The sequence below is a fragment of the Giraffa tippelskirchi genome, chromosome 3 (genome assembly GCF_054371585.1).
Source record: "Giraffa tippelskirchi isolate mGirTip1 chromosome 3, T2T-mGirTip1v1.2.pri, whole genome shotgun sequence".
In the NCBI taxonomy this organism is placed as follows: domain Eukaryota; kingdom Metazoa; phylum Chordata; class Mammalia; order Artiodactyla; family Giraffidae; genus Giraffa; species Giraffa tippelskirchi.
Window position 1 is genome coordinate 190,196,330 of NC_137277.1, and position 245,506 is coordinate 190,441,835.

Genomic DNA, 245,506 nt, shown 5'->3' on the forward strand with positions numbered 1-245,506 from the left:
AGGCATGGGAAGCTGGCAGGGGTCTCCTCTCCCCCGTGGGGGCAGGAAGTCTCTCTCCCCACCAGCTCTGGCTGCTTGGCTCAGACCGTGCTCCTCTAAGCCCCAGCCTGGGAAAGGCGCTCCTGGCCCCAGCATGGCATTCCTGGCCCAGCCTTGCCAAGGGCCTCAGCCCGCGAGGGCCAGGATATGGGGCGGGAGGGTGGGGTGCTGGCCTCCAGATCTATGGGGTGGCGGGGGCATTTACGGGAACCAGCCTCCTGCCCAGCTGCCCTCCCACCTTCAGGCCCCAAATGCAAGAAGCGCTAAGGGGGCGGGGTGGGGGGAGAGGATTCAGCCAGCAGGCGGCTGGTGGCCAGGGAAGATGAATAACGAGGCCAGCGAGGCCAGACCACTTCTGGGAAACACCCTTGAAAATTGATTCTCAGTGTGGAAAACCAAGGGATGAAGCAGGGTCTTCTGGGGTCTTTTCGAGCTTGTGGGCTGTGGCCTGCTCCCCTGGGTCCTCTGGGGCCTGCCATTCCCAGAGAGGCTCCATCCCGCCGGGGTCCACCCAGTTTCCAAGGTACCGCGCCCGTCTGGATACACAGGGCTGTGGCCAGCTAGACAGAGATGATAACAGCAGCAATCCCTGAGGTTTGCCTAGCTCTCCCACCCCCACATGCTGCAGGCTGGATTTCAGCAGTCCATTAAATCCGGGCTGCACTTTTCAAACAACTGAGTGCTCTCGCATAGTAGGTACACGATGTCTGATCTTATTCCACTGTGGCTTCGTAACAATGCTGTGAGTTGGTAACTGTTGTTGATTCCCATTTCGCGGATGAGAAGACTGACGTTCCCAGGTTAGAGTTGTGCCCAAGGGCTCCTAGCTGGTATGGGGCAGACCTAGGGTTCTGCCTGCAGACCCCACAGTCTCCAATGGGAAAGTGGGTGGGATTCAGGCCAGAGTGCCCTGAGGTGGATCTCATCGCGCCAGCAGCCAGAACAGAGTGTCTTTGAGACAGAAATTGTAGATGTGCGGTGCCACAGGCTCCAGAACAAACAGGCAACCCACCAAGGAACACTTTCTAGTGTTTGCTTATTTTTTCTTCTGATTATTACAGTCAGACATGCTTATTAGAGAAAATATAGAGATGGATAAAGAAGAAAATAAACCACACCTGAGGTGGAGTCAGTGGGGAGACGTCGAAAGTCAGATATTCTGGGTTCATATCTCTGTTCTGCCCCTGGGACGGGCGCTCAAATTCTCTGAGAATCAGTTTCCCCTTTTGTATGATGGGGATAAAAATTCCTTCCACTGTCATGAGACGATGATGGGAGTAAGATAATGTTTGAGCAGTGGTCACAGCTCATCAAGCTGACCAGCTTATGGAAGGGTGACTCCCCCTTCCATACAACTATTATTCCATCACAAGGATCATGCTGTGTAAACTTTGAATCCTGCTTTTAAAAACCTTTCTAAATTGAAATATTTACCCTTCACCCCGTGGTTACATCTCCCATAGCTTCAGTGGAATGTCAAAATCAGTGAATTGATGTTGTATTGACACTGACCTTGAAGTTGACGTGGACTTGCCTCGTTCTTTGCCGTCTCATCACTTGGCGTAGGTCACATAACCACCACCATAATAAAGATACGGAACACAAGGGTCTTCCTTTCTCTGCACCCACTTTCTTCTTACCCACAGCCCTAAGCCAACAACCACGAATCTGTTCTCCATTTCTATGATTTTGTCATTTCAAGAATGTTATATAAATGGAATCATACAGTATGTGACCTTGTGAGGTATTTTTTTTTTAAGTCAGCAAAATTCTCTAGAAGTTCATCCAGCAGTTGACTGTATCCATAGTTCATTCCTTTCTCTCTCTAACTAGTATTCCAAAGTATGGATGTACCACCGTTTGATTGAATATTCACCGATTGAAGGACATTTTGGTTGTTTTGGCTATTACACATGAACATTCATGTCCAGGTTCTTGTGTGGACATCAATTTTTATATCTCTGGGGTAAATACCCAGGATAGTAATTGCTGGGTTCTATTGTAAGCATGAGGAGGGCATGGCCACCCCACCAGTGTTCTTGCCTGGAGAATCCCATGGACAGAGCAGCCTGGTGGGCTACAGTCCATGGGGTCGCAGAATATCAGACACAACTGAAGTGACTAAGCAGCATGGTGAGCATAGGCTTCGTTTTTTAAGAGACTGACAAACTGTTTTCCAGAGAGGCTGTGCCACTTTAATTCCCACAGGAGAGCTCCAGCTTCTTCTCATTTTCACCAGCATTTCATGTCACTGTTTTTATTTTAGCTGTTCTAATCGTGAAATCTCATCATGGTCCTAATTTGCATGTCTCTAATACCTAGTCCCTTGGACAGCAAGGAGATCCAACCAGCCCATCCTAAAGGGAATCAGTCCTGAATATTCATCGGAAGGACTGATGCTGAAGCTGAAGCTCCAATCCTTTGGCCACCTGATGCGAAGAGCTGACTCATTGGAAAAGACCCTGACACTGGGAAAGATCGAAGGCAGGAGGAGAAGGGGATGACAGAGGATGAGATGATTGGATGACATTGCCGACTCAATGGACATGAGTTTGAGCAAACTCTGGGAGCTGGTGATGGACAGGGAGGCCTGGAGTGCTGCCATCCATGGGATCGCAAAGAGTTCATGACTGAGTGACTGAACTGAACTGAATACCTAGTGATGCTGAGCATCTTTTCTTGTGCTTCTGTGCCATCCTGAATCCTGATATTTTTACTGAACACTAAACATGAGCCCTTGCTTCCTGTGTTATTGCAAACTCTCTATAAATATTATTCGTGATGACTGCATAACCCCTTATCATAATTAATCTCACCATTCTCCTGTTCTCCTTGTTATAAATAAGGTTGCAATGAACATCATTGTGCATAAATCACAGCCCACTTAACACACCACTCCCCTGGGACAGATTCCCAGAAGCAGATTTCCTGGATCAAGGAGTGTGGACCGTTTTTAAGGCTTAGCTGCGTGTCTCTGAACTGTTCTCAGGGAGGCTTCTTCACGCCGCCCTCCCCAATTTTCCGATAACTTCTTTGTTGTTGTTGTTCAGTCGCTTATTTGTGTCCAACTCTGCAACCCCATGTACTGTGGCACGCCAGGTTTCCCTGTTCATCATCTTCCAGAGTTTACTCAAACTCATGTCCATCGAGTCGGTGATGCCCTCCAACCATCTCATCCTCTGTCATCCCCTTCTCCTCCTGCCCTCAATCTTTCCCAGCATCAGAGTCTTTTCTAATGAGTCAGCTCTTCACATCAGGTGGACAAAGTATTGGAGTTTCAGCTTCAGCATCAGTCCTTCCAATGAATATTCAGGACTGATTTCCTTTAGGATGGACTGGTTGGATCTCCTTGCAGTCCAAGGGACTCTCAAGAGTCTTCTCCAACACCATAGTTCAAAAGCATCAATTCTTTGACCCTCAGCTTTCTTTATGGTCCAACTCTCACATCCACACATGACCACTGGAAAAACCATAGCTTTGACTGTACAGACCTTTGTTGGCAAAGCAATGTCTCTGCTCTTTAATATGCTGTCTAGGTTGGTCATAGCTTTTCTTCCAAGGAGCAAGTGTTTTTTAATTTCATGGCTGCAGTCACCATCTGCATTGATTTTGGAGCCCAAGAAAATAAAATCTGTCATTGTTTCCATTGTTTCCCCATCTATTTGCCATGAAGTGGTGCCATGATCTTAGGTTTTTTAATGTTGAGGAGCTTTCATGTGGGAATGTGTAAGTGGTACAGCAACTCTGAAATATAGTTTGGCAGTCTCTCAAAAAACTAAGCATATACTTACCATACAACCCAGCAATTACCATCCTGGGTCTTTAGCCCAGAGATATAAAAACTGATGTCCACACAAGAACTTGTACATGAATGTTCATGTGTAAGAGCCCAAAGTTTAAAACAACCAAAATGTCCTTCAATAGGGGAGTAGTTAAACAAACGGCAGTGCATCCGTACTTCTTTGGCAATGACTACAATGTTCTAGAGCACAGGGAAGCACAAACATTCTCAAAAAGAGATCATATCCTGTGGCCAGGCTTTTAGAGGTTAAATCCTGGCCCTGCCATCCATTTGCTGTGTGACCTTGGCTAAGTTACTTAACTTCTCTGAGTCCCACTTGCCTCCTTTTACAATGAGGGTAATTAAAGAATCTTTTATAGGGTTATCGTGAGGGATGAATGAAATATTCACATAAAGAGCACCAGCATAGCACTTGGCACAGAGTAGATGCTCAATAAATCAATGTGCACTGTTATTACCATCATCACCATTTGTCAGGCCCTTTGCTGAGCACCAGGGACACAGAGGTGAATGATGTTAAGACTGTGATGTGCTCAAGATAACAGTCAAGAGCAATGTGATCAGGTTGTGTGGATGGTGAAACCAAGTGCTCTGGGAACCCAGGGGAGGGAGCGCCTCTTTTTGTCTGGATCTGAGGAGCAGGGGGAAAGCCCTGAAGACAAACTAAGGATGGAGGGTGTGGGGACGCTCACCGGGGGAGGAGGCAGACGTTCCCAGTGGAGGGAGGAGGAGACACGGGTGGGTTGGTGGTGAGAGATGAGATGGCAGAGGAGGCAGACTTGACTCTGGCTGCAGGGTGGAGGCTGGGTCAGAGAGAGGGGAGAAGAGGCAGGGGGATGGTGGGCGTCCCTGTATGTCCAAACCAGGCGTGAATCACAGGCAGACACAACCTCGGGATCCCTGAGCTGCCAGAGCCCCTAAAATGTGCATTCCTCTTGCTCTGCAATCATGCGGGTGAGGACTTGATAAGGCAAGTGACCAGCCCCACATCACACAGCCTGGTGGTGGTGGAGACAGAGTCAGAGCGAGGAAGCGGGGGAATGAGTGAACGGCTGGTCCTGTGACAGAGGGCCAGGTGACATCCCAGGACTCCCCTCACCCCTAGCTGCTGCACCCCTTCCCCACACTGTGCCCAGCCTTTCTGCCAGAGCTCTGACAGTCATGTCACTGAGACCTCCCAGGCTTCCTCCCCCATTGGCCTCTCTGGAGACCACTTTCTTGGCCCTCAGCCAGACTTCACAGCTAAAATCCGAGCAACTAATGGCAGCGGATGGCTGAAAGGTTTCTCTGCTAATTGGGTCCTAATCAGAGGCTGCTGCAGCCACAGCTGGGCCGTGGGAAGCCCACGTGGTGAAGCGTGTGGTGCCAGCCCCCTGGTACCCCTCCTGCCACATCCACAGAAGAAGCGGCCCAAGTCCCAGGTGGTGGGATCTTAATGGACCCCCTTCATTCACTCCACAAAGACTTATTGGGGCAACCACAGGCCAGGTGCGGTGATGCGATGGCCACCAAGAGGGACATGGCAGCCACGCCCTGCCTTCTCGGAGCTGATAGTCCAAAAGCAGAGTCATGTGGGAAGCACGTAGACAAGACTATGTCATCTGGTGACAAGTGCACTTGGAAAATGAAGCAGGGAAGTGGGTGGGGCTGTGCTTGAGATGCTGCGATCAGGGAAGATGAGGTTTGAACAGGGACTTGAAGAATGAAGAGGAGGGAACCAAGTGGAGATCTGGGGGAAGAGCATTCCAGGCAAGGGGAACAGCACACTCAAAGGCAGACTTGGAACTAGGAGTCAGAAATCCATGACTTGCTGGGTGGCCTTGGCCCAGGCCGTGGCTCTCCTGATAGGACTGGGCTTGCTCATCCTTCCAAGCCTTAGCTTCTGAGTAAGTGGCAACTGTGGGGGCCACGAGGGGTGGGGAGAGGTGGAAGAGAAGCTGGGATTTCATCCGGGAGCTGGGCAGCTCTGGCAGAGGTGTGAAAAGTCCAGTGGAAGCCTGCGGGGCTGTGGCTGCCGGCAAGCCGGAGACCCCAGTTTCACACGCTCTACCTAATTGAATTAACTCTTAGCACTTTAGCAGCCAATGCCTCCAGCTCCAGCTTTCATAGATTTGGCCAACTCTGGCAGTAATTTAGGAAAGGATATTTCATTTCTCCGAGGTGGCTGGAGAAGGTCACCTGGCAGGTGGGGCCCCTGAGGAGGTAGACCAGATATCTCCAGGAATGGCTGCCCCCTCAATGGGAAATTGGAACAATTAAGGATGGGTAGGTGCAAAGCTGGAGTGAGAACCAATGCTCTCCTCACCCCAGGAACTCTCAGAGTGATGGGGAGAAACAGCCCCTGTTTTGAGGCACTCCCTGTCTGATGGGAGAGACAAGGCACCTGCCCTGAGAAAGCTGCCCGATGGTGGAGACAGAGCCCTGACTCTGGAAGAGTTCTTAGTCTAATTTAAAAAAACAAGCAAACTCACAAATGGAAAAGACACTTACCAAGAACCTTATGAGAGAAATCAGGCCTGGTTGCTGAGGATCCCAGCGGAGCCCTGCAGGCGGCTTTGTTTTACATGAACTTTGCGGCAGGCATAGGGATGCCTGGTCCTCGGGGCCAGTTGCTCATGGACCTGGGTTGTGGCTGGAGGTGAGAGGTGGTGGGATGCAAGAGACAAAGAGAGTGGGCTTCAGGGCCAGATCGCCTGGCTTTGTACCTAGTGCCAGCAGCTGCCAGGGTATGGCCCTGAACATGTTATCTGGCCTCTTGAGTCTCAGCTTCTTTCATCTGTAAAATAGGAGGTGGTGGGGCTCCCAATAATTTACATCTGTAGGGACTTCTCTAATGGTCCAGTGGCTGAGATTCCACACTCCCCACGCAGGGGGCCTGGGTTCAATCCCTGGTCAGGGAACTAGATCCCATACACTGCAAAGAAGAGTTCACACGCCATAACTGAAAGCCCACCTGGGCTGCAACCAAGACCTGGCACAGCTGAATAAGTACAGATTTAAACAATCTTACACCTGTAAAGTATACCTCATTGGAAGGACTGATGCTGAAGCTGAAACTCCAATACTTTGGTCACCTGATGCGAAGAGCTGACTCATTGGAAAAGACCCTGATGCTGGGAAAGACTGAAGGCAGGAGGAGAAGGGGACGACAGAGGATGAGATGGTTGGATGGCATCACCGACTCAATGGACATGAGTTTGAGCGAGCTCCGGGAGGTAGTGAAGGACAGGGAGGCCCGGTGTGCTGCAGTCCATGGGGTCACAGAGTCTGACACGACTGAGTGACTGAACTGAATTGAATACCTGTAAAGTGCTTAGACCAGACATACAGTAGTAAATAGCTTTTATTTTGATGATCTGCACTCTCCCCATTTTTCAGCTGGTCAGACAGGCTCAGGGAGGGGCAGAGATTTTTCCAAAGTTCCTCAGTTACCTGTGGCTGCCCAGGTCTTGAACCCAGACCTCACGATCCCATGCCAGGTCTTCTTTCCAAGCTGCTCCGCCAACATGGCAGTATTCACAAGTTCCCAGATCTTCACAACGGTCCTGTGAAGTGGTCCAGGGAGATACGGTTCCCCGTTCTGCAGATGAGGGAAACGAGGCCAGAGAACTTGCCGACCTAAAGGCAGGAACCAGCCACATTTTATTCACTGGAGAAACCACCCTGTCCTTGACCTGCAGTGCACAATCAGATGACACTTGTTGGGGGCAGAGAATGGAGCTTAGTATCCCCCCTGGGTGGAGCTGAGACTCCAACCCAGATCTTTCGTCTCCCAGGCCACATCTGTCTCTCTCAGCCCCACTGCCCATCTCAGAGGCAGACATCTGGGTCAGAGTCCTGCCCAAGGCCCCTCCTCTAGTCTATGAGTCTTGCGGCCTGTCTACCTGAACTGGGGGAGGTTTACATGAAGACAGCGGTGGTGGTGGGGGGCCTCTGGGCCCAGACGCTGAGATCTCATGTCCAGGGCCTTGGGAAACCTCACACCTGGGCGGGGAAGATGACAAACACAGCAGAACAGTGTTTGTGACATCCTGTGGATTAATCTGAGCGTCCTGGGCCTCGGGCAGTACAAGCAGTGGCAGCGGGGGGATCTGTCTCCAGCCTTGATTGAATCAGGACGCTCTGACAGCCGGTGCCTGTTAGCACAGCCAGGAAGGGAAGCGAGGGCAGAGAAGATGTGATGACACGCGAGGAGAGAGGGACACCGAGGGTGAGGGTGCAGGGCCGGGCAGGAGCAGGGAGGGCTTTGGGCCTGCGCTCCCCATCTGGGCGACAGGGCTGCCCACCATCATGCCTCCCCACCTGGGGAGGTAAGCTGCCCCTGGGTCTCCCAGGTGAGGATGTGCTGAGCAGGTCCACTTGGTCTCTGCAGACCCCAGAGGTGTTCCTTATTTATGTGGGCAGAGGAGGCCACCTGCATTGGGTGTTGTCAGCTGAGTAGGAGTTTTCTTGGCTCCTTCCCACCACCCTCATCCCTCGTCTCTGGTCTCCCCATCCCCCGTGGCTGGTTGATTCACGCCTCTGTGTCTCTGCACAAATTCCTGTCTGTGCCACCCAGCAAACTCCTGCCCATGGTGGGAATAAGCAAGTTCAACCAAAGGAGAAAAAACAAGGCTATTTATTCTTAGCTTGCTGTAGCAAGGACGAAGCCACCGTCACCTGTGTTTTGGCAGAGACTCAAAGGCAGGCAGAGAAGTAGGGGAGCTTTATAATGGGGAGAAAGGGGAAGCTTTCGGTGTGTCCAGATTGAAGGCTGTTGGCACAGGGAGTCTGCAGATGAACTGACCAGAAGCAGGGCATCCTACGCCAGGGTCTATGGGCATATTTGGCTTCCTCTGGTTGCTCCTAGGGGCTTCCCAGGTGGCGCTAGTAGATGAAGAACCTGCCTGCCAAAGCAGGAGACATAAGAGACTCAGGTTCGATCCCTGGGTCAGGACGATCCCCTGGGGGAGGGCATGGCAACCCACTCCAGTATTCTTGCCTGGAGAATCCCATGGACAAAGGAGCCTGGCAGGCTACAGTTTGCACAGAGTCTGACACAACTGAAGAGAGACGTAACACGCAAGGTTGTTCCTAAGTCGGAAGTGAGGACAAATATGAGGGAAGCAGCCAGTTATTAATCAAGTCCTGGCCGTATGGGGCTGACTGTTTTAAAGTTATTGTTCTGTGTTGTGAATTGTCACTGAAGACGGCAGGCTGGTTTTCTGCAAGGCTGACTGCAAGCAGGCTGACTTCCTGGGCTGTTTGTTATACATACAGAGTTGGTTTCCTGGACAGGCCCACAGCAGGTTGTTGCTGTGGGTCAATGTGCTATTTTTATGTTTGGCCTGGCATTTGTGCATTTGTGCAATCAGTGTCACAACATTCTTCAAGAACAAGATCAAGGGCCACCTCCTCCAGGAAGCCTTCATAGACTTCACCAAGATCAAGGCAGATGTCCTTCCTCCATGCTCCCAGATTCTTCCACTCGCAGGGAGGTGTCTAGGCTCTTAGTTCAGGGAATTAAGGGTTTGAATCCCATTTTCCCCACTTGGTAGCAGCGTCTATCCTGAGCAAAGTGACTTACTGTCTCAGCTTCCTCATCTATGAGATGGAGGGTAATGCTAGAACTATCAGGACAATGAGTTGAGATGATAAGCACACAGTGTTTGGGGCACGACTGTCAGTGTGAGTAGTCAGTACTAATACGAAAGCGGTTCCATTCGGGAGAGGGGGAGGGCTGACTGCAAGCCTCAGGGTGGATGGGATCGCTTGCTTATAATTCTCTCTTCCCCTTAGACTGGCATTTCCATGTACCCCCTTCCCCTTCAACCACCCATCCGGCTCCCACTGTGGCCAGGCTCTGCACAGACAACTTGACCTGCTGGCCTCATCTCTACTGAACTGTGAGCACCTTGAGGGCAACTCAATTTTTATTCATCTCTGTTCTTAATGCCTGGTTCAGGGTCTAGCCAGGAATGGGGCCCAGAGGAGGTCTGATGAATGGGTGATGACATGAGAGAGTGAATGAATTCCCGTGGTGATCTCTGAAGCCCCCCCCTCCCTCCTCCCACCTGCTGGCCTGAGCAAGCTCTCTTCTCCCTTGGTTCTGACAGGCGGTGTGTGTGGGGACGTGGCTGGGACTTACGCACCCAGGGGACGTTTATGCTGGGGGGGTGTCGAGGAAATGGGAGGAGGATGGGGAGGGGGTGGGGGCTTCATCCCAGGGCAGGCTTCTGATAGCTGGAGCTCTGCAGTGATAGCTCCCTCCAGAGGGAGTGCATGCCTCGTCACTGAGGGTGCGTAACCGGCATCAGAGGCGCTACGAACGGAGTCTTTGTTTAGTTCATTCGCTTATGTTTACACGCATTTGTTCATTTATTGAGCACCTCTATATACCAGGTACTGGGATGGGCTCCCAGGACAGATGGGTAAGTCACCCTGGATGGATAACAGCAGATGATTGAGTCCCAGAGTGTAGGGGGTGTGGAGTGGGAGCCCCACACACCCTCCCTTGGCCAGAGGTGTCCGTGGCCTCCCGCCGACCCCACGTCAGCAGACATTTCTGATTTCGTTTCCCTCTCAAAAACCACAAAAAAAGGAGAAAGCTGTCCTTGGAAAAATATACCCCCAACTACAAAGAAGAATGACTTCTCTGTGGCTCAGATGGTAAAGAATCTGCCTGACATGCAGGAGACCCAGATTCGATCCCTGGGTTGGGAAGATCCTCTGGAGAAAGGCAAGGCCATACCGTCCAGTATTCTTGCCTGGAGAATCCCATGGACAGAGGAGCCTGGTGGGCTGCAGTCCATGGGGTTGCAAAGAGCTGGACACGACTGAGCAACTACAAAGAAAGCCAATTCTCACTGAAACCTCAGAATGTTTGGAAAAGTAGATGCCATCTCAAGGTGCCAAGGGGATGGCTGGCTGAGTCTGGCAGTGAGTAGCCAAATTGTGACTTTAAAGTTAAAAAAAAAACACCTTTTTACTGTTACAGGGCCTAAACCCAGAAAGGAGTACAAATCATAAGCGTACAGCTGGCAGGTTTTCCCCAGGCGAGCGCACCTGTGTAGCCAGCACTCAGATCAAGGAACAGAATGTTGCCCAGAAGCCCCCCTCACGTCCCTGCCAGTCACCCCTCCCATCTGGGAGGGGAACCACTTTCATAGAAGTGAGATTGCACAGTGTACACCCTTCTTGACGTTCTACCTGATCCACTGTTGTGTGTGACTGTGCACCGACCCTTCATTCTCATGGCTGTGAAGTGTTCTGTTCGTGGCATGGATAGACATTCATTTATTTATCTGCTCCATAGTTAGTGGGCATTTGGAGAGCTTCCAGTTCGGGGCTACTATGAACAGTGTTGCCACAGGCATGCTGGCCAATGGCTTTTGGTGAATGCAAGCATGCTTGTTGAATGGGTACTGAGGAGAGGAATTGCCGGGTCCTAGGGAAGACATATGGTTGGCTCCGTGGAGAACGCCTGACAGTTTTCAAAGTGGTTGCGCCGCAGACAGAGGAGCCCAAGTGTTGCAGTTGGTCTACGGCCTCGACAACACTGTGCGTCTCTTCCCCACACACGTGCTGCTCTGGTTTTCACCTGTGTTTCCCTGACGACTAGGATCGTGGGGGGAGCTTTCTGTGATTGTGGTGCTTGTTCTGGAGGCTGTGGGACTGTAGTTCTCGCTTCTTCTGTCTGCCTTCTGATGGGTAAGGATAAGAGGCTTGTGCGAGCTTCCCAATGGGAGGGCCTGGCTGTGGGATTAATGACATTGAGCACTTTTCATAGTTTTTAAATTTAATTATTATTATTATTATCTTACATTGGAGTAAAACCTGTATGCAGGTCAGGAAGCAACACTTAGAACTGGACATGGAACAACAGACTGGTCCCAAATAGGAAAAGGAGTATGTCAAGGCTGTATATTGTCACCCTGCTTATTTAACTTCTATGCAGAGTACATCATGAGAAACGCTGGGCTGGAAGAAACACAAGCTGGAATCAAGATTGCCGGGAGAAATATCAATAACCTCAGATATGCAGATGACACCACCCTTTTGGCAGAAAGTGAAGAAGAGCTAAAGAGCCTCTTGATGAAGGTGAAAGAGGAGAGTGAAAAAGTTGGCTTAAAGCTCAACGTTCAGAAAACTAAGATCATGGCATCTGGTCCCATCACTTCATGGCAAATAGATAGGGAAAGAGTGGAAACAGTGTCAGACTTTCTTTTTTTGGGCTCCAGAATCACTGCTGATGGTGACTGCAGCCATGAAATTAAAAGACGCTTACTCCTTGGAAGGAAGGTTATGGCCAACCTAGATAGCATATTTAAAAGCAGAGACATTACTTTGCCAACAAAGGTCCGTCTAGGCAAGGCTATGGTTTTTCTAGTGGTCATGTATGGATGTGAGAGTTGGACGGTGAAGAAAAGCTGAGCGCTGCAGAATTGATGCTTTTGAACTGTGGTGTTGGAGAAGACTCTGGAGAGTCCCTTGGACTGCAAGGAGATCCAACCAGTCCATCCTAAAGCAGATCAGTCCTGGGTGTTCATTGGAAGGACTGATGTTGAGGCTGAAACTCCAATACTTTGGCCACCTGATGCGAAGAGCTGACTCCTTTGAAAAGACCCTGATGCTGGGAAAGATTGAGGGCAGGAGGAGAAGCGGACGGCAGAGGATGAGATGGTTGGATGGCATCACCAACTCGATGGACATGGGTTTGGGTGGACTCAGGGAGTTGGTGATGGACAGGGAGGCCTGGCGTGCTGCAGTCCATGGGGTCACAGAGAGTCGGACACGACTGAGCGACTGAACTGAACTGAACTGAACATTGGAGTATAGCAGGGTTTCCCTGGTGGCTCAGCGGTGAAGAATCTCCCTGTCAATTCAGGAGACATGGGTTCAGTCCCTAGGTTGAGAAGATCCCCTGGAGAAGGAAATGCAACCCACTCCAGTATTCTTGCCTGGGAAATCCCCTGGACAGAGGAGCCTAGCGGGCTACTGTCCATGGGGTCGCAAAGAGTCAGACACGACTTAGTGACTTAACAGCAATAACAAATAGCTGATTTACAGTGTTATGTTAGTTTCAGGTGAACAGCAGAGTGATTCAGTTACACATACACATATATCCCTTCTTTTTCAGTCTCTTTCCCATGTAGCTTATTACAGAATATTGAGTAGAGTTCCCTGTGCGGCACAGTAGGTCCTGTACAGTAGGTTGATTATCTATTTTATATCCAGTAGTGTTTGTGTATGTTAATCCCAAACCCCTAATTTATCCCTTCCCTTCACTTTCACTTTTCACTCTTGTGCACTGGAGAAGGAAATGGCACCAACTGCAGTGTTCTTGCCTGGAGAATCCCAGGGACGGGGAGCCTGGTGGGCTGCCGTCTATGGGGTCGCACAGAGTCGGACACGACTGAAGCGACTTAGCAGCAGCAGCAGCCACCACCTTTCTCCTTTGGTAATCATATGTTTGGTTTTGAAAAAAACAATATACTTCTTAATCATTTCCACTTAGCAAGCTAATTCTAATTGTCTTTGAGTCAGAAATAAATGAGAATCTTTAAAAAGTCTTTACTAGTGAAAAATACAGCATTTTAATTTAGTCTTTCTGGGAAAAAAGCAACTACTATGATGAGGACACAAGGATACCTTCTTTGGTGAACTGTCTGTTCAAGTCTTTGGCCATTTTTCTACGGTTTCTCTATTTCTTACTTATTGGTAGAAAAAATTTAACATTCTGGACATGGGTCCTGTGTCAAATATTAATATATGCAAATACCTTCTCCCTTTCTGTGGGTTGCTTTTCACTTTCTTAATGGTGTCATTTGATAACTAGAAGTTCTTGATTTTAATATAGTCTGGTTTATAATTGTTTATTTTATGGTTAGTACTGTTTGTGACAAGTTGAAGAAATTATCCCTATGTCCAGGTCACAGACTTGGTCTTTCCCTTTCCTGTAAAAGTTTTATTATTTTATCTTTCACCCTTAGAGCTGCAGTCCATGCAGATGTCAGTATATGGTGTGAGGACGGGTTTAAGAATCACTTTTTAAAATATCCAGTTTTATTTCTTTATTTTTATTTTTGGCTCTTCTGGGTCTTTGTTGCTGCGCAGACTTTTCTCTAGTTGTGGTGCCCGGGCCTCTCACTGTGGTGGCTTCTCTCGTTTCGGACACTGGCTCCAGGGAACTCAGCCTCCAGCACTTGGGGTCCCGGGCCCTGGAGCATAGGCGCATGGGTTTAGTTGCTCCACAGCATGTGGGATCTTCCCAGATCAGGGATCAAACCCTCATCGCCTGCACTGGCAGGTGGATTCTTCAGCACTGAGCTACCAGGGCAGCCCAAGAATCACTTTTTTCCGTATGGATTTCCAGTGGTCCCAGTGCTGTTTATTGTTGCTAGGGAGGCTGATGTGGGTGGGAGTTGTATCTGCAGAAACACTGGGGTTAGGGGAGAGGGTGAGCACATGGGGGCGTCTTTCCCCCTAATCAGCAGAGCGGTTGTCTTGGGGCCTCTGTCCAGCGATGGTTCCCTCCTGGACCCCGGTCCTTAGGGGTCGTCCTCACACTACTCCTTGTCGGAAGCCCGTGCAAGAGGCTGTTCTCGAGTGTTAATAGAAGCTGCCCCCGCCCCTCCCTGCTGGAGCCTGATGCCCAAAGCTCTGAAGCGCTAGGTGGTGAATGTCCGCTGCGAATGCCCCTTTTTGGGCAACATATGGCTCTTATTCTCTCATTTCTTCATTGGTTCATCCCCCCATCCCCCCCATCCTTCTCTTTTTTCACTTTTGTCTCCCTTTACTGCACTCCCTTCCTTCCTTCCTCCCTCTTTTCCTTCTACTTTCCTTCATTCCACGGGCACCTTTATGTAAAATCCCAATTCCCCAACCACGATTTCCTTCTTTAGTCTCTTATTAGTGTTTAGAACCACCTTATATCCCGTGTGTTTTCCATACATATTGTTGTTGTTTGATTGATCATATTCTTTGCAGCCAAAGATGGAGAAGCTCTATACAGTCAGCAAAAACAAGACTGGGAGCAGACTGTGGCTCAGATCATGAACTGCTTATTGCCAAATTCAGACTTAAATTGAAGAAAGTAGGGAAAACCACTAGACCATTCAAGTATAACCTAAATCAAATCCCTTATGACTATACAGTGGAAGTGAGAAATAGATTTAAGGGACTAGATCTGATAGACAGAGTGCCTGATGAACTACGGACGGAGGTTCATGACATTGTACAGGAGACAGGGATCAAGACCATCCCCAAGATAAAGAAATGCTAAAAAGCAAAATGGCTGTCTGAGGAGGCCTTACAAATAGCTGTGAAAAGAAGAGAAGCCAAAAGCAAAGGAGAAAAGCAAAGATATTCCCATCTGAATGCAGAGTTCCAAAGAATAGCAAGGAGAGAAAAGAAAGCCTTCCTCAGCGATCAGTGCAAAGAAATAGAGGAAAACAACAGATTGGGAAGACTAGAGATCTCTTCAAGAAAATTAGAGATACCAAGGGAACATTTCATGCAAAGATGGGCTCGATAAAGGACAAAAATGGTATGGACCTAACAGAAGCAGAAGATATTAAGAAGAGGTGGCAAGAATACACAGAAGAACTGTACAAAAAAGATCTTCACGACCCAGATAATCACGATGGTGTGATCACTCACATAGAGCCAGACATCCTGGAATGTGAAGTCAAGTGGGTCTTAGAAAGCATCACTACGAACAAAGCTAGTGGAGGTGATGGAATTCCAGTTGAGCTATTTCAAATCCTCAAAGATGATGCTGTGAAAGTGCTGCACTCGATATGCCAGCAAATTTGGAAAACTCAGCAGTGGCCACAGGACTGGAAAAGTCAGTTTTCATTCCAATTCCAAAGAAGGGCAATGCCAAAGAATGCTCAAACTACCACACAATTGCACTCATCTCACACGCTAGTAACTGCTACTGCTGCTAAGTCGCTTCAGTTGTGTCCGACTCTGTGCGACCCCATAGACGCCAGCCCACCAGGCTCCGCCATCCCTAGGATTCTCCAGGCAAGAATACTGGAGTGGGTTGCCATTTCCTTCTCCAGTCACGCTAGTAAAGTAATGCTCAAAATTCTCCAAGCCAGGCTTCAGCAATACATGAACTGTGAACATCCAGATGTTCAAGCTTGTTTTAGAGAAGGCAGAGGAACCAGAGATCAAATTGCTAACATCCGCTGGATCATCGAAAAAGCAAGAGAGTTCCAGAAAAACATCTATTTCTACTTTATCAACTATGCCAAAGCCTTTGACTGTGTGGATCACAATAAACTGTGGAAAATTCTGGAAGAGATGAGAATACCAGACCATCTGACATGTCTCTTGAGAAACCTGTATGCAGGTCAGGAAGCAACACTTACAACTGAACATGGAACAACAGACTGGTCCCAAATAGGAAAAGGAGTACGTCAAGGCTGTATATTGTCACCCTGCTTATTTAACTTCTATGTAGAGTACATCATGAGAAACGCTGGGCTGGAAGAAACACAAGCTGGAATCAAGATTGCCGGGAGAAATATCAATAACCTCAGATATGCAGATGACACCACCCTTATGGCAGAAAGTGAAGGAGAGCTAAAGAGCCTCTTGATGAAGGTGAAAGAGGAGAGTGAAAAAGTTGGCTTAAAGCTTAACATTCAGAAAACTAAGATCATGGCATCTGGTCCCATCACTTCATGGGAAATAGATGGGGAAAGAGTGGAAACAGTGGCTGACTTTATTTTTTTGGGCTCCAAAATCACTGTAGATGGTGATTGCAGCCATGAAATTAAAAGACGCTTACTCTTTGGAAGGAAAGTTCTGACCAAACTAGACAGCATATTTAAAAGCAGAGACATTACTTTGTCAACAAAGGTCCATCTAGTCAAGGCTATGGTTTTTCCAGTGGTCATGTATGGATGTGAGAGTTGGACTATAAAGAAAGCTGAGGGCCAAAGAATTGATGCTTTTGATCTGCGGTGTTGTAGAAGACTCTGGAGAGTCCCTTGGACTGCAAGGAGATCCAACCAGTCCATCCTAAAGCAGATCAGTCCTGGTTGTTCATTGGAAGGACGGATGTTGAAGCTGAAACTCCAATACTTTGGCCACCTGATGCAAAGAGCTGACTCATTGGAAAAGACCCTGATGCTGGGAAAGATTGAAGGTCAGAGGAGAAGGGGACGACAGAGGATGAGATAGTTAGACAGTATCACCGACTCGATGGACGTGAGTTTGGGTAAACTCCGGGAGTTGGTGATGGACAGGGAGGCCTGGAGTGCTGTGGTTCATGGGATTGCAAAGAGTCGGACACCACTGAGTGACTGAATTGAACTGAAGTCACTATGCAATGTCCAACTCCTTTGTGACCCCATGGACTGTAGCCCACCAGGCTCCTCTGTCCATGGGATTTCCTCGGCAAGAATACTGGAGTGGGTTGCCATTTCCTTCTCCAGGGGATCTTCCCAACCCAGGGATCAATCCTACATCTCCTGCATTGCTGGCAGATTCTTTACCACTGAGCCACCAGAGGAACCCATCCATCCACGTTTTTTACTTTTTCTTTACTGAGACTTTATTTATGTACAGTAAAATGTGCAGATCTTACATGCATGGTTTGAAAAGTTTGGGCATATGTATGCAACCATGTTATCGCCTCCCCAATCGAGATATACAACATTTTCATCACCCCAGAAAGCCCTCTCACCCCCCTTCCAGCCAATCCTCCCTCCAGAGGCAACCATTGTTCTGATTCCTATCACCATAGATTAGTTTTGCCTGTTCTTCAGTTTCACATAAATGGAATCCTACAGCAGCACTGTTTTTTTTTTTTTACTTATTTATCTTGTTTATTGTCTGTCTCCCCGACTAAAACTGTAGGAGTGATTTTTTGTTTGTCTTGCTCGTTGCTGAGTCCCTTGCTTCTAGAATAGTGCCTGGCACATACTTGGTAACATATTTGTTGAATAAATGAGTAAATGTATAAATAAAGTCACGCAGTTGCCCTTTCATTGACCCATTTGCTCATTTTTTCTCTAATAGGAGTCAGGATGAAGTTAAGTGAGGGAGCCCCAGAGTCAGACAGCACCCTGGCTTCACCACCCATCTGCTCTCTGGACTGGAGAAGCTGCCTCATTTTCTTCTTTGTGAAATGGGGAATGTAAATGGTTCTACCTCAAAGGGTAGAGATCTTACTCTTAGGGTGGGATCGTAGGGGCTGATACATATGTAAAATGATTTAGTAAGCTTTCATTAAATGTTAATGATTGTAGTTAACTGATTAATCAACTATTTGTTAACATACCCTTAGAGGTCATCCAGGTTATTCATTCATTTACTTGTGCAACAAATATTTATTAACGACTTGCCTGGTGACACACATTGGTGTTATAACCATGAATAAGTCTAAGTCCCTCCTTCATGGGGTCTGGCATTTTGATGAGAGAGTGTATTAGTTGGGGTGCAGGCTAAGCTACTAGGAAAAAATAAACCCATCAATACAGTTGCTTAAATAACTTAGTTTATTGTTTGGTTTTTTTTTAATTTTTTTTTACTCCAGAAATAAGTGGTTCAGCCCTGCTACGGCAACTCTGCCTTCCTTAGCACGTGCCTTTTACCTCTGGGTCCAAATTGGTTGCTGCAGCTTCTGCCATCTCATCTGCAACCCACCAAACAGGAAATGGGAAAGGGCAAGAGTAGTATCTGTTCTTTCCTTTTAATGCATGACCCAGAAGGGATTGATGTCATTTTTATTCACATCCCATTGACCAGAACTAACCTGTGTGACAAGGCCTCACCACAAGGAGGTCTGGAAAATAGAATTTCTAGCTGAAATTTCTAAGGACTGGGGAACTAGTGGTTTGGGGCCCCAACTCCATATCTCCCAGGTAAAGCAGGCTCCCAGAGAAGTAGTTTGTGGTGTTTCAAAGCAAGAACTGCCAGATTTAGCAAATAAAAATACAGAGCATTCTGTCAATTTGAATTACAGGTAAACAACATTTGGGACATGTTTATACTAAAAGTCACTCATTGTTTATTTGAAATACTATTTTTGATCTGTAATTCCTATTCCAAACTCTTCCTGGGTAGGGCCCACGCCAGTCTTCTCTGGGTTTCTCAATCCATTCTAGCTCTGCCTCCGAAGCCCATGGACAGTTAAGTTGCCCAGGGATGCTAAATGCTGCAGGGGATGCAGAAAACCAGGAGATGGGGCACCTGCCCCTCGGGGCATAGCCTTCAGGACAGGCAGCTGCCTCTTCCTGTGAACGTGCATTAAACAGAAGCCTGTGGTTTGTCACGTGGGACAGCTGGTCCAGGGCAGTCTAGAGGTGCCCATCCCAGATGTCTCATCACAGTGAGCTGAGGTCTGCCTGAGAAAACTTCTTAGCCTTGAACTTGGGGTCTTCCTGTGGCGCTGGAGCAAGATCCAATTCCTCAGAGGCACCCTGGTGATTTAGTCCCTAAGTCCTGTCTGACTCTTTGTGACCCCATGAACTGTAGCCCACCAGGCTCCTCTGTCCATGGGATTTCCCAGAAGCACCCTAGCCCCGGTTCAAATCCCAAGTATGCTCCTTCCTAGCTGAGTGACCTTAGGCAGGCCAGTTTACCTCTCCAAGCCTGGGTTTTCTTACCTGTAAGATGGGGCTCAAGAGAGAACCCACTTCAGAGCGTGCTGGTGGAGGGTGAGTGAGACGGTGAGCACGCAGTCCTCCTGGCGCCCACTTGTCTTGCAAACTAAGATCTGGACTAACGTCTCTTGTCTGCTGCTCCTAATTATTGTTGCTGAGCCTTGAGGGAACAAAGGATCGGGATGGTTATGCAGGAGGCTTCAGCAGGATGGGGGTGAGAGCATATACGCCAAAGGGGCAGGGACCATCCTCCTGGCCACCCAAGGGGCTCCGGCAGCCCAGGTGGGCTTGGCGCTGTGGATGTTGACCCGGCTGGGGACAGATCAGGACCCCGAAGGCCAGCAGCACTGCTGTCCTCGTCCCCCAAGCCCCTGCCCCTCGGTGCCCTCTCGCTCAGTCCGGGGCGCGCCTGGTCCCCGCGCCCCGCTGCGTCCTAGCCCACCACGGCCACGGCCACGCTGTGGAATTTCCAATTTTCAGCTAATGTGCAGGTCGTGACAGAGGCTCAGAGGCCCTGGTCAGACATAATGGCAGAAGAATTGTAAATGTCGCCCCAGTGAATGGCAATGAGGAAGGGCGGGGAGGGGACATTTTCCGTCGGCTGCGCGCAGGGCCTGGGAATATATTTTCTCTCCGAGTGTGTCGCATTAGATTTCCAGAGGTGCTGGGACTCCAGGTACATGTCATTAGTAACAGTTTGGGCGATAATGAATCCTTTTATTTCTTTTCCTCACAGCTCATGAATACATAACGAGGCCCCGCTCAGGCGCATCTGGCCGGCCTGAGCCTCTACCGCCTAATCTCATCGGCTCCAATATCCAGGCAGCCCAGCTGGGGCCTGCCTTAAAGGAGCCGCCTGCCTATTCCTGCCTGGGGACGTCCAGCCAGGCAGCCGAGGGGCTGAGCCCTGGCTGAGAGGCAAGCACCCCTGTAACCGGGACGTGGAGGAGGGTGGCAGAGTCGGGTGAGGAAGGGGCACTCAGGTCCTGACTTAGTGGTGAGCATCATGCAGTGTATCCAGCAGGTGCTCAACAATGCTGCTCCCTGCACAGTGACTGCCTGGCTGGGGGCAAGCCATCTGAAGGTTTTCTATGGACTCCCTCATGTATAGCTAGCCGTTTTACCAGATGGCCTTGTGAGGTTATGACTCCACTTTACAGCTGGAGAAGCTGAGGTCTAGAAGTGTGAGGGTTTCATCTTGGGCTTAGCAAGGCAGGCCAAGGCAGAGCCCAGCTGGCCGTCATTTAGGCAGGTTCCCAGGCAAGGACGTTTTATCAAGTGATTCTTGGCTTTATGAAATGTTGCCTCCCAAGAATCCGGCTTCTATGTTCACTGTGAATCTGTGTAGTTTTATCACTTTACTGAGCAAATGTTGAGTGGAAGCACAAAGAGCTAGTTTTTAAAGTGGTTTTCCCAGACGTCTAAAGTCTTCTTTTCCAAAAAGCTCCCTCCTCGCTCTGCCCTCCTCTGGCCCGCCCTGCTCTCCTCCTGGCACCTGTCAGGTCCTCACCTACTTCCTTTCACCCCACACTGTGTTTGTTTACAGTCCCCGGGGTGACAGCTCTGTAAGAGCAGGGACTTTGGGCTCAGCTGGATCTTCAGCACCAAGGACAGTGCCTGGCACACAGTAGGGGATCAGCCTACACGTGCAGAACAATGAACTGGGTTCTGCCCCAGTCACGGCCACACAAGGCCGGGCCCTGGTCTCCACAGGCCCCAGGAAGAAAGACCTCCAGGGTGGCAGGCCTCCAGGTCAGTGTGTGGCCTCGTGTCTGGGGCTCTCGGAATCTCTGGCGCGGTCAGGCCTGGGCGGCCTCCTGGACACTGTGTAAGATGGAGCAGGGGTGTGGAGGGAAAGTGCAGACGCTGAGATGACAGTGCTTTTGTGATGGCCTGGTCTCAGTTCCTCCTCAGGCAAGAGGCAACTGCCCACCCGCCCTCAGAGCCACAGAACCCTAATATCATGCTGGGACCAAGACCAGGACATCCATCCGCTGAAGGCTTGCCATCTGCCAAGCCACATTGCAAATATACTGAAAACAGTAAAACACACTTAACAATGAGCTCTCTCGGAGAGTCAGGTAGGTATTATCATGTACCCCATTTCCTCATGGAAGGAAACAGAGGCACAGAGAGCTTAGGCAACTTACCCAGGGACACACAGCAGCGAATGGCAGAGGTGGGATTTGAACCCACTGTCTGGCTTCTGTATGCAGTTTCTTAACTATAAGATTCTTCTGCCATTCTGATAGGACTTCATAAAAAGGCAGATAGCATCATGAGGACCCTCTTTGCAAAGCCAGCCAACCCATCTTTCTGGACCCATGAACACTGAGACATTCTCTATGACTCCACTCCTAAATCTAAGCCGTGTTGGGGTAAAGTCTTGAATGGACCAGGGGCTGAGAGGCAGCGTGAGCTGTGTGGGCCCTGCAGTCAGGCAGACCTGGGCTGGAATCTTGGATCTGCTACTTAGGGCTGTGTGATCTTGAGCAAGCCACTTGGCCTCTCTGTGCCTTGGCTTCCTCAGCTATAAAATGGGGATGATACAGTACCACCTCATAGGGATCTGGGGAGGATCAATGTGCCAACATGTAATGCTTTTAGAACAGTGACTGTGAATAGTAGGCTTTTCTAGATAAAGCGTGAGGAGGGGGCAGGGAGGCCCTCTGGTTAGGGTTCCACTATGGCCTTGTCACAGTGATCATCCATCATGACCTCTTACCTCACCACTTCCACTGCCCTCACCTCTACCACCTTCAAGGTGACCACCCTCATCAGGCCCTGACCAGATGAGTATTCGTTAATTACCTACTATACACCAAGTCCTGGGGCTGAGTCCTTTGTGTATTACCTCATGCAAGGCTTGCAAAAACCCTGAGGGGAAGGCATCACTACTCCTATTTGATAGACAAGGAAACTGGGGCTCAGAGAGTTTAAGCAATCTGCCCAAGGTCGCACAGCAGGTACAAGAAAGAGCCTGGATTCAAACCTGGGGTCTCACTCCAAAACCCATATCTTAACTGTAGTCTAGCATGGCCTCCCTTCCACTTCCCCATCTCTGCCTCCTGCCCCTGACCATCATCTGAGCTAAGAAGCCTTCCCAGATTAAAGAAGAGAGGGAGAATTAATGCCCCACCCCCTTGCCATCACCTGACCCACTTGCCCACTGTCCGAGGTGTGTCTTGCACAGACTCTGAGCCTTACCTTTCGGGGCCGTGACTTAGAGCTGAGCGTCTGGAGGGCACACACAGCTAAGGAAGGCCAGGAGACGAAGGTCAGAGCCTCGGTGTCCAGCCCTGAGCCTTAAAGTGCCAGAGCCCTTTACCTGAGCCTCACCTCTGGCTTTGCTGTCTCTGACACGCACCTGCGGGGAGACAGTGTGATCGGCGGGGTCACCCTGAGAGGAGTGAGAGGTCCCCAGTCCAGGCCTAGCTCAGCCGCTTACTAGCTCACATGGACCTTCAGGCCAATGGCCCCTTGGGGACTCAGTTTCCTCATTTGTAGAATGGGCACAATAACACCACTTCCTGTGCAGTCACTGCGTGTGCTTGCAACAGTGGTCTGCACTTGGAAGATCTCAGTAAACATCAAGCTAAAATGATAATAAGCATTATTTTATTTCCTTCTCTTCAGGTATCTCTGCCCTGAGGCCCATGCAGTCAGGGTCCTGCCTACATCTTACTTGCTTGCCTGCCTTGCCGTATTCAATCTTTAACCTGTTTCACGAGGGGTGTCTGGATAAGTCTGAGATCGCATCTCTGATCCTGTCAATGCCATCCCCAGGAACCTTCAGTGGCTCCCTATTGTCTCCAAGACCTAACCACTTACCCCGGCTCTCACACCCTTCACAAACAGTCCTCAGCCTCCCCGTCTGGTCGGACCCTCACACGGCCCCAGGCAAGCCCTCCACTCCCCCAGGCACCTACACGTGGCCTGTCCTGCCTTGGTGGTGTGGCTCTTGCTGAATCCCCTGCCTGGAATGCCTTCTCCCCCTTCCAGCTTGAGGTTCGCCTCCTCCAAGAGGTGGTCCCTTAACCTCACCTCCCTGAGCCTCTGCTTTCTCATCGGCCAAGAGGATGTCCCCTGTGCCCACTTTGGGGGGTTTCCATGACAACTGGATGTTCTCCAAGCACGAAAGGACTTTGAAAACCGTCACTATGGGGCATCCTCTCCTGATCCCCTCTCCAGCCTCTCGGCGCACAGCACCGCATGCCGAGGAACAGCCCTGCACAGCAGTGAAGCCCCTCGGATGCCGTCTGGTAAGGACCCCGCCTGCACCCTGCACAACCTCTCCCGGCCTTGCTGTTGACTTTGGCACGTGGCCCTCACCTGGGCTGCCGTGACTGGCCTGGAATTTCAAGCTGAATTTGCTTTGACCTGTTCCGCAGGGCCAGCCCCTAAACCAAACCATATTCCTGCTGAGGCCCCAGTGCCAGGTGCTCCCTGGGGGGCTGGGGATGGAGCCGGGCTGGGCCACAGCCTGGGGTCACCTTCACCAAGCCCTGCCCGGTGCTCCCTCCTGAACTAATTCCATAATCCTACCTCCTGCCTGGCCCCAGCGGCTCAGGAAGGCTTCCTGGCCGGCTCTGATCCCACCTTCCTGCTCAGCCTGGGCCCGCAGCCCCTCAGCCCCCAGCAGCCCACTCGAGGGCCCCGCTGGGGTTCTGAAACTCATTCAGGCCATGCGCTCTGCTGCCCTAGCACCCCCGCCCCCAGGCCCCCAGCCAGGCCTTGCAACAGGATCCAGATGTTCCCTCCCCTGTCCCCAGGGTCCCTGGGATAATCTGTGACAGTCGGGGGGCCAGCAGGGGCAGGCGCAGCTGCTGGGATAGAGGACGGATGTGGGGTATGCGGCCCAGGGCCCAGGGCCTGTGCAGGGATGAACACACACCCCAGCCCAGGCAGCCCTGGTCCAAGCAGCTCCGCCCACCTCCAGAAAGCATCCTCATCTCCCCAGGGGAGGATCGAAGTGCTGGGTGACCTTGCGTGGGTTGTGGGCCTCTCTGAGCCTCACCCGCCTCATCACCTACTGGACCAGCTCTGATCTCACCAGATTGCTCAGCACAGGGAAAGGCTGTTTGGGCACGGGAGACTGGCACATAGGGCTGTTTGTGCACAGGAGACTGGCACATAGTAGGTACTCACAAAACAATCTCAGGGAGTCACAGCGTCACTTGGAACTCACTTCCTCACCTATAAAATGGGGATAACAGTGTCTGCCTTTCAGGGATTCAGGGAGAACAAGCTCAGAACAAGGGTCCAGCCAATGGCAGGTGCTCGCCTCTCGCCTTCCAGGCTCCCTGGCCAGCGTCCACGAGGCAGAGGGAGGGGCCCGCCATCCCCTGGAGTCTGTGTTGGTGGTCCTTCATCCGATGGGTCATTCAGGTCAGAAGGACTTGGCTTCCAGTCTGTGGTCTACCTCCAGTCGAGTCCCTTCCCCCAGGGGCCCCTGCTTCCTTTCTGAAACTTAAGCCCTCTTCCAAGCATCTTGGGATGAGCTGATGCTCCACGGATGTCTGCTGAGTGACCCTCAGGATGTCTTCTGTCCTTTTCCCGCTTCCTCCTTTCTGCACCCACCGCCCCCCTGGGTCTGACCCACTTTCCCCAGACTCTCATGGGCACCCCCACTCAACAGAGGAGGGCTGAGGGCCCGCTGACAGGTCAGCAGGACGAGCCCTGGAGGGACCTCCTGGCCTTCCCAGACTCCCTGTGGGAGATGCCGGGGGACAGAGTGGGACAGTGAACTTTGGGTCCCTCAGCCTCTCTGTGCCACAAACTGCTCCTTGGAAATAGAGTAGTTACCATGACCTGAGGCCTCTCAGGGGTCTGGCACCACACCAGGGCCTTTACGAGTCTGCTCTCCTCTTATCTGCATCCAGGATGCTCAGAGAGGCTGGCAGCAGCTGGCAACGGGTCAGAAATGCAAATTGCCCAGCTCTGCCCTTGACCCGCTGAATCTCCAGGTGTGGAGATGGGGCCCAGCCATCTGTGTTTTGACAAGCCCTCCTGGTGATGCTTGCTGGGAACCCGAGCAGAACCGCAGACCCACATACTCCTCCTCCTCTTCCTGGCCCCAGGCCCTTCTTGTCCACAGTTCCTCAGAGGCATCCTTTAACAACCCCCTTCCTCTAGGGGACTACAGAGGATGAGATGGTTGGATGGCATCCCTGACTCAACGGACATGAGTTTGAGCAAGGCTCCTGGAGATGGTGAAGGACAAGGCAACTTGGAGTGCTGCAGTCCACAGGGTTGCAGAGTTGGACACGACTGAGTGATTGAACAACGACAGCCCTCTCCTCAAGACCTCCGCTCCCCAGCGTCTCCAGCGTTACTGACTGCGCTCTTCTCTGGTCTGGAATCAGCAGCTTTTGGCCACATATCTGTGAGGTGCCTGCAGAGAGATGCCCTGTCCAGATGTGTCCCTCACGCACCCCCAGCCGCATGGTGTGTACTCTGCTCTTTGAGAGGGGTCTGCCGCCAACCCGCCTCTTTTATACTTGGACAAATGCCTGGTAGCCATCAACATACCAACCCCGGCCCATCATGTGCGACCTGGCGAAATAAAGCGATTTAAAGCACCCGTAGTCTGAGTTTGAATCCTGGCTCCTCTGCTTGCTGGCTGCGCATCCTCAGATAAGTTTCTTAACCTCTCTGGGTCTCATTTTCTCATAGTTAAGACAGAGATAACAATATCCGTTTCTGAGATGATTGCAAGAATTAAAGATGTTAATATTAATAAAGCTTAGAACAACTGCCATGTAGCATGTACCGTATATGTGCTAGAAATTACGGTTCTGTGTGTCCTGTCCCCGCCCCCTGTGTCCTGTCCCCGCCCCCTGTGTCCTGTCCCCGCCCCCGGTGTCCTGTCCCCGCCCCCATGTGTCCTGTCCACGCCCACCTGCGTCCTGTCCCCGCCCCCTGTGTCCTGTCCCCACCCCCTGTGTCCTGTCCACGCCCCCTGCATCCTGTCCCCACCCCACTGTGTCCTGTCCCCGCCCCCTGTGTCCTGTCCCCGCCCCCTGTGTCCTGTCCATGCCCCTGTGTCCTGTCCCCACCCCCTGTGTCCTGTCCACGCCCCCTGTGCCCTGTCCACGCCCCCTGTGTCCTGTCCACGCCCCCCTGTGTCCTGTCCACGCCCCCAGTCTTCCCTCCTTCTCCTTCCCTCCGTGTACCAACCAGACTGGGCTGCTATGACTCCCTGAACCTGTTGTTCCTTTCCTTGTCTCCATTCTTTTGCATAGGCTGTGATCTCCGGAATGTTTTTTGCTTTTTACCTGGAATTGCCCCTGCTTGCCCACCCTTCCCGCTCCTGTGAGTGATGCTTCTCCACTCACAGCCTGGTCATCTTAGCTGCCCTCCTCACCCATCTCCCCGGCAACACATACTCTGATTCTTCCCTCCAAGCGCTCAGTTCCTGGGCTCTTAAATGCACTTGATTTCTGGCTTCTCTCCTAAGATGTAAGTTCCTTGAAAGCAGAGTCTGGGTCTTATTTATCTCCATATTGTGGCCGGCTTTTAGTGGGTGTTTAATAAATGCTTGTGGAGTAAAGATTAGGAGTGAATTTTATAAGATGCATTAGAGTTATAGGGACTAAGAAATGAAGATCTTCCAAATATAGGTAGTGAAACAGGCAGGAAAATATGTACGATGAGATCCCACGTAATCACCCTCTCGAAACCGCATTTCTGTGTATATATGTTGAATGCCAGACTTCCCAGGTGGTCTAGGGTTAGGAATCTGCCAGACAACGCAGGGGACATGGGTTCAATCCCTGGTCCAGAAAGATTCCACATGCTGCAACAGAGCCCGCCAGCTGCAGCTACTGAAGCCCGCGCTCTATAGGAGCCAGCTCTCTGCAATGAGAAGCCTATGCGCCGAATCGGAGAGCAGCCGCCGCTTGCTGGATGGAGCTGGAGAAACCCCACGTGCCTCAGTGAAGACCCGGTGTGGCCAAAAATAAGTAAATAGGTTTTCTAAGTTATTAAAAATTTATGTAGAATGCTTAGAAAGGAATCTGGAAGAGTGAACACCCAAGTCATAACAGGCATGGACTTGGGCAAGGAGACTAATTTCAATAGCGAATGAAGGGATCTCTGTCGCCTTGTCTTGTTTGAATTATCACGGAAAAATGAAGTGTTAGCTTGTGTATTAAAGACAAAACAGTTCTCCTCCTCCCGTAAAAAGGCTGATGTGGAACCCTGGCCTCACTCTGCTCCAGACTCAAGCTGGACGTGCCATGCCAAGCCTTTTCTACCACAGGGCCTTTGCACTTTCCGTTCTTTCTGCCCAGAATGCCTTTCCCCAGCTCCTGGGTGGCTGTCTTCTCTGCCCTGTTCAGGCGTCTGTAAATCCAGCCCCTCAGAGGCTGCAGTGCAGCCCTGTCACCCCTTCCCAGAGCCCTCTGCTCCTTTACCATGTTTAGCACACCTGCAGTTATTATTGTTCATCTTCAGTTGCTTGGTTACTTACTGTCTCTGCTTACTAGAACCTGAGCCCTCTGAGGTCAGGAACTGTGACTGCATTGCCCCTGCTGCACCTTAGTGCCCAGAACACCTCTGGGATATAGTAAGAACTCATGTAAAAGTTGCCGAATTAATAAAATCCTCTTTAATGGGGTTTTGTTTTGTTTGTCCAGGGTTCTTGAGCTTCTGGAGTTTCTCTCTCTCCTCTTATCTTCTCTAGTTCAAACCTTGACCATCAGATACTCACCTGCCCTTGGATTTCCGAGGCTCTCACTAACTCAGGCTCCTTTAAAGAACCGCCCGATGGTCCATATAAGATTTTCAGGCAATCACAGCGATGAGATGCAAGCCTGATCCTGTGAAACCCCAAAGCTTCTCCGAGGAGATGATTCAGAGCCTGTTCTATCCAGCGCGTGGCTGGTGATGACAGCATACCTGTACTTTCAAGACCCACATGTTCTCCGTTTTCCTTAAGTGTCAGAAATTTTAGCTATTGACTCAGACATCCACCTAATTCAAATTTCAAAAGGACAAAGACATCTCTCCCTGTTGCCCTTTCTACGTGGCAACCTGTGTAACCAGCTTCTCATGTGGCTGCCTGAGATTTTTTCCTATATGTTCTAGTTTCCCTCTTTCATACACATACAGATGGTGATCTATCATACACAAACAAATGCATCGTTCTGCATTTTTTTTAACCCAACTGAAGACCTTGGAGATCTTTCCATGGTGAATAACTAAAGAGCATCTACACTATTTCCTTATGGCAGTGGAGAGGGGAGAATGCTTTCTTATATGCAGTGGTCCAGTTGGTGTTTACCAGGCTCCTACTTAGTGACTGAGCCTTGTGGTCATGAAGGTCAGGGGACCAGGGTTTGAGTCCCAGCTGAGCCACTGGCCCTTGAGCGAGCCGCCTAAGTGGAGCCTACGTGCACATCTACAAAGGGGACAATCCCAGCATCTGCCTGCTGAGTGGCGGCCAGGACTAAGTAAGGTCATGAGTGTCAGGGTCTTGGTTCTTACGCATACAGTGTTCAATAAATGGTGGCTGCTTTGACAAATATTATTAATTATAAAAATAAGTATTATCATTCAGTACCAATTGCTCAGCCAGGGCAATGAGGGTTGTGGATACTGTGACGTGAGTGTCCTGTTGAAACTAGAGCCTTCTGTTTACTATCATTTTTTTAATTGAAGTATCGTTGATTTACAGTGTAATCTCTGGTGCACAGCACACTGGTTCAGTTATGCACACATATATATTTTTTCATATTCTTTTCCATTGTGATTTATTACAAGATAGTGAATATAGTTCTCTGAGTTATACAGCTGGACCTTGTTGTTCATCTATTTTGAATACAGTGGTTGGTATCTGTTAATCCCACACTCTTAATTTATCCCTCCCCTACCCCTATTCCCCTTTGGTAACCATCAGTTTGTTTTCTAAGTTTGTGAGTCTGTTTGGTAAATAGGTGTGTTTGTATCATGTTTTGGGTTCCGCGTATGAGCAACATCATATGACATTTATCTCTGTCTGATCTTACTCGGTATCACGGTCTCTAGGTGCATCCACGGTGCTGCAAATGGCATCATTTGACTCTTTTTGGCAACTGAGTAGTACGGAACCGTCTGCTTAGAAGAAGCCATATGATGGCTTGTGGAAGGTGGCCTTAGTGCATCTGGGCAGGCAGGACCCTGGGAGACCATCCACCATCCCCTACCCCCGTTTTGCCAGCGGGTGAACCCAGGGAGCCTCCTGGGGCGTCAGGAGACAATGGACTGAGAGCTTTCCTGCGCAGCCTCACAGCTGTTTTTCAGTTCTTAGTCACTGAACGCATTTAGGCTTGAAGTTCTTTGGATTTTGTTAAATTCTTTTGCTCCTTTCCCTTCTCCTCGGGGAGGCAACGTCTGCTTTCTTTGGAGAGCTGTCATTAACAAGAGCTGGAAACGAAGAACGAGCCTCCCCGCCAATCTTCCTCCTCACGTCTATTCCTTGTCTGCTTTTTGTTTCATGAGTGTCTAGCTACCAGAGTAATAGAGCATCTGTTTGGAGAGTAAAAACTGAATCCTGTAATTCCATTCTCAGTGGAGACTTTTATGAACACTTTAACAAAATTAAAAAAAAATTATATTGGTGTATAGCCAGTTAACAAAGTCGTGATAATTTCAGGTGGACAGCAAAGGGATTCAGCCCTGTGTGTACATGTATCCATTCACCCCCAAACTTCCCTCCCATCCAGGCTGCCACACAGCATTGAGCAGAGTTCCCTGTGCTGTACACACATCCATTTTAAATACAGCAGCGTTGAACACTTTTATACCGGCCCTCCCTGTCTACCCTCTCTGCACTTCAACACATTCGAGATCATATCAGAAAGCCAGTTTTCTGTTCTAAAGCGTTTGGGTCATCGTTGGAACATTCATTTCCCTGTGTTGTTAAAAATGTCATAAATGTCCATTTTATAGGCTGCAGGATAGCTGATTGAGTGGAAATAGCATATTGCCCATAACTATCTCTCTATTGTTGCACTTCAGGGTTTTCCTCACTTTATTTCAGTTTTCGGGGTGTTCACTTAGAGAGAAATTTGCCCCCATCATAAGTTTGTTTGGTTTTTTTCCCCTGAAGCTTGAATTTCTGGGGCTGGAATCCCTTGACCAGAGATTATGAAGATGTTCAAGGATCTTGATTTTCCCCGTTTCTTTCTCCTCCAATCGGTTTTATTTTAGTGTTGGCTTAGCCAGTCCTGCCTCCATAACAGATAGGGCTCTGACCCGAGAGGCATAGATTTCACATTTGCTTCCCCTAAAGCGTCCCTGAAGTCCCTGAATCAAAGACCATTAGAACTTGGTTTAGATGACTTTCCAAGGCACCCAGGATGGCCCTTCCCCACCGTCAAGGCAGCTCAGTGAGGGTAGAAAACTCAGTCATGTGCAGCAGACGTGTACTCCACCCATTCCCAAACACCACCCCATCCCTGTCGTTTTGTAGCTGGGCGCTGAAGAATTGATGCTTTTGAGCTGTGGTGTTGGAGAAGACTCTTGAGAGTCCCTTGGACTGCAAGGAGATCCAACCAGTCCATCCTAAAGGAAATCAGTCCTGAATATTCATTGGAAGGAATGACTGATGCTGAAGCTGAAACTCCAATTCTTTGGCCACCTGATGTGAAGAACTGACTCATCAGAAAAGACCCTGATGCCGGGAAAGATTGAAGGTGGGAGGAGAAGGGGATGACAGGATGAGATGGTTGGACGGCATCACCAGCTCAATGGACATGAGTTTGAGTACACTCCGGGAGTTGGTGATGGACAGGGAGGCCTGGAGTGCTACAGTCCATGGGGTTGCAAAAGTGTCGGACATGATTGAGTGACTGAACTGAACTGAACTGATCTTGCAAAAGAGCTTAGCTACTCTGAGCATCCGTTATTTTAAAATAGAGTTAATTCTCCACTTCATCAGAATGCCAGCTGGTGATTTCCTAAGGTTGCTACAGTTTTAAGAGGACTATGCATTCACTCATTCATTTACTTGATACTTATTTAATTGATGCTGAGTCAGGTTCTAGATTTGATTCCCCATCCCCACAGTTCCATTTACACTCATTGGTTCAACAGAGGCCCGAGCTGGGGTCAGACAGCCATGGGTGTGGTACTTGGGCAAATCATTGAACTTTTCCGAGTGTTTGTTTTCTCATCTGTAAATTGGGAACTATAATGGTAGCTGTAAGGTGGTTATAAGAATTAAATGACAAATATATCACATGTACTTCAGTTCAGTTCAGTTCAGTCACTCAGTCGTGTCCAACTCTTTGCGAAACCATGGACTGTAGCATACCAGGCCTCCCTATCCATCACCAACTCCCATAGCTTACTCAAACTCATGTCCATTGACTCTGTGATGCCATCTAACCACCTCATCCTCTGTCGTCCCCTTCTCCTCCTGCCTTCAATCTTTCCCAGCATCAGGGTCTTTTCCAATGAGTCAATTCTTCTCATCAAGTGGCCAAAGTATTGGAGTTTCAGCTTCAGCATCAGTCCTTCCAATGAATATTCAGGACAGATTTCCTTTAGGATGGACTGGTTGGATCTCCTTGCAGTCCAAGGGACTCTCAAGAGTCTTCTCCAACACCACAGTTCAAAAGCATCAATTCTTCTGTGCTCAGCTTTCTTTATAGTCCAACTCTTACATCCATATGCGACTACTGGAAAAACCATAACTTTGACTAGATGGACCTTTGTTGGCAAAGTAACGTCTCTGCTTTTTAATATGCTGTCTAGGTTGGTCATAGCTTTTCTTCAAAGGAGCAGGTGTCTTTTCATTTCATGGCTGCAGTCACCACCTGCAGTGATTTTGGAGCCCCCTAAAATATATGACACATGTACTTAGTAAGCATCCATAGAATGTTAGCTATAGTAGTAATCATTAGACTGTTAGCCCATTGCATATGAGGGTCGCAAACAACTTGTAAGACAGTCATCTGGCTCCATATTCAGGTTGACAGATTGCCTTAACTCTGTCCCAGTTGTGTGACTGTACAGGGAGGGGAGAGGTTGATATTACCTGGGTACCTACCAGAAGGTTCTCCAGGGCTTGTTCATGGGACTTGTTTGCCTGCCTCCCTCATCCCCAGAGTCTGGTCACCCTCCTGTCCATGAGAGAATCAGATACAGGGTAGTTGAAGATTACAGAGCTTCAGTGGAGACCAGACAGACTGAATGTTAGAGTGAGGCGATGCCTGCATGTTAGAATAACATCATAATCAAGGGTGACAATCTTATAATGTTAGGATGTTAAAATGACTCAATGTTAGAATGTGTGGATATTATAATAACCGATAGAACATTACACTGGAAGAACTTCAGTTTTGGAAGGGCTTGTTAAAGAGGATCTGGTCTTTCGCTGAATCTGTAGGTAGACAAAGTCACAGAGAAAAAAGGGTAGTATAACTTTTGGCAGATTGGTGGTAGTGCTTTTAGAATTGTGAGAAGGAAAATTCAGAACTGAACTGGCATCATATTCATAAGCATGCTATGGCATGCATGTGGGAACAGAATTCAAAATTAGAATGTTTTTAAGATTAAAAAAATTTGACTATTTAAAAGAACGTTAGTTTGGGGTGGGCTGTTTGGGGTTATTGGTCTGTCCTGAGTGCCCTGGGCACAGCATTCAAGGTCCCTCTTCCTTTTCTTGGGAGGCTTGTGGAAATATGGGCAGACCATTGATTTCAGCCCAAACCTTCATTCTACAGGTGGAGATGAGGAGGTTCAGAGACAACAAGTGGTCTGGTCAAACCACATGGCGGAGGATGGGGGGCGGAGGGGTGGGGGTGGGGGTGGGCCCTGCAGAATCTCAGTGGAATCTGGTCTCCTGACTGTGCCCTTCTCCCTGTCTCCCCACCCCCACTGCTTCGCTGCTCCCTGGGGCATGATCTGACCAGAGTGCTGGGTAAGTCTGTCTCCTCTACTTGGCATCAGTGAATTCTGCCTTGGAATAAAGCTAGCTGTGTACATGCCATTTGCAACCACTAGCTGCTGACATGCCTTTGGTTCCTGGGGCATATCTTATTTGGCAATATTTTTTTGCCAAGAAAAATAAGCAGTAGGGAAAATACGGTCATCTGGTCTACCTAGAACACTATGGCAGTTTAAAATTTTTTTTAAACTATTTTAATTGGAGGATAAGTACAATATTGTGATGTTTTCCCCACACATCAGTATGAATCAGCTGTAGACACACACTTGTCCTCTCCCTCCTGCACCCCCTCCCACCTTTCTCCACACCCCGTCCCTCCAAGCAGTCACAGAGCACTGGCTTAAGAACCAGAGTTTTCAGCTGTCACTTCCCAACTGTGTGATCTTGGGCAAAAAACCTAACCTCTCTGTTATTCAGGTTTTCCATCTGTTAAGTGGAGTTAATAGTAGCCTTATAATATTGGTGTGAAGATTAAATGAGATAATGACCCTTGCCTAGTGCCTGTAACAGAGAGTAGATACTTAATAAACATTATTCTATTTACAGTGATAGTTTGTGATAATTTATAATAATATATAAACTTTCCTTCCTGCCTCCCGTCAGCTCCTGCCACCTCCTCCCTAGATGTTGACAAATTCATCTTTCCATACCCTGGTGTCTGCTTCAGGCAGAGTAACTTAACTCAGCCCCAAATACCAACATGTTTCTCAGTGATCGACATTAAAGGGCTTGGGGTTTCTTGATGAACCGGGAGGATTTTTCTTTTAATATCTTAAAATCCCTTAGCAAGCTGGGAGCCTCTGCAGGAGAAGGGGGAAACTCACATCTGCTGAAGTCTTGCCACGTCCTCTCAAAGTCAGTTCTCACAGCCTCTACGCAGGAGAAGGGTCACTACCTCCAGCTTCCAGGCGAGAAAACAGAGACACAGAAACCAATTAACCTGGTGAAGATCAGAGGACAAGAAGGAGATGGCAGTTAGGTTCTGAAACTCTGAATGCTTGACTCGAAAGCCTGTTTTCTTTCCCCTGGAACAGCCCATTTTGCTTTCTGAGCTGAACGTGGCCTGGTTTTCACCTGGTCCTGGGGTCAAGAGGCAGGTGAGAGGGTGGATGATAAGGTAGGACGGGTCAGAGGGAGAGGATGTGGTCCAAGCTCAGCAAGTCCCAGGAGGTATTTTCCAAACAAATAGCTGGGTGGCAGGGCGATGGGCCTGGAATTGCTTCGGTCATTTCCCGCGTTGGTCTAGAGCACCTGGTTACTCCCTTCCTAACGTGCGGAGTGTGTGAGGCCTCCACACAGTGCACTTACAAGATGGGACCCAGTTGAAGCAAGTGAAAGTACGTGGGAAACAACAGAAAATGTACTGAGAAAAAGCCAGGAGCTCTAAGCCCTGCATCTTGGCATCCCCGTTTCTCCTCAGGCCCCTTGTACATCTCAGGGAGAACGTAGGAGGATGGCCACGCTGCTGGGAGGAGAGCCGGGCCAGGCTCTTGGCTAGCCCAGGGTGGACTGTGCATAAGCCAGATACCCTTAAGGAGGGAAAGGCAGGATGCGGCTGGTGGAGACACGAAGTGACAATGAGGTGAGAACACACAGCAGGTAAGAAGCACGTCTTGAGGACAGCAGCTGGGGGACTGGGAGGGCTAAAGCCCCCGCGAAGACGGTGGATCTGGGCAGGAGGCTCAGAACCAAGACGGAGAACCGAGTGAGACGTCGGAGGTCCACACTTAGGTGGTCTGCATGCGGGTCTGATGGTCCAAGGGGTCCGCCCAAAGCTCAGACCAAAGGGATGGGTTGTTCAAGATGGCGGGCTCACAGACACAGGGCGAAGACCGATTAGTGCGGGAATGACCTTCATCAAGGTCACCCGGCTTGGGCAACAAACAGAAAGCCCCACCCAGAAGCTAAGACCCGCTGGCGCCTCCCGCAGCCACTTCTGCCAAACCCCGAATCCCGAAGTTCTCTACCTGACCCCCAGGGCTGGAGCAAGCCCCAGGCAGCGGCTGCTCACCCTTTGGTCTCCGGCCATAAAGAGACCACAGAATGGAAAAATAATTAAAAAAATAAGAGTGGAGGTTGGGGAAGGAGGGTGCCTTGGTAGAGGGGAGAGTGGAGGGCTGGGGAAGTGATTTCCAGAGCAGAGAGGGATGGAGGGTTGGCGAGGCTGGCGCTGAGATAACCAACAGATGCGATTCTTCAGATAAGCGTAGCAATTTAGATAAATCTCAGGCTTTGGAGCTGGTCGCCTGCGTCCCCTCTCCTCTGTCTGCCTTTTTTCAATTTTATCTCTGAGCCAAGGGGCGGGGGGGGGGAGCTCAGAGGGGTGAGGAGACGGGAGGCGGGAGGGCAGCCAGGGGGGCCAACTTCATCTTCGGGGACTTTGGCTTTTCTTTTTAATGTGTTTTTCCCAGAAGGTGGGAAATGCCAACACACACTCGGAGACCTAGAAGGCGGCCTATGTTTTTTAAAAAGCGGCGGACAAAAATCAAAATATTTGAAAATGTATTTCATGGTAATTATGTCATATTTCATGGGCTGGTGCCACTACTGAAAGAGAGGCTGAATGCCTTAATTTGTATAGAAATTGTAATCATTTGTTCATTTCAAGGTGAAAATTGCATTTTTTAATTTAAATTGTATCCTGCATGATAGTCTATTATCTAGTAAAATTGTCTCCATGTCTGAATGCCTTATATGCAGCTGCAATGCTTGTTACAAATCCACTTATATTCATAAAAGCAGGTGGACATCTCAGGAAATGGAAGCCGTGTGCGTGCGGGTGCGTGTCGATGTGTGTGGGTGCGGTGGGTCCTCTTGCCCATCGCGCTCCGGTCCCCTCCCGCAGCCGCCTCCACCTCCAACTCTCAAGTCAGCATTTCCAGATCCGCTTAACACATGATAATTAGTTGGAATAAATGAGGAAGCTGCACAATGGGGAGGAAGGAGCCGGGGACTGAGTCAGGGCCCCAGGCAGGGCTCTCTCTCCGTCTTGCGTTCTACCCCTGCGTGGGTTGCAGCCTTGATTCACGCTCTGGGCCTCAGTTTCCGGTCTGTAAAGTCAGAGGTTTGACTTCCCCTGAGTGAAGGATCTGTGCTTACCCGGCAACAGGGTAATTAAGAGTCTGGTTGTTGGGATTTCCTTGGTGGTCCAGTGGTTAAGAACCCGCCTTCCAGTGCAGGGACGTGGGTTCGATCTCCAGTCCAGGAAATAAGAGCCCACAGGCCTCGGAGCAGCTAAGCCAGTGTGCCACAGCTAGAGAGTCCGTGTGCTGCTACACAAGATCTTGCAGGACCCAACAAATGTCTCACATGCCGCAGCTAAGACCTGAAGAGTCTGGTTGTCTTTGCCCTTGCGGGCTGTGTGACTGGACACAAATTCCTTAACCTCCCTGAGACTCAGTTTCCTCATCTTTAAAATGGGGCAGTGACAAAATCTGCTTCAACTGGTTGCTGTCAGCAAAGGAGGGCCAGTAGACCAAATCCGCCTGCCAGCCTCTAGGGGTTTCTACATTTTTCTTAATGGTTGAAAAATAAATTGGAAGCAGAGCAATATATTGTGACATAAGATTATATAGATTCAAAATAGTGTCTATAAATAAAGTTTTTCTGGAACACAGACACGCTCATAGGTTTAGGTATAGCTGCTGTCACCCTGTATCAGATTGACTGGTTGTAACAAAGCCCATATAGCCTGCCAAGCCTAAAATGTTTACTGTGGGCCTTTATAGGAAAAGTTTGCCAACCTTCAAAATAACTTAATAAAGTGCTCAGTCCAGCTTCTGGAGTGTCAGAAGCATCAGTCCTTGTTAGCAGTTAGTATAGGCTGGGAGATTTAAGGAAGTTTGAGTGTCAGGAAGACAATCAATCAACCAGTATTTTATACAATAGTTACCAACAGTTTACATATGCTCATATACACAGAATTTCTCTTTGGGGCAAAACCAGAATTGAGGGGGGGGGGGGACTTTGTTTTCCCAGGGGAATTTTACCCAAAGTTTAGAAAAATTCCATTTTTAAAAATCGAGAAGTACCAGAAGGGGTCTTGGACCAGAAGTAAGATGGTCTTTTCCATCCACCTACTCTGGGCCTTAATTTTCCATGTAAAATGGATCCCTTCCAGCAAAAGGTACAACTTCAAGTCCCCCATGCCACGTGCACGTGTAAAGGGTCAGCATGCTCCTGGGCAGATAGCAGCTGCCCAGATGGTAAATTTCTTGCTCTCCGTTTGCTGTGACAGATTCCTTGGTCATTAGAGGGTCCTGTTTAGAAGCACTTACTTCCATTTTTGGCTTCCCAACCATGGAAGCTCAAGTGGTCCTAGTGGTAAAGAACCTGCCTGCCAATCGGAAGACATAAGCGACACAGGTTCAGGAAGATCCCCTGGAAAAGGGTACGGCAACCCACTCCAGTATTCTTGCCTGGAGAGTCCCATGGACAGAAGAACCTGGCAGGCTACAGTCTGTGGGGTCGCAAAGAGTCAGACACGGCTGAAGCAGCTTAGCTTGCGTGCAGAAAAGGCTCACTTGGCTTCCCGGGTGGCCCTAGTGATAAAGAACCTGTCTGCTAATGCAGGAGACGTAAGAGACTTGGGTTTGATCCCTGGGTTGGGAAGATCCCCTGGAGAAGGGCATGGCAATCCACTCCAATATCCTTGCCTGGAGAATCCCATGGACAGAGGAGCCCGGTGGGCTATGTCCATGGGAGCACAAAGAGTCCGACATGACTGAGTACCTTACTTACCATGCACGCCTTCCCATCTTTTAGCCCAGCTCTTTCCTTTCTGCCTCCCCGCTCCCTCTTCCCCTCCCACCTTCCCTTTTCCCCTCTCTTCTTCACTTCCTTTTTTCCTTCCCTCTTTCATCCAACAACTCCCAAGTATCTTGTTGTCCCAGGCACCGTCTTGGAGGAGGCTCCATGTGGTCCCTCTTAATTCCAGGCTCCCTTCAGCTAAGGAGAAGGACCCTCACACTCAAACACAAGCTGAATGTCTTTGGTGAGTGACTGAGTCTCTGAGGCTCATTTCCCTAACCAGAGAATGAAACTAGTAACTTTCCTCTCTGTCATAGGATTATGGGGGAGGATTCAAAGAGATGGTGTGTGCCAAAGTGATTAAAGAGTCACACGATTGTTATTTAAACATTTACCTTTTTCAGGACTCAGGCTGTGGAAGACTTGCCCAAGACCACACAGCTAAAAAGTAACCAAATGTGTTTAACACTAATGCCTCATTTGTGGACTGCAGGGTTTTGTGTGCTCTCAAAGTGATGGTATTTGGAGTTGAGGTCTTTGAATAATTAGGGTTAGAGAAGAAGACTCTTGAGAGTCCCTTGGACTGCAAGGAGATCCAACCAGTCCATCCTAAAGGAAATCAGTTCTGAATATTCACTGGAAGGACTGATGCTGAAGCTGAAGCTCCAATACTTTGGCCACCTGATGGGAAGAACTGACTCATTTGAAAAGACCCTGATGCTGGGAAAGACTGAAGGTGGGAGGAGAAGGGGATGACAAAGGATGAGATGGTTGGAGGGCATCACTGACTCAATGGACATGAGTTTGAGCAAACTCTGGGAGTTGGTGATGGATGGGGAGGCCTGGCGTGCTGCAGTCCATGGGGTCACAAAGAGTCGGACACGACTGAGCAACTGAACTGAACTGAAGTCATGAGGGTGGGGCCCCATGATGGGATTAGTGCCCTTATAAGAAAAGGAAAAGCCATCAGAGCTCCATGTGCACCGAGGAGAGGCCGTGTGAGCACACAGTGAGGAGGCGGCCGTCCACACACCAGGAGGAGAGCCCTCACCAGAACCTGACCATGCTGGCCCCCTGACCTCAGACTCCCAGCTTCTGGAACCATGTGCAAGAAAATGTCTACAGCTAAAGCCCCAGTCTGTTATAATTTGTTATAGCAGCCTGAGCAGACAAAGGTGCCTGGGCTCTTCACCATCTAACACACTTCTTCCCTGGATGTACTTAATTTAATTATTTAATTAATTTATTTAAAAGTTTGATTTATTTTTGGCTGCACTGGGTCTTCATTGCTGTAAGAGGGCTTTCTCTTGTTGTGGCGAGCAGGGGCTATTCTCCAGCTGCGTTGTATGGGCTTCTTGTTGTGGCGGCTTCTCTTGTGTGGAGCTGTGGGGCTCTAGGCACGTGGGCTTCGGTGGTTGTGGTGCATGGGCTCAGTTGCTCCATGGCAAGTGGAATCCTCCCAGGCCAGCAATCGAACCCGTGTCCCCTGCATTGGTAGGAGGACTCTTAACCACTGGACCACCAGGGAAGTCCCCCTGGATATATTCTATGAAGGGAAGAGAATGCCAGCCTTCTGTTTGCTGCCTGGAGAAATTTGGGGTAGGAGAGAGTTAGGGTTAGAGCTCCAGGGCCTCAGTTTCCCCACTGACTGTGAATACTGGCTGTGTGGCAGATAATAATAGTATTAGTAACGATGTCTAAGCTTCATTCCCGGAGGTTCTGATTTACTGGGTCCAGGAAGGACCTGGACACCGGTGTGTTTTGTCATTTCTCCCCTGCCCCGCCCACCCATCGATCACGCAGGGTAGTTGCTGGGTGGAGGCCCTTCCCCAGGCAGTAGCATCTGGACGTGAGGTCCTCATCCTCTCCCATCACCCCAGGGGAAATGAACAGGTGCGGGAATGGGAGGGGGCAGTTCACATGGCAAATCCTTCCATGCCTCATAGCCAACCAGAATTCCTGGAGGGCTCCCAACACTGCGTGCCAACTCCTGAGAGTCTGAGAATGTTGAGATGATTCAACTAGCATGGATCTGGGGCCTTGAGAGCTGGGGCCCTGAGCCTGCATGCCTGGCCAGGGAGCATTCCCATCACTGAAGAGGAGCTAATGGTGGACTGATGGGCATTGGTGAGGGGTCTGCAGATGGGTGATTTCTTGGCGATCTTCTCAACATGTTTAAGCGTTAGTGACAATATTTACAGATTAGCCAGGGGCCTACCGTCTTCTAGAGGCTTCGCTTACATCGTCTCACTGAGGACCCGCTAGGTACCAGTGTGTTGCCTCATCACCGCCCTCTCCTCGTGCTTCCAGCACCTTCCTCCCCTGCTTGTCCTCTGCTGCCCAGCTGCTCCTTCACTGAGTCTTTCCCCAAATTCCTCTAAAGGCTGGAGTGCCCACAGCCCAGTCCTTGGTTCTCTTTTCTTCTATTTGTTGGTTCTTCTTTCCTTCCGTCTTCTGTCTTACTTGCTCCCTCAACGGTCCCAGCCAAACGTTAAATACCAGCCACACTTCCAAAGTCGCCCATGAAGCATCACCCTCTTCTCTAGATACTGGAGCATCAGGTGGTGCTATCTCTACCTGGGAGTTCTCGGCTGTAGCGTGGCTGGACAGGCCTGTTGAATCTCTGCTCCTCACTTTATTAAAATAAAATCCAAATTCTTTGCCAGAGTCTATAAGGCTCCCATTATTTGGCCCTAGCCCACTTTACCCTTCCAATCTCCTACTGCAAGCGAGTGACCAACCGGTTGACTGAATGAACAAATGAATGAATGAACTTTCTGGGAAGGGCCTGGATTGAGAATTAAGACAGGGACTCAAGCTCTCATGACTCTGCAAATTTGGACGACCACTCCTCATCCCCTCTGGGACTTTGCTTTCAATATTTGTTGGACTGCATTTTCCTATGAAGTAGGGATTGTTACACCCATTTTTAGGATCTATTTTTAACTGAAGGATAACAGCTTTACAACACCGTCTTGCTTTCTGCCGCACGGCGACATGAACCAGCCCTAGGTGCACACATGTCCCCTCCCCTTGAACCTCCCTCCCACCTCCCATCCCTCCCCACCCCTCTAGTTTGTCACAGAGTCCTGGTTTGCATTCCCTGAGTCATACAGCAGATTCCCACTGGCTTTCTATTTTACACATTATGGACACAGGGCAGGGGTAGGGGGAAGGAGAGGGTGGGGTAAACGGAGAGAGTGGCATGGAAACATATATACCCATTTCATAGATGGAATAAAAATTGTCTTGGGGAGGTTAAGTGCCCTACCAAGGTCACCCAGTGGTAGCCGAGAGGGCTAGGATTTGAACACAGGTCTCTCTGGTTACAAAGCCCATGCCCAATTTTCACTGTGCCTCTGCTCTGAATGTGCCCCCATCCTGGCCGGACCCCTCAGCTGGCCTCCAGGTTGGGACCAGAGGCACATCCAGCAGCTGCTGGAACCTCCCCCTTCCCCTTCCTTGTAGCTGGGAGCCGGGGCCGCTCATTCTGCAGAACCCTCCATCCCCCGGGACCTGGCCACTCCCAGACCAGCTGCACAAGCTTGGAGAAGACACTTTCTAAGCCACAGCGTACCCAGCTGAAAACATGCACGTAGCCCCATCCAGCTGTCTTCCGGAAAGAACCAGATCAACTGCTACTCTGGTAAAGATGGAAAAATTCCGTTAATTTAATGAGTCTGGACACAGTGTGGGATGACTGAAGCCTCAAGCTCCCAGCCTCTATGTGATGGAGCTAACCCTCTTCTGATCCTCTCCTAATCCCAAATTTCACAACCTCGGCACAACTGACATTTGAGTCAGATAATTCTTTGTTGCGGGGGCTGCTCTGTGCACTGTAGGAGGTTGAGTGGCCCCCTGGTCTCCACTTACCAGATGATGGCAGCAGGCCATTCATCTAGATGTAACAACCAAAATGATCTCCAGGCTGCCAAATGCCCCTGGTTCAGAATACAGGGCTTCCCAGGTGGTGCTAGTAGTAAAGAACTAGCCTGCCAATGCAGGAGACATAAGGGACTGGGTTCAATCCTTAAGTCAGGAAGATCCCCTGGAGTTGGGGAATCCCGTGGACAGAGGAGCCTGGTGGGCTACAGTCCGTTGGGTCGCAAGGAGTTGGAAACTGAGTGATTTAGCATGCATGTGCACACACAAATCACTACTCTAATCCTAGAAGTGAAGTGAAGTGAAGTGAAAGTCACTCAGTCGTGTCTGACTCTTTGCGACCCCGTGGACCATACAGTCCATGGAATTCTCCAGGCCAGAATACTGGAGTGGGTAGCCTTTCCCTTCTCCAGGGGATCTTCCCAATCCAGGGATAGAATCTATGTCTCCCGCATTGCAGGCGGATTCTTTACCAGCTGAGTCACAAGGGAAGCCCAAAGCATAGTTTGATCCTTATCTGTTCTTACAGGATGATAACCATTATTCTAGATGGTTATTTTCCAGACATCAGGCTTCCAATGCTTGGTAGTTCATGTTGAGCATTTACTAAGTGCCAGGCATAGACTAACGCAATCCTCATGACAGCCCTTTGGGATGGATATTAGTATTATCCTGATTTACAAATGAAGAGATAGGCACAGAGAAATTTATGCGAGTCCCTTGACCTCTGTTCCTGCAGACCACCTGCCACAGCCAGGCTGTCTGCTGACCATGTGACCACGTTCATGTTCTCATTTGCTCTTAGCAACTTTGCAAGTCACAGGGTCATGATGCTCAGATTCCCATGAGGAAACTGAGCTTCATGCAGTTTCTGTGAGATCACCTAGTATCCTACAGCCGCTGTAATAGGTAGAGCCTGGGTTTGAACCCAAACTTTATGGTGAAGCCCATTATCTTCCCACTTCGCCCAACTGCCTTTTAAAGACTTGTAGAAATAGTGTCAGCTTTACAGGCCCTTTAAGATCATTCAATACTCAACAAATATTTATTGATGCCTATTCCATGCTGGAATAGACCCTGATGCTGGGAAAGATTGAAGGCAGGAGGAGAAGGGGATGACTGAGGATGAGATGGTTGGATGACATCACCGACTCAATGGACATGGGTTTGAGCAATCTCTGGCAGCTGGTGATAGACAGGGAAGCCTCGTGTGCTGCAGTCCATGGGGTCGCAAAAAGTTGGACACAACTGAGCGACTGAACTGAACTGAGCACGTGTGGTGAAGGATCTGGGCTCTTCCTTATCTTTTAGAGAAACTGGCTGAAGTATCTAAGGATAAGATGAGTTGGGATCTGGGATTAGTTCTTAAGTATGGATGTGGAGGAGAAGTGGCCAAGGGTACAGATGAAATGAGCTTGGTGATGAGTTGATAATTCTTGAAGCCAGGTGATGGCTCCATCTTTACTGCTGTGGAATTTCCCATCATACCACATGTTTAGGTGTGGATACTGATTCCTTGTTTGGATTTAAATCCCAGCTTCACTTCCTTCAGTATCATCTTGGGTAATTTTCTTGTCTCTCTAGACCTCGGTTTCCTCATCTGCAAAGTGAGAGGATGATACTTGGTAGCTTGCAGGTTGTTGTGAGGATTAAGTAAGATAATACAGAGTACACGTGGTAGTTTCCGAGCAGAGGAAGGACCCGGCCAAGAGCAGGGCTCCTTGGGGGTCATAGCAGCTCTGTCTTTCTTTACTGCAGAGATCTCCGTGTCTTTAAGGGTGTGGGGAGACCCATTCTCATCGCAGAACTCCTCCTAAAGGTATCCTTGGCCCACCTCCTGCCCTGGTCACCAGGGTTGCTTTCTGCCCCGTGACGGCCCTGGAGGGACTCTCACCCCGAGTTACCCACAGAACAAGGCAAAGACAAAACTCTTAATCCCCATGAAGTACTCTAAGTCCGTGCAAGTCCCCCTTCGGCCCCAGCTGTGATGAGGCCTCATCTGGAATTTCTGGTAGCCAAACTGTCAGCCAGATCCTTGCAGAAGCTACAGATGAAAGGCCCTTCCTGGCCCTCTCCTCGCTCTCCCGGGGTGGGGACAGCCCCTTTCCTTCATGAGCTCTCTGCACTGGTTGAATTATTTCCATGTTCTCAGACTACTCTCTTGGGAGCTGGCGCCAGAGGTTGGGAGCCCTCCAGGAATTCTGGCTGGGGACAGGGTGCAGATGGGCTCCCCATGTAAGCTGCTCTCCACTCAGCACCTGTCCTCCGCTCCTGGGTTGATGGGAAGGGCTGGGGGTCATCTCATGCTTGGAAGGCTTGACTCAGCTCCACCCCTTCCTAGAGACGAGTCTCAGAGCAGGACCCCCAACTCCTTGTCATAAAATGGGCCGTCTTGAGAATGAGGACTGACAGTACATGTAGAATGTTCAGTATAGTATCTGCTGCTGCTAAGTCGCTTCAGTTGTGTCTGACTCTGTGCGACCCCATAGACGGCAGCCCACCAGGCTCCCCCGTCCCTGGGATTCTCCAGGCAAGAGCACTGGAGTGGGTTGCCATTGCCTTCTCTGCAGTACAGTATCTAACACCCATAAAATGTGCTATTGGCATCATCCATAAAAATACTGAGTGCCTGTGTATGTACACCCGGAATTAATACAATAGTTCAAATCAACTATATGTCAACTTAAAAAAGCTATGTGATCCCCCAACCCCCCCAAAGGGTATCATTAAAAACCCACTATTTTTAGCAGCTTCTTTTGGTGATGTTAGACATTTGCAAGCATTAAAACTGCCTGCAGAACTTGGGGGCCAAGAAGGCACAGAAGCCTGGGGTCCATGGGCAGAAAGTTTATGGATCAGCGGCCACCTGGACCCCGTTTACCTGCAGGTAGAAAGACCCCAGACCTTGTCTTTCCAGCCATAGGACCAGATAAAAATGTTCCTGTGAGCCAGAGAGGGTGAGAGAAATCCCTATTTTCTGTTTTTGACAAATAGTTTCGTTTGTTTATTTTTGGCTGTGCTGGGTCTTCGTTGCTGCGCAGGCCTTTCCCTGGCTGCAGTGAGCAGAGGCTACTCTCTGGTTGCAGTGCACGGGCTTCTGGTTGCAGGGCTTCCTCCTGTTGCCGATCACAGGCTCTAGAGCTCGGTAGTTGTGGCGCCCGAGTTGTTGCTCCACGCGTGTGAGATCTTTCCGGATCGCACACGAGCCTGTGTCTCCTGCATTAGCAGAAGAATTCTTTACCACCGAGCCACTCAGGAAGCCCTCTATTTCCTTTTTATTGCATTAAAAAAACTCTGTCCTGCCCCGAGGCCAACCTCTGGAGAGGAGCTGCACTGCATTGAGGTGGGGAGAGTAGGAGAAACCTATTCCTCTGGATAAGGGAACCAGGCAGGGGGGCCTGGTGTTGTGAAAAGTATGGGAGGAATCCCAGGGCTTTGTTATTCTTAAATCTCTTGTGCCGTCTCCCTGAAGGTGGGTGAAGCCATGTGCAGCTATGTGACAGCATGGGAGGCTGAACGCTGAGAGAACGCTGTCTTTCTGGCTAGAAGGACCAGAAGGGGGGCCCCTGGGCATCAGAGGACATGGTGGCACTCTCCAAGAGGAGAGCAATGAGGCCAGGGAATTCCTAATTCTAAGTGTGAACTGACACAGACTGACTCACCTGCAGGCTGTGTGTGCACGGAGCACAGATGAAAACACAAAACAATACGGGCCTGCTGCACAGCACAGGGAAAGATACCCAGCATCGCACAATAACCCACGACGGGAAAGGACCTGAAAATGATGTCTATATAGATATCTGTATCTATCTATCTATAGATATGGGTATATTTGAATCACTTTTCTGTACACCTGAAACTAGTACAACATTGCATTAATTAACTACACTTCAAAATGGTTTAAGAAATACTTAAAATATTGAATGAAGTGAAAGCCGCTCAGTCGTATCCGACTCTTGTGACCCCATGGACTGTAGCCTGCCAGACTCCTCTGTCCCTGAAACTCTCCAGGCCTGAATACTGGAGTGGGAAGCCGTTTTCTTCTCCAGGGGATCTTCCCAACCCAGGGATGGAACCCAGGTCTCCCGCATTGTAGGCAGATTCTTTACTGTCTGAGACACCAGGGAAGTACCCTCACCCCGAAAACAGAGTATTTTTCCATCTGTTCAAATCTTATTCTATCTTTAGTAAGACTTCAGTTTTCTTCAGTTTTCTGTGGCTTTCTTTTAAAATTTATTCCCAAATAATTTCATGATGGTTTTCATTACTGTGAATGGAATGTGTTCCCACTTCTGCTTTTAGGCAATCACTGCTTAGAATAAGAAAATCTATTATCTATTGCTTATTTGTCTTATATGCAGCCACCTTAACAAATTTTCTTAAGTCTAGGTAATTTTTTTTACTAGAGTCTTTTTGGCTTTCTAGATTCTCTGTCAGCAGCAAAAATAGTTTTATGTTCAATTTTCTCACCTTTATGTTAAGTCTTTTCTTAGTGTTTTTATTAGCATTTGCTTTATAATTAAAAATATAGTTCTGACTTAAACAGGAAGCACAAAACAAAACACAGCAAAGGCTTTGAGGACTGAAGATGATATAAACCACTATCACAGTCCCAGACCAACCCCTAAGTGGCCCTTGAATAGGACAGACCCAAACAGCATAGCAAAGGCTATGAACACTGGAGTGAAGTTGAAACAACCATTCCAGAAGACAAAACAGCTCTTGAGATCTGAATTTAAATGCTGATTGTCTGCTAAATTAAAACAACAAAACAAACAAAAAACATTATCCTCCAGAAGATTTTAACAGGATCCTGAGACTCAGAATGTAGTATTCAAAAAGTCCAAAATTACTTGACATATCAAGAACCAGAAACTAAACCAATTCTTTTTTTTTTAATTTGTTTATTTTTTACTGAAGGATAATTGCTTTACAGAATTTTGTTGTTTTCTGTCAAACTTCAACATGAGTCAGCCATAGGTATACGTGCATCTCCTCCCTTTTGAACCTCCCTCCTACCTCCCTCCTCATCCCACCCCTCTAGGTTGATACAGAGCCCCTGTTTGAGTTTCCTGAGCCATACAGCAAATTCCCGTTGGCTATCTATTTCACATATGGTAATGTAAATTTCCATCTTGCTCTTTCCATATATCTCACCCTCTCCTCCTCTCTCCTCATGTCCATAAGTCTATTCTCTATGTCTGTTTCTCCTTTGCTACCTTGTAAATAAATTCTCCAGTACCATTTTTCTAGATTCCATATATATGCGTTCCTCCTCCTAAGTCGCTTCAGTCATGTCCGACTCTGTGCGACCCCATAGACGGCAGCTCACCAGGCTCCGCCACCCCTGGGATTCTCCAGGCAAGAACACTGGAGTGGGGTGCCATTTCCTTCTCCAGTGCATGAAAGGGAAAAGTGAAAGTGAGGTCGCTCAGTCGTGTCCGACTCTTAGCGACCCCATGGGCTGTAGCCTACCAGGCTCCTCCGTCCATGGGATTTTCCAGGCAAGAGTACTGGAGTGGGGTGCCATTGCCTTCTCCAATATATGCGTTACAATACGATATTTATCTTTCTGCTTCTGACTTACTTCACTCTGTATAATAGGTTCATCCACCTTATTAGGACTGACTCAAATGTGCTCCTTTTTATGGCTGAATAATATTCCATTGTGTATATGTACCACAACTTCTTTATCCATTCATCTGTCAATGGACATCTAGGGTGCTCCATGTTCTAGCTATTGTAAATAGAGCTGCAATGAACGATGGGATACATGTGTCTTTCAGTTTTGGTTTCCTCAGGGTGTGTGCCTAGGAGTGGGATTTCTGGGTCATATGGTGGTTTTATTCCTAGTTTTTTAAGGAATCTCCATACTGTCTTCCATAGTGGCTCTATCAATTTACATTCCCACCAACAGTGCAAGAGTGTTCCCTTTTCTCCACACCCTCTCCAGCATTTATTGTTTGTAGACTTTTTGATGATCGCCATTCTGACTGGGATCATGAATTGCTTATTGCCAAATTCAGACTTAAATTGAAGAAAGTAGGGAAAACCACTAGACCATTCAGGTATGACCTAGAGCAAATCCCTTATGAGTATACCGTGGAAGTGACAAATAGATTTAAGGGTCTAGACCTGATAGACAGAATGCCTGATGAACTATGAACAGAGGTTCATGACATTGTACAGGAGACAGGGACCAAGAAAATCCCCATGGAAAAGAAATGCAAAAAATCAAAATGGCTGTCTGAGGAGGCCTTACAGATAGCTTGGAAGAGAAGAGAAGTGAAAAGCAAAGGAGAAAAGGAAAGATATTTCCATCTGAATGCAGAGTTCCAAAGAATAGCAAGGAGAGATAAGAAAGCCTTCCTCAGTGATCAGTGCAAAGAAATAGAGGAAAACAACAGATTGGGAAAGACTAGAGATCTCTTCAAGAAAATTAGAGATACCAAAGGAACATTTCATGCAAAGATAGGCTCGATAAAGGACAGAAATGGTATGGACCTAACAGAAGCAGAAGATATTAAGAAGAGGTGGCAAGAATACACAGAAGAACTGTACAAAAAAGATCTTCATGACCCAGATAATCACAATGGTGTGATCACTCACCTAGAGCCAGACATCCTGGAATGTGAAGTCAAGTGGGCCTTAGAAAGCGTCACTATGAACAAAGCTAGTGGAGGTGATGGAATTCCAGTTGAGCTATTTCAAATCCTCAAAGGTGATGCTGTGAAAGTGCTGTACTCGATATGCCAGCAAATTTGGAAAACTCAGCAGTGGCCACAGGACTGGAAGAGGTCAGTCTTTGTTCCAATCCCAAAGAAAGGCAATGCCAAAGAATGCTCAAACTACCGCACAATTGCACTCATCTCACATGCTGGTAAAGTAATGCTCAAAATTCTCCAAGCCAGGCTTCAGCAATACGTGAACCATGAACTTCCAGATGTTCAAGCTGGTTTTAGAAAAGGCAGAAGAACCAGAGATCAAATTGCCAATATCCGCTGGATCATCAAAAAAGCAAGAGAGTTCCAGAAAAACATCTATTTCTGCTTTATTGACTATGCCAAAGCCTTTGACTGTGTGGATCACAATAAACTGTGGAAAATTCTGGAAGAGATGGGAATACCAGACCATCTGACCTGTCTCTTGAGAAACCTGTATGCAGGTCAGGAAGCAACAGTTAGAACTGGACATGGAACAACAGACTGGTTCCAAATAGGAAAAGGAGTACATCAAGGCTGTATATTGTCACCCTGCTTATTTAACTTCTATGCAGAGTACATCATGAGAAACGCTGGGCTGGAAGAAACACAAGCTGGAATCAAGATTGCCGGGAGAAATATCAATAACCTCAGATATGCGGATGACACCACCCTTATGGCAGAAAGTGAAGAAGAGCTAAAGAGCCTCTTGATGAAAGTGAAAGAGGAGAGTGAAAAAGTTGGCTTAAAGCTCAACGTTCAGAAAACTAAGATCATGGCATCTGGTCCCATCACTTCTTGGGAAATAGATAGGGAAACAGTGGAAACAGTGTCAGACTTTATTTTTTTGGGCTCCAAAATCACTGCTGATGATGACTGCAGCCATGAAATTAAAAGATGCTTACTCCTTGGAAGGAAGGTTATGGCCAACCTAGATAGCATATTTAAAAGCAGACACATTACTTTGCCAACAAAAGTACATCTAGTCAAGGCTATGGCTTTTCCAGTGGTCATGTATGGATGTGAGAGTTGGACGGTGAAGAAAGCTAAGCGCCGCAGAATTGATGCTTTTGAACTGTGGTGTTGGAGAAGACTCTTGAGAGTCCCTTGGACTGCAAGGAGATCCAATCAATCCATCCTAAAAGAGATCAATCCTGGGTGTTCATTGGAAGGTCTGATGTTGAAGCTGAAGCTCCAATACTTTGGCCACCTCATGCGAAGGGTTGACTCATTGGAAAAGACCCTAATGCTGGGTAGGATTGGGGGCAGGAGGAGAAGGGGACGACAGAGGATGAGATGGTTGGATGGCATCACCGACTCTATGGACATGGGTTTGTGTAGACTCCGGGAGTTGGTGATGAACAGAGAAGCCTGGCGTACTGCAGTTCATGGGGTCGCAGAGAGTCGGACACGACTGAGCGACTGAACTGAACTGATTCTCACCGGTGTGAGGTGATATCTCATGATAGTTTTGATTTGCATTTCTCTAATAATGAGTGATATTGAGTATCTTTTCATGTGTTTGTTAGCCATCTATATGTCTTCTTTGGAGAAATGTCTGTTTAGGTCTTTTTCCCACTTTTTGATTGGGTTGTTTTTCTGGTATTGAGTTGTATGAGCTGCTTTATATTTTGGAAATTAATCCTTTGTCAGTGTTTCATTTGCTATTATTTTCTCCCATTCTGAGAGTTTTCTTTTCACCTTGCTTATAGATTCCTTTGCTGTGCATCACCCTGATACAAAAACCATTCAAACACAACACACAAAAAAGAAAACTACAGGCCAATATCACTGATGAATATAGATGCAAAAATCTTCAACAAAATTTTAGCAAACAGAATTCAGGAACACGTCAAAAACCTCATGCACCATGATCAAGCTGGGTTTATTCCAGGGATGCAAGGATTCTTCAGTATATGCAAATCAACCAATATGATACATCACATTAACAAATTAAAATATAAAAGCCATATGATAATCTCAATAGATGCAGGAAAAGCCTTTGACAAAATTCAGCACCCATTTATGATTAAAACTCTTCAAAAAATGGGCATAGAAGGAACCTATCTCAACATAGTGAAGGCCATATATGATAAGCCTACAGCAAACATTCTCAATGGTGAAAAACTGAGATCAGGAACAAGACAAGGGTGACCACTTTTATCACTATTATTCAACATAGCTCTGGAAGTCTCAGCTACAGCAATCAGGGAAGAAAAAGAAATAAAAGGCATCCAGATCTGAAAGGAAGAAGTAAAGCTCTAACTGTTTGACGATGACATGATACTGTATATAGAAAACCTTAAAGATAGTATCAGAAAATTACTAGAGCTAATCAGTGAATTATCTGATTAGCTGGAGAAGGAATGGTAAATAACTTCAGCCTTGAGAACCCCATGCTGCTGCTGCCACTAAGTCGTTTCAGTCGTGTCCGACTCTGTGCGACCCCATAGACGGCAGCCCACCAGGCTCCCCCATCCTTGGGATTCTCCAGGCAAGAACACTGGAGTGGGTTGCCATTTCCTTCTGCAATGCATGAAAGTGAAAAGTGAAAGTGAAGTCACTCGGTCGTGTCCAACTCCTAGCAACTCCATGGACTGCAGCCTACCAGGCTCCTCCGACCATGGGATTTTCCAGGCAAGAGTACTGGAGTGGGGTGCCGTTGAGCAGTATGAAAAGGCAAAAAGATAGGACACTGAAAGATGAAATCCGCAGGTTGGTAGGTGCCCAATATGCTACTGGAGATCAGTGGAGAAATAACTTCAGAAAGAGTGAAGAGACAGAGCCAAAGCAAAAACGACACCCAGTCATGGATGTGACTGGTGATAGAAGTAAAGTCCGATGTTGTAAACGGCAATATTGCAGAGGAACCTGGAGTGTTAGGCCCATGAATCAAGGCAAATTGGAAGTGGTCAAACACGAGATGGCAAGAGTGAACATCGACACTTTAGGAATCAGCAAACTAAAATGGACTAGAATAGGTGAATTTAACTCAGATGACCATATATCTACTACTGTGGGCAGGAATCCCTTAGAAGAAATGGAGTAACCCTCATAGTCAACAAAAGAGTCTGAAATGCAGTAGTTGGATGCAATCTCAAAAACGACAGAATGATCTCTGTTTGTTTCCAATGCAAACCACTCAATATCACAGTAATCCAAGTCAGTAATGCTGAAGAAGCTAAAGTTGAACAGTTCTAAAAAGACCTACAAGACCTTCTAGAACTAACATCCAAAAAGATGTCCTTTTCATTATAGGGGACTGGAATGCAAAAGTAGGAAGTCAGGAAACACCTGGAGTAACAGGCAAATTTGGCCTTGGAGTACAGAATGAAGCAGGGCAAAGGCTAATAGAGTTTTGCCTCCCAGGGCATATACTATAGAGAATGCACTGATCATAGCAAACACCCTCTTCCAACAACACAAGAGAAGACTCTACACATGGACATCACCAGATAGTCAACACTGAAATCATACTGATTATATTCTTTGCAGCCAAAGATGGAACAGCTCTATACAGTCAGCAAAAACAAGACCAGGAGCAGACTGTGGCTCAGATCATGAACCCCTTATTGCCAAATTCAGACTTATATTGAAGAAAGTATGGAAAACCACTAGATCATTCAGGTATGACCTAAATCAAATCCCTTATGATTATACAATGGAAGTGACAAATAGATTCAAGGCATTAGATCTGATAGACAGAGTGTCTGAAGAAATATGGATGGTGGTTCTTGACATTGTACAGGAGGCAAGGATCAAGACCATCCCCAAGAAAAAGAAGTGCAAAAAGGCAAAATGGTTGTCTGAGGAGGCCTTACAAATAGCTGTGAAAAGAAAACAAGTGAAAGGCAAAGGAGAAAAGAAAAGATATATCCATCCGAATGCAGAGTTCCAAAGAATACCAAGGAAAGATAAGAAAGCCTTCCTCAGTGATCAGTGCAAAGAAATAGAGGAAAACAATAGAATTGTAAAGACTAGAGATTTCTTCAAGAAAATTAGAGATACCAAGGGAGCATTTCATGCAAAGATGGGCTCAATAAAGGACAGAAATGGTATGGACCTAACAGAAGCAGAATATATTAAGAAGTGCAAGAATACACAGAAGAACTATAAAAAAAAAGTTCTTCATGACCCAGATAATCACGATGGTGTGATCACTCACCTAGAGCCAGACATCCTGGAATTTGAAGTCAAATGGGCCTTAAGAAGCATCACTACAAACAAAGTTAGTGGAGGTGATGTAATTCCAGTTGAGCTATTTCAAATCCTAACAGATGATGCTATGAAAGTGCTGCCCTCAATATGCCAGCAAATTTGGAAAAGTCGGAGAAGTGGCCACAGGACTGGAAAAGGTCAGTTTTCATTCTAATCCCAAAGAACCATGAACTTCCAGATGTTCAAGTTGGATTTAGAGAAGGCAGAGGAACCAGAGATCAAATTGCCAATGTTTGTTGGATCTTAGAAAATGCAAGAGAGTTCCAGAAAAACATCTACTTCTGCTTTATAGACTACGCCAAAGCCTTTGACTCTGTGGATCACAACAAACTGTGGAAAATTCAAGAGATGGGAGTAGCAGACCACCTGTCCTGCCTCCTGAGAAACCTGTATGCAGGTCAGGAAGCAACAGTTAGAACTGGACATGGAACAACAGACTGGTTCCAAGTCGGCAAAGGAGTACGTCAAGGCTGTATATTGTCACCCTGCTTATTTAACTTATATGCAGAGTACATCATGAGAAATGCTGGACTGGATGAAGCACAAGCTGGAATCAAGATTGCCGGGAGAAATATTAATAACCTCAGATACTCAGGTGACACTACACTTATGGCAGAAAGTGAAGAAGAACTAAAGAGCCTCTTGATGAAAGTGAAAGAGGAGAGTGAAAAGTTGGCTTAAAACTCAACATTCAGAAAACTAAGACCATGGCATCTGGTCCCATCACTTCATGGGAAATAGATGGGGCAACAGTGAAAACAGTGTCAGACTTTATTTTTTTGGGCTCCAAAATCACTGCTCATGGTGATTGCAGCCATGAAATTAAAAGACGCTTGCTCTTTGGAAGGAAAACTATGACCAACCTAGATAGCATATTAAAAAGCAGAGACATTATTTTGCCAAGAAAGATCCATCTAGACAAAGCTATGGTATTTACGGTAGTCATGTATGGATGTGAGAGTTGGACTATAACAAAAGCTGAGCGCCGGAAAATTGATGCTTTTGAACTGTGGTGTTGGAGAAGACTCTTGAGAGTCCCTTGGAGAGTAAGGAGATCCAACCAGTCCACCCTAAAGGAAGTCAGTTCTGAACATTCCTTGGAAGGACTGATGTTGAAGCTGAAACTCCAATACTTTGGCCACCTGATGTGAAGAACTGACTCCTTGGAAAAGACCCTGATGCTGGGAAAGATTGAAGGTAGGAGGAGAAGGGGACGACAGAGGATGAGATGGTTGGATGGCATCACCGACTCAAAGGACATGAGTCTGAGCAAACTCCAGGAGTTGGTGATGGACACTGAGGCCTGGCATGCTGCAGTCCATGGGGTCGCAAAGAGTCAGACACGACTGAGCAACTGACCTGAACTGAAGTGAAATGAATCAGTGAATTTTGCAAAGTTGCAGGATACAAAATCAATACACAGAAACCACTTGCATTTCTATGTACTAACAATCAAAAATCAGAAAGAGAAATTAAGGAATTAATCCCATTCACCATTGCAACAAAAAGAATGAAATATATAGGAATAAACTTACCTAAGGAGACAAAAGAACTGTACACAGAAATTTATAAGACACTAATGAAAAAAATCAAAGATGACATAAACAGATGGAGAGATATTCCATGTTCCTGGGTAAGAAGAATCAATATTGTGAAAATGACTATACTACCAAACACAATCTACAGATTCAATGTGATCTCCATCAAATTACCAATGACATTTTATTTTTCACAGAACTAGAACAAAAAAATTCACAATTCATATGGAAGCACAAAAGACCCTGAATAGCCAAAGCAGTCTTGAGAAAGAAGAATGGAGCTGGAAAAATCAACCTTCCTGACTTTAGATTATACTACAAAGCTACAGTCATCAAGACAGTATGGTCCTGGCACAAAAACAGAAATATAGACCAATGGAACAAGATAAACCAATTCTTAAGGGAAAAGATAATCAACAGATGTTAACTCTGAGATGACCCAGATATTGGAATTATTAAAGACTTTATTTATATTTATAATCTTACCCCATGAGGTGAAGTGAACATTCTTCAAATAAAAGGGAAGGTAGAAATTCTTGCAGAGAAATAGAAACTGCAAGAAACAACCAAATGGAAATTTTATAACTGAAACTTCAATATCAGAAAAAATTTTAAAGTGACTAGGTGAGTTTAATAGCAGAATAAACGTAATAGAGAAAGCAGTCATTGAAGTGAGAACAGATCAATAGAAATTACCTTTAAATTAACAGAACCTCAGTGACCTGTGGGACAATAAGAAAAGATCTAATATTTCTATCATCGGAATCCCTGAATAAGAGGAGTAAGGGATAATAGGATAAATATTAAATAAAATATAATGCCTGAAACATTCCCAAACTTAAGTGAAAAAGCATACATCTACAGGTTCAAGAGGTTAGTAAGCCCCGAACAGGATAAGCCCAAAGAAAACCAGGTACAGGTACAGATGAACCTGTTTGCAAAGCAGAAATAGAGACACAGACATACAGAGCAAACATATGGACACCAAGGGGAGAGAAGGGGGGTGGGATGAATTGGGAGGTTTGAGTTAGTACGTATACACTGCTATGTATAAAACAGACGACTCACGAGAGCCTACTGTACAGCATAGGGAACTCTACTCGGCGCTCTGTGGTGACCTAAACGGGAAGGAAACTAAAAAAATAAGGAATATGTGTATACACATGGCTGATTCATATTGCTGCACAGCAGAAGCTAACACAACATTGTAAAGCAACTACACTATAGTAAAAATTAAAAAAAAAAGAAAATCAGGGCTAAATACAAACTTAATCAAACTTCTGCAAATAAAAGATAAAGAAAAGTCATTAAAGCAGTCATAGTAAAACTGCATGTTACACAAATGGCAACAAAAATTTAAGGAACTGTGAGTTCATTGGAAACCACAGAGGCCAGAAGACATTGAGACAACATCTTTTCAGAAAGAAAATAACCACCAAGCCAGAATTCTATACCTAGCAAAAATATCCTTCAGAAATGAAGATGAACTAAAGATATCCTTAAATGGAGGAAAACGCAGAGAAGTCCTAACCAGCAGACACGCTCTAAAAGGAAGTCCTGGCTGAGGGAAACTGATCCTGGAGAGAAACTTGAACTTCAGGGACAAAGGAAGAGCGGCAGACCTGAGAGGTACTCGGGTAAATATAACAGCCCGCGTTTCTCCTCATGAGCTCTTTAAAACACGTGCTTGTTTTTTTAAAAAAAGCATTCTGTCATTTGGGAAGGTTCAATGTATATACACGTAACACACACAACGAAAACATCAAGGGTTGTAAGGCACCTATGTTTCATGTGAAGTTTACAGAAACTAATATAGAAATTATGGAAATTTCCCACAGCTAAGAATATTGTGAAGAAATTATATATATATATAATAATTCCTAGAAAGAGTGAAAGGGAAAGTGTTAGTCATTCAGTCGTGTCCAACTCTTTGCGACCTTATGGACTGTAGCCCACCAGGCTCCTCTGCCCATGGAATTCTCCAGGCAAAAATACTGGAGTGGGTAGCCATTCCCTTCTCCAGGGGATTTTCCCAACCCAGGGATCGAACCTGAATCTCTTGCATTGCAGGTGGATTCCTTACCAGCTGAGCCACCAGAGAAGCCCCTTAATTTCTAGACCAACAACTAAAAAATAACATAAAGAGAGTCAAGAGATAAATTAAAATGAAACAATAAAATGTATTTTTGAAATCCAAAATAAGGCAGGGAGAAAGGAACAGGGAAATTTAAAATGAAGTTATAAACAGAAAATAATGAGATGATAGACCTAAATCCAACTTGTGTGTGTTATGTGTACATATATATATATATGTACACATATAATATATGTTCCCAAATAATATAATACTTTGAAAAAGCAATCATATATTTTAAAGAACCTAGAAGGAGAAAAATGGTCTATTATATTTATATATGGCTCAGCTGGTAAAGAATCCGCCTGCAATGCGGGAGACCTGGGTTCGATCCCCGGGCTGGGAAGATCCCCTGGAGAAGGGAAAGGCTACCCACTCCAGTATTCTGGCCTGGAGAATTCCCCGGACTGTATAGTCCATGGGGTTGCAAAGAGTCGGACATGACTGAGACATAGTCACTTTCACTTTCATATTTATATTCGTTACATTAAGTGTGTTCCGGAGCTTATTCTTTAATTGTTATTTACTGTATCACACTGTCCTACTTAGGATGACATTAGGGAGACGCTCCTTTGCAAGTTTTCTAGTTCTCATTCACACTGGTACTTGCGTTACTTATCAGATTTCCCATTTTCCACTGGCTTCTAGGAAGCTACAGGAACCTCCCCATAATATTAATAAGCATTCCTATGGTAAAAGATCTTGTGGTCACATAAGTTTGTGAAACACAGGGCTAAAGAAAAGTAATACATTTCTTTATTCTGTGTCATTTAATCTTTGTAACTACCTTGGGAATCGGTACCATCATTATGCCAGTTTTATAAATGACAAGAAAACTGAGTCTTTAGGGAAGGTTAGCCTACTTGCCCAAGGCTCAGACTGGAACACAGAGCGTCTGATTTCAGAGCCTGCCCTCTTAAACAAGTAGAAAAATCATGTATATGAAGCCCTGGCACAGAAGAAATGCTCATCCTTATGGCGTGGGCAACTCAAGGGCTTCTCTCAAGCCTGGCTTCACAAAAGGAGGGAGTGTGGCCCCAGCCCAAACCAAGGCATCCAGCCATCCCTACTCCAACACTTACCTAAGTCCTTCTACTTGGGGATGCTCCTGCCGAAGCCAGTTTTATCCAAAGCTGCTCCTGGTGACCCACAAACTTCGTACTGATCCCCTAATCCTCACCCTGATTTCTCCTAGGTCACACTTCCCTCTCTTGGAGGCTTTCTTCGAGAGGTAAATTTTCAGGACTGGCGAAGAGGGCTTCACGGACTTCAAATGCATCATGGAGATAACGGTTTACCGGTCACTTGTGTGCCCGTAGAAGTGGAGGAGGTGGAATCAGACAGATAATTTTTTTGCTAAATCTCTTGTATAATGGGTCCTAGTTCTTAACTCCCCGTAATAGAATTTGGCATCCATACCTTTTCCCTGCCCTGAGATGGACAGAATGAACTTCCCTAACTCTTAACTTTGGGCTTGCCCACGAAACTTGCCATGGCCAATAGGTTGTTAGTAGATCTCATAGGAAAGAAGCTTGAAGTAGGGCTTGAAATGGGATTCCCCCTTGAAATGGCATTCTTCAAAATGCCCTTAGAACTCTGGTGATCTGTAATCATGGCCCAGAATCTCTTTTCTTCATGGTCCTCCCAGAAAAATTATTCAGACTTGCAGCCTGAAGTCCAGCTGCCCATCTGTTTTGCTTTTCTATTGCTGCATAAAAAATTACTACAAACTTAGTGACTTAAGACAACTCATTAATTATCTCACAGTTTCTGTAGATGAGAAGTCTGGGCACAGAATAGCTGAGTCTCCTCTGCCTAGGATCTCACCAGGCTGATTTCAAGATACTTGCAGGGGCTGTGATCTCATCTGAAGGCTTGATGGGGAAGAGTCTGTTCAGGGTGTTGGCAGAATTCAGTTCCTTCTATAGGACTGAAGTCTCCTCTTTCTTGTTGCCTGTCAGTCAAGGGTCACTCACAGCTCCTGGAGGGTGACCTCACATCCTAGCAATGGCCCTCTTGTAATACAGAGGCTCACTTTTTTTTTTAAAGCAACTTTTTATTGTGCATTGAGATACAGCTGATTAACAATGTTGTGATAGTTTCAGGTGAATGGCAAAGGGACTCAGCCATATATATACATATATCCATTCTTCCCCAAACTCCCCTCCCATCCGGGCTGCCACAACATTGATAGCACGCCTCTTTAAATGCAGCAGGAGACCTCACCAAAGTCTGCTGTGATGAAGCCTTCTGTAATGTAATATGATCACATAAGTGACCATCCCATCACCTGTGCCAGATAACACAACCATATCAAGATAGTGACCATCTCCTCGTCTTCACAGACCCTGCCCACCTTCAGCGGCAGGTGACTATACAGAGCATATACGCCGAGAGGCGGGAATCTTAGCGAACTTCAAAGAGTTCCGCCTACCACACCATCCATGCCTCAACTAGCCAAACCACCATTAATCCACCAAACTGTGAAGGTGATGAATGCTTATTGTAAGCCACTGGATTTTGAGAGAGTCTACTCCACTGGCTGTCTGATCATGGTAGCAATGGCGGGCTGATACACTTCTTTTCAAGAAGCATTGTGCTCCTAGTTTATACAGTGTCCTATTCCCATTTGGGAGAGGCAGTTTGCTACGATGGGCAGGGTACTGGGACCAGCGAGGTCTGGGTTTGAATCTCTGCTCCTCTTCTTCCTGGCTGGGGGCCCGTTTCCTCACCCAAATAGTGGGATCTGCAGTGCCTACCTCATTGGGGTATTGGGAAGGTTAACTAAACAATGGGTGAGGACCACCCAGCACATAGTAGGCTCCACAATTGTTAGTGTTTTATCTCTCGAAAGCTCATATTTCTAGTCAGCATCTCCTTATCTTCGGAGGGTGGATGTGATATGCATTCTGGGAGGGGCCACTGCACTGCTGATGCCTGTCGGTTACCTGGGTGGCGTCTCATCACCAGATGGAGAGCTGACCTCCAGGGCTCTCTGACCTTGAATGGACTCTCTGTTTGAGCTGGATTGCGGAAGGCAGCCCTCCTTGGTTTCTGCGGAGTAGAAACCCTGGGTATCCACCCTCAGACAAGACCCCGCCTCCCTCTCTCCAGCACATTAAATTTTTAAATTAATTTAAAAGTGTGACACGGAAGCCTTCTTTTGGAGAGTCTGGTCTTTCCCACGGACCAGCAGTGTGAGCTGGGCAAGTGACTCCAACTCTCTGATCCTTAGTTTTTTCCCCAAACATTGAGCGTGCGGTTCCAACCTTACAAGGCTGTTAGGATGATGATATGACAAAATCTGTGTGCCTGGGCCCATCACCGGAGCTCTGCAGATGGAGTTCCCATTCCCATAGAGACGGGACTGTCTGTGTCTGTCCTTTTGTTGCTACGCCTGCCCTTCCCGACGTCTTAGAGAAGAGCTCAGAGGTGGTGCTCAAGGGAACGTGTGCTTTCCCTCTCTCATCTATAGCCTCATTCAACCCTCGTGTAACCCCTGCAGCAGATGCTGCGGTCAGGAGGGCTGTTCCCACCAGTTCCACCTCTCACCTCCCAGACACAGGATAGATTACGCTTCCCTGCTCCCTTTCAAGTTCATTGTGGCCATCGCACTTGCTTTGGTCTATGAAGGGTGAGGAGAAGTGATGAGTCCCTCGGGTGGAAGCTTTAGGAGACAGTGCACGATTCCCCAGTTCTCTCCTTCTGGTACCAGCGAACAGTAACACTCAAGATGATGTCCCTTCTCTATCAGGCTGACTATGGTGAGTCTTGAACATGAATACGAACAAGGAAAAATGTAAACCTTTGGTGTGTTAAGCCACTGAGATTTGGGTCGTTGCTACTGCCTTCCAGCCTTGTTATACTGTGACAGATTTTTATCTCCATCTGAAGGATGATGGGGAGTAGCTTGTCTACAGTCACGCAGAGAGCACCTTGAACCAGGGGTGGAGCTTCTCCTGAGATGGCACATTTGATTCATCCCAGGGGAGAGAGTTGGGGTGCCCGGAGACCTGAATGCCCTCTCCTGACTCCTCTTGCCAGTGAGTACCTGCTCCCTGCCCCAGATACTTACATGATCAGGAGCAGGAGGGAGTCTCTGTGCCGAGGAAGTCAGTGACGGCCTGGGGAGTGGATGGGATGGAGTTGTGGAAGCTGCATTCTTGGGAGGACTAGACATTCTAGACTTAACTGTGCAACAGACAGGATTGTTCTCAGAAACCCGTTTCTGTTCTGGGTTCCCTCCCATCTCAAGGCTCCATTTATCTCCTGTCTCAGGAAACTCTTTCCTTCACGAGTAAATTTTCTCAAGGAAAGGCTGTGAAACTCACCCGCCATCACGTGTGCCTCACAAATGAGACAGGCACAGAGATGGCTATATTACGCAGCATTGCTGTAGCAGAAGCTGACCGATGCACACTTGTCTATTAATAATAAATATCCATTCTTCCCCTTTCCCTTAAGCACAGAAACCTGATTTTATTCTGGATAGTAAGTGTGTGCCTGGGTACAGGGCTATGTCTCTCAGCTTTCTTTGGGGTACAAAGGTTGTTGAGTGGGATCCCAGAAAGCTCCCTAAAAGGGGGTCAGAGAGCTTTCTGGGGGGCCCCATGGGCAGATCTGGGTCTGGGGCAGCTCGGCATCATATGCCTACCATTTAGCACTTTGCGTTGCTTCCCAAGCACTGGTGAAGGACAGCTCCTAGCCACCTGGGCACTCTCCAGGCTGCTTTGAGACCAGCTTTTGGCTCAGTTTATTATCACGGTAACCTGGAAGATCTTTAGATATCATCTAGCCTGCTTTTTAAAAAATGTATGGAAATAGAGTCTTATGGGGAGAGAAAATTGTCTCAGGACCCACAGTGAGTCATATGCAGAGGTCAGAGTAGAACTTGACTAGTTCTTGACTCTCCCCCGTATCTTCCTGATTTACTGAGTGACAACTGCTCAGCTTAGGTGGCAGGTAGCTAGGGAGATGGACCTGGGCTGGACCTGGGCTGGACTGTGGCTGAGGGCCCTGATTCTGACATACGCTGCCTGGATTCCATAGGGGCTGGTATCGAGCTCATCACACTGCAGGGATTCTATGCAGAGAAGGATGGCTGGCAGCCTTCCGACTGGTCTGACCTTGGGAAGAGAACTCGGCTGGACTGGGTGGACTTAGCTTCTTCTTTCATGTACATTATCTCCCCCCAAACTCCTCCAACTCTCCCCCTCCCTGTTCAGATGGTCCCTGTAAACCAGCGCCGTGGAATGACGCGGGCACCCTGGTTTAGAGCCGGAGGAACGCATGTGGAGATGGCGCTAGTCCTTGCCCAGAGGCCTTTTGACTGGGCCAGCGCACCTGCCCCCCAACTGATGTGAAAGCTGCTGCTGAGGGCTCATTGCCATTCCTTTCTCTGTAGAACTGCCCTCAGCCCACAGGGGCCACTTTAACCAGAGGGGCTTGGCCACGTGAACCCTTTATCCATACATCCATCCCATCCCATTCCCAGGCACAGCCAGCAGCCAGTGAAGGACTGATCTGCGCAGAAAAAATCCCCCATCTCAGGGTGAGGCTAACTCTATTCTCTGGTTCTCAGCCCAGGGCTCTCTGCAGGACCAGGTTGGGGCTCGACTCCAGGTAAAACCTCCTCTTTGCCCAGCTCCTTCCCCATCCTTCTCCTTTCACTCCCTTAAGCAGGGCTCCCCAACTTCCTGGATCTAATGGCTGATGATCTGAGTTGGAGCTTATATAATAATAACAGAAATAAAGCGCACAATCAATGTAATGTGCTTGAATCGTCCTGAAACCATTCCCTCTGCCCCATCCCCTGTGCAAAGATCGCCTTCCGCGAAATCAGCCTCTGGCACCAAACACTTGGGGGCCACTGCCCTCGAGGATTTCTCCTGAAGGCTCTCCAAATTCACCGGCCCCCAGATCTCTCTTATCAGGCTCTGCCGGAAAGACAATAAGCAAACTTGTGAGCTCTCTCCCACCTTGCAAATTCTGTATATTGGTACTAGGAGAGGACCACAGAGGGGTCTACGTGCAGGAAAATTCTAGTGAAGAGAACTGAGGTTTCACCAGAGGTGCGTCCACTGAACCACTACTGATGAGGCTTTTGCTGTGTCCAGCATCCACTTGGCACCAGGAGACCTGGTAGGGAGCACGAGAAACGTAGTTCCTGCCCCCCAACATACACCCTCTAGGTTAGGGCAAAGGTCTTACCGACCGCCCCTCAGTCCCTCTTAAGGGCAGCCGCACATGGAGATCAACAGTACATGGAACCCTGGAGATGCTTTTAATTTCTTTTTAATGTATATGTAACAGTTACGCCTGAGTTACAGAGGAAGCGCTTACAAGCAGGTAGTTAAAGCAGATGCCAGTTTCTCTTTCTAGTCTACTACTCCATATAGGTGAATAAATTATGGTGTGATTATACTTAAACACACACCTTCGTGCCCACACGACACCCCACTCACACTCTCACGCACACACACTCACTCCCACATGGAGGAAAATGGCTGTGAGTCAAACACGGAAGCAACCAGGTTGCCGTTACTAGGAAGAAGGAATGATCTAGAGTGCTATGCAGATGGTTCCCGGGTCGGGATTGGCCTTATTCGATACAGAGATGTCTCTGAGCATTTGAAGATGGCGCTGGAGGACCCCCATTTGGCCTCGGTTGTGGTGCCTCTGCAGGAGGGGAAGGAGAAGGTCAGTCGGCCTCAAAAAGCATCCAACAGAGAAGGGCACGATCGGGGGCTTGAGGAGAGTATCACCCTGAGAGAGGCCCCAGAGCATCACGTCTTTTTCGGGCCATTGTGGAGCTTCCCACGTTCCTGGATCCACATCTCTGGACGTGCCGCCCACTCCATGTCCAACGACACAGGATTTTGGTGGAGTGATCGGGATCATGACTCTGCCATGTTCTCAGGCCAGATGGAAAATCTGACCTTCTCGTCTCCTTCCGGGCAAACCTCTCTCTTGATTAGTCTCTCCTTCTCTTTCATTCCCCCTATCTCTCTCCTCCTTCACGTTCCTCTGGCAAAAGAACGGCAAATGTAAATCAAGGAAAGCATACAAGTAAAAAAAAACATAGCTTGGTTCTTACACGTCACTTTTTTTTTTCATAGCAAGAGAGAAATACCAAATGAAAAACAAAGCAATAAAAATGAAAGAACCCAACAGAGCCTGGAATGTATAATTTGAAACACATGATACGCGGATATATCCCTACAGATGGTCCCTGGCGCTAGCACGACACGCACTGTGGGGGTTTTCGTTCCTTTTTTTTTTTTGAGTATTTATATATATTTATAAAAGTCAACTTCCTATAAACGAACAGCACATCACCACGTTTCCAACTAATGTACAATGAGTTCAGAAGAGGGGCCCCCATAGGTAGGACCAATAGCTACTTGTGAGAAGTTGGAGGAAGTATGTTTTATTTTGCTATGGACTCTATTTACAGGGCTGGGGGGCGGGGATTGTTTCTGGGCCAGCCTCGCCACTGGGGTTCAGACCTTCTTTCTCAGCCTGTGGTCAACCCTCAAGAGTTGGAAGCTTTATAATTCTCATCCAATATCATCTTGCCGGTGAAGCTGCAATCTGCCAACACCAGATGGAATTTTACGGACTGAGTTGGTTAGACACATTAATACACTAGGTTTTAGGAACAAACCTCTCAGGGTCAGGGTCTCTTTCTGAGGAGGATGGGGCGCCTGGGGGAATAAGTCCCATTTGCTACCAAGATGGTCGCTTGGGAGAACTCCAAAGAAGATGGATGTAAGGAGAAATCATTTGGTTTACACCCATTTTGCCATCGGAGGCAGATATTTCGATTGGTCCTAGCATTGGAATGTCACTTCCGGGGGCAGAGGGGGAGCTGGGTGGTTTTGATGTCACCAGCCTGAGATCCCTGCTGCTCCTGGAAAACCTAGGGTATAAGGAGATGCAGAGGATTGCTGAGACCGGCTTCCAGAGGGAAAGACTGACCATTGAAGGAATGTGGATGAAGACTGTAGTTCAGCTTAAGGAAGAACTGCTTCCTGGCTATGACAGCTACAAAAACACGGACCGGTCACCAACAAACAACACACATCCTTCCTTTTTGTCCAGAGCTTGAAGAGCCCAAAGTCTCTTGCCTTGGGTGCTCTCGTTGAAACTTTGGCTGAACTTGATGGGCCACACGTGTCTGGGTGTCCACTGCTACCAAAGAGTCTGTTTGTCCCCAGTTAATCATAGGTTCCTTAAAAACCAGAGACACAGGCCACCTTGGTCACAGTCCAGGACAGGCCTGGGCCTACTGGACTGAAGCTGGGAAGCAGGTGAGAGCGCTTGTCGCAGAGGCGATATCCATGCAGGGAAGTGTCCTAGGATCCTGCCAACCCAGCTCCCCAGGAGGGAGGAGCTCAGGTTGACTCCCAGAGCGGCAGCCCCTCCCTCTGGGAATGTCCTGTGAGCTGAGGGCCGGGCATGAGCTGAGCAGAGAGGCGGCGCCAGGTGCCCAGGAGGGGCCGAGCAATTTGGTCCGGTCTGCGCAGATTCAGGGCTGTCTCCTGTCTCAAGCGCCTTGACCCAGTAGGACTTGATGCAGGTGATTCACGTGTAGATTATGACGACGGTGATGAAGATGAATATAATTTTGATCAAGGGTAAAGGCGGTGAAAAGTTACAAGGGAGGCCGTAGTCAGGGGCTTGAGCCACTCCCCAAAGGTCTCAACTTGTAAAGAGAAGGTAGTTGGGGAGAGCCACTGGAGTGGCCAAGGAAGATGACCGTGCCCTCTTCTCCAGAACCTTTGGTGCCCCTCTCTGCCCAGGGGCAGTGGCTCAAAGACGCCCACAGCTCCACGCCCAGGTGTGCTGGATCGGAAGACAGAGCCATCTCAGCTGAGAACGGGTCAACACTGAAAGATGCCAGTCTGGGTGGGACAGGGAGATGCCCCTCCTGCCCCCCAAATGCCAAGGGGACTCTGTGGTCTTGTCTGTGGGGCAAGCAGTCCCTCATGATCCAAGAACCCTTCTCTAGAGCAGACGGAGGCGCCCTTCCAGAGGGCACGGCATTCAGGAGATGGGCCTGGGTCTCTGAAGGAGGCTTTGTGAGAAGCTGAAGCTCCATAGGGTGTGGACTTGAAGGCAGACAGCTGAAGCCTTTGGCAACAAAGGCTTGCCGCCCACAGCAGAGCAACCCCAGTTACAACGCCCTCCTCTGAGCCTGCCTCGTCATTCACACGTCCTTAGGACTTGATCTCCGCCCCCTGCCATCTGATTCAGCAAATGAGAAAACTGGAGGGTCTGGGTGCTCTCAGACCTCACACGGGGTGGGCAAGGTGGGAACCGGGGCTTCAGCGTTAGAGCCGAAAGCTCCTTCCGAATGCCTGGCCTGGGTCCTGGTACCCTGGGCCAACCCACTACCAACAAGCCCCACCCGTGTGGCCCTGCCCCCCTGGCTAGGCCTCTTCCTGGTCATCCCAGTCCCCTTGCTTGGGCTAGATTTCCCCCTTCCACCCGCAGAGGTGAGTGGAGAGGGTCCTGAAGTCCTCAGAATTCGTGTGTGATTCCTGGGAGCACCCCAGGGCCAAGGTCCCCACTCCTTTGCTAAAGTCCCAGCAACCAGAGGAGGATGAGCTGTGGTTCAGGCTCTGAGTCAGAGACCCACCCGGAAGGGCTGGCTCCCAGCCCTTCCGCCGAGATCAGCCCCGTGGGCTCCACCTCTGTCCAGGGGACCCACTGGCACTGGGGTCAAAGGGCTCCTGGGCCTCATTCCAGACAGCATCCTCCTTTGGTTGCCCAAGTGCTCTGTTCAGGGTGTGCTGTGACCTCTGGGTCTGAGATGACAGAGGCCATGACAGAATCTGGCTGGGGCAAGACGGCAGGTTGACCAGTAGACCCTCCAGTGGGGAGTGTGAGGGGCAGACTCCAAGGGGGTCACTCCAGGTCCCTAACCACAGATGAATGGTGGGCAGGCTGCCTGTCCCCAGAGGACTGGCCACAGGAAGGGAATGGGCTCCTTCCCTGGCCTCCAGGGACCCCAGGGCGATGGAGGGACTGAGGATGGGAGTCTCAGGGATCAGTAAGGGTCAGGCTGGGGACTCAGGCTGGGGCAAGTCGCCCCAGGGGCCCTAGTAGGCCTGGCCAGTTTCCACAGGCAGGAGTCCCAGCACAGCCGAATGCTCGCCGAGCTTCATGCGGCGCTGTGTGGACAGGCTCACGTTTTTGGCCAGGTAATCAACAGCAGCTGGGGAAAAAAAGAGAGACTCCTAGAAATTGAGGTTCTTTTTGCCCATTAATTCAATCTGTCCCACATCTATTCATCCATCCACACATCCATCCATCTGTCCATTTCTCAATTCACCCATCCGTCCTTCTCTGCCTCTACCCATCTCTTCTTCCATCCGTCCATCCACAACCGTATCTCTGTCCATCTACCTGTTGTCCACCCATCATCAGGCTGCCTGTCCAGTTTTCGTCTGTCGATCCACCCGTTCATCCATCCACCCACCTATCCATCAATTTCTTCATAAGACTCACCTCCTTTCCAATCATTCAGCAAATATTTGCTTACCACATTGTTTACCCAGCTCCCCTATGGGCTCTGTAGGAAAGCACACAGGGTATCGCACTGTCTAGTGAAGAACTGCCCCTTTCCCCAATATGCCTCTACCCATCCCTGTTCTGAGGCACGTCCGGCGAGTCCCCTGGTGTCCAGGTGGTAGTGAGGGCAAGGTCCTTCTGCCTTTTCTGGACCCTAAGCCCAGTTCACGGCTGAGGCAGAGCAAGACCTCTTACTCAAAAATGAAGGGCGCTTTTGCCTGGGAGCTGAGGGGTCCGTGCAGGAAAAGGAGATCTTCAGCTGTGCCAGTTCGGGTTACCCAGAGGAGAGGGATGAGAGTCTGAGGGCGTCTACTCACGTGTGTGTGAACCGTGGAAACAAGAATCTCCTTGAGGGAGGATGGACACAAACCATACTTGCACTTACACGTGTGCACACATATGGCTGAGTTGTGTGCACCTGCGTGAGGGGAACAGTGGGAGCGCAGGTGACTGTGCGCAGGTGAGTCCTACCTCTGCCAGGTCCACGCCTCAGGGGTGTGCAGGTAGGCCCGCCTGTGTCCTGTGCCTGCCTGGGGCTGCAGCAGAAACCATCCTGGCATGTGACCGAGGCCCCTTGAGGCACAGACAGGCTGCCTCCCAAGCCGGAATTTGCAGCTCTGGCCGATCCTACCTTCAGGGACCCCTCCGATCTAGAGGCGAGAGGAAGCTGAAGAGAGGGCTCCCCTCACTGTCCCCTGCTCACTGAGGGGCCAGGTAACACTCTCCATGCCTTCCCAAAGTTGGGGGAGCCCCTGCCTAGGGTGGGTAGCTAGAGCCGGGAGGTGATGGTGTGGCTGGAGGGCAAATAGGGAGCCGAGATGGGCTGTATCAATAATTGAGTTCCAGGAGGTCCTACTGCCTAGGGGCCCAAATAACCTACATTCGAACTCTGCACCTGTCAACGCTCAGTGTGTGATCTGGGGACATACCATCTCATCTTTCCAAGCCTCAGTTTCCTTGTAAGATAATAATAGCACCTGAGTTGAAGGGTTATTGTGATTAGATGAGGAAATGTATATAAAGTGGTCAGTCAGCACCATGCCTGGTGCGCAGTGAGTTGGACGGATGAGGGCTCCCAGGATTGGGGCACAGTAAGTGGGCACGCCCTGTGATGGGAAAAAGAAGGAAAGGGACAGTGAACAGGGGAACTGACTCCCAACTACCTCCTGCTCACGTGGCTTTGGGCAAAACAAAACACTTTGTCTCTCCAGCCCTGCTTCCTTGTCTGTAAAACGGTGAGGACAAATTCCAGCCTCCTCAAGGGCTGTTTTAAGGACCGAATGAGACAATGTGCTTTAAGATGCCTGGCGCAGGGGTCTCAGGGCACAGCTCCCTGGATTCCTAAAGGATATTCGCATGCCCTGGGGCCTTACCGTGGACTCCACACCCCTCCGCTCCCCACGCTGAGCCCCCAGGTGCTGCCTCTAGGGTTACTCGGCCTCCAGGCTCCTAGCTGGTAGGGCTGAGTGGTGGTGGCCCACCTTACCCTTGCCTAGGGTCCGGCCCTTACTCTGGGTGAGGGGGAGAAAACCTCCCATCTCTGGTCTCAGGGGGACCCGGCAGCTGTGACCACACCATCTCTACTACTTGGGGTCTGTCGTATCTGGGTTCCAGGTCTCGTCCAAGAGGAGGCCAGGTTGTCAGATTGATAACAGGAAGTGGGGGGCGGGGAAGAGCTGACGTTTCTAAAGATCCCCCAGAGCTGGCTCTGTGCCAGTCCCGCTCTAAGCACTTGATGTACATCATCTCATTTAATTCCCCAAAGACCCTGATGCTGGGAAGGATTGGGGCAGGAGGAGAAGGGGACGACAGAGGATGAGATGGCTGCATGGCATCACCGACTTGATGGACATGGGTTTGGGTAAACTCCAGGAGTTGGTGATGGACAGGGAGGCCTGGTGTGCTGCGGTTCATGGGGTCGCAAAGAGTCGGACACGACTGAGCGACTGAACTGAACTGAACTGAATACCTTTGTGAGGCTGGGATTATTACCATCCCCATTTCATGGATGACAAAACTGAGGCCCTACCCTGAGAGGCTGCATAACTTGAAAGATCCCAGGGTTCCTAAATTGTAGAGCCATAATTCAAATGCAGGCTGTCTGATGCTAGCTGCTAACCACCCCTGCCAGCTCCACACAGCAGCCTCCTGCAGAATCATCCCTGGTCCCCACACAGCACTTCAGAGTGTATGAAACAGCCTGCCACCCGAAGCCTGGACTGGCCCCACTGTCCACTCCAGGCAAGGTAAGGGACCTGTCGAAGGGCAGCTCTTCCTGCAGGAGTGGCAGAAAGGTCTGGCTTGGAATAACAATGATGGGAACTGCTAAGTGCCAGGCAGACGATATCTCATCTAATGCTTTCAACAGCCCCATGCTTTAGGTTACAGCTGTTCCCATTTTACAGATGTGGAGACTGAGGTTCAGGAAGAGCCACTGGCCCAGACACACGTGAGCTGGAGGAGCCTGAATTTACTCTGCTTGTGCCTCTGGTCACTCTGTCTCTTCCTCTTTAGTCTCTCCCTGTCACCAGCCATGGCCCTGCACGCTGTAGCTACTTCCCCAGGCCCTGTTGTCAAGACGACCAAGGAAACACCGAGAAACACCAAACTTACTGACCACTCAGCCAACTTCAAGGGCACCCGTCATCCCTCAGAGCCGGCCTCTCCCCGGGGTGGGGCTGGGGTCCGGCGTGGGCAGGGCTGTGACATTGCTCATTACAGCCTGTCAGTGGCCCGTCCTGTCCCTCTGTCTCTCCGAGTCTCCCCTCCTCTGCCTTGTGCCCAAGCCTGGGCTCTCAACGGCTCAAATTAGATTAATCAGGAGTTGGCAGGAGAGGTGGTGGCGATGCCAACCAGTAAACAAATCTCAGCCGTCAGTGTCTCATCAGCCAGCGGCCCCAGAGGAGGACCCTTCCAGACACAAATTCTTATTAGACTTGTCAGATCTATTAAAATTCTTTTCACACTTCTGCGTTCTATCAGCCCCATCATTAGTACGGCCCTGGCCTCTGGGAACACCAGGGCCATATTAATCTGCCGTGCGCCCTGTCCCTTCCCCCCGGCCCCCACCCCCTTTAGGGACGGGGAGAGACAGACGGATGGACGGATGACGGCAGGGAGCAGGGGAGGAGGGTGTGAAGGTGTCCCTGGGAAGATGAGAGGACCAAGGAGAGGAGGTGGACTCTCCTGCTTTAGGGTTTGGTCCACCTGACCCCAGGCACCCTGAAAGTGATGCTCTCCTCGGTTAAAGGGGTGGCCCTGTGCACCTGGATAGATACTGTTTGGTAATCCCAGCCAACCTCTCTGGGATCCCCTTTCCTCACCTGCCCAGAGGGAATAAGCCAGCACCCTGCACCGGATGGCGGTGAGGATGGAATGCCAGACCCACAGTAGATGCTCAAGAAATGATCACTTCTCCTTTCTTTACACACATGCGTGTTGTAAAGTAATGCCCTGAAGCCATTATAGACATAGAGTAGTGAATACTCACAGAGAAATAAATCTCTGTCTATGCATAGATACATGTGAACTTGTGAACAGGACTCCACACCCAGGTCTAGTGTGCATTACTCAACATCTTGCACAAGTTTGTAGTCTGACTCAACGAGAACTAGGTTTGAAGTTAGGAGACTTCACTTTCTATGTGACCATGGGGAAAGTTCCCAGCCTCTCTGAGCCTTAGCTTTTGCATCTGTAACCTGAGGACAAATAACGTGGGCTTTTTGAGGATTACACAAAATGAAGAACATGCACTTCACCCAGTGCCCAGTGGGCTAACTCACGCACAGGACAGGTGTGGGCAGATGGCAGGTGGCCCTGGGCGTATGTAGCATGGCTTAGAACATGAGGCTGTCACACATGGACTGTGGTGAATTCAGCTGCCTGTGGACATGGGGAGGCGGGCAGTGGGAATGCCATGTGTTTCCCTGGGCTGTCCCAGGGTGTCACAGCTGAGGGGGATGGTACCATGGGAAAACATCAAGACAATGGAATCGAATCCCTGGGCCCCCATTTCACAGATGGCAAGACTGAGGCTCAGAGAGGCGGGTGACTTGCCCACGTCAGGGTGGTAGAGGGGCAGACTCTCCCTCAGTCCTCTGCTAGTGTGCCCCGGGAGCCTCTGTGGGCTAGGTGGAGGGGAGTGTGGTCTGAGCTGGGGCGCCCCTGGGGGAGGGCTGGAGGAGGTGGCCCAGGAGGAGCGCTGAGCAGCCCCTGGCGGAGCCAAGGGAGGCAGGGTGGGGCTGGAGGGGCGTGACTGGGGGGGAGCTGGAGGTCGGAACAGTGAGGGGGGTGGGGGGTGAGTGGGGGGTGAGGAGTGGGCAGGGAGGAAACCCCAGCCAGCTCTCCGCCAGCGAAGGGGAACAAAACTCCCTTCTCGCCTCCTGGGCCCTTTCCCTTTTGATCCCCCCTCCCTCGTGGCCCCCATGCTGACTTCGGGGTTAATTTTATTTCCGAGTTGGGCAGGCGTCCCTGGAGTCGGGCACGGGCTCCGGGTGTGACTAACGCCCGCCCCAGGCCGGAGCCGCGGCTGGAGCCACGCTGAACTCTTTATCAAGAGCATGTGTGTCCTGCTCCGTGCCCAGGAACGCAGGCTGGGGCACGGGGTCACCCTGGCCCCTCTGGAGACACCGCCGTGCCCGCATGCTCACCCAGCTCTCAGACACGCAGGCACACACACACACTCACACAGACACAGTTATACACACATGAGTTCACACACCCAGATGCACACCTGGACATCAGTGCACACAGCCGCACCTGTACCCACGCTCAAACATATCCATACCTGTATGTACACTCTGCACACACCTGGGCTCCAAATACACACACTCATCCCAGCATACGTACATGCCAAACACATGTATACACATGTACATACAGCTACACATATTCCATATTTACACACATGCACACATTCACTCCACATAGCACAGCAGGTCAAACACACACACAGCCACACACACACTGAGCCACTCGAAGACACCTGAACGCACATTTCAACACACGTGCATCTATGTTATAGCCACATAGACTCACATGACCAAATGTGTACACATGTTCACATATAAACCCACATGCCACCACATGTACACAATATGCTCATTTACACTCACACATGTAAATCGTCATGTGCACATATACACTGTGTCACTCACACATTCACGTATCCATGTATATACGCGTACTCACCTAGACACAAAATGTGTGCACTAACTTGGGTATGCCAAATCACACAACACACACACACACACAAACTGCAACGTATTCTTAACACGTACATTTGCGCTCACCTAAATACACGTACGTGAACACACGCATCCACAGGGAAGAGGCCATGAACACAGCTGGGAGGTGGAGGCCGGCACAGCTGGCCTGCATTTAGCCATGAAGGCGAGGCTGTGTGAGGGGTGGGGGTGGGGGTGGGGTCAGGAAGCAGAGGTCGGGGGCCAGGCCGGGGATGCGGAGGGGCAGAGGGGGCCCTGGGCTGGGAGGTCACACCCTGTTGCCACACGCCCTTCTGATTAGTTTGACACCAGCAGGTGACGCCTTTGCCGGGGGCTGGGGGGGGGCCGCGGGACCTCGCCACCCCCCCACCCCCCCACCACCGGCTGTCGGGACTGGCTCTGTAGCCGCCCCGTCCACCTGGCAGCTGGAGGCTACGGCCCAGTCTGAGGGTCCGCCGTCTCTGCTCCAGACCGGAGTCCAAGAGCATGGCGCTTGGGGTGGGCACCAGAGACCGGCTCACAGTCTGGAGGGTGGGGGGTGGGGCAGAGAACTCAAGACACAGCTTTACCCTGCTGAGGGGGCGGGAGAAGGAGAAAGGGGCAGGATCTGTCCCCTGGCTCTCCAGCACTCGGCACGTGCCTGGTGCAAGCAGGGAGCTGCATGTCGCCTTCCGATCTGATTTTCTTTAGATTTAAAACCTGTAATTTGCTTTAATTTAGTGGTTGGGACGAGCCCTTGGAGGAGGCAATGGCTACCCACTCCAGTATTCCTGCCTGGAGAATTCCACGGACAGACGAGCCTGGAGGGCCACTGTCCCTGGGTCTCAAAGACTCGGACATGACTGAGCGACTATCACAATCACATTCACAGTGACTGAGAAATTTTTCAAAATATTTGGAACAACTTGAGTGTGTAAATCTACTTCCTCCAGTTGTAAATTTCATGAAACAAAGGCAGATTGCTTAGTTCCAGTGAAAACTTAGTAACTGAAGGAAAACAGTCTGGATTTCAAAAACAGTCTATGAAAAAAAGAATGTAAAAAAGTCTCACTCATCATTTCATGTGGATTATGTATCGAAATGATCATCTTTTAGATATACTGGGTTACCTAAGAAATGTTAGTAAAAATCATTCCACTTGTAAAAGGTGGCTAGGAGGAAATTTTAAATGATACTGGTGGCTCATATTATATTCCTACGGGATAGTGAGGCTCCAAGACAAGAGGAGCATGAGTGTGGGGGTCTGGTTCAGTATCATCTCAGGACGAGAGTTCTGCCTTTCTGGACCTCAGTTTCCTGACCTGTGAAACGGGCACCCCCACCCAACACCACCTCACAGTTCTCTACAAGTAACTGGGAGGTCCCTGTGGAGGGGGTGTCGGGACAGGGAGGGGAGGGGGACGCCCGGGGCACCAGGCACTCACTCTGGCCGTACTGGCCGTACTGGTAGCCGGCCACGGGGTCCACGCTATAGCCGGTGGTGCTGTAGGTGGGCGGGCAGTAGGACTGGGAGGTGGGCAGGCTGTCTCCAGGCTTGATGGAGTCCGCCCGCTGGCTGCAGCTGGCCGAGATGGAGGTGGCGGAGTCCAGGCCGCCGTGCAGCGGCGAGATGGAGAAGTCAGCCTGCGGCTGCGGCGGCACTGCGCTGGGGTTGCTCAGAATGCTCATCACCTGTGGGGAGAGAGCATCAGAGCAGGGTGGCCCCGCAGGGTGGGCATGCGGGGCCCCCTGGGGGACCCTGCAGAGGCAAGCAGGGCGCGGGGGCAATGCCGGGCTGGCCTTGGACAGGCCTTCACTGAAGTCTCTCCCTTGAGGTCCCTGCAGCCTTGAGATCCTCCGTTTACTTGGCTTACTTGCCTTTGTGAGGAAGATGGTTAGTGGTTTGTCTGGTTAAATCCTGGTCCAGGGAGCATCCCTGCACTGAGAGCTTTGGGGGCAGGGCAGGCCATTCCCCTCTCTGTTCCCAGGCCCAGCTCTGAAGGGCACTTGAGCTTGTCTGCTGAATGAGTGAATATATAGGTGCATGAGCAAATGAAGGAATGGACCGGCTAATTATTTCTCTTCCATCAGACAGGGAGCTCCCTCAGGAACTGTGTCTCCCACATCAGACTGGGATGCCCCCATCTTCTGACACCAAGGTTAAAGACTCTGGATCTGTCCAGTGTCACCTTCCCTGTCCTGTGCTAGGCCTACTACACCCTCAACTTTGAACTTCTGCCCCTACACGGCCAGTGCTTCCAAGTGCTTTCACAGATGTCTGTGACCATCACCCCCTTCTCCACTTGGCACGGTTCGGCAAACAGGAAGTCACTATCGGTGATGGCAACCCCAGTTCACACGGTGAGGCTCGTCTCTAGAAACTCAGCTGAAAGATCCTGGTGTTGGTTCATTGGTGTGCTCACTTATTCATTCAACAAACACACACAGACGATGACTGTGGCTCCAAGCCTCAGGCCAGGACCCGGGACTTCAGAGGAGGAAGAGCCCTGGTTCCTGACCTTGGCCGGGGAGATGGTCTGGGTCTGGGGGGCAGGGGGCAGACCATCAAGATCTGTAGTGACGAGGGGCATGACAGAGGGGGCTGTGGGAGCCCGCGGGAGGGCACTCGGGCAGCCTGGAGGTCCAGCTCTTGGAGACAGGGTAGTAAAGGCAGCAGGGGAGGGGAGGGGCCCGGGGTGACCTGGCCAATCCAGAGAGGAGGGGGAGGGGAGGGAAGAGAAGTCCCTGTGGGTCTGACCTGCCGGGCCCGGGACCCTGGTGACCTCCTGGGAATGCCACCTTTTATGGGAGGGAGACCCCAGGCCCAGGCGAGGCCTGCCTTGCTGACAGCCTGCTCTGCATGGAGCTGAAGGGCCTCACTGCCACCCATGCTGGGCACACGGTGTGCTCTCTGCTGACCCCACCCGCCCCCCAGGAGAAAGCGGACTTTGCACATTGGAGCAGTGAACTTTTGGCCGACTGGACACCTTGTGAAAACTTCGACTTTCCCCGGTCTGACTCATCCCTGCTCCAGGCGTGAGGCATCGCCCAGACAGAAGGCACCGATGTGGAATCCCCAGGCCAGGGCCAGATCCCAAGCTCCTCCACGTGCTAATCCTTAACCCTACGACCACCTCTATCCTCAGAGAGTGGCCGGGAGGCCGAGACGGGCTCTGCACGTGGGACGTGCTCAGCCATCAGCGGCCCCAGATTCTCTAACCCTCCTTATCTTTCTCTCCTCTTAGCAACTGACTCGGTGTGACTCTGCCAGTGCAGAGCCCTCCAGAGACATGTGGGGCAGAGTCATGACTCCCATTTCTCAGATGGAGAAACCAAGGCCCACCAAGAGCTGCGTCTTCCCCAGATCTCACAGCGGGTGTGCCAGGGCCTGACCCCTCTGGCCTGATAATGTCAAGTCTGACTCTCAAGGATGGGTTTTAGACATGTGACCATGGTAGAGGTTCTTACTCCAGATGTAGGTGCCCTCAGGGTGTGGGGTGGGATCCCACACCCCCAGAGCGCCTGGCTCCTCAAGAATACCATGAGCACCGCCTCCCCTGACTCTTCCCGCAACGCACCCAGCATGCGCCTCTCAGCCTTGGGGGTCACCCCTCCTCTGTCCTTTTTTTCCCTCACCCCACCCCCAGAGCCAAAGTCAAGGACACCAGGTCTACTGGGCTTGACTTTGTCTCCACCGCAGCTGGTGAGGTTTGGGTGGGACTTCCCAGGGTGTCAACCCAGTGAGTGCAAAAACACAGGTGGAGTGTTATTTCCTGACTGTTGTGATGGGGTCTTGGGCCCGAGGAATTTGCTGGGTGTGTGTGTTTGGTGGTCTGGGGGGCACTCAGGAATCTAACACTGCCCTGGGGTTAGGAGACCCAATTTTCTTCCAGGTTGCCTGTCAGTTTCCCAGTCTAGATCTCGCTTCCATCTAAATTAAGAAAATCACCCTCCCTCCCATTGTCTACCCCATATGAACACTAACACTGCTCTTCCTTCAAGGAGCCCTGGCCCCAAGAACAAACTTAGAGGCTCAGGGAAAACACATTTCCCTTTCTTCAAAAGGATCGTTGTGAAGTGGGAAGCCTCTCGTGAGGGTTTGTCAGTCCTGGTGAGCCTCTGGTATAACCCTTCTCTTTATAAATCACCAAGATGCCAGGCCCAGCAAGGATGGGAAGGAGGAGACAAGTGGGGAGGTATTGGGGAGAGAAGGAGGATGCTTTGGAGGACAGGCTGGGAGGTGTGCATAGATCCATACTCACCCTGCAAGGCAGAGACCTGCAGACAACCGTCCAACAAATCTGACTACACTGCTCAAGAATTATCCGTGGCTCTTCGGTACTTCCCAGATGAACAGGGCAAAGCTTCGTGTGACTGGACCTCCACCTGCCTGTCCCAATTCCCCGCACCCCTTCCTACCTTGCACTTTATGTCCCAGCTATCACAAACCATATAGTGTTTCCTGGAGACATCGTTCCTTCCTTCATTCACTTATTCATTCACAAGACACTTCACAGAGCGTGACTATATGCCAGGCTAGAGACAGGGCTCAGCTGTGAGCTCTTTGAGGGCGGAATGGAATTGTGTTTCGTCCATCATTGCAGCCCCAGTGTCTACACTGTACCTCCTACAAACTATAAGCTCAGAAAATCCTGTCAAATACATGCATGTTCACTTAACAAATATTCATTGAGCACCTAATATGTGCTAGACACTGCACCAGGCATTGAAATACAGTAATGAAGAGTAATAGCTCCAAGACTTCCAGGAGCTGCCAGTCAGTCAAATGCAGGAAGATGAAAACAAACAATATAATTTCCAATTACTGATAAGTGCTATGGAAGAAAGACAAAATATGTGGAGTAGTCAGGGAGGCCCTCGCTAGCAAGACCGGAAGACTCAGCCAGGGGAAGACAGAACAGAGAGCGGTCCTGGCAGAAGAGCCAGCAAGTGCAAAGGCTGGAACATGCCTAGCAGGTCTGAGACACAGCAAGAAGGTCAACGCTAGCCTTCCTGGAATGCTCTGTGAGAAGGGGTTCGTGTGGTGCCCAGTGGCTTGGGGGGGCTTGGACCCTGCACCATTAACAGACAGCTCAGAATCTGCTCGGGCCCAGGGAGCTTTTCCTGTAATGGGATTTGTTCAGTGGGATTTTCCCTGCAACATCAAATCAGGTCCACATCTGGGCTGGGTGTGAATGGGGGTGCGGAGCATCTGCTTGCTCTCTTCCAGGGTGCCCGGAAGTCTGGGGATCAGAGGGCTTTGCCTGCATCCAGCCTCCTGTCTCAAGGCATGACCGCTTCCAAGCTGATGAGGTCGGACCCCTCTAAAGAGGTGGAGCATGGGATGACTTCTCCAGCAAATGAGCTGTTTTACTCCCATTCTGCAGATGGGGAAATCAAGGCACAGGGATGCGAAAAGGAGCACCTGAGATTGCAGTGCCAGGAAGTGGCAGAGCTGGGACTTGAACCCGTGTCTCCCCGCCCCTTGCTGTGATCCTTCCCCACAGCAAGCTGAGCCGGACAGCATGAGGAGCGAGGCCCGTGGCAGCCCCACAGGGCAGAGCTCCGCAGGCCCACACGGCCCTCGCCAGCCTTGGGCGGGCGCACGGACCCCCGCGGGCCCCCCTTCGCCCAGGGAAGCAGGAAGCGTTGGCCCACAGTTAGGGGCCCAGCCAAAGGTCTGGGGCCTGCAACCTTTTGAACTTGAGGAAGTCCTGATCTGATGCAGTAATCGCCCCCCTCAAGAATGCTGAGGCCTCTCCCCCAGTGGGTTTTACTTTCTTTCCAGTGACCTTGCTTTCACTAATGTATTACTTCTTGGTACCTTACCGTTACTAACTCAAAATCAATACCGACCTCCACATCTGTAAGGTTTTATCTGAAGGCAGATCTCTGGGCTGTCCGTCAGGCTGAGTGACAGCCGTCCCTCCCCCCACCCCCACCCCCCCGCCCCTCTGCTCTAAATCAGTCCCAGCCTCCACCGGACTAAATCAGTGAGGGGCCAGCCTCACCTCCCCACGCCCCCACCTTCTGCCCACTGGGGAGAGGCTTGTAGGTTTTGGGGGGTGGGGGCCACGGGAACCTAGCAGCAGCCCCCCTTCCACATCCTCCGCTCACCGCCCCCTCCCCGGGGACCTGCCGGCACTCCCCTACTTTAAAAGAAGGGGATGGGAAAATGTAATTAATTCCCTCCGTTCCTGAGCTGGCCCCGAGGGCCTGGGACCGGGGAGGCTGAGCTGTGAGATCTGCACCCTCTGTGATAACCGAACGTGGCTTTGGGAGTGAGGCTGCAATTAGAAGGGCGATCGCCATCATGGGCGCTCCATGGCCTGGCTCGGGGTGGGCGAGTGGGGGCCGTGGCGGGATGCAGGCGGGCAGGGAGGGGCAGGGGCCGAGACGCATGTGGTCAGGATGGCAGACCTGGAGGTGAGACTGGGGCTGGAACAACGCCAAAGGCCACAGGACCAGCAACCAGGAGGTAGGTCGAGAGCCCCACCTCATCACGCCAGAAGGAGACCCTGAGGCCCAAGGCCCTGAGGGACAGCAGTTTCACTGGGGGCACTTGGCCAATCAGGGCTCTGAGGGGTCTCCCTGCAGCACTGGGAGGCCAGGATGTCTGCATGAGCATCCATCCATGCTCTGCCACTGACTAGTTTTGACCCTGGGCAATTTCTGTAACCTTCTGTACCTCAGTTTTCTCATCTGTATAATGGGAGTGATAATAACGGATAAGAACTGTCATTGGAAGGATTAAATGAGTAAACGCACATAGGATGCTTCAGCAGGAACATGATTCTCGGTAAATGCAAGCTCTCCCCACCTCTCCCCCCTCCCCAACTTCCACCTGGATTGCGTGCGCCATGGCTTGAGGGAGGGCAGATCCAGGAACTCCTCGCTGTCAGGGACCCTGCCTTTTCCCTCTCTTCTGCCCCATGGCGCATGGCAGCCAGCAGGTGCTTTCTGAACGAAGTGTCACTCGGCTTGCACTCTGGAAAGGAGCAGGATGGGCCACAAGGACAGGTCACACCCGCTCCGGGGGATGGTCTGTGGAGGGGTAGTTCATGGCCTGCCTTGGTCCCTGAGGGTCCTCGAACCTGCTCACTTGATGGCGAATCTCGAAGTCCCCAGCGGCGAACTAGCAAGGCCCAGAACTCACGTGCACGCACAACACACACAGCGCTCACAGGGACACACCTGAATCCCGGAAGGGGAGGCAGCTCAAATGCCTCTTCTCCAGATTGCCAAACAGCCTTCCATCAAAACCCAGTAAACCGCCAGGATAAACCGCACGTATGCCCTCCTACCTTCCTCAAACTCGTCAATGCACCTGTACACAAGACGCATGAATGCAGATGCACCCAAATACACACAGGAAAGCTGGGAGGCACCCTGGAGATGGACCACAGCTTCAGAGGTGGGGAAACTGAGGCTCACAGAGGCTCAGCGGCTTGCACTCAGGCAGAGTGTCACACCAACGTCTGGCAGTGTAGACGGTCCCGGAACCCATGAGAGTCACTCCTTTTGGCCCCAAAATGACCGTCTCGGCACACTGAACACTTTTGACTCCAGGTCTCAGAACCAACTGCACCCCTGCCTGGTCCATCCTCTTACAAGCTCATCCCTCTGACTTCCACAAGAGCTTGGAGGGGCCTGTTTGGGGGGCAGCCTCTTCCTCTCGTCAACAAGAGAAGGTAAGGGCACAGCTTGCCTGGGACGCAATGCAATTTCTGTCTGCATGACATGAAGGCTGTCTCTTGGGGCCAAAAACCGCCTCAGGCTGGGGCTGATGTGGAGAAGCCTGGCTCGCGACTTGCCCTAGTCCCTCAGGGCCCGGAGTCCATCCCTGTGTCCCGTTAAATCCCACAGGGGCAAGCTAAAGGCCAGGGAGCAGGCACAGGGTGGTCCCACTAGGGGCCACTGCCCCTGTCTGCAGAGACAGCTGCTTCTCCACCTTGGCCGCCCAGCGCAAACACCGGCAGGGTCTTCTAAAACGTTGATGACAGCACCCTGTCCCTTAGAGCAGCGGGCCCCAACGGAAGACAATTTTCCCACAGACCAGGAAGTGGGGATGGTTTCAGGGTGACTCAAGCGCATTTACATTGACTGTGCACTTTATTTCTAATCTAATGCCTCCACTGATCGGATAGGAGGTACTGGTCCGCCCAGAGATTGGGGCCCCTTGCCTCAGAGACTCTGAATAGTTGACCTGAGGGTCTGGGAACCGAGATTTTTAAAAGCTCATTCCCCAGGTAATTCTAATGCTGCCAAGTTTGAGAATCACCGGTCTCAGATCATCACTATTATTGCTACACACACCATATGACTACACGTCCACACCCATGTGGGTGAAATCACGGACTTGCACACAGGACACACACAGACACTCACAGTGAGATAAGCATAGCATTACACAGACGGACCAACACGGACACACAGAGAAGGACACACGTGAACCACTGCCTGCCCCCACGCCATGCACACACTTCCCAGATGCGCACAGGCGGACAGACCTAAACACATTCACACACACCACAGCCCCTCAGCTGCATAACTGCCAGTTCACTAATGCAAGCTTCCGTGCCTACATTTACCCCCGCCCCCTTCCCCCCCCCATCACCCCCGACGGACGCCCAGACACACATCACACAGATGCACCCCACCCGTCCGGCCGCCTGTTCCCAGCTCCATGCTGGGATTAGTGCAAGCGAGAAATCACCCACCCAGGCAGCCGCCCCCCGCCGCTCCCCCCTCTCCTGCGCTTAGTTCTCAGCTAAGAGGATCTGGGCCCCCTCCCCGCTCCCTGCCCCCTGTGGACAGCGGTAATGGGCTTCGGGTGCTGACTTTGAGCTTCCAAACAAGATTTCCTGCAGGTCTCCCTGTCCCCGCCCTCCTTTTGCCTTCCTTCCCTCTCTCTGCTTTATGGCCCTAGCCCGCCACCCCCTCCACCAGCCACAACTCACACAGCAGTGCCCCTTGCCCCCAACCAGGAGAGCTGGTACCCCAGCAAGTGCCTCTCCCTTGCCCCTGACTCCTGTTCCCCTCTCACTTGTCCCCACCCAGCCCTCCAGGGAGGCCATTCTCTTGCACAAGCACAGAATGCTGCATTTCCAAACCCATCTCCCTTTAAGCCTGTTCTATGAAACTGTTAACCCCGTTTCTCAGATGAGGAAACTGAGGCTCAGGAGGATCTCAACCAGAATAACCTAGGGAATGAGGGACAGCACTGGGGCAAGAACACTTGACCCCTGACTCCTAGTCCAGTGCTCTAGCCCTGCACTGGCTGTGGCTGTCACTTACCATAGATGGTTCTGGGTCATTCTCAACTCTGTGTGTGTGTGTGTGTGTATTATATGGGCCCATATGGGGATACTGCATGTTTGAGACTAGTGTGGGAGTTCACATATGCATGTGCACATATATGTGGGTATTCTGTGTGCATGTGTGAGTGTTGTGTATGGGCACACATGTCCCCATGACAGTACGTGCAGGTATGAGTTCTGTGTGTGCCTGTGAGCTCACGTGAGTATCGTGTGAGAGTGCTGTGCGTGACGTGTCTGAGCACCATGAGTGAGTCTCGCGTGTGAGTGTTGCTGTGGATACCACCTGCATGTCTGGGCCTGGTCCGGCCTGCCCCCATAGGTGACCTCACCGAGGGCGCACGCTGGGGTCTGGAGGCCTCAGAGGCTCCCAGCGCGCCGCGGAGAACGCGGGGCCATGGGCTGCCATCTCTGGCCCTGCCCCCAAGCCCACCGGCTCCCCTCTCCCCGCCATGGGGTAGCTCAACATAAGTGAAAGTCGCTCAGTCCTGTCCTACCCTTGCGACCCCACGGACTGTCCATGGAATTCTCCAGGTCAAAATACTGGAGTGGGTAGCCTGTCCCTTCTCCAGGGGATCTTCCCACATTGCAGGCGGATTCTTTACCAGCTGAGCTATGAGGGAAGCCCAATTCAACACCGGGGACCCGAAAAGACGCAGGAGTCAGGTTCTGTTTGATTGGAGAGGAAAGCAGGGAGGGTAATTTCTGCAGAGGGAGGACTCAGCCAAGACCTCCTGGCAAGAGCCTCCTGGTGTGTGGAGGGGTCCACTCGGACAGGGGAGGCCAAAAAGGGCCTCTCTGAGAGAAGACTTTTCAGCCCGACTGGGGGCCCCATTTCTGCCCTGGCTGCAGAGCAACCTTGACCCTGGGTCTGACCAAGATCTACTAGAGGCACATTGACTGTCCTATTCCCACTGCCCATCACACAGCGGGTGTCCAACCAGAACTTAGCATGTGTGTTTGTGAGTCTGTGGGCACATAGTGTGAGGGGATTCTGTGTGTATGCGTGAGTGCCGTGTATGTGCACACGTGTACATGAGAGTACATGCGCAGGGATGAGTTCTGTGTGTGTGCTTGTGAGCTTGTGTGAGCGCCGTGTGAGAGTCCTGTGTGTGCATATGTGTGTGAGCATGAACTCACACCCATGAATGTGTGAGTGACTTATCTGTTTATCCCCAGCACAAGGCCTGGCATAGACTGGATGGATGAAAAGAAAGACAAGGTCCCTCTCCTCCCCTCAGCTCTGTGGGTGTCAGAGCCCCCTCTTCACCTCAGGGGTCCTGCAGGCTTAGCTAAAGGCTGTCTAGAAAATGGGGGTGCATAGAAAATGGGTGGGGTGCACAGGATGCCTTCCCACTCATTGTCCAAGGAGCTAAGGTGCTCTCTCCTCTCTCACACACATTTCCAATGTTTGGTCAACAAGCTGTCAAACTGTATCTCTGGAAACATCTAGAAATACCGGTGGGGAGGGGGCCGGCTTGGGCTTCCCCCTCCTCGGTGGACCCTGGGTTGGTCTCAGCCTGAAGGCTTTCGGTGCCAGGATGGGTACGCGGGCCCCGGGCTGCGGGATCCTGGCCACCGGTTCTGGGCTCCCGGCTCTGAGCTCCGTGCTCCGGGCCCTGGACCCGGCGGGTGCTGGAGCTGAGCGGGTGCGAGGGTTCAGACACCGTCTCCGATGGCGCGATAATGGGGTCCGGGATTAGCGCAAGTCCGCTCGGAGCAGCGGCGGGGTTGGAGAAGGAAGGGGCCGATCGCCGGGAAAGATATGACTATTTAAAGATAATGATTGCATAAATTTAATTAGCACACTTTCACGCGGCAAATGGCCGTTTTGTAATTAATGTATCTGGCCTTACTAAGCATGAAAGATGCCATCTCCTCCCCCTCCCCTCCCGCTCCCCTCCCTGGCGGCCCTAATGAAAGACAGAGAGCAAGTGACAGAAGCAGTTTGTCAGCGGCTCCAGGTGTCGGGGGCCTAATTGGCTGAGCTGGGGGGCGGGGGGCAGCCGAGAGGGCTGAGGGGGCGGGGGAGGGGGCCTCCTGACTTCAGCCGCCCGGGTTGGGAGAGGAGGTGGGGGACAAGGGTGGCTTGGCGGGGTGGGGGAGCTCCCCCTCCGTAATTACCCGAGACTGGCCGCAGATTGGCCATGGCAGGGAGTGAGTGGCGGCAGGGAGGCCTCGTTAGAACCTGGGCAGACAAGCTGGCACGCATCACAATGCGTTAGGGACTCGCCACCCTGATGGCTCAGGCCCTCTGAGAGCGGAAAGAAGGAATGAAAACAGGAGCAAACCTCAATTTTCTCTTCTGAATAAAGCAGCCCCTTGTGATCCACAGGCTCAGGAGGAAACCTGATCCAACCCTTCCATTCTTAAGCACCTACTATGTGCTGAGCACCTACTATGGCTGCGGCCAGCACTGCCATTCACTCCTTGGCACAGCTGTCCGAATGATGTGATTTCAATCTTTGTAGAACTGGAATGCATCTCCCCATCCACAGCACCGTGCTATGCCTGCAGCAGCCAGGATGCTAGCTGTGTGCGAAGTGTTTGTTGAGGCCTTCTGAGAAGGAAAAGAAAGGGCCAGCCTCAAATCATCTTGCTGTTGTTGAGTTGCCAAGTCATATTCGACTCTTGCGACCCCGTGGACTGTAGCCTGCCAGGCTCCTCTGTCCATGGGATTTCCCAGGCAAAAATATCGGAGTGGGTTGCCATTTCCTCCTCCAGGGGGTCTTCTGGACTCAGGGACCGGACCTGTGTCTCTTGCATTAGCAGGCAGATTCTTTAGCACTAGCCACTAGGGACACCGGATCAAACCGTTAGGTTCAATGAAGTATGGGTATTGGCTCTTCCATGTTACAGATCAGGAAACTGAGGCTTGAGGAAACTCAAAAACTCGCCCAAGTCTGTACAATTGGGAACTTGTGGGCTGGGATTTGAACTCAGAAAGTGTAACTCCTAAGTCGATTCTCTTTCTAGCATTTTCCTCCTGCAGGGCCAGCTCAGTACCTCCCCCGCCCCAACCCCATGGTACCATCCTTTGCAGGCGGCCTAAGACGCTTGTCTGGTCCCACAGGAAGCCTCTTTGTTAGAGGGGTGCAGTAATGTCCCCCAAAGTTACAGCTGCCTGGTTTTCTTGTTGGGTGAGCAGCTGATGGGGTTGAGAGGGTGTCAGTGGCCCTGACTGACCCTTGGTGGCTGGGTGCGCCCACCTCTCTGACAACGACCCTCCACCCGCTTCACCAGCTGCCCTCTGCCAGCCTCCGCCACCAGCCTCTGTCCGGTTTTCTTGGAGGAGGGCAGGGCAGAGAGGCCTTGTGTCAGCCTCGTCTGGGTGGAGCAGGGCCCAGCCAGCCCTCTCCAGGACCAAATTCAATTTCGAAGCTTAATGAGTTTGCAGAGGAGCCGAGTGAGCTCACGGACGCCACTCCTTGCCGGCTGGGTGGTTCCCGGCTGGGCCACCGAGCGCGCAGCGGCCCGAGCGGGGAGAGCCCTGGGCTCCTTCGAGAGTGGCGGGGGCACTAAGCGAGTGAAAAATGTCAGAGCAAATTGCTCTTGACAGCGTTAATATCTGCACCTCATAGCAATAATTACATGTAAATAAATAGCAAAATCACACTCAGCTGGAGGCAGCTTGGGGAGGACGGGCGCTGCAAGGACCAGCTGGGGACCCTGGCCGCTCTGCTCCGTCCTTTCCTTCCCTTCTGAGAGGGGTCTCCGCTCCCCGCCCCCCTCCAACCAGACTGCTGCAGCACAGAGGAGACCAGCTCCTGGCCACCAGTACACTAGAAACGGAAGGGAAAAAGAAAACATTTGAGTCCCCCCGCCTTCTCATCCACCTAGGGGGACAGATGGGCCAAGCATCCTCCCAGCCTCTTTCTCTCCTCTCCCTCTGAACATGCATTCCATCTCCTGGTCTCTTTAGAGAGACGCCACTGAAATCCACATCTCTGCCCCAACCTCTCTCCTGGGCACCGCCTGCCTACCCCCGGCCTTGACCTCCACACGTCCACTCAGACCCAAGTCCTCCTTCTGCACGCCCTGTATCTGCTAGGATTACATCAGCCTCTTGGTCACCCAGACTCCACATGTCCAGTCATCTTTGCCTCTCTCCCAGCCTCGACATCCACGATGTTGCATGGCATCATGCACCATGCCAAGTCACAGGATGACATGGGACAACTTCCTGGAGCATCGACTTGCCCTGGTGCTAGTAAATTTTATTATGATGGCCAACAAATATGGCTCCACAGTGGCAAAGCAGGCAAAATGAGCATGCATTTTAAAGGTAATACATGAGCAGCCTGTGACATGTTACACACCACTCCCAGGGCCTTCGGGGAGGGGGGCACATTTTGGACTTTGGAGTAAACCTCCAGAAGTCCATTGTGCACCCAGAGTTGCTTCTTGTTGCCATGTCTGGGGACCTCTGGGTTTGGTTTGGTCTGTTGTCTGTAAAAGCAAGGACTATGTCTCATCTGTGTCTGGATTCACAACACTTAGCAAAAAGCCTTTGGAGGCGTTTGAGGGAAGAAAAAAAAGAAACATAAAGGAAGTAAAAGGCTAGGAGGAAAGGGAGGAGGGAAGAGAAGGGCATCGGAAGGTGGAAGATGGCGAGGAAGCTGGTGCCCAGGGAGGTGACAGTCCCCAGTGGGCCTGGGATGACAGGGAGCGGAATGGAGCTCAGGGGTCCACCCTCCCCTTCCCAGAGGACCCAGAGGCTGCTTCTCCAGGGGGACCCAATCTCCCTCCCACTTCCTGCTCGTGCTGTAGCCAGTTCCCACGAGTCAGCGCTCCCCTACCCTGGGAGAAGGAGCTCAGAGGGCCGGCCCGCCAGCTACTCCTCCGCCCTGCCTGCCTCGCTGCACAGGGCAGGGACGCAAGCTCCATTCTTTGCGAAACAAATATCTTCTCCGGAGCAGCCCCCGCGTCCCACACCATCTTGTTTAGCTCACCGACTAATCCACTTATCGAGGATAAAGCGCCTGTGAATCCCCACTTGATAAAGGCAGCCACAAAATTAGCAGAAACGTGCCCACGGCTCCGATGTACCAAACAAACAAGAGGCTGGGGACGGCCATGGAGAGATGTTGTCTCTGCTGGCCCCAGGCTGGAAGAGATGCAGGATGAGATAGGAGCTTTCGGCTGGCGCTTGGGGCTGGGAAGGCGATGCCCTGGGTTGTTTGAGAAGGGGGTGGGGAAAGGAATCAGAATGGAGTGCCCACCCCATCCTCTAAGGCATGCACCCCAATGCAGCGGGTTTCCCAGCTCCCAGTACAATCCAACTCCACACGACTCTGTACTGACTGCACTTCCAAAGGTAGCCATCCCAGATAATGTGGCTTCAACGCTGACTCCATGTCAAGCAACATTTTAAGCGTTTCCTGTGTTTACCGATTTACCGCTCACAACATCCCTGCGAATCAGGCACTGCTGTCATCCACATTTTATAGATGAGGAAACTGAGGCCCAGAGAGGTCAAGTCACTTGCCCAAGATCACACAGCTGGTAACCTCTGCTCCCACCTGGAGAGTTATCATCTAAAGCGCTCCCATTCAACCACAACCAACCAGAGCTCCACCTGAGTCCCCAAGAATGGTCCCCCACTCTGACAGCAGTCCCCAAGCCACCTGGCAGTATCCCCTACAGCCACAGTCCCTTCCTCGGCCACTTAGCATAAGAGCCTTCAAGTGACTGAAGGCCGTATGCCCCCTACGTGGTTTGACGACTGTCAAGTTCACCTCCTGGGGTAACTGCCAGAGCCAAACTTGTTCTCCTGCGCCCCAGGTCCACCTTTAGTGCCTCTGTAATCAGGGCTGTAGGGACCTCCCTGCAGACCCTCAAAGGTCTCTATGCTTTGCCCCAAGGGGCTCTGGGCACTTTGCTGGCACGGCCTCCTAACCGTCTGTACATCACACAGACAGGAGAACAGGAACTTGGATGAAAACTCAGCTCGTCTGAGTTTCAGTGGCTCCTCCAAGGGTGGCTTTGAGGGAGGGTCTTCCCTGCTCTCGGGTCCAGGAGGAGGGAGGACCAGGCAGGGACTCTGGAAGTCTCAGTCCCTGTGCTGCCCATACACCCAGCAGCTCTGGCGTGGGGCGGGGGGGCCAGTCCCAGGACTCGGGAGCAGGGACATTAATCACAGGGGAGCCCCTGTCAGGGTGGCATCTGGAACTAAAGAGAAACACTCATCAGAAGGCCAAGACTTTTCACCCCTGGTTCCGGGGGCTGGGAGACCAACCACCGCCACGCCAGGAGGCCAGGGCTGGGAGTGGGGCATCAGGGGCCCAGGCCGGGGCTTGGAGTGAGGTCCCTGCTATGGACACCTGGCCCGCCAGTGTCCACGTGAGGGGGAGAGGGAGCCTGGACGGCAGTTGGGCTCCGGCAGGTTCCCACACCCCACTGATGTGGGGGCCCAAGGTGCAGCGCCTTCCTTCCCCAAAGCCGTGCAGCTAGGAGGTGGCGGGGCTGGGGATCAAACCTGAGTCTGGCTGCAGAGCCGGGTCGGTGTCTCCCGCCAGCCCTCTGCACCTGCGCCCTCCAGCTCCGGGGTCCCCCTCCTGCCCTCTGCACCTGCCCCCCCCCAGCTCCGGGGTCCTCCTCCTGTCTGGGCTCCAGGGCCCCATCCCCCTTCCGTGAGCTCGTCTCCCTGCAGCTGTGTCTCCGATGCCATCACTCCCGGCTCCCGTCATCTCCGCCTCTCCTGGTTTCTGCCTTCTGCTTCCGGTCCTCGCCCCTCTCTGCGCAGCTCTGTCCTGCCGTTCCTTCTCCTTTTCTTTCTCTCTTCTGTTTCTCTCTTCCCGTCTCCATTCCTCTGTATGCTTCTCCCCCAGATTCTCTCACCGTCTTCCCGCCTCCCTCCCTCGGCCTCCCCTCCTCCCTCTCCCTGAGCATCCTGCCTGCCTAGTTGAGCCCACCTCCCCTCTCTCCATCAGCATCTTACACCCTGATCCTCTCTGTGGGTCTGTCCACTTCCTCACCCCCGTGCCTACACATCTCCAGCAGGCAGAGCCCCTTGAATCAGCCCTGGAGCTCGGGTGCCAGAGTCGAGGTCACCAGGTCGGAAGGCGAGGCTTGAACCCTGGTCCAGCTGGTTCTCAGCCCGGGCTGGAGGAACCCTCACACAGCCTCCCCTGCTTCTTCCTCTGAGGGGTTTTGGCAACTTTCCTCCAAAGCCCCTTCCTGTCCCCTTCCTCTGCCGCCCAGGGTGGACCATCCTGAGTCACTCCAGAAGCTCAGGAGGCATCTGAGAGCTGGGAAGGCACAATGAGGTCATTTCGGTCAGTGCTTCTCAAACTTTCCTGCACGTGGGAATCCCCTGGGAGCTTGTCAAGGTGCAGAGCAGACCTGGAGAGGCAAGGGTTCTGCTCTGACAGCCCGGCATGAAGGGAAGAATTTAATCTCTGGCATTGGGCAGACCGGGCTTTTGAATTCCGACACTGTCCCTTGCTGCTGACCTTGAGCTTTGCCTCTCTGAGTCTGCAAAATGGGCATGACGATTCCGGGCCCTCGGAACTCAGTGAGGACCAAAAAGTTAATGGGGGTGGAGGCACATCATTGACCCCTCTGGTTCTGAACAGATGGGCGATTTCTTGTCATTACTGAGGACGGTATAAAGGTGCTGGAGGATAACTCCATTTCGTTGGGGGTCAAAGCACAGTGGGACCTCAGCTGGGACAGCCACTTCCCCCAGAGGCTTAGAGAGGGAGATTGGAGTTGGCTGGGGTTGGAGTCAGCATCCAGGGCGTTCAGGGAAGGATGCCCGGGGAGTCAGGGGAGGGGATGGGTATTACGTGTGATGGGGAGGAGAAGGCAGCCCCGGGGGGAAGGCCCAAGAACTTCTGCCCAGGGGCATCACGTCTCAATTTCACCCTGGATGTGCACCCTTTGTGTAAGATGCTCGCCAGTGTCCTCATGGGACCTTAATCCCCTAGTGCCGCAGGTCAGACCCCGGTCAAGAGTCGGCCTCACGCTGAGCTCTCATGCTCTCTGCTGGCCCCAACAGCCCAGCAGGGTGGAGGGACAGGGGCTGGGGAAGCAGTGGGTGTCCCTGTTCAGTGCGCTCGGAAAGGTTTCCCAGGGTTTTGTGCCAAAGTGGGTATCGCCCGTGCAACTTGACTGCACCCGCTGCCCACCAATCAGATCTGAACGGGTCTGGGCCACGCTCACTGCACCCTACAAAAAGCTGGCTAACTCCTGAGTCTCTCTAGGCAGTGAAAAGTGTATGCGCTACAGCAAGTGTCTACCATAAAAGGAACCAGTGGGTTAATTACTTCAAGGCAGTCACCTATCCTGGAGATGCTGAGAGGGGTCTCAGCTCAATTCAAACAGCCCTGCCCCTGAGTCACTTCCTACAGAAGGGGGTTTGGGGGTCAAGGTGCTGACGAGAGGTTGACAAGGTGAAGGCTCCCTAATCCGCTGCTGGGGATGTGCCAGACCTCACAACAGCTGCCTTGGATGGTATCTTTTTTAAAATATAGACTCCTGTCCCACAACAGAGAGTCCCTTGGACTGCAAGGTGATCAAACCAGTCAATCCTAAAGGAAATCAGCACTGAATAGTCACCTGAAGGGCAGATGCTGAAGCTGAAGCTCCAATCCTTTGAGCACCTGATGCGAAGAGCTGACTCATTGGAAAAGACCCTGATGCTGGGAAAGATTGAAGGTGGGAGAAGGGGACAACAGAGGATGAGATGGTTGGATGGCATCACCGACTCAATGGACATGAGTAAGCTCCGGGAGTTGGTGATGGACAGGGAGGCCTGGTGTGCTACAGTCCATGGGTTGCAAAGAATCGGACATGACAACGACTGAATAACAACAACAACTGATCTATCATGGTGGAGCCTAGGAATTTACATTTTTAACAGGCATTCCCGATCATTCTGATGCACAGCTTTAGGAACCACTAATTGAGTCTCCTAACCTTCCAAGAACCCACTCACCAACAGTCTTGACAAAACTAGATCCTGCCTGTACCCCCAAGATTAGGGTTTGCCTCCCCTTGACTCTGCCCAGCCCCCACCTCCCACATCACCTGGACCCTGCGGGCTCTCCCTGTCTCAAACAGACCAGACAGTCCTGGGGGCTTAGGATGGGACTGTGAAGGTTCCCTTTTGCGCTCAGGTTACATAATCTGACTCATCACCTCCTGGATTTCCCAGGCGGACCCCAGGAGGCCAAGGAAGGCAGTGGGAGGGCAGAGCTGGACCTCCAGGTGGTCCGTCCAGCCAAGCCTGGCGGCCCTGAGGAAGGCGTGTGCTTGTCTGGTGGGTGCGAGCACCACAGATGCTTTCCCGCCACCACTCCCCCTCATCTGGGGCATCCCTTCCTCTCTGGGGGCTTCTGGCTCTTGGTTTGCCCGCTTGACTGTTGCCAAACTAACGGGAAAGCCTCTGAAGGCAGGGGTCACGGGGACAGGGAAACCCGGATGCTCAGTGTCTGGTGCAGGCCCACCGATGTTTACCGGACCCCCTCTATGTGCCAGGCTTTGTGCTGAGGGCCCTGGGCCCCAGAAATACCTGGTTCTTGCTTTAGGGAGAGAGAGCAGAATCCAGAAAGCATCCAGAGGCAAAAGTGCTACCCTGGGAAGGCGTGCAGGTCACTCAGACTGGAGGAGGGACGCTTCTCGGAGAAGTGAAGAGGGGTTGGTAAGTGAGGGGGGGCGGTGAGAATGTTCCAGCAAGTGCGTCACTGGCTACCCGAGGACCAAAGGAAAGCCGGTGGGGGCGAGGGGAAGGAAGCCTCACTGGAGGCGCTCCCGAGGAAAGGAAGAAGTGCCCGTCGGCTGGGCGCGCTCGCTGCCCGCCCGGCCCCCGGGACCACAGGCCGCCGCGCGCGCGCGCGCGCACCGGGCCCCACTGGCCGCCGCCGCCCAGAGCCGGCCGGGCGTCCCGGGGGCGGCCGGGCCCGCTGCTGCTTCCCGATCCCGGCCCGGCCGCGGGAGTTAAGCGGGCCGCCGAGCCCGCGCGCGTCCTTATCTCGGGGAGACAGTTGTTGGGAATCACTTTGACTGAGTGGTTTTGTCTCCCCGCATTTTCCACTGTCAGGCGGCCTCGGGCCATGGATCAAAGGCGCGGCGGCGGCGGCGGCGGATCCGGCCGGTCCCCCCTTCCCCGCCCGCGCCCCGCTCCACGCCACCCCCGCCCCCGCCGCGCCCGGGACCAAGCCCCGAGCCGCGCGCAGCCCCGGCCTGGAGCCCGCCATCGGCGAGCTGGGTACGGAGAGATGGGGGGTGGGAGACAGAACCGGGAGGGGACTGGGGGGGGCGAGGAGGAAAAAGAGGTGTTTGCGGGGAAAACTGGGACAGGCGGTGGGAGATTAGGGGACAGAGCCTGGGGGAGGGTCGGGGGAGGGGGCCGCGGGGGAGGGGCGGGGGCGGGCCGCGGGGGAGGGGAGGGGCCGCGGGGGAGGGGCGGAGGAGGGACGGGGAGGGGCAGGGTGGGGGGAGGGCAGCGGGGGAGGGGCGGGAAGGGGGAGGGCAGCGGGGGAGGGGGGAAAGGAGGTGAAACCAGAAGGCGTTGAGAGACTAGGGGACAGAGCCTGGGGGAGGGTCGGGGGAGGGGGCCGCGGGGGAGGGGCGGGGCGGGAGCGGGGGAGGGGGGAAAGGAGGTGAAACCGGAAGGCGTGAGAGACTAGGGGACAGAGCCTGGGGGAGGGTCGGGGGAGGGGGCCGCGGGGGAGGGCAGCGGGGGAGGGGCAGGGGGAGGGGGCGCGGCGGAGGGGCGGGGGGGGGGAAGGAGGTGAAACCGGAAGGCATGAGAGACTAGGGGACAGAGCCTGGGGGAGGGGCGGGGGAGGGGCGGGGGAGGGCAGCGGGTGAGGCGCAGGGGAGGGCAGCGGGGGAGGGGCAGGGGGAGGGGGGGAAGGAGGTGAAACCGCAAGGCGTGAGAGACTAGGGGACAGAGCCTGGGGGAGAGTCTGGATTGGAGAGAAGGAGACATGGAGAAAAGGAGAGTGGGACGCAGACCGGGGCCAAAATGGGCAACAGAGGGAGACCTGGGGGCTGGAGGGGAGACAAGCAAGGCGGAAAGGAGAGCAGCCGCTCATTTCCCGTCACCTGGGCCCGGGACAGGGGGAGGCGGCTTGAACGGGCTGAGGGTGGGGCCGGCCGCCCTCCTTCCAGAGACCGGGCCGGCCCTCCTGACTCACAAGGAGACAGAAGCACAGAAGCACCCACGGGAGGTGGGCGCCACACTCGGGCCTCCTGGGGGACCCTGGCCCAAGTTTCGGATGCTCCCAGAAGCCCCGGGAGAGGAGCCTTCTCCCCCCGATTCCTCCCATCAACCCCGACCCCACAGAAAACCCCCTTGAAGCGGCTCAGAACTCCTGTCCCAAGGACCAAGGCGTTGGAGAAAGGTTCCCACCTGTGGAGGGGGCTCAGCCGGGAGGGAGGGGAACCCTGGGGCTGAAGTTGGGGCAAGTCAGGAGCCTAGACCCAGAGGCAGGAAGGAGCAGGAAAACTCAGAGGTGCCAGGAAGAATTAGTCTGGGGCCTGGCCCCACACCAGCCTATGGCCTTGGGAGCCCCCATCTGCAAACAGCTACGCCACAAGGGGCCAGATGCCGACTTGCTGTGTGTCTATCAGCACGCTTATTCCTCAGACTAGCTCTGAGATGGGGACTATTTACTAGCCCCACTTTACAGACGGGGTAAACTGAGGCGGAAAAAAACCTGTTTGGAATCGCCCAGGCAAAAATGTGACAGAGCTGGGGTGGGACCCAGGCCCGGGGGTCCCAGAGCTGCTGTCCTGCTGGCCCTGCCCTCCTGCCTCTTAGGGCCCTGGGAAAAGCTGAAATCAAAGTGTTTAAGGACCTCAGAGATCTCACCAGCGAGTGGAAGACAGACCAGTTTTGTGACATGTACTGGCCAACAACAGGGTCTCTGAGGCCAGGTAGGCTGAGTTCAAGTCCAGGCCCCAACAGTTGTTAGCAGCTGACCTTGGACAAATTAACTAAACTGCTTGGTGCCACTCTTCCCCACCTCGTCTGTAAGACAGAAATGATTCCAGATCCTCCCCTTTCAAAGCAGATGTTATGCCCATTAAATGGGATGATCCAGGTAACGGGCTTAGGGCAGCACCTGGCCTCTGGTGGAAGTACCCCCAAAACTGAACTATTACTGAGTATTTGACTAGTGACACTTTGCCGACAAGGGTCTGTACAGTCAGTCAAAGCTATGGCTTTTTCCATTAGTCATGTACGGATGTGAGAGTTGGACCATAAAGAAGGCTGAGTGCTGAAGGATTGATGCTTTCGAACTGTGGTGTTGGAGAAGACTCTTGAGAGACCCTTGGACTGCAAGGAGATCCAACCAGTCCATCCTAAAGGAAATCAACCCTGAATATTTATTGGAAGGACTGATGCTGAAGCTCCAATACTTTGGCCACCTGATGTGAAGAGCCGACTCATTGGAAAAGACCCTGATGCTGGGAAAGACTGAAGGCAAATGGAGAAGGAGGTGGCAGAGGATGAGATTGAGATGGTCAGATGGCATCACCAACTCAATGGACATGAATCTGAGCAAACTCTGGGAGATAGTGACGGACAGGGAAGCCTGGCATGCTACAGTCCATGGGGTCGCAAAGAGTCGGACACAACAGTGACCGAACAACATTTGTCTGGTAATACAGGTACTTTTAGTACACTGATAAAATGTGATAAACGCACAAGGAAAGCACAGCTAACCCAGAATGAGGGGGTGAGGGAGGGCTTCCAAGTCCTAAAAAGGAAGTAGGAGTGGGTATGAGATGATGACAGGGTTGTGGAGGAGACCCGGGCAGGCGTGCAGCAGGTCCAGAGGCTTGGAGGCGGAGAAGGCTGGCCCTCAGGGGACCCTCAAAGTCTCCCCTGCCTCTCCCGTCTGGGGACTTGCCTGGCCTCTGAGGTCCAGCTGTGCTGCCATCTCTGAGTCCTCCCACCGCCGGGGACCCCGGGATGGACCCGAGCAGCTCTGAGCCTGCCTGCTGTATCTATTGCTAACCTCTCTTACTTTCCTCCTGCTATCGGCTGGGACGGTCTGGTTCAGAGCCGCCCTGGGGCTAATCAGAAAGGACAGATCCCTCGCTTTGCATTCTTTCCCACCATGCCAGGCACGTCTGGTTGGCTGAACCGCTGGCCTGGTGGGAAGCCCGCCAGGCCCAGGCTGGGGCCCGAGAAGTTTGGGGAGGGCGGGGAGGAGGTACAGGCTGGAGAGAAGGGCTGGCCCCCACCCGGAGACCGAGAGGCTGGGCCTCATATGCCTCTTTTACAAAGAACTCCCGGGAATCCCGGACTCTGCGCAGGAAGGGTGGTTCCTGACTAGCGGGTGGCCCACTGCGTTCACTGCACAGATGGGGAAACTGAGGCCCAGAGGGGCGAGGCATCTACCAGGGTCACACAGTGAGTCAGAAGTAAAGTCTGGAGGGAACTCAGCTCGCCCAACTTTCCAGCCAGTGGCCCGGCCTGGGCAGGGCTGAGCCAGGCCTCCGATCCCAGAAAAGAATGGCTAATTCAATTTCTTTTTTTTTCCTTTTCCATTATGGTTTATGACCGGATATTGAATATAGTTCCCTGTGTTCTACATGGGACCATGCTGTTTATCCATTCTATATATAATAGTTTGCTAATCCCAAACTCCCAATGCACCCCCAGCCTGCACTCAATTTCTAAGTAGGGCAGGGAGAAGCAGAGAGGGAAAAGCGGTCACTGAGGGGGTCCCCTCTGTGCCAGGACAGTTAGGTGTGTCACACGAACCATCTCACTTGTTTCTCGAAATCCTACCAGGTGACTAGCACTGGCCCCATCTTCCGGATGAGGAAGCAGACTCAGAGAGCTCATGTAACTTGCCTGTGGTCACACAGCAAGGAAGTACAGACAGCCTGGGATCCAAGCCCCGGTCTGTGTGATCATTTCACTGAGCCCGGGATGCGTCTGAATTAGACACCGTTTCAGCATTCGCCGTATTAGTTGCTGTGTATTGGAAAAGACCCTGATGCTGAGAAAGACTGAGGGCGGGAGGAGAAGAGGGTGACAGAGGATGAGATGTTGGATGGGCTCACTGACTCAATGTCATGAGTTTGAGTAAACTCTGGGAGTTGGTGATGGACAGGAAGGCCTGGCGTGCTGCAGTCCATGGGGTCGCAAAGAGTCAGACACGACTGAGCGACTGAACTGAACGGTCCAGTCTGCACCAGCTTCCTACTCCTTCACTGATTTCCCTCTGAGCAAATGCTACAGCTACCCCTTTGAGAATCCTCCTCCCAGAAGCCTTCTTTGACCACACCCTCCCTTTTCCGAGCTCCTCTGCTCTTGCTCTCTTGTCTGACCAGAAATCCTGCTCAACTGTCAATAACTGATTATCTCATTGCTCTTTGGTGAGTCTCGCCCAGAATAGATTTGGAAAGAGCAGAGACAGCCGTGTATCGTTCTTTTTTGCACCTCCCTATACTTTGTGTCGGGCTTCCCAGGTAGCGCTAGTGGTAAAGAACCCACCTGCCAGTGCTAGGAGATTTAAGAGACACGGGTACGATCCCTGAGTCAGGAAGACTCCCTGGAGGAGGGCACAGCAACCCACTCCAGTATTCTTGCCTGGAGAATCCCGTGGACAGAGGAGCCTGGCGGGCTACGGTCCATAGGGACGCCAAGAGTCAGACACGATGGAAGCGACTTCACGCACGCGTGCATACTTTGTGTTAATAATAGGTGGTAAACAAATGGATTTGAAGGGACTTGCACGTAATGACATTCAGACTCGCCAGCTGCCTCAGAAACCTTGGGTACAGATACAGACCAAGCTGCGTGTGGTGTGGCCTGCAGTGTACCTGGGGGCTCAGCAGCACTCGGAGGCTCACTATGGACCACTGAGTTCTGTGTCACCAGGACAAATCATCACACACACAGTATGAAGACCCTGGTCCCTCCATCCAGCAGCGCATGGAAACATCCCGATCTCCCTTTCCCCACTGGATGACACCAAGCCCATGGGGATGGGCAGAGGTCAGCTCCCACCTATACCTTCTCAAGGAGGGGGTCTTGATCGCTACAGATGTATCATGGTGGACCAAAAAAAAGAGAGGACCAAAGCGTCTGTGGATGGCGGCCCTCAACCCACAGCTCTCGTCCAGACTCAGGGAGGCGGGTTCAAGACCCTGTCTTCCCAGAACGCCGTTCGGTCCTCTAAGAATGGAGAGTTGCCCTCAATGATAAAAAGACCCCAAAGTCACCCAGAAGCCAGGCAATAAACCAGGCTCTCCAGTTCCTAGCAGAACCTGCCTATAGGCACGACCTGCTCCCATCACTAACGTTCAGGAAAGGTCCCGATCCCGGTCTTGCCTTTCTGTCCCCCCCCCTCCTCCCCTCGTAGTCCCGTCCACCCAGGAAAAAGGGGTGAGAAAAGCAGAGACATAAACACGGCTCTGTTTTCACAGGCGACGAGGGCCTCTCCCTGTGGGCTGGGGCTGGGCCCTGACTGACATGAGCAGGTGGCTGTGTTTGGCGAGCAGCCTCCAGGGGGGAAATAACTTAGCCCTTCCCACTGAGGTCGGTTAACCGTGGACAAAGGGAAGCTGGATGTCAGAGCAGGATCTTGGCAGGGTCTGTCCCCCTGGGGGCTGGGAGGGCTGAGGATGCCCGGGACCCCAAGGCTGACTCTCTGAGCACGCAGCTCATCCTTGTCCTGCGGTGGGCCTGGCTGGGAGTCAGGTGGAAGGGGCACCGGGCTGCCAGGAGGCCTGATTAGCTGAGTGGACACTCCCCACGGCCCCTAGTTGGTACCACGATCAGGGCTGTGACTAGGGTTGGCAGATCTGTGACTGGTTGGGGGCAGGGGTTCTGGGAGCTGGGCTGTTACTGATGCAGTGAAAGCCAGCTGGGGAGGGCAGATACTGCAAAAGGGCATTTGGCTTTAGGTCCAGGAAAATCTGGCCAGACTCTCGGTCATTTCCACAAGCTGACCGCTGATCCTACACCATCACCACTGGTCATCGTGAGAAATAGGTGTGTGGGTGGGTGGCTGGGGTGACTCAGTTAGCTTTCCCCTAATCCTGGGAAAAACCAGTGTCAGAGCCGCTGTCCTTCCAGCCAGGGTTGGTCACTCCTTCCATCCCAGCTCATCCTTCCCCAGGGCCCGAGGGTGGAAGGGGACAGGTGGCCTTTCCTGTGCTTTCCACTCCATGCACCCTGGCGTCCTCTCTTCCCAAGGCAGGAAAGCAACTCAGGCATTTTCCAGTACTGAGGGGAAGGGGGAGAAAGACAGAAAAGATGGCGTGCCAGTACAACAGAGGTGGGAGGTGGGTGGAGAATTCATTAGGCACCTACCGTAAGGCAACCCACTCCAATATTCTTGTCTGGGAAATCCCGTGGACAGAGGAGCCTGGTGAGCTACAGTCCTTGGGGTTGCAAGAGTCAGACACAACTTAGCAACTAAACCACCACCACTACCACCATTTGCCAGGCACTGTACTCAGATTCTCCTTTAGTCTTCACAGCACCCCCGGAAAGGTAAGCATCATCACTCCCATTTTCAGATGATGAAAGGAGGCCCAGAGAGGTTAAGCCAGTGACCCAGGGCCACACAGCAACTTGGAAAGAGGCCGAACCAGAACTCCAACTTGGCTGCTCCCTGGTGGAGGCCATGCAGTTTCCCTTGCCCCAGGCTTCCCGGGAGAGACCTCCCGGGAAAGGGAGAGCCTGGGAGAGACCCTGAGAAGGGGAAGGGAAGGAAGCTGGAGGCAGAGGAGCCGCTGGGAAGGGAGGAGAGGAAGGGCGGGGCAGGGCCCAGAGGAGCATTCACTCAGCTGGGGTTAAAGCCCCATGTTCCTACAACCCACTAAGCCGGAGAAATGAATTCTGATCCCTCCAAAACCCAACCTTGGAAAATGTGCGAGAGAAGGGTCTCCTTTCAGGGGAGCGGGAAATCCTTCACACCTCCTCCCGACGCCCCGGTAATGCCAGGATGTCCCCAATCTGCTTTGAGGAATGGAGAGATTAAGAATAATAAAAAAATTGCAATAAAATATGTGTGAAGGAGGGGGTAATTGTGGACAAACGCAGCATTCAAATTCATTTTTCAGCTCTTTTACACACCATTTCAATCTTATTTTCTGCTTGTTAATGAGATCTTGTTGCCTGGGCTAGGCAAAACCTTCCAATATCAGGACGTAATTGCACATAATTTTCTCTCCTACCAGTGATTTGCATCAGTTTTTAAAAATTCTGGGCTATTTAACACCCCACGATCCCCCTCCCCGTCTTCCTGCCTACAAATCTCCCACTCCCTCCTCCTTCCCCGTCCCTGGTCCAGCAAGACTCATTTTAAATGCTTATTACAGACGCAGCGTCGCCAATAAAGGGGGAAAAAAAACACACAGAGAAGAAGTGAGGGGGAGAAAAAGGCGAAAGGGAGTTTACAGTGGCCACCACGTGAGGGCCCGGGCTCAGGTCCCCAGCGCCAAAGGAACGCCTTGATCTTATCCCACCGAGGGTGAGGGGAAGGTGAGTCGCATGGGACAGGCACACCTGCCTGAGAATCCCATCGCCACCACTCACCTGCTCTGTGGCTTCAGCAAGTCACTTAACCTCTCTGAGCCTGTCTTCCCAAGTTCCAGGGGGCTGGAGTCACTTCACAGAAGCAAAGGGCTGATAAGGGACATGGCATCCATTGATGATCAGCTGATGGAGTGTCTTTCTTTGCTGGATCAGGTTCCCTGGAGGCCTCAACGGATGCCAGGAGGGTAGTGGTGGGATTCTACCCTGGAGATGCATTCAGGAGACCCCACCAATAAAGAACCGGAAGGCTCTGGGCTTTGTCCCCGCTGATCAAGGGAGGGGGAAGCTGGGCTTTTTGAAGTTGTAGACCATGAACCTGGCCATGTCATTAATTGCCACTGTGGTCTCAAAACTCAGTTTCCCCATATGGATCACAGGACCAACCTTCCGCGGCGGATACAAGAGAACAGCATAGTGGGCTGTGGAGCCAGACCAGTCGAATCCCAGCTCTGCCACCTTTCCAGAACCTACCAAGGGGCCTGGCAGGTGGTAGGGGCTTAATTAATATCTGTTAGACGGGTGGATAGATAGATGAAAGTTAGTTGCTCAGCTGTGTCTGACTCTTTGTGACCCCATGGACTGTATCCCGCCAGTCTCCTCTGTCCATGGGATTTCCCAGGCCAGAATACTGGAGTGGGTTGCCATCTCCTCTTCCAGGGGATCTTCCCGACCAAGGGATGGAACTCGGGTCTCCCGCATCGCAGGCAGATTCTTTACTGTCTGAGCCACCAGGACGACGCTGGATATCTCCTTTTCCTCATCTGTAAACCGCAGTCACCAGGTAACTGCCAAGTCTGGCTGGATGAAAGCTGGTGCAACCTTAGCTCATGCACAGCTGGCCCATGGCAAGCACTCGCTCCGTGGAAGCCATCAGCGTCTCTCTTACAGGAGATACGGTGATCACGACCATGTGATTAACTTCACACTTAGAGACTACTTTTCATTTTTCATTAGTTCCGTGGGGGCGAGATTGTAAATATGTAAATCCCTTTACAGGTTCCTCCACGTTAAGCTCCAGAGAGGAGCCAAAGGGGATGACGCCCAGGGCGGTGTGATGGAGCAGGAGGAGGCGTGGTGGCAGCAACGCCTGCTTCCCGGGAAGGGACCCACGGCGGGGGCCATGGGCCCGGGGTCCCAGCTTGGCCATGACCCCGATGCTGGGATCCGGGCGATTTTCTCCCCCTCTCTGGGCCTCAGTTTCCACTTCCGACTCGGATGAGAAGCTGCCTCTAAGAAAGCCTGGAGGAGAAGGCAGCCCCCGCTGCCGGCTGCTATCCCGGGACATGGAAGAACAGGCCCTGCGGAAGCCCCGGGAGAGGGCGGCTTGCCGTGGCCTCCGGTCCTCAGATCCATGCTCCTGCAGGAGCTTGGATAGGTCAGCACTGATTATGATTCCGGGGCCTGTCTCCCCCGTCACTCTGGGAGCTCTCCAAGACACAGCTGTGGGTGCTTCCACCATCAGACTGGGGCGTCTACAGACAGGGGGCTTCTCTTCCGTCAGACTCTGGGATCTGAGCACAGGGTCCCCGCGTCGCTCCTCAGGGCGGAGCCGTGTCTCCCTCATTGCACTGGGGACTCCACGGGCCCCAGCGTCCTCTCTGCCCGTCACCCTTGTAAGTGTGCCCTGCTCACGACTCCGACGCAAGGGCTGGCACGAACCGCTCCATCTGCAGGGATGGCATCACTCGAAGGGGTGTCACTGAAGGGCCCTTCGGTCCTAAGCTGTCCTCGGCTGGTTTCTAAGAGCTGCTTCCAAGCAAAGCCGGGCCTGTTCGCCTGCCGACTCCCTAATGCCGCCAGGCTGGCCTCGGGGGGTGGGTGAGGGCCTGGGCCCCAAGGGCACCAAGCCTCAGGGTCATCTACGCCTCTCAGGAGGCTCTTGCCCATATGAGTCAGCTGCTTGTTGGCCCCTAGCCCGAGGTCCCAGCCTCAGTGTTCTCATCCACGACGTGGGCTGAAGGAGCTTTTCTCTCCGTTGAGCTGGAATGACCGGCTTCCCGAGATGCTTTCCCCTCACCGCGTCAGTCTCTCAAAAAGAGAGCAAGGGCGTACATTTCTGCAAGGCAGGAGGGCACGTAGGTGGGTCAATCTCAGGCTCTAGACATGAGGGTTGAACCCAGGCTCTGTCCCTGGAGAAGATCAGTATAGAGGCAACGCCAAGAACCGGGCGGGAACACCACAGGGCCTCAGAAAGTTTAGCTGTCCCCGTTGGAGGTGTTCAACATGTTGGCATTAGACACGCTGCATGCTGTGCCGTTTGCTGACGCTTGTTGCCTGTCTGTCCTGTTGTGCTGCCAGCTCCGCTAGAGTAGAGAGGTTCATCCCTTGCGTGCACTGAGTTACCCCAAGTGCTGAGAACAGTGCCTGGCACATGGCAGGCACTCTGTGACCACGTGGTGTATCAGAGCCAGGGCACAGGTGCAGAGCTGAGGTGGGCACATGACTTTTCCCATGAGATTCTGCCGAGAAGACTCTCCATGGGCTCTCTGAGGCTTGAGGTACCCACTGTCCAGGCTGGGTCCGGGACCAGCACCTGGTGCCCCCCCGGGGAGGAGGCAGGTCCTTCCCAGGCGGCCGGCTGGCATGACAAGCAGGAGCTCAGGAGCCCAGCAGGGCCCCAGCCTCATCCCTTTGGGCTTTTGTAGGAACAAGAGCTGAGGCTGTCTTGGGGGACGGCGGACCTGTGGTCCTGGATGGGGGGCAGCATGCCCCCACAGCCCAGCTGGGGCCCATCCTCTCCTGGTCGCCCGGGGGGAGGCTACAGAGAAACCCCTCCTGTTGGGAAGACGGGACACCACGATGTGTCTGTCTTGGTGGAGAACCCCCGCACCCCCTCCCAGGACCACACAGATGGGCTAGAAGTATGAAGATGCTCAGACGGGAGGACGTGCATAGAGAATCAGAGCTCAGAAAAGCCAAGAACGTCCATGGAAGACCCCGAGACAGCCCCTCGCACCTTCAGGAAGCGTTTGCGGCATGACCCCGGGGGGTGCCGCACACGGAAGCACACCCGGCCTGCCCTCCAGCCGCTGCTCACCTCCCGGTCCCCTCTGCCCGTCAGAGCCCCCATCTGTCTTCACACCTTTGGTGGGAACCTCCAGACAGGTCTCCGAAGTTCCCTCGATCCATCATGTCCCACACAGGCTGTCCGCCCTGAGGGAGGGGGCGGAAGCCGGGGGCCTCTCGAGGAGGGCAGGGAAATGGCCAGCTTGGGTCTGGCTGCCCACGGCAGCGGGTCAGGCTCTCCCCTCCCCCCCACTGACGTTTCTGGGCCCAGACCGCACCCGGAACCTCCTTACCCTTTAATCGCAGTGCTGAACCACGCTCCCGAACTAGGGCCCCTTAATTTGCCAGTCTCTCCTCTGCCCTGTGACGAAAGCACTGCTTTCGGGGCTAAAGCTCAGCCCACACTGAGACGGGGCTGGGAAGAGCCGCGGGCGGGAGCCGGGTGCCCTGGGCGCGGGTCCGGCCCAGCCAACATGTCCTGTGTCCCCCTCTCTGAAGGGCGCAGGAGAGCCCACTCAGACTCAGCACCCTCCTCAGATTTCCTCCGATTTGTTTTGTATCACGAGGCTGGGCCTGGGCCCCTTTCTCGGGTACGGACGTCCTGGGTCTCTGCAGTTATCCCTACCCTGCCGGCTCTGGATCCTGTCGTGTCTAAACCTGGCTCTGGAAGGTTAGCTTGGCCAGTTAGCCCTCGGCACCAATGAGATGGACGTGGTGGCCCTGAACCCCAAAGATGCCAATCAGGCTCTGCTGGGAAAACATTCTCTGCTGGCAGACTGCATCACCCCGACCAAGTGAGCCCAAGAGGGCTTGGAGCTTCACCACGGGGAGTTCTTGCCTTCAGCTGCTTCCGCTCACTGGGCACTCACAACTCTGTGCTAGACCTGGGCTAAGAGCTTTACCTAGGTCATCTCAGTCAGTCTTCCCAACCCTATGATGTACGAGCCGGCATCACCCCCATCTCGTGGGTAAGAAAACTGACCTGTAGAGAGGGGAAGGAACACAGTTTTCTTATCCATGAAATGGGGATGATGCTGGCTCCCACCACACGCAAATGATGGAACTGAAATACAATTAGCCCTCATGCATGCGTGCATGCTCAGTCGCTTCCGACTCTTTGCAACTTCATGGACTGTAGTTTGCCAGGCTCCTCTGTCCATGGGATTATCCCAGCAAGAATACTGGAGTTGCCAGTTCCTCCTGCAGGGGATCTTCCTGACTCAGGGATCGAACCCATGTCTCCAGTTGCTCCTACATTGGCTGGTGGAATCTTTACCACTGAGCCACTTGTGAAGTCCCAATAAGCCCTCAATGACACACATTAACTGAGGCAAATAGAAATGTCCCTCAAACATGCAGAAAATTAAAGGGTATTAAGCAGGGGAAATATTTTAGACCAACGGTGGCTTATTTTTTCTATTCGGGCCAGAAAGTAAATGTTTTAGGCTTTGCCAGGCCATGTGATCTCTTTGGAAACCACTCAACTCTGCCATCATTAGCACAAAAGCAGCCATAAATATGTAAATGAATGGACATGGCTGTGTTCCAATAAAACTTTATTTACAGAATCAGGTCGTTGGAAGGAAGTGACTTGCAGGGATGCAGCTGACCTTCTCTTTGGTCCCTCTTTTTCTTTAGGTAACCAGTTTCTCATATTACTATATTTTCCTGGCAATGGTGTGGGGGGAGGGAGGGAGAGGACTAAGGTTTATTTGACCCTATTTTGTGCCAGCTCCATGCTGAGTGCTTTGACCTGTTAGCATGCTGAAGGCAGAGAAGGCCCTTCTTAGGAGGTTAGCAACTCTTTATTTAATCCCTCTTGTTTAATGGGGGATACACCAAGGCTCAAAGATGCTCACTAGCCCAGCTCCCTGAACAGTGGGGCTGGGATCCAACCCCGCTCCAAGCCTCACCTGTTCTTACAGCTGTTCAGATAAGTTTGCATCACATGTATTCTCACCACAGACACGAGAGAGCTGTCTCAGAAGGTGGGAGGCGGGGTAAAATGAGTCTTGGATTAATTATTTCCCTGTGGATATCTGAGATCCTGTTATAGCAACAAAAATGAACTCAACAGTTCTTCCAGTTCGCTCTGATTTCAAGCATCACTGAGTCCTCCTCCACGGGCTCACCAATAACCACATCAGCTCCAGCCTTGTCTTTCCGGCTTCATCTAAAGATAGTCCCACCACTTCTAACCATCAGGCATGGAGTGACTTAAGCAGCAGCCAATCACATGTGGGTGAACAGAGTTCCAAGACCCAATGGGAGCAGAGTTCCCGGGCTAGAATCATCCCTCCACCCCACATCCCCGCCCTATGGATTCTCTCCACCAGTAGGAAGTGGTTTTGCCTTTCACTCGCTGGTCACTCCTGGTGACCAAAGGTGGGAGATGGAGCCCAGGATGGAATCTAAGAGGACTATTGCTTCTAGAACAAGGCCCCAGCCGCAGTTCGCATCCCACAGGAAATAGTGCAAGGCTTCCTTCCTTGCAATGCACTGAAAATGCCTGACTTTTATGGTCTGAACAGTCATGAAGCAGGTGATGAGCCAGTTTAACAAGCTCTGGGTGGTGAGAAGTATGGAAACCTGTGATGGGAACCTTTTCTCTGCAACTGCCCACTGGGTCACTGATGTCTGCGACTTGAAGATGACAAACCCAGGGTGAAAGGTTCACAGAACAATGACAAGTGAAGGTGGGAGGGGCACACCCCCCACCCTGGCTCCCAGCAAACCCTCTCCAGTTGACCAACAGCCAGCGATGTGGTGGAGACCAGGGGCTTCTTCCCCAAGGGAGCGGCACCTGTGCCCCCCTGAACCCTTGCAGGAAGGGCTGGCAAGCCTCTGGCCGCTGGAACCCTGGACAGAGAGGCGGGGGCCCCCTACCTGAGGCGACAGGCCGTTGCTGACAGGGTTCATGTGGTTGGAGGCGGCCGCCGGGCTCATGAAGCTGTCGGAGTAGCTGGAGAAGCCGTGTCGGGCTCCGTAGGCAGAGCTGGTGTCCGCGGCTGCGGCGGCCGCGGCCAGGCCCCCCTGGTGCATGGTGGATGGCGGGAGGGGCTGGGGTCGGTGCACGGTGCTACCCCCGTCTGCGGAGAGAGCCAGCAGAGGGCCTGAGCCAGCGGCCTGGCCCCAGAGGGCGAAGCGGCGCAGGCACCTCGCGTCTGGAAGGCAGGTCCCGAGCCCCCTTCTCTGGACCTCCATCCTGTCTACCCTTCTCTACCTTCAGGGCCCACCGCCGTCTCTTCTGAAATTTAGTAAGACCCAAGAGATTCCTGTGACTTTTATAGATTGAGAAGCTCAGTTAAACATGTGCACGGAGGCGACCTTGTTTATCTTCACCTGGATGCAGAGGGAAGACGTTCAAGAGCAGGACACCATCTCTTTTACCTTAACTGTCCGCATCAAAGCAGACAAACGGTCATTAAAGAGCAAGGAAAACGAATAACCTCTGTCCCCTCCTCCTGCCAGAGAAAACGCTTTTTATTCCTTCTTTGTTGAGGAGGGGAGTGGGTGGGGGTTGGGGGGAGGGGGATAAGGGGGCGGGGCGGGGGCGGACGGAGGGGGCGGGGCGGACGGAGGGGGCGGGGCGGACGGAGGGGCGGGGCGGACGGAGGGGCGGGGCGGGTGGAGGGGCGTGGCTGAGATGCCGGGATGCAGCTGAGCAACTCACCTTGGGAGATGGTGGTGGTGGGGTAGGTGGAGTCCGGTAGCTGGTAGGGGGGCAGCGTGGGCATGCCAGTGGGAGGGAAGCCACCTGGCAGAAGGTGGTTGAACGCTGCCAGCTGGTTGGCTCCTGCCTGCTTACGCCAGCGGGCACGGCGGTTACTGAACCAGACCTGGGGGACGGAGAGCCGAGCGTGGAGCCCTCAGCCTGGTTTCCGGCAGGGCGCTGAGGCACAGCTAGAACCGGGCCTCTGCGCCATCACCCTGGGTCCAGCCAGTGTCCTCCTCCGAGGGAGGAGAGCCCCACCTTCCTGCAGCTCAGGACAGTTTGCAAAGCACTTTCACGGGCAGGAGCCCATTCTATCCTCATGACCACCCAGGGAGGAAATCATTATTATGATCCCCATTTTACAGATGGGCAAACTGAGCCCCAGAGAAGGTGGGGGGCTTGCCCGTGTGACAGGGCAAGTGGCTCTAAGCCCAGCGCTCTTTCTCTGCAGCTGCTCCTGCCCTCGAGGATGTCAGTGGGAGACCATCCTTGTTCACCCATGTTGCACACTCCTCATCTCCTCCAGGAAGCCCCCAAGGAGGAGGCCACACATCCAGAACCCACCTGAATGAGACCCACCTGCCAGACTCAGATGCGAAAGCTAGTTCTGTGTCTGGAGTCTGAGGCCCTGTTTGGCTCACGCTGCACAGGCCCCCTGAATTAGGAAAGCCCATCACCCCCACCCCCACCCCCAAATGCAGGGACTGGTTGATAATCTAACACCTTTGAGTCTCCCTTTCCTCCTAGCCCTGTGCTAGCACTTCCTATGTCTGTCCATACACAGACCCGTGAAGCCTGCCCTCCTAGTCCCATTGACAGATGGGGAAACTGAGGCTCACAGAGGTCAGGTCACTTGCCCATGGCCACATGGCTAGTCTGTAATGGATGTGAGGTTCAAACTTCAGTCAGTCTGACTTTCTAGAACCCTGTCTGGATTTGCAGCTCTGCTCATCCAATTTGGAAAACGGAATTCCGTTTCTCCCCTCAGAGAAAAGACAAATGATACTAGGGGACGCAAACACCCCTCCACCCCTCATACTCCTCCTCCCGCAGGTCAGCAGGTGCGGACTAGAGGTTTGGGGGTCTTAAGTGATCTGTGCCAGGGGAGGTGGACAGACCTCTCCAGAGGCGAGTGACACAGACATTAGATAACCTTGAACCACTCCCATCTCTTCTGGGCCTGGGGTGTGTGGAAGAGAAAGTCTCAGCTGGGTGCTCAACGTCTTTCACGCCTTCCTGACACTCATCAGGCCTTCCCTGGTGGCTCAGCTGCTAAAGAATCCGCCTGCAATGCAGGAGTCTCCAGTTCGATTCCTGAGTTGAGAAGATCCCCTGGAGAAGGGAAAGGCTCCCCACTCCAATGTTCTGGCCTGGAGAATTCCATGGACTGTATAGTCCATGGAGTCGCAAAGAGTCAGACGTGACTGAGTGGCTTTCACACACACAACATTCATCAACCTCCCTTTTTAAGGCCCGGGGAGGACACCCTGGCAGGTGACGCTTTCCTGAGAAACCTTCCCGTGTTGTCTCGTTTTCCTCGTGTGTGTCTGCAGCTGCCTTCCTTCTGTGAGAGTGACGTGTGCCTGCGTGCTCCGTCACTCAGTCCTGTCTGACTCTTTGCGCCCGCCAGGCTCCTCTGTCCATGGGATTCTCCAGGCAAGAATACCGGACTGGGTTGCCCTCCTCCAGGGAATCTTCCCGACCCAGGGATCGAACCCACGTCTCTTACATATCCTGCATTCGCAGGTGCTTCTTTACCACCACGCCACCTGGGAGGCCCCTGAGAGTGATGTGCGTGTTTATTTTAAAATACACTGATTTTATTTGTTTAAAAAAAGTAAATGAAGATATGGATACGCAAAAGTGGACCAGATCCTGAAGATGGTGGAGAATGATTTATGTTTGGGACACTTGGCTCAGGTTTTGTCTGTTCAGTGAGGGTAATCTGCAGATAAAGAGGACTCAGCTAAGGTGGAAACGTTCTCCCACCTTCTCTCCTTGGCCGCCTCCCTCCTGCTTTCCTTACTTTCCTCCTTCCCATCTCCAGCGGCTCCCCGACTCTGCTCTGCGTCAAGCAGGACAGGAAGGACAGAGGGTGAGCAGGACACGGTCCTAGCCCTCAAGATGCCCTTGGCCTGGCCACGTGACAGACAAGTCAAAGGACAGCTTCTCTTCAGTACGGTCAGCTTAGGGCTGGTGTGCGAGGTGCCATGAGGAGGTCTGACGAGGGGCTTCCAACTCCTCCCAGAATCCAGGAGGACATCCTGGAGGAGAGGACATGCCTTTTGTTTTCTCTCTCTCTCCTCTTCTTCCTCACTATCCTATTTCCACAGGGTTGCCCCCAACCCAGCAGGCATCTCCATCTTCATAAAGTGTAACGTGACACAGAGTGGAGGCTCTGGAGTCTGATCAATTGCCTGAATCTGAATCCTGCCTCTGACTCTTAGCTAAGATGGGCAAATTCTGTTATTCCTCTGAGCCTCACTTTCTTTGTTGCTAATAGGCTCAGTTTTAAAGAACCTGTCTGCCAATGCAAGAGCTGCAGGAGACCGGGGTTCGATCCCTGGGTGGGGAAGATCCCCTGGAGGAGGCACAACAGTCCACTCCAGTATTCTTGCCTGGAGAATCTCATGGAGACAGGAGTCTGGCGGGCTGTAGTCCACGGGGTCAGAAAGAGTCGGACACGCCTGAGTGACTGAGCACTGCACAGATGATAGTCCCTGCCTCCTGGGGGGCTCTGGACCTCAAAGGAGTTAACACAGGCGACGTGCTTATTCAGAACAGCATCTCCAACGCTTATTTTGCTGGAAAGCCTCCGACGTCTGAACTGGAAGGGCTTTTAGCCAGTATGGACTGCAAGCTTCCTATTTACAGGTGGAGAAACGGAGGCTCCCGGAGGGACGGTGGTGGACCCAGATCCCCACCCAGTGTCTCTGATCAGGGTTGAGTCCATTGAAAACAGAGGCTGAGTTTTATTACTCATTTTTGGTCCTTCTCTCTACATCTTGCCTTGGGAACAGGACACCGTAGGAAGTGTCTGATGACTGAGTCGAACATTTCATCCGGCCCTTAGTCCAGTGCCGCCCGGAGGAAAAGAACGCGACAGATGGGCTTGGGATTGGGTCCTAGGACAGCCGCTTATTACCTGTGTCTTTAGGAAGCTGCTTCTCTTAGTGAAATGTCAGGTTTCTCATCTGTAAAATGGAGAGACTGACTGTCCCTGCCTCTTAGGATCATGGTAAGGATGATGAAGATAACGCATGTAGGGCGTTGAGCATTGTGCCTGGCACACGAGGAAGGCAGCATGAATGTCATCCAGTGTAACGAAAAGATTCAGTTTAAGTTATTAATTAGCGAGCCCCTCTGCTGCCTCCCAAATGGGATTCTGTTCAGAGCTCCTGCCTGCCTGCCCCCAAGCAAACAGCAGGGCTCCAAACTGGGACCAGATGAGCTGCACGCAGCCCTGGTCCCCAGATGCTGCTCATCTGAAGCACGGGGTGTTCTCTCCGGCCTTGAGGGAGACACCTGGGCTGGCCTGGGCTTATCAGATCTCAGCCTCTGTTTCTAGAAGAAACACGCAGACTTTGGAATCTTGGAGCTCAGGACGAAACAGATTTGTTTACCTGCAAGGAAGATGTCTGCGAGGTTGGGGTCGGGCCCCCAGCTGTCTAGAAATGAAGACTCCTCCAGGGAAAGGAGTCACTGGTCCCCAGGCACGTGTCCTCCTGCCTCACGCCCCTTTCCCACCCTTCACAGTGGCGGGGCTTCCTGCGGACTGAGATGCGGCATCTCCGCTAGACACTGGGGGTACCATATAACCGCACATAATGCCCCACAGGCTTCTGAGGGAGGCTCCTGACCCTCTGCTGGGGGGCAGGGCTGGAGGGGAGGCAGAGGGGGTGACACACGGGTGACAGAGCCCCGACCTGTGTCTACCGGCTTCCTTGCTGATTTGGACGCCAGCCCTGTGACAGCAGGGATTTCTGTCTGCCAAATCCCCGGTGCCTAGAACAGTGCCTGGCACACAGGAGGTGCCCAGCATGACTGCTAGAAGAATAAGCCTGGAGTTTCGAGGGTGGCCAGAATTGGGTCCACTAAGAACGGGTGAACTTTAATAATCACAGCCCCTATTCAGGGCACTTCCTGAGTCTGTGTGTGAGTCTCTTTACATGTTATCATTTAGTCCTCAGAACGAAGTGGACCCTATTATCATCATCTCCGTTTTGCAGATAAGGAAACCAAGGGCTGAGGAAGTAAGTGATGGAGCTGGAATTCACACCAAGGCATCTGAACCACGCTGGCACCTCCCAGTGCCACTGAAATGAGACGACACAGGATTGTCAAATCCTTGAGCTATAGACTCTTAGAATCAGAGGCCAAGACCTCAAAAGTAAACAGCCCTAAAATCTAAGCAGTGCTCAGAGGGCTTCAAAGCCCTTGCCACTCTGTCCACAGCAGGAACCCTCTCACCAGGGTCTCTGATCCACTGGACATTGCACTTTGGCTTGAACACATCTGGTCACGGGGATCTCATCACCTCCAAAGGCAGCTCTGATTGTCAGTAAGTCAGGATCCTAGAACTTTAAGGAGCCTTCATGCTCATTTAGTTTGATCCCTTTATTTATAGATGAGAGATTAAGTCTCAGGAAAGGAAACTGATCTGTTGAGGGCGATACAGATGATCAGAGGCAGAAACCAATGGGAGCCCAGCCTGTGGCTCCTGGTCTTGTGTTTCTGTCCCTTCATATGGGACTTGGGACATTTTCCTATTGGTCCTGGTCTCCCCCTCCCCAGCCCTGCTCCAGGGCCTCTCAGAGCAGCTGCGTCCTCCAAGCCTTCTCTTCTCCAGGCCAAATGCTCTATTACTCCTGTTTTGATTGGGGGGGGGGGGAGGTCAGCCTTTGTTAATTCTTTAAAACTCAAAATGTATCGATTCCTTCTCTGCTGGGATCAGGCCCAATTCTCAGGCCCCGAGTCAGGGGACAGCCAGCCCCGCCCTGGAGGCACTCAGGGTCTGCGAGGGGATCAGCACGTGGAGATCGGCTGCCTTGGCCCCCTCGCCGTGGATATGTCTGGGCTCTGGCTGCTCCCCCACCCCGTTCTCAGCCCCCGCTCACCCTTGGACCTTGAGTGACACCTGTTTCTGAGTCCCCTGGGCCAATAAAAGCACTGCCCTGACAGCCAGGACGTTTTACAAGGAGCGGTCAGGCTTCAAGGTGGTGGGAAGCAGCCGTGGCCGCCAGACGTGGGAATGAGAAAGCACCCAGGAATGTGCCCAGGAGAACAGCTGCAGGGGGATCAGGGGCGGAGGAGGGAGGCCGGGCAGGTCGGGTGTCACCCCCGAGGGGAGGGGGCTGGGATGGGCTGAGCTGGCTATGGCCGCCCATCCGCGTCGCCCGGGGTCTCTCTGCATGGCGGCCCAGGGCCCCCAACTCCAGGAGAGGTGGGGTGGGCAGAGGGAGGCATGCTGGTCCCTGGAGTGCTCAAGTGCCCGTCTGCTTCTAGCACTTTAGTGCTTTCAAATGCCAGGCTCTGAGCCCTTTTCTCCTTCCCAGATGGAAAGAAACTGGGCTTGGCATCCACAGGCCTGAGCTCCAGGCGCAGCTCAGCCTCCGCTGAGCTCTGCACGCAATCCCCAACACCGTATCACTTCTCAGCTTCTGTGCCTGTGATGAGTGACCATCCTGGCCTGACAAGGGGGTCTGAGGTTCCCCCTCAGACACATGGGAGGAGCCCCCCCAGCAGAGATGCCCAACAGAAGCTGATTCCTCTTGGATAAGATACAACAGCCCCTCGGCAGACTCAGCTCCCCATTCACGGAGGGGCCAGGCCAAGACGGGCTCCCACAAGAGCTGTTCATCAGCCCCCCTTCCTCCTCTGCCCCTCCCCGCCCCCCGACCCAGCCAGGCCCCCAGAGACTCTGACTTAGAGAACTACAGACATTGTGCAATCTGAGAACTCAGCTCGGGGAGAGGAGGCAGGTCCTTCCCCCATCCCCACTGCAGGCCCTGAACCCCAGACAGACAGGCTCTTTCTGTGCCCCACCTTCCCCAGGCCCACCGATCAGGCACCACGCACTTTGCAGGTGTGAATGTCCAGAGGGTGTTCAAAGTCTGATCACCCTGCCCTGGATGTTTCTAACCAGCCAGGAATGTGTGCCCAGACAGCTTGCATGCTTCCCATAACAGGAAACTCATTACCCATCCTAGGAAGCTAGGTCTGTTCTGGAAAATTTTTGCCCTGAATCTTTCCTCCCCTCCTCAGAGATCTGGAGGTTTTTCTATTTCCTGAGCTCCTTCTCTTAGACTGAACTAATATCCTTCTTCCCTCCGTCCCTCGCCCTTTCCTCCTCTCCCTTTCTGTCTGTCCCTCCATCCCTCCTTCTTCATCTTCCTGAAGTTCTTGTCGGCAGGAGGAGGGAGGCAGCCAAATCCTCACGGCCACTCCTGGGGCTGTCCAAGGACTGGTGAGTCAATCGATTAACATTTGCTGCCAATTTACTCTGTACCAAGTGCTGGGGGCATTACTTGTCTACACAGCCCCTGGACCACTTGCCACTAAATCCCCACTCCCACTCCGGGGGGTGCCCACTAAAGCCCCCGACCTGGCCACCCCCTCTCCCAATCCCTGTCTCCAGATGACATGTGTGCTAAGGTGCATGCTGAGCCACTTCAGTCGTGTCTGACTCTTTGTGACCCCACGGACTGTAGCCCTCAGGCTCCTTTGTCCATGGGGTTCTCCAGGCAAGAATACTGGAGGGGCTGCCACTGCCTCCTCCGGGATCTTCCCCACCCGGGGATCGAACCCGCGTCTCCCGCAGCTCCTGCACCGCAGGCGGGTTCTCTCCCACAGAGCCGCCGGGGAAGCCCCCTCAGATGAGGCCCTGGCGCCCCCTCACCTGCACGCGCGCCTCGGTCAGCTTGGTCCTCTGCGCCAGCTCCTCTCGGGTGTAGATGTCTGGGTAGTGGGTCCTCTCGAAGGCCTTCTCCAGCTCCTCCAGCTGCTCGGCCGTGAACGTGGTCCGACTGCGGCGCTGCTTACGCTTCAGAGGGAGGTCGGGTTCTGACTCCACGTCCGAGCCCTCGTCCAGACGGTTCCCTACGGCCAAGTGAGAGGGCAGGAGAGGGCGGGGGCCCAGTGAGACGAGGGGAGCTATGTGCCTGCCTTCAGGCCCTCCACTGAGGGTCAGATCCCTCCTGAGCACAGGAAGGACGTCCCTCACGGTGCTGTTTATCAGAGCAAGGGCCTGCACGCAACCTTCCTGCCCGCCTAGGGGACTGGTTAAAGACCTTACAGTCCAGCCATTTAAAAAACAAAACCCTGTAGTTGGGCATTTAGGTTATTACCACTGACGTGAAAGGATGTCCGTGACACAGGACTCAGGGGATGGTTTCAAGATGAAGCACATTTGTCAAAATTCCTGGAACTGAATTCTCCAAAAAGGGGAGAATTCTCCCCATATATTCACTGTACCTCAATCAACGTGACTTTAAGAAGAAGGCAAGGTACAAACCTGTGTGGCGAGATGAAGCCCACTTTTGGAGAAAGCACGCATAACACATTATAGAACGCTACACTCAGCAGATAAACAAATGCGAACCTTCAGGATGACGGAACTTTGGTCTTCTTTTTGAAATATGTTTATAGTTTAATATTTTTAAATGATGATCATTTAGACAATGACACTATTGCATTTGGGGAAATCACTGCAGAAACTAAGTAAAAGAAGGAGCAGGAAGAAAGGAAAGGGCTGAGGAAGGAGCAAAGGCTCGAGCCCAGGGCTGGCAGTCAGGAAGCTCAGATTCCAGGCCTGGTTCTCTCCCAAAAGGCCTGAACTCTGGCCCTGGGTCTCGGTTTCCCATCTTTCTCTATGAAAGGTTTAGACTATATGATTCCACACCCACGCCCTTCCTGGGATGTTCCAGGATCACTGAGTGATCTTCCAGGGTGGAGGGGGAGACCTCACCTGATGATCTTGGCCATGACTATGACCTCCACCCCCTCATCCCCATCAATTTCCACCCTGGAGCCTAGGGGTGGGTGAAGGCCTTTGCTTCCTTTGCAGAGAGAGCTCGGGGGTTTGGGGCCAGCCCACGTCCTGTCTCTGGATGGGCTGTCAGGCCAGGCATCTATTCCTGTGCTACGTCTGAGTGAGGAAGGCTGCAGGAAGGGCTTGATCAAGCTCCTCAACAGGCAGGGCTGAACATACCTTGGGGACTGAACTGACTCTCTGCCCACAAAGCTTGGGCCTCTTGCCCATCCCTGATGTGGCAGAAGGAATGCTAGCAAGGGGCTTGCTGGGGCTCTGAAACTGCACCCTCAGGAGTCCTAGGGGAAGAAGGGGGCTGGTGAGAAGAGGAAACCAAGGAAGGGAAGAGAGAAAGCAGGCAGAGACGATTTTCCTCCTCCCCACACCTGCGTTCTCCCTTTTCTTGCTTCACTTTTCTCTCCCCTCCTCTCCTCTCCATCTCCATCCTCAGTGTTCCTGGAGGTGCTTCCACGTTTTCTCACTCACTCTGCAGAGCACTGACGCAGTATCAGCCGTGTGCACGGATTACATACGTAAGCTGTGTTCTGGGAACTCACCTGAGTCAAGCCTCAGAGCCTCAGAGGTTATGTGACTGCACTACGGATGGGAGGAACTGAGTCACGAAGAAGTAACTGAAGCGCCCAAAGTCTCTGTGAGTGTCCACATCCACACTCAGACCCTGCTCTCCTGGTTCCCATCCTGTTCTTACCCAGTGGCTTCAAAGGTTGGTTACATGAATAGGTCGAGACTCCTCCCACAAGGGACAACCTTCTCCCAACCCTGAAAACAACAAAACACCTAACGTAGCCTCTTAGATGCCAAGTGAAGGTGAAGGAACAGGCTTTCCGGGCCAGGGGAAGAGTGTGTGCAAAGGTCTGGTGCGTCAAAGGGCACAGTGGGTGATGCTATCATGATATCATGATATCCATGTTATCACGGGGCGGCACCCACAGCTGGCAGGTCTCGGGCAAAGTCCCTTTTCCCCGGGATCACTTTCCCTCCATCCTGCTGACCTGGCCATCTTCCCAGGCAGTGCTAGTGGTAAAGAACCCGCCTGCCAATGCAGGAGACATGAGAGACTTGGGTTCGATCCCTGGGTCGGGAAGATCCCCTGGAGGAGGAAATGGCACCCCATTCCAGTATTCTTGCCTGGAGAGTCCCATGGACTGAGGAGCCTGGCGGGCTAGAGTCCAGGGAGGCTGGAAGAGTGGGACAGGACTGAAGGGACTTAGCTCACACGGCCACTGGGAAGTCATCCCTGCTCTCCACTGGCCACCGAGGATGACGCCACACAGCAGGGAACCAATGGCAAGGGAGACCTGTCTTCATCGCTGCCTGTCTCACCCCTAAAGGCAGGGACCCGGGGTGGGTCCAGCCCCTCCCTCTGCCCTTTCCCAGCTGCCCAGCTCCCCGTCACCGAGAGGAGGCCATGACGGGCACAGCTGGCATCTGGGGTGCTTTCCCCAGAACGGCTGGGGCTCAGAGCCAAATACAACTAATCCGAAGGATTCATTTCCTGAAACTCACTGCATAGCTTCAGTTTTCTGACGTTGACAAGGAGAGAGGGCCCTTGGGGCCTCAGAAGGAGGAAGCAGAGGTTGGCAGGAAGGGAGGCCCGCTCGCAGATGGGGAATGGGACAATCGGCTCTGTCCTCCATTGGGGACCCTGGGCTCGGACAACAGCTGAGATGAGGAGGATGGTTGCCCAGGGCAACGCCTAGGGGCAGAGATTGAACTCAGAGCTGTGAGGTCAGACTGGAGAGATGAGAGCCCCGGTCTGATGGAGGAGGCACAGCCCTGTCCTGGGAGGATCCCCAGCCTGATTAAGTCTCAGTGCAGTTTAGAGCAGTGCCGTCAAACACAACTTTTCTGTGATGATGATGAAATGTTCCAGGTCTGCGCCGTTCCATATGGTAGTATCAGCCACCTGTGGTTCTGAGCACTTGAAATGTGTCTACTGCAACTGAAGATCTGAGTTTTTCGTGTTATTTCATTTTCCTGCAAATTTACATCGCCACACGGGGCCGGTAGCCACCCAAAACAACAGCATGTCTTTAGCACCATTGGTCTCTCCTTTTAAGACGGAGAGGACAGGCTTCAAGCTCTTTCTGCCCACACTAGTCTCCGGTAGAATTTAATGACCTCGTTTGTTTTTAGGATACTCCTTTGTATGGGTCCCAGCTGTTTATGGGCTTCCCGGGTGGCACTAGTAAAGAACCCGCCTGCCACTGCAGGAGACACAGGAGATGCAGGTTCCATCCCTGGGTCCATAAGACCCCCTGGAGGAGGGCATAGCAACCCGCCCCGGTGTTCTTGCCTGGAGAATCCCATGGACAGAGGAGCCTGGCGGGCTATGGTCCATGGGGTCGCAAAGAGTCGGACACGACTGAAGCGACTTTGCACACATGTGCCTGTTTATAGGACATGATACATGTATTCCCTTTACAAGAAGATCAGTGTCCTTGAATTCGGTTTTAAAGATACTTCTGTACCAAGTAGAATATTCCTTAATGATAGGGCAGGCTGGAATCAAAGTCATGCACGCGATCAGCAAATGACCGAGCGGGGTAAGTTTAAGGTGCTTCTGATACCAGACCTTGCCTAGCCTCAGAGCCTTGCCATCCAAATGACTTCTGGCTTCCTAAGTGCCTCGTGGAATTTTGCATCTATTTCTTCTTCGTCTCCCTGTCCTTCCTGCCACTTATTCAGCATGGATCTGGGAACTCCATGGGCCCAGAGAGACACCCGCGTGGAAACCTAGACTGGGAAAGGAAGAGCAGGCCCCTACAGGTCTCCGCTGATTGAAAAGACCTAGGGACTTCCCTGGAGGCCCAGGGGTTAGGACTCCACGCTTCCACTACAGGGGGTGCGGGTTCAAACCCTGGTCAGGGAACTAAGATCCCACACGGCCAAAATAAATAAATAAAAATAAAAGAAAGAAACAAAAATACAATCACTTTAAGAAAGAGAAAAGAATGGAGGGACTGCAGTAGGCTGCTGGTTGTCATAACAACCTTCTGGACGCTGAGTGGGGAGAGCGGGGCTGGGAGACGCAGAGAGAGCTCTGCAGAGCAGGGCTGGGGCCTGTGACTTCAGGCCCTGGAAAGGGCCTCCCACCTCCTCCTGACCCTTCCCAGGGGAAGAACCCCACCCCCCGTGTTAGGTCTGTCTCCTTCTCCGTGTGCCAGCCTCATGCAGATCTGTGAGAGTGGGCAATGGAGCTCGGAGGTTCAGTAACTCGAAGGAGGCTGCACCACGGGTGAGCCACGCTCACTCCCGGAGAGGGATGGGGAGGAAGGACACCCTGGGAGGGAGTCGGCAGGGCCCCTGGGGCAGCTCTGGTCTGGTCCAGAGTCCTTTCCTGGGAGGCCTGACCCCTGGATTCTGAGGTCTGTCTCCGCCCTTGCTGTGTGGCTTTGGACACGCTGCCTCCCCTCTCTGGACCTCCACTGTCTCAGAGGTAAAAATGAGGATAGTGATACATCCTCGCATTCCTCACTGGATTGCTTTGAGAACAGAATGAAATAACAACTTTCAGAGGAATCTGGAGCCTGTAAAGGGCACATGAAGGATTACCATTATTATTGTTAATTATTGATGATGATGTCATGACTATGATGATAGAGAACAAGGAGTCTCGGGGCACTGCTGCTCATCCAGCTGAACCCACAGGGTAAAGTCCTCCCCTGCGAGCCTTCCTGGGCCCACCCAGGCCAGGCTGGTTTCTCCGCTCATCCTCAGAGCTCTCAAAGCTCCTCAGGAGACAGGAGGCTGGCGTGTGTCTGGTGCTCTAGGTCCCACTGGACCGAGAGGAAGGACACAAAGAGCTCAGATGCCACCACTCCGCCTCGGTTTCCCCCATGCTGCCCCTCTCCATCCCCACCCCCGGGAACCCTTTAGCCTCTGAGTTAAATTAATCAAAAGGATTAGGTGGGCTTGGCCACAGAGAGGCTCTGCTGGCTGGAGCTGAGTCCTCCATGCACTGAAAGCCTCCTGGTGCAGCCTGGGCAGCCAGCATGGGGACAGGGACACGTGGGAAGCATGGGCATGGGCTGGCATCCATTAAAGAGGTTGGACTTAGGGGGTGGGCCACAAGGGAGCGGTCTCCCAGGCAGCTGCGGCTCCTCCTCTCTGGCTCTGAAGCAGCTGTGGATGGAAAGGCCCCATAGCAGGCGGGACAGAGCCTGGAACGGGTCTGGAGATGACCTCAGGCGAGGGATACGACGAGGGACCCTCTCTCTGGGTTCCCAGATTCTGTCTCACTTGGGGATGTGGGGAGTCCAATACAGTCCCTCCCTTGGAGCCCTCCCAATCTTAGGAGGGTGAAACAGCCTCTGTCTTAGGAAACTCCCGATCTGATGGAGGAGGCATCATCCCTGCACTGGGAACTTCCCAGTCTGATGAAAGGAACACTCCTTCCAGATGAGCTGGGGCCAAGACTGTCATAAAACAGGGAGACAACTCAGTGTGATGTGAGAGCAGCCTGAGGACAGAAGAAGAGAGGAGAGGCTTCAACAGGTCTGCTCAGGCCAGAGTCCAGCCCAGGCCAGGCTGATGGAAGTGGCCAGAAAAATCACTGGGGGGCAGCTCTCTGGTTCTCGACCCCAGCCTCTGCCCCTGCCTCCGAAGCTCCCTGGCTTTCACAGCCGCTGACCGGGAAGGCCTCAGTTATGCCAGGGAGGCTCTACCACCCTCCGGCCTGACCACACGTCCAGATTCAGCCCCCACTCCCTGTCCAGCTCTCGGCTTCCTAAACAACCCAGCCAGGCTGCCTCACACCTCCCTGCCTTTGAATCCCAGCCCCCTCTGCTTGCAACGCCTCACCCTTCATTGGCGCACTCCTGCTCATCCGGCAGAACCCGGCTGGTGGTGCCCTCACCCCGCAAGTCTTCCTGGGTTCATCCAGGCCAGGCTGGTTTCACTCGCTTCTCATCCTCGGAGCTCTCAGAGCTCCTCAGGAGACATCAAGCTGGCCTGTTGCTGGGTCTCTCGGTCCCACTGGACCAGGAGATCGTGGAGTGTGCAGCAGAGACTGGGCCTGGCACCCAGCAGGGGCTCTGTAAAGCCTTCTTAAATGGATAAGGGTTAGCAGAATGATCACAAAGTCCCTTTCAAACTGACACTCTGGAGTAGTCACCACTCTCCCCTTGCACACACACTCTACAGTTTACAGGCCCTTTCAATGTTCCAACACCATCTCTCCCGATGGAGGGTCAGGCAGGCGGGATTAGCCCCATTTTACAGATGGTGGGTGGAATCGAGGTCACTGAAGCTGGGAAGACCACCCAGGACTCAGGACTCCCAGCCCATTGGAAGCCAACTTTGCTATAATTCCCGGGTGATGGAGAATTCCATTTTGGATCATGAAAGCTAAGGCAGCTTCTGCTCCATCCTACCCCCGACCCTCAAACTTTCTCTGTTCTCTCGTTTGCCAAAGGAAAAGTCTGGAAACAGGATGGTCACAATTTTGGGACCTACCCACCTCTCTCTCAGAAGGCAGGAGGGAACTGACCACCTCCAAACCAAATCCTTTCCATCCCAGATCTGCGGAAGGCAACAGCGAGACCCTGAGACTTGGGGTCCTCATCTCAGCTCCCCCTAACCCAGAGACGCCTGCCCATCCCACTCCTGAGCCCCCCACCCCCACCCCCTCAGCCTCCCAGCCCAACCTTTATTACAGTTTAACATAGGCCGGCCCGGAGCCGCGGTAGAGAAATGAATCACATAATAGTTGATATGCGTTTTAATCAAGTAATTCGGGCAGAGCCGAGAGCCGGCGAGTGTGGGCTGGGTGTCCCTGAATACCAAGCAGGCCTGGGCGCAGGTCTCGGAAAATGGAAAAGTCATTTACAGCTCAGCCGGGGGCCCGGCGAGCAGGGGCCGCGGCGGGCGTCCTCCCGGCCCCTCCGCACGAACTGCTCAGCTGTGACCAGCATGCGGTGCGTGCAGCTCCCAGAGTCCCTCTGCGGGGTCCGGACCAGATCGCTCACAAGGGGCCGGGGGGCCGGGGGTGGACGGAGAGGCGGGGATCGGACCCCAAGTTACACCTCCCTGGAAGCGACCCCTCCTGTCCACCTCCTCTGCCCAAACTGCTCTGGGGTACCCATCCCAGCACCACCCAGGCATCCAGATTGCAGACTGTCGGGGTCCTTAATGACCCCTTCGCTCTCTCATCACTCCTCCCAGGCAGCCAGCCCAGCACCCAAACCGGAAGATTCAGCATCCTTCTTATCTGCTAGCCCACCCCCACCCCACCCTGGTCCTGGCCCAGAGTCTGTCCATCTCTCCCTGGACTCCGACGGTCGTCTCCTGCCCCAGCAACTGCTGGCCTTTGCACAGGCTGTGCCCTCTGCCTGGAGAACCCTCCTCATCCCCCTTCTGGCCTGCCCTTTGCAGCAGGCCACCAAAGAGGGGCATTTAAAAGCACAGGCCCCTGACACAGTTTGCCTGGATTCTGTAGATTTCACATGTGTAAATATGGATAATAATGGGAATTCCCTCCCCCTGCCCCAAGAACTACTTTCCTTGCTTTGCGGTTTTTCCACAGCGCACATCATAGTCAGATGTGCTAAATGTTCCTTTTCATTGCCTGTCCCCACCCCCTCCATCATCCTGGTCATCACTCGAGTCCAAGTTCCAAGCAGGTGGGCATTTTCTCTGTTGAATCTCCAGGGCTTGGCATAAAGTGGACACCCGAATATTTGTTGAATGACTGAATGAGTAAATGAGTGAGTCTATTAAGGCCATGCAAGCGTGCCAGGGACAAGTGAGTGCCCAGCAAGCGTGAGCTGCCATCAGTTTTGGACCACTCCTCCAGGAAGCCTTCCAGACACAACCTCTCCATCTGAGTCTGGAGTGCTTGCGTCTGTGCCCTTGTGGCTGGGGCTCAGCCAAACCATCCACATGGATTCATTTCAGTCCTGCTCTCCCAGAGGCCACCCGAGGGGGCTGGAGGCACTGGTGATGTGGGGATCCAAATAGGTTCTATCTGACTCCAAATCTTATGCTATTTCTCAGCGATTGGCTGACGCCCAGCGTCACTCTGCCAACTCAAGGAGGAGAGGGAGGGGAAGAAAATGTGACAAAACTTTTTCTTCTCTGGGAAGTGTCCATCTAATCCCAGCAGACTACCTTAAAACCAAAACGAAACTCTGAACCTTTGGCAGATGATTTGCATTATAAAAAAATGTGTCCATTGGGGTATTCTCTGATTGTGATTTCTGTGCTCACAGTATAGTCCTGTCCTCGGGAACTAGAGGGCGCTCTTCATACATTCCTGCCAGGAGGGAGCATCTCTAGGAAGAAGGAAGTAGTACTGCTAGAAGTAGTACTGTGTTGTTGTAGTTCCAGAATTCAGAGCCATGTTTTTTCTCATGATGGATCCAGAGATCCTGCTGCCCTGAATTGTGAAGCACAAATCAGGTTTAGGGGAGAAGACAGAGTTGGTAAAGGGCTGGAACTGTCTGAGCCAAGGGCACTCAGTCAGGGAAGTCTTCCTGGGGGCAGAGTTTAAAAGCAGGTTCACCTCCTTAAGGCAAGAGGTTGAGCTGAAGGCAGGTGCTGGGCAGACAGCAGAGCCTACTCTAGCAAGGGGGTTGCCAGGGGGGCCTCTTCTTGCCAAGTGTGGCCCAGGCTGCAGACCCTGAGAGGAGGTGGGCAGAACAGAAGCTGTGGGATCAGATGGACCTGGGTTTGAATTCTATCGATGCTGAAAGTGTGATTGACCTTCTAGCCTCGTCCTCATCCTTTCTAAAACGGGCACAGTGATGGGCATCAGGGAAGAAGGGAAGACAGAAAGCCGTCTGGAGGCTGAGCTCCGGGAGTGTGGCTGACAGCACACCACCGCCCCCAGCTGAGCTGACCCATCTCTCCTCTCATTCAGACAGACGCCTGGCAGGGGGGGAGCCGGCCCTCTGCGCTCAGCCCTCAACCTGCTGTGTGACCTTGAACATGTCACTTGCACCCTTGGAATCTCCATTTCCCCATCCGCCCACTGGGAGAATTGCCATCCACCTGCCCCTCAGGGCACGGATGCAGCTGCATAGATGGAAACTTCGAGAAATACCACGGGGCACCCTTGATGCACCGATCACAGCCTGCTCCCCCACTAACTCAGGAAAGTTACTTCACTCACGCGCCCCAGTTTGCTCTTGTGCAAAATGCGGGAAGTCATAGCACGGACCTCACAGGGTCGTCACATACGAAAATTAGTCGAATGACTACAAGACAAGGCTTACAACACTCCCGTGTATACAGTAAGTGCTCAATATATGTTAGTTATTATTGTTATTGCTGTTACTATCGGCGCCTGAAAACGATGAGAACTTCTTCTATCTCGGTTGCCCTTGGAGGCAAGCGCATTTGCCCAGCACCAAGCACAAAGGCCATGAATGAATGAACGAACCAATGAATGAGCAAACAAACAAATGAAGGAATGAATACCTCTCTGTCATTTCTTCCTTATTCTCCTACGGTGGGGGCTTTGCACAAGCATAGTCACACCCACAGACCCCACATCCCATCCGCAGGTGTGGGGGCCATCGCAGACACACATGGTGCCCACGGAAAAGAGGGTGCAAAGGTCTCGGGTGAGCTATCCAGCTGGGGCACCAACGCTGGCAGGGGCCAAGGAGGGCAGCAGGCCCCCAGGAAGCTGGCCCGGGGAGGCCTGGGGTGAGGCCTCAAAACCAGCCAAGGGGAAACAGCAGCAGCTGGGGTCCTGGTGAGCCAGATGAAGCACCCTGCGTGGCAGGGAGGGAAAGGCAGCCTGGCCACCCGTCCGCGCCCCACAAAGCTGCTGTGAAAGGGCCATATGCCTGGGGAGCCAAGCCTGCCGGACCCTCCTTCCCCCACCTCCCGACTCCCCTCTCCCCCTCCTCAAAGCTGCAGCCTGGAAAGCTGCCGCTGCTAGAAAGCCGTTACAAGAAGTGGGGTGGAAAACGGTTTCAAAGCCTGGTTCCATCCACCAAGCCTCCTGCCTCCAGGCTCAGCCCTGAGAAAGGGCTTAAACCAGAGGCCCATGGAATCCCAAAGACAGGGCTCTGTGACCACACAAAGCCTCCTACAGCAGGAGTATACAGTAAATGCTCGATATATGTTAGTTACTATTGTTATGGCATGAAGGCCACAGGAGAATAAACGTGAAAAGAGCTGCCTGTGTGTTTTGAGCTGTGTGCCGTTCCTGTAGCGAGTTGCGTGGTCCCAGAATAACCCTAAGAGGTGAGCATTTCCATGAGTCCTATGTTACAGATGGGGAGGCTCAGGAGAACTTAGTGCAGACTGATGGCTAAACCTGGGCAGCTTGCACCCAAGGCCCTGTCTTCACCATCAAGGTGACCCTTGTGAGTCTGGCATTCAGGATCCTCCTTGTCCTCGCCCAAATGTGCCTCCCCTGCAGGCTACTGCCAGGCCTTCGTACCCTGAGGTGGCTTGGAATGCTGCCCTCACACTACTTCCTACTGTCTCACTTCCCCCATCCTTCAAGTCTGGACTTAAAGTCCACCTAGTCCAGGAAGCCCTCCATGACTGCCACACCCTGAGCACCCTTCTGAAAGCCCTGTGTCATTCGCCCCCCATGCCACCCTCTCAGTACGTGGCCTTGACTCCTGCTGGGGACAGATAATTAACTTTTAAGGTCTGTGTTCTGTTTACCAATATGCCTTATCATCCAGTATGTAAGAGGCTTATTTGAACTGCTTGAGCATGGGAACTAGGTCTCCTCCATCAAGCTGGAGGAGAGTAGAGGTTATGCCTCCACAATAAGACTGGGGGTTTCTTAAAGTTCTAATCTATTAACATATTTCTTCTACTATAACTGGGCATGACTCCAGGGTAGGGTGACTGGGCACAGCTCTGTGTTCCTATGACTCTAGAATGTTCTTAATAACAGTATCCAATACAAACTGTAGCCGTCAGTTAAACAAAGACACCATGGACCTTTCCATCGCAGGCAAAACAAGGAGAAATGACTCAGGTTTCCCCCGAGTCACAGGTTCTCTCTCAGGACCCTGGACTGATCTCTTTCCCCTGGGGAGTCGTTGCTGGCCGTCCAATGTCCATCTGATCCTGCCCTCACCTTTCTTTGAATGGGCCTCCCAGGAAACTCGAACATCATATGGAACATTAAGGGGCACCCATGGGGTGCCCCACAGACCCACACAGACAAAGGACAGGGCAGTTAGGTCCACCGCCATGGAAACGAGCGGATTTCTCAGAAGCCCGCCCCTTTGGAAGAGAACCAATCTCTTAGGGCTGTGAGCTGATTCTAGGACGCGCGTTTGAAAGTGAACCTGGATCGCTGGGGAAACAAGCTGCACCTTTAACGTTGCTCAATGGAGGCCGGCCTCCCTCCCTGGAGACGGAAAGCTTTACCTGGGGAGCCTGCCTAACAGGGCAGACTCCCCCTCCATGGACCAGCACCAAAGGCCCAACCCGAGTTCTGTCTCCCTGTCTTGCTGCCCCTGGGAACTCCAGATTAAAATGAAGAGGGTCCCTACAGACATGCCCCCGCACACCTGCCACAGGCAGCCGAGACCACGGCCGGAGGAGGGCTTATTACTTTACCCAGAGGAGGGTCCCCAGGGAGCCTGCGAGCTGTTTGGAAAGACAGGGGCCTTCCAGATTGGAACCCTGACGTGTGTGGCTGGCTTCGCCTCCATCTCGCTGGGTGACTCTGGCAAGTCCCAACCCCTCTCTGGGCCTTCTTTTGCCCATCCCTGAAAACCAGAGGTCATCCTGGGTCTCTGAGAATGAACCTGAGAAGTGGGGCTAGACGATATCTGATTTATTCATTACTTCACACTCCAGAACCCAGTACAACTCCTGGCATACAGTAGGGCTCAGGACATGCGTCTGTGGCTAGGTGGGAGAATGCTGGTGGTCGAGGGAGCAGGGAGTTCCAGGGGGAGTGGGCTGCTACGGGGGGGCTGCAGGGTGGGCTACGGGATGCCCCAAGATCATCTGATTCCTGTGGGGGTGGGGAAGGATGGATTTCATGACCCTGGGGTGCACACCGCATTCTGCCTGGGGCCAGCCCTGCTGGCCAGCAGTCCCTGACCCTTCTTCCTCTCTTAGGGGAAGGGGGTGAGGCGGGCTCGCCCCTCCTTCCCCCTGCCTGTCCCTGCCCTCCCCCCCCTGCCTCGTCCCCTCCCCTCTCCCCATCCCCTGTGTCTCCGGCTGGTCGCTGGGCAGCGGGCCTTTCACGGTGCATTCTCCTGCTGCCCCCTCCCCAGCCTCGCTCCCCGGCAACCTCATCCCGTTGTGTCCCCATCAATCTATGGCAGCCCGGCCCCTCCAGCTGGCCCAGCTGGGCCATTCCCAGGCAGAGCAGGTCCACAGTGGAAGGTGGTGGAAAAATGTGGACAAATTTCTGATTTGCAACACTCTGGGAAAGAGTTTATTGCCATTGTTTGAGGACGAATGTATAAATAAAGCAAGGCGAAGATTGCAGGGGGAGGCTGATGAAAGGCAGAAAACGAGAAATTTTATGGCCATAAGGAGCGTACTCTAATGGTGATTTTTGAGGCACTAGACCATGGTAGTTACTTAGCCAAATGATCGCTGTGAAGCTGGGCAAGGCGGCTTATTTCTTAATTACTGTTACGTATTATGTCAGGCGCACGCCCCAGCCCTGGAAAACTTGGTCCTGAAGCAGACACCAGCTCAGAGCCGGGTCCTGGGGCTGGGATGCTGCTGGGTCCACGGGAGGACATCACTCGCCCCCACCGAGGGCAAGGGGCTTCCCAGGACCCGATGCCCTCTCTCTGTCCAGGCTCCTGCACCCAGAGAGTAAAGCATCCACTTGACACATAGGGGTGGAACACGTGTAGGTTCTGAACCAGCTCTGGGTGATACAGCAGAGGATGAAACGGACGAGATGTCCAGTTACAGAAGAGATCAGCAAAAAGCGGCAGGGCTCATTTGGGGCTCCTCCTGCAAAATGAGTCAGCAGGACAGCAGCGGGCAGCAGGCGGCGGGGGCTGGGAGGCGGTGCAGGGGAGGAGTGATGGCTTTGGCTGTGTCACCTGGGCCAGGTACCTCTGTGAGCCTGTCTCTTCCCCTGAGAAAAGAGGGGACAGGACTAATTTCCCTCCTTTTGGCTCTAACGCCGCACGGTTCTGAGATCCTGAGATGCTGTGATTCCATTATTTTTAGGGTTGGTGTGGTTGGTTTTTTTCACAAGTGATCAGCATCTGTCCTGTGAAATACTTTCGTCTTCTTTTGATGGTTCGCGTCGGTCACGTGATACAGTAACAGAAGGAGCAGGGGAGTTACGGTTTATTCGGGGTCTGCTCTGTGCCAAGCAGTCAACACGCATTGTGTCCTTGCATGAAATTCTCAGTCATCTCTTGGAGCCAGAACTCGTTGGTCAACGCTCAGAAAAGGGTGGAGACCTGCTCGGATACTAAGTGGCAAATACTGATACTCCCTTCAGCCCAGGTGGGTCCCACGCCAAAGGCAACTAATGCATTTTAAGTAAACCAAACTGCCTCGCCAGCAGCTCCTACAAGTGTGGTTCTCAAGCTTTAGGGGATTGGAATCCTCGGGAAAGTCGCTCAGTCATGTCTGACTCTTTGCAACCCCATGGACTATAGAGTCCATGGAATTCTCCAGGCCAGAATACTGGAGTGGGTAGCCTTTCCCCTCTCCAGGGGATCTTCCCAACCCAGGGATCGAACCCAGGTTCCCCCCATTGCAGGCAGATTCTTTACCAACTGAGCTATCAGGGACTCAGATATGAAACAGAGATTGCTGGGTCGCCCAGGGGAGTTTCTGATTCAGTATGTGGAGCCTAAGAAGCTGCATTTCCGACAAGTCCCCTGGGGATACCACCTCTGCTGTTGGGGGCCACCACTGCTCCACAGGAATTCAGAGAAAAGTAGCAACAGCTAACACACAAAAACCACGCTGCTCCAGGGAAATGGAACAACATACACGTCTTCTTACTCTTATCAGATGGAAGCAGACAGGCTGAAAGAGCCAGCAGACCCTCATGGCACCAAAACCCTAGATCTTTTTCAGAATGATGAGGGAGAGGATGGTCAGCTCAAAGAGGACCAGCCAGGGGTCAGCTCAGCAGGTGAACTTTCTTCTCTGCGGTCCTGCAACCTGCCATCGTGGCTGGGTCATCAGACCCTGGACAGACCACCGGGGTGCCTGGAACCCTAAACAGGGCCCTGCCGGTCCCTGCTCCACCCCAGCCTCTTCCCACTCCTATCTACCCGCTCCCTTCCTAAGCTCTCTTCCTCCTCCCACCATCTCTCCCTTCACCATCAGCAATCAGATGTGCCCTGCTACTGGAAGGGCAAACACCTGCCACACATCAAAACAGAGACTTTACAAGGTTTTCAAAGTCAGGGACCCTGCCCCACACCTGCCTCCTCCCTGGCCCGCCTTCCAGCATCCCAGCTTGAATTATTTGGAGAGTCGTTATTTCCACTCCAGAAGAACAAGGATCTTTCTCTGTTTTGTTCACTGCTTTAATGCCCAATGCCCAGAAGAGAGCCTGGCCCATTCAAAAAGCTCAGCACAGATTTGTTGAATGAATGAATGAGTGAATAAATGCACATTTATGGAATGAATGCAGGGCCCCCTCCAATATGCTCAGATCTCTGCTATAACTTGGAACGCTCTGACAGATGCCGACAAAGGCTTGCTCTTCAGGCCAACGCGCTCGTTGGTGAGTAGGTTAGAATCATCTTGCACAATGATCTCATCAGAAATGTATTTATGCATCGTCAGACACCTGGCATCACGCTGAAAGCCCCAGCTAGCCAGCTGAACAGTTCCAAGAGGTCTGGAGGATCGCTGCTCCGTAAACCAATACACAGGTACTCTACTGAATCCCTTCATCCACATCCAGATGTCTGGGCCACTCAGAGGCGGCCCAGATGCTAATGTGCTGTCTGAAGGATGCTCGCAAAACAGCTTCCGCGGCTGCCACCGAACCCCTTGGCCACCCTGGACTGCAAGAGTCTCCCTGCAAAGCATCAGACCCCTTTGGAAATGGGTGGCTGGAGGAGCCTGTTTTTAAAGGAGTTAAAATCCAATTTGATCCTGCTGCTTACGCCTTTTCTAGTTTGATGTGTTTTTGATAAAAAAAATTTTTTGATCAATAAAAATAAAATCTGTTACTCATACCCTGGGACAATTACTGCTCTGGGCTCAGTTTGCTGAGTCTTGATAGAATAAATAATGTTATTTTCCCCAAACGTGGCCAGCCATAGGTTAGTTACATTAAACCAGCAGGGAGGGTGTGGAATCTGAAAACATACTGGTTCTCAGAGGGCAAAACCATGCTTCGAGATGGTGAGGGATTGGGCTTCCCAGCTTCCCAGCTCTGGGGAGCAAGTGGGGATAAAACTCCATGAGGGTGAAGCAGCGATAACAGGCCCTCGTGATGCTCTTACCTGGGGCCGAGTGCTGTGCTCGGCACGCATCACTGACATCCTCCCACGAGACTCAAAGCGGGCAGGCACTGATACAGAACTGATTCCAAGGACAAGACTCAGAGAGGGGCAGTGACTTATCCAAGGTCACACAGCTGGCCAGGACTGGAACCTGGGGCCACCGGGAGTCTGAGCACATGGTCGGACCCCTTTGTCCCCGTCTCCCTTTCACTGGGTGAGGGCAGTGACAAGGGTCAGGAAGCCGCAGAACAAGCACAGGCCGGTGCCTCTCTCTCTACACGCTTGCCTCCTCCCCCTCTCCCCGCAGTGCCATCCTGGCTCGCTCCAGATCGCCCTGATACAGGGCTGCTGAGACCAGCACTCTCTGTCTGGCCTGGGGTGGCGCTGGGGGAGGGCCACAGCCCTTGCCATCAGGGGGAACATGGTGGGAAGGTCTGGATCCCGTGCAACGTGGGTCCCGTGGAAGGACCCACACCCACTGTTAGTCACGGTCCTGCTGGGTATGAGCACATGTGCTTACAATTCCTGGGACCTTTACTTCCTGTTAGATATTCCTGAACAAAAGAGTTGATCTTTTACTGAAAGAACATGACGTATCCTGCAAGAGGTCAGGAGCGGGTGTATTGAAGGAGTGGGAATGGCGTGGCAACCCCAAAGGCTGAACTAGACAGGTAATACCAGGTGCCTAGGGTACTGGGTGGCTACCTTCAGAGGGCCAGTGGTGAAAGAGAGGGAGATGGTCCAGGGATTCTGAAAGCGAGGGGCTCGATCAAGGTGCCTGGAGAGTCGGAAGGTGTCAGTGACCGTGGTGTGGAGATGGACGCTGGTGGCAGATGAAGGACAGAAATACACAGTTCCAGTGGGCCCGGTGTGTGTCCAGCTTGCGTGCTGTGCTAAGTCGCTTCAGTCATTCTGACTCTTTGAAGCCTTATGGACTGTAGCCCAAATATTCACTGGAAAGACTGACGCTGAAGCTGAAACTCCAATACTTTGGCCACCTGATGCGAAGAACTGACTCATTTGAAAAGATCCTGATGCTGGGAAAGATTGAAGGCAGGAGGAGAAGGGGACGACAGAGGATGAGATGGTTGGATGGCATCACCGACTCAATGGACATGACTTTGGGTAAACTCTGGGAGTTGGCGATGGACAGGGAGGCCCGGCGTGCTGCAGTCCATGGGGTCACAAAGAGTCAGACACGAGTGAGCAACTGAACTGAACTGAACTGAACTGGACTGTAGCCCGCCAGGCTCCTCTGTCCATGGGATTTCCCAGGCAAGAATACCAGAGTGGGTTGCCAGGCCCTCCTCCATGCGATTGTTCCTGACCCAGTGATCGAACTCATGTCTCTTCCGTCTCTTGCATTGTCAGGCAGGTTCTTTACCACTAGCGCTGCCTGGGAAGACCTCGGTGGATCTTTCCCATCCAGGGATCGAACCTGCGTCTCTGCCATGGCAGGCAGATTCTTTACTCTCTGAACCACCAGGGAGGCCCCGTATCCAGCTTGGATCTTATCCCATACATTCCCTCCTCCCCTCCTGACAACTTGAGCAGAAAGGAACTGTATCGTTCCCATTCCAAAATGGGGGGACGGAGGATCACAGGAAGGCTCTAACTCAAAGACAAGGCAGGGGCCGGAGGCGAGATTCGAATCCAAGCCAGCCGAGCCCCGCTGATGCTGGGAAGGGGGAGGCCTCCCCCAGAGTCCGACTTTTACCCTCGCAGCCCTCCTCGCACCCGGCCACAGGGGCCCCCAGCCCCACCGTCCCCCACAGGCCGGGCCGCCTGCCTTCTAATTAGATTCCCCTGGAAATAAGAGTGCATTGTGCCGTTCTGCTGAAGGCAAACTGATTTTACAATTTCTTTTCTTTCCTCCTCTTTAATAACTCGCAATGTCTCAAGGAGGTTTCACTTAGGGCCTGCACACTGGAAAATTATTCTGTCTCTCATGCATTCGTTTTTCTCTTGAGGAAAATTGAAAACTGGATTTCTCCTCCACTGCTGGCCCCTGCTCCTGGCCGATCATGAGCCCAGAATATGCGAGTCCCTTCCTCAAACCCTCCTTGGAACCTTCTCGACCTCGAAAGCAAGGGCCCCCCTGCCTTCCTGCCCCACAGCCTGGAAAGCCTGGCAGCCTCACTCATCTCGGGAACAGCGAGCTGCCTTTCAAAGCTGAGCGGGTGGGCGGGGAGCAGGGGGTGCAGTGGCCTGCCCCACTTTGAGAGGCTCTTTGCCTGCAGAGAACTGGACCGGCTCCAGCGCTTTTGAGGTGGGAGCTGGGTGAGGGCAGGCCCTTTATTGGTCCCATCGGGTTCCCGTTACGTGTCAGGGAATAAATCATAAACAAATGGGCCCCATTTCCATTTCTGAAAGCATCCCAGCCCTGCCTTCGCCCTCCGCATTGAAGGGTACATCCCTTTAAGTGGTGCCTGATGGGATGAGGGGCCAGGTGGACCGTGTCACCCCGGCGGCCGGCGGGCACCCAGTCTTCAGCTGGACCCGCGGCCACATGTGGCGGACGGACAGACGGGCAGACAGACGGATGCCCCTGGGGGACGGCAGATCCGGGCTCCGAGTGGACAGGTTTCATAAATTAGGGCTTGAGAGCTCTCGCCCAAGGGGAGGCAGGAGGGTGGAGGGGCAGCTGAGTGCAGAACAAGGCCAGGGGTGCGGCTGGGCCAAGGGTGTGGCTGGCACGACCACGGCCAGGGGCTGAGAGGGTGGAGATGGGCACAGTGGGGCCTTGGGGCCAGGCGCTCAGGACTCGTGGGACAGAACGTCTCTGGCATCATAAGCAGGGTGACACCCCCTACATCCCCCCACCTCCCAGCTCCCACCGCCCCTGCTCCCACAGTGGGGGTTGGAAATGGGAAAACGACTCAGCTACACCCGTGCACGTAATTCATCTGACAATAACGGGGACCATTTGCCAGGCACCCAGGTCCAAGCACTTACGGTGGTCTCATTTAATCCTGGCAATATTCCCACCAGATAGGCACTGTTACCCCCACTTTACAGAGGAGGGCTCTGGAAAGCGGAAACACCATTCCCAGCGGTTATTACTGCTCCCAGGAAGCACTTCCTATGTGCCTGGCGCTGTTTCAAGGTGAATAAGTGAACTCCTCGAACCATGGCAACATGTTGCAACGACTACTATTCCTTTTACAGAAGAAGAACTCAAGGCTCAGAGAAGCAAAGCGTGAGTCGACCCCAGGTCTGGGGCAGGCACCAACCTCCCTGTTTGGGGAGACGAGGCTTTCCCAGATGAACTCGGTCTCTAGTGTTTGAAATCCTTTTGTCAAGAGAGTCCGTTGGTTCAAGCTAGGAAACCTGAGAGTCCGAACTCATTAGGATTCAACTTATAGTTGGAAAAAACCGAGACCAGAGAGGGGGTGTGACTTGCCTGAGGTCACACAGCAAGTCAGTGGGAGAGCCCGGACTGGCCCTCCTCTAGAGACCCCTGGACACTCTTGGGTACGTGAGCAATGTGGGGAAGGGTAGCCAGCAGTGGGCCTCCCAGACAGGGCTCTGCAAAGGGCGCTGCCAGTACGGCCGCTGTTTAGCTAAGCCCTGGGGTCACTGACCCAGGACGCATGCTCTGAGTCCAGACGATGCCCTGAGCTCCTCCCCTGCCAACCTGGAAGCGATACTATTGGGTGCCACCCCCACCCCCCACCGCCGGCTGAGGACGCTCCAGACCTGGGAGTTGGGAAGGAGAAAAAAAAAAGAGAGAGTGAGGCCAAGTGCCAAAGACGAGCGGCGTCAGCCAGGCTGGGGACCGCAGTGCCCTTCTTTTGCTCCCCACGTGGAACTGGGGGTGACCGGCGAGACACGGCTTCGGGGACAGCGAACCGGGAGTCCGAGTCCCGGGCAGCCTCACACTGGCCCCTCGGCCTCTCTGAGCTCCAGCATCTGGGAGGCAGGCGGGTGCCCAAGTGACGCAAGCGTCTGAGGACAGGAAGGCAAGGGAGATGCTCGCTGTCCCTCACCTCCATCCGTCCTGAGGGCCCCCGAGGAAAACAGACACAGGCGCTTGCTACATCCTCGTGGGCCCCAACATGCTGCAGGAAGAAACTTGAGGAAGAGGGGCCTGGCTGGGGAAGGGACTCCGTGACGGCTGAGTCACTGTTTGCTGACGGTTACCTAAGATGTGCCCAAACAAGAACCAGTCAGGGTCCTCCTCCGGGGGCCTCCAGACACACCTGCCCGTTCCAAAACCAGGACAAAGGCAACCCTCCTCACGGAAAAAGACATGCCAACCCGGCACCAAGCACGTGCTCCACGATGGGAGCCACAGTTATTTTCACGAGCATTTAACAAGCACCTGCTCAGTACCAGGCACCTTCTCACGTGCTCTCCCTCCTAAGCTGCCATCCGGTCGGAGAGGATTCTCGTGGTTCCTGGTCTTCAGGTGAAGAGGCTGAAGCTGAGAGGCTGTGGCTCGGGCATCCGTGTGATGGAATACCCACAGCTCCGATTCTGGGCTCTCAACCTGGGCCACTCACTAGAATCCCCTGGGGAGCTTTTTTTTTAAAAAAAAAAAAAATACTGCTCCCTTCTGATGTAATGGTCTGGGGTGGACACTGAGGTTTTTGAAAGCTCCCGCACGTGACTCTTCCATGCAGCCAGCGCTGAGAACCGCTGCTCTAGGGCTCCTGGGCGTTGCTCCAGAATTTCCCATCTCCTAGTTAGCTCTGGAGTTGAAGAGATGGAAGGTTAAGGGAGTTCAGAGGACCGGCATGAGAACTGGGAGCATGTATCCCACTGACCTTGGCTGGGGGAAGAGAGGAGCAGTTTGGACTCTCCCTAACTAACCCTGGTGCTGGCTGGGTTGGCTCAGGGGCCCCAGCCGAAGGTAACAGCTGGGCAGAAGCTCCTGGGACTGGACTGGGGAGATCATTCACACCATCCTCCTGCCTCCACCACATTCTCAGAGTAAATCCCACCCTGTCGCCTAGCTAATCTTCCTCCCCACCCCCCAGGATCTCATGACTTGTAGAGACTAATGGGTGGGCATTTCCTTAAATCTAACTTCAGTCCTCCCAGCTGCACCCTCCAGAATCCATCTCCTGGAAGCTTTCCTCCCTGGGTTCCATTGTTGTGTGAGGATCTGTCTACGCCTCCTGGGAAAAGGGTTTTCCCTTTATGGGGCTGCTGCGAAGTGAGGGATGTGTTTAGTCCAGAGAATCTTTCCTTCCCTTGCAAGTCTCTAGCAGAGGACAAAACAAACCTCTCCGCAGCCTCGCCCTATCGGTAAGATTTAGCACTTGCCCAAGCACCTGAGAGTGGGCGTTGCTGCTGCCCCCCATTCTGCCAATGGGGAGCAGGCACAGGGAAGTCCAGCGGTTTGCCCCAGCTCACACTTGGCTAGCTGTGGCAGGGCCAGGACCTGAACCCAGCTCCTCAACTCAGCCACTGAATCAAGGGCAAGCGGTCGAGAACCTGCCATCTTTGGATCTGCAGCAGGAGGGAAGGGAGTCAGACCAAAAGAAGGACTGCCCAACCTTAGACGTCCCAAGCCCTAGAGCCAGCTGCTAAGGGGGAGCGGTAGGATGTCTCAGGGGGCTCTTCTGAACGACCCCCAAAGCACGCCTGCCCCCGAAGCATACCACCGGAGCCAACCTCCCAGATACCCCCACCACCAAGCAGTCTGAATTTCCCCCCAGGTGAGCCGGAGAGGAAATTCAATCCTGTTCCCTTTTCTCTGAACTTGCCAAGAGCTTGTTTGCTCTGAGAGGCCCGTGAGGCCTTGGCTTCCCTGGTTTCAAATAATTGACTTTCACAGCCTGTCTTCAGGTGGAACGCTGCCACGCACCACCCGGGCAAAGGTTGAACCCCAAGGACTTTGCCAGGGAATGAATGGGAAGGTGTCCTAACTGTCAGCTCGGGGCCCCGTCGCACCCTGCCCCCACCCGAAGCCTTGCCGCAGTCACTGGCTGCCATGGAGTTGACTCCGACTGGGGGCCTGAGATGGGCAGAGCGGGCTGCAAGGTCCCTGGCACCCTGGAGGATCTTGCCAGGCAGCTGTTAGAGGGAAGGCGTCACTTGCTGGTGTATTCACCTGTGCCGCTTGCCCTGCTGGGGCTTCCCCGCACCCGACAACCTCTTCTCTGCGGGGCCTGTGGTCCCCACAGGCCAGAGTGCTCCGGTCCCCCGGACTGAAACCAGACCACTGTGTGTGGACAGGATAGGGCGGGGGACAGGCCTGAGGTTTGGAATTGCCAAGCTGGGGGCTTTTCTCCTCCAGATTAAATCATCATTTCAAAACACAATCATTATTCTGAATTGGAAGAAAATAGGTGCAAAATTTCTGCACCTTTTAGGGCTTCCCTGATGGCTCAGTTGGGAAAGAATCTGCCTGCAATGCAAGAGGCCCCAGTTCAATTTCTGGGTTGGGAAGATCTGCTGGAGAAGGGATAGGCTACCCACTTCAGTATTCTTGGGCTTCCCTGGTGGTTCAGCTGGTAAAGAATCCACTTGCAATGTGGGAGACCTGGGTTCAATCCCTGGGTTGGGAAGATCCCTTGGAGAAGGGAAAGGCTACCCACTCCAGTATTCCGGCCTGGAGAATTCCATGGACTGCATAGTCCACGGGGTGGCAAAGAGTCGGACACGACTGAGCGACTTTCACTTCAGGTGCAAATAACCACTGCTTGCTTTCTCCTATAGGCAACTCCATCATTTCTGCAGCTGAAATGCCCCGCTCCCAAGCCTGCCCATGCCCACGTCTGTCTAGCTCCAGACCCTAGACACCTGGTCCCTCAGCCTTCCGTGTTGGCTGGAGTCCTGGGAAGGACATGTGCCATAGGTGTGTTGTCAAGGCTAGTGGGGCCGAAAGCTCCAATTTCAACCGCTCTCAGCCTGCCCCAGAAGTAAAAATAATCAGCTGCCACATTTATCAAGAGCTGCATCCAGGCTTCCTGCTGTGTGCGTGCGTCATGCCATCCAACCTGCTCAGCCACTGTCTGTGATGGAACTCCACAGTGGACATGAGGGAACTGAGACCAGAGGGATGAGGTCACTTTCCCAAGGACACACAGCAGAGTCAGGATTGGAATTCAGGTCCAGCTGATTCTGGAGCCTGGGAGCTCAGCTACCACCCTACGCTGCCACGTTACTATCCCTGGAAGCAAAAGGTGGCATCTCAGGCTGGGCCTGGTCAAGAGCCTGGTGTGGTCCCTGGGGAAGGCAATGCACTGTCCTGTTTCCCCTCAGGATTTGGGGTTCACCTGTCATGTGTCCAGGGGAACAGTATGTGTCTAGGGGAGCAGATCCCAGAGTAAGAGCTCCTGGCCTGCCCTCCTCTGGGCCTTACACTTTTCATCTGTATAATGGGGGCAGAGAGCTAGCTGACCCCGAAGCTCCCTGCCCCAGCCCTGGTCTGACACTCGGTCACTTACTGTGAGGCTCTGAGCTACTGACATCACCCTTTATGACATCGTCCCCTTATGTAAACAGGGGGACGACCCACAGAGGGTAGTGAGGGTCACAGCCAGGGAAGAGCTTTGTGAACTGTAAAGTGAAAGTGAAAGTCGCTCAGTCGTGTCTGACTCTTTGTGACCCCATGAACTATACAGTCCATGGAATTCTCCAAGTCAGAATACTGGAGTGGGTAGCTTTTCCCTTCTCTAGGGGATCTTCCCAACCCAGGGAGCCAACCCAGGTCTTCCGCACTGCAGGCGGATTCTTTACTAGCTGAGCCACAAGGGAAGCCCAAGAATACTGGAGTAGGTAGCCCATCCCTTCTCCTGTGGAACTTCCTGACCCAGGAATTGAACCGGGGTCTCCTGCATTGCAGGCGGATTCTTTACCAGCTGAGCCACAGGAGAAGCCAGTGGTTACTCTGTAAGTGGACTCCGGACATGGCTACTCACCCTCAGCCCTGGGAGCACCTCCTCTCCCCCTCCCCTCACAGCTTTGTCTTCCCTTTTCCAGGTCACCGGCTCCCCATTTGTCAAGCCTCCTGCTCTCCTCCGGCTTTGGAGGACTCTCAACAGTTGGGAAGGGGAAACCCAGATGTGGCTGTAGGCCGTCCGGGGGGCCAGGAGAGGGGTCACCACCGCCTCAGAGGAACAAGATCATCTTTCCAGCAAGATGGAATCGGTCCTGGCCCTGCCGCTAATTAGCTGTGTGACCTTGGTCAAGTCACTTAACCTTTCTGGGGCCTTTGCCCCTCCATCTGTGAAAGTGAGAGGGTCAGACTAGATGCCTCCCGAGCTGACACATGAGATGGATCTGATGCTGGGGAAGCTCCTTTCAGCTCCAAATCGCAATCCTAGTGCAACCACCTTCGGGAGCTGGGAGTTTCCCGATCCTGGATGGGAAAGGGAATCAAAGCCCCAGGACCCCACATTCTTCACAGTGGGTGAGGTGTGGGTGGACATCTCTCTTTCTCTGCACCTTCTCTTTAGCGGGAGGGAGAAGGAAAGCCCGTGGCACCATGTACGAGCCATCAAGGATGGGCTGGTAGCAGCCGGCCCTAACGTCAAGACCACGTTAAAGTCTTGGAACAGTTCCCGGCCTGTCGGGAGAACGTTGGCACTGCTTATCTCTCCCATGGGGCCAGGCGATTCTTATCTGGAGTCTGTCCTCTGAACTCAGCAGTTGTATTTTAGGATGGGGCCAATTCGTCCGCACACCCCAAAATATTCCAGAGGACTTAGAAAATTCAAATTCCAGCTCAGCTACTTTCTATCAAGAGGCTTGATGGAACATTCTGTTTCTCTGGTCCTCAGTCTTGCCATCTGTGAAATAGGGGCAGCAGTGGTTCCTGGAGTTAGCAGGTGAGAGTCACAGGCCCAGAGCGAGGCACATCAGCCCTCACCTGTCAGATCAACAGGGACAAAGCAACTGACAAAGCCCACGGAAGCAGCTTCTGGTACCAGCCTCCAGAAAGTGATGTCCTTGACACACGCGAACTGTTTGAGCCTAGAACAGTGCATGCTGCCCACTTAGTCAAAATAAATGCACGTATGGATGTGCACATTTCCCTGCAGAGAAACGCCTAGAAGATCAGACTCCCAAATTATTCATAATATTTAACCTTGGGGGATAGAAAGAAGGAGATGACAACTTAAGTTCCTACATCCTTCTTATGTTTGACTTCTGTTTTCACATGAAGCAGGTCATTTTTTACAATGAAGAACTAACAGGTGTTTCCCTGGTGGTCCAGAGGCTGAAAATTCACCTGCCAGTGCAGGGGATATAGGTTTGACTCCCGCTCCGGAAGATCCCGCCTGCCGTGGAGCAACCCCATGCGCCACCCTTCCTGAAGCCTGCAGGCCCCAGAGCCGAGGCTCTGCAACACGAGAAGCATCGCAGTGAGCGGCTCGCCCCACAGGCAGAGCAGCCCCTGCTTGCCGCGACTACAGCAAGTCCGAGAGCAGCAGTGAAGACCTAGCGTGGTCAGAAAACAATGTGAATACATCTTTGTTAAAAAAGAAAGAAAGAAAGAACTAACAGGAGGTTAGAAACCAGCTTTCTTTTTTCTAATTCCAAGCAAAAGCCTGACCTGCAGCTCTCGCCTCTCTTACAGGCTAAGAGAACACGCAAATGAGGGAACTAAAGAAAGAACAAAGTGACTACAAGCTGCACAACTTGACGCCGTTACCTAATTTTTTCGCATCATCACGGAGCATCACTTAGGGCGTCCTACAAGGGTGCTGGGATGCGGCCATCATCTCTGGGTCTGTTTTGAGGACAAGGTTGCCAAAGCTCAGAGAGAATGAGAGGCTTGGCCAGGGCCCCATGCTTCAGAGGGCTCACTTCAGGCTCTGGGAGGTCAACCCTGCCCCCAGCCCCCAACTCAAGGTTCTCCCCGGCCTGCCAGGAGCTCAAGGAAGAAAGATCGTGTCTCTGGCCCTTGAATGCCTACCCTGTCCCTGGCAAAGCACCCGTCCCTGCCATCCAGTCCCAGGGCAGCCTCTGAGGACATTGGTGCGCCCGAGACCAGGCTGTGCTCGACCAGGGACCAAACACTAAAGGACGCCGCTCTCCGAGCCCCGGGAGGCTGGCTTCCACCTCCTCCCTGGAGACGCTTCTTGACTTCACAACAGGCTGGAGTGTAAAACCAATAACGCGTTCTGTGCCCATAAACAGACAGGCAGCCGCTTAGCCCCTCCTCCCAGTGCCCTCCGCTCACCCCCTGCCACTGAGGACACGGCAGAGGGCAGGGCCGCACGCCATCGCCCCGGGTAACCCACTGCGGTGATACGGAGCCGCCCTCCGCTTCAAAGACCGGCCGGCCGCGGACCACAGCCCTGGCTCCCGCGAGCGGCGGAGGGCGGCGTGGGCCCCGGGCGGGCCTCTGCGCCTGCACCCTGAGGACCCACTGTGCGCCGGCTCGGCACCAGGCCACTGACTGTTTCTAAACTGTCCATTGGGCATCATTTATCCTATCTTACAGATGAGAAGACTGAGGCTTAGAAAGATATGGAAAGAGGCACAGGAAACGTGAGCGTGAAAAAGGAAAGACAAATTCATCTCCCTTCCCTTTCAGCCTGTGTGCCCCACCTCAGGCACCGCTCGCACGATGGGAGGGGCATATCCTGTCTGTCTGTCCGTCCCCCACACCAAACAAGGGGCCCCAGAGGGCAGGCATGTCCCCAGGTCGTTCTCTGCTTCAGCCCAGCACCTGGCAATCAGTGAGAGCTCAACAAAGACTAACTGAGGGACTGACAACACTCTCAGCTATTTCCATTCTGAATCCCCCCGCCATTCTGTGACCCCTGCTTGATCACATTTTTCTTTTGATCTTTCCCCTGTAGCACCCCTGAGCCTCTAATATGCTCCAAGCTCATGCAGGCTGCTTTCACCCACACTATTTCACGAATCCTTATTAAAAACCCCAAGAGAACACAATTCTTAGCTCCATTTTACAGGTGAGAAAACTGAGGGTCAGAGAGAAGAAACACCTTCTTCTCTGGGGGAAGCTGCCTGACCACGGCTTCTCCCCTGATTCTTTCCACCTCCTGATTACCCTCCCACCCCCCCACCCTCACCCAGCCCCTCCTTGGCCGCGTGCTTCCAGCCTGGGTCTGCCCCACCTCTGAGCGCCCTTCTGCTTTTTCACTCAGGATTCCTAAGTCCAGGGAGCCGGGCTTGTTTATAGCCCTGCCTGCCCTGTTGCCTGGGTCCCAGCTCAGGTCAGCTCTCTGGGGCTAGGAGGAACTTTTGAACGTGCTAAATACAGGTTACGGGGGTCAGAAGGTCACAGCCCTTCCTTGGGGGACGTTTGACTTGAACCATCCATGAAATAGCGACTGTTATCTCGGCGGGCTGTGGGGAGGAGAGGCAGATTTCTTAAATTATGATGATGCTTCGACCACCTCCCCATCTCGCCCCCTCCAGGCCTCACTCCCTCCCACCCCGCTTTGGTCTCTCGGGGTAGATTCAGCATCTGGATTTCCCGTTTGCTTCCCTCTAATCCCACCCTTCAGCCAGAAAGAAATAAGGGGTCTGGGGGACCAGCAGAACAGAAGTGAAGGGCGGAGGGGATATTCACTGGAGGCCTGCTTTGCTCTGGGCAGACTGAGGTTTGAGGGGGTCTCACCTCCCTTTCACAGGCTGGCTGACTCGGCTGAAATCACGTGTTGGCAAGTGGTAGAGCCGGGACTGGAGCTCAGTCTGAAGCTAAGTGTTGGGACCCCCCGGGCAGTCCGCTTGGTTAAGACTCCAGGCTCCACTGCAGGGGGCACGGGTCCCCTTGCTGGTCGGGGAACTAAGGCCCCACAAGCCACGCAGTGTGAGCAAATAAAGTCAGGACCGAACCACCAAATCAGAATTGGGCCCACCCTGGTGAGCCCTCCGCTGGTGGAAGCTCCCCCGCCCTGAGGCCCTAGCCCCAAGCTCCACTTCGAGGAGCACCCAGAATCCTCCTCAGCCACTCAGCTCAAGTACGCTTGCCCAGGACGCCTCCCCAGATGCTGCCTCGAAACACAGAGCCCTCCATGCTTCTCCGGAGAGGAAAAGCCCCGCTTCCCTTCCCACCCTGCCCTTTCACAAAGCCGGGACGAGGCTGAGATGACCCTACTCCATGGCGACATAGCTGAGCCTCAGAGAGACTTATCCCTGCGCCCCAGGGAGGAGGGGGACCAGCCACCCCAGTCTGCCCAGGACTGAAGTTTCCCTGGGAATGTGAGAGCCCCAGTGCTGACCCAGGACAGCTCCATGCAAACCAGGGCAGCCTGGGCCCCCCAGGGAGGGGAGGCCCGAAGCAGAGGCCAGGCTCCTGGCTCCCAGGCAGCAGCATTTTCCTGCCACCTGCCTAAGCGTCCCTCCCTTCCCCTGTCCATCCCTTTCTCCAGGGAACCACCACCAGGGAGGAGGACTGCCAACACCCCTCCTGGCGCTGTTACGAGGGAGTCACTCCGAAGGGGAAGGCGAGGCGTCCGCATCTGATTCTCTGGCCCGTGACCATGAGGCTCCCCTTTCGGGCCCCCTCAGTACTCAGACTAAGACAGGTGTGGGAGGAGTGAGCGAGGGGGGGGGAGAAGGTGAGGCAGGGCAGGAGGGACTGGCCGCACTTCCAGCAGACGCCCGGGCGCCCCTCTCCCCTCCACTGCCCACCTGTCTCAGGCAAGTTCCAGATTTAGGGGGCAGGTCTTGAGCACGTGCTCTGCCTACAGTACTGAACCGAGCAGAGGGGGTCAAAACAAAATAGAATGCAGTTAACTACCCTTGCCCTCCAAAAAAGTTCTAATCTGGCATAGGAAATGGAAGCACAGAAGCAAACCCACTAGAACAGTGAAATCTGCAGGACACACACGTACATGTACACATACAGTACACAACACACACACACAAGCGCGCACACACTATTGCCCATGTGTGCTCACATATGCACACATACATACACATACACAGCACACACAAGCGCACACACTATCGCCCACGTGTACTCACATATGTACACACACGTACACAGCACACACAAGTGCACACACTATTGCCCACGTGTACTCCCATTTGCATACACACGTACATGTACACAACACACACATATACACAAGTGTGTGCACACTATTGTCCACATGTACTCGCATATGCACATGCGTACACACACACGTACACACACAACACACACACATACACACAAGAGCACACACTATTGCCCATGTGTACTCGCATATGCATACACAAGTACATGTACCTGTACACAACACACACATATACACAAGTGCGCACACACTATTATCCACGTGTACTTGCATGTGCACATGCACACACATACATGTACACACAACACACACACACATACACACAAGTGCGCACACACTATTGCCCACGTGTACTATGCGCACACATCCAGACCCATACACAAACACATACACACTCCCCATCCTAGTTCGAGGGAACCTGCAGTTCTTCCCCTTCTGGCGGCTGATCTGGGTGATAGGAAGGGATTCTGGTCCCACTTCCAGTCCCTGCCAGCTCTTCTCCCACAGCCCAGTGCCCCAAGGTTCAGGCCTCTTCCAGACGACCGCTCTCCCAAAACAACACCGATTCTCTCTGATCTGAGTTACAGCCAGCCTGCTCAGAAGCCTGCTTATCACTGGAGCTAAGATTCGCTTTCGGCTTCAAACTGCGTCCTGAACGCAGACCCTGGAAAACAGGGCGAGGCCTCCGGTGTCAGCCAGGCTCGGAGTACAGCCCAGTGGCATCTTCCTTCTCTCGTCTCCCTTCCCACCCACGACTCGGGGTGAGTAACCCCACCCTCGACATGAAAGCTCCCCTGAGTAATGACACACATCCGCACCCCCTCCAGCCCCCGGGACGCAGTAAGTGCTCAATAAAAGCGGTTATGAGGAGGTGGTGAGGGGGGGAGGAGACCCCAGCCTCTCGCTCTTCTCCAGAAACACCCACCCTGGGGTCCCTCGAAGACTCCAGCAGGCTGTGCTGGGCAACATATGGCGGGGGGAGGGGCGGGAAGGCAGGTGGGGGCAGGAGGAGGAGGAGGAAGGCTGCACTTAGGAAAAAAGAAAAACCCACACAAAACCGGTGGATTCCAGCCGATTATTTCTCCCGCTGCAGATGCACATTAATGCAGGAGAAGCGGGACGGAGCTCCGGGCTGGGGGAAGAGAAACAGCTCCTTTTAACAAGCCGTTGTCTGGCTTGATCTTGTCACTCTGAAGAGGGCCATTGAGGGGTATTCATGCGTCGGCCCTGGGGGACAAAAGGGGCCAGTATACGTACTGACTGCTCAGTTGCCCGCGGGCCTCGGGGCCTTTGTCTAACCTTCCCTTAATAAACTTTTGGGAAGAGTTCATCAATCCGCTTCAATAGCTGATGTTCTCATTTTCAGAGAGGGAAGAAAAATAGCAGAATGCTGGCGTGGCTTTTTTTTTTTTTTTTTTTTTAAGGAGGCATTCTCAATGAGAAGGGGAATGGAAAAGAGAGAGAAAAGGAGAAAGCTGGCGGACACCCCGCTTTAAAGGGAAAAAGAACACATCACAACTATAGCCACAAATCCTAGATGGGAGCCCAGACAAAACCGCTATTCACAGGGCCCCAGGCCTGCCTGTATCTGAGCATCTCTGGGCCACTGGCGCTGGGTCCGGCTGGAAAGGCTGAGGTTGTCGCTGCAGGGAGTCGGGGTGAGAAGAAATTTCTTAGAAGGAATGTGTGGCTTAGAAGGGATAACAGGCAGGAGCCTTCTGTCCAGCTTCTGTGTTAGATCTGGGGTCACTTGGTTTCCTTCCCATTAGGTGGTTTTTAAAAGTGGGAGGAGGTGTGTGTTTGGTGTTTTTTGTTAATCAAGAGAGTGATGGGATGAGGTGGGTGGGCAGTTCTTTCTCTTCCGAGCAATGTTTCCTTCTGCAGTTTCAATCCCCAGCCCCATTTCCCTCTAAAGCTCTGCTGAGGTTGTAGGAAGTCGCCCCTGTGCGTGCGTGCGTGCATGCGTGAGGCTAAGTCGCTTTGGTGGTGGCCGACTCTTTGTGACCTCATGGACTGTTGCCCACCAGGCTCCTCTGTCCGTGAAATTCTCCAGGCAAGAATACTGGAGTGGGTTGCCCTCCTCCAGGGGATCTTCCGACCCAGGGATCGAACCTGCGTCTCTTACGTCTCCTGCATTGGCAGTCGGGCTCTTTACCACCAGCTCCACCTGGGAAGCCCAGAAAGTGCTCCCCCTGCTCCTCCCCAAAGGAGTGAGACCTAGGAATCCCACCCCTCCATTTCCATGATGCATGTAAGGTAAGGGGGTGGGTTGAATTGGGGGAACAAGAAAGGCTGTTCTAGCATTTCTACCTCGGCGGACGCTACACTAACTTTGACTCTGTATGTGTTAACTCACTTCTCACCACTGTTCTATTTTCTAACACACACTTTTTTTTCTCTCATTTTACTTGGGGAAACTGAGGCTCAGAGAAATGATCCCTGATCCAAGGTCCAAACTCAAGTCTTCTCTAATCCATATTTTTTTTCAAGTTTCAAACAAAGTTGCCTCTTACATTTTAAGGTGTTATTTATAGTCATAATGGCTACAGAAGTCACACTTATAAAGGTGCTGAGCATTGTCATAAGACGTTATGGACATTATTTTCCCAAGGGCCCAGTGAGATGGGTCCTTTTATTATAACACCCATAATACAGAAGTGGTGACTGAGGCACAGAGGAGAAAGAACTGGCAGACAGCCCAACGGGCAGAGTCAGATCTGAACTCAAGTCTGTCATGACTCTGGGGCTCCACTAGGGTCCCCACGCTGCTTCGAGTACGATGGAGGCAGACGCAGGAAGGTGGAAGCAGATGAACAAACGAATCTGACTTCTACCCCGACAAGCCTGGAAGTGGTGTCCTGGGTCCTGGTTCAGTTTCACAGTGCAGGCTCCGAGAGCTACACACACACACACACACACACACATACATACACACACACACCCTCAGGCTCCGAGACCTACCTACACACACACATACACACAGTGCAGGCTCCGAGACCTACCTACACACACACACACACAACACACACACACACACAGACCTCTCGAAGCCTCCCCAGTGGCTCCAGTTCAATGTTTTACAGGCCTAATGAGTGTTGACAAGTTTAATGAGTTTGTTTTAAAGAGGGGAGGGGGGACCTGGTCAAACTGAGATTTCCGAGTCAAATGAATTAGTGGAGGCCGCCAGACTTCAGCTGACAGGCCTGGAAACCCTCCCACAGCCACGGCCTTGAGCCACGGACCCTGGCTCCCTAGATGGGAGCACGGCCCCACACCAGCCAGACACCAGGGGCTCGGGGGGCCTCCGAGCAGCTCTTGGATGCCTGGGTCCAGTCAAAGCCCCCCTTTCCACAGCCTCCCTCCCTGCCAGCCCACCCCAGAGGGCCCCCCTTCTGCAGGACTCTCCTCCCCCACTGGGTCCCCAATGAGAAATTTGATTCAAACCCAGTTTGGCACTTGTTTGCATATTGATTGGGTGGTAATTAAGTGGCTTCATCTGAGGAGGGGACGAGCCACCTGCATTTCTAAGCTTCCCAGTCAAGGGCTGGGACAGGGCAGTAGCCCTTGTTTCTGACTGTGCAAACCAGAATCCAGGGAGACCAGCTTCTGGCTGCTAGAAGGGACTTATGTCATCCTCCTTTAAAACAGTATTTTTTCTTTCTTTTTTTTTGCACTGTTGAGATGAATCGGGAAGGAGCTTGCACAAACCTGACCAGCTCCAGATGAAAGAGTAGAGTTAAAATTAAATCATAATAATTATGCCAAAAAGAAAGGAATACATATGCGCTTCTGATGTGACTGTGTCACGGTAAGCACGTGCAAAGCGAGCTCAGTTCTCCCTTTGATTGGCCCCTCTGAAGCCATGGTTAGGGGAGGTGGTCAGGGGGCTGACCTGAAAGCCAGAGAGGCTGGGATCAAACTCCTTCCGCTTCTTTTTCTAGACTTGATCTTATGCAAGTGACTTTAACCTCTCTGGGCCTCAGTTCCCTCATCTGTAAAATGGGTTTAATAAAACCTGTGATACTCAACAGGGTTGCAGACCTTAAGGAGGGCACTTGGTACCAGGTGTACTCACCTGGTACACGGTGAGTCCTCCACCCTGCCGAGGTTGTTTTCCAGAGCTGCATCGGGGTTGGATCCCTGGGTTGGGAAGATCCCCTGGAGGAGGGAATGGCAACCCACCCCAGTACTCTTGCCTTGCAGAATCCCAAGGACAGAAGAGCCTGGCAGGCTACAGTCCACGGGGTCGCAAAGAGTCAGACATGACTGAGCGACTAACCCTTTACTTTATCTTAGCTGGAAAAGAGCCCGACCTGTCCACCTGGAATTATCACAGCCTTGCAATCTAGTCCTGCTACCCCCCAGCCCACCTAACCTTGTTGCTGTTTTCTCTCCACCAGCCCCTGCCGCCCATGAAGTTCTCTGGAGGCACCTGGCCACCTCCCCGCGCGCCAGGAAGAAGCGGGTGAGCAGAGATTCAGGAAGGGGAAAGGCTCTGCGCCCTGGTGAGCTGGTTTCGCTTTATTCTGCCCCGTTTTGTCGTCCACTAAGCAGAACACAGCTGGAGCTGATACATCTCAGGCTGGGTCACAGTGTCCCCCCGCCCCCCGCCCAGACAGAGCTGGAGCTGATACATCTCAGGCTGGGATCCCCGCATCCCCCTGCCCCCCGCCCAGACAGAGCTGGAGCTGATACATCTCAGGCTGGGATCCCCGCATCCCCCTGCCCCCCGCCCAGACAGAGCTGGAGCTGATACATCTCAGGCTGGGTCACAGCGTCCAGCTGGGGTCACAGCACGCCCCCCCCCACCCCCTGCCCAGCTGGGATCCCAGCGACCCCCCGCCCCCCGCCCGGCTCTCTCTTCTCTCTCCCACATGTGACTATTTATTGGATATTTCCCCCTGGAAGGGGTGCCCCTCCCCTTCTTTAACTTTCCCCTAATCTCTGGTCTAAGGCGGTGAACTTGTGAGCAGTGTTCTCTGGAGTTAGAATTTCTTTACAGGCTGTTTTCCCTTTCCAGCTGGGAGGAGGAGGGGGCGGGGTGAGGGGGGAGGGCTGGGGGGATGGGTCACCCCAAGTCAAGTGGGCAGACCCTACGGACCGCCTCTCCGGACAGGACTGCGGTGCCTCTCTAGTGATTTCTTCACTTCCTAGGTCTTGCCATTGTTCAGCGCTGTAGCCAGCTGCGGGCGTTAATCTTCGGCGTATTTGCAATCCCAAGAAAGAAAGGCCCCGCGTGCAACAGGGCTGGGCCGGGGGCCCAGAGAGTGGGCAGAGGCTGAGACGCCAGGGTGAGGAGGGGGACAGGCATGTGACCGCCCACACGTCCACCCGCCAGGCCCCGGGACAGAGGCAGCCGCCATGCACGCTGGCATGTGAACCTTTTGTTATCCCTTAAACCCTTCCTGGGGGCCGGAGGAGAGAGGCTGGAACTCAGGACAGCCCTGGTTTTCTTTCTCAGCTCAGCCACTAACTAGCTAGGCGGCCTCCAGCAGCTCAAGTCTCTGAGCCTCAGTTGCCGTCTGTAAAATGGGGGCAGGTGCGTTTAGACCACAGAGAAACGCACTGACCTCGCCCATGCCCAGCGGAAATGACGTAACCTCAAGAGTACATATACACCCAGGGCCATCCTCCTGACATCACCAACAGATGCATACCCACATCTACACACCCACACACCCCTGAACACACTCACATGTCGTCCTCACACCTCACATCACAAGGACATACTCACACATACTAACATCCCAAGACAAAGCCCCCCGCCCTGACTTTCCTGGAGGTCTAGTGGCTAAGACTCCACGCTCCAATGCAGGCACCTGGGTTCAATCCCTGGTTGGGGAACTAAGAATCCACATACCGAGCAGTGTGGCCAAAAAATAAATTGATTAAAAAGAAAAAAGAAAACCTGACCCAATCTAACCAGAACCAACTCTACCTCGCCCTGACTCCTAAATATGATCCATCAGCAACCATGTGTACACAGTACAGTCGCAACAACAAAATACACACAAGGAAAAAAACACTCCCTTAACAGAGATCCCAGCATCTACCTTCTAACACACTCCCAAGACCACCTTCGATTTCTCAGTTCAGAATCCCAAATGCAAATCAGAAATGTGGACAGGGTACCCCATTAAAAAAACAGATCATCAAGCTGTCTTCTTGCTGAATCTTCTGTTAATGAGAAGCCCTTGGCTCTAGAGACAGGGGGAGCCACTCCCCAGGGACACAGGACCCTGTGAATCAGTGGAGGGCATTCCAAAGTCAGATGCCTGCCAAAAGCTGGTGCGTCAGAGCAGGAAGAGCTGGTGGCGCCCGGATTCTATTTCTGGCTCTGCCATTTGCTGGGTGCGTGTCTCTGGGGAATCCAGCAAACCTCTCTGAGCTCTGCTTTCGTCTTTAGAATTGGGGTAATAAATACCCACAGGGCAGGGCTGGGGGGTTAAGTGAGATGAGGCACCTGACGAAGCATCACGAGGTGGACAGGCTGAGAACACAGTTTTCCAGTTTTCCAATGAGACATCCCTACCTGTTTGTGCCCAAAAGGCTGAATACCTCCCTGTGCCTCATGTTTTGAATCTAAAAACGAGCATCACAATAATCCCTCCTTCAAGGTGCTCTTGGGAGGATTTCGTGCATTCATTCTTGTAAAGGGCTTAACCCAGTGCTTGACCCACAGTCGGCTCCCAATGGGCTATTCTCCTAAGTAGATGTTCAATAAATGGTTGCCTCTCTCCTGCCATCCAGGTCTCAGGTCAAATATCACCTCCTCCAGGCAGGCCACCCTGATAATCACTCTCCCACCCACCTCGTCAGTCAGTTGCTTTCTATCAGGACTCTGCTTTTTCCTCTTTAAACCTTTGTCCACCTTCTGAAAGTATTTCCTTACTTGAGGATGTGCGTATTGCCTCCCTTCCCCCAAGGTGCAAGGTCCAGGAAACCAGGGCTTTGTGTGGTTCCGGGCTGTTGTCCCAGCCCCTGGCACAGTGCCCAGCACACAGTAGGTGCTCAGCACACCGCTGTGGGAATAAAGTGGTAGCTCTCGTTCCACCCCCTGGGGCACAAGTGGTGAGGGAGGGGAAGGAGGATGGTGGAGGGGCCCTTCCTTCTCCCCCCATCCTCCACCCGCCTTGTGCCCCGCCACCCCCCTTCCCAACCAGGGAATGTGATTCCCGGCTGCCTGCCGGTCCAGCCTTTCCGCTGTCTGCTGCCAAGGGGCCCAGTGAGCCCTGATGGGTTTACCTGGGTGTTAATCCCCCAACAATCCCCCCTGGCCTGACCCGAGAGCCAGCCTCCATTCTTGTCCTGGGTCTAATTAAGTGCCTCAAATGCCACTTCCCCTTTCAAACCAGGCCGCTTTTCTCCAAGGCGAGGCAGGTAAAGCCCAGCCTGCCGCTTTGAAGCCGAGGAGGCCGGAAGCCCAGGCAGGTGCGTGAAGGAGGGGGGTGCTGAGGGGCCTGGGGGGGAGGGGGCACCTCTGTCTGTCCCTCATCAGAGACGACAGACACCTGCAAAGCCCCACCTTGGAGCTCTCAACCTTCTGAGGCTCTTGAGCGCTAGCAGACCCAGGAAACCTAAGGGTTTCTCCCTCAGGGAAACGCATACACACAGACAGACACCCATGAGTGAAGATTCAGTTCGGGGCTCCACGGCCCCTCTGAAGCCTCTGTAGTCCCTGGGTTAAGCTGATGTGACGTCACTTTCCTTTAAATATACATCTGTATCTAGATGGATGGATTGATGAATATTGATATAATCTAGATATATGTATATACACTGAGATAGCCATACCCCCAGTCTCAACAATGTTATCTCTAAGGAAGTAGAGGATTCTCAATTTTTATTTTGTATATTTTTTTCTGCTTTGAAATATTACGAGCATTTTATGGCTTTTGTAATGTATTTTTAAATTAATATGAAAAAATACATGCATACCTTTTTTCCTGCCCCTGATAAAACAACGTGTGTTTGGCTTGGGAAACTCTCTTCTCAGCCACTTTCATGGGTCCCCTATGCCACACAAATTACTTTCAGGCCTTTTATCTCATTTTAATCATGCACTCCCTGGGTGCCAGCCATTTTTTCTCTGTTTTCACTCATTTCACTCCTGTTGTAATTCTTACTGTCCACTGGCTGGATGGGAAAACCAAGCCTCAGGGAGGTGAAGCGACTCTCTCGGGCACGCGGCAGGCGGGGCCTGTGTCTGGGTCTCACTGGTTCTGAGACCAGCGTCCCTTTCACGGCCTAGCAATGGCTGCCTTGGGATGCAAGGGCTGGGGGCCCGGAGCTGAGATGAAGGTGAGTGTCTGGAGGCCGTTCCCGCGGTGTGGGCAGAGCTGGGCACAGGGCAGGCAGGGAGTGCCCTCAGCCCCATGGTTCTCGGCATGGTGCCTTGGCAGAACACCCCTCCCATGGCGGCAGGTGAGAAATAAAAGATGAGGCACCTGGAAGCACGTGCCACGCGTGGTGTCTGGGCTCCCAGTCTGGAGGGCGCGTCTCTGTTCTGACTTCATTCTCAATTTGTTGTGAGGCAGGAAACAAGTCTGCTTCCCTCTCTGGGCCTCAGTTTCTCCATCTATAAGCAGGGCGTTGCACTAGACCAATGGCTCTCAACTGGGGTGGCCATCAGAATGACCCAAAACCCACTCCCCTCAGGAGTCCCTAATCGAGAAAGTACCAGGTGTGTAGGCTTGGCAAAAATGCCTGGCTGACTCGGGCACACCCTTCTGCTCTCCTGGCCTTCCACCTCCCCTATCCTGTATTGAATCCTCCTTCCAGAACCAAGCCAAGACGGCGCTGCAACCCAGCCACACCACCAGTATCCCAACGAAGCACAGAGAGGGCAACTGCCTCCCCGTGGTCACACAGCAGGCTGGGCAGGGACTCCAGAGGTAGACCCCACGATCTGGAATCCAGCCCAGCTCTGCCTGCTCTCCCAGAGAGACCGCCCATCCAGGAGAGAAAGTTCCCTAATCAGTGCAATAGAAGAGGAGGGGGAACCATTTGTCACCTGATAAGCAATATCAGCTTATCTCTGAAGACCAATAACCACAGCCTGGGGCTCCGATTCCAGGCGTAAACAGAGCTCATCCCTCCTCCCCTCCACAGTAGCCAGGACAGTAGTCCCGGCTCCTCTCCAAGACAAAGCCCCATCTCACCAGAGTTTCTTCTATCAATAGTTCTGACTTCTTCCCCCCACTCCCCCACCCCCTCACCCCCCAGTGCAGAAGTGCTCAGAGCATCAGCGCTTGAAGGATCCTTACAGACTGCGTCACCCCTGACGCTCCTGCATGGAACCCTAAGGCTCCATGGAACACCGTTAGAGAACCGCTAGGCTGGTTGCACCTTGCCATTGCTCAGCCAGGAAGAGGGACCAGAGAAATTGTGTCCAGAGTTAGAAGGCAGTTAGTGCTGAAGCCAGGGCCTCTTCATGGGAGGATCCAAATTCCAGCCCTAGCCAGGATACTGTGGTTACTTTCCCTTGGGGCTTTATTTTCTCTTGCTGCTAAAAGGACTCTTCCCAGACCCTCAAAAGCCAAATCGGTGGCATCCCTCAAGTCTCAAGTTCCCAGCAGGTGCTCATGGGAAGCAGTGGGAGGTACCAGCTTAAGCCAGAGTCTCCCCAGGGCCTGAGGATCTAGGGTTTGTGAAGGATGGGGAGGCTGCTGGGGGCTGCACTGTTCAGAAGCAGCAGGAAGCACAGTGGGATTTGTGCCCTTCAGGCTTCTTGGGGGAAAAGGCATCAAAGTCCTGTAGACCCTACTAGGGAAGAAGCCCCCACTGCCTTCTTCCTTGGGCACATTTCTCCGTGCCTCAGTTTCCCCCTCTGAAATAGAACTTAAAAGCATGTTATCACGTTACACACAAAGAATGGTGTGCTGTACAGATGGGAAAGGGCTGTATTTCCACACCCTACCCCCAAAGCCTTCAATTCCTGGAAATGAGATTTCCACCAGCTCATTTTGACCCTTTACCAAAGCAACTGCCAGCGGACTAGGGTTATTTCTTCCTCCTTTGGGCTCTCTCTGGCTATGCCCTCTGGACCTCAGCTTTCCTATCTGTAAAATGACCTGATGGCAGTTTTAGATGTACAGGCTCAACCGTCTTACCCTTTGGGATCTCAGCCTAGAGAGGCATTCCAAGGTCCCTTGAATTCACCCAGCCAGCCCTGGGCTCAGCACACCTGGGCATCAGGCGGGAAGAATCTGGAAACAGCTGCTTCTCTCCCTGCCTCTCCCTCGAGGCTGGGGCTCCCCTCTCCTCGAGTCCCTCCACTCATCCTCTGCGCCTCTGTCTCTCTTTAACCTCCTGGCTGGTCTCGACACACCTTCCAGTACAAGCTCTGCTCACTCCAGCTCTGCCCCGCCCTGGCGGCCTACCTCCTTCCCTCTGCCTTGAGGAATCTACAATCCGGGCTCTGGTGGGGTCACCCCCAGCACAGCTCGCAGGAAGGAGGGCTTCATAAACACTTGTGGAATGAAGGGACGGACAGCCCTCGAAGCTCTTCCCTGTCCTTTAGGTCAGGGTCTGGACCTACTCCATTTCGGGAGAGAGGAGCTGGCATTGGGGAGTGGAGGTGTTTGGGGGCCTGCCTCCTTCACCCCTGGAGGGTGCCTCCGCCTCCCCAGTCACCACGTGGTGCCACCTTCCTCCCTTACCTGCCAAAGCTGCCCAGCCTTTCTCCGGGAGTGAGAGGGAGTAGGGCAGAGTTCCTTAGAAAGGAAAGTCTGTCCGCACACCTGGCAAGGCTGTTGAGTTCTATTTTTGCCTTCTTTGGCCTCTGTTGAATGAGGAGCGGCCCACTGGCCGATGATTTCTTTTAGTTAAGGAAGAATTCTATTTGTTGGCGCCCAGCTAAGTACCTGCCCTCACCCCCACACACCCTAGTCCAAATACGGTGATCGTTTGTAGATTTCTAGCCCCCATTATTTCTGAAGCCAAAGGATAGCGGCCTGTAGATGCAAAGAGGCCTTGCAGAAGGGAAGGTGGAAGGCATTGGAGAGGAACATCAATTCAGTCCCTCAAACGGTCCTGCGATTTATGTCATTATATTGTTGACTCTTCCCAGCGCACTTCGCAGGCGTCATCCATGGGGCCATTTTACAGATGGGGACACTGAGGCTCTCAAGGGAACTCACTCAAAGTTCCTCAGACTGTGCAGAAGTGGAGGACTTCTCCTTTCATCTCCTCCCTCCCCAGCCTCTCACTCAGGCCCCTCCTCCAGGACATGTCCGAGGAGTGGCCTCCGCCCACCAGACGTCACTTACCACAGGCCACAGGTGGACCCGCGGGGGCTGACTTTCGGAGGCCTCTGGACCCAATCCCCTCGGTTCAGGAGGCGGAAGGAAAGGCCTGACAGCCAGGACCGCGTCCCTAGCCAGCAGTGCTTCACCCCAGCCACCCTTCTCCCTTTTCCGAGCCCCCTCCCAAGACAGCCGGCGACGCCAGGCTCCGGTGGGACATCCCCAGCCCCGGGGCCGCCGGGGGCGGCTGACCCAGCAGAAGCCCCGCAGCCCACCGGGGCCTGGAGCGCCCCGGCCCCAGGCTCGGGTTCGCGGTGGGGTTTTGCGCGTCCTGTTTTGTTCGGCCCCCGCCTCCCGGGCTCCCAGCGCGCCGGTTCTTGACTTCATCCACTAAGTCAATAGCCCGGGCGCGGGCGGGCCGCTCCCCCTGCGCCGCCGCCCCGCGCCGCCCCCCGGTTTTCTTCTCGGGATAATGGGGGCTCTTTGTGGCCTAATCAGCCTCCTGAGGGGCCGGGAGGCCGGGAGCGCTTCCCCCGCGGCCGTCGGTGAAAATGAAAGCGGGATTAGGCCGGGGCCTCGGCCCACACCATAGTAAAGCGCCACCAGGCATTCGCCCCTTCAAAGCCCCTTTCGGGGGTTTGGTTACTTTATTTCTAAAGTTGTTTGTATTTCTAAAGTGGCCATTGAGGCGCGAGCGGGACGGGGCCGACAGGGCGCTGGGAGGAGGGGGCGGCCTGGGCGGGGAGGAACTCCCCCTCTTCCCTCTCCCCCTCCTCGGACCCGCGGACCGGTTTCTAAAGAGCCTTTCCCGGCCCTGCTTCCCGCCCGCCTCGCGAGGTGGGGAGGGGTCTTGGCCCCACTAATCAGATCGGGAAACAGAGGCTCCGCGCTGGACGATGCGCTCCCGGGATCAAACCCGCCGCGCAGCCAGGGGCGGAAACGGGGGTTTGTGTGTTTATTTTGTTTTGTTTTTTTGGTGTGTGTGGGGGGGGGGAGACGCCAAGGGGCATTGAAGGCGATAATCGCCCAGGGCTCTCAGCTCCGAGCGCGCCAGCTAAATCTCTTGCAGTCGCCTGCCAGCACAGGCCACCAAAAGCAACGTCCCGACCCAAACACGAGGCGACCCCCTGAGGGAGGGAAGTTCTGTTCCACCTATTCAAGAAAGTTCCAGGACCTCCTGTGTTAGGATTCACTCTCCACATTTCGGATAAACCCCAGAAATGGGGGCGCAATAATTCAGAATCGGCCGCCATCGCCTAAGATGGGAGGGGGGGTTAGAGATTCTGCACGTTGACTTTTGCCGGCAGCTGGAGGAAGAACAGAAGAAGGGGTAGAGATGGGGGGGCGGTGCGGGGGTGGGGAGGGAGCAGCAGAAGAAAGGAGACTAGCTGCGCCCCTTCTGCCAAGTGCAGACACTGGGGTTTCTTTATTTCTGCCGGACTTTTTGACCCTCCGAAGGGTGAATCCGCGCTCAAAAAGTCCAGACTAGGAGGAAAACTGTAAGGATGAGGGTCGCGAGAGGGGGAGGGGAGGGGGAGCTCAGTGCAAATTCTGGAGTCAGGTTCTAGTCCTGCAGCTGGACCAGCCATGGGTCAGTTGTACCCGTGGATACAAGAGAGATCAGGAGATACAGGCTTATTATAGGCTTTTACTGGGAACGAGAGTGTTCCAGAAGCTTCCTTAAGACTCCCAGAAGGTTCGTTAAGACGCCCCTGACCCCCTCAACGCCGAAACTAGAAAGAAAACTCGAGCGTTAATCCCATGTTCTTGTCTAAACAGGGCAGATAAATCCGGCTCGGGCTTCCAGGATCAGCTTCCAGGGAACAGGAAGGTCGGCCCCATCTCCACGCAAAAGTAGAGACAACACTGCACCCAAACCCACGAACACCCACTCTTGCCGTCCCTCCACCTTCTCCAGCTGCCCAGGGTCCGGCGGTCTGAATTCCAGCCCCAAAGCCATCACATCTTCTCCACCTGTCACCCCGGGTGACCCGAGTGGAGAGGGCCCCGCGGAAGGATGGCCGCCCACTCGGCTGGGGCTCTGTTGGGTGTGGGTCCCCCGGAAAGGACCCCAGAAGAGTTCGGTGGAGTTTCCAAGCGACTTCTCAGTGCCGGCGCCCCACCCCCTTTTCGGTCCGGCCCGGGGCCTCTTTGATCTCCGGTCAGACAAAGAGCACAGGGAAGGCCAGCGGATCCGGGCCCGCTGCCGGCCGGTCCTCCTCCCGCTCGAACCCGCGGCGCGCTTCGAGGCACCGGCGGATGCCTGCGGCTGCCCAGATGAGGTTGGAGGCTGCGTGCCAAGTTCAGCCACGGCCCCCAAACACATTCTGCTGTTGTGCCTGCCCGTCCAGCTACCCACACACACTTCATCCCGCCCTCCGCCAGCATCCACAAACACCCAGACACACAGGTAGCCAGGCAGGTAGGTAAACACGAAAACACACGCACTGAAGCACATCTGTTTATCACCAACCTTTTATTTTGTGTCTCTACCACCTGGCTCAGAACTCCACCAAGGCAGGGGGCCTTCCTGATGTCTCGGGTATCCTGGGCACTTAACACAATGCCTGGCACATAGCAGATGCTCAACAATTTTTAATAGAATGAATGAAGACTTGGGCCCCCTGAGAAGATGTCGTTTTTCCCACTCTTTTTTTCTCTCCCTTTCCTTTTCTCTCTTTCCCACCGACAAAAGAGGAGCACAGCGTTTGGGTTTATTTCTGCACCTAACAGCCTCCTAAAGGACCCCTCCAACAACCAAATGGGGATGGGATGGTGGGATTCGCTGCCTCTGTTTCGGAAAGAAGAGGAAGCAGCAAGGGCCAGAGGCCGGCAGGCGCTCAGCCTCACCTCCTGCCCCACCCCACCCCACCCCACCCCACCCCACCCCACCCCACCCCACCCACCATCCATTTCCTCCTCCTGGACGCCTGCTCCTGGAATCCGATGCTCCCTCAAGAATACCGGAGTCACCAGAAAACATGTGTCTGTGAAGTTCTTAGTGGGGTGTGGCCTCTAGCAGCCCAGAGAGAGACCCTTTACATCTGTAACATGTCTCCTGTATGAACCTCTGTGAATGGCCAATTTCAGGTGCTATCCGATTCGCAAAGGGGTCCAGGGTCCCCCAAAGGATGAGAATCTTTGACTTGGTGCAATTCTCTGGTTTTTCATGAAAACAACAACAAAAAAGACCCAGAGGGAGCTAAAAGAGTTGTTCAGGATTTCATTGCTAGTGAGTTGGGGGCTGGGCGGGGGTGGCAGAACCCTTACTCCCTTGGTCCTCCGCAGCGCTCTTGGCCCCGCCCGGATTCGCCCTGCTAGGTTCAGGCGGAGATCGGGAGAGCAGGCCCTCGGAGGCGGGAATCCACCTCTCAGCCGCTGGGAACGGGTGGGTGAGAACTGGATCCAGAGCAGCGCGAAGCCGGCAGCTCGTCCAGTTCTGTAACTCACTCTGCTCACCCTCTCCAGTCTGCGCGTCCGGAGCTGCGAGTGGGGATGATGGCCTGGGCGCCATCTCCTCCCCAAGCTGGGAATTTCGAAGGGGCGGGTGCTAAAAACCGGAAGGCGGTGAGCCTCCCTCTCCTGGCTGCGCAACCCGGACTAGGACGTTTCTTTAGCGACGCTCCGAAGAAGGGTCCTCCGCCCCCTCTCGCTCGCGGCTAGTCCCGGAGGGGCCAGGCGCGCGGGCCGGCCTCTTTCCAGCACCCGGTCGGCCTCCCGCCCGCCCCGCCGGCCCAACTTGCTCGCCTCTAATTAAGCGGCGGGATCTCAGCGAGCCGCCGGGCCGCGCTGTAATATGATGAACTGCCTTTGTGCCAGTGTCACCGAAAGCGCTTCTGATAAGGGCAAGCCGCGGAGGATCAAAAGGACGGCAGCGGCTCGCCCGCCTCCCGCCGCCGCCCGGCCCTGCGCGCTCGCCCTCGCTCTCCCGCGGGCGTCTCCCGGCCCCGCGGTCCCTCCCGATCTGCCCAGCCCAGGCCCGCCTTTCGGTGCCTCTGCGCCTCTTTGTCTTTCTTCCTGCTGCTGCGCGCCTCCCTCGCCCTGCGCGAACGCTCTAGGCAAGGCTCTCTCCTCCCGTGCTGGTCTTTCTCTGAATTTTCTCGCGCGCCCTCCCTCTGTTCCGACGCTCTCCACCCTCTTCCTGACTGTCTTTCGTCCCCCCCGCACCCCCCTCCGTGGCTCCGGGTCTCCCGGGTCTCTACTCATCCCTCCTTTCCTCCTGACCCGGGCTCGGGTCCAGCACACCCCGAAGCCCCGGGCGACCGCATCTTGGAAACGTCCACGGGCTGACCCGCAGCCCCAGGGAAGTTGAACCAATTCATCCCCAGCCCCTGGCAACCCACGCTCACTCAGCTGCCCAAGAGAGCAGCCCAAGGCGCCCTGGAATGCCCTTGGGGCCTCTGGGGAGCAAGACTTGGGGTGTAGGCAACTCCCCCTCACCGCTCCCCGGGGGCTGAAGTTTCAAGTGCGGCCACTCTCCCCTGGCACCCCCTTCCTTTGGCCCCCACCTCCCCTTTGCCCTCGACCCCTTCTCTTCCTCTTGCAGGCCCCTCCCCTTGGCTAGCTCCTTGTCCCCGCTGCGCGCTCTCCGGACTGCCCCCCCCCCCGCCTCGCCTCTCCCTTCCCCCCACTTTGTTTGAAGTTCTGGAGAGATCTATCTACTAATGGGGAAGTTTCCCCCCTAGGTCACCGTTCTGCCTTGATTCGATTTGGGAAGGCGCGTTCCCTCCCTCCCCCTACCCGACCCCGGCCGGGGCCAATCGCTCCGGAGCGGGTCAGAAAGCGCTGACCCCATTTCCACCTTTCCTCTTTCAGCAAGAGCTGGGGGAAGGGGTTGGGGGGAGAAGCAGAAAGGTCCGCGACAGCAAAAACTGAGAAAGGGGGATTGTCCCAACCTTCAAATCCCTCTTACCCCCAACCCCAACTGGGTTTCCTAATTACCTCGTTAGTCTGGAGTGGGAGAGGGAGAGGAACTATTTTTATGGAATTCCTGGAATGTGCCCCCCTTAGTCATGGCCTTCAAGGCCCCAAAGCCCCTGGAGAGCATCCCCTTTGGGGTGTCTCTTCTGTGTCCCTCTTTGTAGCAGGAAGGCTTCTCCGCACCAGGGACTGTCTATTATGTGTTGTGAGTTCTCTCTGGCTTTGGACTCTGCTTGTCCCAGGGCCAGAGCCAGAGCCCGGGATCCTGTACATTTCATGTTTATATCCTAGTCCCCATTAGGAATGAAGCCTCATCAACTTTGCTGATGATGGTAAATAGAAACGCCAAACAGGCAACCTAGAAGGAAATCTCATTTGCTCAGTGCTCTCTCCCTATATAAAAAATATATATTTGTATATAACATTATTTATATAAAATGTGGTGTGTGACAGCTATCATTTTCAGAAAGACGTCCTTTAAAAAAAAAAAGCCCAACTAATCACCTTACTGCTTTAAGGCTACTGTTATATGTGCTTTTAAATCCTTCCATGTAAATTCCACTGAAAAATTTGGAGAGCTGTGAAAGGGGAGGGGGCCGCGCGGGTGGGAGGGGGAGGTTAATCCGGGTTTAACGCTGCGATGCCGTCTTAGGACCAGGGTTAGCCTGATTGCGTTATCTCTTCCCAACATTTGAGACGCCCATATTTCACCCAGCCAAATAGCTCGGAGAACAGCGCAGATGGCCGCCGTGGTCGCGCCTCAGGAAAATGTGTTATTAATATCTAAATAACTTCCCAATACTGTCTGGTAAATCTCCTCTCCACCATTCCAAATGATGAATTCGTTTGAAGTCTTCCCCCAGCCTCATCTTTTCAATGTCTCTCTCTCTCTTCTCTCTTCTTCTTAGCCAGGCTCATTTCAAACTGGTAAATATCTAATTCCTTTAACGGCTGTGCCGTGCACACCAAGTCTTTTAGGTATAAACGCCTGGAAGCAGCCGGTGCGTTGCTGTGCGCGCCCGGGGGTGAACAGAAAACCCACGTGCCCTCGCAGCGGGGGAACCCCACCCTGTTCCCAAACGCGTTCGGAGACGGGGGGCCGCGCGGGAGCCTCAGTCTGGGAGCCGAGCCCCCTCCTTGGCGTGCCCGGGGGACCCTCTCCTGGTCCCCTGCGGAGTCCCGAAGGCCTGCCTCCTCTTCAGCGCGCGGCTCTCGGCGGCTCGCGTCTCCGAGACCCCACCCGCAGCCCTCCGAAGGCGTCCCTCGCTCTCCGGGGCGGGTAATTACCCTCCGCTCGCCTGTTCTCGCTTGTTTCAAGTTTGTTTTCTAAATGTCTTCTATTAGATTATGTTCGTTCATTCCCCCTCCAACCTTATCTCCTTCTGTCTCTTCTCTCTTTGCCCGTCACACTCGATTTAGGCACAAGTTTATCTGGCAAACAGTTTGCCGACTCTGTTTATTTACCGTGGGTTCTGGGGCTGCGAGCGCGCGCGCGCCAGGGTTCGCCTTTGTAATAGTTATCTCATTGTTGTTCTTCGTTAGTCCCAGCTCCCTCCGCCCCCTCTCTCGTCTTCGGTTGGGGGGAGTAGAGGAAAGACAGGGGGAGTCTTGTCAACCCAGTGTGGGTTCGCCCCTCGCCCGGGGCCCCCTCCGCCGGGGTAGATTCCCCCCTCACCCCGCGCGCCCCCTCTCCGCTCCCCCCATCCCCCCACCGCCCCGGCTCGGCGCAGCCCTCGCCCCCGCCCTCTCCCCCTCCGGTCTCACTGAATATCCACCGCCGAGCGCTGCCTAAAGCCGGGGAATTGCCTGACACCCTCCCATCTTCCTCCGAGCCCCCATTATGCGAAGCTGATCCCACTCTGAACAGCTTCAAATCCCGCCTGGACTCTGTTTGATTAGATTGCCAACCCGGGGTAATCCTTTGATTTGGTGGAGTGTCAATTACCTTTCTCTAAACACACATTTACAGAGGAGGGAACTTGTTGGTTTAAATCAATGCAGATTGTTTCTTGATAAATGGACTCTCTTCGACCCCTCCCTCCTCCGCTTCCAAGGGCCCCTCTCCCTGGGGGCCCCTCCCCTCCCCTTTCCCCTTCTCGCCTCTCCAGTAAACAATGACCCTTCCAGGTGTGAAGCCGAAAAAACGGTGTGGGCTGAGGGGAGCCCTGCCCCCCCTTCCCCTATTCATTCGCTCCCCCGGAGCCTAATTAAATTTGGCAGGTCCTTGTACACACAATCAAAACAGCTTCCTCCAGTGTAGCAAACGACCGAAAACCGCATTAGCAGCTATCGCTGCTGCCAAATTAAATTGTTTCCCACCTCCTTTTACAAGTGTCTAAAACCGAGACTTCGGGCTCTCCCCTCCTTCCGATCCTTCTCCGTCATTTCTCACTCCACACCTGTAAGTTTGCTGCTTTAAAAATAAATTAAGGAAAAACGCAAAGAAATACAAAGCTTCCTCTCACACAGACCCCTGGCCCCCACTTCAGACGTCAAGAGATTCTCAGATAGACTTGCCTCCTCTCCCCGGGAGAATGCACACTCTTCTTTTTAATCGTGTGACTTTCCCCCTTATTTCATATTAATTGTGACCCAGCTGGGCTTTCTACTCTAGAGACCAACTGTGGTCTGATCTGGTCAGTTTCAGCCTAAACTTGTCAGATGCAAGAGGCCTCTTACTGATTATTACTGTTGTTACTTTTTCTAAATTATTTCTTCACACTCACTCCCTCAGCTCTCACAGAAGAATGGTTTGACTCTCTGCGAACCCCTATCAAATTTCCCACAAACGTCTCCCTGGACTCAGGTTGGGAGACTCTTTTTCTTTCCCATCCCTCCTCAAATCCTTCTCCAGGCGAGTCCCTGCCTGGGTCTGCCCTGATTCTCAGAGAAGGGGTGAGGAGGAGAGAGGCCAAGTGGCTGAGGGCAAGGAACCTTTCCAGGTGTGCTGAGTGTGGCCGAAGCCCCTATCCACAGCAGTCTGAGAATTCTCACAACCAACAATCCTAATAACTCAGTCTTAACAAGGATAAGAGCAAAAAAAAAAAAAAAAATATGAACAGCCTCATGAATATCAGCCCAAGGGGAGCAGGAGTGAGCTGTTCAGAGATGAAAGTGCACAGAAATAAAAGCTCAATTTAATCTGCTTTAAAACCCTTCAACTTAACGTTTGTGCTTCAAACTCTGAGAGTGAGGACTGATTGCGGATAAATAGTTTCTTACCATGCCTGGAAGCTATTACACCCCTCTCCAACACAGTTTCCTATTCAGCAGTCCCAGTTTTCATTACCAGCTCTAATAAGTCTTAACATTATTAAATGCCAAGCGGACGATAGGAAAAAACGGACTCAGGGAGGGATCTCTCTTTAGCGCTTAAAGAGGAGAGCTCTTAAACCCCTTCTTGGGCGACTCCCCACCATGAGAGGGGCAACCCCCGGAGAAAGCATTTGTCAAGAGCAAGAAGCCAAAACAGAGTTTGTGGGTGTGCACCCCTCCCCCTGCTCTGCCCAAGGGGATCTCTGCCTCTCCCCGCCTGACCCACTTGGGTGGAGGTTGGGAGGTCTTTTCACCTTTAACTTGGCCATGAAACTGACATCCGGGGCCTGGGAGAGAGATGAGAGTTTCCAACTGGGTGGTTCACCAGGATGCCAGCCACTGGTCAAGGTACTCAAATCCAGAGCTGATAGATACCATTTGTCCACAGATGGAAAGACAGCCCTCTCTCTTCCCCACTCTCACATCATCATTCCGCCCGTCTGCGATCACACATCCACGCAGAATCACATGACTGTTCCAAAGACCGGTGGGCAGACAGCCACACTGAGAGACACAAGCACTTTCGGCCCTCCAGCTCCCAGCCACAGGGCTCCACACGCCCCCTGCCACTCCAAAACCACACGGCTTTCTGGACACCCGGCCCACCGCTTTCATTTCATTTCTGCAACTCCTCTCCTAGACTCCCAGAAGCGCCAGTGCTCTGCAACTGCCAGCCTCCTCCTTAAACACTTGGGGACCTGGAGCTTCCTGGTTCCACTCAGGGAAAACCTCTGTCCAGCAAAACTGCTTGTCCGCTGGTTCTGTAAGCCCCGATCAGCAATAGAAACCCCTGGATTCCTCTGAGCCAAAGGCATCGTCAGACCCGACTTGCTACCCTCTTCCTTTCTTTCTCTTCTGTCTCAGGAGAAATGTATCTGTTGTGCTCCCTCACAGACTGAATTGGACATACCCCTGCCACACACACACACACACACACACCTAAAAATCTCTCCGAACAAAACCAAACCTCCTCTTTTCTCCCATGGTACCTCTCAGAAGATGCGTCTGCTGTGCTGTATTTGGCCAGGAAAGATTATTCGAGTTCTCTGTCCCCGCCCACACCCACCACAAAGGAAGTCCAACTAAGTCCCCTTCTACTCCAAACTGAAATAAGGAGTGGGTCCCCACGCAGGGATCCCGGGCTGCCTCTGACCAGCCAGGGGCTCCTTGGCATGCAGCTCCCCCACCCCCTGCAGACCCCAGGCCCTCCGCAGGCTTTGCGCAGCGGGGTGCCAGGCACAGCCCGCTCCCTTTCTTTCCTGCCCTTTTGTCCCGGTGGGACTGGGCTCTCCTAGGGGCCCTGAATGTCAATAGCCCGCCCCTTCCCCAGCCCCAGCCTGCTCTCACACTGGGCTGCCCCTGCTCCCCCCTCCCCACTTGGGCCAGGCCTGTGGGGGCTGGGCCTCCCTGGGACTTGTCTTTGGAAGCGGGCTTTGTCTGTGAAGTTCATCTTCAAGGTTGGGAGAGACTACTGAAACCCAGAGGGAGACCTGGGTAGAAGTTCCAGGAAAGCGACGAGAAGAGAACCTCAATAAACCCCTGGGAGGAAACGCAAACAAAACTCTGCGCTTGAACAAGTTTCAGGGTTCAAGATACTCCCCACTGTTTCCAAAGCCACTTTTTATTTTTATTTTTGAGGTTAGAATGGCCATTGCCTTTCCTGTTTGCCTGCTGCCTCCCTGCGTTGTGTGTCTGGAGGTTTAGCTTCTTTCCCTGGTCCATCTTTGTGACTTTGGGTCTTGCGCTTTTATTTCTTTTTACACGCCCCCCCCCCTCCTTGAAGCACACTGACCAAGTCTCAAAGAGACCTGCGGAGGCAGTGTGATGGGGAAGGACTTTCCTTTCTCCTGAAACTAACCCATCAGTAAACAAAAGCACGCCCCCCTTTCCTGGGCGTGCAGCGCTTGCAAGAGAAATGCCTTCCCTAGCTCATCTCCAGAAACGGCCGGACTCAGACTCCAGCCCCGTGAAAAGATGGGAGAGGGCCTGGTGGAGCCCGAAACCCTCCCTCCCACGGGGACCCCCGACCCTGGGCATCTGGGAACTTGGCCTCAACCCCTGGGCCCACCGGTGCTGCCCAAGAGGAAAGCGCCTTAAAAATGTGCCCTTCTGCCTCCGCGCTGTCTTTGCGGCCCTGGCATCGCTGGATCGGAGAGTGAGGCAGCTGCCCACGCGGCTCGCGCTAATTTTTATTGATTGCAGCGGTCAGTCAACTGTCAGGCGGGGTTTCAAGGGACCGTTTAAAGAGCGTGTGCGGGTCTGGTTAACAAATTCATTTAGGGAGCCGCGAGCCGACTCCTCCTTCCTCGCCCCCCGCCCCTTTGCCCAAGTTTCCTATAAATAATAGATCGACACCTAGCAGCCACAACGCCGGCCCCGGAGGACACATGGCCCGGAGTCCTCGGCTGGAGCGGGCGCGCCAGGATGCGCAGTTCGCGGCCCCCGGATCACCCCCCGCGCTGCCGGGTCCCCGGGGACGGCTGGACCCTGCTCTGCCGCGCACCGGCGTCGCGCGGGAGCCGCACACCCCGACAGGCTCTCTTTCCGCCCTCCGGTCCGGTGGGACGGCGCCACCACTGGCCCGCACGCTGGCGCACGAGGAGCCCCGCGGGCTCGGGCGTCCCTGGCCCGGGCGGCCCCCTACCTTTGTCGCCCAGGATGCCGTCGATGCTGTGCTTGGCTTTCTTCTCGCCGTCCTCCTCCTTCTTGTCCGCTTCGTCCTCCTCCTCCTTCTTCCCGAACTTGATTCTGAGCACTCGGCTAATCGAACTCACTAAACCTCAGAAATTCAAAGGCAAAGAGCGGGTATAAGTCGTTGGGGCCGCGCAGGCCGGCCGCCTGGGGCGCTGGGAGAAATCACGGAAGCGCGTTTCCCCCCTAAACACACTCAGGGGGACTCACACCCACCCTACCCCTATCGCAGGTAAACACGTGCCCTTATTGGGAGCCAGAAGTGCTGTCACGCACGTGGAGACTCACCTGGGGCACGGACTCCCCCAGGCTGTGACAGAGGCACCCACCTTGTGCCTCCTTATCACGTCTCTGTGCACACTTGGACTTTGCACTATCACATACTCTCAGTCAGTGAAAGTCGCTCAGGCGTGTCCGACTCTTTGCAACCCCCTGGACTACACAGTCCATGGGATTGTCCAGGCCAGAATACTGGAGTGGGCAGCCTATCCCTTCTCCAGAGGATCTCCCTGACCCAGGAATCAAACTGGAGTCTCCTGCATTGCAGGCGGATTCTTTACCAGCTGAGCCCCCGGGGAAGCCAGAGAACACTGGAGTGGGTAGCCTACCTTCCCCTAGAGCACTCATACCCACCCCGCCCCCCAGGACCTCCCTGGAGCCCCTCCAGCCAGCTAGCTGCTCCCCACACTCAGGTACGCATCCCAGCCCCATAAGCCTGAATGCTCAGGTACACACACATATACACCTGGGGGCACCTTCCCACCCACAGGCAGCAAGACCCAGGGCCTCCACATTTGGGACCCACTGGTGGCTGGTGGCAGCAACAGAACAGAAATGGCGACTTGGAGAAAGAAGTCCAGGGAGCTTGTGACCTACCCTTCTAGGATGGACTCATCTCTGCAGGCCATTCTCTGCGAAGGCGCCAAGGGGATCTTCCCTTGTCACCCAACTTTGTAAACTTTCTGCTCAGCTCCTTCCTCCCCGCTCCCCCCCTTCCTTCCTTTCTCCCTCTTGTCTTCCTTCCTCCCATCCTCCTCCCTTCCTTCCCCTCCTCTCTCCTTTCCTAACTTCTTTTCCTCCCTTCTTCCCTGTTCCCATCTCCCTTTCGGTTTTAATTTCCCCCGTGGCCTCGCTTCCTTTCTCTCCCAACTTTTTCTCCAAGTTCCCTGTCATCCGTCATCTCCTCTTGTCTCCCAGTTCCAGCCCCACCGACCGAAGCCCTGGCCCTGGGGACTTGGAGAAAGAAGAGGCAGGGTGAGGACCCTGGGCGCACTCTGCTGGCGCAGCTGCCTTCTCACCTGAGGGCACGGTGCTGCGGTCGCAGTGCCCGTCTTTCAGCAGCCGGTCTCGGATCTCCCAGCTAAACATGCCTGGGTTTTCCCTCTTGTACTCCTCAATCTTTTTCTCCACGTCCGGCGTCGCCACCTGCTTCAGAGGTGGAGGTGGGAGAGTCGGAGTGGAAAGATGGGATGGGGGGAGGGAGACACTTTTAACATCAACCTCCCAGGAGCCCCAGGGCCAGGCTGATGGCTCTGGTCAGCATGCCTCCATTCTGAGATTGGCTTCATCCTTTCCAGAAACCTGTTCCTGGCTCCCAGGAAGGCAGCTGGGGTTGGGGAATGTGGAATAGGATAGTGATGGGTAATAAACTAGAAACCTAATTAGCCCCCCCCCCACTATTCCAGGCAAGACTGAAGAAAGATTTCCCTCATATGGGATGGCAGCGGGGTTCTGGGCAGATGTAGGGACAACACAGGAATGACTCAGTGGCCTGTTGTGCAATCTGGACCCCAGTTATCCCCATCCCTGAGAAATTCAAATAATGGAGGAGGTCTGGGCTTGGGGACCCTCTTCCACTCTTCTGCTCATAGGTAGCATGTAGACTCCCTACTGCTACTGGATGACACAAGGTAGAGAGAGGGGCTACAGCCAGGACCCCCAGCCCTTGAAGGCTGGCTGTCAGCTCTGCGGCAAAGACACTCACTCTGGGCTTGCTGCCGCCGATGGCCCCAGGCCGGATGGACCCGGTCTCCTGGTAGCGGCAGAGAATCTTGGAGACGCAGCCATGGGAGACGCGCAGCTGGCGGGAGATGACACAGGGCCGGATGCCGTGGTGGGCCATCTCGACTATTTTGTGGCGGATGTGGTTGGGCAGGGGTCGCCCGTTGATGAAGACCCCACCCAGCTGATTGACCCGGCCTTGGCCAAGTGGGGTGGACACTGGAGAGGGAAGGGGGAGAGGAGGAGAAAGAGAGACGCGGGGTGAGGATGAGGATGCGGCCCTGAGTGCTGCCCTTTGGACTTCAGTTTAGTTTGAGCCCCAGGATCCCTGTAGGCAGATCTCCGTCCCCCACATTTGGAGCTGTGGAGTTCAGACATCTGGGGGAAAGCTGCCATGAAGCCAAGGGAAGGCCTGGCAGGGATGGAGAGAGTGGTCAGGGCTGGCTGCCAGAGTCCTCCCAGATGCCGTGTCCACAGTCCTGCCGCACTAGAGGCGGTGAGGACACACCTGGGGGATCTGCATCTGAGAAGTGGCGGGAGAGGGGAGAGCCTAGAGACCGGTGTGGCCTGGGGACTCTGGGGCCCATGGCTCTCTGGACCGGCAGCTTGCCTTCTAGAGAGGCTGATAATGGGTGAGACGGGGCCCATCTGGTTGGTTCCATGCTCTGAGTGGTCAAGTCTGATCCATTTGATATCGGCCCTGGAAAGGCTGGTTGATAACTAGTATTTACAGCCCTGGCTTGTGCAGCAGAACTGTCCTACCCATAACTGGACAGTCAAGGCACAGCAGAGGGACCAGCGACAGAAAGCCGTTGGCTGCTGCCCCCGGGGGCTCCTGGCTGCCCCTCGAGGGACTCCCCTTCCTTCCAACCCCTCTCACAGTTCAGATTTCGTTTGGGGATGATTTGGGGGTGATCTGCTCCACTGTCAGCAAGGTCCTAAATCAAATACTCATTTGGCCTCAGACACCCATGAACTGTCCCTGCAGGTTGGGAGAGGCGGGGACACAGATGGGCAAGAGTCCCTTCTGGGAACCAGGAAGACAGACGTGGTTCCTCCGTGTGGGCCGGCCAGGGGAGCACGCGGAGGAAGCTTTAATGCAGAGTCCACACAATTTCTTCCCAGAAGGTTGGGGGTGGGGTGGGGACACCCGGTGCACTAATCCAGCCTCGATCCCCCAATTTGGGGACTCGGCGGCCGCGGAGATCTGGTAGATTAGAACGATTTCACAGCCGCCGGGAGTGGAGGGAGCTGACAGTATAATTGGAAGAAAGGAGGCAAGCAGAGGCTCGGAGGCTGAGCTGTTCTTACCGCCTCCTCCCCTCGCTCTGCCGGTCCCCTCCCTCCCCCGCTCTGAAAACGTGGGTGCCTGAAGCCACCCTCGGATTTAATCAGAAATCGTGCGTCGCCAAGTCAGAGTCACTCGGTCTCCGTGGCGGGACATGCATTAGCGCTGGAGGGCTCTTGAGCGCCCAACTTTATATTCAAGAGCCTCTTTAGCGGCCGGCACTCGGCTCTCCTCAGTATTTTCCGTCATGTTGGGCAAATACTGTCCTAATCCGCTGCGCGGCCGCGGCCGCCTGTTTTACTTGCATTCGCTACAGGAGAGCGCTGCGACAAATCCCCGGGCCGGCGCGCTCTCCCGCCTGCGTGGCTGCTCGCGCGCACTTGATCACGGAGCCGCTCTCCTCGCCGCGGTCTAATTCCGGGACCCGCGCCGTCTAGCTGCCGGAGGGACACCCCCCTCCCCAGATCGCAGGCCGCCTGCCCAGCCTTCCCCTGCTTGCCTGGTTTCCCTTCCTCGCGCACAAGTGGCTCATACAGTAATAAGAAGCGTAATTAAAAAATAAAAGTCGCACCTATCTCTAACCACGTCTGACATCCTGGGCTACCTACCCCAGAAGCCAAGGGATCCCTCAGCTGACAGGTCGAAGGCCTAATATTAGTTTAAAAAGAAAACAAAACAAAAACGCAGGAAAGGGTCTCGGTGCGCTCCAGCCCTTGCCGGAGCCGAGAACCTGTTCCCCGCGCCGGTCCCTTCGGCTCATCCCCGGTGCTGGGTGTTTAGGGAGGACACGTTAGAAAACCAACACTTTCCCCTTGTCTGGACATTTCCGTACCCTCTCGCAGTCTTGAGGTCTCTCCCGAGGGATTACTAGAGTTCGGAAGCCCGAGTGGAAAGTTCCCGGGGGGCGGGAATGTTAGTTTATTATTTCACATTAGTTTGTTTCCAGCCTCGAAGACGAGATCCTAGTTAAGACATATAAAACATCACACACTGTTGGTATTTCGAAATAAAAGGGATTGTTAAACCATCCCGGGGTGAAAAGAATAATTCAAAACAAGAGTAGAAAGCCCCGTAGCTGGCAGAACACGGGAAAGCCAAGAAAGTATTAGGTGGAAAGTATCTGAAAATAGCGGAATGAGTTGAGATCCACTAGGACTTGAAACTGACTAGGAGTCGAGATCGACTCGGAGTTCAGCCCAGCGGGGAAAGGCCAGGACCCGGGACCTGTGAAGCTGGAGCCGCCGGTCGGTGAAACCCACGCGAAACGGACAAGTGTGGGTCCCCAGAAACTTCCTGGGTCGGGCGCCCGGACTTGGACCCAAAAGGGAAGGAACCCCCCCGGCTCCCCACTTGCTGGCGCCACCGCCACCCCGCGAAGATCGCCACCTCTCCGAGGACTCGGAGGCCCCGGCGGAGGAGGGAGGCCACCCCGGGCGCTCTTACCTTCCAGGGGAAACCCCGTGCGCGGGTAGTTCTGCCCGGGAGCCGGCCGCACCATCCTGGGTACCGTGCCGGGAAGCGCCGCCATTCTCCGCGCACGCCGGCGGCGGGTCCGGAGTCGGCAAAAATCGCTTCCCGTCCGCTCCCCTTCCCCCTGCCGCGATCTCTTTCTTTCCTCTTCTTCTTCTTCGTCTCCTTTTTTTTTTAAACCTCCTCCCCCTCCCCTCGGCGAACACTCCCCACCCCCCACCCCCGGCGGCTGCCGCTGGCGTCCAGGAGCTGGGAAGGGCGGGGTGGTGAGGTTGGGGGGCGGAGGTCGGGAGGCTGGGGAAAGAGGGGAGGTGGCGACGAGGAAGTTCAAACAAACAAACACAGCCACCCCGAGGCCTCCTCTGCCCGCCCCGCTCGGCCAGAAGTTGTGCGGACGGATGCGCGGGGCAGCAGCCGGGGACGCGGCCCGGATGCCGAGCAAGGCTGGCGGGGGTGGCGGGGGGATCGCGGCCGGAGTCTGGGCCCCCAGCCTCGGACTGGCGAGGGCCGCGCTCCCGCGCTGCGGGCCAAAGTTTCTGAGCCGAGCGGCTGCGGACTGGATTCCGGTTTCCGTATTTATTTATATATTTATCCTCTCGCTCCCCCGCCCTCTCCTCTCCGGCTCCTCTCCACGCCTTCTTTCTCCGACCACACTCGCTCCTCGCGGACACGCCAGCTTTCACACTCCCGCCTCCCCCCGCCCCCCCTCGAGAAGACCTGGGGAGGAAAGAAGGAACCTCTCGGGTTTCGGGGGCCGGAGGGGGGCGATAAGGGAGTGGCGGGGTTAGGGGGAGGCGAGGGGCGAGCGATCCGCCGGGTAAGTTGCGCAGAAGTGCTGGCTGGAGCGCGCGCGGGAGGCGGCGGCGGCGAATGGGACGCGATGGGTTCGGACTTTTCTTTTATTCATGAGGAGGGCAGGGGGCCAGGGCGGAAGGCAGCCGAGGACCAATAACGAGAAGAAATCTTCTACGAATTTATTTTTTTCCCCCTCTGTTTTTTAATCCTCGACTCACCTCGCTTTGGGGGGAGCATCTGAACCGCCCGTTAAAACAGAGGGAGCAAAAGGCGGGGGCGTGGTGGGGGCTGGGCGGGGGCGAGGGAGAAGGGGAGGGGGCCCCCCAGTCCCAGTGTCTTCCCCTGACGGGTGGGCCGGGTCGACCGAGCCCCCAACCCCCCGGTCGCCCACAGCCGGCTCTGCAGTCCGGCTGCACGGGAATGCCTGCCTGCCGTCGGTGGTTGCCTCGAATTCTCGGCTCAGCTCTAGCCTCCCAGAGTCGGAGTCCAGCTGGATCTCATGTCTTCTCCCTCGTCTCACTCACACACTTTGACATTTCAGCCACTGGGGTCCACCTGGAATTGGCCTAGGTGACCTGGGGGGGGGTGCGGCTTATGACTTTCTTTGTGAAATTGCCTCTGAGCCTGGGTGTCCTGTTCTTGCCTGGCCTCCTGCAGCTCTGAGAAGCCCAGAAGGATGGCGGGGTCTGGGGCTCAGAAAGCCCTCCGCTCAGTGTTAGGGACCCACTCCTTCCTCCCCTCCCCTCCAGGGCCCCTAGTCCTCACCCATCTCCAGCCAGGATTAAACTCCTGTCCCTCTTCAGCCCACACCCAGAAGCCCTCTCCAGCAGGTACTTCGCTGCCTTGAGGCAGACCGCAAGTCGGTGCCCAGGATCTGGGGGTCCAAAGGGCTGGGACGTGGGAGGGAGGGTACCCCCTCTGAGCCCCCCAGTTCCAAGGTCCTCTGCTGGTGGGGGGGAGGGAGCCCCAGTTAATCACTGAGGAGTGGAAGTGAGGTCCTCCCGTTCTGCACTCTCCCCACCTTCCCCAGGGCTAGAGGACCAGACCCTTCTGTCTGGGGGATGCCGAGTCCTGGGGGCGAAACGCCCTCCCAGCGGGGCAGGACGCCAGGACTGCAGGTCTTTTGTCTCCCCCGAGAAAGAGTGTCTCCGGCCCAGCGCTGGAGGCCAGATACAATAAAATAAACCCAGCCCCCAAACTCGCCCCCACCCCCAGCCTGCCCCCTGCCCGCCCTCTCCCGGTGCTGGGGTCAGCCCCCTACCGGCCTGGCCTGGGAGCCTCCTCTGGCTGCCCCGGGTGCCCCCTCCCCTCCCCCTCTCCTCACCTGTGACCTTTGCCCCTCTCAGCATGCGACAGTCCCCCTCCTCTCCCCTCTATTCCAGTACTGGGGGCTGCTCCGGCCAGAGGTGGGGCCGGGGTGGCGAGAGACCTTCCAGAAATGGGGGCCTGCTGAAAAGCTGTTACACTCATGCCCCCTAGGGGCCCCAGAATTGAGGGAGGAAGGCCAAGTAGCTTTAAAATTGGAAAGCCCCCCCACCCCCAGTCCCTTTAGGAAACCAAGGTGCCAGGCTACCTGAGTTACAGGGGCCCTGCCAGGTTTTCTGTGACCCTTTCCTTTCTGGAGATGCTACCCCACTGTATCCGCTTGCCCCCAAGAGAGATGAGAAGGTGGCATTTTACACCACAATGTGTAAGTCTGGGGACGATGAGTCAGGCCTGAGTCAGTCCCTTTTCCATCTCATCTCGTTGGAGGGTCTCCCTGCCTTGACCTCCTGAGGTGGCTGTATATATATATACACACAGGTATACACACAGTCATACCTATGTAATGCACACACACACACACACATATATTGTTCATTCATGCATGCGTCGGCAGTAATTTCCATCATGGTGAGGAAGAGTTTAAGCCACCTCGCCTCTGTATGTGTGGGTGGAGTGGGCCAGTGTGTCTGTGTGTGAATACAGGTTCATGCCCACGTCTGTGTGAGTCCTGGGGAAGGTGGGTCTGTGTGTAGGTCTGCGGTGGGTTTGCAGCTTGTGTTTTCCACTGAGTGTGTGCTTCTTAGTGAGGGTCAGTGTCGGCATTTAGGCCCTGCGGTCTCTTCCTTGTTGTCCTAGCATAGCTCTAGGCGCCTATCAAGAAGGTGTGAGTGGGGATTTGGTCAGTTCCCCCAGGGGAGAGAAGCCCTCTGGAGCGCGCAGAGCTCTGTCTCCTGGCGCACTTGGCTGCGGGCGTGGGCTCATCTCTGGACGGAGTGGGGCGAGCGCCCCCGACCCGTGGCTGCCAAGGACGTTGGAACCCAGGCGGCCCACACGGGGGCCGTCTAACTGTTGGCCGGGTCCCTGCCCTCCGCTGCTGCAGAAGACTCAGCGGGGCGGCTTCAGTCAGTCTCGAGCGAGATTCCCACCCCAACCCCCCCAGCCGGCGCCCCTCAACCAGGGCTGGCGGCGCCAACGCTGGGTTCCTGTGGCTGGGGGATCCCATGGGCTCCCGCGGGGCGGGCAGAGGGGGAGAAAGAGGAGGGTGTCTGTCGGAATGAGTGTGGCCGTTCTCGCCTGTTGGAGACCAATTTCACAAATGATTTTTGCAACAATTAAGAAGTGTGGCCGGGTGAAATGGCGATTTCACATGCAGCAGGGGAAAGGGGGGGCGGTTCACCTGGGCGCTGGGGCGGCGCTGCAGGAAGGGGAGGAAACCCTCCCCCTCCTCTGGGTTCCCTTCGCTGACCCCCTTGCCCCGCTTAACTCCCCCGCACGGGGTTAACTTCCTCCCAAGAGCTCGACGCGCTGCTCTAAGCCAGGGGGCGTCTGTTGGGCTGAAGGTGGCCCCGAAAGTTTTCCCTCCAGCCCCTCGCCCCAGTCTCTCTCTGTTTCTTTCCCCCTCCTCTTTCGCTGTGTGTCTCGCACTCACTTTTCTGTCCCTCCCTGCGCCCCACAGTCTGTGCCACGGGCTCCTCTGTCTTTTTTACCCAGTCCTCTATCGTCTCCTCTTGGCCTTTCTGACTTCTCCACGGCTATCTCCTCCCCTCCTCTGCCCATTTTGTCCACCGCGTGCCCCATCGCTATGGTTTCCGGAAGTATGTAGGGTCCTCCTTTGCTCTCTGAGCCCGAGTCCCTGGGCTGGGGGGACGGTTTGGTCAGATGGGGATCCACAGCGCCCTTTGGGAAGACACCTTCCTCTGTTTGGCATCCACCCCGCCCAGTGTGACTGAGCACCCTGCTCCCTGCAGGAACCACTCTCTCCTAGATGCTCTAAAGGCTTGAACAGTGGTTCTCTACCGCCACCTTGTCTGGTCTAAGATCTCCTCCACCTTTATTAAGGGCCACAACAATGCTAAAATAAGGAATCACCCCCCCCCCCACTCCACGTTCCCAAATGGAACCCTCCAACCCCAATTAAAATCGGAAAGACAAAGGCCCAAGGGCTAGGGGCAAGACCCCAGCTTGGCTTCAGCTGGGGAAGTTGGTCTTTCTCTGGCTGTGAATTGATGAGACACGTGAGATCAGTTATGGCCACCACTGGGGCTCCTTTCCTGGGCCCCTAGGGGGCCAGGGGTCTCTTCCCCCAACCTCTTTCAGATCCCTGTGCAATGAGCACTTTTTGAAAGCGATTACCCAATAAATCTTCCTTTAAAGGGTGATAAATCCACCTTGAAAACCAAGGGTTTTGATTTTGGCAGGGCCTTCTGCATTTTCAGAGGCTCCAGCCGAAGACATCGACAAATGGAATTATTCAGTCTTCAAATGTTTGATAATGAGGGAGGTGGGGGTGGGGAGAGAAATGGAATATGGGCGAACAAAGGCCCCTCCAGTGGCAGCTCCAGCTCCCTCCAGGTTCCAGAGGCCAGAATTCCTTAGGGCCGTGTTGGAAGAGGCACCCTTGAGACAAAGCACCTTCCCCCCACTCCCCAGCATCTTTTATTATGTTTTTCCCCTTAGGAAGGAACACTCTTCTCAGAGTGACCTTGAAATATTTGCCCAAACCGGAGGAGGAAGAGCAGGAAAACGGGGGTGTTGCTGGCTTGACATCGTAATTTCCCCCAGAAAAACAGAATGGGGTGCCTTGGATTCCAGGTCCCAAGGAATCCAACAGCAACACACTCATAACGCGGCTTCTCCCAGGCCCGCTGTTTCTCAGGCTCTCAGGCAGCCTCCTCCTTCCTTCCTGGAAATTTGGAAGGAAAGACAGTGAGGCCGAAGCTTAGAGGTGCTGAGATGACCACTGGGACCGCCCCCTCATCCTCCTCTTCCTCCTCTGGACTTCCCTGTCTTGCTAACTGCTTTCCCACTGACTTTCAAAAATGCAGTCAAGGCCGTCTTCACAGTGTTCTCCCCCATATCTGTACACACCTTCCCTCTGCCCGTGAATCTCTCTTTCCTTGCCATTTCTGGGTGGGCAAAGGACCTCCGCAGAAAGAGAGAGTACCCCTCCGGTCGGGTCCCAGTGGCCTAAGGGGCGTGGAGTGGGATGGAGGTGACTGTGTGTCAGAGTGTGTGCGTGAGGACAAGTGAGGCTGAGCGCGCGTGGGTACCCAGACGAGTGTATGAGAGTGTGTGGGACGTCTGTACGTGGGCATGTGTGCCTGTGTGTGCGTGCACACACACAGATCCGAGGAGGTGGAAGTGAGTGTGCAACAGAAAGCCCTGTGTGCTGGATCCACTGAGGAGCCTGCGGAGGGACGTCTCCTCCCAAGCCCCAGGGCTGTCTAAACAAAAGACCGTGTGTCAGATGAAGATGGGCTGCCTTCACTGACCCCTTCATTTCATTTCTCCAAGTTCAACTTGCCCTGAGTCCAGCAGTAACCGGTTGTCTACTGTGCTCAGACAGTTACCTTATCACAGTTGAGCATCTACGGAACCGGCAAAGCGTTTTCATTAAACAAATCCAAAAGGGGTGGTGGCGGTCTGCTCCAGCCAGCCTGCAGCTTGTGGCTCTGCACACATTCCAGGGACGCCCACAAGCCCAGACGAACTTTCCTTCCAGGCCCTCAGGCTTTGGAGGGCTGGAGTGGGACCGGCTTGAGGATGGAAAGATCAAACACCTCAGGTGGGCTTCTTGCTAAGGGGAAGCTGGTGGCATTGAGTTCCTCTGGTCCCCAAGATTTCTCTGTCCTCCTCTCCTGGAGAAGGCCCCTCCTCCGTCACGTGGGGAGGGGTCTTTCTTCTCTCTGTGTATTTACTCCTGTCAACTAAGTTCCTTAGTAGATGCTCAGTAAATACTCACTGGATAGATGGGTGGGTGGATGAACGAATCCACCACAAGCAGGATGTCTGGGCTTGAGAAAAGGCTGGGAGACCTGGGCTTGAATCTTGTGAGGCCAGTGATTTGTCGGGATACTGAATCTTTGGTGTGGCTTCTGTGCGCCAAGTCTTTCTCAGTCTCTCGGAGCATGAGAAGGGTGGCTAGACACACGTGCAGAGAGACGCTCAGTGGAACTCAGAGCACGGCTGATCTGCACTGTCCTCAGCAGCGGTGGTGAGCTGGGTGCAAACACCTAGGCTAGTGCTGGATCTGCAGGCGGCACTCAGTGGGTACCCACTCCGCTCCTTCCCGCCTCCTACATGCAGTCGGCCACTGGGTTCCTGTTGCATTTATCCCTGCAGTTCTGGGGCCCAGCTAGAACACAGGGTGCTCAAGAAAGGGCTAAACTGAGTGACCATGTTACTCTTCGACCGTGAGCCCCAGTGTGAGTAACTAGTAGTGCTGAATGGTAGCCCCGTTGCAGGTACTCAGGAAAGCCTGTTTAATCTGAAAGCCACTCCTGGTGGTAGATACCAGCACCTGTAATGTACAGAGGAGGAAGCTGAGTTTCAGGGAGGTCCAAGGTCAGATTCTTTCAGGAGCTATTTTCTCTTTCTTCCCCAATGGCATATTGGACAACTGCTGACCTGGAGGGGCTCATCTGGTATCATATCTTTTTTGCCTTTTCAAACCAGTTGATCCTAAAGGAAATCAACCCTGAATATTTACTGGAAGGACTGATGCTGAAGTTGAAGCTCCAATACTTTGGCCACTGGCTCTGAAGAGCCGGCTCATTGGAAAAGACCCTGATGCTGGAAAAGATTGAGGGCAAGAGGAAAAGGGGGTGGCAGAGAATGAGATGGCTGGATGTCATCACCGACTCACTGGACATGACTTTGGGCAAACTCCAGGAGACAGTGAAGGACAGGGAAGCCTAATGTGCTGCAGTTCATGGAGTCTCAAACAGTCGGACATGACTTAGCAATTGAACAACAAAGGTCAAACTGAAACTGGTTCCAGGTCAAGGAGCCATCAGGTGATAGGGAAAGGATTTTAACTTAGTCCTCCTTGACTCTAAAGGCTGCTCTCTTTCTTTTCTTGCTGCCTCAGTTTCCCCTTTGGTAAACTGGATGATCTCCAGCACTGGGCACAGAGACTGGTACATGGCAGGTGCTCAGAGATGCCACTGAATGAATAAGTGAATGAAATTGAAACATCCTAATGACCATAGGGCATTATGCCCTGTATGATGGTCCGTGGGGGTGAGGAGGGGTGGGGAGGGGATGGCAGGACCAAAGCATGCCACAGCTGGGAGGGAGTCTTTGAGATGACCTTGTCCAAGCAGTTTGCAGGTTCAGGAGCCCAGCCCCCTCCTGGGGGCCCTGGGGAACCCAGAAGATGCTTAGACCAAGGGAGGAGGTGGCCAGTCTTGGTGGGGGTGTTACTCTGCAGCTCCAGCAAGTGCCGGCCTTCATTGGGATGTATAGACGGAAGGGAGAGAGCACTGCATATTTGTCTAGGTGAATTAAAAGCACAATCCCCATTTCCCAGAGGGAGCAGTTGGTTCATATTTATACATTTAGTCTTACAGGTGTAAAATAGGTTTTCTTTATGCTTATATAATAATTTTTCATTTGAATTTCAAGGCTTTATTCCCTTCTTTGGATTCAAGTCTTCCACCTGAACCCAATTCTCTCCATAACCATTAATTCCTTCATCATAGAAATGAATTCCATCTAATTCTCTATAGTGGCAGTTAGAGGAGATCAAAAAGGGCCTTTGCACAGGGGCCCCCCCGCCTCCACCACCGTGGTTTCAGCTCTTCTGCTCACCCCACCCCCACCAATGCTGGGTTTCAGAAACCAGGGCTTGGAGCAGAAAAACTTATTTCTCTCACTCAGTAAGTGTGTGTGTGTGCGCGCGTGTGTGCATGCGCCCATGAGTGTGCTGTAGAAAATGCTTCTCAGTTTTAGAAAGGCAACAACAGCAATAATAATACTGATGGCTTATGATGAGCCAGACACCTACTAGGCACTTCATAAACATGATACTTTTGAAAGCTCCTACACTCTCACGAAGGAGGGATCGATATCTTCATATTACAGAAGAGGAGATGAAAGTCCAGAAATGTGAAATAAATTGCCCAGGGTCACAGTGCTCAGAGGTGGCAGGGTTTTAAATTTTTAAAAAAATTATTAAGTATTTCACACAGATACAATAGAGTGGGCGCCTACAGACAGCTTCCTCATGTTCTCCTCTACTGAATTATTCCCTTTTCCTTCAGAAGAATTTGCTATTATTTCTGTACAGGCTGCAGGAGGCTGAGTAAAAGCCCCCAAAGATTGTTGCTGTTCAGTTACTCAGTCGCGTCTGACTCTTTGTGAGCCCATGGACTGCAGCACGCCAGGCTTCCCTGTCTTTCACTATCTCCTGGAGTTTGCTCAAACTCACGTCCACTGAGTCAGTGAAGCCATCCAACCATCTCATCCTCTGTCGTCCCCTTCTCCTCCTGCCTTCAATCTTTCCCAACATCAGGGTCTTTTCCAATGAGTCGGCCCTTTGCATCAGGTGGCCAAAGTATTGGAGCTCCAGCTTCAGCATCAATCCTTCCAATAAATATTCAGGGTTGATTTTCTTTAGGATGGACTTGTTTGATCTCCTTGCAGTCCAAGGGATATCATGTCCTAATTCCTAGAACCTGTAAATGTTACCTTAAAATCAAAAAGGATCTTTGCAGATGAGACTAAGCTAAGGATCTTGAGACAGGGAGATTATCCTGGATTTTCTGGGAGGGCCCTAAATGCCATACCACATGTCCTTCGAAGAGAGGGGAAGAAAGAGATTTGACTCAGACAGAGGAGGAGGGGTTGCTGTGACTGTGGAGACAGAGACTGGACAATTTGGCCATAAACCAAGGAATGCTGGCAGCCACTGGAAGCCAAAAGAAGTAAGGGAGAGATTCTCCCACAAAGCTTTCAGGGAGAACGTACTTTATGACACCTTGGTTTCGGCCCGGTGACAGTGTGATCCCCAGAACCGTGAGAGAATAAATCCCTGTTGTCTTAAGCCACCAAATCTGTAGAAATCTGTTACCACAATCACAGGAAACTAAAATACATCCTTTTATAATCTTACTAGCTTTTACATTGAAATATGTAGTCTTTACAGTTTATATAATGGTATGCTATAGTAGGTTTCATCCTGAAACTTGCTTTTATTTCCCAACATAATGTTTTTGAACTTCATCTTTCTTGACATCAGTAGTTGTCAGTTTTTTTGGTTTTTGGGGCCGTGCTGGCTCCTCATTGCCCTGGTTCTGTGGGCTTTTCTCTAGCTGCGGGGCTGCTCTTCACTGCAGTGCGTGGGCATCTCACGCGGTGACTTCTCTTGTTGCTAAGCACAGGTTCTAGACCCGAGGGCTCTGGGATGCGTGGACTTAGTTGCTCCGAGGCACGTGGAATCTTCCCAGACCAGGGATCGAACCCGTGTCTCCTGCATTGGCAGGTGGATTCTTATCCCCTGCACCACCAAAGAAGTTCCAAATAGTGTTAGTTCAAAGACAGAGACGTATCTAATATGCTGGGAAAATACACTTGGATCTGGAGTGGCCTGATTTTCGCCTCTGTGAAATGTTCTGCGGGGTAGAAGCTGAGCTGTCTCTGGCTGCCGTGTTCTATAAGGGCAGGCCCACACTTGCCCTCCCTGTACCCCCAGGCATGGAGACCCAGATGAATACAGATTTGTCATGTGTTGGGAAGGCTGGGATCATTGCAGCAGGCAGAAGCTATGGGAACCTGATTTCAAGTGAACTTAAAGATTGTGTGCCTCTGAGACCTCAGAAGAGAAAGACACTCAAAAGGATCACTCAAGTGGAGATGAGAATGTGTGTGCACATGTGCATGATGTGTGTATGAGTACGTGTGCACTTGCGTGTGTTACTGTGAGCTCCTTGAGGTCACAGATACAGTCCGCCTCCCCCAGGACTCCCACCAAGACCTAGGAAACAGTGGTTATTTGTTGCCCAAATGAATGAATGTGAGGGTAGGAACCGGTTGGAGATCTGTCCTGTATGTTTGTAGTATGTATGATGGATTCAAGTTGATACACGTTGGTATAAATTGTACGGTTGTGAGTAAGCGCTTCTGTGAAATTCATCTAGGATTTGTACCTCATTTGAACACTTTTACAGTTTATGGAGTTTTCATGATGATGTTTTGAAAACCTGATTCTCTGCTGAGAACCACTGCCAGCAGGTGTACTGAAGAGGTGGAGCAGCTTCCCGCCCGTCCCCGGCTTCTCGGGAGCTCGGGATCCAAGCCAAATACGCTCGAATAAGGAAACCAGGAGACTGGTTCACGATGGCGGAGTAGAAGCACATGTGCTCATCTCCCCGGCCAGAGCACCAGAATCACGGCTGGCTGTTGAACAACCATCGATGGGAAGACACTAGGACCCACCAAAAAAAGAAAAAAACTTGCTTCTCTCCTAATGTGGCGTGATATAGAGGCAGGCTATTATTCTCCCAAGATGAAGGAAAGCTGAGGATGAAGGATGAAGCAACTTTCCTGGTGTCATAGAGCAAGCAGGTGGCAAAGTGAAAGTGAAAGTCACTCAGTCGTGTCCAACTCTTTGTGACCCCATGGACTATACAATCCATGGGATTCTCCAGGCTAGAATACTGGAGTGGGTAGCGTTTTCCTTCTCCAGTAGATCTTCCTGACCCAGGAATCGAACCAGGGTCTCCTGCATTGCAGGCAGATGCTTTACCAGCTGAGCTATGAGGGAAGCCAGTTTGTAGAATCCAGGTAGGTCCAGTGAGTGGGATTCTGCAAGAGGACATAAGCTTTATATCTTGATGACCTCCACTTTCATCTTGGTTTTGGTCCTCAGGAGCTGTGTTTCCTGGGGCAAGTGATATAACCTTTCTGAACTTCCATTTCTTATTTTAAAAATGAGCACAGAAACACTTAACTTGTGGGGATTCCTGGGAAGAGAAGGCAATCAGTGGGGCTCAGTAAGGGGCAGCTCTCGTTGCTTTCCTCAGTTGAATCGTGTTTTAGCTCTTTCAGTCCTGGGCTATAGCCTACATTCCACCAAAAATTATCAGGGAAATTTAGAGACACAAGCCACCAAACCAGTTGGCTGGCATCAACTGCTATCACCAAGGGGCCTGAGTTATCCCTTTTTTGGAGGTCATTGGGGCGTGATGACCTGTGACCTATGCAACCAGCAGGGGTAGGAGCCCAGGAGATTTGGGGTCATCTAGGACTTCTGGAAAGATCTGAGAGACCACTTTCCAATCTGGGTTTTTTTCATTATGTAGAGGGCAGTAAATCAAAGGGACTGCCCCAGGCTACAAAGTTAAAAGGGCCCTAGGCTGACGGGACTGGGCAGGGAAGATGCGGATGGGGAGGAAGCTATCGCTCCCCTGGCTTGTTACCAAATGGATCCAAGGAGAACAAAGTAACACACAAGGTGGGGAAACGCACTGAAAATCAAGCTGAGAAGTAAATGATAAGCTGAAGAAAATACTTTCAACATCTCTGCTGTTCACGTCTTTGCTATACAAAGAGCTCCTGCAAATAAATAAGGATGATGAACAACCCCTGGTCAATGGCCACAGACAGGCAATTTATTAAAGACATATGTCATATGTGCGAGTTGTTAAGTGTTAGTTGCTCAGTCATGTCTGATCTTTGTGACCCCACAGACTGTATTGTCCATGGAATTCTCCAGACAAGAAATACTGGAGTGGGGAGCCATTTCCTTCTGTAGGGGATCTTCTGATCCAGGGATCAAACCTGGGTCTCCCACTTTGCAGGCAGATTCTTTCCTGTCTGAGCCATCAATTGCTGGTCTTACCAGATACCCAGTCAGTTCAGTTCAGTTGCTCAGTCATGTCTGACTCTTTGCAACCCCATGGACTACCAGATACCCAAGAAACGAAATTAAGAAGTTACCATGCTCACGCATCACAGTGGCAATTATGAGGGGGAAAATGATACTGTCCACGGTTACTGAGGGTTCTGGAAGCTGGGACTCTCATATACTGTTTGTGGCAGACTGTACTGGTATCAGTTTTCTGAAGGGCAACTTGGAGAGCATGTTTCTAAAGATTTAGGTATGTTTAGAACCATCCTCGGGCTATTGCTTTGTACTTCTAGGAATTTATCATGCATATGGGCAAAGATGTAAGTGTGTTCATCACATTTTTTTTTTGTTTTTACAATAGGAAAAACAAGAAAGGAAACCTCTAACAAGAGGATATTGCCAGTATGTTATGAAACATCCATATAGTGGCATAGAACCATCACAGGAACATATAGTAAAGGGAGCAACATTTGCATAATATTTCCTTCACCCCATGCTAGCAACCACTCTAAATGCTTAGCTCATTTAATACCTACAACTGTTTGAGGCAGCTGCTAACACTGTCATCCCAGCTGGGGGAGAACATGAAGCACAGTGACATTAACTTTTCTTGGTCTCTTAGCTGGTCAGGGGCAGACCTCAGTGTGAACTCAGGTCACTTGGATGCAAGGTCTGTCTTAACTGAACTATGCTACCTCTCAGGATTTTTAATAACTTGGCAAAATGTTTATGAAATATTGAGTGAAAAGAGTCATTCCAAAACAGAATGATACTACATTAAAAAAAAAAAGCAAAACTTATGCGTAGAAAAATAACCCCAGAGGAATGTTGACCCAAATAATGAATAAGTACTACTAAAGGGTAAGATTACTCATGATATTTTTCTCTTTTTGCCTTCAGGCACTTTCTGAATTTTGTATCATGAGGATTTTAATGGTGAAAAAGAAAGACATCCACTTGCAAATTATTATAAATGGGGAGAAACAGACTTTGGGCCCATGTTGGTGTCTCAGCACCTAATTACCCCCCAACCCAATATCAAGGCAAAGAAATGAGACTCTTGGGTCACTCTTTTTTTTTTTTTTAATAATTTTATTTATTTATTTATTTATGGCCATGCGGGGTCTTTGTTGCTGCGTGGGTGTTCTCTAGTTGCGGCCTGCGAGGGCTTCTCTTTGTAGCGGTAGTGGGCGTCTCGTGGTGGCGTCTCTTACTGGAGAGCACAGGCTCGTGGGCGCTCGGGCTTCAGTAGCTATGGCTCGTGGGCTCAGGAGTTGCAGCTTCTGGGCTTAGTTGCTCTGCGGTCTGTGGGATCTTCCCAGATCAGGGATTGAACCCGTGTCTCCTGCATTGGCAGGTGGATTCTGCTGAGTCTCCAGGGAAGCCCCTCAGGTCACTCCTAGATGTTCTCCTAGATGATGTTCCCCTAGACCCTGGTGCCATGTCTCCCTTCCTTTCCACGTAGGGAGTGGGGAAGCACTTGCTTGATTTACCCCCACTCGGCAACCAAGGCAACACCCCCAACACCTCTTTCCCCGACACCCGACACCCACGATATGCCGGCCTCAGACAGCAGGCAGCAGCAGTGGACAGACCGCACTCTCGCAATTGGGTATGTCAGGTGCTAATACCTCTGTTTGACTTGGAGTCTTGGATCCAACCGCTGTGTTATTCGGCTCCCAGAAATATAACATATTCCCCCCCGCCACTCTTTTATCTAGACTGTCCCAGCAGCTTCAGGGGCAGAGAACACTGACTCTCCAACTGTGGTTCCCTGGACCAGCGGCATTAGATCACCGGGGAGCTTGTTAGCAGTGCAACTTCTCGGGCTCCACGCCAGACCTGCTCCATCAGAAGCTCTTGGTGGGTGGATGGGAGACTGGGGATGGGGGGCAGTGGCAATGATATGTGTTTTAATAGCCTTCCAGATAATTCTGATTCATGTAAAGGGTGAGGGTCGCTAAGTCAGGATCGTGGTGCCGGGTTAGAGTATTTGGGGGCGTGAGGGGGACCATGGTGCTGGTATTAGGGGACATGTATTTGGGGGAGTGAGAGGCATTTCTCTCACTTTTTCCGATGCCCCCAAAGTGACTGGCTCTGCTGAACTCGTTTTTGAAATCCTGAAGACAGGCTCTGGGAAATGAGTTAGTCTCCCCTCCCTCTCCCTCCCTCAGAACGCTGCTGACAGCTGATTAATGGGGAATGACTCTCCAAAGATTTCTTTACATATATTAGGTTAGGAAAGGCTTTGAAAACTTTTTGCTGCAATTGTGCCTGCGAAGATTCCCTCCATTGGCTCTCCTCGGGGATGGGGAAGAGTATTTGTCTCCTTGTGGTTTAGACGATGACCTTGGTTCTTGTACCTCTCTGGGCAGTGCTGGACTGGGAGCCAAGGGGCCTGGGACCCACTTGGGCTCCAGCACAGTCACTGGATGACCTTGGACAAGTCACTTCCCCTCTGGGCCTCAGTAGGCTCCTTGGTTTAATTACAGGGTCTGAGGGTCCCTGTAAGCTTGTATCCGGGATTTGGAACCTGAAAATTTTTTTTTGCTCTGAATTTCCAGAGCTGGGTCGGGTCGAGAAGATTCACAGAGCTGTGTTTCCTATATTGATTAATTTTAGGGAAGAAACTCATGGAATTGTAAAGTGAGAATGTGTGTTTGTGCACTTGTGTATTTCTTGTTGTTCAGTCGCTGAGTTGTGTCTGACTCTGTGGCCTCACGGACTACAGCACACCAGGCTTCCCTGTCTTTCCCTCTCTCCTGGTGTTTGTTCAAACTCATGTCCATCGAGTCGGTGATGCCATCCAACCATCCCATCCTCTGTCGTCCCCTTCTCCCGCCTTCAGTCTTTCCCAGCACCAGGGTCTTTTCCAGTGAGTTGACTCTTTGCATCAGGTGGCCAAAGTATTGGAGTTTCAGCTTCAGCATCAGTCCTTCCAATGAACACCCAGGATTGATCTCTTTTAGGATGGACTGGTTGGATCTCCTTGCAGTCCAAGGGACTCTCAAGAGTCTTCTCCAACCACAGTTCAGAAGCATCAATTCTTCAGTGCTCAGTCTTCTTTATGGTCCAACTCTCACATCCACACATGACCACTTGAAATACCTTTGTTGGCAAAGTGATGTCTCTGCTTTTTTAAGTGCTGTCTAGGTTTATCATAGCTTTTCTTCCGAGGAGCAAGCATCTTTTAATTTCATGGCTAGAGTGCATGTCTGTGCCCTAAAGACTGCTGTGGGCTGGAACTCATAGAAGATGTAGACAGATACAGATAAAAGGAGCAGACTTAAGTTGTCTTTATTCCCTGAAAGATATATTGACCGAAAAGTGTTGACTGGTCCTGGGTCGGTCGCTGTGAATTGCAAAGTGTGAGCCATTCAGATGTGCTCACTGGAAAGTCAAACATTTCTCCAAGTGCTCATTTCTCCAAAGCTCACCAAAGCTTTTGCAGGAAAACTGGGAATTGGCATGAAAGCAGAGCTTCCTTGGGATGAACTCGGAGTCCTTTAAAACCCCTTCAGAGGCAGATTCTTTATTTTCCCTGCAAGTTCAAAGTAAATCCTAGAGGGCAGGAATGGAAGAGGGCAGCGGAGAGAGCTTCCTGAACCAAGCCTCCCACTTTGTGTACCACGATTTGGATCCCCAAGCCTGATTCACCGTAGCTACTATCAGTTTCTGCGCGCGCCATGGTGTGTGAAAGGTTGGGGAGTGGACAAGTACACTTTATCAGTGTGGCACGTGCTTAGGCTGCAAAGTAAAGAGCGTCATAGCTTGTCTTTGTCAACCAGGTGATGTCTGCTGACCTACAGCTGGGTCCTACCGTCCCCCAGTCCACAGCAGGCTAGTGCTCCCTGCCTCCATTGTCTCTGCTGGGTAACGGGAGACCCAAGGTACTAACAGCATCAGACTCAGGGCACTGCTGCCTCACTCTAAGCCAGAACCTGGGGATCAAGGTTTCCAGTGGCCTTACTGTCTGAACCTACCCAAGGCGGTCAGTATAGAAACCATTACCCCTGGTCCTATATATTAATAGATGTGTGTGTGTGTGTGTCTGTGTGCGTGCTCAGTCATGCCTGACTCTTTGTGACCCCATGGACTGTAGCCTGCCAGGCTCCTCTGTCCATGGGATCTCCCAGGTAAGAATACTGGAGGATTTTCCTTACCCAGGGATGAACCCAAGTCTCTTGTGTCTCCTGCATTGGCAGGTTCTTAACCGCTGAGCCACCTATACAGGCCCCAGCTGCAAATCCCAAGCCTCAGAGCTAGTAAACTTCAGCACTTCCAGCCCTCTTGGGTTCAAATGCCCTGGCTCACCAGGCTGTGTGATGCTGGGGTCTCTGTTACTTCATCTCTTTATCTGTAAAACGGGGCTGATAACCCCAGCTGATGAAATGTTAGATGAGGTGGTGCGCGAAAGGCACTTGGCACAGCCGCTGACATTTAGTAGTTGCGTAATCAAGGTTTATTATTCTTAAAGATTCGTCACACACGTGTACTGAACCAGATATGACATTTATTGCCAAGCCACACCATAGCCAGAGGGACAGCGTGGACACAAAAACGAGGAACAGTTCAAAGCGGCTTTGGCCCTGAGCCTAAGGTCTGTGTTCAAACCCCGACTCGGTCATTTTCCGGCTGTGTGGCTTTCCTCACTGGTACAGGTCCATCTGCCCCAGGGAGTTGTCCAGGTAGGTGACTACGTGGACCGGAGTGGCCTGAATGCAGGGTTAAAGTCACAGGCAGGACTGGAGCTCTGAGGACTTGCTCATCTGAATCTCACTGAAACAACTACGTTTATCTCTCTTCAGCATGCTTGAGGGAATGGTTCCAGCAGCCCTCGTGGGTACCAACATTGCGGATGCTCGAATCCCTTATATGAAATGGAACAGCGCAGCAAAATACAGCTCACCCTCCATATCCGTGGCTTCAGCATCCACGATGACAGAGTGGGTTTCTTTTTTGCTTATTTGTTTGGCCGCATGGGGTCTTACTTGCCGCACTGCGGATCTCTGGTTGTGGTGCTGGGGCTCTCTACCTGTGGCCCGCATTCAGAGCGTGTGGGCTCAGCAGCTGCTGTGGGAAAGCTTAGTTGCTCTACAGCACATGGGATCTTAGTTCCCTGACCAGGACTTGAACCTGAGTCCTCTGCATTGTAAGGTGGATTCTAACCACTGGACCACCAGGGAAGTCCCTGTATTTCTCTTCAATAGTGGTGATTCAAACGACTTGCCCAAGGACACACGACCAGTTACGTGATCGAAGTAGGGGTGGAGAGCATGCAAGAGAAGCCAGGGTGGGAGGCAGAAGGGAAGGACCACCCACCCTCAGGTCGGAGGGGATGGTGCTGATTCTCTCTGAGAAGGAAGTCCACATGGGTGGGCGGGGCCAGGGGGTGGAGAGGACCGCGTCCTCCTGGAGGGGGGCTGTGTGTCCCCCGCCCCCCAGCCCTCAAACACCACGGCCTCCCTAGCATTGGTTTTCTCTCAGCTGCTCTCTGCCGAGGCAGCATCTCTGGGAGGTGGCTGGGAGCCGCCTGCGCCGAGTGATCTGAATCCCCTGCCATGACAGGCGGAGAGCAGAGACGAGTTCAGGCCATTTGCAAGCTGGAAGCCGTTGCAAAGGGAAGGCTGGTCCTTGATATTCCCTGAAAATGTTTGGAAAAAAAAATGTTTTTGGATTATAAAAGCAATACTCGCTGTTTGCGATGTAGGACGAAATGAAGACTGCCCGTCACGAAATCATTCGCTGCCTTTTCTTCTTTCCATGTGTTTGTTTCCAGTATTTTCCCTGTGCCGACGCTTGCCACCCTACCACGTGCTGTTTACTCAAATCTATAGGAAATATACCTTCACACTCACTGCTGTGTTTTTATCCAGACAGCATCATCTTCCATCGTATGGATATACTGCAGTTCCATTAGCTATGCCCAGCTGAGGCTTCTGCGGTTGCTTTCCCTTCCCCCAGGAGAAAGAAGGCTGTGATGAGCCCCCCGGCACACCTGTTATATACACCCTCCTCTCTCGGCCCCAGGGAAGAGCCAAGCCCCTTGCATCATTTTCCCAGCGCTTGGAGAGGGACCAAGTCACTCTGACTCCAAATGCCTGAGGCCAGTCCTTCAAAGAGAGCTTTCTCCCTCCTCTGTTAATTGGGCAATTTGGAAACCTGGGCTTGAGTAAAAATATTATTTTTCCCCAGTCATTCTCAAATTGCTTATTCACCAAGTTAAGGAAGCCAGTCGAAGCGAGGGAAAAGAAAACAAAACCCCAAACGTGGAACCAGCTGCGCCGTGTTGTGTAGACAAAATAACCCTTTGACAGACCGGTGGGATCACTGCTTTGACCTGCTGATCCCCCAGCACGTCAGACGTCAGCCGTCCCAGTGCTTCGGGCGGGCGGCTTCTTCCTCCTCCTCCTCTTCCCCCTCCTCCTCCTCCTTTGGTCCGATTGATATTCCCAAACAGGAAGACGGAAGAGAAAGAAAAAGAGGCTCACATACACTCCTGGCCCAGAGGAGACAGACTGGTCCTAGTCTCCATCTCTTTCTCCTGTCTTTCCTTCCTGTCTCAATCTTTCTTCCTCCTCTTTCTCTTTTTTCCATTCTTTCTTTACATTTAAAACAATTGTGGGAAAACACATGCATGAAACACATGAGGGCTTCCCTGGTGGTTCAGTGGTAAAGAACCTGCCTGCCAAATGCAGGAGGCGTGGGTTCGATCCTTGGGTCAGGAAGATCCCCTGGAGAAGGAAATGGCAAACCACTTCAGTATTCTTGTCTAGGAAATCCCATGGACAGAGGAGCCTGGCGGGCTATAGTCCACGGGGTCGCAAAAGAGCTGGACACGACTTAGTGACTAAGCAACAACAGCATACGAAGCGCGCCACGTTTTAACCATTTAAGCGGCACAGCATGGCGGCGTGTGGAACGTTCACAGCATCGCATAGCCACCACCACTATGCAGCTCTGGAATATTCTCCCTCCTCCAGAAGGAAACCACATACCCATCAGCAGCCACCTCTCCTTCCACTCCCGACCCCAGCCCTGGCGTGTATGCATGCTAAGTCGCTTCAGTCGTGTCTGACACTTTGTGACCCCAGCTGTAGCCCACCAGGCTCCTCTGTCCATGGGATTCTCCAGGCAAGAATACTGGAGTGGGTAGCCATGCCCTCCTCCAGGGGATCTTCCCTCCCCAGGGATTGAACGCGCATCTCTTATGTCTCCTGCATTGGCAGATAGGTTTACCACTAGTGCTGCCTGGGAAGCCTGACCCCAGCCCTTAGCAACCACTAACTTACTTTCCATATCTATAGGTTTGCCTACTGCAAATATTTCCTATCAATGGAATCATGCAATACGTCTCCATCAGTGCCTGGCATCCCTCACTTAGCATAACGCTTTCCCAGTTCATCTGTGTTGTCGCAGGAATCAGGACTTCAGTCCTTTTTACGGCTGAATAATATTCCATTGTATGGGTACACTTACTTTTGTGATTTTGAGTCTGGTGTTTCCATCGGGCAGCCTGGTGGCATGGAAGGGAGGGTGGTGGTGGTGGAGGACTGTGACGATGGGGCTGGCTCATCAGAACTTTGTTCTGAGCTTCCTGGTGGCCAGTGAGAAAAGGGGAAGCAACTGGGTTTAATCAATCTGATGCAGGGTCTCTCAACCTGGGTAGCAGTGATATGCTGGGCTGATAGCTCTTTGTTGTGAAGGGCTGTCCTGTGCTGTGTGGTGTGTTTAGCAGCACCTCCAGCCAGAAACAACCCCCCGAACCCCCCCTCAGTTGTGATGACTAACAATATCTCCAGACAATGCCAAATGTCTTTTGGGGGTTAAAACTGCCCTGGTTGGGTACTGATCATCTAGTGAAAGGAAACCATCCCTGATGTGGGGGCTTTGGATAAAGGACTGAACAATGTGACCAGGGTCTTCAGCATCAAGTCTCAAAGTCCACACACTTTTCAGCCTGTGCTGTTCCCAGCTGGCTCTGGTGACTTCCATCATTGATATTAATCTTCTCTGGGTGACGCTGGCTGTTCCTCCCATCCCAGGACCATTTCCTTGGTGAAGCACGTTTGCCAGCTGCCAGGCTAAGCTCCTCACATACCCTTCACAGGTTTCATCTCATGGGCTCCTCAGACAATGTCCCTGTGTATCTTTACCACTCCCCTTTTACAGATGTGGAGACTGATCTTTAGAGAGGATCACCAAATGGGATCCTCTCAGTGGCAGAGGGACATCTGAACCAGGGTGCCTTGGCCTCTGTACTTTTAGCAACCAGAGCAATAGATCTCAATTGGGGCATGCTTTTGTCTGCCAAAGGGCATTCAGCAATACCTGAAAACATTTGCAGTTGTCACAATGATGGGGGCAGGGATAAGTGAGGGGAAGCCACTCGCATCTAGTGGGTAGAGGCCAGAGATGCTGTTCAATGTCCTGCAATGTACAAGACAGGCTCCTATAACACAGCATTGCCAGCCCAGTGGGTCTGTGGTTCTGAGGCTGAGAAACCCTGCTCTAGATGCTGGCCCAGTGGGAGGAGAGGTGAGCCCGGTGGGATGCGGGCGTCCTGGAGGAGGAGAGAAGATGGGGAGGGTGATAATATGATCTGTGGGTGGGTGGGGCCTCCACTCACGGGGTGTGGGCACCTTCTCTGTACCCTCCCCACCTCCTAGAACAAAGACCCAGACCTGGACTTCCCCATCTTTCAGCTGATGTTTGCATAGGCATGGCTGAGTACTATCCAGCCCAGGAAAGCCTCTGGAAGTCTTAAGATTCTAGACACATCTCTTTCTTTGTTTTTAATTGCGGAGGAAAAGTTGGAAGATAAATGGATCATCCTAGACCTGCAGGACTACCCAAGGTGGTTATAGTGAGAGAGTCACGAGTCGGGATTTGGAGTCAGGCAGGATGGGGGCCCGGGGAATGATGCGGGCCTGATGACAAAGCATCCTCCACCTCCTGGGCCACTGCACTTGCTGCTTCACCTCCTGCCCCCTCATCTGAGCGATGAGGATAATAATACCCAGCCCACGGTGTTGCTGGAGAATTCCATGAGATACTACACGTGCAGGCGCGGCATTGGCTCCTGGTCAGCGCTCACCACGTGGGACTTGTTATCACTGCTTGTTATTGTTACTGTTTAATGATTGTTATGATCAGAATCAGGCTTCCCAGGTAGCACTTATGGTAAAGAAGCTGCCTGCCAGTGCAGGAGATGTAAGAGACATGGGTTTGATCCCTGGGTCGGGAAGATGCCCTGGAGGAGGGCATGGCAACCCATTCCAGTATTCTTGCCTGGAGAATCCTACGGGCAGAGGAGCCTGGTGGGCCACAGTCCATGGGGTCTCAAAGAGTCAGATACAACTGAGCGACTAACACAGACGTGATCAGAATCAGGAATACTGCTAGAGCTGATCCAATCCAACAGCTTGGTTGCCAGATGGGGAAAAGTGAGGCCCAGAGGGGCAGGGACCCATTGGACATCACCCAGCGAACAAAAGAAGATGCTGTTCCCAGCCCATTGATTGCTCTGGGGCCCATCCTGTCTGGAGCAGAGAATTTCCACCTGAGGTTTGGGTGTGTGTGTGTGAGTGTGCGTGTGTAAACAGCTTCTCCAGTCTTGCCCTCCCTGAACCAATTTGTAATGAATGGCTTGTGGCCATGCTTCTCCCCGCCTCTGTGGCAGACCTGTAAAACCTGTATGGGAAGCAGCTGTGGGCAGGGTGCTGGCTGAACCGCCAGCCTCTCAGTTCCGGTCCTTTGTCCCCCTGCTCCTGCAGAAGGGGGCAGACGGCCACCTCCCCATCCTGCCGCCCCGCCCCCCCACCAGCCCTTCCCTGCAGGCCAGGAATCCGCACACGTCTGGGCTGTAATTTGCAGCTAGTACTGAGGCCATCCTAGGGTGTGGTACCCTCCTGGGAGGTGGGTGGGAAGACCCCAAGGGGCAGCAGCCTCCTGCAGCCATCTGAAGAGTTTGGGGCGCCTGTGCTGAGGTGGGGCAGGGTGGATGGCCATGGGCGCCAGGTCCAGCAGGCTCCCTGCTCCCCAAGCCTCCGTGGGCCAGGCCGAGGCAGCTGCCAGAGCTCCGTGAGTTGGGGCTTCTCTGCTCTAGATGCTGACTTTGGCGAAAAAGAAATCCTCCTGCTTAATACACTCTCCTTCCAGATTGATGGGGGTTTGAAGCCAGCTCTGGGAAGGGAAGACAATCTCGTTACTAATGCACCATAAAGTACCATAAGTATTCTGCTGACAGCCTCCAAACCCAAGACACAATTCCGAAACTCTAAAAAAATAATAATAATAAAGAGAGAGAATGCAAACTCTCCCGAAGCCTCTTTCTCTTTGGGTAACATCTTGTTAAGATGGGACGTGAAGTCACTCCTCCTCCCTGCCCACTCCTCCACCCGGCACCTCTCTTTTGGGTCAAGATCTTCCTCCTGAGTCGAGAAGTGATGTCTGATGTTACAATTTTGAGGTCAGAGCATCCGGCACGTGGGTTGGGACGCGGTGCCCTTGCCCCACACCCTCCCGATGGAGCAGGGCCTCCTCAGAACCGACCCAAGAAACGCCTCCCAGTCCTCTTCTCTCTCCCTCCTTCGCACACCTGGCTTCAAAATCTTCTCCATTTTTTCATTAAATCCGAGAGTCCTAGGGAGGGAATGACCTGGCTACTTCAATTAATTTTTTTTCCTCTTTCAAATCAGAAGGTTCAATTTTCTTTGGAAGAAGTGGTATTTTGTAGGGGGGGTGGAGTTTAAAACGGAGGGCTGCATCTGAATGTTTGGTCTTGATAGCAGATAGGGACCAGCATGGAAAATCATCTTTATCACCCCAATATGGAAGGGAGAGCATGTGGCCTGGGCTGGCATACCAAATGGCCTGCCAGCCCTTATCGTAATCCCAGGAGTCGGCCCCTTCCAACTCCGTCACCTCCGCTATTCCAGGCAAGCGTCAGACGTCTTCCCTGCTGTAGGGAGCCAGATAGCAAGAGCTGGGCCGCGCAGCGGGCATAATAAGAAGTGGAAATTGCTCCCAAGGAAAGTTTTCTGAGGAATTAACTTCTGATGGGTGGAGGAGGTGCGGTGGGGGTGGGTGGGCAAAGGCAGGGAGCACGCTGGCAGCGCTGGCTGTACCTGAGGAAGCAAGAGGGAAGCGCGTATGTTCACCTGCAAGGGATGTGTGGCTTCAGTGGGAAAGACTCGTGGGGTGGTCAGTCCTGGGCAAGGAGCAGCGGGCAGCGAGGGCCTTGGGACCCCGAGCCCCCCAGGTGCCTGTGCGGGGGGGCTCCGAGGCCCCCTCTGGGTGCCAATCTGGCTGCACGTTTGTCCCAGAAATCCTGCCGCTTCGGGTGGGAGGCATCCCTGCCCTGATGATTTTGCTGACTGTCCTCCTCTGAGCAGGCTCACCCCCATCCCAGCCTCCTTAGCTTGCTCAAGGCCAAATCTAAGGTTCCCACCCCTGTGCGGAGGGCGCCCAGGACTACAAAATGCTTCCTTCCAGCCTTTATTCAGAAATAATGGGCTGGCCAACAAGTTCGTTCGGGTTTGCCATAAGCCGGTGTGGAAAACCCGAATGAACATTTTGGCCAACCCAGTGTTTGTTGAGCACTTACTGTGTACCTTGGGCTTCCCCGGTGGCTCAGCTGGTAAAGAATCCGCCTGCAGTGCGGGAGACCTGGGTTCAGTCCCTGGGTTGGGAAGATCCCCTGGAGAAGGGAAAGGCTACCCACTCCAGTATTCTGGCCTGGCGAGTTCCATGGACTGCAGTCCACAGGGTGGCAAAGAGTCAGACACGGCTGAGCGATGTTCACTTTCACTTCACTTCACTGTGCACCTGGCACGTTTCCTGGCACTGGGAGCGTGGCAGAGAATAGGACGGGCGCAGCCGGGTGAGGATGCACAGTCAGGGCCGGCTGAAATAAACGCCTTCCAGCACACGAATGTGCCCACAGGTGAACTAAGAGAGAAGCCCTGTGAAGGGCGTGAGAGCGGGGGGCGTCGTAGACGATGGATCGGTCACACTGCAGCTATGAAACCAGGGATGCAGGACTGCTCCCTGCGCCTCAGATCCTGCACCGTCAACTAGCGATGAAGCACCCTGTTTTCCAGGAGGTGAGTTTGATCTAAAGGGCCAGCGCTCAGCACAGAACCTGGTCTGCAGTAAATGCTCAGTACAGCTTTGCTCATGTTTCATCAGCAAGGGTGAGTGCAAAGTTGGCAGAGGCTCCCGCTGGGAAACTCTGAGTATGAGAATGCGGGGGAGGAGCTGGCCCTCCTGGAGGTGAACCGTGGCCGGCCTGCTTCCCAGGGTGGGAACCTTGGCAAGGACGTGGCCTCAGTTTCCCCATCCATAGATTAGGGATGCTATTGGTAGGTACTTTATAGAGTTGCGGTGAGGATTAAATGTGTTGCTATGAAAGGTACTCTTGAAAGGACTATGGAAAGACCCTGATGCTGGGAAAGATTGAAGGCAGGAGGAGAAGGGGACGACAGAGGATGAGATGGTTGGATGGCATCACTGACTTCATGGACTTGAGTTTGAGTAAACTCAGGGAGTTGGTGATGGACAGGGAGGCCTGGCGTGCTGCAGTCCATGGGGTCGCAGAGTCGGACACGACTGAGCGACTGAACTGAGCTGAACGGATAGAAGGTACTCAGTGGCAGTGTGTTAAGTGGAAAGTATCCATCATAGATCCTGGGACCCATCTGACCATGTGTGCTCAGGGGATGTCCAAGGTGGAGGGGTGGGGAAGGAACCTGAGCTGGGAGCCAGCTCCCCGGCTTCTATCCTGGGTGGACACCCAGGCATGACCGATGTGGCCTGGTCTCGCGCTGTGGGGCCACACGGGGCAGAGGAGCAGGCTCAGTGCATCGCTGGCCTGTTGATTTGCAAGGACCCTCAGGACAGGTCTTGAGGCCGGACACCCAGAGACACCCAAAGAGGGTGTGGGCACTTCCTAGGGCCACGCAGCCCACAGATGGGCACCTGCCTGCCCCTGCCTGGTCCTGGAGAGGATGGCTCTTCAGCCTCAGCTCCGGGGGAGCTGGAGGGATCATCCTGGAGTAATTGGGTGCTAATACCATTATGCCTCCTATTTCATACTTTCCTTGTCCCTGGGGCTCCCTCTCCAAGGATCTCAAAGCCCTTTACATGACAATGCCGTCGTTAACTCATAAATCCTCCCTGGCCTGCTGGGAGGAGAGGTGGGTGGTATGTGTGAGATGCTGAGGAATTAACCTCAATTAGTTTCCTCGGATTCAGACTTCAGGTTGGCTCTGGGGTTTGTGGGGCCCCTGTCGGTGGTTGTGGGGCAGAGGCCGAGAGGCCAGGAAGGACTGCTGGGGTTTGCTGAGCAGAGCTCTGTTCTCCGACTGAGCTGGGGGCCCAGGATTTCACGTCCTAATTTTCAGAACAGCTCCAGGGGTTTGGGAGCAATATTCCCATTTTGCAGTGGGAGATTCAGAGAGGGCAAGGATTCGCTGGAGGTCGCACAGCGAGCAAAGAGCAAGGCAGGAGTTTGACCCCCAGCCTCTGCCGGGTCACCAAGCACAGGGTTGTTTCAGAGAGGGGCAGGCCTGAGGGGTGAGATGTCTGTCCGCCGCCAACCACCAGGCTGTGTGACTCAGGACCCTTGATGCCTGTCTCTGAGCAGGACCCGTGAGCTGATGCTCCAAGGTCAGGGTCTTAGGTCTAGTTCTTGCCTCCAGATTTCAAGGGGGTGCTTTGCCCCACGCTGCTGAAAAAGCACAGGCCACCTAAGGGGACGGGGTGAGAAGGAAGGGTAGTACATTCATTCATTCATTCATTCATTCATTTACACGTGCGCGTGTTCATCAGTTACGCTTTGTACTCACGGTATAGGGCGGAGGCTAATAGGATGTGTTGGAGTCAGGATGCTGGGGTTCAAAATATCCTCCCTGTGGGATCTTGGGCAACTGACTTGATCTCTCTAAGCCTCAGTTTCCTCACCTGCAGAAGGGGGCAATAACGGGTACTAGGTTCCCTCCCCAACCACGGCCTGAGCACCTGGAGGTGCAGTAACAGGAGGGTTGGCCAGGGCCCCATGTGACCCAGTGGGGGAGGCAGACGAGCCCTGAGCAGGTAAATCTCTCACCATCAGGTGACGGACACACTCGGGGGCTGTGAGGTGGTTGTGAGGATTAGACGGGATAATCCTCATAGAACGCTTCATGTGGGTTTGGGGCACGGACGGACGGTGTTTAATTGGTGTTGGTGGGGGTTCTGATGTGCTGGGCCCTACACTGGGGGCTGGGGACATTGACACACACAGGCGTGTCCATCAGAGCCTACCTGCCCACTGGAGAGCGAGGCAGCAGCGGTGGGAGGTAAGAGGGCTGTGCTCACTGACCTGCCTGCACAGGTGTCTCAGCCACCCCGCCGTCCCCTGCTCCGTGGCCCAGGTCCCGCCCTGTGACCTCCGGTCCTCATCTCTCCGGCTGCTCGGTCTCTCTGCCCTGTGTCTCTGCCTTTCTCTCGCTCTCCCCCCGCCCCCCTCTCCCATCTTGCCTCTCTCCCTTCCCTCCTTTCCAGCCCTCCCCGCTTCTCCCTTCCCCTCCTTCTCTTCTCTCGCTGCTGGGTCTGTTTATCCCTGAACCACTTCTCCTGCAGGAGACGCTGGAAAGCCCTGGCTCCAAACCAGTGCGATCCTAATCTTCCCAGCAGACCGCCTGAAATGGAATTTATGAGCAAGGCTCTCCTGGCTCCTCGGCCCGGAACCCCGGGCGGGGCTCCCAGCCCTCGGTGGGGCTGGGGGCACAGGAGTAGGGCTGGGGGCTGGCATCACTGGGTCACCGCACACGGTGCTCTGTCTGCCCATCGATGGGGGAATCGGTCCAAAGCTGGGCTGGGGAAGCTTTTGACGTGGAACCAACTTCGGTTCTGGGTTTGCGGAACACAGTCACCCTTGAAGCAGCAATAAATCGCTCCCCTCCTGTGGGTGCAGCAACGCTCGGGGGAAGGGACACCCCGTGGAGGACACAGGATTGGGCCAAGACAGCGCGGCAGTCACTCATTCACAGACACATTCATCCGTGTTTCTTGAGCTCCCTCTGGAGGGCCACACACTAGCGCTGGGAGATAAGGCTATGATTTGGAGCCCAAAGAGACCCAATTCCTTTATTCTGGGAGCTAACACGCCAATCAGGGAGAGAGATATTAATCCAATAGTTACTTAAGAGAATGTTAAGCGGGTGTCTTTGAGATGGTGATAAAGGAGAGGTACATGGTGCCTGGTGATACAGGGCTTGACTGAGTTGATAGGGGAAGGCATTTACAGGGAGCCATGCCCTTTCTTTTGAGTGATTAAACAAATACCATTAATTGTTTATAAAGACAATGGTGTGTGCTCAGTCGCTCAGTCCTGTCTGACTCCTGGTGACCCCATGGGTGGCAGCCTACCAGGCTCCTCTGTCCATGGAATTTTCCAAGCAAGAATACTGGTGTTAGTGGCTCAGTCGTGCCTGACTCTTTGCGATCCCATGGACTGTATCCCACCAGGCATCTCTGTCCATGGGATTCTCCAAGCAAGAATACTGGGTGGGTTTCTTCAAAAGACATTTCTTTCTCCAAATGACAGCCAGGCCATCACAAACATGATTTTTCCTGCTTTGCCATCACGTTTGATCCCATTTTGATTTTATGTGGGTCGACTTCAGCTATCCCTCCAAGCTGATGTACTGAGGTTCTGATTGTCCCGAAGAGTCCCCAAGAGTATAGGCTGCTGTCAACTCCTCTCCCTCATCATCCTCAGAAGTGCTTAAGCCCCTTGGACCCACAAACCGTGACAAGTAAACACACCTTTCCCCGCTTCCTCTGCGCCCATGGCTCACCCTGCCACTGCTTTAGATTCCAGGAGGCGTGGGAGGATCAGAGGAGAGCAAGGCTCTGCCATCGGAGGGCCTCGAGATCTTTATACCTCCATTCTCACTGAGGTGAAGCATCTGCCTGTGATGCAAGAGATGCAGATTCAATCCCTGGGTCGAGAAGATCCCTTGGAGGAGGGCATGACAACCCAGTCCAGTATTCTTGCCTGGAGAATCTCCTGGACAGAGGAGCCTGGCTGGCTGCACTCCATGGGGTCACAAAGAGTCGGACACGACTGAGTGACGTTCACTTTTCTCACCTGTAAAATGGACAGCTAGGGCCTCATAGGGTGAGCTCACAGAATTTTCTGTGAGTCACTAGAAGCGATTGCGGTGAAAGGCTTCTACTGTCGTGGAAACCCCTGGAGTAATCCCCACCCTCACTGCCATCGTCCTCCTCCTTGAAGGCCAGCGGAGCGCCAGGGCGAGGTTTTGCTCCCTTCTCCTTGCGACAGAAGCACCCAACTCTCGGAAGCAGAGCGCTGCCTTCTCAGCGGAGCAATGCTGGCCCCCAGTGGTCACCCCGTGCCTTTCTCTTCTGGAAGCCGGGGCTCAGCCAGACTTCAGTGGCCCCCTCTGTAAACAACTGCCCCGCCCCGTAAAGCTCCCAGCGGTCAGGGGCTCTGTATCCAATCATTGGAGAGTAAACAGGAGTGAGCAGGGAGGGTACAGGCTCCTTGCCCGTGTTGTTGGTGTTCAGTCGCTCAGTCGTGTCCGACTCTTGGCGACCCCATGGACTGCAGCACACCAGGCCTCCCTGTCCATCACCAACTCCTGGAGTTTGCTCAGACTCATGTCCATGGAGTCGGTGATGCCATCCAACCATCTCATCCTCTGTCATCCCCTTCTCCTCCTGCCCTCAATCTTTCCCAGCGTCAGGGTCTTTTCCAGTGAGTCAGTTCTTTGCATCAGGTGGCCAAAGTATTGGAGCTTCAGCTTCAGCATCAGTCCTTCCAATGAATATTCAGGACTGATTTCCTTTAGGATGGACTGGTTGGATCTCCTTGCAGTCCAAGGGACTCTCAAGAGTCTTCTCCAACACCACAGTTCAAAAGCATCAATTCTTCGGTGCTCAGCTTTCTTTATAGTCCAACTCTCACATCCGTACATGACCTCTGTCCTTAGGGAGAATAATTGCTCATCAGCTGGGATTCCATGGGGTGAGGGGAGAGCAGAGGTCTGAGGCTCCGAGACCTCAGCTGGATGTCAGATGCCGGATGCCTGTCAGTGTCAAAGGCAAGAAACTCATTCCAGAGAGGCTGACTGTGTTTCTACTTCCCGCCTTTCTACAATCTGTTCTCTACATGGGTTCCAGGCTGATCCTTTGAAAGGTAATTCAGGTTAGGTCAGGGGATTTCCTGATAGCTTGCTTGGTAAAGAATCCGCCTGCAATGCAGGAGGCCCTGGTTTGATTCCTGGGTCGGGAAGATCCGCTGGAGAAGGGATAGCCTACCCGCTCCAGTATTCTTGAGCTTCTCTTGTGGCTCAGCTGGTAAAGAATCTGCCTGCAATGCCGGAGACCTGGGTTCGATCACTTTCACTTTCTCTGCTCAAAATCCTACAGGTTGCCATGCCCTCCTCCAGGGGAATCTTCCTGACCCAGGGATTGAACCCGCGTCTTTTATATCTCCTGCACTGACAGGCAGATTCTTTACTGCACGCACCACCTGGGAAGCCCAACAGACTATACACTGTAATTTTATGTGAACAACAGAAGGCGTCACCTCTCCCTTTGGAAGTTTTCTGATCTGAAGAGGGAGCTGTCGCTTGGGTGCTTTAAGAATCCCCCGTATGAGGGGGGAGAAGCAGTGTCTGCCGCTGGGGGTCTCCCTCTCTTGGGGAGACAGGCGGGTGCCTTGTTGAGGTGGGGGCTGGGGACCCGCAGAGCAGCAGTGGGGGGTGGGGGTAGCCGCTGGGATGACTTGACAGGATGCTGAGGTGTGCCTGTCGGCACAAGATGGCAGGTTTCTTCCAGTGGGTTTATGCTTTAACTTTTTATTTGATGTTGGAGTATAGCCGACTAACAACGCTGTGATAGTTTCAGGTGGATGGCAAAGGGACTCAGCCATAAGTATCCATTCTCCCTGAAACTCCCCTCCCGTCCAGGCTGCCGCATAGCATTGAGCAGAGTCCCCTGTGCTGCATGGTAGATCCGTTTTAAATACGGCAGAGTGTACACGTCTACCCCAAACTCCCTAACTGCCCCTTCCCCCCATCCTTTTCCCACCTCCCCCAAACCATGAGTTTGTTCTCTAAATCTGTGAGTCTGTATTTGTTTTGTAAATGAGTTCATTTGTATCCTTTCTTTTCAGATTCCACATAGGAGACATCATACAATATTTCTCCTTCTCTGTCTGACTTCACTCAATATGTCAATCTCTAGGTCCATTGATGATGCTGCAAATGGCATTATTTCACTCTTTTTAACGGCTGAGTAATACCCCGTTGTGTAATATGTACCACATCTTCTTTGTCCATTCTTCTGCTGATGGACATTTAGCTTGCCTCCACGTCTTGGCTACTGTAAACAGTGCTGCAGTGAACCCTGGAGCTCATGCATCTTTTCAGACCATGTTTTTCTCTGGATACACGCCCGGAGTGGGATTGCAGGGTCATGTGGTGGCGCTGTTTTCAGGTTTGTAAGGAACCTCCATGCCGTTCTCCATAGTGGCTGCACCAATGCACATCCCACCAGCAGGGTAGGAGGGGTCCCTTCTGAGTTGGCAATGTTCATTTATCTCCCTGGAGACCACGCAAAAGGCAAACAAAGGTCCCCACAGACACCATCTGCAGCAAAACTAGAAATCAGAACGTGCAGACTCAGAATACACGATGGCTGCCCACCGCAGCTACGACTGGTATAAAAGTTGCGGGGGGGAGGGTCATAGAAACCACACAGGATGTTCTAGATGGCAAGATTGTTGGCTCCTAGAGGGCTCAGAGACATGAGCAAAAACATACTTCCTGCCAGCGAGGGGCTCGCCCTGCAGGGAGAGCATGTCTCTCAAATATCGCAGGGGCAGGTGTTGCCTGAAGTCAGACCGGGAGAACCTGACTCTTTCCCCAGTCTGTAACAAGGAGGGCCATGGGCCCCGGGGTCAGAAAGCCAGATCCCAGCAAACATCTCCTTTCCCTCCCACACTGTGTTGCCGTCGTTTGTGTGGCTGACGTGGGTCCCTGTGGGTTCCAGAGAGAGGGAAGGGGGAGGGGAGCATGGAGCAGGCTCAGTCTTCTTGGAGCTTGGAAGGAACACACAGGGCCCTTGATGAGGACTTAGCATCACACGACATATTTAACTGCAAGGGAGGCTGGGAGATGTAGTCTCGGTGTGCCCGGGAAGAAGGGAAGGGATTTAACTAGACAACTCGTGGAGAAGAAATGAGTACCAGTACTTGATTTGTTTATTTAAAAAATTTGTATTTATTTATTTGGCCGCCTCAGGTCTCTAAGTTGTGGCATGCAAGTTCTCTCCATGCAGCACACAGACTCTCTAGCTGGGACGCGTGGGCTTAGTTGCCCTGCCGCGTGTGGGATCTTAGCTCCCTGACCAGGGATCGAACGCATCTCCCCTGCACTGGAAAGCAGATTCTTGACCCCTGGGCCCCAGGCAAGTCCCGAGTCCCAGTATTTTAGGAAACTATTGAGTGGTGTCTGGCAAAGCTCCCAGACACACACCCTATGCCTCAGCCGTGCTTCTCCTTGGAGGGCCGGCAGAAGCGAGCGCGGATGTGCACCAGCAGACGTGGACTAGAATACTCACAGCAGCGCTCTTCTCAATGGCCCCGGTCGGAAACGACCCAAATCCCCACCAGGCGTGGGGTGCTTGAACGCAGCGAGAAGCGATACAGTGATGAGACTGAACAAAGTTCTGCCGTGTAGAACAGCGTGAACGAATCTTGCCAACAGACTTTTGAGTGAAAGAAGCCGGACACCAAAGACCACAGGCAGTGTGATCTAAACGGCGACGTTCAAAACCTGGAAGAACGCTCTTGAGGGCAGAATTGGGGGAAGTGGCTCCTTGTGGGGAGACAGACTTAGAGGAGGTGCTACCATTTTCTGATTTTGTGTTTCTCAATCTGGGAGGAAATTTCACGGGATGTTCTCTTTGTGAAAATTCACCCAACTGTACCCTTAACGATTTGTGACTTTTCTGTATCCGTGTTTCTATTTCAATACATCCTTTAATTAACACAGCTCTTAAAAGACAAGATGTGAAAGAGTGGAAAGATGCATCATATACGGGGAAGGAGAGTCAGCACCGTGAAACTCTAATTCTTTCCAAGCGAATTGATAAGATACTTTGATTCTGGGGGAAATATCAACAATTCTCAGTGAACTGGGTGTTTATCCTAAAGTTTGCATGAAAAATTAACCAGTGAGGATAGTCAAGGAAACTCTGGAAAAAAGGAGGGCCCTGAAGAAAATGACCATATTATGTATGATGCTTCAGTCACTAAGACAATGTGGTTTTGGCCCATGAATTCTCACATGGACCGATGAAATAAAACAGAAACCCACAAGTTGGCCTCAACTCAGATAGGTATCATTTAACATTTGATAATGTTACTACATCGCCAACAGGGAAAGACTGAATTATTCAATACATATCACTGGAACGACTGAATGGCCATTTAGAAAACAAGTTTTGGATCTCTACTCTTTCCCTGAACTAAATTGCAAATGATGCCATTTGCAGCAATGTGGATGGACCTAGAGATTATCATACTAAGTGAAATAAGTCAAACACAAATATCATATTTTGTCACTTATATGTGGAATCTAAAAGCTAGTACAAATTAACTTATTTGCAAAAGAGAAACAGACTCCCAGGCACAAAAAACAAACTTATGGTTACCAAAGGGGAAGGGAGGGAGGGATAAATTAGGTATAACGGATTAACCTACACATACATAAAATAGCTAAACAACAAGGATTTACCAGGGAACTAGTAAATAGCATAGGGAACTGTGCAGTATCTTGTAGTAACCTACAATGGAAAAGAATGAAGAAAAGATTTTGTATATAAATATTAAACTGAACCACTTTTCTGTACACCTGAAACTAACACACTATTATAAATCAACTACACTTCAGTTAAAAAAATTAAACAGAACAAACAAACCCCAAAGGAATCAAAGATTTAAATGTGAAAATGAAATCATAAACATTTTAGAAGGAAACATGGAAGAATTCCTCTATAATGTTAAAGTGCAGGGACTTTCTTTTGTATTTTTTTCTTTTCCTTTTTTACACTTAAATTTTTCTTCTTGTGCTGAGAACGTTGAAGACGTACTGCCTTAGCAATCTTCAAATATGTTGCTGCTGCTGCTAAGTCGCTTCAGTCGTGTCCGACTCTGTGCGACCCCATAGATGGCAGCCCACCAGGCTCCGCCATCCCTGGGATTCTCCAGGCAAGAACACTGGAGTGGGTTGCCATTTCCTTCTCCAGTGCATGAAAGGGAAAAGTGAAAGTGAAATTGCTCAGTCGCGTCTGACTCTTAGCGACCCCATGGACTGTAGCCTACCAGGCTCCTAATACACGGTAATTAACTATGGCCATCATGCTGTATATTACATTCTCGTGATTTATTTATAAATGGAGATTTGACACCTTCATCCATTTTGCCCACTCCTATCAATCTGTCCTCTACGTGAGCTCTTGTAAGATTCTACATATAAGTGAGATCATGTGCTATTTGTCTTTCTGTGTCCAGTTTACTTCACTTAGCATAAAACCCTCAAGGTCCACCCATGTTGCTTCAAACAGCAAGATTTCCTTCTTTTTATGGCTGAGTACGAGTCCATTAGGCTTCCCTGGTGGCTCAATGGTTAAAGAATCCACCTGCAATACAAGAGACACAGGAGATGTGGGTTCGATCCCTGGGTCGGGAAGATCCCCTGGAGGAGGGCGTGGCAACCCATCCCCGTATTCCTGCCTGGAGAATTCCATGGACAGAGGAGCCTGGAGGACTATAGTCCATAGGATCATAAAGAGTCAGACACGACTGACGCGACCGAACATGCAGGCGTGCACTATTCCATTGCTGTATATACCACACGTTCTTCCTTCATTCACCCATCAATGGACGCTCAGCTTGCTTCCTTGTCTCGGGCGTTATAAATAACACTGCAAAGAACAAGGCTGGGGAGAGGGGTGCACAGGGACTTTCTGTTTATAATGAAAAAATCTAGACGCCATTAAAAAAGACTGATGAATCTACTTATGGGCTTCCCAGGTGGCACTGGTGGTAAAGCAGCTGCCTGCCAATGTAGGAGACGTAAGAGATGCAGGTTCGATCCCTGGGTCAGGAAGATCCCTGGAGAAGGGCATGGCAACCCATCCCAGTATTCCTGCCTGGAGAATTCCATGGACAGAGGAGCCTGGAGGACTGTAGTCCATGGGGGTCACATAGAGTCAGACACGACTGAAGCAACTGAGCACACATACACAATCTACTTATATAAAAATAAAAATACTCTGCTGAAAAATCTCATCATGAGCAAAGTCAAATGACAATCTGGGAACAATGCAATTCATATCAGAGGCAAAGGGCTAATCTCCCTCCAGAAGAACATACAGAAATTGATTAGAGAAAGTCAAACAACACAGCATAAGGCAGATAATCATATGAACAGACAGTTCAGAAAGGAAAGGAGGGGCAGAAAAGAAAGTCCTGATCTGCCTCAACATACACAAAGAGTTTAGTTTACTTGCAGTAGGATCAGCGCCCGTGGAGATGACATCCACAGGTTGTTTTCCCTCATCAACCAGCAAAACTCTGAAGGTAAGATGATCCCTTCTGTCCGTGAGTCTGTGGGAGAAATGGACCCTCTCCAGCTTTGCTGGTGGGCCAGTGTCTGAGTGCCTGGGCTCTGTGACAGCTTAGCAATATCCATCAAAATTTCAAATGCGTGGTCTCTCTGACCCAGAAATTCCCCTTTGGGGAAGTCATCTTACAGAAATACTTACAGGCACATGAGATGACAACTGTTTACAAAGTTGCTCACTGCTGCATTGTTTATAGTAGCAAATAATTGGAAACAATCCACACCCACCAATCAGAGACTGGTTAATGAAATTATGGTCCATCCATACAATGGAAAACCATGGTCAAGAGGAAAAAGTGGAGAGACAGCATGTTCGACAGTTTACATCTTGTGTCAAAAGAGTCAAGACTGAGAATGTACATTCTTATTTGCCTGGGCCTGCAGAAGGAACGTTGGAAAGATACCTAAGAAAGTGTGAACAGTGGTTACCTGTCGGGGAAGGGGGCTGCGGATCGACAGATGCGGGGCAGAGGTGGAAGACAGTGTACTGTGTACATTGTTATGTCTTTTGGTTTTTGAAGCAAGTGAATGAGATTGCTGTTCGAAAATTAAAATGAAATTTAAAATAAAACTGCCCAAGGATGCGCATTATGCTTTATACACTAGTCTCTGTTCTCAGATGCACCCTCTCAGACACTGAATAAGAAAAACCTGGAGAGTGGTTTCTGTCTGGCTCAGCCATCCTCCCTCCATGAGCTGGAAATACCCATTTATTCCAAGGAACCTTCCTGGATTAACCAGATATCTGGCTGTGGCCGGTTACGGCTGCTGCTTCAGCTTGCCCTCCATCCTTTCCTTTCCTGTTCCTCAGGGCCTCCAGGCCACTGTCTCCCTCCCCTGCCCTCCATTCCTAGAACCCTGCCCTGCAGTCCCAGCAGACAGGGATCCTTGAGACTGGCACCTGCGCAGATAGCAGTGTTGCCCTGTTAGGGAATGCTAATGCCTTCCGTCTTGGGCTGGAGCAAAGATGCCTTCTTGTTCCTGCAGGGCATGAACAAGGATGCCTACGGGTGCTGGCCTATTGCTGGCCACTCTTTGGAACCACGTGGGTGGCCAGCTTGTCGGGCAATCCTCACTGCAAAAGGCAGAAAACAGAATGGAGAGAAACCAGTGTGGCGGTCATATCTCTAAGCTGCTGCTGGATCGAACCTCATCTGATCAGACAACTCTGGGCGGCAGTTATGTGAGCCAATGGATTCCCTTTATGATTTAAGGCAGTTAGAGGTGGGTTTCCTGAAAGCCTCCTCAGAAGCCATCCCACATTCTTACCCCCATTTACACGTGAAGAACTGAAGCTCAGAGTGATTGGAGCTCAGTGGTCACTGAGTGACCCTGTACGAGACTTGTGCCCAGGGCCGGGGCACGTGCTGTTTTACCACCAATACTAAAGGTGGGGATGCCTGTAGGATGCATCTATTGTGCTGAACCTGGAGACAGCTGTGGTGTAACAGACAGGCCTCAGTTCCCTCTTCTGTAACATAAGGGGTTGGGCTAATTAACTTCAGGCTCCTCCTGAAACCCCAGGCTTTGCAGTGAGGGTTGGGTTATGGGGGTCACTGAGGGTCTGTAGGTACCTTCCTCAGATCACTTTGGTTCGGGGGCATCTTTCTGTTCCTCTGGGCTGCTTAACACCACACTATTTACTGAAAGAGCTTTACTGAGATACAATGGACTTACCATGAACTGTGCATTATCTTTTAAAATGAATTTTTGTTGCAGTATAGTTGCTTTGAGGGCCCCCAGGTGGCGCTAGTGGTCAAGAACCCACCTCCAAGGCAGGAGACATAAGAGATGTGGGTTCGCTCCCTGGGTCAGGAAGATCCCCTGAAGGAGGAAATGGTAACCCACCTCAATATTCTTAAGTAGAGAATCCTGTGGACAAAGGAGCCTGGTGGGCTACAGTCCACGGGGTCACAAGAGTCGGACAGACTGAAGTGACTTAGCGCTTTACAACATTGTGTTGTCTCTACTGTACAGCAAAGTGAAGCAACTATACGCACACACATATCCCCTCTTTTTTGGATTTCCTTCCTGTTTAGGTCACCGCAGCGCGCTGAGTCGAGTTCCCTGAGCTATACAGTAGGTTCTCAATAGAGATCTGTTTTATAGAGAGTATCAGTAGGGTGCATATGTCAATTCCCATCTCCCATTTTAAAGGGTGCCACCTCACAGAGGCCGACTCCTGCGCTGGCTGAAGGGTTTGCACGCCCTGTCTCCGATGGCTTCGTTAGAGCTTGTGCTGGGTCAGTCCCCGGGCCCTCGGGAGGCCCGGCCGGGGCTGGACTCCCAGCCTGGCTCTGCCCCTCTCCGCCAGGCAGCCTGGCCCTGGGCTAAAGAAAGCCAGCCCGGGCGCCTCAGGGCTCCCAGAGGAGCAGGGCTGCCCTGGGAGCGCAGGCAGCTTTGACAGAGCACTATGGAGCTGGCAATTAAATGTTTTCCATCCAGGAACAAACCCATGTGTTGACCAGAGGTCAGAAGAATGAGATGCCCCAGGAAGAGCAAAGGCTTGCCCCGGGGTCTCCAAATGGGTCAAGCCATCCCTGTGATGGAGGCTGTGTGGGCGGCCTGGAGGCAGTGATGGGCTTTGCCGGAACCCCATGGGCCTGGCGAGATGAGGCAGGCGGCTTCTCTCAGCCCCTGCCTCTTTGGAGACAGAAGTCTCAGACTCACAGACAGCGGGAGTGGACTAAATGGGCATGAAGCACTGTGCTAGGGGCCAGAGGCTGGTTGACATTCCAGGGACAAGCTGAGATCCCTTGGGGAGGCCGGGCTGGGAATGTTATTGTCAGAAAAGACCCGGGAGATGACTCCATGCTGCTCTGTTACTGACCAGCTGTGTGACTTTGGACAAGTCGCTACACTTCTCTGAGTTTATTTCCTCACCTGTAATATGGGAATTTCACTTTCATGCATTGGAGAAGGAAATGGCGACCCATTCCAGTGTTCTTGCCTGGAGAATCCCAGGGATGGCGGAGCCTGGTGGGCTGCCATCTATGGCGTCGCACAGAGTTGGGCACGACTGAGGTGACTTAGCAGCAGCAGCAGCAATATGGGACTAACACCAGTGCTTGCTGTAAAGGGTTTATGTGAGGAACAATGGAGGTTAGCTGTTATTGTGTACTCCTACTATTTTACAGATGAGGAGACCGAGGTTCAGAGAGGGGCGATGACTTGCTCAGATTTGCTCAGCAAGTTCATGATAAGGCAAACGTTACTTCCAGGTCTCCTGATTTGAAGTCCACAAGAGCAAGTGTTGGGGCACTATTGAGAGGCAGCCTGATGGAGGAAGAGACCACAGTGACCAGGTTTCTGTGCCAGTTCCGGTTCTGTACGGCTGGGTGACTGTGGGAAAGTAACTCAGTATCTTTGAAACTCAGTTTCCTTGACTTGGAAGTGGGCGTCCTGGGAGCAAAACTGCATGGTTACGCGGATGAAAGGGGCACAGACCAAAAGCACCCGGCAGTGCTGAGGCTGTGCGTGAGTGAGTTAGGCTGGAGCTGAGGGCCAGGGACGCGAAGGAAGAAGGCTACATCTGCAGAATTCCCGCTCTGTGGGCAGGGAGCCAAGCTTCAAGGCGAAGACTAAGAACTCGTGGGAAAGGCTCCCTTCCTGCCTCGGGGCTCTTGCAAATGCTGGTGCTTCTGCCCAGAACACTCTTTCCCTCTTGACTCAGTTTTTTCTCTTCTTCCTTCAGGTCTCAACTCAAGTATCACCTCCTCCAGGAAGCCCTCCTTAACTTCCCCAATCAGATCAAATCCCTTAAATGTGGACTTACCCAGTGTTTCATATTTCCTCACAGCAAACGGGTTTTATAATTCACTAACATTGTCATAATTTTATCTTTGCAAGTCTTTGGTTAACGTCTAGCTCTGCTCCTGGACTATAGGTTGCGGGAGGCCTGGGACCGTCCCTGGGCGTCTGGGAGGCGCTCCACCCTCCGCGACCAAACCAGCGCCAGCGGCGGTCAGCTCTGGAGTGGGGGGTGTTGTCCAACGTGCGAGGGGGGAGGCAATTTTATGAGGCACGTGAAGACGGTTTTTGAAATTGTGGGTTTAATACTTACTTTACAACGTACTTGGAGAAAAGGCAACGGACGCACCAGACTTGGAGTCTGATGGATGAGGCTAAATGAAACACGTGGGTTGATTCAGAGAACAACGTACGGAATACAGCCTGGTTCGGAGGGTGAGTGGACGAGCAGAAGCCGGAGGAGGCGCCGGGTTTCCAAGCCCGGCCCGGCCGGACCGGCGGCCAGGTGCGGGGCCGCGGAAGAGCACGAGGGGGCGCTCGGGCCACGCCTGTCGCAGGTGCCGCCGACCCGCGCCTCCTGGGGCCCCGGCTGCCCGCGCCCTCCGGAGTCCCTCCTGGTACCCTGGGGGGAGCTCCTGAGCCGCGGGGCCTCCGCTGGGGTCACCCAGGGGTGGGAGCAGAGCCAAACCCGTCCTGGGGGTGCGGGTGGGGACCGCCCCAGCCACCGCTTTCCCCGGGGGGTCTGGAGTGAGTGCGGAGTCTCGGGACGAGCGGCCTAGACCCGGGGGCGGCCGGGCGCTACCGTGGGTTCAGGATGGAAAGGCGAGAGTTCAAAGCCTGGTCTGCCACCAGCCGGGTGCCGCGGGGGTGGGGCAAGCTACTCAACCTTCGTGTGCCTCAGTTTCCTGCACCTCTCATGCAATTGCTGGGCGGGTTAAATGAATGCAACAGGAGCTTGGAAGCGCGCCTGGCAGTCGAGAAAGAGCTGGGTGGTGGCAGAGTACCCCAGGAACGCTCCTTGAGTGAGTGGGTGGGGAGAAGATACCCCAGCAAAAGCTGAAAATGCAGTCCCAGCTGGATTCTGGTGCCGACTGCAGTGGGTCCCAGCAACCAGGGTGTCAGAGTCACGCCTGGGGCAGGATAACATCTGGGTGGTGTGCACTGGTGCACACATGCATGTCGGGGTCACGTCACGCTGTTTACCCATCTGGGCACCGAGGGCTGGGGAACACGTATGGATCAGAGGGCAGGGTTAGGGGCTCTGACTCTGGAGCGTGGGTGAGTCGCTTCAGTGATCTGACCTTTAGTTTGTCCATCAGTCCCACAAGGGCCATGCTGTTGCCCTTACCTGGAAGCTGTGATGACCACAGGTAGTGCCTGGCACCTAGAAGGTGTAAATTGCCAGATGTGAATTTCCTTCCTTTATCCTCTCCCTCGCCCTCTCCAGGGGGGTTTCTTGGAGAGTGAGGAAGGAGAAATAGAGGCAGGAATAGGAAATGTAGCGTGGCCACGGGTGGACCCCTTGGCCAGGGCTGGAAGGGAAGGAATAAGGGGCGGGGAGCCCGGTCCTGCCCCCGCTCAGAGACACCCCAGAAGCTCGCTGCCTCTTTTCCCAGGAAAGCCCATTCATTCTCAGCTAAAAGAGGCAGGGATGTGTGGCCATGAACTCGGCGTTTTTATGAGTTTATAAACTGCTGAGGACACGGCTGCTCTGAGCACTGAGCCATTAATGGCCCATCAATTCATGCTCCAGCTGGCTTAATGGGGTGCTGGGCAGGCAGGTGTCGGCCCCCTTCTCCGCCCTCTGCCCGAGGCCCCGAGCTCATCTCTGGGGCTTCTGGACACAAGAAACGCCACTTACTGCAGAGCTGTATGGGGCTGCCCTCCCCCTGAGTGAAGCTTGGCCTCAGTCAACTCAACTCTAAAATGGGAATAATCACACCCGTTCGCAGGGCGGATGGAAAGCGGAAATCAAACCATATTCAATCTGGGGCCCTGGCCAGTGCTCCATCTTCAGAGCATATCCGGGCCGTCACTGCTTCTCCCGCCCCACCGGGACCACTCAAACCTGGCCAGCAGCGTCTCACCCTGTGCTGCTGGGCAGCCTCCTCATTATGCTCCCTGCTTCCACCTTCCAAGCATGCCCTCCACGGAGCAGTCAGAGGGAACTACTTAAGAAGGGGCCAGATCTCAGTACAGCTCTGCTCAACACCCAGCAGTGGCTCCAGTGTACAGCCAAAGCCCCTCCAAGCTTCTGTCACCTGCTAAGTTCCCCCCGCTCCAGCCGCTCCGGCCTTTTCCCCTTATGGAACATGTCTGTTTCTTCCCGCCAGTGTCCGTGGACACACGGCTTATTGTTGACGGTGACAGTGATGCTGATGCTGACGAGACGGTCATGCAGATGATGAGAAGGAGGCGGTGACGATGATGGGGATGATGATCAAGAGGGTGGTGGTGGTGATGCTGGCGATGATGGTGGAGAAGGTGATGAAAATGCCCGTGGTGCTGGTGACGGTGATGACAGCTGTTTTCTGGTTTGTCCTTACCATGTAGATTTGAATCCTGGTTCTGTTTTCTTAACCAGTCAAGGCTTGGGGCAAGTTACTTATCCCCTCTACACCTTAGCTTCCTCACTGTGAATTGGGAGTGTTTACCTGGGAAATCTGCCTCCTCAACTGTAAATCTGAGGACTTCCGAGCGCTGCCGTGAGATTTAAGAAGATGTTGTTCACGGGACGCTGAGCAGGCTGCCTGGCCCTGGGGGTGCGCTCAGCACCTTGCTCATTAGTAGGTCCCGGGAACTCAGTGCATCCACACACCATCTCATTTAATCCCCACAACTACAGGGCATCATTACCCCATGCAGAGACTGAGGCTCAGAGAGGCTAAGTGACAAGCCCAAGGACACACAGCTGCTGAGGAGGGGGTGGCTTTGCTTTGTGTATCCTTCTCTACATACCAAGCCACCCCCACACCTAGTGGCTTAAAAAAGCGCCGTCACTGTTATCTGTCCTGACGTGGGCTGACCGGGCTCAGCTGCTGCTCCTGGTGACAGCCGGCCTGCCCTCCTGTGGAGGCGGCGCTGGTGCGTCTGCGACGGCTGCGCCTGCACTGGATGCTGGCTGGCTGAGGGCTCAGCTGGGGCACCTTTGTGCACTTTTGTGTGGCCTCCTCACCGGGTAACGTGGCCACCGGGTTCCCAGCAGCGCCCTAGAGACGAAGGGGAGGGCTACGCCCTGCCTCGGGGCTGGCATGCTATGGCTTCTGCTGTACTCTGCCAGCCAGAGCTGGCTCAGAGGTGGGCAGAGTCGAGGGGAGGGACACGGACTCCACCCCGGGGTGGCAGACGCAGCGAGGATTTGCTGCTGTTTGTGATTCACCTGCGCACCCCCGCCCTGGCGTTGTCCTGACCCCCCGCCACGCACACACTGACCAGCTTCTGCTCTTCCCAGGGGAGCTCTTTCCGTGTGTTTGTGTGTGTAGCCATAGAAGGAGGAGGCCAGACCTCCATCTCTGCCCGTGATTCTCTCATCTCCCTCACTCCTGCTGCCTTGTTCCCGTATCCTTGTTCCTGCGGGCCTGTCCCTGGACCAGCCAACAACTGGTCAGAGACCTGGCGCTGGAGACTGAAGCCAGCGGCCGCCAGGGGGCATCAGAGCCAAAGACTTGGGCGCAGCCCTGTCCCAAGGCCCGTGGTCATGGTCGGGCCGGGAGAGGGGCACCCAGGGAGGGCAGAGGCTGGACCAGGCGGCGACCCCATGCTTGCCAGGCTGTGCACTCGGAGTGGAGTGCTGCGCCGTCTATTTCGGGGTGTCCTGAGGGGGTCAGCAGCCTTGAGTGCCAGTCCTGTCTCTGCGTGACCTTGGACGTCACCCTCCACCCCCAGGCCTCCTGAGGCTCGGGGGCCCCTTTGGGCAGGAAGTGGTGGATTGATGAGTTTCTGAACTGTGCTCCTCTCTGAGGGGAGGCAAGGCTGTATGGCTCCCCTCTCCATCTGGGGCTGGCCCCGCACCCCTCTATTATTATTGCTGTTGTTCTCATTTCAGTCGATAAGTCATGTCTGACTCTTTGCGACCCCATGGACTGTAGCCCACCAGTCTCCTCTGTCCATGGAATTTCTCAGGCAAGAATACTAGAGCGGGTTGCCATTTCCTTCTCCAGGGGATCTTCCTGACCCAGGGATCGAACCCAGGTCTCTTGGCAGGGAGATTCTTTACCACTGAGCCACTCATACGGGACGTTAAAACAAGAAACTCTCGGAAGAAGCTCCCTCAGGCCCTGTGCAGCCTGATGGAGGGAAGCCCTCCCCAGCCAGGCCCGGGAGGTCTCACGAGCCAGGGGCAGGATGAAGGCTTCGCCCATCTCTCTTCCCTTTATCCAGGAGACCCGCGCCACTCTCCGAGGGGACCCTGGGCTTCTGCAGAGAGGGGAGGGCGGGCTGCGGCTCCCTGAAGGGGGCCTCCGGGCCCCTGGGGACCACGGGCAGGGAGGGGCTGAGACCACAGCGCCAGCTCTCGGGAGAGATGAGGGGAGCTGGGGTGCGGTGGGGGTTGACAGGTTTGGGCACTCGTGCCGGTCCCCGGGGCGGGTTTGAGGTCCCCCACTCTGTCCACCGTTACGCTCAGCACACTCATTGCGGCTCTCTTGCGTTTCTGCTGTGGGTCTAGGACTGTCCCGCAGGGAGTATCCGGGTCCTCTCTATGCCCAGGGCCCAGCTGGCACCTTGTGGGGTGCTGGTGAGAGCAGGCTGCACTTGCTGGGTTAACCCCCTGCCTCGGGCAGCCCCTCCGCTCCGCAGGAGACACCATTGTGTCCCCATTTGCTGATGGGGGAACTGAGGCCCAGAGAACAAAGCAAACTCTTGAGAACCAGGCTCCCAGTTGGTAGCAGGGGCAGGATTTGAACCCAGGGCCACAGGGCGAATCATTCCACCACTTTCCTGTGGGCAGTAGTTGAATGAATTCATGGGTTCCCTGGCCTGGTGACTTAGCATGTGGCAAAGGCTGGATACGCAGGGTAGAGATGGTCAAGATGACTGGCTCTCTGGAGCCCAAGTCACTGTGAACTTTGTCCCCTGCGGTTTAGCTTCTCTCTTCTCTTGGAGGCAAACTCAGGGGGACAGGGCAAGTGTTTGTTGACTGACTATTTGACCGGTTGAGTGATACCCATTAGCGCTCTGGGATACTGGCTTTGAGTCTTCATGTGGCTCTGGAATGGTGCCTCTTCAAAAAACACAGAACCTTCCTTTGTGATTAATTGTTCAATTGATTGGTTGATTTATTCAATGAATATGTATTGAGTGCCTGCTCTGTGCCAGAAGAATGCAATGTGGCTTGTACCTTAAGGAAACAAGATGGGGATTTCCCTGGTGGTCCAGTGGTTGAGAATCCACCTGCCAATGCCGGGGACATGGGTTCAATTTCTGGTCCGGGAAGAGCCCACGTGCTGAGGAGCAGCTAAGCCCATTGCCACAACCACAGAGCCGGCACCCTAGAGCCCGTGAGCCACAATTGCTGAGCCTGCGTACTGCAAGTACGGAAGCCTTCGCACCTGAAGTCGGTGCTGTGCAGCAAGAGAAGCCACCGCAATGAGAAGCCCGCAGACCGCAACTAGAGGGCAGCCCCGACTCGCCGCAACTGCAGAAAGCTTGTGAGCAGCAACAAAGACCCAGCGCAACCAAAGAGACAGATAAATAAAATTTAAGGAAGAAAAGAACTCAGCTCAACATTAAAAAGAAAGGAAATGAGACCAATAAGAGACAAAGAAACAGAGGTCTGGGGGCATAAATGTCACTCCAGGCACAGGCGAGGGGGTAACCACTGAGAGAGGCCCTGGGCTTCAGGCAGACGGACTGGAAGGTGCAAAGGCCCTGGGGCAGAAACGGTGGGCTGGGCTAGAAAGGCAGAAAGGAGGCCTGTGTGGCTCAGGTGGCAGGAGCTGTCCCCGTGGGAGGCGATGATGGTTTGCACCAGGGCGAGGGCTGAAGAAACAGGGAGGCATGACTGAGGCAAGATGGGGAGGAAGTGGAGTCACAGTGTGTGGGCACAGCCTCTCTCCTCTGCAGGACTCCCCAAGGGGGGAGATGGAAGGAGGGCTCTCTGGAGGAGGAGGGCTCCCACCAGGCTGGAGGATGGCGAGACCTCCGAAAGAGAGCAAATAGAGAGCACTGCCAGGAACCACAAGGGCATGCATGGCTGAGGAGGGCAGGGGATGAAGGGGTGAACGGGCAGCACGGCATTGTGCAGGGGTTCAGATGGGCCGCTTCAGCGGCAAGCACATCTGGCCCAGTGGCTTGCTAGCTCTGTAGCCTCAGGGAAGTTATGTAAACTTGCTAGGCCTCGGTTTTCTCATCTGTAAAATGGGCACACAATTCCTTCTTGCTCGAGGTTGTTGTGGGGACCGAGTGGGATCATGGGTGTAAAGCCTGGTGCAGGGGTGAGGACTCCAAACCTCATCATCACAGCAGGGTCCTCACTCCAGCACTTGGGTTTCTCTGCAGATGGGAACGGCTGGGACCTGAGTTCACAGGACTGTCCACGCCACCCTAAAGACCTCAGACCACAGGGGCCAGCTGGGGTCAGGGCCAGTGTACTAACCCGGCCCCTGGCCCACCCTGCCTTCTCTGGGGGTTATCCACCCCCCACTCAGCTGCCACCCGGAGGGACCCAGATTACAGCAGAGCTTTCCACAGACAGCTAGTACACAGAGCAGTCTCCCAGAGGCTGGGGTGTCATGGAAGCAGCCCTGTGATATTTGCATTTTCGTTTGCATTTTATCTGCAAGCGCCAGTTTATACCTTACCCTCCCTTCTCAAGCGAGGACCCTAAGAGAGGCCTCAGTCCTGGAATCCAAGAGGGAGAACAGGCAGGGCTTGTAATTCCCGAGTCCTGGGTTCAAATGCTCTTCCCTGGAACCTCAGTTCCCGCCTGCAATGAGAAGACCCCTTACCTCCTTCGCTGAGGCGGTCTCTCATTCAGCAGATGCTTATTGAGTTTCTACCACCAGGCAGGTGCGGATCTATGCCCTGGGGACCCTGTGTGACGAGGCAGGCCCTGGCCTCCTCTCATGGAACCTACCTGCTGCGCGGAAACAGTTATTGCGACCCTGTGGACTGTAGCCCGCCAGGCTCCTCTGGCCTTGGGATTCTCCACACAAGAATACTGGAGTGGGTTGCCATTTCCTTCTCCAGGGTTAACAAGTCAGCCAATTTATAAATAAGATAACCAAGGGTTACAGGATGCGCTAGGCAGGAAAGAAACAGGATGCCATGGGCAAGCCTGCAGCAATGCTAGTTTGCCATCCTCGCTGCTGGACCAGGTTGGTAGCAAGTGGTCGAACCTACAGACCTGTCCACCCCCAGGGGTACATCGAGATGGTAGCAGTGGCCTCCGCCCCGTCACCGAGGCCTTGAGCTCTGGGCCGGGGCTGGGGAATGGACAGTCACAGTAGCAGGAGGGGACCCTGGCCGGTCCAGAGGTGGGCGAATCTGGGGATGAGAGAGAGTGTGGAGGGCCCGCCGCCCGGGGCGCCCCTGTGCGCTCCCCAGGGAGTCGAGTGGAGCTAGTGGGGGCGGGAGGCAGGAGAGCCAACGCTGAGGGCGCAGCTTTGGCAGCACGGGGCACTTGGCTCGGAGCTGGACTGCGCCCCTCCCAGGCGGGAGCTTGGCGGTGGAGGACCACAGCCCCGGGGCGCAGACACCCATCTCCTCCCAAGGGGATGCCTAAGGTAACAGCGAACCTTAAGGCCCTCAGGAAACAGCGTGCCTGGCATCCAGTAGGAGCCTAATAAATATGGAGCACCCCCGCCATCATTCCTCAGGCCACCCTCTGGGCCCTGGGGTAGGACGGAGGCAGGGTGACACTGGTAAAAATTCAAGGAGATGCTCGCTCTCAGAGGTGGTTAGTAAGTGCCTCCTTAAAGTTTACACCCCAGGGGACTCACTTGCTCCGCCTAGTCCCAGGGTAATTTTTCCTTTTGCAAGATCACAGTGACCCTCACCTGCAGATACCTAGCATGTGCCAGATGCCTGGTAGCAAGAGTGCCCGCCTCTCACCAGTGATGCCCAGCAATAGCCCCATTGGACAGATGAGACTGAGGCCCAGGGGGAGGAAGGATCTGTCCAGGTCACACGGCTGGAGAATGGACACTGGGGTTTGACTCCGTCCTGGCCTCATTTCAAATGTGGGCAGTCTGCCCCTGACACAGTGGGGACCCTGGCTGGCTGCAGGGTCAGGGAGTGAAAGCGCTGAGACCCTTCAAGGACCCTCAGGAGCATTTTCATCTCAGAGCATCAGCTTAGATAGTGGAACAAACGTTTTCTGCTGGTTCATGCATCCTCCCCACATCTCAGTAACCGGGAGGGCCTGGGATGACCCCGCCTGTTCTGTGGATGTAGAAACGAGGACCGTGGGTGGGGGGTTGGTGGGGCCACATGGCCAGGCCATGACAGAAGCGCCCCCGATGTGTGGCCTGGGACCCTCCCTTCCCCTCAGCCGCCCCTGCACCCCTGGCAGGGGCTTCTCCCACTCCAAGGGGCCAGAGCCCAGGCCTGGCTATTTGCTCTCCAACCCTGGTCAGGTTCCGGGTCTGGAACTCCGGGTGCAGATGCTGATAAAGCCACTCAAGACACTTCGAGTCTCTATCGGCAGGTGGGAGCAGCTTGCTGGAACCCTTGTCTCTCAAGGTTCAGAGAGAAATAAAAATAGATGGGGGGCAGGGAAAGCTACATCTTCTTCCTGTTGTCAGGCTCCCAATCTGTCGTGTTATCACCGGGCTCCAGAGGGCTGCTGGCTGTTGGGGTGCCCGTCCCGGGCCATGTGCAGGCTGCAGAAGTGATGGAAGGGCTGGCTCCCACCTCGACCGGAAGTGGTCTTAGGTGGGGGTCCATCGGGGGCTTCTATTTGCAGAGGTGGAGGAAACGCTCAGCACTGGCCTCTGACGCGTTTGTTGGTAGCTTCCCACATGCGTGTCAAGAGCCCCTCAGAGGCATCAGAGCTTGCCTATTCTTACTCACTCACCCACTGATTCATTCACTCACTCATTATTACCGCATCTGTTAAATAGGGACAACTGGTCTACCCTCTCCACTTGGCTGTAAGCTTTAGCAAGATCATAGAGTTGTTGAGAAGGTAAAATATGTGAGTGAGTTGATACACCTACGTCCCTTGCAACCATGTCTGGGCACTCCAGGAAGATTTTTTTTTTTCCCCACAAATCTTATCCTCATCCCTCCTGGATGACCACTCTAATGCACTTAGGTCCATCTTTATTTGATATACATTCTTGCAAAAAATGCATTGCTGTTTCCTGCGCGTAAGTTTTTATTTTTCACTTTACTTGTCTTAATTTAAATTTAATTTTGTTTTGACCACACTGTGCAGCTTGTGGGACCTTAGTTCCCTGACCAGGGATTGAGCCCAGGCCTTTGGCAGTGAAAGCACAGAGTCCTAACCGCTGGACCACCAGGGAATTAATTTCAGTAAATATTCTGAGGAACAACACACCCACAGAAAAATGCACACGAGGACTTTTCTGGAAGTGGACTCACCCGTGTAACCAGTCTTAGATCAGGAAACAGAGCGTGAGGAGCGGCCCGCAGTCCCACCATGCCTCCTTCCTGGATGTGCATGTAGCTTTGACTTCCCAGTAGTGGCTGAGTTAGAGCTCTGTTCCATCTCTTACCCGGCACTATGTGGATCTGTGTTGCTGTTCTGACAACACCCCCAGCTTCAGAGTCTTCTGCTGTGTGTGTCTGCTGAGTGCCACCTCGTCATTCCCTCTTCTGCTTTGGTTCCCTGGTGGGCCAGGACTGTGCTGACACCAGGGCCTTTGCACTTGCTATTCCCCCAGCCTTCCCACGGTTCACTCCTTTTCTCAGATAACCTCCTCTCCTTTGCCTCTCAACCTATTCTAGTATCACATCACTGTGTTTCTTTTCTTAATAGCACTGTTAAGCTCTGAAATTACCTTGATGAGCAATCTGCCTCCCTATTAATCATCCTGTTTTGCCTGAATGCTTTAGGACGGCAAGATCTGTAGTTTCTGTCCTGGCCAGTGCACTCCCAATGCCCTGGGCAGGGCCTGGCCTTACCAAGGGGCTCAGTAAATATTTGCTAAGTGGAGAACCACGCTCAGCAAGCTGCTCTCTCAGCAGGCCCCGGCTTGTGCTGGTCCACACTGTCACTAACCCGTTTCTCTGCGTGTCTTTATCTATATCCAGCTTGCAGGCTCCCCAGGGGCCGAGCCAGGCCCATCTTCCGACCCTGCTCTGTTGGTCCCCAGATCAGCGGACCTGCCTCACAAGTGTTTTGCTAACTTTATTTTGAACCAGACATACTGGAGAGAAGTGCATTTTAAAACCACGTGCAATTTAAAGAGAACTTAATCTGTATGTCTGGGATTCATTAACACGTAGATCATCAAATTAGGGTTTGCTCACAGCTGTTTGACATTCAAAAGGCCTTCTGAGTATCTTTAATAAGGGCCTTGAAATATTATTTTTTCGCATAATCTCAGGGCTGGGCTTTGAGCCTGTCGTTCTTTGAATGGAAACGTGACGCAGGAGACGGGGATGGCAGGACCTGCTCCTGCAAGAGCGTTGCTGGCCGGTGAGGAGGTTGGCACGGAGCCGCCCACTCTCTCCTGCCCTTTCTGCTCACTGGAGAGCTCTGGTCCAGTCCGTACATCCCCTTTCTCTGTGGTGGGCTCTCTGGCCGCACCCCTCCTCTGGGAATTGCCCTCTGATGCCCATCCCCTCCCTCCCCAGGAGTCCGCGTGAGACTCGGGCTCAATCGATTCAAGATCAGCCTTCCTCGGCCACTGTGACCACCCTCAGTGCGGCTCCACGGCCAGATTCGAGGAAACGAGATGGGAGGAGCCGCATGCCGGGGCTATCGGGAGCTCTCTCTTCCGCGGGTACTTCAGACCTTGAGCTCCAGGCCTGGAGCATCTTTTCATCGCCCAGGGCCCGAGAGCGACTCAAACACAGGAAAGCAAGCTGAGGGTGACCATGGCCACGGCCGGATTAGCCCTGGGACGGGTTAAGTTGCCCCCCGCCCCCCAGATTCATGCACTCAAGTCCTGACCTCCAGAACCTCAGAATTTGACCTTATCCGGAAAGAGGGTTGTTGCAGAGGTAACTTTGCTCAGTTGCTAAGTCATGTCCAACTCTTTTGCAACTCCATGGGCTATAGCTCGCCCAGCTCCTCTGTCCCTGGAATTTTCTAGGCAAGAATACTGGAATGAGTTGTCATGCCCTCCTCCAGGGGATCTTCCCGACCCAAATGTAACTAGCTGAGGTCCTACTGGAGGAGTGTGGACCCTTAGTCAACCCAGCAGGACGGGTGTCCCTGTAAAAGGGGACGTTTGGACATGGAGAAGCACACAGGAGGAAGATGACGATGACACGGGGAGACGTCAGCCACCTGCAAGCCGAGGAGAAAGGTCTAGAACAGATCCTCTCTCACAGCCCTGAGAAGGAACTGGCCCTGCCGACTCCTTGATCTCAGGCTTCCAGCCTCCAGACTCTAAGACAATAGATTTCAGTTGTTTAAGCTCCTGATCTGTGCTACTTTGTTATGGCAATCTGAGCAAACTAATACAACCGCCCCTTTGAAGTTTTTAGTCTGAGGGCCATTGTATCTTTCTTTTTTTTTTTTTAAACTGAGGAATCTTTTAAAAATACTTATTTTGTTATTGTTTTTTTCTTTTTTGGCTGTGCCACATGGCACGCAGGATCCTAGTTCCCTGACTAGGGATCAAACCCACACCTCTTGCAGTGGAAACACAAAATCTTAACCACAGGACCACCAGGGAAATTCCTCTTTTTTTTCCCTTAAGGCAATTTATGTTGAGTCTTTCATTGTTATTGTTTTTCAGTCTCTAACTCGTGTCCAACTCTTTGCAACTCCATGGACTGCAGCACGCCAGGCTTCCCTGTGCCTCACGGCCTCCCAGACGTTGCCTAAATTCATGTCCATCGAGTCGGTGATGCCATCCAACCATTTCATCCTCTGTTGTCCCCTTCTCCTCCTGCCCTCAATCTTTCCCAGCATGAGGGTCTTTTCCAATGAGTTGGCTCTTTGCATCAGGTGGCCAAAGTATTGGAGCTTCAGCTTCAGCATCAGTCCTTCCAATGAATATTGAGGGTTGATTTCCTTTAGGACTGACTTTCATTGTATATAAGGGTTAAAGACTTACTTGAACGTCACTGTTCTGCTAAAACCCTTTTTATGGAGCACATTTCAAGTATCTGGTGCTGTATAACAAACCACTGTGGACTTTGTGGCATAAAACAAAAATGCTTGCTAGAGTCGCTCCCACGATGCAGTTGGGCAGGACGTGGTGGGGGTGGCTTCTCTCTGCTCGATATTCAAGTAGGGACATGACACCGCCAGGCTTCCCTTCGTGAAAGCTCAGAATCCCGGAGCTGCCCTTCTGGCTGGGTGGCCTTGGGAAAGCCTCTGTTTCCTCATCTGTGAAATGGGTTCCCCGAGGCCTGGCCTCTCAGGATTGCCCAGAGGAATTGGGGACGTGCGGCCGATGAGACTCCTGGCCCCGGTCATCTGGCCCTCTCTCCGTCGGGGCCGCTCAGCTTCCCCCAGCCCTGCAGGGCCCTGAGCCCTGGCAGGTAAGGCCCCCTGTGTCTGGACCATCCTCTGAGCTCTCCCTGGGCCCCGGGCCCCTTCTGGACCATGCACACCCCCCCGTCAGACCTCTGGAGCCGCTTGTGTGGAAGACGGATGGAGTGTATAATTGGCGCCGTCTAAAGGTTAATTCAAAGGGCAGCCAGGATGGTGACCTCACTTGGCTCCAGCTCGCAGACCGAAGGGGGTGTGCAGCCAGACGCTCTTCACCCACGTAGCCAAGTAGCCACCCCTCCTGGCTGTTTGACCCCTTCCTGTCCCTGGCCTGGTCCCCTGCATCTCCCTTCCTGCCCTGTCTGTGTCACAGCTCGCTTCATGGCCATGGGCAGGTTCCTCCTGTCTTTGAGCCCCTATTTCCCCATCTGTGTATTGGGACTGTGGGACCCAGTGATCCTCAGGAGTCCTTCTGACTCAGACGTCCCAGGACTGCGTCTCTCCACTCAGCCTCCAGGTTCCCCCGCCTCCCACCTCAGCGCCTTGCTGCCCTGCCTCCGGGCTCTGCATCCGCCGTGTGCCCCGCCTGGGACTCTTTCCTCTGCCAGCCCACACGTCCTCCGTCCTGGGGCGCTCTGTGCCCATGGTCTTAGTGCCCGTGGGATTCCCCTGCACGTCTTTGCGCATTGCTCTGGAAGGAAAGGTCGGGGGCAGGGGGAGAAGGGGGGACAGAGGACGAGATGGCTGGATGGCATCACTGACTCAACGGACATGGGTTTGAACAAACTCAGGGAGGTGGTGAAGGACAGGGAGGCTGGCGTGCTGCAGTCCGTGGGGTCACAAAGAGTCAGATTCGACTTATCGACTGAACAGCAACGAAAACTGGAAGGATCTGGAACTTTGTCTCTTCCTGCTTCTCCCATCAGAACCAGGGGTTCCCCAGGGCAGAGCTGTGTCTCCACCCCCAGACTGACAGGTTCCCTAGGGCAAGGGATTGAGTCTTCTTTCTTTGAAAACGTTCTTCTTCACAGCCCATTGACCCTCAGAGGCCTGACTGACTCCAGCTTGCAGAATGTTCTGTTTGCCTCATCCAAGATTTTTTGAAAAAACGTTGAATTAGTTACCAACACTTAGAAATCAGGCAGTTCACATAAAGGTTTAGATTTTCATTTCCAAAAAATATGAGAACTGGCTGGACCAAGAGTGCCTTTCCTCCGGCGATGATTGATGGGTAGCAGCTGCCCTGTGGCGGGAAGGTCCGACCCAGTCCTCACCTGGCCCTGCTCCCTCCCAGCGCCTCCCCGCCGTGGAGGGGTCTCGCTTGCTGTCCGGGCTTTGGGGCCTGAGGAGCTTCCTGGCTGCGGTAGCCGTCAGCCCCGCCTTGGCTGTGGGGGGTCAAGTCCAGAGAGGGGCGCAGGGACCGAGGCTTCTCTCGTCTCTGCCTCATTAAGCCTCGAACAGTCTGGATCGATGTTTTTTTTTTAAATCTGCTGCATACTGACTGTTTCTTGCATCGGGAACAATCTGTGCCCACATACAACTCTCCTCTAATCAAAAGCTTGCCTTTGGGAGGATTACTTGGAGAAGGGGATGGAGGGAGAGGCAGCTTCGTTCAGTAGTTATTTATAGGGGCTGACTATGTGCCAGGCATTGAGCCGGGGGCTATGGATACAGGCGTGAAAAGAAGCCCAGTTACCATCTTGTGCGACTTAACAGTCGCGTCAGTTCTGTTTCTCAGATCAGGTAGCAGAGGCCCAGAGACGGCAAAAGGGGTCCTCAGCGTCACACGGCGGAGGTGGACGGAGACCCCGACCGCTCCTCGAGTTTCCTGCTTTGTCCTCTCCAGCCGCGTGCGTCCCTCCCAGTACCCCACCCGTCTCCCCACTCCGCTCCATGGAGCCCTAAGCCCGCCGGCCGCTTCCCCCTCCATCTCCCCTTCACATTCTGTCGCTCTATCCTTGATTTTGACTGGCGGCCAGAGTGGGGACACACCCCGGTGGGGCTGGGGGTCTGCCCAGAGCAGAGAACTGGCCCTTCTCCGGCTGTTCCCAGCCTATCAAGGATGACTGCAGGATCGCTTATGGACTTCAGCAGCACCTTGCACCTGATCACCCCAACTGGAACATTCTACAGGAAGGCTGCAGCTCGGCTGGCTGATGGCTCTTTTAAAGGGACAGGTTGGGAGCAGGGCCCCTGAGCTGTCAGCACCAACCTGCCTTTTCTGCAGATGTAGGCTGAGGGCCACGCTAGCTGCCTCTGGGGCTAAGCCAGGCTCGATTTTTGACTGCAGCCACAGACCCTGGTTCTGAAAAGGAAGAGCTGAAATCCCATCTTCCTCCTGGCTTCTCTGCAGATGAGCAAGAAACAGCTGGGTTCCTGCACACAGCCTGCGTGCTCCCTGTGCTCCAGAGATGGTCCCCAAAGAGCTGCCCGGGCTGGGTTGGAGCCTCCAGACGCCTTGCAAATAACCAGCAGTGAAACGCAGCTGACTCTCCCCAGAGCTTTGGCCTTCAAACTCCTGGATACAGTGAAACCAGCCAGCCAGATTTTGGCCAACAGCCGCTGAGTTTGAAGCTGGCTGACTGCAACTGGCTCAGAAACAGTGGGCTTACCTAAACAAAATAATAAATGATGACAGCTACCGTTTCTTAAGCATCTGTTATGTGCCAGGCACTTCTCAGCATCCGCACCTTGTGAACCAGAGGCCCAGAGAGGTCAGCTCGCCCTCTCAGGGTCACACAGCTCACCAGTGGAGCGCCCAGATTCCGTCCCAGGTCTCTTTGATGCCTCCCACCCCTGCCCTCCCCTCCAGGGGGTGCTCCAGGGGCCAGCCTGGGGCTCTGCACATCCGGCTCACCTGTCGCTGCCTCTCCCCTCATTGCGTCCTTCCCTGGGTCTTGGCACAGCCCCAAGTACCCTGACACAGTGAGAGCCCCCGACTTTACCCGGCTCACGTCAGAGGACAGCAAGATTGTGTCCGATGAAGGGGCGGTCTTCATCTGCTCCAGGCTTTGATCTACTTCAAAAGAGACGGGAGAGTGCCTTTCCCTTCACAGACTTGATCCAAAAGCCCCAAGGCATAGCCCTGGAGGAAATGTGCTAGTTCAGAAGGTCCTTTTAGTCAAAGAAAGGAAGGATTAAAAATTAACGATGATTATCAGATAACTGGTGTGGACAGCATCTACTTTATGTCAGGGATCTTACATCTGTTACTGGTGTGACATAGAGGCTGAGCCCATAGCCTCTGGAGCTAGACGGCCTGGGTTTGTAAAGCTGATTTTGCCACTTACCAGCTGTGTGCCTTGGGAGTATCAGTTAACCTCCTAGGGCCTCAGTTTTCTCCTCTGTAAAGTGGGCGGAATAATAGTATCTACTTCATGGGGTTATTGTAGAAAGAAATTAGATAACATATAAAGTTTATGGCACAGAGCTTGGCATGTAGCCAGTGCCCTAAAAATGGCAGATGTTATCTTTATGTTATTTTAAAAAATCTAGTGGTAAAGAGGGGCCTCCCTGGAGGCACAGTGGTAAGGAATCCACCTGCAGTGCAGGAGAGCGGGGTTCGATCCCTGGGTCGGGAAGATCCCCTGGAGAAGGGAATAGCAACTCACTCCAGTATGCTTGCCTGGAGAATCTCATGGACAGAGGAGCCTGGCGAGATACAGCCCATGGGATCACAAAGAGTTGGACATGACTGAAGAGACTTAGCAAGCAAGCCTGGGAACCCTGTGGGGCAGGGTTATTATCCTCATTTTACTGATGAGGAAACTGAGCTTAAGAGAGGTCTGGTCACTTGCCCAAAGTCACACAGCGAGTGACAAGAATCCTGGGAGCTGATGCAGTCAAGGGCAGAGGTGCGGTCTCTGTCTGGGGCTGGGTCACCCAGAGGCTGCTTTCTCTGGCTGGCACAGGGTTTGTTTTATTTTCTTTCTGTTTTAGTTGATTTTTTAACACCTGTAGACTGAATGTACAGAAAACACACCGAGGCCCAGAGGGGCAGTGGGCCTGCCCGTGACACCGGCCACACTGAGACCTCGGGGTCCTTCCTGGGTCCACGCCGACTCTCCCCACGGAAAGGCTCCAGGGTCCACGCCGTCTCTCCCTGTGGAAAGGCTCCAGGGTCCACACCGTCTCTCCCCATGGAAAGGGTCCCGTGTCCACGCTGACTCTCCCCGCGGAAAGGCTCCAGGGTCCACGCCGTCCCTCCCCATGGAAAGGGTCCTGTGTCCACGCTGACTCTCCCCGTGGAAAGGCTCCAGGGTCCACGCCATCCCTCCCCGTGGAAAGGGTCTCGTGTCCACGCCGTCTCTCCCCGTGGAAAGGGTCCCGTGTCCACGCTGACTCTCCCCGCGGAAAGGGTCTCGTGTCCACGCCGTCTCTCCCCGTGGAAAGGGTCCCGTGTCCACGCTGACTCTCCCCGCGGAAAGGGTCTCGTGTCCACGCTGTCTCTCCCCGTGGAAAGGGTCCCGTGTCCACGCTGACTCTCCCCATGGAAAGGGTCCCGTGTCCACGCTGTCTCTCCCCATGGAAAGGGTCCCGTGTCCACGCTGTCTCTCCCCATGGAAAGGGTCTCGTGTCCACGCCATCTCTCCCTGTGGAAAGGGTCCACTGTCCACACTGACTCTCTCCGCGGAAAGGCTCCAGGGTCCACGCCATCCCTCCCCGTGGAAAGGGTCTCGTGTCCACGCCATCTCTCCTCGTGGAAAGGGTCCCGTGTCCACGCCATCTCTCCCTGTGGAAAGGGTCCACTGTCCACACTGACTCTCCCCACGGAAAGGCTCCAGGGTCCACGCCATCCCTCCCCGTGGAAAGGGTCTCGTGTCCACGCCATCTCTCCCCGTGGAAAGGGTCCCGTGTCCATGCTGACTCTCACCGTAGAAAGGCTCCCCCTGGCCCTTCTCTCGAGGGAGTTTGCTGTAAGGAGACAGGTGAGCAGGGGACAGATGATAGATTCTCTCAGGGATAAGTGCTGGTCACTGCTCTGTTGACTGATGATCAAGGGAGGTCACAGCACAGCCAGGCTCCGGCGTGGCGCCGGCCCGTGACATCTGTCAGTGGCGCCACGTCACTCTTGAGCTGGGAGGCTGGGGGGAGGGATGGGGGTCAGAAAAGGTGCTTCTTTCCTCATGGGAGAGTCTGCTTCTGCAGGCAGAGGAGTCCTCTGGAGTGGGGTCCAGGATGCTCAGAGCTGACAGGAAGCGGGGGTGTGCTGGTGGGTCTGGTTCAGGCCTGAGGGTCCCCTTGGAGGCCTTTCCTGGACTGAGCTCTGGACTCTCCCCTTTCACAGCCCTCTCAGCTGTTCTGGAATGGGGTCTTGGTGCCTTCACGTTTCCAGCAAGGAAACAGAGGCTCAGAGAGGGCAAGTCATCTGCCTGGAGTCACACAGCTTGTAGGTGGTAGAGTTCCTGGGACCTGGGTCTCCTCTCGGACTCTCAGTCTGGGGTGCTTTCCAGTGACCACACACATATACATGCATACATTCTTTCACAACCGTATGAATTTGCCTCTTTTGGGTAGACCTAAAAGAGTTGAATAACAGCAGTTTCATAAGGTTCAGCCAAGTATAAATTACAGATTTGATAAAATATATATATTTATCTTTCATCTGTCAAATAATCCATCTAACTTGCTCATAAAATGTCCCTTATATATATGTGTGTGTGTATATGCATTATATATATTTATATGTATATAACGTACGTACATGCATACACATATATATAGTCTATCTGAGGTATGTACAATTAGCTGACTCATCATATACCATGTATAATGAGTGGTGTACTGGGAAATCAACTCTGAAAAAAAACTAAGACCTGACTTGTATATTTCTATGGTGTAAGACTGATTTCAAGTAACCAACATGTTATCATTGAACCGAGTTACGGAGAAATGTGTCTAATTGGCTCCTTCTAGCTGGTATGAACTAACTGTAGCCTACCACGGCATTTATCCACCTACCTAAAACATATAATCTGTGCATATTGAAATCATACTGAACTATACGATATATAAAAATAAATACATGTCTAAGGGTACACAATGGAGAAGGAAATGGCAACGCACTCCAGTACTCTTGCCTGGAGAACCCCATGGACGGAGGTCCGTGGGGTCGCAAAGACTCAGACATGACTGAGTGACTTGGCACACGGATACGCAATCTCCTCCCCGTCTCTGATAGGTCTCTGATGGTTGTCCGTCATAATATCTAGCTCCCTATTTGAAACCCGCCCACTTGTCCATTTGCCTCTCTGTCTGTTCCATCTGTGTGTTGACTCAGATCCAGGTCAGTCCTGTCCAGTGCTTTTCACTACTGCGTTGCACCCTTTCCTCTCTGTGTGGTGGGAGGAGGGCTCACTGGGCTGGCGTTATGGCTGGGTGCAATGCCTGCTTGCTCTCCGCTGGGCCTTTGGCACGGCTCCTCTCTGGGTGGGCAGGCTGTGTTGACCGTATGACCATAGGTTCGGAGCCCCTGATTCTGGGTGAGGTCTTCCTGATTGGACACCACGAGGTGCTGGCCAGCCGAAGTTGATGTTAGCATCTCTGGTCTGTCCTGGCTGGGCTGTTGGGGCATCCAAACAGTCAGCGCAGGTGGGCTGGTGCCTACTGTCTTCCTTTCAACTTCCTACAACTTCTCAGGTCGCCTGGTCACTGGTCATGGGGTCTCAGGGTCTCAGGGGCGCACCTGCTGCCTTGGGAGACAGCCCTAGGGGTGAGTCCCCTCTGCTCTCTGGGCTGGGCCTCAGTTTGCTCATCTGTGTAATGGTACATTGCTCTCAGGTAGTTAGAAGAAGCTAACAATTTCTGTCAAAGTCTTGAGTTTTCCCTGAAAAATGCACGTTCATTTTGCCTTGTACTCCTGTCATCAACTCATGTTTGTTTTGGTACAAAAATAATGTGTTGGGGAGCTTATCAGTCAATTTACTTAGCATCTTTCTCCCAAATCATCAAGCAAAGTGGGAGCTCCAGGAAGAAGTGTCATTTTTTAATCCCCCCAGCCCCACCGAGGAGGCAGTGGTTAATAGTTCCCCGTGGATTCAGGAACCAGATGGCCTGGATTTGAATCCTGGCCCACCACGTAACCTCCAGGCCTCCCAGGACAAGATATTTCTCAGCTCTGAGCCTCCGTTTACTCACTGGTAAAATGGGAGACTGACCTCTCTTACGAGGCTGTTGTGTGAATGCAAAGTTTCATCAAGCTAAAACAGTGCCTGGTCCAGAGGCAGCCTTCCGCGGCTGAGCCAGCATCATGCCAGCACACCGATGTGCACCTTCACCTTGACTGGGAAACCTGGAAAGCAGTTTCTAAATGTCTCCTTCATGCTACGATTCTAGGACATATTTAGGCTGTGGGAGGCCCGCGTCTGCTCAAGGACAAAGTCCCCTGGTCACCCAATCCAGGCTGGTAGCCCTTTGATGTGTAAGAAATTCATCCTGAGCTTTCCATAGCACAGAGACGTGCTTCCAGCTACTCTGACGTTCTTTCTGCTCCTTGAAGATGCCAAGCGAGAGTCAGCTCCTGGGAGTTTGTCCCTCTGTGCCCTCTTCCTGGGACACCTTCTCTGGATTGGTCTGGCGGTCGGCCCTTCCTTGGTTGTACACACACACCTGCTCAGTGCTCAGTCGTGTCTGACTCCTTGTGACCCCATCATGGGCCATAGCCCGCCAGGCTCCTCTGTCCATGGGATTTCCCAGGCCAGAATACTGGAATGGGCTGCCATTCCCGTCTTCAGGGGATCTTCCCCATCCAGGGATTGAACCTGGGCCTCCTGCATCTCAGGCAGATTCTTGACCTTCTGAGCCACCAGGGAAGCCCAAATGTTCTCCCTCCAAGGAGCTTTCCCTGATCACATTGCCCCACACCCCAGTCACTCTGTCTGCCATCATATTTTATTTTCTTCACTCCATTTACCGCCAGCTGGACCCATCTGATGCGTGTAGTTACTAGCTTCTTGCCAGTTTCCCCACCAGCTCTAGGAGGACAGGAGTCTGTTGTCTTATCCGCTGTAGAATACCCCGTGATCACAACACTCCTGGTATGAAAAAATGGGAGGGTGTGAGAGGTGTGATTCAACAGTGTAAAAACGCGTGAAGTCAAGACGGGAGAAAAGGTCACCCAGCTCGACTCCTTTGTTATCTCTTTCTTGGACTCTGGCAAGAGCGTGTCTTAATTTCGTAGTTAGGAAAAAAAAAAGAAGAGCTAAGCCTTATGAAGACACAGCTTGGCTGCAAGTCTGTTCAAGATCACTCTGGGCTTGGCTGAGGCTCATTTAACTTCTGCTCCTGTGGTTCTCCTTGGAACGTAAAGATAAGCTGCAATCGCCCCCTCAGGAGAAACTTCTGCAGGAGTCAGCAACCAGCCGCGGCCTCCATTCCTGCTTTGTTTGCTTCTTGGCCTTGAGTTCATTCAAGATATTGTATTTGGACTGTTCATTCGGGGACATTTTTCCTCTTCTGGAGTCCCCTGGGATGCATTCAGGAAGGAGGGCAGGTAACAGTGATGGTGCTGGGGATGATGGTGCTGGTGGACCTCCACCATCAGATTGGAGCTTCCCAGGAAGGGGGTGTGTCTCCTCCATCAGACTGCCACGTGCTTCCTGCTCCGGGAGCAGCCCCTTCTTTCTTTTCCTCCCTCTTCTCACCTTTCTTTTCCTTCTCTTCCTTCCCCCCATCCTCCTTTTGGGAGCCTTTCCCCTCTGTGCTGGTGAAGCTCAGCCCTGGCACGCGGGGGTCCATGTCTCCTTGGCAGAAGCGTCCACAGCCTCCACGCCCAGGAGGGCAGGGTGGTGACCCCCTCCCTGCCCCTCGCCCAGCCCTCCCAGGCACAGGAGGAGCCTCACTTGCCCTTGACTAGCGCAGCCCCAGGAGACACCTCCCTGGGGGCTTCTGGCCCTTGCCTAGCATTCCATCTGCCAGGGCACTTGGCAAGGCTGAGTCCGCCCCAGCCAGCCCCAGTTACAAGCAGAGTCTTTGCAGGAGGAGGAAAGACTGGTGTTCTCAGCTCGAAACATGGTTGGTTGTCCTTCAGAGAAGCCCTCTCTGAGGGCCGAGGGCTCCCTCAAGAGAAGCCGGCGGGACGTTTCTGGGAAGTGACATCAGAACCAGGTAACATTCACGCCTTAATAACCAGGCTGATGACCCACAGCCAACGCCTGTCGAGTGATTTCTTTGTGCCAGGCTGGCGCTAAGTGCTTCCATGTCTGCCCTCCATGCGTCTGGCAATCAGGTCACGCTACTCGGCCTCTTGGACCGATTTCCCATCAAACTCCGAATACAAGGTTCATCGCCTTGGTCCTGCATTCCCCCCCACCCTCCTTCCCCTGCTTCTCTGCCCTGGCTCTCAACAGGCACGTTCCCGCCTCAGGGCCTTTGCAGGTGTTTTTCAATTGCACTTCTCCAAGATACTACCTCCAAGATATGACTCCAAGATCTGACTTCCCTGGTGACTCAGACGGTAAAGCATCTGCCTGCAAGGCGGGAGACCCGGGTTCAATCCCTGGGTTGGGAAGATTCCCTGGAGAAGGAAATGGCAACCCACTCCAGTATTCTGGCCTGGAGAGTTCCATGGATGGAGGAGCCTGGTGGGCTACAGTTCATGGGGTCGCAAAGAGTCGGACACAACTGAGCGACTTCACTTTCTTTCTTTCAAGATACTGCCTCGTTCACTCCCTACCTCCACCAGGACTTTACTAAACTGTCATTTTCCCAGGGAAGACTTTTATGACCAAACTATTTAAAATATCTACTTTGTGCTCCTCCTAATTTATTTCGCCATATGACGTTCTATATATTGTGCTTATTTATTCTTATGTCTTGTCTGTCACCCTCTTCAGCAATGTCAGTTGCAGGAGAGTTTTGTTGGATTTTTTCTCAGCTGTGAATACAGGGCTAGATTCAAGCTTAGTGCATAGTAGGATCTCAATAAATAATGAATATTAAATGAATGCACATTAAATAATCTGTTTTACAGGTTAGGAGATTAAATGACCAGCCCATGATTATGTATCCAAGGTTTATTTAGCACTTACTGTATGCTAGGTCGAGGGCACAGAGATGGCTCCCTGCCTTTGAGTGAACAATGGGGGAGACACATCAGAAGATGTGTATAACCCAGTGGGTTGTGTGCAGGCCTGGAGACAGGCATGGTGCCTTGTGGGAACATGCAACCTCGTCTGGAGCATCAGGGAAGACTTCCTGGAGGAGGTGATACCTGAGTTGGGTCTCAGGGGATGAGTAGGCGTTTATTAAGTTGGGGAAGACAGTGGCTGAGGAGGAAGGTGTTGTTCAAGCTACGTAAAGTAACAGGACATGCAATTCCTTTCCTAAAGGAGAATGGGGCACTTTTGCTTGCCTGGAAACTGTTCAGTCTGGCTGGGGTGGGGAGGAGAGTGCCTGGAAATTAGGGAGCTGGGGACGGTGAGATAAATAAGGTTGAAAGGTCAGGAGAGAGAGAGTGGGGAGCAGGTAGATCACCCTAGACTCGAGGGCCATAGTAAGGAATCTGGGCATCATCCCCTGGGCGTGGGAAGCCAGTGGTAAGGGATGAGCCTGTCAGGTTTGGAGTCTAGACTGAGCTACCTGCAGACTGTGGAGAGGTCAGACCAGACTGGGGATGGTGGGAGGCAGGCAGATGGGCCACGAAGGAGGGGATTTGGGTGAGTGAGGCCAAGGCCTGAACCGAGGGGGGACAGGGACCCGGGCTGTTGGCATTGTTGTTCAGTGGCTAAGTGTGTCTGACCCTTTGTGACCCGCTGGACTGCAGCACACCAGGCTTCCCTGTCCTTCATTAAGGGGCCCAGGAGATGGGGACAAACTTCAGAATCAGGAAGGAGGAACACTTTGCCCAGGAATGCCACGTGCTTGTAACTTTACAGCTGCATCTCCTTTGTTTTAAAAAATTGAAGTGTAGCTGATTTACAATGTTTTGTTAGTTTCAGGAGATTAAAAGTGATTCAGTTGTAGATATATATTTAGTTGTGTGCACGCTAAGTCGTTTCAGTCATGTCTGACTCTTTACTACCCCATGGACTGTAGCCCACCAGGCTCCTCTGTCTATGGGATTCTCCAGGCAAGAATACTGGAGTGGGTTGCCATTTCCTTCTCCGGGAATCTTCCCAACCCAGGGATAGAACCAGTATCTCATGTCTCCGGCACTGGCAAGCAGGTTCTTTACTACTAGCGCCACCTGGTTAACCCCATATATTCAGTTATATATATATATTTTTTTTCAGATTATTTTTCATTATAGGTTATCACAGATGTTGAATATTGTTCCCTGTGTTATATCATAAATCTTTGTTGCTTATTTGTTTTGTATACACCAGTGTGTATCTTTTAATCCCATACTCCTAATTTTTCCTTCCCCTTCTCTCTTTCCCCTTCGGTAAACAAATTTGTTTCTATGTCTGTGAATCTCTCAAGAGATGAATGGATGAGGAAGGTGTGGTACATACATGCAAAAGAATATTAGTTAGCCATAAAAAGAATGAAATAATGCCATTTGCAGCAACACAGATGGACCTAGAGCTTATCATACTAAGTGGAATGAGACAAAGAAAGACAAATATTATATGATATACTACTTACACGTGGAATCTAAAAAATAATACAGATGAATGTATATATAAAACAGAAACAGACTTCCAGCTGCAGCTTATTTTTGATCCAAGGCAGAGATTTCCAGCTTGCCAGCCCTCATGGCCCAGATGATTCTAGCTTCAGTGACTCCTGGATGACTCTGAAAATCAGCCTGTCTTCCTTTAGAGGATGATATTCAGGTTGGCCCATGGTGTGAGATGTAGGTTCCTAGGGACCCTCCCAAAATACACGCCAAGATACCCCAGGCACTGCCAGCATCCCTATGCCACACCGTGACCTGAAGTTAGAGACCCTGGTGCTGGTCTGAGTCCAGGCTTCTCTGTCTCTGACTCTGAACCCCTGCTTCCTGGGTGTAAACTAGACCCTTTATTCATAATGCTAGCATGGGGACCAAATGAGATGACACGTAAAGCTCTCGGCACTTTGCCTGGCACATAGTAAGTGATTAATAAATGATCACTCTAATCTCTCCTTTCAGCTATTATTATGGCCATGATTAGTATTATTTGGGGGAGGATATTTACTTTTGGGGGGCTTCTCTGATGGCTCAAGCAGTAAAGAATCCACTTGCAATGCAAGAGACGTAAGAGATGTGGGTTCGACCCCTGGGTCGGGAAGATCCCCTGGAGAAGGAAATGGCAACCCACTCCAGTATTCTTGCCTGGAGAATCTCATGGATAGAGGAGCCTGGTGGGCTACAGTCCATGGGGTTGCAAAGAGTCAGACACAACTGAATACTGGATGGATGGATTTACTTACAAAAGTTTTGTGTTTTTTTTTTTTTTATGGAGAATTTTGAATTTTCACAGACATAGGTTCTAAGGAAGCCTCATCTACCCAAACCCAGCCCTTCTAACCACCAGGCCCTGACAAGTCCTGCTCCACCTACATCCCTATCCACTCCCCTTCACCTCATCCCTTATTCATTTAAAGCAAATCTCAGTCATCACATCATCCACCCATAAATATTTCACCACTCACACTATTAATAATCTACAAGGTGACTGCTCTGAGAGTAACAGCTCCGTTCAGAAAGCGCTCGCGGATGATCGGCTCCTCTGGTCCAGGCTTGTGCAGGGCTCCTTTAACACCAGGAAAAACACAGTCCTTGACCTCCAGGAGCTCCCTCTGGGAGGCTGTGGGCGGCAATAGGGAACAGAGACAAACAATTCTGAATACACCATAGACCCTGTGATCTCCATATATATATAAAGGGAAACTTGTATTCTGGAATTAGGATGGAGTGAGGTGGTAAATTTCAGAGAAGCTTTGTATGTTTGCTTTAAAAAACAAACAACCAACAGAACAACCAGCCACGTGTAGGGTGTGGCAGGCAATGAGAGGGGCATGAGGTGTGAGGTCAAAGAGGCATGGGTTGAATTCCAGCAATAGCCCAGCCACTCCTGGTGGTGCGGCGTGGAGGAAGTCCCTTTGTCTCTGGACCTCAGTTTTAGTTCAGTTCAGTCACTCAGTCGTGTCCGACTCTTTGTGACCCCATGGACTGCAGCACGCCAGGCCTCCCTGTCCATCACCAGCTCCCAGAGCTTGCTCAAACTCATGCCCATCGAGTCGGTGATGCCATCCAACCATCTCCTCCTCTGTCGCCCTCTGCTCCTCCCGCCTTCAATCCTTCCCAGCATCAGGGTCTTTTCCAATGAGTCGGCTCTTCGTATCAGGTGACCTCAGTTCCCTCCTCTGTCAAATACCTGCCCCTGGGAAGGGCTGAGGGACCCTGTCTCATTGCACGATGCTGGAGAATCGGTTGGTGTTCACAGCCAAGCTGCTGCCCGCGACTTTAGGCGGAACTGCTGACCTGGCAAATCCAGTTGTAACTGACTGGGAAAGGAAAACGTGTCTTATGCGGCCGATGACACAATAGATGGTTTGGGACACGGTCTGCTTAACGAAATCCATAACCGATTGTGGATCTATCGCTGTGTATGATGCCACTCTAATTGGAGCCAGTCATCAACGTCAGGTGTGTGTGCGGGGGGGGTCACTAGAATATTCTCTGTCCTGGAGGCCTGGGGGAGCACCCAGGGCCTGCAGCATCACACCCACATATCCCAGCTGTGTCTCTGAGGACAAGTCCATGGTCCTGCCTGAGCCTCGGTTTCCCTGGATAATTCCTGCCCAGCTTCTTTTTTAAACATTTATTTCATACTTTTTAACATGTTCACTTATTTGTTTTTTTCCAGCTGTTCGGTGTCCTCATTGCCGCACACGGGCTTTCTCTAGTTTCGGAGGGCAAGGGCAGGCAGCTCTCTAGCTGCGGCGCGTGGGTCCCTCACTGTGGTGGCTTCTCTTGTTGCGGAGCAGGGGCTTAGTTGCCCCACAGCATGTGGAGTCTTCCCGGACAAGGGATTGAACTCACGTCCCCTGCGTGGGCAGGCAGCTTCTTAACCCCTGGACCACCAGGGAAGTCCCCTGCTCAGCTTCTTTACATGGCCATGTAAGTTGCCCCCAGACAACCCCCAGAGAGCTCTGAGGGTGCTCCTAACTCATTCATTTGTCCAACAAGGGTTCACTGGCTGCCCGTGATGGACTAAGCGTTGGGTACCAAGACGAGGAATAAGACAGATGGAGCTCTTGACCTCACGGAGCCCTCAGTCCAGGGAGCGAGGCAGGCATTTTTTGAATCCATTCATGGGAAGGAAGGCCTCGAAGAAGTTGCAAGACAGGGTCGTTTAACTGAGTCTGGAGGTGAGACCCTCGTCCCTACCAAGCATAAGTGGGGGTGAGCCTCTGGAACTGGAGATGAGGAGGCAGGACAAGGGCGATTATCATGTGCAAAGGCCCTGAGGCAGGAGACAGCCTGGCTGAAGGCGACTCCACGTGTGGCCAGCAAGTGGGAGGTGTTTTAGGATGGTAAGCCCACGGATGTGGGTGCAGACAGGCCTCAGCAGGGCCTCAGAAGCCACATCGTGGCTCAGGGAGCCACTGACATAGGAAGAAGCTGGCTGCCCTTGGTTTTCATAACAGCCCTCTGACTGCTCAGTGCAGAAGGGGCTGCACGGAGGGCGAGAGGGGGTCTTTGCAGTGTCGGAGAGACCGAGGATGGTGGCCTGGCTGGGGTGGCGTCTGTCGTGATGGAGCAGATGGCTCTGGGCTGCTTCTGGAGGCAGAGATGGCAGCTGAAGAGGTGAGTGGGGCAGGCCGAGGGCCTGGGAGCATCGAGTGTGACCCCGGGGCTCCAGACAGTGTTCTGGGTGGCGGGAGAAGCCATCCTTGACATGAGGTGCCTCCAGGGGTCAGGAGAAGGTGGAGAGCTCTGGGGCTGACCAGCCAGTTCGAGGTGTCTGGAGACGTCCGGGCGGGACTGGGAGGTAGGTGGAATGCCCGCGCATGTGGCTCAGAAGCGATGGGGCAGAGACGAAATGCATCCTCAGTCAGCAAGTGGTGGCAAAAGCCACGTGGTGGATGAAATCATCGAAAGGGAAAGTATAGTGGGGACAGAGAAGACATTCCAGACCCAGTCCTGAGGACCCCTCCTTAGGGCCTGCATGGTGGTGCTGGGGGGAGATGGAGCGAGAAAGGCAGGGGCAAGCAGGAGATTTAGTGTCTCAGACACTAGAGGGCAGAGAACGTTTCCAAGGGAGAGAATGTCACCTGGGCTGGAGACCCACAGGCGCAGAAGGGTTCTCCTTAGATTTGGCAGCGTGGGAACCATTCGGACTTCAGCAAGAGCTGCTTGCTCTTCCCAGCAAGTGGGAAGTGTCTTAGGAAGGCAAGCCTACCATCGTGGACGTGGAAGATGGAAGAGTGAGGTGAGGAGAGGCAGAGAGGGGACATGGAGGTCCAGGAAGGTGTTTGTTGCGTGAGAGAAAGTGGAGCATTTCAGGCAGGAGGAGAAGGGGACGGCAGAGGACAAGATGGTTGGAGGGCATCACCGACTCGATGGGCTTGAGTTTGGGTGAACTCCGGGAGTTGGTGATGGACAGGGAGGCCTGGCGTGCTGCAGTCCATGGGGTCGCAGAGAGTCAGACACGACTGAGCCGCCGAACAACAGCACATGGGAAGGGTCCAGGAAAGGGAGAGACCGGAGATGCAGGAGGGACAGGATACAGAGCAGGGCTCCTGTGGGACCAGCGTCCAGCACAGAGACAGGCCTGCACTGGGGGTGTGTGTGTTAGGGAAGCTTCCTCCTCGGACAGGGGGGCTTAGCGGAGAGGGCAGGTGCCGGGGGCGCGGAGAAGAAATGGTGTGAGACGGGAGAGAGTTTGAGTGCGATGGCCTCTGGGTTCTTTGAGACGTAAGAGGCAAGGCACCAGCTGAGAGCCAGTGGGCCTGGTGAGGTGAGTCAAAGACGGAGGAGAGAAAATACAGAAAGGTCTTAGGGGAGGAAAAGGTACTCTGCAGATGAAATAAGGTGCGGTCTTTACGAGTAGTTGATGTCCTGAGGCTTAACCGCTGTCATTGTGACCTGCTCATCCCTCAAAGGCCACCCGGGCCTCTCCCTGGAGCAGCTGTGTCTCGGCTTTCAGATTTTTCCTTAAGCAGAGAACAGTTTCTTCAAACGATACCTGACATCGAGCCTTAACATATGTGTACAGACAAAAGTAGAGCTGTTTTGATGGTGAAAGCGGCCTGCTGGGCATCACCCTTCTTCCCTGGGGTGACCCTGCGGCCTCTCTGTGAAGTCTGGGGCTCCTCTGGACCCCAGGGTGGAGCCTACTGGTGTAGGAGCCAGAGTCTAGTCCCATCTTTGCCCCGTGCTAGGGCAAAGCTCTGGGCCTTGACTTGCTTGTCTGTAAAATGGGGATAATCATACCAAAGTGGAGACAGAAGACAGGACCAGATGACCTATGTGTATGTGTGTGTGTGTGAGTGAGTGTGTGTGCGTGTGTGTGTGCGTGTGTGTGTGTGCGCATGAGACAGAAGACAGGACCAGATGACCTATGTGTATGTGAGTGTGTGTGAGTGAGTGTGTGTGTGTGTGCGTGTGTGTGTGCGTGTGTGTGTGTGCGTGTGTGTGTGCGTATGAGTGTGTGGGTGTTTGAGTGTGTGTGTATGAGTGAGTGTGTGTGCGTGTGTGTGTGCGTGTGTGTGTATGTGTGTGTGTGCGTGTGTGTGTGTGCGTGTGTGTGTGCGTGTGTGTGCGTGTGTGTGTGCGTGTGTGTGTATGAGTGAGTGTGTGTGTGTGCGTGTGTGTGCGTGTGTGTGTATGAGTGAGTGTGTGTGTGCGTGTGTGTGTGTGCGTGTGTGTGTGCGCATATGTGTATATGAGTGTGTGTGCACGCATGCATGTGTTTGAGTGTGTGTGTGTGTGTGAGTGTGTGGGTGTTTGAGTGTGTGTGTGCGTGTGTGTGTATGTGTGTGTGTGTGCGTATGAGTGTGTGGGTGTTTGAGTGTGTGTGTATGAGTGTGTGTGTGCACGTGTGTGTGTGTGAGTGTGTGTGTGCACGCGCATGTGTGTATGAGTGTGTGTGCACGCGTGCGTGTGTTTGAGTGTGTGTATGTGTATGAGTGTGTGGGTGTTTGAGTGTGTGTGTGCGTATGAGTGTGTGGGTGTTATCCCCCTTTCAAAATTCTGTGGTTTTTTGAGCTTCCAGAGCATCACTCCTTGATTCTCTATTTGGTGGTTATGCGTCAGCTATCTTAGGTTATTTCAGAACTGGGGTTTAACTCTGGTCTGACTCTAAGGCCTGTGCCACCTGAATGAGACCAAGCGTTTCACCTTCCACCCAGGTGCAGTGGCCCATGGAGCTGGCTGCTGGAGCTGTTTGTTGGGACAGATGGACGGGAAAGGGCACAAGGGGTGGATTTGCCCAGGGGCTCCTTGCAGTAACAGAGGCAGGTCCAGGAGACCAGTTGCCTGGCAATGTCTGGGTAGCATCCTCCTTCCATGGAGGTTGAGTGAGAACAGGGATATTATGAGAACCTGTCGCCTGAATTTGCCGCAGTGCAGATTTGTCTGCCTGTCTCCACCCAGGCTTGCCCTGAGATGACTGCCTCTTGGAGACATGGAACATGGGCTTTGGGGGCCGACAGACCTTGGTTCAAGTCTCATCTTGGCCTTTTAGCAGCCGGGTAACCTTCTACGGACATTAGTTCCCCGTCTGTAAAATGGTGACAAAAAGATTGTTAAGTGCCCAGCTGGTGCCTGGCACACGGCAGGAACCCTGTAAAGGCTGGTCCTCTGGCTTCTGCCCTCCCTTCCAACCCCAAACCAAGGGCCTCACTGCCCCTTCAGGCCTGTGTGGGTGTCCTCCAGAGTCTTATTTGCTGAGAAGACTCTTCCGCTTTGTGGTTCTTTTGCTGTTTCTGGGTTTGTATTTTGAGCTTTTGTTTATTTATGGCTGCACCGGGTCTTCGCTGGTGCTCACGGGCTTTCTGGAGTCGCAGGCGCGGGGGCTGCTCTCTTTCGTTGAGACGGCTTCTCTCGCTGCAGAGCAGGGGCTCAGGTACTCGGGCTTCAGGAGCCGTGGCACACGGGCTTGGTTGCTCTGTGGCAGGTGGAATCATCCCAGTTCAGGGATCGAGCCTGCATCCCCTGCATTGGCAGGTGTATTCCCAACCACTGGACCACCAGGGAAGTCCCGGATGTGAGTCTTGGGTGGAGTGGCAGGTACCCAGGTGGGCACTAGCACAGACCTCAGATACACACAGCTGCCCTTGAGCCCTGGTTCTCCCACCTATTCACTTGGTGATCTTGGACAGGTCACCTCACTCCTCTGGGCTTCAATTTCCTCATCTTTAAATGGCAAGAATCACACCATGACCTCAACTCGTTTTTGTGAGGACTCCATGCATGTTTGGAAAACAAAAGGTGTCTTTACACCGCTGAAGCCAACTGCAGCCATGGCTGATGTGGAATTTGTGTTTGGGAGAGAATCGCTGAAGCCTTCATCCCTGTGGAGCCTGCAGCCCAAGAGCCAAGCTCAAGAATACTGTGTCTGGGACTCCCCTGGTGGTCCAGAGGTTAAGAACCAGCCGAGCGAAGTAAGGGAGGTGGGTTCGACCCCTCAAGATCACAGACTCAAGGGTTCCTCTTGGACTCTGGGCTGCGAAGGATAAAGATGCGAGTTGTTTAGCAGAGCCCTGAGTGAGTTTTTGGATACTAAAGGCAGCCTGAGGGAACTCTAGGAAGGGCCAGGACAAGATGTGGGCAGGTGGCTCCTGGGGGTTGGAGGCCAGTAGGGGAGAGAGGGGAGGAGGCGGGAGAGGCTGAAAGGTCGAGGCGCGGTGGGGAGGGCGGAGGGAGTGATGACGGGAGGGTGGAGAGAGCTGGCAGAGAGCCTCCATCCCTCGGAGGATCCTCAACAGGGCTGCTGTGTTTTCCATTTTTAGACAGTGCAATTTTCCTCCATTACTGCTCCCCAAGCCTTCAGCAAACCTCGGATACACACGTGTATCTTGTCCCCGTGGAACCTGGGAAGAACCAAGGCAAAGGACCTGCTGTGTCCCACAGTTTGGGCTGGCACAAGGCAGGGAGGCGGGAAGGACCCGGGAGGAAATCCGAATGAGAGCAAGACTTTCCCAGCACCGGTCACCTGTCTGTGCCTGGAGCCACGTTATTAAATAAGAAAGGGCAGGTAGATCCATAAAGCTGGAAGGTTTGGTTGCACCAGTCACTCACCCTGGACATTTATTGAGCACCTGGTGCGTGCCCCACACTCTGCCAGGGACACAGATGAGCAAAACGGAGGAGGCAGGTGTCCAGGTGGGTAACCCGGGCCCCGTATGTGAGGCTCACACAGTGCTTGACACCCCGAGAGTACGCTGAGTTTGTCTTTTTAGGAGGGCGGGGTCCGTCTTGTGAGGAGTGGTGGCCGCGGGGTGTTCGTTCCGCTGGACAAATGTGATGACAGAACAGGCCCTGGGGGGTCAGGGGCTCCCTGCTAATTGCATTCGTGTTTCTCCAGCTGGGGGTATCGGCTGTGATGCAATTAACACCGAGAGCTGGACCGGAGCTGTCATTTCTCCAGCAGGCTCGCCTCGTCCCACTTACGAAGACAGCGTGCCTCTGGACTTTACACCTTTCTTTTCCAATAAAAACACCTGGGAAGTGCATGGCACTTTTCTTCTCACCACACACACAACTTGACAGATTTTCAGATCAAATTCACTCTCACTCTCTACTCCCTCGAGAGCTGAGGATGGAGGTGGCTGCAGCGTTCAGGAAAAATGGAGCGGGACGCAGCGGAGACAGCAGGATGCTTGGGGCTGCTGGGTGGGGCTGGTCCTTGAATTCCTCCTCCGCGTAGTCCAGCCTCTGAGCCAGCTCCCCAGAGGGAGAAGCCCTGAGTTCAGGCCCCAGATCCGCTCCTTACCGGTGTGTGATCATAGCCGAGACACATCACCTGTCTGAGCCCTGACACCCTTGACGGTCAGCTGCCCACAATACACGCTTTCCACGAAGGTGTGAGGATGAATGGGGTGCTGCGGGGGGATATTCAGTGTGCTGCCCAGCCCCGAGTGTGTCCTGTTAGGAGTGACCCTAACAGGCAAGTCCCCAAACATCAGTGCAGTCCCCAAACATTTCCAGCTTCTCCTTCTGGGCGCATGCAGGACTGTACATCTGGTCCCCTTGGGGTTGGGCGGAGACGTGGACTGCATCTTACTAATGAGCTGGGAGGGCTTCTCTGGTAGCTCGTCTGGTCAAGAATCCACCTGCAATGCAGGAGACCTTGGTTCGACTCCTGGGTCAGAAAGACCCTCTGGAGAAGGGTTAGGCTACCCACTCCAGTATTCTTGGGCTTCCCTGGTGGCTCAGATGATAAAGAATCCCCCTGCAGTGTGGGACATCGGGGCTCGATTCCTGATTTGGGAAGATCCCCTGGAAGAGGGCTGGCAACCCACTCCAGTATCCTTGCCTGGAGAATGCCATGGACAAAGGAGCCTGGAGGGCTACAGTCCATGGGGTTGCAAAGAGGTGGACATGACTGAGCACCTAAGTGCAGCAATGAGCTGAGAAGTGACCAGGTGTCACGATTACCCCGTGAGACTCTCCAGGGGCTTTTTCTGCCTTCGCCATGAAGACTGGCTGCTGGGCCTGGGTTCTCAAGAAGGAGGTGGGGGACGCAGAGCAGACCCCCAGAGCACCTGCCATGGACAAGTTAATGAAGTAAGAAGTAACTGCCTCTGAGGGAGAAGGTGAGGGTGGGACGTTCTGGGAGAATAGCATTGAAACATGTATATTATCATATGTGAAACAGAACACCATTCCATGTTCGATGCATGTGACAAGGGCTCAGGGCCGGGGCAATGGGATGATCCAGAAGGATGGGATGGGGAGGGAGGTGGGTGGGGGGTCCAGGAAGGGGAACACATGTAAACCCATGGCTGATTCATGTCAATGTATGGCAAAAACTATTACAATATTGTAAAGTAATTAGCCCCCAACTAAAATAAATAAATTTATTAAAAAAAAAAAAGAAGTAACTGCTGTGGCTTGCATCCACTGATATCTTGGAATTGTTTGTTTTCACAGCAAGCATTAGTTTGCAGACTGATGCAGAGAATTCCTTCCTATCTCTGCACCTCAGTTTCCTTATCTGGAAGATGACAGGTTGGATGAGACGGTCCATCTCCTCCAGGTTCCCTTCATCCCAAAGAGGGATCAGGAGGATTCTGTCCATATCCCCCCAGGGGCCCCTGTCTCATTCTCCTCTCTGCTCCCCACAAGCCAATAGGTCCCATCCTTCCTCCAGCTGGGCAGAGCTCAGAGGACAGGGTGAGGGGCTTGTTCTCCAGGCATTTCAAGCTCAGCAGACCCTGCACGGAATTCCTCCTCCTCACTGGCTCCTGCTTCTGGCTTCCCTACCTCAGTGAGGGGCCCCAGGACCCATCCAGTTGCACAGAATAGTACCCTGGATGCCATCGTGGGCTCCTCCATTTGCCATCCCCCAAATCCTTCCCCTCCCACCCCTCAGTATCTCTCAAAACCATTCCCTCCACCCATCTTATCTCCTGCAACAGCTGCTTCCTCTCTGTTCTCTCTGCCAATCATGCCAAAGCCCCTCCCTTCCACCCCCTCACACTGCTGCTGCCAGCTGTGAGCCATCACACTCTTCTGTGCTGGAGATGCACCAAGCAACGTGTGAGTCCCCCCAAAACTTTGCCCATGCCATTCCCTTTCCTCAGAACCTTCTTTATCCCACAGCTGCCTGAAAAAATCCTTATTCCTCCTCCAAAACTCACCTCAAATGCCACTTCCTATGGAAAGCCTTCTCTGATGTCCCCAGGACTCCCGAGTGCTGTGTTCATGCCTCTGTTACAAAACTTAAAACTAGGGGTCCACCTGAGCAGTTCCTTCCAGGCTGAGAGCTCCTGGATGGGGTAACTATGTCAGGGTATTTTCTCTAGATGTTCCTAGCACAGCCCGGGTACACAGTCAGCGCTCAGCACACGTTTTTCTGGCTCGCCCACCTGCTCACTCATCCCCTCTGGTACCCAGTAGTGTTCTAGGCATCGGGAATGCGGTAGGAAGTGTGATGCTTGCTTTCTACAAGAGGGAGGATTCCACAATAAGCACGTAATACAGCAAACACAGATGATGTTAGATGGAAGCAAGGGCTGAGAAGGCCATTCAACCCAGGGTGTAGGAGGCGAGCTGCTCTGATTAGACTGTCAGGAAAGATCTCTTTAAAGAGGTAGCATTTGAGGGACTTCCCTGGTGATCTGTGATTAGATAACATAGATTAGATAAGACTCTGTGATTCCAATGCAAGGGATTCGAGTTCAATCCCTGGTTGGGGGACTGAGATCTCATATGCCGCGTGGCACGGACCAACACCCCCCCCCCCAAAAAAAACAAAACAAAAAGAGAGAGAGAGGTAGTATTTGAACTGGGGCCAGAATGGTGAAAAGGGTCCTTCCTGTGGACACCCGAAGGGAAAGGTGTTCCAGCCAATGGGAACAGTATGTGCAAAGACCCTGAGGAGAGAAGACCTCAGTGCTTATTGAATGGATGGACGGACGGACGGATGGACGGATGGATAAAGGATACCCACTCTCTCTCTGTTCCCTCTTGGGGTCTGGATGCTGAACTGCTTAGGTGGCAGAGCCAAATGTCTCTACTTTCCAAGATGATAGCTATTTGTTCACAGAAGGTGCTGGAACCTGTTCCCGGGTCTTTATAATCACAGGTCAGGAACTGAAACACTTGTTCTTGGAAGCCCCTCATGGACAGTGCGGGAGTGTGTTGGCGACCTGGGCTAGCGGTCTCCCAGGAAGACACGCTTTGTCTAGCCGGCCAGCATCTCCACGGCTCTGCGGACGGACGCTGTGAGCACCTAGAACAAGCATCTCTGTTGCTAATTCCCTGAGCTTTCTCATGCGGACCCTCTGCAGCCGGAAGGGATAAACCTGCTCGGACCACATGCTGCTCAGGCCCGGCCTCTTCCCTTCCCTCCGCCCCCGTCGCTGTCTCCATTTCTGCAGCTCTCCGGGGGAGTTGGCACCTTTAATTTGATGTCTCGGCCTTCCCGGCTGATCGGCTGATCGCCACCACGCACACATGCATGTATGCGTCTCATCTCAGTGAGATGCTCTAACGAGGCCGTGCCAATTAGTGAGTCGGCGGGCAGCGGTGGGGCCTGCAGCACTCAGCCAGCAGCCCCGCTCTCGCCATCTGCGCCGGGGAGGCCAAACCACGGTGCCCGGTGGTGAGGCTGGGACTGGACGTCCACCCCCTCGGGCCACCCCCTCCTGCTCCCGAGCCGGCAATCAACCCGGGACCCGGGACTTTCCCTGGGGAGGGTGGGCTGGAGCTGCTGCAGTCAGGCTGGGGGTCTCTACAGCAAAAGTTCACGACTGCCAGGGAGGAAGGTGTGAAGGCTGGGCTCTCACGGCCGAGGTGCCACGTGGAGCTCTCGGCCACAGGCTTCCTGCATGGGGCTACCTGGAGGGGCTTCCTTGCAAAGCCCTGGAAGACATAGCTTGTTTCCAAGCTGGGGTGGGGCGGGGGGGTGTTTCTAGTCATGTGCTGGGGCAATGTTTAACAACCAGCTTTCAGGAAAAAAAAATAAAGAAGATAAATTCTGATTTGTAGCATTTTCCGATTTCCACTGTGTAAACACTCAGGGAAGCCACTATTAAGCTCCTCCGAAACTGGGGAGACAGATCCATAAGCCTGTCTCAGGATCAGGTGTAGACCACCCCCGGCCCAGCCCTGGGCCTCTCCCTGGATTTCTGGTGCTCCAGAGCCACCCCTACCCCCATCTCCTATATCAGCCTTGCACGCATGGCTCAGGGAAGGTAGATTTTTGCATGCTGTCCCCCAGAGAGCCTTGTGCTGGGGGCTTAGCCAGGGGTGGTCTCACAGCTAGCTTCAGGGGCTGGCTGCTGGAGATGTGGGAGACAGATGGTCCCAGGGATTATACCCTTTTTTCAAAGGTGGTACAACCTCTTTGAGAATGTGAAAATAATTGGACAGTTTAACCAGGGAAGGGAAAGGGCACCTAAGCAGGGCAGTTTGTGCAGCTGTGGGGATTCCTGGCCCTCTCCGGCAGCCAGAGGACACTGTCAGGGTCTCAGGCACTGGAGTGGGGAGGGGGTGGGAGATGAGAGTCTCACCTGAGGTCAGGATGGTTGATTAGGGTCTCTGAACAACATTTCAGATTTCAAAGCACTCTCCTCTCCACCACTGGATGGTCACTGCGTGGCCCGTCCTTGGGGCCCGTGTCATCCTGGTCATCATCCCCCAGGTTAGGAAATGGAGGCCCAGAGAGGAGAGATACCCCCAAGAGCCTTCTGTCAGTGACACCACAGCCACCACCTTTGGCTCCTCCTATGTGCCAGGGTTTTTTTTGTATTATTATTAGTCACACATGTTTACTGAACACTTACTATGTGCCAGTCAGTTTTAGACACCTGAATATATCAGTGAGGGCTTCCCAGGTGGCGCAAGTGGTTAAGAACCCACCTGCCAGTGCAGGAGATGCAAGAGATGGGGGTTCATTCCCTTGGCTGGGAAGATCCTTTGGAGGAAGGGATAGCAACCCACTCCAGTATTCTTGCCTAGAGAATCCCATGGACAGAGGAGCCTGGTGGGCTACAGTCCATGGGGTTGCAAAGAATCGGAAGTGACTTGGCACGCACGTACATCAATGAACAAAATAAAGAAGCCCATCTTCATGGGACTTGTATCCTAGTCAAAGGAGACAAATAATTTGCTCAGTGGATCTGCTGGAGAAGTTTCAGATGCTTCACATAGAAATTCAAGACCTTTCCTTAAAGTGGGGCTCTGGGATCCAACATGGCCACTGCTGGTCTTTTGAGATTTGTGACATATGAACTCGGAAGTCTATTCTGTGCCAGGTGTTTTCATAAATATTTCTCATCTTTCCAACTCTGCAAAGCTGATGCATTTGTTTTCTGCAGCTGCTGTAACAAATGGCCACAACTTTGTGGTTTAAACACCAGAAGCTCATCCTCTCACAGTTTTGGAGGCTGAAACCAGTATCACAGGGATAAGGTGTCACCAGGGCCACACTCCCTCCAGACATTTTGGGAGAGAATCTCTTTGAGTGCTGATGGCTGCACGCATTCTTTAGCTTGCAGCCACCTCACTCCAGTCTTTGAGGCCAGCATCTCTGCTCCTGGTGGCTCAGTTGGTAAAGAATCTGCCTGAAATGTGGGAGACCTGGGTTATATCCCTGGGTTGGGAAGATTCCCTGGAAAAGGAAATGGCAACCCACTCGAGCATATTAAAAAGTAGAGACATTACTTTGCCGACAAAGATCCATCTAGTCAAAGCTATGGTTTTTCCATTAGTCATGTATAGATGTAAGAGTTGGCCATAAAGAAAGATGAGCACTGAAGAATTGATGCTTTTGAATTGTGGTGTTGGAGAAGACTCTTGAAAGTCCCTTGGACTTCAAGGAGATCCAACCAGTCCATCCTAAAGGAAATCAGTCCTGAATATTCATTGGAAGGACTGATGCTGAAGCTGAAACTCCAGTACTTTGGCCACCTGATGTGAAGAACTGACTCATTGGAAAAGACCCTGATGCTGGGAAAGATTGAAGGTGGGAGGAGAAGGGGACAACAGAGGATGATGTGGTTGGATGACATCACAGACTCAATGGACACGAGTTTGAGTAAACTCTGGGAGTTGGTGAAGGACAGGGAGGTCTGGCGTGCTGCAGTCCATGGGGTCACAAAGAGTCAGACACGACTGAGCGACTGAACTGAACTGAACTGACCCATTCCAGTATTCTGGCCTGGAGAATTCCGCAGACGGTACAGTCCATGGGGTCACAAAGAGTCGGACACGACTGAGAGACCTTCACTTTCGCTTTCTCGGCTCCATCCTCGTATCGCCGTCTCCTCTGTATGTCCCATCTCCACCTGCCTCATTCTATCTTAGTCACAAGGACACCTGTGATCACATACAGGGCCCACCCAGATAGTCCAGGGCAATCTCCCCATCTCAGCACCCTTCACTGAATCACATCTGAATCAGACTCTTTCTGATTTGCTATATAAGGCAGCATCCACAAGCTCCAGGATTGGGATGTGGATAAATGTTAGAGGGTGCTTTTCAATGTATTAATCAACTTTTGGCTGTGCTGGGTCTTCTTTGCCGGGCGGTCTTTCTCGAGTCAGCGTGAGTGGGGCTACTTTCTAGTGTGGTGCAGGGGCTTCTCGCTGCAGCGTTTTCCTTTGTGGCTGAGCACCGGCTCTAGGGCGAGTGGGCTTCAGTGGTTGCAGCTCCCAGGCTCTAGAGCCCAGGCTCGGTCGTTGTGCATGGGTTTATTTGCTCCGCAGC

General features: G+C 52.9%; 2 protein-coding genes and 2 long non-coding RNA genes across 12 annotated transcripts; 3 read left to right on the forward strand and 1 right to left on the reverse strand.

Annotated features, from left to right (window-relative positions):
• Positions 1-62,879: 62,879 nt before the first annotated feature.
• Positions 62,880-168,893, reverse strand: PAX7 (paired box 7). 9 transcript variants are annotated; one of them, XM_081580888.1, is made up of 9 exons: positions 168,222-168,893; positions 165,474-165,709; positions 164,788-164,914; positions 163,443-163,571; positions 112,841-113,040; positions 105,901-106,066; positions 105,114-105,316; positions 73,829-74,075; positions 62,880-66,823 (listed from the first exon to the last, which is right to left on the reverse strand). In XM_081580888.1, exons 1-9 carry the CDS (start codon positions 168,304-168,306, stop codon positions 66,708-66,710), a joined length of 1,509 nt encoding a protein of 502 aa, XP_081437014.1. In that variant the 5' UTR covers positions 168,307-168,893; the 3' UTR covers positions 62,880-66,707. The 9 variants fall into 9 exon arrangements, with proteins under 9 accessions (XP_081437014.1, XP_081437012.1, XP_081437013.1 ...); XM_081580886.1 differs by having other exon boundaries at positions 163,443-163,577; positions 168,222-168,391; XM_081580887.1 differs by having other exon boundaries at positions 164,788-164,917; positions 168,222-168,391.
• LOC145542525 (uncharacterized) lies at positions 135,829-155,582 on the forward strand. Its single transcript, XM_081581423.1, has 7 exons — positions 135,829-136,224; positions 136,315-140,840; positions 141,905-142,078; positions 142,742-142,975; positions 145,718-145,822; positions 154,343-154,845; positions 155,259-155,582. Exons 4-7 carry the CDS (start codon positions 142,855-142,857, stop codon positions 155,580-155,582), a joined length of 1,053 nt encoding a protein of 350 aa, XP_081437549.1. The 5' UTR covers positions 135,829-136,224; positions 136,315-140,840; positions 141,905-142,078; positions 142,742-142,854.
• Positions 168,894-183,660: 14,767 nt separating the features above from the next.
• LOC145542323 (uncharacterized) lies at positions 183,661-186,353 on the forward strand. The gene is made up of 3 exons (XR_014079779.1): positions 183,661-184,847; positions 184,968-185,105; positions 186,036-186,353. It is a non-coding gene; the product is annotated as an uncharacterized LOC145542323 (long non-coding RNA).
• A 48,242-nt stretch (positions 186,354-234,595) lies between these two features.
• On the forward strand, positions 234,596-238,799 carry LOC145542510 (uncharacterized). The gene is made up of 3 exons (XR_014079904.1): positions 234,596-237,741; positions 238,081-238,453; positions 238,656-238,799. It is a non-coding gene; the product is annotated as an uncharacterized LOC145542510 (long non-coding RNA).
• Positions 238,800-245,506: the final 6,707 nt, after the last annotated feature.

Bases quoted from the DNA above. Each gene is read 5' to 3' on its own strand.
- LOC145542525 (XM_081581423.1), top strand. From the start codon at position 142,855: ATGGGAGCCCAGACAAAACCGCTATTCACAGGGCCCCAGGCCTGCCTG. The intron at 145,823-154,342 runs GTGAGCTGGTTT...TTGTCTAAACAG, and splicing joins GGGAAAGGCTCTGCGCCCTG to GGCAGATAAATCCGGCTCGG. The intron at 154,846-155,258 runs GTTGGAGGCTGC...CACCGACAAAAG, and splicing joins CCTGCGGCTGCCCAGATGAG to AGGAGCACAGCGTTTGGGTT.
- PAX7 (XM_081580883.1), bottom strand. From the start codon at position 168,306: ATGGCGGCGCTTCCCGGCACGGTACCCAGGATGGTGCGGCCGGCTCCC. The intron at 165,710-168,221 runs GTAAGAGCGCCC...TTCCCTCTCCAG, and splicing joins CACGGGGTTTCCCCTGGAAG to TGTCCACCCCACTTGGCCAA. The intron at 106,067-112,840 runs GTGAGGGGGCGC...TCCGTCCCCCAG, and splicing joins TGACCGAGGCGCGCGTGCAG to GTCTGGTTCAGTAACCGCCG.